This window comes from Lontra canadensis, unplaced genomic scaffold (assembly GCF_010015895.1).
Source record: "Lontra canadensis isolate GAN:19392208 unplaced genomic scaffold, GSC_riverotter_1.0 scaffold91, whole genome shotgun sequence".
Taxonomy (NCBI): Eukaryota; Metazoa; Chordata; class Mammalia; order Carnivora; family Mustelidae; genus Lontra; species Lontra canadensis.
This window is the reverse complement of record NW_022631085.1, coordinates 211,042-438,450: the sequence shown is the minus strand read 5'-3', so window position 1 is coordinate 438,450 and position 227,409 is coordinate 211,042. Positions and strand designations below refer to the sequence as shown.

General features: G+C 43.9%; 5 protein-coding genes across 6 annotated transcripts; 1 reads left to right on the top strand and 4 right to left on the bottom strand.

The window, feature by feature from the left end:
* Positions 1-2,947: 2,947 nt before the first annotated feature.
* LOC116854369 (heterogeneous nuclear ribonucleoprotein D-like) lies at positions 2,948-3,555 on the bottom strand. Its single transcript, XM_032836152.1, is given in 2 exon segments — positions 2,948-3,137; positions 3,140-3,555. Coding segments are annotated over 2 exon segments (471 nt in total). The 5' UTR covers positions 3,515-3,555; the 3' UTR covers positions 2,948-3,041.
* A 99,923-nt stretch (positions 3,556-103,478) lies between these two features.
* GP2 (glycoprotein 2) lies at positions 103,479-119,504 on the bottom strand. The gene is made up of 10 exons (XM_032836169.1): positions 119,382-119,504; positions 115,994-116,380; positions 114,965-115,075; positions 112,542-112,753; positions 111,880-112,028; positions 110,380-110,625; positions 109,177-109,339; positions 108,225-108,309; positions 106,928-106,972; positions 103,479-104,011 (listed from the first exon to the last, which is right to left on the bottom strand). The coding sequence occupies exons 1-10, from the start codon at positions 119,482-119,484 to the stop codon at positions 103,953-103,955; spliced, it is 1,560 nt and encodes a 519-aa protein (XP_032692060.1). The 5' UTR covers positions 119,485-119,504; the 3' UTR covers positions 103,479-103,952.
* Positions 106,382-224,600, top strand: ACSM5 (acyl-CoA synthetase medium chain family member 5). The gene is given in 14 exon segments (XM_032836170.1): positions 106,382-106,525; positions 194,608-194,826; positions 199,240-199,444; positions 202,330-202,537; positions 204,749-204,892; positions 207,264-207,417; positions 208,375-208,454; positions 210,236-210,359; positions 210,951-211,031; positions 211,176-211,277; positions 221,328-221,455; positions 221,549-221,648; positions 223,466-223,585; positions 224,009-224,600. Coding segments are annotated over 14 exon segments (1,920 nt in total). The 3' UTR covers positions 224,120-224,600.
* UMOD (uromodulin) lies at positions 124,776-139,290 on the bottom strand. Its single transcript, XM_032836165.1, has 11 exons — positions 139,068-139,290; positions 137,375-137,508; positions 135,198-135,974; positions 134,993-135,100; positions 133,613-133,821; positions 132,521-132,669; positions 130,420-130,665; positions 127,761-127,923; positions 127,077-127,158; positions 126,289-126,330; positions 124,776-125,111 (listed from the first exon to the last, which is right to left on the bottom strand). The coding sequence occupies exons 2-11, from the start codon at positions 137,466-137,468 to the stop codon at positions 125,050-125,052; spliced, it is 1,932 nt and encodes a 643-aa protein (XP_032692056.1). The 5' UTR covers positions 137,469-137,508; positions 139,068-139,290; the 3' UTR covers positions 124,776-125,049.
* PDILT (protein disulfide isomerase like, testis expressed) lies at positions 145,698-178,155 on the bottom strand. 2 transcript variants are annotated; one of them, XM_032836167.1, is made up of 11 exons: positions 177,920-178,155; positions 167,525-167,731; positions 161,589-161,722; positions 160,547-160,684; positions 157,135-157,245; positions 156,927-157,052; positions 154,190-154,387; positions 151,648-151,768; positions 148,953-149,131; positions 147,269-147,364; positions 145,698-146,033 (listed from the first exon to the last, which is right to left on the bottom strand). In XM_032836167.1, the coding sequence occupies exons 1-11, from the start codon at positions 178,119-178,121 to the stop codon at positions 145,800-145,802; spliced, it is 1,746 nt and encodes a 581-aa protein (XP_032692058.1). In that variant the 5' UTR covers positions 178,122-178,155; the 3' UTR covers positions 145,698-145,799. The 2 variants fall into 2 exon arrangements, with proteins under 2 accessions (XP_032692058.1, XP_032692059.1); XM_032836168.1 differs by lacking the exon at positions 156,927-157,052.
* Positions 224,601-227,409: the final 2,809 nt, after the last annotated feature.

Here is a 227,409-nt window from a genome sequence, read left to right as displayed (position 1 = left end):
AAAAGAGAAAGGACCCAAATAAATAAAATCATGAATGAAAGAGGAGAGATCACAACTAACACCAAAGAAATACAGACAATTATAAGAACATATTATGAGCAACTCTATGCCAACAAATTTGACAATCTGGAAGAAATGGATGCATTCCTAGAGACATATAAACTACCACAACTGAACCAGGAAGAAATAGAAAGCCTGAACAGACCCATAACCAGTAAGGAGATTGAAACAGTCATCAAAAATCTCCAAACAAACAAAAGCCCAGGGCCAGATGGCTTCCCGGGGGAATTCTACCAAACATTTAAAGAAGAACTAATTCCTATTCTCCTGAAACTGTTCCAAAAAATAGAAATGGAAGGAAAACTTCCAAACTCATTTTATGAGGCCAGCATCACCTTGATCCCCAAACCAGAAAAGGATCCCATCAAAAAAGAGAACTACAGACCAATATCCTTGATGAACACAGATGCGAAAATTCTCACCAAAATACTAGCCAATAGGATTCAACAGTACATTAAAAGGATTATTCACCACGACCAAGTGGGATTTATTCCAGGGCTGCAAGGTTGGTTCAACATCCGCAAATCAATCAATGTGATACAACACATTAATAAAAGAAAGAATAAGAACCATATGATACTCTCAATAGATGCTGAAAAAGCATCTGATAAAGTACAGCATCCGTTCCTGATCAAAACTCTTCAAAGTGTAGGGATAGAGGGCACATACCTCAATATTATCAAAGCCATCTATGAAAAACCCACTGCAAATATTCTCAGTAGAGAAAAACTGAAGGCTTTTCCGCTAAGGTCAGGAACACGGCAGGGATGTCCATTATCACCACTGCTATTCAACATAGTACTAGAAGTCCTAGCCTCAGCAATCAGACAACAAAAGGAAATTAAAGGCATCCATATCAGCAAAGAAGTCAAACTATCACTCTTCACAGATGATATGATACTATATGTGGAAAACCCAAAAGACTCCACTCCAAAACTGCTAGAACTTGTACAGGAATTCAGTAAAGTGTCAGGATATAAAATCAATGCACAGACATCAGTTGCATTTCTCTACACCAACAACAAGACAGAAGAAAGAGAAATTAAGGAGTCAATCCCATTTACAATTGCCCCCAAATCAATAAGATACCTAGGAATAAACCTAACCAAAGAGGCTAAGAATCTATACTCAGAAAACTATAAAGTACTCATGAAAGAAATTGAGGAAGACACAAAGAAATGGAAAAATGTTCCATGCTCCTGGATTGGAAGAATAAATATTGTGAAAATGTCTATGCTACCTAAAGCAATCTACACATTTAATGCAATTCCTATCAAAGTACCATCCATTTTTTTTTTCAATGAAATGGAACAAATAATCCTGAAATTTATATGGAAGCAGAAAAGACCTCGAATAGCCAAAGGAATATTGAAAAAGAAAGCCAAAGTTGGTGGCATCACAATCCCAGACTTCAAGTTCTATTACAAAGCTGTCATCATCAAGACAGCCTGGTCCTGGCACAAAAACAGACACATAGATCAATGGAACAGAATAGTGAGCCCAGAAATAGACCCTCAACTCTATTGTCAACTAATCTTCGACAAAGCAGGAAAGAATGTCCAATGGAAAAAAGACAGCCTCTTCAATAAATGGTGTTGGGAAAATTGGACAGCCACATGCAGAAAAATAAAATTGGATCATTTCCTTACACCACACACGAAAATAGACTCAAAATGGATGAAGGACCTCAATGTGAGAAAGGAATCCATCAAAATCCTTGAGGAGAACACGGGCAGCAACCTCTTCGACCTCAGCCGCAGCAACATCTTCCTAGGAACATCACCAAAGGCAAGGGAAGCAAGGGCAAAAATGAACTATTGGGATTTTATTAAGATCAAAAGCTTTTGCACAGCACTGGAAACAGTTAACAAAACCAAAAGACAACTGACAGAATGGGAGAAGATATTTGCAAACGACATATCAGATAAAGGGCTAGTGTCCAAAATCTATAATGAACTTAGCAAACTCAACACCCAAAGAACAAATAATCCAATCAAGAAATGGGCAGAGGATATGAACAGACATTTCTGCAAAGAAGACATCCAAATGGCCAACAGACACATGAAAAAGTGCTCCATATCACTCGGCATCAGGAAAATACAAATCAAAACCACAATGAGATATCACCTCACACCAGTCAGAATGGTAAAATTAACAAGTCCGGAAATGACAGATGCTGGCGAGGATGCGGAGAAAGGGGAACCCTCCTACACTGTTGGTGGGAATGCAAGCTGGTGCAACCACTCTGGAAAACAGCATGGAGGTTCCTCAAAATGTTGAAAATAGAACTACCCTATGACCCAGCAATTGCACTACTGGGTATTTACCCTAAAGATACAAACGTAGTGATCCGAAGGGGCACGTGCACCCAAATGTTTATAGCAGCAATGTCTACAATAGCCAAACTATGGGAAGAACCTAGATGTCTATCAACGGATGAATGGATAAAGAAGATGTGGTGTATATACACAATTGAATACTATGCAGCCATCAAAAGAAATGAAATCTTGCCATTTGCGACGACGTAGATGGAACTAGAGGGTATCATGCTTAGCGAAATAAGTCAATTGGAGAAAGACAACTATCATATGATCTCCCTGATATGAGGGAGAGGAGATGCAACATGGGGGGTTAAGGGGGTAGGAGAAGAGTAAATGAAACAAGATGGGATTGGGAGGGAGACAAACCACAAGTGACTCTTAATCTCACAAAACAAATTGAGGGTTGATGGGGGGAGGGGGTTGGGAGAGAGGGGTGGGGTTATGGACATTGGGGAAGGTATGTGCTATGGTGAGTGCTGTGAAATGTGTAAACCTGGCGATTCACAGACCTGTACCCCTGGGGATAAAAATATATGTTTAAAAAAAATAAAATTTAAAAAAAAATAATCATCTTAGATCAACAGAAGACCAATCTTCAGTGTCGTCCTGCAAGATGGGTTAACTTTAGCAATTTCCTCCTGTTTTCTCCAACGTCCTCCTTTAGTATGGCTGGTAATTGTTTTGGTGATTGCCACCCCCTCGAGATGCCTTGCCAAAAGTGCTCTGTTGGCCACTGTAGTCTGCCATATCCATAGTTCCCATCCCTGCCCATATCCATAGTTCCCATAGTTATACCCAGTATAATCATAGCCACTATAGTTTTGATCACCAGCATAGGCACTATTGTAATTTCCATATTCTTGATCATAATAGTTATTAAATCCTTGGTTCCAGTTTTGGCCCTGACCTTGTCCACTACCCCTCGTGCCACCTCGTCCACCAGCTGCAGCACCTCTTCCTCCTTTTTGTTGCTGCTGTTGCTGCCTGTATACCTCTTTGGGTTGTGCAACTTTGATTTCACACTTCCCAGAACCGATTTGATGATACCTGCTTTCTAAAAATTTCTTTACTGGCTCTTCATCTGTATATGTGATAAAACAAAATCCTCTTCTTTCGTTTGTTTTTGTATCCATGGGAAGTTCAATATTTTCAATCTCTCCAAAGGCTCCAAAATACTTCTGAAGAACAAATTAAAGAATTTGCTAGTAATTTTTGAGGACTTTTGCATCTGTTTTCTTAAGAGATAATGGCCTGTAGATTTTTTTTTTCTTGTGATATCCTTACTTGGTTTTTGTATCAGGGTAATACTGGCCTCACAGAAGGAGTTGGCAAGTGTTCATTCCTCCTTTATTTTCTGGAAGTGTTTGTGAAGAAATCAGTGGTAGTCATTTTTCTTTAAATGTTTGGTAGAATTCACCAGTGTAGCTATCTGGTCCTGACCTTTTCTTTGTGGGAAATTTTAGAAACATTTTTTTTTTTATTACTAATTCAATTTCTTTACTTGTTATAGGGCTGTGAAGATTCTGTTTTTTTCATGAGTCCAGCCTGTTTTTGTAAATGGGGTTTTTACTGGAACACAACCATACTCATTTATTGACAGATTGTTTGATACAACAATGATGAATTGAATGAATGAAGTTGAATACTTGGGATACAGACTGTATGGCACACGAAGTCTAAGTGTTTACTACATGACTCTTTATAGAAAAAGCTTACTGACCCCTCTTGTAGAACTTGAGGTTTTTCAGGAATGCATCTGTTGTATAATAGTAAGTAAGCTTATATTTAATGAGCATATATTGGGTTGCACCGTATTAAATTGCCATTTGTGTAGGTCAAAAATGGTCAAATACTGGTACTTACACATATGGTCAATGTAACATAACTTTCCAAACATAGGAAAATGAATGGAGTACAGTCTGTGCCCTTAAGGAGCTACTAGGACCCGCACTCACGTACATGCGCATGTGCACACACACTGCCGCTGTCTGTGAATATAGGAATTGTTAATCTAGAGGCACAAGCTCAGTATTGCAGGAGCACAGAGTAGCGTGTGCACAGTTCTTACCAATAAGGGTAAGGGAAAGGGACTAGAAGCTTGAGAGGCCTCCAGAGAAGCGGCTGTGTTTCTGGCCACTGTGCATTTGAGCTGTACTTCATGGCACACATAGGATTTGTATCAGGTAAAAAGAAGCATTTTCTAGAGTTTTCCTCAGGGGTGGGAGTGGGATTGACATTGAACCATAAGAAACATGCTACATTTCTTTCCTTCAAACAGAATTGCAATTCTTCTTGGAAAACAGTTGCTGAGAATTAGAGGACATTAAAGATCGAGTGTGCATGACTCCCGAATTTTTAGATGAAGGTTGGAGGCAAAATGATTTGTTCAAGGTCTCCCTGCTGTTGACCAGTTATTTTATTGGCACGACCAGAGCCTATGTCTTCTAAGCCCCAATTCAGGGTGATGTCCATCAGGCCACTTGGATGTACAAGGCAACAGAGTCAGAGAAATCACCTACTAGGGACACTGGTGGCAGACAGGCCTGGGTTTGAGTTCTGGCTCTGGCACTTACTGACTCTTACTCATCACAGGGTTTGTGAGCCGGAATTGCCTCCTACACAGTCCCCCTAGAGTAGAGGATCGGAGCTCAGTCTGAAACCAGACTCTCCGAATTTCATCCCAGCACCACTACTTACTAGCTGTGTGACCCTGAACACATTACTTAACATCTCTGGGCCAGTAATATGGAGATAATACTACTACTTATCTTACTGAGCTATAGGACCCAGTGAGTTTAGGATTAAATGGATACATAGGCACACAGAATAATGCCTCGGACATACAAAGTACTGTATGCTAACATTATTATAAGAAAAACAGACTGTTAAAAGAGCCAAGGAGGATAATTTACCTGAGCCTTTTTCCAGACTTGTAAAACAATACAAGTAGAGTATATTATTATTCTTTATGTGAGTTAAAAGACTGGCAACCTGGAGATTGAAGGTGATGACTGTCATTTATTAAAGCCTTACTATTTGCCAGGTCCTTTACTTCTATTATTTAAGCATCACAAGACCCAGAGATGGTTATTACTTTTGGTTGATGATAGTGACTGTGTAGCTGAGCATAGGAGGGAAGCACACAGACTCTGGGGCCAGGCTATCTGGATCTGAATCCTTCCTTGCTCAGCCTCTTACTAGCTATGTGAACACAGATGAGTTGCTTACACCTTGTACCTTAGTTTTCCAGTCTGTAAATGAGAATGATGAAAACAGTTTCTGCTTCACAGGTTGTTCTGAGGATTAAATGAGATAATTTTGCAAAGTACTTAGGACAAAGGAAGAAAGGAAAAAAGGAGAGAAAGAGGGAGGGAGGGAGGAAGGGAGGGAGGTGCGGGAGAAAGCTAGCATTAGTGAGATTATGCAGGTTGCTCACAACACATGACTCATACATTTAGAAGCAGGGGAGGGTAAGCAGGTCTGTGTGGGTCTTCTCCAAAGCCTATGCCCTTTCTGCTTAACCAGACTTAGGAGAAAGGCAGAGATGGGGAGATGTGTTTCAAGACATCAGGCAGAGCCAATTCTCCAGGTTTCTAACAGCAGCATCTTGTTCCAAATGGTTGAGTGATCAGGGAAGGTATGAGCCATTAAATGATGTTCAGAGCCAGTCCACTTCACATCCAGCCAGGGTCTCTAAGGCCACTTGGTAGACAGGTCCTTCCTCCACTGAGATCCTTGCCAAGGACTTGCCGTGCTGGAACTCAAGCCTCCATCTTTTCACTCTTCATTTGGCAATACCTGGGGACTTTGGGCAGGGGCTCAGGGCCCAGACCTGGGAATTGCAGACCATAGGCAAAGGTTGGAATTCTTCCTTCCATAACATCTCATTTTCCAGCCTTTACCTGCTTGCTCTCAGAGGGCAAAGGTCCTGGCTGGGCATTGTGTGGCTGGATCACCTACTGAAGTCCTCATCTGTGTTTTGTTCTCCTTATCTCCCTATCTCCTTATCTTTGTACCTCTCCTGGAATCTAAGAAGCTAGTGATTGTAAGATAGTACCACTATTTGTTATTTCACTAAGAAAAAACAAAACACACTACCAATTAACCTATGATACGTGCTTATCATTTAGAATCTTAATTTCATACTCCTGAAAGGAGCTTGCTAGTTCCTTTGAGACATAGATTTCAACATGGATCACTGCTATGGACATATAAAAAAGAAAATGTAAACAAAAAATTATTGAGAGTGGTCCTAAAACCTCATCATATTCAATGTGTAATGCCTCTGAATCACTTTTCAACTTAGAGATGTCTGTGGTCACCGGTGTTTGTTTTTTCCACACAGTGTCAACCTTTGGTGCTGTTCAGTATTGGTGATGTGGCATTTCCTAGAAGAGTCCTCCCTAGGGGTTCCAGGGATTTTTTTTTTTTTTTAAAGAAAACTCTACAAATTTTGATGTTGACATGTTCTTGGTCTTATCAGGATATTGCAGTGAAAGGTTTTCAGATAACAACCAACACTCCTATTCCTCCCTTAAGTGATCCTCAATGGTTTGTTGACGGAAAGGTCAAAGAGTTGTAGGTGTTCAGTCACACTGCCTGGAGTATCAACCAGATTTGAACATGCACAGGAAATGATACCTATGTCTTGAGTCTCTTTGACCAAAAGCTATGCTAAGATATCAGTAATGAGATGCCTCATAGTATCAGAGATGTTTTAAGGCAGGAAAAGATGTACATCTTAGAATAGATGGAAGAAGGGTTTTTCCAAGAAGGGAGCCAGTCCACTGTATGTCTTTGCATGGGATGTGAGACCCTTTCCTGGACTTTTTTGGGGAGTTTATTGGGGAGAGAATCCTAGATGGCTCCTAAACAAAGTGAGGATGGAGGGGAGCAAGTTCGTGCTGGGTGTGGGGCAGAAGTGAGAAGGGCAGAGAGTAGAGGGAATCCCAAGTCTAGGAAGGTGGGCAGTTCTGTGAGATGTCAGAATGTGAGACTGGCTCCCTCCCAAACTTTGGGGTGTCAGGATCTCACTGTGGACAGTCAAGGTGCACCCACAGAGGTGTTCTTAGACACTGGGCTTCTGCATTCTTTGGGACTCTCATGGCTAAGCAGGACCCATCACAGTACAGCTGCCTGATTTCAGAAAGCAAAATGGCTCCCAGAGTATTCTGCTCTTTCTTTCTTTTTTTTTTTTTAAGATTTTAAAATCTATCTATCTATCTATTTATTTATTTATTATCTGACAGAGGGAGACACAGTGAGACAGGAAACACAAGCAGGGGAGAAGCAGAGGGAGAGGGAGAAGCAGGCTTCCCACCGAGCAGGGAACCTGATGCCGGGCTCAATCCCATGACCCTGGGACCATGACTTGAGCCGAAGGCAGATGCTTAACAACTGAGCCACCCAGTCACGCCTCTTCTGCTCTAACTTTGAGGCCCTTTCCTGGTCCTTCGGAGTGAGAGGAAGGTCTGATAATGGCCAGAATCAAGTATTCCTGACTGGCCAATGGAGTGAGGCTGGGATTCAACTTTGATTTAGAGAAGATAAATGTGACAGTTTTTGTCTACTCTCTTTACACAATAAGAATAAATTCATATATGTTACTTGTCTGTTACATATGTTAAATAAGTTTTGTTTTTTTTTTTTTTTTAATTAAAGATCTTCTCTGGTTGGAAATAACCCTTGAGCCCAGCCTTGGTTCCCCCAGAACATCTCTGTGTGGCTTCATTGGGCCTTATATGGTATTTCTCAGTGGGTCACTAGAGGCATCTGGGGCCAGAGAAATTGTGAACGTTGCAGATGGCTTGTGCAATTGGCTCCTCCACATGTCAGTGGTGCTCCCTTGGTCACTATGACAGGTGCAGGCACTTCCCACATTTCCAAATGGCCCCCCTCAGGGAAGCACCCCATCTTGTGGAGAACCACCAGGGTAATGGGCTACAGCCATGGCATTGCTGAGTGATGGGAGCAACTCATTTGGACTCTCTAGGGTGACATTTCACTCATCATTGCCCCTGTGATAATTCAAAGATAAACTATTAACAGGGACAGCAAGAAAGTATTTGAAACAAAGGAACCGCAAAACAACTAACTGTATAGAAACATTATACTCTGTGAGAGAAAATGTAGGAGAAATCATATATGCATTATTATTAGTGCCGCAAAGATTATTCTTAGAATTGCTAAAAATGCAAGAAATTCTGAACAAGTGCTGCTTATCTGGTTTCTGCTGAACATAATCTGGGAACCTGAAAAGACAAAACAGTATCATAATAATTACTTAATTTCAGACCAGTGGCCATGAGAATACCACTCCTTTTGGTGAGGGGAAAGGAAATGAAAGGAAATTTTACTTTTCTAGCATTTTTGTATGCCAGATACTGCAGTAAATGTTTTACCTGAATTTTTTCATTTGATTTCCACTGCAAGGCTGAGGTTGATATAGTTATATAGTTGTTCCCATTTTATAGATGGAAAATTGAGGCTCAGAGAGATTACATCACTTATTCAGAGTCGTACAGCTAGGAAGGGGTAGAGCCAGTCTTCAAAGCAAGGCTTCCAGACCCACAATCTTTTTTTTTTTAATATTTTATTTATTTATTTGATAGAGAGAGATCATAAGTAGGCAGAGACAGTCAGAGAGAGAGGAGGAAGCAGGCTCCCCGCTGAGCAGAAAGCCGGAAGCGGGGCTTGATCCCAGGACCTTGGGATCATGACCTGAGCCGAAGGCAGAGGCTTTAACACACTGAGCCAGCCAGGCGCCCCCCAGACCTACAATCTTTTCATTGCAAGAAACTCTCCAGGTTAAACCAAGGAGAGTATTTATCAAAGCAGCATTTGTTTTTGTTTTTAATGCAAGTATAAGTAACAAAACAGTGTTGTATTAGTTGCAGGTATAATACAATGATTCAACAGTTCTACGCATTTCTCAGTGCTCATCAAGATAAGTATTACCAAAGCATCTTTTAAGGCCGCCTAGTTTGAAGGGTAATTCAAATTATGGTCAAGGGTGGTCAAAGCACAGCGGAGATGGTGCTGAGCATGGAAGGTCAGGAGAGCCAAAAACAAGAGGACCAGCCTGGAGGTCAGAAACTGGGAGGGCTGAATGTAGGGTGGAGCTCAGGGGGAAGAATGGGTGAGAATGCGGCGTTCATCAGTCAGCTTCCGTGTGCGTGTTTGTGTGTGCCCCTGCACCTGCCCCTCTGCTGTCCCCATTGCCTCGATCAGATACAAGAATGGGAACAGATACTGAAAGGAACCATGCAGTGTTGATGGACTGAATGGTTAACTGTGTTCCCAATGTGCTTGGCTTAAGGACACAATCTGTGCTGTGCTTCTAAATGGAGACTCCTGCGGTAATTAGAATTATGTTCCTCTTGCAAGCCCACTGAAAGCTTTTGCTTCTTTAGATGTTCCACTAGCGTAAACCTGGGACAGTCATTTCATTCTGGCCCTCTTGGTCTTGCTGCTTACTCAGCCTTGTTCCACTCCGTTGCAGCCAGTTAGCAGATATGCTGGCTGCCTGCTTCATTCTGGTCATTGGTCCATGCTCCATTCTTAGGACAGTCTGTGCCAGCTCTCTCTGCCCTTCTAAGATGTCTGCTGATGTTGCCTCCCTTGCCTTCCCTTTGTACCGGACTGCTTTCAGAATCAGTAATTTTATTTTTTGTTTCGCAGCCATGCTGAACACATTCCTGTTCTCCAAACATGCCAGGTTCTCTCAGGACTCCAGGCCTTTGCACACACGGATGCCTGACTAATTCATCCTTCAGATCTCAGCTAAGATGGTACTTCCCTCAAGAAGACATGCCATTGCCTGCAGGCTGAGTAGGGATCCACATGTTTCTCTCATGCCTCATATATATAGCTCCTGCCCCATCATCAGGGCACTGTCATCCCTAAATAGTAAATAGTTGACTGATTACCTCTTAGTTTATTCTGTTAGGTGGTTAACATTTGTGAGGGCAGAGGCTGTATTTCTTTTATTTGATGTGTGTCTGATTTCAGTTTTTGAGATCTAACTTCGCAGCTATCTGGTTAGTTACTGTTGTTGGCACTCCTTGTCTAAAGGCAGGGGAAAGTTCCAAAAAACTCTTAAGGAAGATTTGACTACATTTGGAAATGTGTGGTGGTCACCTGGTTTAGTTTGATGAAACTAGAAAGCTCTTTTCTGCTAACAGGTGTCCTTCTGACATGAGACCATCTACTCTTTTGAGTTATAGATAATTGTCTTCTTTTGAGATGCTTGTATTCCTGAGAGGCTTAATCAAGCCTTGTGGTATGAATTAGCTTTTCTTAGTGGTCTGTGCTGATCAGAGAGCTTACCAAAAAAATTAAAAAACAAAACAAAACAGATTCCTGGTCCCTTTTCATAGAAATGACTCCACACTGAATGGGTCATTAGCATACTTGCACTCAGCCAGCCTTTTAAAGGGGAAGCGTAAACCACTCATAGAATAGTGTATTCTGGTGGTAATTTACAGTGTTAGATTTGTTAGAGAACCCAGTTTATCACAGATTTATAACTAAACTAATCCCCTGTGAGGAAAGCTGTTAGTTGGCTCCATCCGCATTCATTCCAACTTCCTTTAAAGGTGCTTCACTTCCTAGAAAGAAAGTACATCTCCCAGAGAGGATTTCTGAAAATTAGACACACTTGCTTGAAAGTCAGATTCAGAACTGAGTTAAGTGGAACAAGGTCAGAGGCACTCCTTTTGCTGGTGCAGTGCACAACAGAGGCACTTTGGACCTACAGCTTATAGATTCCTAGCTTGGCAGGCAGCGTCCTCTGTGTAGTAGGACCAGAGGATCCTTCCGGGGCTCAGTTCTCCTGTGTTGTTTCAGCAGTCACTCCTAGAAGCTCAGTCTAGAAGCTGTTTCTTCAGTTGTCCCAAGGATTCTAAAATCCATTTCTGCACAAGACAATGCACGGGGCCCCAAATCCAACAGATCTGTGCTTTAGCAGCTGAAGTGGATTATGTTCTCTGCAACCATACCCTAAAAAATCACCTACTCATTCTAGTTCAGACCTCAGACTTCATCATTCATATCTTATATCATTGCCAACCTGGGGGTCTTGGGAAAATGAAGTTCTACTCTACAGGGCCTTCTGCTTCTAAAGTTTTGATCACGAAGCAGATTGTGCCATGATTCTATAAAGCCCAGGATCTTTGTTTCCCTTGCTTCCCTTTGAATCCCCATTCTAGATGAAGGTCAGTGACCCATCTCTTCTAGAGCTTTTAATCTTTTATCAGTGCTGATAAGATAGGGTCTGGTATAGCATGGGTTCTTATAAACAATTGTTGAAAGAGTTAATTCAATAACAATGAGGGCATGCGTGAATGGGGAGGGAGCAATGTATATGGAATGGAAATACAATGTTGGTACAGAGTAGGTACTCAATGAATAACTAGGTAGTAAAGGTAGGAACACAGCTTAGTACCTGGTGCTTAGTACACAGTAGGTGCTCACTAAATTTTTACTGAGTGAATTAATAAATGATGTCTATAAAATGCCTAGCATAGAGCCTGGTCTGTAACATTTAAAAATGAATAATAATTTCCTATAATTGTATGGATTCTTTCTTCTACCATCTCTTCCTTTGCTCCCTTGTGTTCACCTTGGCCACGGTCTCATTTCTTGCCTTAGAGCCTTCCTTGGCCTTAAGCCATCCATCAACATCCATTCATCTGTCTTCTGTCAGCTAAGTTTGGGCTCATCCCCAACTAACATTTTCAGGTATCTACGTTTGTATATACACCTTACAAAAATGAGGAGATGAATCATCACATGCCACCTACTACCTACCTGCTATGTCTTAGGCACCTAGTTGGTGCTTTCTGTGTATCATCAGAAAGTTTCACTATAGCATAATTATACCCAGTTCACAGATGAGGAAACTAGCTCAGAGAGGTTAAGTATCATGTCAGGATCACACAGTTAGAAAGTGGCACACCTGGATTTTGAATCCTGGTCTCTTATGTCACACCTACTGTTTTTTCCACAACCTGCTATTTATGAAGCAACAAAATGGATGTGAAACAGACACATTTGCATCTGAATGCATATTTGCCTACATTAGGCTTTTGTCAGCAGCAGCTCAGGTATATTGTGAGCCGAGTAGCTTTGTGGTGGGGGCTGTCCTGTGCACTGCAGGGTGAGTGTAGCAGCATCCCGGGCCTGTACCCAGTAGGTGTCAGTAGCAACCTCTAGCCTAAGTTTGACATCTAAGAATGTCTCCAGATATTGTCATATGTCCTCTGTGGGGCAAAATCTGCCCTGATCAAGACAGACTGATCTATGTTATTGAAGAGAAAATAGTTCAGCATGTTTAGGATGTTGCAAGCAAAGAAAGTACTCAGTGATGGTGGGACACTGAGCTGGCCATGGCCTTGGTTTGGCTGACAGTCATATTGGCTGGGAAGTTCTCCCCAGGAATTAGGGGTCAGCCTGCACCCTGTCAGGACATGGGAACACCATGTGAATTCCACACCACATGTGAATTCAGGAATTAGGATGTGGAGCATCTAGTCCCATCAGAAGCAGGAGGTGTAGTAGGGGAGGTGATAGACTGGAAGCCAGGAGAACCTGACTCCGGCTTCTGGCTAACTCACCATGTGGCCTTGGGCCAGTCTCCATCATCTTATTATAGCACTGACATTTACTGATGGTTATATGTGCCAGATACTGGTCTTAATGCTTCATATGTATTTACTCATTGAATCCCCATGATAACGCATTAAAATAGCTGTTCCGTTTTTACTGGTAAGGAAACTGGGCAAACAATAGCCAAGATTACATGTAGTGGAGTCAGGAGTCTCTATTTCCTTTGTATGTCAAAAGAGAGATTGGAATAGCTGTTTTCTTAGATATCACTCAGTCTGAGAAGTCTAGGATTCTAGGCAGTCATTGATTTTATGTGCATTATTGAGCATAAATATATGCTGGACAGCATAGGGTCTGAGTCCTCCCTGGGAACTTATAGTTCTAGACAGGGGAGGTTAAGACAAGCACGTTTTCCTTTAGAAAATGAATTGGAGTGGCCACTCTTAACTGAGTGGCTATTAGATGTCAGGCATGTGTTAGGTGTTTGACCTGAGTTAACTTTCATCTGCACAATACCTCTTAGGAGACATTATCACCTTTTCTCAGATGAACAGCTGAAGCTTGGAACGGTGAATTGACTTGTTCGTGACTATCAGAGTGCAGTGAAATCAGAGGTTTAAAAAAAGTTCTGTGGAGTGGAGGTGGCAGAAGGTGAATGTCTCATTTCAGGCTCAGCTGCGCCATCTCCTCTCTCTGTCATTTGGAGAGGAAGTGGAGGAGGTCAGTGCAGGCTCTGGACTCTGAAGGCTTGGCTTCCCTGTCTCCAAGACTGTTGGCATCCCCAAGTGTCGTTCCCTTTGTCCTGAGAAAATCCATGGAGGGAGAGACTCTGGATGGATGCCCTAAGGGTTTGGTGGCTCCATGAGTAACAATCCCAAGGCAATTCTCTCTTCCCAGCTTGCTCTTGAGAATGCCCAAAAGGCCCAGATATGACTAGGGACCCCTTTTCTTAGAATGCTAAGATAATGCTGTCCTTACCTGGCACCCATGGCTCTCTTGTCCCTATAACTTTGCTGTGTTGCATCTATAAGCCTTGGCAGGGTCCTTTTCACATGTCTTGTTCCATCCTTCCTCAATATAGCCTTCTCTTTCTTCTTCTTCCACCCCGTCAAACACCACTGGGCAAACTCCTACTCGTCCTTAGTGTGCACTCCTCCCAGAAGCCTTCCACAATTCTCCCATTTAAATGGCAGCTTTCTTTGTACTCCCTTAGCCCCTTGGTTTATATGTTTATTTTTATCATCATTATTTGTATTAATGTCTCCCTCAGTCACTCCGAAGTTCCTAAAGGTCAAGGGCTTGTGTTTTCCTATAAACTGTACACCACTGTGCCCGGTTGATAACATTCATTCATCCCACAAATATTTTTTTAAAGATTTTATTTATTTATTTGACAGAGAGACAGAGAGAGAGCGTGCGCACAAGCAGGCAGAGCAGCAGGCAGAGAGAAACAGGGGGAAGCAGGCTCCCCGCTGAGCAGAGAGCCTGATGTGGGGCTCAGTCCCAGGACCCCGAGATCATGACCTGAGCCGAAGGCAGAGGCCTAACCCACTGAGCCACCCAGGCACCTCCCACAGATATTTTTTAAATACAAAGCAAGCACTGTGCTAGACTTGGGGGTAGGTAAGGTAAATTTTCCCTATTATCCTGGAACCCAGAGTCTACTTCAAGAGAAAATCAATCTAACAAAAGTTATGACTCAGTGTTCTAAGTGTTATGAAAGGTACATACAAGGCACAGAATGAAACAAAAAAGGGAGGCTGACTCTACAGGAAATTGGGGAGATTTTGCAAAGGAAATGCTCCAGTTGGGCTCTGCAGTGTAAGTGGGAGCTTGTCAGGGAGACGAAGCAGGTCAAGAGGAAAGGCTTGGTACACCCGGGGACCAGTCTGAGTAAAGGCCTAGAGGCATGAAACAGTGAGGCGAATGGAGGGAATTAGACCTGTAGCGTGGATGAAGGGTGTAATTCGTGCAGGCAGAGTAGGGGATATAGCTGAGTTTAAGAGGATGGGGAGGGAAGGATTCTGTATGCCCTACTGAAGAGCTTGAGTTCATTCTGATAGGCCATATGGGGTGTCTGTCAAAGCGTTGTCACCATCCATAGGCAGAATCTTGACAACCATATTTGTTCTTGAGGAGCCCACATCCTTGGGTTGAAAGGGACCAGGAATGGGCATCTGGACCAACCCCAGATCCCCTCTCTCAAGATGTATAATTAAAGCTGAGAAAGAGTTGTCCGTCTCTAGACTGCGAAATCACAAGGTAAGCTCCTTTTTTGTTTCATTAGTACAGATGTGACGGACTGAATTATGTTGCCCCCAAATTCATATGTTGAAGTCCTTCACCCCAGTGCTAATCTTAAATGTAACTGTCTTTGGAGATAGAGTTTTTAAGAGGCAATTAAGATTAAATGAGATCATTGGGCTGGGCCCTAATCCAATATGACTGGTGTGGTTATTAGAAGAGGAGATTAGGACATAGGCACACACAGATAGAAGACCACGTGAAGAGACAGGGAGAAGATGGTCGTGAACAAGGCAGGGAGAGAGGCCTCAGAAGAAACCAACACTACTGACACCTTGATTTTGGTATCTTTAACCTCCAAAATGGAAGGCAAATCCATGTCTGTGTTTAAGGCACCTAGTCTGTGGTACTTCATTATGGAAGCCCTAGCAACCTAACAGAGTGGGTTTCTAGCTAGCTAACAGATTTGGGCATCTGGCCGTAGTCTGCAGAAAGATCCCTTCTCTGTTCAGTGGGCCCCAAAGAGTGGCCCCTCCCCCACCACCTCCCTATCCACGTGATAATATTCTGATGCCTGGTGATAGAGGAAGGGACTGCTTCTGTCCTCATTCTGGAAACAGCGTTCCTGCTGTTCCCAAATCGAATGCAGGTAAACTGAACGGTGACAGAAGGACATTTGAGCAGTTCTTTGCTCAAGGATTCAGGGTTCACGTGCTAAGTATCAAACTGTTCAGTATGGGCAGTAGGGCTTCATTCTGACCATCTTGACCACAGGCACTACTCAGAATGCCCCAGGACTTTGAGTATGTCCCATGCAGATGGTCTCCCAGCCCCAGTGCTCTCCCTTCTCTCCCACCTATTCCTTTTCTCCTGGAGTACCCCCACCCTCCTGCTTTCCCTCCCATTCTTGGATCCACACACCCATCCTCCAACACATTCCACCAAAATCAAGTGTCCATACCCACCAGCCTCTTCCAGTGTCTGGCGCATTTACCAGCCTCAGGCTGTGACAGGCAAGGACTTTTCCCTTCCACCTTGGTTACTGATGTCTGTAGAAGGCAGTTCCAACTCAGGGCCAGCTGGCTGGGCTGTGGAGACTGCTTTTTTCTGTAGATAGATTGGGGCATCTCCTTCTACTCTTGGTTTCTGAGCTAGTTTTTCCCTAGAATATTTAGAATGAAACTGATCTTATCACCCCAGCAATTTTACATTACTTCCAAACTACACCACTGTTACATACACATTCTTCTGATCTGCATGATAATTTAGTATTTCTCTTATTAACATAAGTTTGCATCTGTTTTTTGTAAACTAATACCCATTATGTTATTATTTGTCCTTTTCTTGCTCAAAGTTAAATCATAAGTCCACTCGGCTGTAAATGCTTGTTCCAAGTTCCACTTATGTTAAAGCCTAGGCTGGTCCTATTTTTACTTCACTTTTTCACAGGCCTAGAAATGATGAGGTGGCCATAGGCTACCTTCTCTGGATGTGAAGGTGCTCAAAACTGAGAAGGGAGAGGGTAATGAAGCAGACATGCAACAGAAACAGAAGAGTGATGGAGATAGGAATAATTCTTAGTTCCAGGTCATATTCTGGTTTTAATTTCCAGAACCTTCCTGCCCTTAGATGTCTGTGGCAGAGATGGATTGCACCCTTCCTTCTATACATCCTTCTATTCATCCTTCCTTCTATAGCAATAATAAACCCTAGTTTTCACTGTAGTACCTGACTGCCTAGATTAAAGACTACATCTCCCACCTTCCCTTGTAACTAGGTGTGGCAGTGGGACAATATTCTGATCAACAGAATGTGAGTGGAATTGATGTGTATAATTTCTGAGTTGTGCCCTAAAAGTCAAATATTGATTCCTCACTCACCTTTTCTTTCTGGACTGTAGATGTGGTGGTGAGCATTTTTAGACCATGCAAGGTGAGAACAATACCTAGGCATGACAGAGCAAAAAGATGGAAAGAGCCTGGGTCATGGACAAAATGGAGTCCTTGTAAGGCTGTGGCTTGCTTATATCTGGACTATTACAGGGGAGAAAAATAGCTAAATTATTTAACCTACTGTTGTATGGGGACTCTGTTACATCAGTGAGATCTATAGGCATCCTGAATACTATGGGTAGCTTCTTTTGTTTTTTGTTCTGGCCACTGTCTCTTCCCACATGTTCTTCAACTCAGCCTTAAGAAAGAGAACCCACCTTTCCTTTCTTGGTCACTCAAATGAAAGCAGTAAATCTGGGGTTGTTACAGTCACACCCCCTCCCTCTGGGTGAAGATTCATGTGAATGGGAAAAATAAAGGCAGCTTTCAGAGAAAAACAGAAATGAGAGCCATTGAGGGAGGCCTGGCTGCATTTGAGCTCCTGGTTCCAGTGGTACCTGAAGCTAGATTTTCCTCCACACTTTCTGATGTTTCCTTATTTGGTCTACTGAGTTACCCTTTCAGGACTAGGCTCACTGAAATTCAATTCTGTTTTCTCCCCATGCTACCTGGAGTTCCTACTAACTCCCATAAGCATCATAAATTTGCTGTGTTCTTACCTTCCCCCTCCTCCAAAGATTTGCTGGATTTCATTTTTATTACTGGCTACCAATGACTTCTATAATAGAAAGGGAGCCAGCAGTGGTATTTTTAACCAGATGAAAGATGAGTCTGATTTGCCTTCTAGGATATTTATCTGCTGGCTGGTGTAAGTGTTTATTGAATGCAGAGGTGAATTCTCAGTAGCCAGGCCTTGGCAAAGAGGATGCTACAGGACCCTATGTTTCTGTAAGGCATCAAACCTTTATTATTTCTAGAGTGGGTTGTTTCCTTCTTACAGGATTCCTGAAGGCTCAGACCACACTGGTGCCCTTTCCTAGAAAATGGTCTATGAATCACTCAGAATGCATAGGAGGCATGGGGATAAGGATGAGGGCTGCTTTCAGAGAAAGACTTTTATATGCATCTTGATTCACTGAAAGTCACTGAAGCAGAAAGGTTAAGTAGTAATTTGCTCAACATCACATAGCTTTTAAGTGGGAGTCCAGGACTTGACAGTAGATGTAAGCTTTAGCTCTCTGTTCTTCCAAATGATGATAATAATCTCTATCTTACCAGATTACTCTGAGGCTTAATGGAGATGGTGCATGTTAAGCAGATTACCTTGGTAAATTCTCTAGAAACAGCAGCTGGAATTATTTTTATAATTATGATATTTGTACTAGGCAACTCTCTGAACCCCACGGAGCCACAGGAGGTTGGCTCTAAGAGGTGGGAGGTAGGGCTGCCATGCTGCACAGATCCTTGCCTTAAATGTGAAGGGAGTCCCCTATGGAAGAGTCTTGAGCTGCAGCGGTCAGCTCCAAAAGGAGATCAGAGAGAAGGAATCCTGGGGAAGATTCTACTTCATAGACTTTTCCCAAGGAAATAACTATTTCCCTCTTCTGTGGGTAGCAGAAACATTTTAGTTTTTGTTCAGAGATTCCCCTTCCCCATGGTGACTCCAGCTCTGCTTCTAGCGGGAAGATGCCCTGACAGTGGGAGGTCTGACATGCTTAGAGCTGGCTGCAGGTTCTTTGAAGCTGCATCTGCTTCCCCTCTGTGCTAAACCCATGGGCTTCCCTGTGGCTGGGCCTTAGGCAGAGCTTTAATTAATGCTAGAAGAAGGACACCCACAGCTGCATTTAGATTCTTCCTGGCAGCTGAGGCGAAGTCTTAGGTGTGGTAGGTGAAATCTGTCCATAGTCACACCCCTACTGAAAACCTCCTGTGTTCCACATGGCCTTCTGGACAAAGACCAAAATTCTTAGTGTGAGGAACAAGCCCCCCCGCCCCCCCAATGTGACAGTGACCCTCATCCAGGCGATTGTGGAGCACAGACAAATTCAAACTGTTGATAGGCGGTCCACCATATTTGATCAGTGTTCATGTGACAGCAAAACCAGGAGGCATGTTTGATGAATGGTAGATGGTGACCATCAGGCAAATTTGCAAGTTGAAGATGAATGCTGAATTGCTCAGGACACAAGGAATTTTGAGAAGCAGTGTAGGAGGGAGAGAAGAGAGATGAAGTGGCTGGTAGGGGTGAGAGAATTGGGCTGTTAAAGGAGGGAAATTAATGATGTTTCGGTTCTGTATTATGCAATTTAAACCTCCTTCCCTTTGCCTCTACTGGATCTGGAGGAAGCTACCTACTTCGTACCAACAGGTTGTGGAGTGGATTTATTTTGGGGATGTGTTGAAGTACTTACCTTGGCCTCCCCATGGATGAGATCCCAGTTGTGGAGGTTGCCCGTGGGAAGCCCCGTACACCTTGTGTGTGTATTTTATTCTTGCCACAACTTAGAATAATACTACAAATGGTGATACTTCCAGGCTAAGTATTGCTCTCTAAGTATCCCTCAGCATGAGAGGGGAATGACCTCAAATGTAAGCTCCTTAAAGGTAGAACCTGCTGTCTGTTTTATTCATTTGTGTATCCCCAGTGCTTCAAAGAGTGCCTGGCATACAGTAGGTGCTAAAGAATGAGTGTTATGTGATCTGCTCCATGTACCTCTTCTCCTACCCAGACTACATATTGTTCTAGCTCCAGTTGCAGCTTCTAGCTCCCAGATTGTACTCTGCTTTATAGCTTACTCACTTATACGTTCATTCAGAACACATCTTCTGAGTTTCTTTTCTGTCCCAGGCATTGTGCTAGAAGCTGGAGATACTTGGTGAGCAAAACATGGAGATTGCACAGCAGCAGGTAGAGAAAGCATCAACCCAGTCATTGGATAAGAAGGTATAATAAAATTGCAGGCTGTGACAGATGCAGTGAAGGGCAAGTGCAAGGCTATATGACTGTATTAAAGTAGGACTCGTACCAAAGTGAGTACGTGATATTTGATCTGAGCTCTGGAGGCCTCCTAAGCCACCGAAGGAGCAAAAGATTATCAGTATGGCTGGAGTGGTTGAGAATGGCAGTGGCTGGGGGAGCATGTTGGATATGAGATTGGATAGGTCAGCAGGGGCCAGACCTGTAGAATCTGGTAAGCCATATTAAATGTTTTATTTTGGTTTGTTTTGTTTAGAGAAAGAGAGAGAGTGTGAGGGGGAGGGGCAGAAGGGGGAGGGGAAAGAGAGAATCTTAAGCAGATTCCACATCCAGTGCAGAGTCCAGCGTGGGGTTCGATCTCACGGTCCTGAGATCATGACCTGAGCCAAAATAAAGAGTTGGGACACTGAACCGACTGAGCCACCCAGTCACTCCCATTTTAAGTGTTTTGGTTTTTATCCTAGAAACAGTATGGAGCCATTGAAGAATTTTTTTTTTTTTAAAGATTTTATTTATTTTTTTGTCAGAGAGAGAGAGAGCATGAGAGTGAGCACAGGCAGATAGAGTGGCAGGCAGAGGCAGAGCGAGAAGCAGGCTCCCTGCTGAGCAAGCAGCCCGATGTGGGACTCGATCCCAGGACTTTGGGATCATGACCTGAGCCGAAGGCAGCCGCTTAACCAACTGAGCCACCCAGGCGTCCCTACCATTGAAGAATTTTAAGGAAGGCGGAAATGCTTGACATGATCACGTTTGCTTTATGAAAAGATCTTTCTGGCTGCAAAGATTTTTTAGCTTCCTGCCACCCATCCCCACCCCACAAACCAGTCTGGGGCCATGCAATTACTTTGTTGGTGGTAAGGACAGCTGCAGTAGGTGACTGAAATCTCTGCCATGTACTTATTGACTCTTGGCTACTGTTCATAATGAACTCTCAGCTTCCCTAGCGGGGGGGCTGAGTAGATTTGCTGAGAAGAGGAAGAAGGGTGGGGGGACTGCGAAGGATGGATATGGGGCTCTGTGTTCTGTTCTCACATCTGTCTCTTTCTGTTGATGCCAGCTGCCAGGATGATATATTATAATTCAATAAGCTTCTCTCTTCTTTTCCTAGAAAGGGAAGGACTGGCAGGGGGAGAAGCAGGCCCCTTGCCATCAGTGAAGAGGGGAGGCAGTTCAAATGAATCATTCTATTAAGTAGCAGGGGGAACCCATGGTTGGTGTAAGGCTATTGTGGTGTTATTAATTCCAGTCCTCATTTGAAATGTTTATCCTTGGTGATTCTGGCAGCAGTGAGACCTGAGAACCCTAAAACCATAAGTTGAATGAGAGTATCATGGTCTCTCTGCTCTAGGAATGAGGGTGGAAAGCCTTTTTGCTCTACCTGAAATATTGATTCTGGGAGTGGAAGGAGTGTCCCAGGAAAATGAGGGGTATCAGGCAATGCTATGTCCATCTTATCTCCTGCCAAGGAACTGCTCTGATAATGTCCTATGCTGATAGAGGGCTTACCTGGCACTCGACTCACAAAGTGAGACAGAGGACATTTGATTCAACCAGAATTGCTCTTTAGAAGAGAAAACTTTGTTGGGAAAACACATCTGCTCATGTTCATCGCTCAAGCTCAGTCTTAGAATCACCTGGGTGCATTTCCAGGGTCACCTGGGAGGAGGGAGGTGACAGGAGGGGAAGGCAGTAAGTTTCAGACAAGGTGAAGATAGTGATCTAGTGGAAATTTGCTTGCTTTGTGATGTGATCCTTTCCTATGACCCAGCCAGCAAATTTCTGAGAGTTCTCAAAAATCAGAATGGTCAGTGGGATTTGATTTGGCATAAAAACTGGAGAAGAGACTTAACTCTGCATCTTGGATATTCCAGAGTAAGCCTGGGTAGGCTGGCTTTGGTCTTGTGCTCACTTCTGGACCAGTGCTAATGGCAGGGAGATGTGAAGCTCTTCTTAGCTTGGGCTTATCACAGGCTTTACGGCTGTAAAGGGGGGTAGAGTCCCACCAGAGCACACAGGCACAGAACATGCAAGTCAGGGCCTTCAGCTATAGGACCCTTCTTGTCATTTGCCTTCTCTAAGGCACTTAAGCTTTTGCCTTCTGTTTCTCTCTCTCCTTCTCCCCCCTGCCCCCGTTCCTGTTTCTTCACCTACTGACATCAGTGGTAACTGCAGCTACCCATAACTGGGAGCTAATGTATGGCAGGCCCCACTACATAAGTGATACCAGTTATCTTATTAATTCTCCTAACAACCTTGTGAAGGAGGGACTTATCCCCATTTCATATAAGGAAACTGAGGCACAGAAAGAGTAGCCAACATGTCCATCCAAAGTCATGTAGCTGGTATGGGACAGGGAGGTACCAGAAGGGCTTTATAACCAGGTTTGTCTGGCTGGTGTTCATGCTTGCAACCTTGGCTTAGCTGCCCCTGCTTTTCCTTCCCTCACCTAGGGAGAGGAACAGATAAAACTCTTCTAGGAAGGAGGCTCTGGTTAGATCTGCCTGGTTTCACCCAATATAGAGAATCCTGAGCCAAGACACCTCCTCAGACGCCTGGATCTGCAGTGCTGCTGGGAACTGGGACTCTGATCTCTGGCGCAGTCTCTCGTGACTGGGGGCAGCTTACGTGACCCAAGCCTAGTGACTTGAGTGGAAGGAACTGCCTCTGGCCATTTTCTCGGGATGGTGACAGCAGAGAAGTGTGTGGGGAGGCAGATGGTCCTTCAACAGGCTCAACAGTTCCCTCAATTTGGCCAAATCCAGGGACTAGACAACTTGATGTTCTCAGACTAGTGAACTAGCTAGTCTGGTGTCCCCTATTTTGCAGATAGAGAAACTAAGACCCTGGAGGGAATTCAGTGAGCTAAGACCTCACAGAGCTCACAGAGGAAGTTCGTGACAGGAGATCTCTGGACACAGACTCTGGGGTTCTTTCTGCCACAAAGGATTGGCCTCCAGCTCCAGACCAGAAGAGAGAGAATTAGAAATGCCATCCTCACACACTTGGCAACAGAAAGTTTCTTAACTTTCTTCTTTTCCACCTGGGCTCACTATGCCCACCCTCTCAGAGTTTTTCTGTTCAAAAAAAGAAATCCAGTCTCATTCTGATGTTTTATTAACACAGACTGCTGGTGTTTCAACAATATTAATTAGGGCTGAATTTTACTGTATTCAAACCACAGGGAGCACCATGAAAAGGGAGCCACTGAGCAAACACAAGGATGAAACGAACAGATTAATTAAATATCACCACGTGGGCAGCTTGAGGCAGGCCAGTCTGCAGCCCCTCCCTCCCTGATGCAGATGGGGAGTGCGGGGGAGGAACACAGGAACAGGGGTACACATGTGGCGGAGGAGCGACTTAAGGCATAAGAATAAGTTTTAATTTGACACCAGCCACCAGTTCTTCTTCAGCCAGGGATTCGGTTTCCTTTGTTAAAGGCAAAATGTACAGGGAGCCCCCCCACCCAGTCTAGTCATTGCTTTCCCAACCCCCCTCCCCATCCCCAAGATATATGACATTGTGGCTATTTTCTCTAACGCATTTATTTTACTTAGTGTTCACCTTCTGCTAACTGTATGCCACGTGCTGTTCTTAATGCTTCACAAAAATCAGTCACGTGATCTTCACAGCAGCCCTGTGAGGTAGGAACCATTAAAACCCCGTTTTAGATGAAGAAACTGAGGCAGAAAGGTGTGAAGTTATTGCTGAAAGTTTCACACTGCTAAGTGTCAGAGCTGATGTGCAAGGGCAGGCTTCCAGGCCAGTCTGCTTCTAACCGCTGCCCTGCCCTTGTCTACTTCTGGGTATTGGTAGATGACTGATCCCTTTGTGAGCCCAGGGCCATGAGGTCCAGGTGTGGTCTGTTTCCTCCACCTCCAGTGGGCCCCTCCTCTAGTCAGGCCAGCAGTTAGCTCTCAGCAGGACCAGTATCTGCAATCAAGATTAACTCCTTAACTCCTACGGTTGAGAGTCAGTCTCTGGCTCTTCACTCCATGTCTGGGATCCAGATTCTGCCACTTGCTAGCTGTCTGACCTTGGGCAAGTCACTTAACTGCCCTGTGCCTTAGTTTCTTTATTTATAAAACGAGGATACTAATAGGAGTAATAAAGAATAAATGAGTTGATATGTGAACATCCCTGAAAGAGTATGTGGTGTGTGGAGAGCACTATCTAAGGGTTTGATTCACTATGATTGTCATTTTTACATTATTGTTGCTTTCTGCCTCCCCCAAATGCTTCTGATTCTTTAAATTCTTGATGCTGAGGTAGTTTTCTGTTTTCAGAATTTTGATTTGCCCCTCAGACCTCAAGCTTGAGCTGTTCCTCCGGCTTCAAACTCTGTCTTCTTGGCTCCATCAAATACCATCTTCCGCCTTTGTGTCACCACTTCTGGGGAAGATCCTCACCTGGTCTTCCAGCCCCTGATGTCAAACCTCTGACAAACCCAGCTCCACTTGTTCACACATGGATGGGTACCTTCTGTGCTCCTAAAAGGGCTCTGTTTTTAGTCACCACAAATGATGATGAGAAAAACAGAGCAAGACCCATTTCTAGGACCACTGGCAGTTGGTCAACTGTAGGTGAAGAAATGTAGGATGAGAACTTTTAAATTCCAGATATTGTAGGAGGTTAAACAACCCTGCAGTTAAGGATTGCAACAATTTGGGGGGGGGGTAAAATTTCCTGAACATAAAATCTACCATTTTAAAGTGTGTAACTCAATGGTGCTAAGTCACAGTGTTGTGTTCCAGAACTTTTGTGTCATCACAAATGGAAACTCCATACCCATTACAGGTCACTCCTCACTCCCCCTCTCCCTAGCCTCTGGCATCCACTAATTGGCTTCCTCTGTCTATGGGGTTTGAAGATATTCTCATCTTTTTTTTTTTTTAAGATTTTATTTATTTATTTGACAGAGGATAAGAGATCACAAATAGGCAGAGAGGCAGGCAGAGAGAGGAGAGGAAGCAGGCTCCCTGCTGAGCAGAGAGCCCAATGCAGGGCTCGATCCCAAGACCCTGGGATCATGACCTGAGCCGAAGGCAGGTCTGAGCCAACTGAGCTCAACCAACTGAGCCACCCAGGCGCCCTGAAGATATTCTCATCTTTAAAGAATGAGATGTTGAGGGGGGCTTGGGTGGCTCAGTTGGTTGAGCATCCTCTCTTGATTTTGGCTCAGGTCCTGATCTCACATTGTGAGATCGAGCCCCAGTCAGGCTCTGTGCTCAGAGGGGAGTCTGCTTGGGATTCTCTCTCTGCCTCTGCCCCTCCTCCTGCTCATGCTCTTCTCTCTTTCTCTGTCTCAAAATAAATTACCCCCTCCCAAGAAACAAATGAAATAAAAAAAAAAATAGCTAAAGGAAGAAGCAACATGTACCAGATGACACAGCATTGCTTGGTGGTTGGTTGTGTGGGCTCTGGAGCCAAATTGCCTGTGTTTAAATCCCACCTTTGCTGCTCATTGCTGTGGGTGCTGGACAGACCAATCTACTTTTCTGGGCCTTAGTTTCTAGCCACATTAAACTGTAACATGGGAGTTGTAGTAGTCCCCTCCCCGCAGACCAGTTATAAGGATGAAGTGTGGGAAGGCAGTAGGGATCTGAGAATGGTGTCTGGCTGTAGCATGTGAAGAGCTGCCGTTGTCACTGTCATGAGTGTGAAGTGCTGTGGCTTCACCTTTTTGAGGACAAGAACACTTTCTGTCCTGCCTCCTAGGAATGCTTGGCATTTAGTAGGTGCCTAGTAAATATTTGTTGAGTGAATTGAAGCTTAGGGAAGAGGAAGAATCCTGTGGTGCACAGAGCTATTTGGGAATCTTGTACTCACTCAATGTCAAAAAACAGTCCACAGCTTCTTGGCAAACCTTATTAGGAACACCTGAGTGCTGAATGTTATGTGACCCACTGCAGGCAGAACTAAACACCAGGTCTGTCCCCAACATAAATATGGTGATAATGATTATGACAATAATCAATCAAAATACGCATTCTTTGTCAAGCACTTAACATGTGCCTGGCACTCTGCTCTAAGTCTTATGTGCATCGATGTGTTTAATTTTATTTAGGAATCAACCTGTGAGACAAAACCTACTAGCGCAATATAATAATAGCAATGAAAAACCCAATTTTTTTTTAGCAGAGCAAAATGTCAACAAGTGCAAATGAATCCTGTGATAATTGAGTCCATACGGGAGGTGGGGTTGCTGAAAAGAGTCAGGTGAGGACAGCTGTGGAATTCTGATGGAACATCTGTATCCCTGATCCAGCCAGCCTGTTAGTCATCTGGATATTTGCTTCCTGAGCTCTTGGTTGCTTTGGTTGCATTGGTTTGCGTTCTTCTTTTCTCATCCTTCAGAAGCCACCTCTGACTTTCCTAGAGGACAGATCTTATCACGCTTGCTACCTCTTCCAGGCACACATGGAGGGATGGCAAAGAGAATGTTTGCAGATGCCTCAGCAAATCCGTTTCTGGAGAACAGGGACTCTTGTCTTGTCTCGGTTTCCAGGGCAGTGCTCGAAGCCAGCTAATTGGATCCAGGAAAGGGTTATAGAGGCTGGAGTCAAGGCGCAATGGCCTGAATCAAACCCCAGATTAATTAAAAAGTGTCCAAGTGAATTGAATATTTCATGACCTGACGGCTGAAATCAAGGTCTCTTTGGAATAGAAATCAGATGTGAAAGTATGGTGGGGGTGGGAAAGAGAAAGGATGTTGTGGGGTGGAGGGGAGAAAGTGGTAGGAGAGGGGGAGTGAGAGAGGGAGGGGGGATGAGAATGAAAATAGGAGTCAACCCAAATCAAACCAAGTTCTCACCTTCATCACTGGATATTCTTAGAGGGCAGTGTACTTCTCAGAAGGCTTTCATGGTGTTAGTTGAGCTGATCTTTTTTAAACTCTAGGAGGGTAGGTGGAGTACACTCCAGGCCACAGGTAACCACCTTGAGGAGCCTGGAGCCCAGAAGGGTCAGCCCCCATCCATACTCTCTGAGGCTGAGATGCAAGCCCAGGTCTCCAGATCCATGGAAGAGTTGGCAGACAGCCTAGAGATGAAGGACATTCCCCACCACTTGAGTAATGGGCTCCCAGAATTTCAGGACCCATTTCTTCCAGAAGGACATTTTTTCTTATGTCGTTTCTCTGTTGGAGAATTAGTTGAGTAGAAAGAACACCAAACTGAGAAGAATGTGGATTCCCTTGGGAGACTGGGAAAATCTTTTGCCCCTCCAAACCTTCCCACAGTCTTTTCTCAGGCTTTGGCTATATTCTACCTGTCTCTGGGTCCCTGTTCCCCGTATGGGGGTCCGACAGTCTCTGTGTCCATTTCCTGTTTGGTGCACCTGCACTGTGTGTCTTTCTTTGCCCACCTTGCTGCCAGCCCTCTGTCCCCCACCACCACCTGCTTCTCTCTGTCCCTGTCTCTGCCCCATCTGCCTAGTTCATATCCCACTCACCTCTGCCTCCCCTCTTGTCCTTTTGTCTCTGGCCACTTCCTGTCTCTTCCCTTCTCTGTCTCTGCTCCTCCTCCACCTCTTCTGCTCAATGCACATTCAAGCATCTCTGCCATTTTCTCTGCCCTCTTCCTCCTCCTCACTCCTGTGCCTATCCTCTCTCCTTCCTCTGTCTCTCTCACTGTCTCTCCCTCTCTCTCTCATCCATTAGGAATAGTTTATTGGTGGCTTTACTCAGTTTCAAGCAGTAAAGATCTCTACACCCCCTACACACACATCAGCCATTCATCTGGGGGACCCCTGAAGAAACAGGTCCAACCAGTCCATGTGTGCAAGGGGCTCTTAGTGAATGAATCACATTTCAGCAACTTAATAAATCTTTTATTTTGTATGTAACATCCATCTGCCTGTGGCTTTGGGTGTGGCTCCCTGTAGGAGAATGCCAGTGACCACCTCGGTCTGGATGACTGAGCCACAGAGTGAGAGGGAGGCGGGAGGCTGGACCCTCAGTGGGTAGGGTGGGCAGGGGGCATGTGACTGGGAGGCAGGGTAGTGCCACCAAGGGAGTAGCACCTGCTCTTCGTCCTGTGGGAACATGGCTCTTAGCTGTTCACCGGGTCGGGCTTGGCTTTGTCTTTACCTTCAAGGGGACAGTTGCATCACCTCTCCGTCATCTCCAGGCTCTTTTCAAGGACCGATGTGTACCATAATCAGTGTGGTCTGGACCCCATGATTCTACTTGGTGATTTCTCAAATAAGCAGCAAGATGAGGGAGCCTCGCGGCTGGAATGCTTTTGCCAGCTCATTGTTCTGCATGTCAGTTTCCCTCCCGCACAAATCATTTTCTGTACATCTGGCTGGCAGAGAGTATGCCTGGGGAAATTACATGGTTTTGCACCCGAGATTTGTTAGAAGTTGGAGGGAAGACTATCTTATTTCACTTGATAATCTCTTATTTATGGGTTTGTTCTTTTCTTAATATTAATGAGACTTACTATCTCCATCTTGATGTGACAGCTTTATCAACCTTTTTGTGGCTGCATTTCCAGCCTGGTAATAGAACTGCAATCAGATTAATTCGGCATAAATAACAGGAAAATCCACTGGCTGGGGATGTCTGCAAGCCCAGAAGGCTGGGTCTTACAGAAACTTCCTCCTGTGGTAGGTAGTGTGTGTGTATTTGCCAGATACTCTGAGATCCGGAGCCACTATGCCCAATGCTGACCTGGTGGGGACTTATAAAAGCCTTTTAGGCTCTCTGGGTTCTCATTCTCTATGCAGTAGATCCTTCCTTTTGAGCTAGTAGGTGCTGTAGGAGAGACACAAGTTTTGGAGTCAAAGTCACCTGATTTGTGTCCTGCCTCTGTGAATTAATAATGATGAATGATTTGCTCATTAGCAAAAGGAGAAAAAGTTCTAAAATAGCTATACTATTCATTAAGCACCTGTAAACATTTTACATGTAGCATTCCATCTATTTTCATGATCGCTCTAACAGAGATTTATTTTCTTTATGAAGAAACTGAGTCATATACACACAACTCAGGTGTTTACTTTCATTCAAAAACACATACTTTTAAAATATTTTATGATTACATTACACAATTAAAGGTTAACTCAAGGTTGGAAAGCTATATAACATTTATCCTGAGTCAGATCCTTGAGGGGAAGGGGTCAGGCAGGGCTGCTTTGTAGGGCCGCTCAAGTTGGGCACTGCACAACTCCAGGAAGGAACATTCGCTAAGACCAGAGATCAGCAAGCTGTGACCCTTGAGACAAATCTAGCCTGACATCTGTTTTTGTAAATAAAGCTTTATTGGAACACAGAATGACATGTTCATTTATTATATATCATCTGTGGCGGCTTTCATGTTATGTTGGCAGAGTTGAGTAGCTGCAACACAGTATAGCCCACAAAGTCTAAAATGTTGGTGATCTGGCTCTTTATAGAAGTAGTTTGCTGACTCCTCTCCCAGATGACAGTTTGAACTCCCCTGAGTTGTTCACCATGGCAGTCCTGGAGCCAGGATTTGCCTATGAGTCTAGTGGAGTTCTGAACAAATCAGTTCTTCCCAATATGCAGGGTAACTGTGAGAATTTAGGAGATAAGAATCTCTTTTTCACAACTGTTTGCTCTGGGCCCAAAGACTAGGGACAGGGGTGGTCATGGAGCACTGTTTCCCATGAGGAAGATGTAGAAATAATCTGAAAATCCATCTAAAAGGGATATGGCTGAATAAAGGCAGTACATTTATATAATGACAGATCACACAGACTCATGTGTACTGAAAGCTGTCCATAGCAATTCACAGAACTGTACATCTGTGTAATGGTATAAGTGCTATAGCTATTGTATTTTGTTACTCTAAAATGCCACTTATTTCAAGATGCACCATTATTTTATGTGCCACTAAAAAGGAAAGAAATTGGCCACTATACAATGTCTTTAATTGTAAGATGCATTCTTATTTCCGAGATTTTTAATTTGACCAAAAAACCCTGTATCCTAGAATAGATGAAATATGATTTTTCTATGTATTCTTATAAGAATATGTGTATTTGGGACGCCTGGGTGGCTCAGTTGGTTAAGCCACTGCCTTCGGCTCAAGTCATGATCCCACGGTCCTGGGATCGAGTCCCGATCGGGCTCCTTGCTCGGCGGGTAGCCTGCTTCTCTCGCTGCCTCTGCCTGCCTCTCTGCCTGCTTGTGTGTACTCTCTCTCTTTCTGGCAAATAAAAAAAAAAAAAAGAATATGTGTATTTATGAAAACACACAGAAAGAAGTCTGGATGGACACACGTGAGGATATAGAGATTATCTCCAGGGATGTGAGTGAAATTGAGAGGTGAAGGGGTAAAAACAAACTTTCACGAATTGTTGGAAAATTCTACAATGAATGTTTATTACTTATGTGATTTTAAAAAGTATTTTTTTTTATTTTAAAGATTTTATTTATTTATTTCCCAGAGAGAGAGAGAGAGAGAGAGCGAGCACAGGCAGGCCAAGTGGCAGCAGAGGCAGAGGGAGAAGCAGGCTCCCTGCTGAGCAAGGAGCCCGATGTGGGACTTGATTCCAGGACACTGGGATCATGACCTGAGCCGAAGGCAGCTGCTCAACCAACTGAGCCACCCAGGTGTCCCTAAAAAGTATTTTTTAAATGGAAAAAAAAACCCAAAAACTTAATTAGGTAATACCTGTAAAGCATGTGGCACAAAATTAGAGGAGACCTGATTTCATTCTCTTCTCTTCTCTCTGGTCAGCCAGCAAGAAGTCATGCACTGAAGAGAGAGAAAATATTGGGAATGTTTTCTGAACAAAAGATGTATTATAAATTTAAAGTGTCATTGCTACTTATAAAAGGTTTCTGTTTGCTATTTGGTCAATTTTTTTTTTTTTTTTGGTCAGATTTTTTTAAAAAAGATCCTATTTATTTATTTGACAGAGACAGAGCATAAGTAGGCAGGGCAAAAGGCAGAGGGAGAGGGTGAAACGGAAGCAGAGAGCCCAACATAGGGCTTGATCCCAGGACCTTGGGATCATGACCTGAGCCAAAGGCAGACACTTAACCAACTGAGCCACCTAGGCGCCCTTCGTCAGTTTTTTAATCTTCTGTTTTCTGTTTTTCTGTAAAGGCAGTTCCTCTGTTAATTATAGACAATAATGAACTCTACAAATACCACACAGTGTGAAGAGGTTTTGGGTTCTCAATTTCCGTGAAGAGCATATGGATGAGAATTCTTCCATGTGCCTTTACTGCACACAGAAAATTTAGGAAACAAGTGACTTAATAGCTATAGCCACAGGAACTACTTTATTAATATCATTTCAAAATGAAGGGAATGTTTGTACACAGTCATTGTTTTCCATATCCATTCTCCATACTGATGAAGGAGATTGGGGACAGGCCTGTTCAGAATAACAAATAACCCCCACATCATCTGCAAAGTGGAAATTTAAATTGGAAATTCCCCAGATTACAAACAGAGTAGGAACATTTATACAGCTCGCACTGTTGTATTTCCCCATCTTGAAACACAAACTGGCAATTTGTTATGACACAATGTAAGTAAAAAGACTTTTATACACGGAAAAGGGGCATTTATGTGAATGTAATCGGGATAATAGATTTCCAAGTTGTAAGAGACTTTGCGGGTCACTTGGTCTGGCCCACTGGTATCCTGAACCACAGTCTCCATGGCTGTGGCTCAGCTTTGGCTTGTGCACCTGAGGTACTTCAAAGGATTCTCTGTTCAACCAAATAGTGAAAGCACAGTGCAGTAATAACTGTGATAGCAGTGTCAGGGGATGGGATGGCTACTGTAGTCTGTAGGTCCAGCAATACTTCCTAGAAATGGCTGACACTGTTGGTTGGTCTATCAGGTAGATAGCTGCGTGTAATAGAATACTTTAATAATGGCTAAGTAGGAAAGATAATTAACTGATATAACTAAAAACTTCGGAGAGTAGCAATCATAGAACTACTTTAGTGGTGTAGGGATGTAATTCAGGAGCCAGGTCTTTTCATCATTCTACTCCCTCCATATCAGCTTATTAGTTTTTCATACTTAGGCTTATTGCCCCATGGTTGCAAGATGGCTGCCAAAGCTCCGGGAATCATATCCTCACACGATCAAGTCTAAAGACATTAATCAGAAAGGTAACCATGGAGGGAGGGAGGGAGAGAGAGAGAGAGCTCTTTTCATGTCATTATATTTTTATCAAGGAGGACCTAGAAGAAGCCCCTTAGAGGACTTCCCCTTCTATACAAATGTCTGGAAATAGATCACATGGCTCCCTAGCTGTAGGGGAAACTGGAAAGTGAGTGTCTTGTTTAGCCTTTATAATGCAAGGTGGACAAAGGTGGAGTGCTGAAAATGACTCTTGAGTTAGCTGATTGTCTGACATAGTCACCTGCTGTGCTAGGTGCCATTCGTTCCTTTCTGGATTTGTTCGGGAATGTGATTTTGGGGGGAGGTTGGATCCTTTCCAGTCCCAGGTGATGCCTGGATTAAGAAATTCACTTCCTCATGGTGTTAGGAATAGGAATGGGATGGAGTTCTGGCCAACGAGGTGTGAGAATTTATCTCGCAGAACTCTGAGGAGCTTCTGGGAGACTGAACCCCTGTGTTAGGGGGGAAAGGGAAATGCCCTCTTCCCCTCTTTCAGAATTTAAACAATTTTGTTTGATGTTCTGATACTTGGAGTTACTGCAGTCCTTTTAAACCAGGAAAGTATTAAGTGTGAAGACAAAACCTAGCACATCAAAAATGGAAAATTAGAGAGACAAAAAGAGCACATATCCATCTGAACTCAGGAACTTCCTACCTCTATACTTTTTGTTCCGCATGATATCTTTGGTTTGCTCATAAAAGCAGAATTCTGAGGGCAGAGGGCTAATATGCCCCTTGTTGAGTGGTGTGATATCAGAGAACACGTGTGGGGGATGGGGAGGAGGAAGAGCCCATATGAGAAAGCATTATCAAGTTGGCTGCCATGAAGTGTGACTGTCCCCTAAGAAGCCCTGTAAACTGCATGTCAGGCCAAGTGCCTCTAGAGGGCTGGTGTGGGGGGATGCTTTCCCCACCAGCTCTCATCTTCCATCGGTCATAGGTTCGCCTGTGGTGTGTTGATTGCCTCGGACTTCTGAGTTTTGCATGCCAGGGTACCAGCTCAAGTCCCAAGCGCCCAACAGCTTGGCACTAACTAACAGGGAAGCCTTGGGAAGATGAGCAATGTGGGGTCCAGGTGAAGGGGTGAGTTGATGTACAGTCCGAGGGCACCTGCTTCTCATGGCATCTCAGGGGTTGGTAGGAGTCGGGTGAAGCAGTGTCTGATGTGGTCCGCCCCTTGCATCAACAGGAGCTCCCTGTTGACCTCTGCTTTTGCAAACAAGATGTCCTTCCTTCTTCCTGGAGAGAAAATGTGCAAGTCTGATGAGTCACAGAGTCCGCATCCAGCTGGGAGCCAGCTAAATTCTCAGACAAGTCTCAGGCAGGAGAGTTTGTAAAGCTGTGATCCCTGCTCTTGCAGTTGGTGTGGAGCTCCTCGTTCCTACGCCTCACCTTCGCCCTCCGCCCTCCGCGAGGTTTCTCTGAGCCCTTGCCCTTGTTGGACCATGGTTCCTGAAACTGCCAGTCTTGTGCTCACATGGGGCATGGGGGCAGCACAGGATGCTTCAGTGACTTCTCCCTGCCCCCATTCTGTGTTTGCACCCCTAGTGCCTCATGTACTCAGAATCAAGGAACCTTAGTGGCTCATTCTTTGACTCCTTGCCCGCTGACATGAGGAACCCAGTGCACTGAGAGGATCAGAGTGACACGTAGGAGGTGTTGAATTCAATAGTAAATACCCTGTTGTTTAAGACATTTTGAGGTGAATTTTGTTTCTTCCTGGCAGTCTAAAGCATCCTTACTAAACATCAGAGGAGTGCCTGGATGGCTCAGTCAGTTAAGCGTCTGCCTTTGGCTCAGGTCATGATCCCAAGGTCCTGGGATTGAGCCCCACATAGGGCTCCCCATGCTTTTCCCTCTCCCTCTGCCCCTCCCCATCACTCATGTGCTCTCTCTCTATCTCTCTCAAAATAAAGAAATAACATTTTTTAGAAGGTATTTTATTTTATTTTTTTTTAAAGATTTTATTCACTTACTTGACAGAGAGAGAGAGTGCACAAGCAGGGGGAGAGGGAGAAGCAGGCTGAGCAGGGAGCCTGACAGGGGGCTCTGTCCCAGGACCCCAAGATCATGACATGAGCTGAAGGCAGACGTTTAACCGACTGAGCCACCCCAGTACCCCAATAAATAAAATCTTAAAAAAATTAAACATCACAGGAAGTGACAACTGAGGTTAAGACCTGGAAAAGTAGAAGAAATTAAAATAGGCAGAGATGTTGGGCATGTATGTTTCAGACAGATGGAAAAACATACAAAAATCTGTAGGGGAATAAACATGTGAAGTGTTTGCAGTGTTTAAAATGGTTCAGTATGGCCAAACCAGGATTATTAAAAAGTCGCTTGTTCAAGCTTCTTGTGTAATGCTAGCAACTTGCAAAGGAGCGATTAGTGCCTTTAGCAGACCCATCATTAAGAGAAACTTTGGTGACACTAAAATAATAGCTGAGGTTGCCTTGTCCTTTGAGAATTAAATAACATTGGCTCATGTCCCTAACTGCATCTCATGCTATTGGATTAGTCTTCCCCAAGATTTTCCTAAATCTTTATGGCTTCTGTTCATATCTCCAGCTCTAATTTCCATTACTTTTCAGTGCATTTGTCTTTTTCTTTCTGTGGCTATGCTCTTCTTTCTTTTTTGCATCAGCCCAAATATGCAACTAAGCTACTTTCCCCTGCATCTCCAAAATGCCAGTCAACCAAGAGAACTGCATGAAGTCAACATTCCCTTAAATTTTTGTGGTGGAGGGTAGAGGAGGAGAGGTAATAAAAGGGGTTCAGTTATAGCACAGTAGGACTTAAGAGGACATCCTATTATAAGGTCCCTCTGCCAGACCTGCTAGAATATTAGGGGACTTATCTTTCCCTAACATCATTCTTCAAGTTTCCTCTCCTGTAGCTATGCTATTATCCTTCCCCCCAAGAATCTCCTCACATTCTTACTCTTTGTCTTTCCCAGCAGCTTCCAGATTCCTCCCACGTGGTAACACAGAGACATTCAGTTTTTCTTGGGTGTCCTAATCCTTCCAGACCCTAAGGACCATCTTTCCACAACCAAAATTGTTCACCCAGGTGGTTTTACTACTAAACAGTTGCAGCCCTCTGCCTGAATCTCAACTCTTACTCTGAGACTTGTTGGCTCTACCTTTCATGGGAGAGAGAAGGAAGACCTGGGAGTAGGAAGGCTTTGAAGGAGGGGAACTTTTTCAGAGGGGATGCTAATCCTAAGCTGTCACAGAGGTGAAGTTGCTGTTAGCTAGAGGAGGAGATGAAGAGAGAACATTAGTTTTGAGTAAAGACACTGAGGCATAAGAGTGGTGAATACGCATTCCCTCTGTCTTACTCCTCCACCTCTTGGAATATATTTTAACCTTCATCAGATCATTTGAGCCAGGGAATGAAAGAGGGAACCCCGTGGACCTAATCTGAAAGGCCACTAGTCCGGAGACCACCAGCATGGTCTCTAATGAGAGCATAGGGGAGGGTTCCTTCAAGCTGTGAATGTGATCACTCTAGGGTGGCAGTAGAGGCAGATGCATTTTAACTTTTGACTTCCAGCCAGGCTTTCTGCAATGTAGAGGTTAAGTGTACAGACTTTGGAGATTCAAATCCTGGCTCAACCACTTGGTAGTCATGGGATCTTGGGCCAGTCACTGAACCTCTCTATGTCTTGGTTTCTCCATCCATAACATTGGGATGGTGATAACACAGAGTTTTCTGAAGATTAAATAAGTCATGTCTACAACAGGGCCTAGAGGAAACTTAAACCCTCATTTAGTATTAGCTCCTAATGCAAATCCTTAGCTCAGCTCATTGACAATGCTGGTGGCTTGTGGTATCTCATGGGTGAGCCATGAAAATTAGCTCTTCTTCCGCACAAGTTTTTATAGTGAGAAATAGATCTGATACCATCAATTAAGTAGTGGACATGGCTTGCCTAACTAACTCATACCTCTGTTCCATATAATGGGAACAAAATGGGAACCAGAGCATGGATATCAAAAGAAAAATCATCTCATACGTTGCAGAGGAACACCCAGCAGCTTCATGGAGCCATTGTCTGCTTGCTGGGGACATGTTCTTTAAGTTCCTTTTGGTTGCTACTAACTGTGGTGCTCATTGGAGCTTCAAATTATACTGATGCCTGAGTCCCACATCCATAAATTCTGGTGGAATTGGTCTGCTTTTACCCTGGATTTTGGGATTTTTGAAAACTCTCCCAAGTGGGATGCCTGGGTGGCTCAGTCTGTTATGCGTCTGGTTTTGGCTCAGGCTGTGATTCCAGGGTCCTGGGATGAGCCCTGCATTGGACTCCCTGCTCAGTAGGGAGTCTGCTTATCCCTCTGCCCCCTCTCCCCCCACTTGTGTGTTCTCTCTCTCTCAAATAAATAAAATCTTAAAAAATATAAAAACTCTCCAAGTGATTCTAATTGTGGCCAAAGTTGAGAACCCCTGTTTTAATTAGAAAACCCACAAGCAGACCACACCCTGAATAAATTAAATCAGAATTTTGTGGGTGATGCTTGAGCATGTGCATTTTTAAGAGCATTCCTGGTGATTTATTGTGCAGCCAAGGGTTGAGAACCATCACTCTCGAGGCTCATTGATTCTGGTCTGATCTCAAGCACTGCTGAGGATTTGCTCAGCAATGTTTGGTCAGTTTTATAGCTTGCAGTGACAAAATAAATGTATTTAGTGAGATTTCTGCCAAATCTCTGCCCCCCAACACACATAAAATTTTGGCTTTGCAAATCTGACATTGTATTTATAATGTGATTTTTGATAATGTAAAATTTTTTAAGATCACAGACCTCCTGTTGATAATAAGTTGAGTGCTATGCTTTGATTTCTGGTAAAATTATCCCAAGAGTTTTCTTTTCTCTTTGTAAATTGAAATTATTTAAACTAGAAGAAAACAGAAAAAGTTCATCTATTTTTCCCACCCCCTGCCTCTGGCCACCACAGTTTGTTTTTTGTACCTATGAACTTGGTTTTTTATTATTTTAAAAAAAGATTCTTTTACTTCACATATGAAAGATGTGTGTATAGTATTTGTCTTTCTCTGTCTGATTTATTTTACTTAGCATAATGCCTTTGAGATCTACCATGTTGTTGCAAATGGCAAGATTTCATTCCTTTTCATGGCTAAGTAATATTCCATTGTATGTATATACACCACAATTTCTTTTCCAGTCGTCTACTAATGGACACTTAGGTTTTCATATCTTGGCTATGGTGAATAATGCTGCAGTAAAAATGCTATGGTGCAGATATGTTTCCAAGCTAGTGGTTTGGTTTTGTGTGGATAAATACCCAGAAGTAGAATTGCTGAATCATTAAATTGCTGGATCATGTTCTATTTAACATATATTTTTAAAATTTTTTATTAGCATATAATGTATTACTAGCCCCAGGGGTACAGGTCTGTGAATCGCCAGGTTTACACACTTCATAGCACTCACCATAGCACATACCTTCCCCTCTATTTTATGTATTTTGAGGAACTTCTGTGTTGTTTTTCATAGTGGCTATACCAGTTTACATTCCCACCAGTAGTGCACAAATGTTCTTTTTTCTCCATACCCTTACCAACACTTTTTATTTCTTCTAGTCTTTTTGATAATAGTTATTATAACAGGTATGAGGTGATTTGCATTTCCCCAGTAATGAATGAAGTAGAGAATCCTTTCATGTACTGGTTGGCCATCTGTATGTATGTCTTTATGGAAAGGTGGCTCTTCAGATTTTCTGCCTGTTGGATTGTTTTTGGGTTTTTTGCTATTGAGTTGTCTGTGTTCTTTATTTAGGGTATTATCTCCTTACCAGATATATGATTTACAAATATTTTCTCCTGTTTAGTAGGTAGCCTTTTCATTTTGTTGATGGCTTCCTTTATTGTACAGAAGCTTTTTAATTTAATGTAGTTCCACCAGTTTGTCTTTGATGTTTGATTCAGAAATCATCTCCAAGATCTATGTTGAGACTCAACCTCTGTTGAGTTAATTTTTGTGTATGGTGTGAGATAGTGGTTCAGTTTTATTCTATTGCATGTGCTGTCTAACAGAATTTTCTTTGAAGAACCTTCTTCTTTAACTCTTAGCTTATGTTTTTGTTTGGTTGGGCAAAAAGGAGGTTCTGACTAGCTATGAAAATTAGTATAGTCTCTCCCTATGGGTATAGTGACTGGTACTAAGGTGAGCGCTTAGTCACTTTCTGGTCAGTGAGAGCTGAACTAGATTCAGCTGTTGGGGAAGAGGAGCTTCGTCTCAGTGGGCTATGAACATGGGATGGTGTGAGGTCTGGAGCTGTTGAGAGTGAGCAGGCTGTCTTGAGAATGAAGCCCCCACACACAGGGAAACTGAGCAGGTTCCTGGTCCATTTGGTTCTGTTCACTTAGTAAAGCCCCTGGGACAGGGGCCAGGTTACTCTATTTTTTCTTTACCTGAGTCAGTGAATACTTTTTCCGTGAAAGCCAGTTTGAATTAGGGTTTTCACTTAATCACCACGAAGTGTCTATCTGACGTAGTAGAACAGAGGAGAGAATTTAAATGACACAGTTTAGCTTTTCAAAGTAATTTTTTGTCTGCATCTTCATTTGGTCATTGCCACAATGCTATGGAATCAGTGTAGCAGGCTGCTAGACTGTTAGCTCCATGGGGCTGGGTAGCCGGGTGCTTTGTTCCCTCTCCCATCACTTGGCCCCGTGTCTCACACATGGCAGGCACTCAGTAAATAATTGTTGAGAGGATGAGTCAATTCAAAGTTTTCACAATATGGTTTCAGCCTTCCTCAGGACTCCCCTTTATCTCAAATGACCCACTCACCATTCCTTGAATTGACTTGTTATTTCTTTGCTTTTGGCTGAGTCATTCCTTCCACCTCGAATACTGTGTCTGTTTCCTTTGCCTTTCAGGTTCTCTTAAATTCTTCAAGACCCAGGATAAATGCACCTCCTTTGTGAAGCTTGCTTTGGTTCCCATCAGTTTGATAAAATGGCTTTCTCACTCTCTAAATTCCTGTGGAAAAAGTGATAAAGACTCAAACAGACTTAGAATTTCCACTGTGTCTCTTCCTACCTGGGTAACCTTTGGCAAGTTATTTAACCTATGTAAGTCTGGTTTCCTTAGTGCAATGTTGAGATGAAAAACCCTGCCAACTTCATATACCTGTTGTGGAGATGTTCATAGCAGATGAAACACACAACTGTACAAATTTTCCTTGGGTTCTGATGCAGACAAGACAGCAATTCTAAGAGGTACTATTATTTTCCCTGTTTCACAGGTGAGGTATTGTGTGATTAAGTAACCTCTGCCTAAAACCAAAAGGGTATTTATTCATTCACTGGTTCATTTATAAGTCATCATTTATTGAGTCCCTACTATGTGTCAAGCCCTCTGAGTTCTGGGGAGATTGTGGTAAACAAGTCAGATAAAACCCCTATTCTCATATCCATGAGGGAAAGTGGATCAGACGTAAGCAGATACCCTGTGAGTAATGGATGTGACCAAGGGAAGTATGGAGAGGGAATATCAAAAGTTTGGAACTTGGCCAGACTTCCTGAGCTATGACACTTACACTGAGACAGGAAAAGCATGGGGACTTGTCCCCCTGTTACATAAGAGCAGGATCAGCCTTTTTGTTCCTGATCTTGGGGGTTCTGACTTGGGTAGCCTGGCAAATCTCTGCAGATGCAAGGATGTTAGCCAGTCTCAGGGCATGTGGTACCCCCTTGCCTCCAAATTGGAGACTTTAGGAGGAGGATAGTTTTCTTCATGACTCTGGCTTATCTGTTTTTGGCTCTCCTTATCTGTGCTGCCAGTAATTCTAGCTGTCCCCTTCACCCGCCTCTCCTCTCTTACCAGACTTCTGATGATATTTCGTTGTTCTCTGAAATTACTTCCATGAAATTTAAATAAAAGTGAGAAATGGCCTCTTACAGCCTCCACAATGGCTCCACATTAATTGGAGTGTTTCCTTTCCTTCCCCCATACCATAATCAACAAAGTCTACATGGCCCCTGTTTGAAGACCAGTCTTTTCCAGAAGCTTCTGATGGAGGATGCCAGAGATTAAAGGGTTATAAACAGGCGGTGCACAGACTGTTGGCACACACAGTAGTTAAAAAAAATCTGGGAATTTCACATGCAAATCCATATTTCTGGCTTCTCCTGAAAAGTCAGAAGATTTGGCAGTACCATTCTCACATCTCCAAATGGCAATACTCAGCTGTAGGTGAGTGGTATTAGACCCAGTCTGAAAGCTGCAGTTCACCTCAGACTGCACTGCTCTCTATCGTCTCTCCACCCCAGCCTGCTTCAGTCAGTTACCGTACTTTCTTGTCTCTGGAGGCACTTAACTTTGCATTGAATTTTAATTTGGATTTAAAATGGATCTGGCACAGTGTAAATGCTGAATTAAGAGTAGCTATTATTAATAGTAATCATGATCATAATATTCAAAGAGTGTAGCCCTAGGGCTAGATTTTTTTAAAAAAGATATGGAAAGATATAGGATCTTTCCTGCATAGCAGTTGGGTAGAAATAGTGATCACTCAACCAAATATTTAAAATGACACCCTCCATTCTTCCTAATCAGCACGGCTACCTTAGCATATTTCTTAGTAAATTGCACAAAATCCTTACCCATAATAGGAACAGAGCATGTTGCAGGTAGGTTATTATTATTTACCGTCATCATATAATTAGACATAATTTCAATAATTGCCCAAACAGTAACAACATGAATAAATACTCCCTCGGAAAATGCAAATTAATGAAAAGACAACCCAAGTTTGGTGCTGTCTTCAGGGTCCAGAGGGCACTTTCTCTTTCCTCTCAGGTCAGGGTGATATGTGCAGAGAAGAATCTTCAGGGATATGGAATAGCTAGGCATTTGGGTCTTTTTGAGAATGGATTCAGGGCAGTGATTTTTCCCTGGCTCATCCTCTAGCAAGGTGTCTCTTCTGTCGGTGAGCAGGAATAATAATTTAGCTGAACTTGAATCTGCTTTCTGCTAAACTGGTTAATGTCCTTCTGCCCCAGTTGATTCTTTCTTTCTTCCCTCCCTCCCTTCCTTTTTCTCTCTCTCTTCCTCTTTCCTCTCTCTTCCTTCCCTCCTTCCCTTTTACTCTCCCTCCCTCCCTTCCCCACTTTTCCTCTCTTCACTTTATCTAAGGTCCTTGTGTAGCTGCCACCTGCTGTGGGTGCTATCCTACATGCTGATAACACTGATAACACTGTGGCCCACAAGACAGGCACTCAGACTGCTTTGTTGGAGTTTACAATGTAGCATCCTCCTTCCCTTGGCTTTTGGGAGATGATATTCAGTCTGTCATTCCATATGTACTTGTTGATCACCTATTATGTGCCAGTCAGAGAACTAGATGCTATGGTAATCAAGCCAGATATGGCCTTCCTGTTTTGGAGTTCACATTCTATGAGGAGGAGGAGAAGGAGATTAATAAAACAAATGATCAAAGCACGAAAATAGCAGGTACTGACAAGTACTATGATGAAAACAAAGTGGTTATATAGGTATCTGAGGAGGGGCGCCCATGTGGCTCAGTCAATTAAGTGTCCATCTTTGGGTCAGGTCATGATCTCTGGTCCTGGGATTGAGTCCCTCATTGGGCTCGCTGCTCAGTGTGGAGTCTGCTTCTCCCTCTCCCTCTGCCCCTCCCCAGTGCTTATGTTCTCTCTCCACCTTCTCTCTCTCAAGTGAATAAATAAAGGAAGAAAAAGATAAAAATTTGCTTTAAAAAAAAAGGAGACACACTTCCTACAGAGCTTGGCTTGCGGCACTTTGAGTAAAGGTTCTGTTAGGTTTTTTTTTCTTTTAATTTTTATTATTTATTAACATATAACGTATTATTAGCCCCAGGGGTACAGGTCTGTGAATCGCCAGGTTTACACACTTCATAGCACTCACCAGGTTCTTTTACAGTTTTATTACATATCTAGACAATCTGTATGATCTTTCCCTTCTCAGTGGGTTCCATTCTTCTCTCCCCTGCCCTTTTTAAAACATATATCCTATAATTTACTTTTCATTTTTATTAAGTTTTTTATTTTAATTCCAGTATAGCTAATATACAGTATTATTTTAGTTCCAGGTGAACAATATAGTGATTCAACAAGTCTATACATTATTCAGTGCTCATCATAACAAGTGAATTCCTTAATCCCCATCAGCTGTTTCACCCATTCCCCCACCCACCTCCCCTCTGGTAACCACCAGTTTGTTCTCTATAGTTAAGAGTCTATTTCTTGGTTTGTCTCTTTGTTTTTCCTTTGTTCATTTGTTTTGTTTCTTAAATTTCACACATGAGTGAAGTGTATGATATTTGTCTTTCTCTGACTTATTTTGCTTAATATTATACTCTCCAGCTACATTCATATTGTTGCAAAGAGCAAGATTTCATTCTTTTTTATGGCTGAATAATACTCCTGTGTGTGTGTGTGTGTGTGTGTAGGTGTGCAATACCACACCTTCTTTATCCATTCATCTATCAATGGACACTTGGATACTACCATAATTTGCCCATTGTAAATAATGTTGCTATAAACACAGGGGTGCATGTGTCCTTTTGAGTAGTGTTTTTTGCATTCTTTGGGTAAATACCCAGTAGTGCAATTACTAGATCATATGGTCTTCTTTTCCCTTTTTGTCTTGGGGTCTGGATATCAGAAAAATCTGTCTGTAAATCAAGCACTGCCACTGTTATGTGTCCTTGAGCAGTTTGCTTAATGTTTCTGAGCCTTAGTTTTCTTATCTATAAAGTGGGTGTAAGGATAGCATCTGCCCCGCAGGACTGAAGTGAGAAATAATGAAATATCACATATAAAGGTACTTACGCATTGTCCACCACATACTAGGCACTCAGGAAGTCTTTAAACGAGTGAATGATCTAAATTCTACGTGTGCTTTCAAGGTCAGCTCAAGTCTCACCTCTCATATAGAGTATTCTGGTTGTCTGCCCCCAGCCCCCATCACCACCCCCACACACAGTGCTTTTGCTATTCTAGGACTGGGTTGCATATTGTTGATTTATTTTACCTGCTAATTGTCTGTCTCACAAAACCTGGCTAAGCTCTTTAGTCTTTTTTGAAACCCCCACTCCCATGCATTGAACACCCTACCGAGCCCTTGGTAGGCACTTAATACATGTCTATCAATTGACAACCTGCACATGAGTTGATTTTCTTTGTCCTGATAACTAGTCATTTTCTATAGACCAGGTGGAGGGGAGAACTGTGTATCACAGTTTCACAATCACATTAGGAACCCCTGCATTCCTTATAATGATGCTGACACTCACATGTATAAGGCTGTTGGGACTATAGTCTGCAGATTTCTAAAGACTGAATGCAGTGGATAACTCCCACCTTTCTTGCATGAAGGAGAAATAAAGGATAATCGCATGGCTTTCTTCAGCTCCATTTGTATGTTGGAGGAGGGTTACACTGGCAGTAATTACAGAAAGGAAAGGAAATGGAATAAGTAGCAAAGGAAGAATTAGTTATACTTGACCTAATTAAAATCCCATGGAAAGAATTCTTCTCTTATTTGGAAAAGTGATCTAACATGACCTTGAAGCCATTGTATTAACCACTGTACTTTTCATTTTAGGGGAAATAGATGGCAGAAAGATCATTTGGGAAAGGCAACCCTTCACTTGTCTTTCAGAAATTAAATGACCTTGATTTCTGAACCACTTCCTCCCCATGAAATTAAATTGCATTGAACCTTGTCAGTTAACCAGTGGAAGCTAACCAAACCAGACCAACTGATTCTCTTGCAGGAGGCAGGGGGCTTTGGAAAGAAGACAAGGAGCAGTAGGAGTGAGGGCCTTGGGACTTGGGCCTTTGGTCAGAGTTAACTGAGTTTTTCACTTTGTTAAAGAAAAAAAAAAGAAAAAAACACAAAAATCACTCACACACACATTTAGGAAATGTTGCCTTTTTTCCCAGGCAGTTGTATACTGTATAATGTGTCTCAGTGGTACAGAGATTTTCCTACAATCTAGCATTGTTCAGGAAATTTCCAGGTAGATAATCTACCCAGAGAAAGGTGGCTACGGTCATGTTATAACAACACAGCACAATAGCTATCATTTGTATATTTCTGATTGTACCAGGCCCTTCATACATATTATCTCATTTAATGCTCAGAACTCTTTATACTAGCTGCTATTTTCCCCTGTTTTGCAGATAAGAAAACCAAGGTTCAGAGATGTTAAGTAATTTGCCAGAGGTCATACAGTTTAACTGAATCCAGGTTTGCCATATTCTGAAATGACCATTGGTCTTTTCTTTCCCCCAATGAGGCCATGCTCGTTCTAGGAGTGTTTTTCTCGGGCAAGATGTCAGAGGTTCTCTAACCCCATGTGGGAGGTGTCTTAGGCGCACACCGCTCTGGTTTGGTAATGGTGATATATTCTGTAGCCTGTATTTAGTAGCTGCTTCTAACTATTAATTAGTATAAATTGGCAGAGGTGTGAGAAATGCTGAGGTGAGGTCAGAAGAGAAAATGTGATGCCTCATGGACTGGAAATAGCTCATCCATCCAAATACAGAGAATGCAGCTAGCAGCTGAGCTAGCTGAGAGACACAGAAGTATAGTGCAGTCATTATGCATGCAAGTCCTGGGGTCTGATTGCTTGAGTTTAATCTTGGATCCACCACATTGTACTTGTGCAACTTGGGGCAAATTACGTAGCTTCTCTGTGATTCTGTTTCTTCATCTTCAGAATGGAAGAAATAATGGTACCTACTGTATAAGGGTATCAATGAAGATTAAATGAGACAGTTATGTAATTAGCATATAGTGAAAGCTTGGTGTATATTAGCTATCAAGATATAACATTTGGTCCCTGGTCATTGGAAAACCTAAGCTTCTGGAAGAGCACAGAATTGGTCAGTTCACTGTATCTATCCATAATTCAATCCATTATCCTTCTCTCTTTGTATGCTTCTGTCTTTCTGTCTTTCCTTCCATCCATCCATCCATCCATCCATCCATCCATCCTTCCATTCCAGAATCTGCCATCCTTTCTAGACTTCCATCCATCCTTCCACCTTTCTGTCTTGTTGTTGTTCCATTTTTCACTCATCTATCCCATCTACCTCCCTGTCTTTTCACCTTCAGGTATAGAATGCAGTCAGAGAGGCAGAATGTGGAGATGGGGAGCCTGGGTTCCAGTCCTGTCATTTATTACTAGCATGACCTGGGACAAATTCCTTAGCCTCTTCAAGCTTCAGGTTCCCCATTTGTAAATTGCGACCGTCTCCTGAAGGCAAAAGGCAGTGACACAACTATATTTGTGTTTTTGCAAGTTTGGTTCATCTGCTGTGGGAAGGATGGAACGAAAGAGGGTCAGACCAATAAGAGGAAGGTCCATTGAAAGGTGTTGACAATAACCAAGGCAGAAGATGGTGTGAACTTGGACCAAGAGATGATGGCTGTCACTTACTGTAGGCTTAGGGGTGTCAGAAACAATGCTCTGCGCTTCCCTTGAATTATTTCATTGAATCCTTCTAATAACTGTAAGAGTTAGAAACTATTTCGTTATTGACATTTTATGGATATGGAGAATGAGGCTGAGAAAGTTTAAGGGACTCACTAGGATCCTATAACTGCTAAGTAACAGAGCTGGGATTCAAACACAGACCATTTGACTCTGACATGTGCTCTGTAGCTGTAGGTTACTTCTGTGCCAGGACAGTGGAGATGAGGATGAGGATGAGGATGAGGCAAGGGTGAGAAAGCATCTCTGCTTCCAAGAGACACTACTGATGTCAAAACAGCAGGATAATCTGGCCAACTGATAGAAGGAGGCACTAGTATACTGGTAGTTCTCTGGAGGAAAAGTGCATTGGTGTATAGTGTTTGTTGGTTTATATGGTATAAATACTACCATCGTGGCTGATTTAAAGTTATTAATGTGATGCCACTGAATGTGGAGTTGGAAAGAGACAGTGACGGTTAGGGAGAAGAGTCAAGAATGCCTCAGGAGTTGTCAGCTTATGGCCAAGTACAGGTAGGTGTGGTCAACTCTTACAGGGCATTTCTCATTTTCCTTGGGTCAGGTACAGTTTTCAGAATCCCTTGAAAGCTGAGAAACCGCTCCCCGGAAAACTGCTTATTGTCACAAAATTCTCATATTTGCCATGTGCCTGTATTTCAAGGTTTTCATTGTTATACCAAAGCCCTTATGTTGCATTAAAAAAAATCCTAGTGGCATTTAATAAATAAATCAACAACAAGCGTGTATTTAGTTGCCATATTTGTGGCTTGGCTAAAGTCCAGATGAGCTAGGCTGGGCTTGACTCAATGGCTCTGCTCCATGTTTTTCTCTCCTCCTCCACTTGGTACCAGCAGGCTAGCCTAGCTATGATCAGAGAGCAATGACAGAAACACTAGATGGTGAATGGAAATATTCAAGATCTCTTAAGCCCTAGGTTTCAACTAGCACCCTATCATTTCCACCTCATCCTATTGACCAAAGTGGGTCACTTGTTTTGGACCCAAAGTCAAGTGGTGGGGAAATGCATTCTGCCCTTTTAGTGGACAGAAGTGAAAGTCATGGCAGAGGGAGGTGTAAGAGCATTGGGACCAATGATTCAATCTACCACAGGGGCATCTCTCCAGGTAAGCGAGCAGACTTATGCCTGAAGGCAATAGTCAGACCTCACCATTTCCTCCTCTGGGTATGCTTCTAGCCTTTGCTCTACCTCTGTATTTCCTTTACCCTGGTGAGGACAGAGGATAGGAGAGCCTAGAGGCTTGGGCCTCCTTACTTTCCTCTTCTGCTGTTGGGAAGGCTGGTTTTGTCCCTCAGTTTAGAGACCTAAGCATTACATCATCCCTTCTTTGCCATTTTGACAAGCCAAGCGACTTTCTCCCCACTCAGGGTTTCGAGCGAGCCCTTCAGAAAGGTGCTGCGGATGCAACTTTCCCTAATGCGTCTTAAAATTAGTGCCTTTTTTTTTTTTTTAAACAAATAGGCCTTATTTATACCACACACACAACAACAACAAAAAAAGGAAGATAATTAGGCATACACACTGCAATCAAGCATATTGGGTTCGTTGGAATCATTAAACTTAATTACTTTCACTTGTTATTCCTGGGGGCTATAATATCAGTATTAGATGCCAATGGAATCTGCAGTATGTTTTGATTTAGCTGAAACAAGGATTCAGTAATTCACTGCCTCTCTGAGAGATTTTTATCAAAGTGGGAAATATGCTGAGTGCCTCCTCTTGCTTTTCATGGGGCCTGATGAAAAACACCTTTGCCAAAAGACTGAGATATTGGCTCACAACCTCTCTTGATGCCTTGGGAGATTCTCTCCTTTAAGACTCCTGCCCATTTCTAGGTGGAATTAATGGCAAGGGCTAACCACATGTGTTAAGTTCTTATATTCGTTGTTAATCCTCATAATTACCTCATCTTGCAGAAGAGGAAACTGAGGTCACACAGCTTATAAGAAGCAGGTCCAGGATCTTCGCTAAGGGGGAAGTTTCCTGAGCCTAGGATGAGTATTATCACTTTGTGTGTGTGTGTGTGTGTGTGTGTGTGTGTGTCTCCCCAAATCTTGGTGTTGGTTTCCCTTCCAGCTTCTTGATAGGTCTTATAAATTTTCTCAACCTTGAGTTCTAATGAAGGCCAAGATTCATGGATATTTGCCATGTGCCTGTCCCTGTACTAAGAGTTTTAACTACTTTGTCTCATGCAGACATCCCAGTAATCCTATTCTATAGGATGTGATCATAGTATGTTATTGTTTCTATTACTTGATACATTGACACATCTGTGTGTCAGCCTGATGTCAGGATAGGTATCAGGAGTGTGTTCAGATGAGAGGGAAATTGCTGCCCACAATGGTTTCACCAAATAGGGCTTTATTTTCCTACATAGCAACAAATCCAGAGAGGCAGCCCAGGCTGTCATGGCTGTCCACAGTGCTGTGAGAGTCCCACACTCCTTTCACATTTAAGTTCAGTCATCCTTGGAGGTTGGCTTTTCTCTTCATGATGGTAAAATGGTTGCTTCACCCCCAGGCATTGCATCTGTCTTAAAGAAAGGAGGAAGGAGAAGGTGAAGGGCTGGAGGCAGAAGTGCCCCCATTTATTATCTGTGCAGTGTTTCCCTCTCTGAGGTCTACTACTACTTCTCTCCAAAAAGCAGTATGTCAAGCAGTATGTCACTCCTTTCTCAAGGCAGCCTGGGAAAAACATTTTATTTTAATTGCACATAAAAGCAGGGTTTCTATGGTAAAGAAGAGGAGATTGGATGTGGGCAAGAGAGGGAATTGTGTCTGGCACAGCATCTTCCGAGGAAAAGATCAACAGGCTTTGCTTATCTAATACAGGTTGAGTTTTTTCCCCCTGAAAAGCTTCCTTTCATTCTCTATTATTTCCTTTAATCTGTACACAACCTTTTGAGGAAGTTAGTTCACTTTCATTCCCAGGTGCTCTGTTGTTACAGATTTTCCTGATCATTTTTTTCAGTCTCAGAAATGAGGAGCAGGAGGAGGAGGAGGAGGGACTATCTCTGTCTTAGACCTGAGCAGGGCTCACATCTTCCTCCAGCTGCCTATCAACGAACAGGAATGGCAGGCTGTAGAGAGCCTTCTAGTTTGGTAACTGGGGTGGAGGATGGGTGGAGATTTAATGATGCGATTAGATGGGCTTGGAGTCAAACCTCTCAGCATGCTCCTAATTAATTATCAGATGCACCACCTGCCAACCTTCTCTCCTCCAAAGGCTCCCAGAATGCACTGTGGGTGCAGGAGGGAGCATAGAGTCTGCTCACGCTTGGGAATTGGGGAGTTCCCCATTAAGTGGGTGTGCAGTCAATTAACATATGAGTCTAGGGACCCTCTGAGCATGCCTCCTAATGATCAATTAGGATGAGTGATGAAAGCTACTAGAAAGAGGGAGCTGTCTTAGTTTATTGATTATGTGGTGGGGGGAGCACTTGGTACACAGTGGTAATTTCCAACAGCCATTTCCAGCACAGATAAATTCTGTATTCCAAGGAGGAATGGGGTAGGGAAAAAAACAGTAGCCACAGTGTTCAATGATGGCATAGGTTTGCAAAGGTTTTTTTTTTTTTATTGTTTTGGTTAATAATTTTTAATTATAAAAATTATATATACTACTAATAATGTATAATAGCATTTCTTGAATGATCACTATGAATTAGATGCTGTGCTCAATGCTTTGTTTCTGGTTTTCACTTAATGCTTACAAGAGCTTATGAGAAGGTTAACACCCTGCACTTTTCAGATGAGGAGAGGCTCAGAGAGTCAAAGGGGCTTGCTCCAGCCATACAGACAGGAAGTGGAAGAGCAAGAATGTTGACCCCAGTTTTGTCTGACTCCAGAGCTTATATCTGTAAGCACTAGTCATTCTATCCCTAACTCATGCCATTTTAGGAAAATTGGATCATACTAGCAATTATAAAGAAAGTAATCATCTATAATCCCATCACTGAGGGACAGTCTGTACAAGATATACTAATCTTTTCCTACCACTGTCTTCTTAGCCTCCAGCCCATTTTCATTTCCCTTTCATCTGTCCCAGCTTCTTTTCACTATGGCAAGTGCTGTTTACACCAGGGGAAGAGAGCTGGCCTCATGCTGGGCCAGTCACATCTGTCTATCCCAAATTTAGGAGAGAGTCACAGAGCCTATTGGCTGGGGGAAAGGGCAGGGTTGCTGAGGTGCATGTGGACCTGTTGTAAAGGATCCCAATGTGGAGCAGCCACAGGGGCCACGATGTGTCCAAATAATGTGTTTGTATATTTATTTCCCTCATTCTGTTATTTTATTTTTTTAAGAGGGAGAGAGACATATGGTGGCTGGGGGAGGGAAGGGGCAGAGAGAGAATTTTTTGTTCTTTTTTTAATTAACATACAATGTATTATTTGTTTCAGGGGTACAAGTCTGTGAATCTTCAGTCTTACACAACTCACAGTACCCACCATAGCACATACCCTCCCCAGTGTCCATCACCAGCCACCCTCTCCTTTCCCCTCTACACCCCAGCAACCCTCAGTTTGTTTCCTGAGATTAAGAGTCTCTTATGGTTTGTCTCCCTCCCAATCCCATCTTATTTCATTTTTTTCCTCCCTACCCTCTGCTCTTCCTCTCAAATTCCTCATATCAGAGAGATCATATGATAATCGTCTTTCTCTGATTGACTTATTTCACTTAGCATGCATGGTACCCTCTAGTTCTATCCATGTCATTGCAAATGGCAAGATTTTGGGGGTTTTTATGGCTGTGTAGTATTCCATTGTATATATATATATACCACATCATTTTTATCCATTCATCTGTTGATGGACATTCAGGTTCTTTCCATAATTTGGCTATTGTGGACATTGCTGCTATAAACATTTGGGTGCATGTGTCCCTTCAGATCATTACGTTTGTATCTTGAGGGTAAATACCCAGCAGTGCGATTGCTGGGTTGTAGGGTAGCTCTATTTTCAACTTTTTGAGGAAACTCCATGCTGTTTTCCAGAGTGGCTACACCAGCTTGCATTCCTACCAACAGTGTAGGAGGGTTCCCCTTTCTCTGCATCCTTGCCAGCATCTGTCGTTTCCTGACTTGTTAATTTTAGCCATTCTGACTGGTGTGAGGTGGTATCTTACTGTAGTTTTGATTTGTATTTCCCTGATGCTGAGTGATCTTGAGCACTTTTTCATATGTCTGTTAACCATTTGGGTGTATTCTTTGCAGAAATGGAGGCAGAGAGAGAATCCTAAGCAGGATCCATGCCCAGCATGGAGCCTGATGTGGGGCTCGATCTCATGACCCTGAGATCACAACCTGAGCCAAAATCAAGAGTTAAATGCTTACCTGATTGTGCCACCCAGGCAACCGTGTGAATACTTTAAAAGCAAGAGCTATGGATAACAATTTCTGTCTTGCCAATACTTAGAACATAGTAGGTGTTCAATAATATTAATTTGTTTATTTGGAGTCTGGTTCAAGATTAGATGGGTGGTTAGTAATGGGAGTGATCCAGAAAGCAGGATTCCTTGAGAAATTCCATTTTAATTCTCATTTTAACCTTGACCAGAGGTTCATATCTTCACTTTAATCTAAATCTAAAACCTACCCTGAACCTACCTAAATGCTGAGTCCCTGGTGGACATTAGCCAGTCCTTGAGGTTTAGATAGAGAAAGGTCAGCTAATAGTGAGTTTGGGGAGGGTTTTATTTGTGAGCAATAGTGTAAGCGGTATTTTATGAGAACCCATAGAGAAATGAGTACTCTTTGTAAATTTAGCGTGGCAGGATTTTAATAAATGAGGCCATTGGGATGTGTGGGGTTTTATATATCATGCCCCATATTTATATTCCTGTCAACTTTCTTTGCTTAAGCAATGTATTTATTATACTCCAGTTCACCATTTCTCACAAGATAGATACTGTATCATGTCAGACAAAAATAAGTAGGGTGGGCGTGGGTCTGAAATAATGAAAAGGCTAGCGGAAAAATTTGAAGCAGAAGGCATGAGAGTGGCTTATGCTTTGAAAAATGATTCTCTTTTTGCTCAAGCAAGTGGGAGAAAGGTGGGCCTGGGTGTCTTGCTGTGTGGTCCTAGTAAAGTCACCATCTCCCCACCTTTTTTGGGCCTTAGTAAATGAGAGGTAGGAGTAATCTTTTGATAAGCTGAAAAAAGGTAAGTAAGGGTTTATTCATTCTCTTAAAATGCATTCAGCATTTTATACCCAACTTCAGAACATTCTTGAAGCCTGATTGGTTCAACATGAATGAGGTGATCTTCCTCCAAACCAGTTAACTGTCAAATCAAATTATAACTTGGTGCCTCTGACTATTGCCATGTTAAGATGGTGGAGATTGGAGGGAGGGTGGAAAAGTTTCTAGAGTAGCAAAAAAGGTCTCTTGCTAGGAAGATGATCCTCCAGGCATCACATGAAAAGTGGTTTTCGTTGTTGTTTTGTTTAGTTTTTATCAGTGTCCGCCCTCACCTCTCACTCTCCCTCTTCTGTTAGCCTTGAAATGCTTCTGTATCATGATTTCCAAGATGTGTTGTGATCTGACTCCCAACCACCAATTCATGGCTGTCTCAGCTTCCCAGTTTGCTCTCTTAAGTTCTGACCTGAACTACTTCTCTGCAGGTCCCTAGATCTGATGCTGTCCCTCATGCCTCTAGGCCTTTGTACATATTGTTACCCAGCCAGAAATACCTTTCTTCAAATTTTCATACAGTGATCCTCAAAATAGCTAATGGGTTGCCCAGTTTGGAAAGCTTTCCCTGACTCTTCTTCCTCACCTTAACTCTCTCCATCAAGCTGAGAAGCTGTTAGATTTTTCCAAATACTTGCTCATATCCTCCTCACCCCACACTCTTTATCATGCACATACACACTTAACGTCCCTTGCATTGCAATTATGTTTCTATTTCCCTGTCCCACCTATTAGACTGTGAGCTTCTTGAGGTCAGGAATTACCTCTTTGTCTTCAACGCACCATCCAGTAATCAACACATAGGAGCTCAGTAACTGTTTACTGAATGAAAGAAAGCCCTCTAAGAGCTGAGCCTTATCAGATCAGAAGGGAAGGTTTGCAGTTAGAATTCAGGGCTAGGCACCTAATGGTGCAGGAATTATGGCCCTATAATATTTAGTGGAAAATTTTCAACAAGAGCTTCTTTGGTTTCTAATGAGGGGAATTATGTTAATGAGCCACCTTGCAAAATCTCTGATAATCATGTTCCAAACTTACCCCACTGGGTCTCATTTAGATGGAAAGGATAACAGAAACACTCTGGTAATGAAGACGATTTCTGGCCTCAATTAGCACGTGCTGCCCTTATTGTACCCCGAGGACCTCCCATCAGCTGAACACGAAAAGCAGACTCAGCAAACCGCAGCCTTGGGGCTTTTCCAAGTCCACTGTTACCTTTTCATTGCACAGTTGCTAAGTTTTCCCACTCTCAGGCTCACTGTATATTTAGTCCACTGATCATTTTTATGGCACTGTCTGACATTAATGTCAAATATTGATTCTTTGACTGTCTCAACAAACATTCAGTGAGTGATCCCAGCATCTGGGGAGACAGAACTGGGCTCCCATGGAGGTTTTGGCCTTCGAGGTATTGGCACATGAATATTATCCAGAAACACGAGATGATAGGTAAGGATGTGCAAATTCATTTATTCATTCACTCTGTCTTTATGTCATGTAGGAGGCGTCTGTGTTTACCCACTTAATTTTAGTAGACTGTTCTTATAGGACCCTGTCTCCTTCACCACAGTTGCTTAATTTAAAGTGAGCATTGGACTTCCCCAAGAACTGATAAAGAGAGCCAGTCATTCTCCACCTTTGGGCATTGTAAGATGTATAATTCAGGAGCTGTCACAATGCGAAAGAGATGACAGGCAAAGAGAGCGAAGATGAAGATGGAAGGAGAGTCTGTCCTAGTTCTCCTTGTTCTCAGGCCCAGACTGTTCCTGCCCTTCATGAGGTTTGATTGTTAACCATGTTTTAGGGATTATGTGAGGCAATAAATGGCCTAACCTTGTTCAAGGTGGTGATAACTTTCTCCTAATATCCATTCTTCCTTTCTTGTTTAAGACCTCTGATTTCTGGCTGTATATGTGGCTACCGAGAATAAAGACTGTATTTCCCATCTGTCCCCTTACAACTGAGTGATGCTATAACTAAGCTCTGGCCGATGGGTGCTAAGAGAAAGCTTGTGTGTAATTTCTGGGTTGTATCCTTGAACAAAAAGGGTTGATTTTCTCCTGCCCATTTTATTTTTCCCCCTTCCTGCTGACAGGAATGTTGATGTGGCCATTAGCTCCCGTGCATCATAATGATGAGAGGGCAGCACCCAAGGAATGGTAGAACATCAAGATCAAAAGAGCCTGGATCCCTAACATCATGGAGCTGCTATGTCAGCCTAGGAATGCTTACACCAAGACTAATACTTGTTGGAAAAAGAGATCCTTAATTTATTGAGTCTCTAGTACTCAGTCTCTGGGACAACAGCCGAAATTATATTCTAAATAATATAGTGGGTTTCTGTTGCTTGCCACCCTAAGAGTCCTAAAAAAAGTTCCATTATTCATTGAGCATCTACTGTGTACCAGGTTTTGAGGGACACACTAGAAGAGAAAGTAAACCTTGTCCCTGCCTTCATGATGGTTAAATTTTAGCAAGGATATATGGATGTCAACTAATTGATTACACAAAAAGCTTTGTAATTATAACTGTGCTCAGTACAATGTAGGAGAGGATATGATAGTAGCTGACTAACTCTGGACATAAAACATGACATTTACTGAGAGCCTGTTAAGCGAAGACAGCAAATTGGGAGAAGAAACAGCCATGCAAAGTCCTCAGGAAGGGAAGGAGCTCCTTCAAGGTTCAAAGAAATTGAGAGATCAAAATTCAAAGCTTAAAGTTATGGCAACTTACAGAGGGAAGAAAGTGACCCAAGGTAATGTTTTGGGATTGGCAGCAGTCAGATCCTACAGGGCCATTTAAGTCAAAGTTAAGACATTTTTTGTTGTTTTTATTTTTGTTTTCTCTTAAGAGCAAGGGGAAGCCATGGAGGGCTTTTAGGCAAGATCAGATGTACATTTTTAAAAAGTGACTCTAGATGTCAGTAAAGAATGGACTGGGGTTGGGGAGTATCAAGAGAGAATGCAGGGGAAGTCCACGACGCTCTTGTAGTAGCAGTGTCAAGAAATGATGGTGCCTTGAATTATGGTGGCAGTGGCTGAGATGGGGCATCTTACCCTGTAAGACTCTGAGAATTTCTCAAAGATGTCAAATTCAAGGCCATGTCTCTAACTCTTGTAATGGGTGCCATTGACTGCCGCCTACCTCCCACCCCCACCTCCCACCAGCATCTATTTACTTCTTTCAAGCAGACCCCTGCTTTTGATTAGCTTCTCCGTGATCCAGGAATGAGCTTCAGGGGAAGCTGAACTCAGCCCCAGCACAAGGACTGAATCTGATTGGCCCAAGGGTAAACCCAGTCCAGAATCAGAAAATGGATCAGAATGAACGTATGACTCCAAAGCAGCCAATAGGAAGTAGACAGTAAATTGCTAGGGACTTTTTGGAATAGCTTGGGGCTCCTAAAGGATAGAAATGTTAGGAAGTGGCATCTCTTCTTGCTTCAGATGTTTATCATTTGAAAATAAAGTAGCAACAACTTGAGGACACTAGCCCCTAGGATAAGTGAGGGGAGACTTGAAAGTACCTGGGTCCTTGATAACTGCTGAGTGGCTGAATCAGCTACTCCCAAAGCCCACTGTCTTCATGTTAGCCTGTAGGTGAGATGAGACATTTCCCAACCATTGAAGCCAGCTGGAGTCCTGAATTCTGCTACTTGAAGCTGAGAACATCATAACTGGCATTTTCCCAAATACATACCAAGAAAAACTACTAGGCACCCTTGGGCTTTCCTTGGCTAAGGACCTGGATTCTTTTACCCAAGACATTTATTTTGTCAGCTCAGCTTGTCTGAAGTGGAGATGAACTGGGGAAAAGGGAAAAAGACAATATTTATTATCAAGCAGAAAAGTTTAGATTTTGTACTGAAGGCAAACAGCAGGCTTGAGCAGGGAAATGGTGTTTCAGAGGTGAGCTGCAGCCTTGCAGGAGAGAAGGTGGCCTGAGCAGAGCTGATGCCATAATGTGAGTTTGAGGTGATGAGGAAAGGGGCCAAGATGGTGACTATAGGAACAGTGAGGAAAGAAAGACATGGATTTGAGAAGTATGCTGGTCTTTTTTCCCTTCCTCACAAGAAGCTGTGGGGAGGGAGGACACTGAGCTACTAATGTCTGTAGGAGCTTTGCAGGATCTTGGAATGCTTGGCGACTGAGCTGGTTTAGAGACCTCTGGCCATTTAGGCAATCTCAGATACTCTATCTCAGGAGGACCCCCTTTGTGGAAGACTCATTTGTTGATTACCTTCAAAACTTTTTATTGAACATTGTTATAGGAAATACAAATACCTAGTAATCATGTTCACACTGGTTTCTTTATCTACGGCAGACATCACTAATCAGTCACTCTCATCTTTCTTAAGGAGACCAGACATTACTGCTTGATCTGCGTTAGTTGAGTGTGGTGAGATCTAATGACCTTCTTGACTATCATGCGCCAAACCATGTGCAAAGACGTTGTATTAGTTTCCCGTGACTGCTGTAACATATTGCTACAAACTAGGTGACTTAATACAAGTTTATTCTCTCATGGCCTTGAATCTTCCTTTCTGTGCCTCAGTATGCTCACTTGTAGAATAGAGATTCTAGCATTTTCTTCACTGGGTTATTGTGAGTGTTAAATGGTAGGTGCTCAGTAGTTGTTGACTTTTACTATTGGTGTTGGCTGGAAGCTATTCAGGGAAGCCAGTCTGATAAAGCACTCCTAGTTGTCTCTCACTCCAGCAGTTCGGAGATGAGATGGGTGGGTGTTCCTCTCCTGCAGGGAGATTCCAGGTCTTTTTGTCCTATACGAAGCTTCCATTATTAAGGCATTCTGTAGAAACAAGCATCTCCTGGGATTCTGAGAATTCCACTTCCAGGTTCTAGAAGGCTTTGTCCAGCTTGGAGGCGGGGGCCACTTGGACACTGAGGAGGGCCAGAGATGTGGTGGAGGCCCCCCCATTGTCTGAGGAGATACTGGGCCTTGGCCCCACTCCCATTTTCTCACCCTTTCTCCTCCTCTACTCCCTCCCTTCCCCCTCCTCTTCCTCTTTTCTTTCTCCCTCTTGTCTCTCCCTTCTTCCCTCCTCCCTCTCCGCCTTGCCCACCAGGGAGGCAGCTGGCTCTGCTGGGGATTAGTGATTCTCTTCACATCTGCCAAGCTGAACCAGCATATTGATGATGGCCTGTAAATGTGAAATAGATGGGAAGTGTTTTGCACTTCAGTGGGATAACAGGTGTTATTTCTCCATGGGTGGTGGAGGGTGGAACTGACACTTCTCTTCCGTTGGGATGCAGGGGAGGTGAAGGGAGTCTCCCACTTCACAAGTGCCATTGTAGACTTCTGAGCACCTGTTGCATATCTAGTATTTTCTTAGCACTTTACATATGGCATCTTTTCAAATGCTTTCCGCACACAGCCTCCCAGGAATGAATTTAAATTATCCTTAAATTCACAGATTAGAAACTCAGGGTGCTGCAGAGAGATGATATATCAGTGTGGGATTTCAGTATCTGACGTTGAAGCCGTGGTGTTTTCTACCACTCCACCTTTGGGCTTAGGAAGACATGCTGAAGGAGGTGGCATTTGGCTTTCTCAGAGCATGCCACATGCCACCTCCTTCAAGTGCTAGACCAGGGCTTGGCAAACTTCTGTAAAAATCCAGATAGTAAATATTTTAAGTTTTGCAGGCCATATGACCTCTGTTCCAGCTATTCAGCTCTGCAATTGTAACAGGAAAGTAGCAGTGGACAAAAAGTAAACAAATGGGCATGTGTTCCAATAAACACTATTTACAAAAACAGGCAGCCAACCAGCATTTACTAATTAGTCAATCTCTGCAGTAAATTCCCTGGGTTTGACTGTAGGTTTTTCCAATTACAAGTTGTGGGACATTATTTAATCCCCTATGCCTCAGTTTCTTCATCTGTAAAATGGGAATAATAATACTTCACAATAATCATAATAATTATAGTAACTTATGAAGTTGTTGTGAGGATATATGAGTTAAAGCATGAAGAGCTCTGCCTTAGAGTCAGGGGCCAGAGCCAAATGGCATTATTACTAGCATCACCATCATCTTCAGCATCATTGAAAGGACCTGAAGCTATAAAATAGGAAAAGACCTACTTCACAGGGGTTTTGTGAGGTTAAAAGAGAAAATGTATGCTGAATACTTTAAGCTGTGCTTGGTACATAGTGCTCAGTGACCCTGCAGGTGACTCCCCAAACTCTTATCAGCTCTCCTCTCCTAGCTACTTCTGTAAGCCTCTCCCTGCTATAAAAAAAAGAGGGGAGAGATCCAATGCATGCCCCTGAACTATTCGAGTCTTAGTTGGGGAAGACAGAAGTGTGGGAGAGATTGAAAAGCTTCAGTCAGAAGCAGAAATTCAGGGCTACAGGGAAGAGAAACCAGGTATCTCAAGCCCAGGGAGGGGATCTCCCAGTGGGCCTGAGACATGGGCTCCCCACAGCAGTTGGGCTTAGGGATGTTGGAAGGGCTATGGTGACTGTTTCCTATGGAGACAGTCACCACTAACTGCCCCTGTGATTGCAACAAAAGGAAAGCCTCGTCAGACTGTGCCACCCAGCACTGGAAGAAACCATCATTGCTGGTACTGTAATGCTTCCCCTGGTTTACCAGCAGATGGCATTAACCTGTGCATTTCAAAGGACTTAGTTAATGTCAACATAGGTTAGAAATATATTGTGCACACCCAGGTTTATGGCTTCCCACTAGTTGGCCTCCTCTCCAGTTTGATTGAAGAAGGTAGGTAGAGAGGGAATTTAATGTCCTCTGTAATTCCGAGTTGCTGGTGTTTGCATGTGAGTCTGATCCACATGGAAGAGGAAGGAGGCAGGCAGAGGCTGAGCTGGGGCTCTAGAGTCAAGAGATTGGAGTTCAGGTCCTGGCTCAGTTGCTTGCTCTGTGGGTGACCTTGGGCAGCCTGCCCTGCTAGCATATCTGCTTCTCCATCTGTGAAACAGGGATCCTAATCCTAACAGGACTCAGGGAAAATGTGTAGGGAAGCCCTGGCAAAGTGCTTGCCACATATTAAGCTGTTATCATGATGTGGAAGATTGCTAGAACTAAAGATATGGGACAGATGGACCTGGATTTGAATTCCATTTGACCTTGGTCTTGCCGTTTAATGCATCTGAACCTCATATTTCTTATCTGTGTAATGGGTACAATAATTAAGTATTAAATATAATAAAATGTCTAAGGCACCTAGTTCAAAGCCTGGTACATTGTAAGTAAAAATAAATGATGATAATTGTTATTTGTATTATCATGATGAGGCTCAGTGGAGTATGCCTCAGATGTGACCAGAGCGAATGGCAGGATGTGGGCAATCTAAAGGAGAGGCGAGTCCCTGCCATTGGTCTGGCTCCCATGGATGGACCAATGATGCAGGAGCGGAAGGTTGGAGCTGGACTGCATGCCTCAGACTTCCAGCCTGGCATTGAGTTGAGTCTCACTCTTGAGTTTGACTCTTGGCTTTTTGTATCTCCTTTCCAGGCTCCTACTGGGGTTTAAGGCCCTACAACTTGAGCTCAGTCAAGAGAAACAATGTGGTGGTTTTGTGGTTTAGCACCCAGGCATTTGTGTACATTGGCCTCCCTAAAACTCAGCTTCTCCTTCCATTTGTAAATGATGGTGCTGATTTTTTTAAAAGATTCCACATAGAATAGAGATCATGTAGTATCAGTCTTTCTTTGACTTATTTCGCTTAGCATAATGCCCTCGAGGTCCATCCACATTGTGGCGGATGGCAAGATTTCATTCTTCTTTATGGCTAAGTAATATTCCGTTTTATGTGTGTGTGTGTGTGTGTGTGTGTGTGTGTGTGTGTATAACTTCTTTATCCATTCATCCGTTAATGGACACTTAGGTTGTTTACATGTTTTGGCTATTGCAAATAAAACTGCAGTGAATGTAGATACAGAGAACAGATTCATGCTTGCCAGAGTCAGGGGGATGGAGATGGGAGAAAATGGTGAAGGGGGTATGAATTTATCAAATAAAAAGTTTTTTTAAAAAATTATGGTTTTGATACCTACTTGGTGAATGCTGTTTTTAACACTTAACCACATGCCAGGCACTTTTGCAAATACTGTAAACATACTGAATCATTTTAATTCTTACAGTACTCTAAGAGATAGCAAGCATAATCCCCATCTATTAGTTTCTGAGGCTGCTGTGACAAATCACCACACTCTTGGTGGCTTAAAACAACAGAAACATGTTTTGTGGTTCTGGAGACCAGAGTCTAAAATCAAGGTGTCAGTAGGGCTGTGCTCCTGGCAGAGGCTCCAGGTGGAATTGCGTCCTTTTTTTCTTCCAAACTTGCTGGCTGCTGACATCCTGTGGCTTGTGGCCATGTCACTCCAGTTTCTGCTTCTGTGGTCACATTGCCTTCTCCTCTAATATGTGTCAAATATCTCTGCCTCTCTCTCATATATTAGGACACCTGTGATGGCCTTTAGGGCCCATCCAGATAATCCAGGATATTTCCTCATCTCAAGATCTTTGATTGAATTACATCTGCAAAAGCTCTACCATATGAGGCAGTAGTCAAAGTCCCAAGGGTGAGGACCTGACATCTTTGGAAGTCACCATTCAGCCCACTGCACCCCATTTTATGGATTACACAAGAACTAGATGGCAATGACCTGGCTTAGAGTCTATACCCTTAACCACTATGCTGTGTTCATTCCTCTAGGCTGCCCCTTATACATAGTTTTAAGTATTGATTGAGACAGTGCACCAAAGCCCCTTAGCATGGTGAGGGTGAAAAGGAGGGGAACTCATGGATGGGGTCAGGGTCTGGGATGAGGCACAGAGATACCTGCTGGGGACCATTACCTGGCAGTGGAGAAATCAGTGCTTTTGAGGCTTTGCCAGAAAATCCCTGTGGTCACGTCCAAAGCACAACTGATGGCTACCAGATACCACACCCACATGCAAGACATCCCTTTCTCTCTGGTACTGTCAGAACAAATTTTTACTCATCAGAAAGCTCCAAACCAGTAAAGTCACAAGATGTGACTCATGCCTTCTCCTGATGTCCTGCCCTGGTCTCTGCCTTGGTCTCCATGCTTCTTAGCCTTTGACTGAGAGGAAATGACTTCAGCCATAGGTGGTAATCCATGTAAATGAGACCAATGCCTTGGCACAGGAAATCTCTCTTGCCCTCTTAATTTGCTTCACCATATGCTCTGCGGGCTCTGCGACCTGGTGTCCTTAGAAGAGACCAATGTCCTTTCAGATGTCATTCTGTAGCAATGTCTGTCATGAGTAAGGCTCACCCCTCCCTAGGCAGCCTTGGGTTCCCTGAGGTCACACATAAACCAAAGGCTTTTGGGTCCTTGGCTTCTTGGCCAGATGTTGTTCTCATATTAATGCATAACATTTCGGATGAAGGATTTTCTGTTCCTGCTCACTCCAGTGCTGCTTCTGTAGCTTCCCAGGGAGGATGTTGTGCTCCAAACATATGGGGGCGGCCAACTCAGAGCTTGGGACTTGGAACCCCTGGGCCTGGCATTTGGAAATATCTGGACCCTTAACAGCTCTTTTGATTTCAGGGGCTCCTAGGGATGATGGGTATTAATGTGCAGATGGAGGGCAGCACTGACCTAGCTCCTCTAGTGAAGGGCCCAGCTCATTCCCAGTGAATACCCACTGCCTAAATACCATTGAGAAACACCCAGTTATGGGTTGTATGCCGACATGTTTCTGCACAAGTTTATTTCTCCCCCACTGGCCAACATCCACTGTGTGTCCTCTCTCTTATTTTATAGGGGATATATGGGTGTAGGAACATTTCATATGCACAACCCATTGTGTTGGGTGTTGTTTGAGGTCTTCTGAAAAGCAACATTAACTCTTATGTGTTAGGCTGGGGCTCTCTTGAGGCCAAGACATGCTTTGTGTACCCAGTGCATCATGGGACACACCAGCAGCAATCTTGAGCAAGCGGGAGAGCAACGGATAGTAATAGTTAAAATATAAAACATGGGCAACATGAAGTTTCTGCAGTACTGCTGATCATGCCACCAGCGCTGTTACAGATGTTCATTAGTGACTTTTTATTGGACCAATACAATCACCAGCAAATAGCCAGTCAGAACAGTAACTGTCATAATGTGAGTGGGCATCAAAAATACCATGAAGGAGACAGTAGAGCAAAGTGATTAAAAACCAGGTAAGTTGAGGTTCAAATTCTGACTCTTCCACTTCTTAGATATATGACCTTGAGTTAGACTCTTTAATCTCACAATCCTAGTTTCCTAATCTGTAACATGGAGATAATAACTTTTTTTTTCCCTCACAGGATAGTTGTGAGGTTTACATGAATCTGTGACTATGAATTCTTGGCAGAAAGTAAGCTCTCAGTAAGTGGCAAGTGCATATAAAGGAGAAGGGCCTGCATGGTTCTTCTTGCGCACATCTTCGAAATGCTGAGGGGAGGCTGTGGGTGCTTGGAGTTGTTATGAATCACAGAGTGGGTATTTTAATCCAGGTAGCATTCTTGCTGTTGTCTCTTGCTTTTTCAGGAGGGCTGCCATCATGTCCCGTAATGCACTGAGTATGTAAACCATGTCTTGGCCTCAGAGTAGCCCCATCAGTAAGAGTCCATCTTAACCAGGACCATCACTTACTGGAAATGGTAGCCTTCAGCTTGTGGAAGGAAGCCCTTGTCTTTTCTCCTTCTCTTCCATGTCTTAGACTCTGGCTTCAGATTTAAACGATGATATTGCAGACTCAAGATTGTGGCAGTGGCCCTACAGGACTCTTGCTCATCACAATGAGATCAAGTACAATGTGATTTAGTGACAAGGGCACAGGCCTGGGTTCAGATTCACGTGGGTTTGAATCCTAGTACAGCCACCCAGTGCCGGATGAACTTAAGTGAGTCATTCTGTTTCTCAGAACCTCCACCCTGCAGAGAGAAATAGCATATCAAAGGAGTGAGATCCTTGCCCAAGGTCACACAGCAAGAAGCCAAGCAGTTTAATTCAACCCCTTGAAGGTGTGACTCTAAAGCCCAGTCTCTTGCTCCTATATCAGACTCTATGACAGTTTATTAGAACTATCGTTTTTAAAATGTAGATTTTATTATTCAGCTCTGGTGAGGCCAGCAGATCCAAGAGACAACTGCCATTGAAAGGATAGTTTGTCACTCAGTTCCCAAGAGGAGGAGGTGTACCAAACCATGCAGGGCCATGTGGGGAAACACCAGGCTTCGGCAGGTGGCAGAGGAGTGGGAGAAAAGCATGGGCATGGGTCTTTATTGTGGTTTCCATGGGAAGAAACGGGGGGGTGAGGCATGGTAAGCAGATTTAGGATTGGCTAGTTTAAGTAAGTTCATTGGGCTCTGGGGTGTTGGGAGACAGACAACTGTCCTGAGTTGTCTCATACCAGGCCAGGGGGAGATTAAGACAAGGAATCACTGGGAGTTAAGAACTCAGTAAAGAAGGTGGTTGGTGGGGGTTTTGGATTGTTGGTTTGCATATGAAAGCTGTGCTTGCCTGTAGGGTAGTAGTTTGCTATGGTGGGGCCTGGGGGCAGGGTGCGCAGTCTTTCCCAGGTTAGCAGGACCTCAGGATTTCAAAGCATCATAAAATACAGAAAATAAAGAACATGATTAATATAATTATCCTTGGTGAACTTTCCAAATGACATAGCCACTCTTCTATTCCTGGGGTTTCCAAACAAGTTTGCATGATTTATGCCTATTGGTAATACAACCGAAGCCATGAAGTACAATGAGAAGGCTTTAGCCACAAAATAATCATCTTCAAAAACAATTGCAGGTACAAAATATACATAAAAATCTATAGTAGCTTTCCTACAGATCAGTAAAAATCAATAATAAAATAAAATTAGGATAAAATACTGATCACAGTAAAAATGTAACATATCTAGATATAAACTTGATAAGAAATGTATATATGCTGTGTTGTATGACGAATCTTTATTGAAGGCTATATGAGGTAAATAACTCTATGTTTTCAGTATTGGATACATGCCAATTTATGCCAAATTATATAAATATTATGCAATATTAATTAAAATGTTAGCAGAACTTTATTACTTGACAAAATACTAAAATTCATCTGGAAGAATAGATACATGAAAATATTCTGGGATTTTTCTGAAAGAAGATTTTTTAAAGACCTGTATCTTTTGGAACAGCAATTTCACATCGGGAAATTTATATGAAAGAAACAGTAAAAGAAGAGCACTCATCTGTCTGTAGAGGAATAGTCACATCCTCTTTAAGTAACGTTTTAAGTAATAATGAACAAGTGAAAACAGCTTAAGTGTCCAGAGATATTATGCAGCGTTAAAAATTATGATGTGTTAGGCAAACACATACACTCCCACACAAGAAAGATCTCCATACTATAATTATAATTAGAAAAAAAGGGTGTTGCAAAACAATATGCATAATATGATCTATTTTAGTAAGAAACAATATAATCCTTTTTTGAGAAGAAAGATCTAAGATTAGACACCAGATTGTTTAATAATCATTTTTTCTGGGTGATGGAATAAAGGTGACCTTATTTTCTTCTACATATTTTTATATGTATCCTGAACTTATTGCAAGGGATGTGCATTTAAATAATCAGAAAAATACTATAAATCTATTAAAAAGTAATTTCTCAGCTAGCTGTTTTTCCCCTGAACAGAGGCATTCAAGTGATGGATAGTGGAGAGCATGGAGGATGAAACTGGGTAAAAGGATTCTAGGTTTCCTGCCCTCAATTCTTGTTGCCATGGACTAAAAATCAGGAGAGAAATTCCTTTGCAGAGCATTCATTGCTCTGACCTTCACTGTTAAATGAAATTAGAAGGCCTGTTGAGGGGCGCCTGGGTGGCTCAGTGGGTTAAAGCCTCTGCCTTCGGCTCAGGTCATGATCCCGGGGTCCTGGGATCGAGCCCCACATCGGGCTCTCTGCTCAGCGGGGAGCCTGCTTCCTCCTCTTTCTCTGCCTGCCTCTCTGCCTACTTGTGTTCTCTGTCAAATAAATAAATAAAATCTTTGGAAAAAAAAAAAAGGCCTGTTGAAAAGAGAATATTTTTCTCCAAGTTGACTATAAATATTTAAAGTCGAAATATGGATTATGTCAAATGTGGTTGAGGAAACCAACACAGAAAGCCCACGCTCTGTGCAGACATAAGCATGGGGAGGAGGGTAACCAGCGTAGGGGAGGGGGAACAGGAGAGTGGCAAGTGGCCCTCTGAAGGTTCAGCTGACTTGGGGTTACTTCCACAGATCATTGGTATTGATGTTGTTGCAGAAATGGCAGGCCTTGCTACATAGCTTGAGTCTTATTATGCTCCACCATTGAGATCCAAGTCCTGGGCTCATGAGGGTAGCACATGATTTATTATACTTGAAATGCAAGCAGAGAAGGAGGACATCCCCACTGGCATAATGGTGTTCTGGGGCCTCTAAGAGGGTGATTCCTGCTCATTAAGTGACATTTGCTTTCCTAAGCAAGCCCCTTTTGGCAGCTGTCTATCACACAGGCATATTAACACATCCATGGAATCTCTGCTTCTCCCAGGGCAGGCAGGCGCAAAGAAGCTAAACAGCTTCCTATTCCTGCCAACCCACCCAGGTATGTTTAAAAATTAAGCACCCACATGGGGCACTGGAGTGGCTCAGTCAATTAAGCATCTGCCTTGGGTTCAGGTCATGATCCCAGGGTCCTGGGATGAGCCCCCGTGTTGGGCTCCCTGCACAGCAGGAAGTCTGCTTCTCCCTTTCCTTCTCTACCCACTCCACCTTGTGCACTCTCTTTTGCTCAAATAAATAAATAAAATCTTAAAGAAAGAACGAAAGAAATCAAGCACACACCCAAGCTTCCATTTCAGCCCAGTTTCTGGGACTCTGGGTACCATTTTCCCATATAGAAGGCTAAGATGCTGGAATGTTTGGAGCTGAATCAGAAATAGATTGAATCAAACTGTTCATCCATTCATTCACCAAATATTTATTGAGCATAGGCAATGAGCCAGGCATTAGAGCTTTAGCAGTGACTGAGGCATGATCCCTGCCCTCAGAGAGTTCACAGTCCAGTGATAGAGATAAATATGTGAACTGGCAATTACAGCACCGCATGCCCACTAGGTAAAACAAAGACATACAAAATGTCCTAAACACAGAGAAAGAGTAGTCTCAATGTGCTTTGAAAAAATTGGTGTCAGACAAGTCTTCCTAGGAGAAAGGATTTTGATGTGGATCTTGAAGCATGAATAAAGTTCACTGTGTTGAAAAGAAAGGCTGGGGATTGGTGGCAAGGACAGTCAAAGAATGAGAAGTATATGTAATGCTTTGATATACAAAATCTGTAACACGTTTTTAATATAGCAGAAACCCAATAGATATTTGAATGAATAGATAGTTATCTAGAAGGGAGATTTGGAAATTTAAGACTGGAAAGTGGGCATAGGGTCAAGTTATGAGGGGATTTGAATATTTTCCTATTAATTTGACTTTTCCCTGTTTCAGAAGCTTTGCCAACTCTTGAACAAATACATAAATATAAAAGGGAAATCTATGATGTTAAAACAACTAAGTCCTCTTCTTGTCCAAATCTTCAAGATAATTCAGCCAAAATTATTTCCCAAAGATTTCCAAATGACCTTATCTGGGACGCTCTGAAATTGGAGGCTGTATCAGTTAGGATGAGCTAGGTTATGTGTAGTAACAAAACGCCCCATGTCTTGTGCTTAAAGTGACAAGGATTTACTACTTGCTTATAGTGCATGAGTTCTTGGACCACTGAGTTCATTTTGGGAGGCAGGTAGATAGAGTCTCTTCCATCTGGAGGTGGGAAAAACATGATGAGTTATTTACCAGCTCTTATAGGCATCCACCTGGAATAGGCACAGCTCTCTTCCACTCACATTTCATTATGTCCTTATGGGGCAGAGAAGAGGACTCCTCTCCTATGTGCTCAGGAGGAAGGGAACCAAAATACTGGTGATCGAAGACCATGCCAGAAGCAGAAGAGCTTTTCCTACTTCTTGGCTGTGTTATTTTAGGCAAGTCACTAAACCTTTTTGAGCTGCTTTTTTTTCTTTTTAGTTAAAAAAAGCATAGGGTTGGGGTACTTGACTGGTTCGTTGGTAGAGCATGTGACTCTTGATCTCACGGTTGTAAGTTCGAGTTCCACTTCCATGTAGAGAGTACTTAAAAAATGAAATCTTTAATAACCCATTGAATTTAACTCTAAAATTCTATTTTTTTTCTCTCTTCTCTCTGTCCCTCTCTAAAGAGAAGGATGGGGCAGGACATAATTAGGTACAAAAGGGTCAGGTTCTTTCTTGGAGCCCAAGCAGACATCCCAATGAGCCTGAGAGCAAAGGATGAAACTTAACCTCAGAGTCCATAAAAAATTTACAGAATTGCAAAGCGCTAAGCAAAAATATAAAAGGGTTCTTTGCACTCCGGGAAATTATTGAAGCCATAAAGATTCCTGCTCTTGCAGATGAGGCAGTTGGTGAGTGGAACAGAGCAAATCAATAATGTCATACTTCTCACCCGGATCAAAATACTCAAGGAAATAGCTGCAAAGTAAGAGGGGGACAAAGTCTGTCTCAATCACTGCACTGGGTAATGCCATAGCAGAGCACAGCCTAATAGTTTGGCTTGGAATTTTAAAAGCCAAGAAAGCATTTAATCAAAATTTGGAGCCATTGTAGATTCTAAAATAATTACTCAGCACTCTGGCAGAGGAGAGTCCTGGAGAAAGGATCTGATAGGGGGTTGTGCATATTTAAATGAATGCTGGTTTCATAACTATAAAGAATCCTCAGGTAAGACAGGGACAAGAATAATTCCCTTTTGGAAGACTGAGAAATCAGGCATTGCAAGCTGATGATTATAAAAGATTATATGTCTGTTGCTCACTGTTAGTTATATCCGTTGGCTTAGCCTAGGGCAAGGAATGTCCTTTTATTCATTCATTCATTCAGTCAGTCAGTCATTCATCTGACAAAATTTATTAAACATTACTATGTGACAGGTATAGTTTTATGATCTGGGGTACAGCAGTGAACTAGACAAACTAGGTGTCTGCTCTCCTAGAGCTTCCATTGTAGTGGAGAAGACTAGATAATAGACAAGAAAATTAATTTTATCATATCAGATACTGGTAAACACTATGAAGACAGTAGAGTCATGAGCAGGAGGTCTAGGATGCCTAGAATGCTGAGGACTTTTCTGAGAGGAGATATTTAAGCTGAGACTGAAAAGATAGAAGTATCCAGTCATGACATGCAGAAGGAAGAACATTCCAGGCAGAGAAAAACAGCAAGAGCAAAGTTCCTGAAATGGGAGCAAACTTGATATGTTTGAGAAGCTTTAAGAAGGTCCGTGTTGGGAGGCCAGTGGTAGGAGCAGAGGGCAAAGGGGGCTGGAGGGTAGAGAATCCTGAAGGCTATGCTGAGACACATAACCGGTGCTCAATAAGGGTTTGTTGACTGACTGACTGACTGAAGTGACAATGCAATGATTTATCCTGGGTTGTGTCGATATCTGATGATTGTACTGAGACTTGTATTTGAGATGTAGCCTCGGGGTCTTCACAGAAAATTACAGTAATCCCTGGTAGATTGGAAATAGTAGAAAGTAGTAGATTTTGGCATGATAAATAGTATATACCTTACATTTATTGAGCCCGTATATTCATACATATTTGACCTTCCCACATTGCTGTAGGTAACCGTTATTATCCTCTTTTTGATTGATGAGGAGACCGAGGCTCAGACAATTTGAGCCACTGACCTCAGTGCTCACCAGCAGAGAATGGTCAGTGGATTCATGATCTCCTGATAGACAGCCTTGATGTTGTTCACTGCTATATCCCCCGCTCCTAGCATAGCACCTGATAAATAGCAACCACTCAATACATTTTGTTGTATGAACAAATAAATCTGTATCTTAACAGAAATGAAATAGTATTCTACAGTTGGCTTCTGAACCTACTTTTTTCTCACTGTGAATATGGTTCATCAGTAAAAGTCTACATTGTCATTTCTAATGGGCGCATTGCATATCATTGTATCTCCATTTATTTTACCAGTCCCCTATTACTGGATATTTGGTTGTTCCTGTATTTTTACTATTGTAAACTTCCTGCTGATAAAAAATCCATAATCTGGCATCTTTGCACATCTGTCTGATTTGTTTTTGAGATAAACCCCCTGATGTGGAAATACTGGATTAAAAAGATGCACATTTTAGAAGCTTTGGAGATACAAACTGCCCTTTGGAAGAGCTGGGTCCATTTTAGCATGTTTCTTTTGGGTTGCTAACCCTTGAGGGGCTTGGATAAAGTGCTGTGTGTTTCAAAAGGCAGAACCAAAAAACACACTTGTTCTATGAGTAAAGAGAGAGAGGAAAAAAAAAAAATCCCACTAAGACTGGGAGAAAGGCAGTTCAGGGGAGTCCCAATAACAGCCTTCAGATTTGGAAACCTGAGAGGCTGATTGCAGAAAGCAAAGGACATGATGGAAACCAAACTTCATGAAAAGTAATCAGTGTTAAGTTTAAATGGTGAAGGCTCTCAGAGGGTGGCCTGAGAGCAGTCAGCCAAAGAGACATTCATGCAGAAGAAAAGTTGTCATGGAGAAGCCATCAGCTGGAAAAATTTATCATTGGAATCATTTCTGTGAATTGATTTCTGTGGGGTTTTTCCTATTTCCTTTTTTCCCCCCTTTGGGCGGCACATAGGGCACAGGGAGTGATGATAGTCTTCGGAGATGGGCAGACCTGAGCTTGAACCCAGACTCCATTTACTCACTGTGTGACCTTGGGTTTCCAAATATTTCTAAACAACTGTTTCCAGACCTCTCTGAATCTCCGTTTTCACATCTGTTCACTGGAGATAAAAATAAAACCCCCCTCATAATATAGATAGAGAATTGGACGACATTATTTCCATGTGTGTAATCCAAATGATGAGAATTTGAGAGCCACCAGCTTAAGCCCCATATCCCCCCATGTGTCTCCTCAGTATTTCTGGGAGGCTCTTAGGGGCCCTTCTCAATCTTCAATGTTTCTGTCCCAGTCTCTCCCTCACGCCACCATAGTGCTGCCTCCTTGTCAAAGCCCCATGAGGGTCAACACTCTGGTGGCCTGAGCTATTCTCTGCTGATATCCACCATGTTACTCTTGCCTTAGGAGAGGGGTGCTGTCTCATTCGTTCATTTAACACATATTCGTTGAACACTTGCCATGTGCCAGATAATGTGTTAGGTGCTGGACATTCAGGAGTGAGAAAAACTAGACATGGTTCTTGACCCCTTTGGTATTTGTAACCTACTAAAGAAGAGGGACACTGATAAAACAATGCCATGAGTAAATACGCTATTACAAATAAAAAATGTGATCATTAGAGAGTATCAGGGAGAATCTACGAAGTCTTGGGGGAGGGATAAGTGAGGGTTAGGTGAGCCTGGAAGGGTTTTATGGAAGTGACATCCTAGATAATAGCTCAGGCTGAGCAGGAATGTACAGGCAGAGGTGGTAGGGGCAGGCATTCCAGGCAGAGAGAAGGTATGTGCAAAGGCCCGAAGGCAGGAAGAAATATGGCACATATGAGGAACTGAAGAATGGCCAGAGTGGCAGGTCTGCTTTATCCTAAGTGTGGAGCAGGCACTTTGCCTTTATTCTCCACATTAGAACAGAGACCAAGATGTAGCTATTAACAAGCTTTTACTGACATTTTGGGACTAGTTGAAAAGAAGTAAAACAGGAAATTATTTATAATGAGTGAACAGGTCCAGATGAGTCCTCAGCTTCCCTTAACTGCCTGGCTTTCTTCTCTCTTTCAGCCTGCCTAGCCATGGCTGGGCCTGAGTTACCTCCTTCCCTCATCAGAAGTATTCTAGGAATCCCTTCACTATGGAGTCCAGGCCAAACTGACAACCAATTTGGAGAGAGGAGACGATTTTCCATCCCTTTCACTTAAGGCCTATTTTCAGAATCCTTATTTCCTGCTTCAGGATTGACCACTCTTGAAGATTTGACTGTGGGAACATTCTGGCTTTTTAGGGGAAACCCAATCCCCACTTATAGTGGCGTAATCTGTCCTTGCTACACAGGACAATCCTACATCCCACATTTTGGGTTATTTCATATTAAGTAAAGTTGGACATGGGGCATGGACATCCCAGTCTAGATGAGTCTGCTCCTCTGTTAAAGCATTTTATTTTTAGCTTGTTCTTACTACAGGTTCAAAAATCTTGGGATCTGGTCTCATTTAGGATCACCTTATGTGGCACATATTGCTAGTGTTATCCCAGTATCCATTATCCTCTTCTTCTGTAGTAATAGAGCCTCTCATTTCTAACTAGGTCTATGACATCTGGATTAAAGACTGAAATTTCCAGCTTCATTTGCAGCTGGGCATAGTTTTTGAGTAAGTTCTGACCAATGAGAAATGTGCAGCTATGCCATCTATAAGTTCATGTCTTTAAAGGAGAAGGGGAACTTCTTTCCTACATTCCTCTTACTAGCTGGCTGGAAGATAGCAATGCAGCATCTTGGAAAAGGTGGATGATAGCAACACCCAAAGATGGCAGAACAACAAGTTAGAAGGAACCTGGGATTTTTGACATCTTAGACCCCCCACTCACCTTAGACAGCTTACTCCCTGTCAGTTAAATGAGAGGGAAATAAAATTCAGTATCACTTGACAATGTAAGGGTCTCTGTTTTAGTAACCAAACTTAGAGGCTAAATAACACAATTAATCATTGTATAAGATACATAGCACATAGTAGGTGTGTGCTCACTAAATTGTAGCTACCATTTATTTCTAGAATTCTCCAGCTGACAGTAGGGAAAAAAATTGCTGGCACTTCAGGGGTGTTCGTACAGGAATAAGCTTTAAAGGAGTTGCCTTAATGGAATTGGAGCAATATTGGATTAAGATAGATCTTTATGGGAAAAAATGCAAAAGACAGTAATACATTTGGTAAACGTGTGTGGATGCACGAGACATATTTTATGATGTAATGGGGATTTTTTTTTTAAGATTTTTATTTATTTATTTGACAGAGATCACAAGCAGGCAGAGAGAGAGGAAGGGAAACAGGCTCCCTGCTGAGCAGAGAGCCCGATGCGGGGCTCGATCCCAGGACACCGGGATCATGACCTGAGCCGAAGGCAGAAGCTTAAACCACTGAGCCACCCAGGTGCCCCTGTAATGGGGATTTAAATGTGACTTTCAGCCCCAGCAAAATGAAAGCATTGATTCTCTTGAAAGGGACTACGGTTGGGAGGGAGGAATTGTGGAGAGTCTCTGGAGGCTGTTTAACTTAAAGGCAACCAGCATATCCTGTGCTGCATCTGATGTCACATCCCAGAGCATGCCCTACTTTCCCCCAGTGATTGTAAGTTATGAATCTATGAAAGCTGCATTCCTGTTTGACTTCTGTTTTTCCAAATCACTGAGGGGTGTGGTGAGAGCTAAGGTTATTCTTAAAGGCCTAGCACCCTTCAGAGAAGGAGAGAGAGAGAGAGAATTAAGATAGAATTTCAGATTTTCATGGGTTTTACCAAGTAGCCAAGCACACCAAGATGGACTTGAACCTTCAGAATGGTTGAGCTATCACCCCAGACTGTAGCCTTCTGTCCTGGAGGTCTTTCTGTGAGGGAAGAACCCCAGACTCCCAACAGAAACCTTGCACTCCAGGCAAAGTGCCTTAACTAGTACCCAGAATCCACCTTCAGTGGAGAGAGGAGCGCATGGGTTTTGGATTCAGGAAGCTCTGAGTTTGAATTTAGAATCTGCAACTTACCTACCAGGTGTGTGTGAACTTGGACAAGTAAATTCAGCTTTTTTTTTTTTTAAGATTTTATTTATTTATTTGACAGACAGAGATCACAAGTAGGCAGAGAGGCAGGCAGAGAGAGAGAGGTGGAAGCAGGCTCTCCGCTGAGCAGAGAGCCCGATGCGGGGCTCGATCCCAGGACCCTGGGATCATGACCTGAGCCGAAGGCAGAGGCTTTAACCCACTGAGCCACCCAGGCGCCCCAAATTCAGCTTTTTTAGGCTGGGTTTCTTCATTTGTAATATAGGATTACTATCTTCTTCATATCACTGTTATAAAGTGCTTATTATTAATCCCTAAGTTGGTTCGGAAGAATACAGTCTTGAGATGAATTGACCAACTCATTGAAAATAAATACGCAAGCTTGACAGAAAATACGAAATTCAGCTCTACAGCAGAAATCATTCATCTTCCCTGTGAGAAGTCAGGTGGGAATGGACACTAGACTTAGCAGAGGGAATGGTTTCCAGCCCTTGCTCTATTACTAACTCAATGTTTGACATTAACTGTGTTCTTTCTATTTTCTGGACCTCTGTTTCCTCATCTATGAAATCCCTTCCATGATTTCTGTTGGTCCAACAAACATGTTGGTCCAATATGCCAGTGGGCACCACTGGCATGACTTGGTGATGATCCGAGAGAGAATCAGTGAAGGCCAAGGCTGGACCAGATTCCTGATCTGGAGCTTTTTCTAGTGCTTTTAACATCTCATAAGTACCAACTTAGCACTCACTCTGTGCTGGGCATGGTGGAATGTGCTGTGGATATAAAGATGGAAAAACAAGGTCCCAGCCCTCAAAAGCCTTGCAGTTTAGCTCATGAGACACATACAATCAAGGTCATTTACCAGTGTCCCAGAAATCCCTTTCCTGCTCATCATCACTCCATTGTGTAGAGAAGTCTGAGCCCAGGACAGCCTTGTGGTTCCCAGAGCAGCTACAACCTCACAGCTTGCCTCTCAGTGATCCCTGAAACTTTACTCTCTCTCTATCTCTGGGCCTTTGCACATGCTGTTCCCACCACATGAGACCCTCTTGCTCCTAATCTGCTAGTTTGGCTCATTGATGTTTATGGGCACTATGTTAGGTTTAGGGTCTTTTTTTAATGATCTCTTGAAGACCCAACACCTACTTTATGAAATACGAACTATTATTTTTATTTTCATTTTATAGTTGAGTCAAACTGTGGCACAGGGAAATTTCATTAACTCACTCAAAATACATAGTTAAGAAGTGGCAAATCTGGGTTTTTAAACCTGGGGAGTGTGGATGTGCTAATCAGCAGTTGTGTCTTATGTGTTTCTGCCAGTCTCCTCTTTGGGTAACTCAGGTATCCCCAGGCTCCAAAAGCGGAGTCTAACAAGGTCATGACTAGTAGTGGTCATACCTACTCCACTGGCAGGTGCCCAATCTGTATAATAAAGGCCTTTGGCTCCCTTCCTCATTCCAGCAAAGTTTCACCTAAGTTTTGCTGGGAGTCCCAAGGAGCTCTTAAATGATTCTTTGAGGGTATGTTTGCTTCAGGCTTCTTTTCAGTGGCTCCTGCTGGAATCACCTTGACATTAACGTATACGTCAGCTGGTGTCAGCTAGTGCTTCTCCAAACTGGAAATCCATAATAACAGCAACAATGCCAACACATTTAGCAACTATATACTCAGATAAGCCCTCTCTGTGTATTAACTCATTTATTCCTCGTAACAAACTTAGGAAGTAGTCATTATTAATATAGCCGGTTTACAAACAAAAAAACTGAGGCACAGACAGGCAGAGCAACTTGTCCAAAGTCAATTAGAAAGAAGCAGAGTCAAAATTTGAACCTAGGTCACCCAGCCTGTTGCCTGCAGCCTGCCCACCTTCTTTCCTGAGTAGAAGCCTCACCGGATGCTTGTGCTGGAATGAGTCATGCTGCCTTGCTCTGCACGTGCCCCACTTTGTCCCCTGGCCTCCAAAGCTGTGTTGCCTGGGCCCCCTGAGTTGCACAGATGCTCCTTTAGCATCTCTCCCCAGGGTTCACACCCCAGCGTTAAGGCCAGTGGTTGCCTTACTTCTTTCTCCTGTCTCCTCCCATGTCAGTTCCTGCACATGGATCACCTGGCAGCTGCGGACCTCCCTCCTCATCAGATCTGAGAGATGGTCTGAAGTCCCTTCTCTCAGATGGAACCCCTGTTACATCAAACAAACAACAGCAACAAGAACTATGAAATTTGCCCCACTGACCAGTCATTTTCCTAGTGCCTTCTCTCTTTGCGGGGAGGCTAGAGCCCATCGGAGAGGATATTTATTTACCCAAAACTCTGCCTTTCTTCTTCTTCTTCTTTTTACCTTTTTCTTTTTTTTTTTTTTTTTTAAAGATTTTATTTATTTATTTGAAAGAGAGGCAGTGAGAGAGAGCATGAGCGAGGAGAAGAAGGTCAGAGGGAGAAGCAGACTCCCCGTGAGGCCGGGAGCCCGATGCGGGACTCGATCCCGGGACTCCGAGATCATGACCTGAGCTGAAAGCAGTCGTCCAACCAACTGAGCCACCCAGGCGTCCCTTCTTTTTACCTTTTTCAAATGGGCATTGTTCAGTTGGCAACATCAGAGATTGACTTTTGCCGCCCAAATTATGCCCGAGGACCAACTCTGACTTTCTGCTACAGAAGATCTCTAAGGAGAGCTTCGATGAGCATGCCATTTTCTCATGGGGTAGGATGGGGACAGAGACCAAGAGGGTCCAGCCCTCGAGTCTTTCACCAGGAGGTCAGTTCCCTCACTGAATGAAGTCTTTGAAACTAAAGCAAAGCAGAGCAAAGGCCAGGGAAGGTGGGGGTGGCAAAGCAGGAGATGAAAGCCTGGAAGCTTTCTGTAAATGCCATCACAGCCCAAGGAAGCTCCGGCTCATGGTTGTTCCCATCATCACAATAAGGGGGTTTAAAACCTGAAGCGAGGATTTGTCAGACTGTACCTGGCAGGATCTGAGATCTTGGGTGCTGGAGGCTCAGGTTTTAAGGCCTCTGCAGTTGGGAGTGATGACAGGGAGTCCAGAATGCTTGACAGGGACCAAATCTCACAGGGGGCCAGGGACTCTTTCACATGATAAGGCTCACTTCACCTTTCATTTGTGTTTTTTGGTGGAAGAGACTGTATAACTTCTTCCCACATCATTTGCCACAATCAATTTCAACTCCTTCTCACCCAGACCTCTGCCAAGAAGAAACTTCTTTAGAATCACTGGGTGAAAAATTAGGCTCAGTTGTTAGTCTGAAGGCTGGCAAATTTCACCGTCTCCCCACAGACAATACATCAAACACAACTGCAAATGGGCTTCAAACACAGGCATAATGAATTGGCCCGTTCTTAGGACTTGGAGCTGAGCTTGCAGCTCAAATGGAGTTTTACGTGCATTTTCCTCTACCACATTTGGAGCATTTTCTTATAAGCCTCTGTGGAGGTTCCAAAAGTCTTAGGGCATCAAAATCTTCTGAACTCATAGGCTTATTGTATGGCCCAGCAATTCGACTGTTAGGTATTTACCCCAGACCTGAAAGTCATGGTAACATTCTTCATAATAGCCTAAAACAGGAAACCCCACAAATATCCATCAACTGGATAATGGATAAACAAAATGTGGCATATCTATACAATGGAATGCTACTCAGAAATAAGAAGGAACAAGCTACTAATGCATGCATGACATGGATGAACCTAAAAATAATTATGAAACGTTGCGGAAAAAGCCAGACAGAAAAGACTACATAATGTATGATGCCATTTATATGAAATTTCTAGAAAAGGCAAAATTAGTGCAGAAGCTGATCGGTGGTGGTTTGGGACTGGAGCTGGGAGCAGGACTGAGAGCAAATGGGCCAGAAGAGTGAGGGATAGATCTGAAACCGGGTGTTGGTGATGGTTTCCTCACTGTGGAAATTCACTGAAATATACTGACCTGTACACTTGCAATGGGTACTTTTCATGGTACGTAAATTAATGTCTCAATAAAGAGACATGACAACTAAAAGCCGAAATCCTCTGGGCTTCCTTTCTTCATGCCTTGCTTGGTTCTTCTGTCTCCCTGGCTCTCCATTCCTCTCCAAACATTTGCTAAACCTCAGAAATGTTCCTGGCCCTATTCTGGGCCCTGCAGTCATTCGTTTGCCTAGTCACTCAGCTAATATTTATTGGGCATCTACTATGTGCCAGGCACTGGCTTGGTGATTGGGGAGACAGTGGTAAATAAAATGAAGTTCTTGTCTTAATGGAGCATTTCAGTGGGACAGATAGACACATACAAATATCATGCCAGGAAGCCCTGAGTGTTTTGGACAGAGAAGGACCTGAGAGGATTGTAACAGTCATTCTGGATAAAAGTCAGGGCCTGAATGGAGCAAGGGAGAGAGCCCTGCTGCTACCTGGGGGGAGGAACAGACTGAGGAATGCGGTGGGGACTCTCTCCCGATGCCTGAAGAACAAGGAACCAGGAAGGGCAGGGAGGCCAGTGTGGCTGGAGAAGGGGGAGCACCATGAAGGAGGAGGCAGGACCAGATGGTGTGGGCCTCTTTTGCCATAGTAAGGACTTTGGGTTTTATTTTAAGAATAGGAAACCTTTATTTTAAGAATAAAAATAAGAGGGACACCTGGGTGGCTCAGTTGGTTAAGCAGCTGCCTTGGGCTCAGGTCATGATCCCAGCGTCCTCGGATTGAGTCCCACATCGGGCTCCTTGCTTGGCGGGGAGCCTGCTTCTCCCTCTGCCTCTGTGTGCCACTCTGTCTGCCTGTGCTCGCTCCTGCGCTCGCTCGCTCTCTCTCTGACAAATTAAAAAAAAAAAAAATCTAAAATAAAAAAAATTTAAAAAGAAAAAAGAATAAAAATAAGAATAGAAACTTCTGGATGGTTCAGAGCAGGATATGACCGCATCTGACTTCTATCTTAAAGGGGACTCTGAACTTCTGACTGCTGTAAGGCATGGACTGAAGGGATAGGAAGCAGTACACAGAGGCCATTAGGAGGCTGACACCCAGATGGGAGAGGACAGTGGCTCGCATTCAGCTGGTCAGGGTGAGATGTGCTCAGAAATGAGATCTATTTTGAAGGTAGGACTGACAGGATTAGAAACTGGAGAGCTTGGGGGCTAAAAAGAGCTAATAATGTAGCAGGGGAAACAGCTATAAAGGTGATCACTATAATGCACAGTTACTGAGCATTTACTCTGCTAAACAGATCTTTTAATCCTCACTATGAGGCAAATGTTACCATCATCACCATTTTATAAATGGAAAAAGTGACGTCCCCAAGAGATGAGGCCATCTGCCCAAGGTCAAGCCTCTAGTAAGTGGTGGAGTTGGGCTTTGAGCCCAGGCATCCCAGTGCAGACCCCACTGCCTTAACTACTCTGCCATACTAACTCTGTGCACCGAGGGTTAAAGTAGAAGCAAGTATGTGTCAAGTGTGTGGATGCAGGTTTGGATGGAGAAGGCAGACAGGGGTTCCCGGAGAGGGAGAACTTGGACTGTGACCTGAGAAGAGAGTAGGAGTTCTCCAGAGGACAAGGTGCAGACGCTGTTCCAGGTAGTGGAAAGTTACTAGGGCCTGATTCAGTTTGGCATGAACCTAAAATGGCCTGTGAGTCCACAGGTTGGAGCATAGGAGATGGGGGACATGAATTTGGATATGGAAGCAGAGGGCAGATCCTCAAGGGCCTCCTGTGTCTGGCCAAGGAGTTTGGAATGTCTGGACAGCTAGTGTTCTCCTAAATGATGCATGGCCCAGGCACTAAGCAGAATGGTTACAGGTGATATACAGGGAAACACTTTGACTTAGATGGTTGTGAATTTCTTATCTATTCATATTAATGTGCATTAGAAAAATATATGATTAGCTCATCAAATCTGTGCTATCATAGATATTGCTTAGGATGGGAGAAAAGTTTTGGAAGTAGTTGATTGAAAGGAAGATGCTATGTCATTAATAGTATAATTGGAAGATCATTCAAGCTATATTGTTTGCGATATCAAAAGATTAGGAACCACCTAATTGCTCATCAGTTGATGACTGGAGGAAGAATGGGACAAGTGAACACAAATGAGAAAACTTTTTATATTCTGACGTAAAACAAGTTCTGAAGTGTATTGTTGAGTCATATAAGCAATTAGAGGACCATTATGTCCTATGTGCTTTATTTTTGTTTACAAAGGGTATATGTGTGTACATGGGTGTGTATGTTTGTGTGTATGTGTGGCTGGGTCTATTTGCTTATAGATTAGTTGATATCCTCTGGAAAGACAAACAAGAAACTGATACCAGTTTAGTTTGCTCAGTCTGTTGTAATAAAATACCACAGACAGGGTGGCTTATAAGCAACAGAAATTTATTTCTCACAGTTCTGGAGGCTGGCAAGTCTCAGATCAAGGTACCAGCATGGTTATGTCCTGGTAAAGGCCCTCTTCATGGTTCACAGGTCGAGCCTTCTCATTGTGTCCTCACATGGTGGAAGAGGCTTGGGATGTCACTGGAGCCCTCTTTTATCAAGGCCCCAATCCCATTCATGGAGGTTCCACCCTCATGACCTCACCCCACCTTCTAACACCATCACATGAGGGCTAGGATTCCAACATGTTGCGGGGGGGGCACAAACATTCACACCATAGCAATGGTGGTTCTTCTGGGAAGGGGACCTGAGTGAAAGGGGAGGATAAAAGAGGTTTTGCTATGTACCCTTTTTATAAATTTTGCATTTTGAACCATGTAAGTGCATTCAAAACGAAGTTCAGTTACTTAATATTAATGCACACAGACCTATATATAGTGAAGATCATTGTTGCAAAATATGCAAGTCAGGTATCTGAGACCCATGTGGAGACAGTGGCGAATCACAGAAGGGCTGAGCAGGTGAGGAGAGTTTCATAATGGGTTTTATTGAGTTCATCGGTTGTGTGCAATGCTTGGCTTTGTTTCTTCCCTTCCACCCTTTTTCACATCTGTGTTTTCATAAGAATCCTATGCACTGGGGCACCTCTGCAAAAGTAAGCACTATTAATCAGAATATGTGTCTGTGACACAGAACTGAACCAACTCCATTGTGTCCACGTAGTCTGAGCTCCCGGCTGCAATGACCCTGAACACTTCAGCGCCACACCTGGTCCAGCCTCTTCCTTCCTGGATGAGCCCAACCAAGTTATTTCCTTCCCGTCTCTTGAGCCTCAGTTTCTTTGTAGAGTCAAGATGACAATACTACCTCTGTCCCAGAGATACTGTGAGAAAAAAACTATGGTGACTCATGCAAAGGGTTTAGTACAGTTCAAGGAAGACATTAAGGATGTAACATACCTCAGCTCTCAGTGGGCTTGTGTCTTGTCAGAAAATGTCATCTGAATCAAGAAACATTCCAACACTTACCATGGGTGCTGTGGGGTGTGTAAAGGAGGCTTTATCCTTGTAGATTTTAACATCCTCCTGAAAACAAAACATGAAACATGCAAAAAAAAAAAAAATGGCAATGCTGTGTACCATTAGTAGAACTTACAAAGTTACTTCGGGAGCTATACAGACAACGATCAGATCACAAAGTGCCTACATTTCCCCTCTCATAACTTCTTTGGTCTTTCTAAGGTCTCAAGGAGAATGTCTCAGGTGGTGCTGATTTGCCTTGAGCACCCTTCTAACATTTGCAGATCTCCTCCATTCATAACAAAGGGAGAATTATCCCTTTATACCTTATCTCTTTATACCTTTTTCTCTGGCATATTTATGACATTATTTATTTATGATTTTCTTATAATGGTATTAGGTAAAAGATTAAGTCAACTCTAGTGTTGGTATTACTTGGGTGTAGAAAACATCATCATGAAGGTGGGATGGGAATGGCAGAAAGTAAGAGTGAGTCATGATTCCAGAGGTGCTGGAAGAATGAGATGTGGAAATTCAGAGGAGGATTAGAGTGGCCAGAGTAGGTCAGCAAACATTTCCTGGAGGGAAATGATGAGCATGATCTAGGGGTGAAAGAAGGAGGGGAAAATTCCAGGGAGGGAAGCCAGAGACATGGCATGCTGTCTCCAGACCTCCTGGGAACAGGCTTCCCACACCTGCTCCCCGTCTGGGTTCCTGACGTTTCTCCAGGTCTGGTCCCCTCTCTTATGCTCTTGTATCTTTCTCTCTCTCCTTGCCTTCCCTCCTCCCCTTCAGAATGCTTATCACAGTCTGTAATGATGTATTTACTTGTATCCTAATTGGATTACTGCTGGAGCCTGCTCACCAATTCCTATTACACTATAAACTTTTCTAGCAAAACTCTGCCTATTTTTATATCTGGTACATCCCTGGTGTCCACTGTGGAGTGTTTGGCACAAGGTAGGGACTCAGTCATTTATCTTATCAGTCAATCCATTAATTCTTTCATTAATGTGTGTTTTCTACCAAAGGGCAAGGAAAGGAGAACTGGTCCCCAGGGGTCTGAGGCTGTTGTCTAAAGCTCCCAAATGCGAGTATGAAATGTCTTTGAAGCTTTCCTTTTATCTAATAAGTGTACAAGCAGGTGGTATTCTGTGGCACCATAGATCTGTTTGCTTTAATCTAACAGTCATGTTTTTAGTTACTCATTGATGAAATAATTTAACTTTTTCCCCTAAAACATGTTCTGGCAAATTGACTTTCCGGGAAGACACGCCCTCTTCATTCTGTGGCTTCAGCCTCCCCCACTGCATGCCCTGTTTTGAGAAGCATGTCTTCGGAGGCCTTTTAAATTTTTTAGCAGATTTTGTAGCTGTGGTGCCAGCTCACCCAGGGACAAAGCTGATGTTGCCTCTGGATTCTTTGGGTCTTTTCTCCCATCCCTCTTTGTTTTCCCAGTTTTACCCACACTTTTTCCTGCTCTTACCCAGTTCTTTCATCTTGTTCCTTTGATGCACAACCTGAAAATTATAGGCTCTTTGGCTTGAATCCTTTAGCCCAGAGGTCCTCAAACTTAAATGTACATCAGAATCACCAGGGGAAGTAGGAGGTGGGGGGCTTGTAAAAACAGATCACTCAAGTTTCTGAATCAGTCCGTCCCTGTGAGGCCTGAGAGTTTGCATTCCTAACAAGTTCCCAGATGATGCCCATGTTGCTGGTTCAGAGAATACATCTGAGGACTGGTGTTGCCATTTGGACCCTGTTTGCTCATCCAAAGCATCTGGGGCCTTAAAAGAACCCAGATATGCTGACTTTCTCCCAGACCAACTGAATCAGAATCTCTAGAGGGGAGGCTGAGTCACTTAATGTGTTTAAAATTGCCTTGGAGGGGCACCTGGGTGGCTCAGTTGTTAAGCGTCTGCCTTCGGCTCGGGTCATGACCCAGCGTCCTGGGATCGAGCCCCACATAGGGCTCCCTGCTCAGCAGGAAGCCTGTTTCTCCCTCTCCCATTCCCTGTGCTTGTGTTCCCTCCCTGGCAGTCTCTATCACATTCAAAAAAAAAAAAAAAAAAAAAAAAAAATTCTAAAAAAAAGTTGCCTTGGAAATTCTAATGCCCTAAAAGCCCAGAGAGGTTGTGATTTGTCCAAGGTCACACAGCACTATAAGGCAGAGGCAAGACTAGAGCCTAGGACTCCCGGCTTTTAGAATAATGTCTTCCCCATCATGCAACTGAAATTGCTAGCCTCTTATATACATACATTAGCACATCTAACCTTACTTTATTAGGGAACTGAAGCTCAGAGAGGGGAAGTCCCCTGCCTGAGTAGGTGCCAGTACCATCTGCCTTCAAGTGCTGCCCTTTCTGAGGGGAGTATGGGAAAGGACTTGGCTTTGAAAGCAGAAAACCTGAACTTACATTCTGGCTCCATCACTTGGTGGGACTTGGTGACCAGCTGAACTTGAGTAAGTATAAACCCTTTTGTAAGCCTGAGCCCCTCATCCATAAAATGGGGCTGATGGTGTCGCACCTCACGGAAAGGAAATGTCCTGCTCCTACATGGCCCCGTGTCCCTCCCTGTCACCTCACACACTGGCTTCCTTGCAGCTCCAGTGATGTGTCCTCCGATGGCCCCTCTGGGACCATTCCAGCAACTCTCTGTCCCGACCTGGGGATTCTAGAAGAAATCTCCCTCAGCCACTTTACACATCTGAAGTTAGAAGACAGCTGTTTCAAACTAACATGGGCATGTCACCTCATTTAATCCGTACAGCTGCACTCCAGGTAGACATCCCCTACCCCATTTTCACAATGAGACACTGATACTTGGGAGTTGTCCTTCTCATAAGGGGCTGAACCAGGAGCAGCATCCAGGATTATCTCACTGCAGAGACCTTGCTCTGAAAGGCAAAATGACGACTATGCCAGCAGACCTCACTTTCAAAGTAAGAGCGAAACTCACTCCTTTGAAAAAAATGTATTCATTTTCCAAACTAAAGTAGACAGCAGGAGGCTGGCATCCCCAGCGCTGTTAGTGAGCAGAACTGGCTGCCTTCTCCTCAGTGCCAGCCCTCTCCCAACCCACAACCCCATCCTGCAGGGCCAGCTCACACCCACAGCCTCCTGGACACCAGCAGCTCCAGTCTGGATGCTGGGGAGCTGGTGCCAGGCTTTTGGCAGCTTGGAATTTCTTGAAATCTCTTGGCTTCAGGGGACACCTGTGCGGTTCATGCTGCCCTCCTGGAAAGCCCCACTCTGTCAACTTCCTGCTTTGCTCTGAAATGCTTCCCTCCCCTCCCCACTCATGCACTACCATGAGGCCAGACTCTGAGGGAAAGTGGAGATGACAGAGTGGGGCTTCTCTGGCTTATCCCGGTGGGACCTCTGGCCAAATCCTGTGATCTTTAGACTAGAGAAAGGAGAAGCTCATTGTTCTACAGTGAGGATTTCTTGTTCACCATTCCTTCTTCTTCTCTTTCTCCTTTTTCCCCTCTCTCCTTCCTCCTTTTCTTCTCCCTGAGCTGAAATCAGTGACAAACTGCTCATCCCTGATGGATCTCCTGAAACTTGGACTCACTGGTAGAAGCCCTCCTTCTGGAACCCCGTCAGGGGATATGGGTAAGTTGATCTTCATTCTCTCACAAACCCGCTCCCCACTGCCTTTCTTGCCAAAGCCTTACATCTTTATGCTGAGACAGTCCCCAAGCCTGGCCCTCCTTGGACAGGAGACTCAGCTCAAGAAATATCCTTCCACTAATAATTTTGGAGTCAGAGAGACCTGAGTTCGTATCCCAGACTGGTCCCTGATCTTTGGTGTGACCTTGGAAATATACTTAACCTCTCTGAGACTGTTTCTTCAACTGACGAATGGGAATAATAGGCCCACCAGAGTTTTTGAGGAGATCAAATGGGATAGTAAAGGGCCTGGCACCTAATAGGTGTTCAGCGTTTGTTCCTACAGTCACCAAGCTCATGAAGCCCTCTTTTCTATCGGCTGATGGGCAGAGTCAGTCAGGTATGATTGATGATAGTTTAAAATATCTACACAATTGCTACTGTTTAAACATACTTTCATTTCTATAATCTCATTTAATGCCCACAGTAGCAGTACCTGCCCTGATATTAATATTTCTCCAAACCCTATACTTCAGAGGAGGAAACTAAGTCTCAGAGAGTTGTGTAACTTGCCAGCATCGATAAGTCAGTCAGTGGTGGGTTCAGCATTCCACTCAAGGTGTGAGAGCTCTAGAGCCTCTGGCCTGTCCCCTGTTAATATGCCAACACATTGTTCTGCCCTGTGGTATTTGCTTCTTTACAAGAAGCTCAAAAAAAAGTGGACCCTCTAGTGGCCTTTCAGATCTCCTTAACTGGTCAGTGGGGAGACCAACACTGAGTCAGGAAAGCATTCCATGGGGATTCTACAGTCGTACCAGGAGGGTGACCTGGCCTCATAAAGCTAACAGGAAAAAAAAGTCATAGCTTTTAGAGCTGGAAGGAACCTCACAGAAAATCTATTCCCCGCTGGCACTTTCACATGATGAAGTGGAGGCTTGGAAAGGAATTTGAACCCATGCCTTCTGATCCCCTCTATAGGTCTCGCTGTATGACTTGAGGGAAAAGGTGACACTTGGCTTCTGTATCCTTGAGCCCCAGTGATAGCAGCCAGGAGGTTCTTCCAGCTCTCATGGGAACCCTGTCGTCCCTCCTTGCCCCATCTTCAAAGGAGCTGGGAGGGGAGGCAGAAGGATCCCTTCTTATCCCCCATCAAGGCCACTCTCTGGTATTCGTTGGGGGCTCTAGGCACCCGTGTCATGGCTCCAGGAGGCTCATGATCATCTCAGGAGGGATGATCCCCTGCCCTTCCCCCACACACTCCCTCACATGCTCCCCACTTCAAGGGGGGAGAGAGGGGGAGGGAGATGGCAGTGACTGAGCGCTCCAACCAATGCCAAGCATCGATCTGGCTCTGGACGTTGTCATGGCAACAGCTCTTCCACTCAGGGAGAGATCAGCTCACCACCATGAGGCGACCTTCTTAGCCCCCTCCCCTTCCCAGGCCACCTTTCTGTCTCATCAGCGCCCTTGCTCCCTGCCCCCAGCTGCACTAGTCCCCTTTCTGTCTGCTCTGGACAGTCATCCTATGCTGCCAGCACCCCCTCCTCTCCCATCATCCTCCACCACTCTTCCTCCTCCCCTGCCCATCTCTCCTCTCCCTGCACTCTGCCCACCAGCCATCACCCCTGCAGGCCTTAGGGCCATCTCTCACCTGGGCACACACAGAGATGCAGGGAATGGGAAAGGATAGACTCTCCCTCTGAGCCTGGATGCTTGCAGCAGTCTCTTCTTTCCAGCAGGCTGTGCTCCCCAGCTGCTCTCCAGGAGGCACTTCTCCAGGGGAGCAGGCAAGGTCACTAAACAACTCTGTCTGCCTGAGAGAACCTGGAGAGAAAAAAGCTCAGACTTACTGTCGGACCATCCTGGGTTCTAGTCGCTGCTCTGCCACTTACCAACTTTGCAACTGGTGGGAGACTCCGTTTCCTCAGCTAAAAAAAAAAAATAACAGTATGGTAACAGTAGCCACCTCGACAGGTTGTTGGGAGGATAAAATGAGTTGCCAGTAGCAGCTCACATTTACTGAGCCCTGGCTATGTACCAGGCACTGTGCTAGGCACTGTATATGTGTCGCTCAGTCCTGTGAAAGCCACATTTCCTGTCCCCACTTACAAATGAAGAGCTAAAGCTTAGAAAGATCGTGTAACTCACCAAAAGTCACCAGCCTGGGAGTCCTGTGAGCAGTCTTTGGTCCCAGTGAGACTGAAACCAGGGTTCTTCATTCAAACTCTATCCTTTCTTGCACCCAGTATTAGGAAAGTGGCAAGCAGATTGCCTGGCCACAGTAGGTGGTGGATATCTATCACATCCTACCCTGACAGTTAATTAATTAAATCATTTGTTATGTGCCTAACATGTCCGGGGTGTTAGAAGTATGATGATAAATTACACACAATCCTTGTCCTTGAAAGGCTTAAGACGCTGTAGCGGGACACAGTCATGCAGATACCAGCAGTGTGGTAATATGGGCTTGAGCCTAGGCTATGGAGCCACTAAGTCTGAGTACAAGTATCACCTGCCAGCTAAGTGGTCTTAGGCACAGGATCCTTTCAGGATCCTTATCTCCTCATCTATACAGTGGGGCTTTGACTGGAGCCTACCTGACAGAGCTGTTGTGAAGATCAAAAAAGAAAATGTGCACACTACCCCGCACAATGCCCAGGATAGATTAAATCCTCCATGAAAGGGCAAAATCAGTATTTTTATTAGCAGCTCAGTTACACTAGAACCAGGAGGGGGAAGGGTCAGCAGTCTTTGGAGGAATCAGGAAAGGCTACATGAAGGTGGTGAGACTCTTGCAGAATCTCGGAGGACTGGCTCTTTGCCAGGCCGTCCAGGAGGGGCAGGTCATCTAAGGCAAAGGATTCATCTGGAGCGAAGGCGGGAGGCAGACTAGAGCGTGTGTGTGAAGAAGGATGCACAGTGTAAATAGCAACAGCAGTGTTTCTGGAGTATTTACTCTGTGCCTGGTATCACTTTAGGTCAGTGGTTGTCCCTCCAGGCTGCACATTAAAAAAAAAAAAAACAAAAACACCTGCAGAGGTTTGTATTTGATCTGTTTTAATATGAATCCTGGGCCCCATCCCTAGAGATTCTTACTTAATTGGTCTGGGGTGGCCCAGCCATCAGCTCCTTCGGTGATGCAGATAGGAATCCTGGATTGCAAAGCTCTGGTCTGTGTGTTTTTCGTCTAATTTCCATGACAGCTCTATGAAATTAGTACCAAGGTTCAGAGAGATTAAATAACTTGTTTTATGTGAAGTTGAGTTAGCAGATCTGACTCCAGGACCCTCTTCACCACTATGCTGAGGATGGAGAAGAGGGTGTTAAGGGGAAAATCAGAGCTGGCAAAATGGAGAGGATGGGGTGGGTGTGTAATAGGTGCCATTTGGGCATCCACTCTGATTGTCAGCTTTGTGACCCCATCTTCTGTGGCACCAGGCATGGATGCCATCGTCCTACAAATATCTCTAGGCTGTGCTGCTAGGGATCAGGACCTGAGCTGCCTTGTCCGTAGCCCCAGTCTTCACTGAGATGGGCACTCAAGTTTGAACATATGTGTGAACACCACAAGGGGATCTTGTGAAAATGCAGATTCTGATTCAGTAGGTCTGGGATGCACTTCCAACAAACTCCTAGTAGCTTCCAGTAGCTACTCTGCTGATCTGAGTAGCAAGTGAATAAAAATGCAAGTATAATGTGTTTTTTCTATCTGTGGGAGCCCATGTGTGCTTGAACTTGGAGAGAGTCCCCTTCTTTTTGCCCCATGAGTGACTTCTGCACCTCGGCATCCCATAGAAGCCTCCCCATGCTTCGGAAATGACCTGCCATATTTGTTGCTCCCCTAAGTGACACTACAGTGCAGTTCTCAAACATAAGCATGCAGTAGAATCATTTGGAAGGCTTGTGAACATGCAGACTGTTAGGGTTCATTTCAGAGTTTCCGAGTTAGCAGGTCTGAGCGGGGCCCGAGAATTTGTGTTTCTAACAAGTTCTCAGGTGATGCTGCTTTTGCTGGTCTGGAGACCATGGTCTGAGAAGGGCTACATCACAGCACTGTCACCAGGACAGCATTTCCTTCACCATGCCCAGTGTGGTTAGCTGCAGTGGCTTGCTTGTTCTCCCAATGCAAGGAGTAGTTGGTATGGAGTCAGCTTCAAATTCTGGATGTGCAGCTAGCTCCATTAGTGACCATATCTGCTTTGGACTGAGTTGGCTGCTTATGATGAAAAACCCAAGTAACAATGACTTCTACAAAATAGGGGTTTGTTTTGGTCTCATGTGACATAAAATGCAGAGGTAGGTAATCCAGGGCTAATCTGGTAGGTCCTGGATGTTATCAATATTCCAGACTCCTAACTACTCTAGTCTCTCTAATTTGTGAGATAGCTTCATGAACAAAAAATATCCCCCTCAGCTCTGGCCTTAATGCTTGTGTTCCAGAAGAAGAAAGGGGGAAAAAGCCAAGGGTATGCCTAAGTAAAATCCTCTTTTAAGAAGATTCTCTGGGGGTGCCTGAGTGGCTCAGTTGGTTTAGTGACTGCCTTCAGCTCAGGTCATGATCCCGGAGTCCCTGGATCGAGTCCCACATTGGGCTCCCTGCCCGACAGGGAGTCTGCTTCTCCTGCTGACCTCTCTCTTCTCATGCTCTCTCTCTCTCTAATAAATAAATAAGAAAAATACTTAAAAAAAAAAAAAAAAAGAAGAAGAAGAAGAAAATTCTCTGGAAGTCATACCTAACAACTTCCACTTACATTTCATTGGCCAGAACCCGGTCACATGACCATCCCTCCCAAAAAGGGAAACTGGGAAATAAAGTTTTGTTTTTGTCTTTTTAAAAACTGTGTTAGTCATCATCACCAACAAAATCTGGGTTCTCCTCGTAAAGACAAAGAAGAAAATGTCTATTGTGCAGATAACTAGGAGTCCCTAACACAGTTATCCTGAGGAAGTGATTTCCACTCTTGGGCTCCATCTCTGCAAATATAAAACACAGTTGGAATTCATGATCAAAGAGATCCAGCTCATCTCCAAGGTTGTCAGATTTCATGACTCTATACCAAAACTTACTAGTGGTGTTCAGGGAAAACGAAAGAGGCCTGGACATTACTCTCATGTAATACTCCGGGTGTCCTCACTTTTGGGAAGTGTCAGAATCTATCTCAGCCTGTCCATCCATTCATGCAGACACCTGTTACAAATATTTTTGAGTACCTGCTACCTGCTAAGTACTGAGGATACAGCTGTGAATAAGACAGATGTGCTCTTCCTGCTCTTTTTGCCCTCTTAGAGCTTACAGTCTGGCTAGAAGACAGACATTAACAAATAATGGCTACAAATGTGCAGTTAAGTGCTCTAATGAGAGGGGCTTATTACATGAGTGCTCTAAGGAAGATGGGAGGGCATAATTTAGATGGGGGAGGCAGAGAAAAATCTCCCTAAGACTTTATTTTGAAGCTGAGACCGGAAGGAAAAGGAGTCAGTTATGCAAAAAGACAGAGGAAGTGCATTCCAGACACAGAGAACAGCAAGTTCAGACACAAGCCCTAGGGCAGGAAAGAACTGGGTTCATTCTAGGAAATGAAAGATAGCCAGGGTGTCCAAATGTCATCAGTGAGGAAGAGGCTGACGTGGAATGAGGATGGAGTGGTCAGTAGATACCACCGTTGCAGCCCCATGTAGGCTCTGGGAAGGAATTTGGATTTTATTCTGAGGACAGTGGGATGTTACTGGTGTGTGTTAGGCAGAGGTGGGACAAGGCTGATAGGATCAAATCTGCATCATTACAGAACCTCTAGATGTTGTATGAATAAAAGATTTGGGTGGGGGGCAGAGTGGAAGTGAAGGGCCCTTTAGAAGGCTATTGCATCTGTCTGAATAGGAGCCGAGCGGGGCTGGGATGGGGGTGGTAATTGGTAAACTGGTCTCACTGAGAGTTATCTGATATATTTATGTAGCCACCCACTCATCCATCCATGCATCAGTCCACTTACCCGTCCGCCTGCCCATCCATCCACCTATCGGTCTGTCTGTCCGTCCATCCATCCATCCATCCATCCATGCAGTTATCCATCCATTCATCCATCCACCTGCCCACCCATCTACCCATTCAAGGAATGTCTTGAAGTACCAGTTTCTACACTAGATGTATTGGGTAAATAAGATGGTTTATTCCCTCTAGGAGTTCACAAGTTAGAAGGGTAGAGATGCACAAACAAATCATCACAGTTCAGCACAGGCCATAATAGCAGTGAGTTCCAAGAGGTGTGGAAAGAGACTGTTACCAGTGGTGATCTGTTTGCCTAGTTCCAGTGGAAGGTGAAAAGCCACAGTGTGATTCACAGCTCTGGTTGCCAAGGGTGAGGACTTTTCTGGGCTACAGTGAAATAAACACATTTGAGGGCAATAGCAAGACAAGGGGAAGTTGACAGCCTTGGAATTTAGCTTGGGAATAGACAAAAGTCCCAAGGGGTACTAGGAAGTAGACACATCCAGAACAAATGGAGCTTTCCTATGAATTTATCCTGTAGTTTTTATGCAAGAGTTTGAGGTCTCCTTGTTGATAGCCCATTGGTGATTTATTGGCTGGACTCCACTGGCTGCCAGTGAGAGCAGGACTGGCTCTCTCTGCTTTAGACATCACACAAACCCTTCAAACTAGGATTCTAAGGCTCTGGGAGCAGGAAAACCATGGGGTCAAAAACAGATGGGTTCAGATAGGCGGTATAGTATAATGGTCAAGGAAGCATGGTCTGTAACCCCACTGCCTGGTTTCAAATCCTGCAGCTGTTGTCTGCTAGCCATGTGACCTGGCAAGTCATTTAATGTCTGTGTGACTTAGTTTCTCATCTTATGGGAGAATGCGATCGTACCTCCCTTGTGAGGGTTCAAGGACTTACTATTGCTATAGTACTTAGATCAGTCCCTACAACACAATAGACACTGTACATGTTTGTTAATAAGATCTGCCCTTAGTTCTTTCATTTAGCACTGTAGACAGACTTCAGGGTGAGACCATGTGCTCCCTGGCTTCCAAGAGACTGGGACCTGGGAATTGCCTCCCAGGTATAACTTTGGAATGTGCTGGTATGAGGTGTTGTATTGGGTCGGCTAGAAATCTCTATTTTTCTCCCATTAAACCAAAGCTCCTTGGAATGTTTGTCCTAATGACTTACTTTCTGTTCCTGGTATGTTGTCACTCATTCCCGAGACTGTCCCTTTGCCTGCCCCTTGCTGCAGTAGGTAAAAAGTATACGGCCGTGGAAAAAGCTTGAGTTCGGGAGTCATACTTGTTTTGAGCTGCTCAGCTCTGTGTAGGTAATTTAACCTCTTTGAGCCCAGTTGGTTTAACTTTAAAGTGGTAAATAGCACTGAGCTTGAGAAGGCCTGGAATAAAGTAGTTGAGGCCCAAGTTCAGTAACTGGCACATAGTGGAGCAGAGAAACTTGAAGGGATAGAAGCCATGAGGGTCAGAAAGGCATACAACAGTGGTTGAGTGTGACTTTTGAGACAAATCTTCAGTTTCCTCTGCTTTCAGTTATGTTCCATTTGGGTCTAGAAAATCATCTCCCAAAGTCATGACTCCATAGGTGGGACAATGCCAGTGTGTTCTCTTTTGACCATCAGTCCCGGACCTCAGAGCATTTTATCAGGCTCTTCTAACAAATGAAGGGTTGTCATCCTCGATCTTGGGCCAAGCAGGTCCAGCTGGTGCATTCTGCTACAAAGTCTACACAACAAAGTGGCCTATTCTTAGAAAAGCCTGAAGTGAATTAATGCTTGTGAATTGGGGTTCACATCCCTTTGTCAAGTGTTTTGTTTGTTTGTTTTTTAAATACAAAGCAGAGGGGCACCTGGGTGGCTTAGTCGGTAAAACATCTGCCTTTAGCTCAGGTCATGATCCCAGATTCCTGGGATCAAGCCCTGCATTGGGCTCCCTGCTCAGCAGGAAGTCTGCTTCTCCCTCTCCCTCTGCCTACTGCTCTCCCGGCTTGTGTTTTCTCTGTCTCTCTGACAAATAAATAAATAAATAAAATCTTAAAAAAAAAAATATGTTGTAGAAAGAACAACATCAGAATTTGGAGATTACTGGGAGCCAAGAAGAGGGATGACAGCCAGTTCAAGGTTTATAGTTAATAATTTTAGCCAATTTCCTTGATGTTCCAGGCTCTAGGTAACCCTGGGTTCCAATCCCTGCTCTACTTCTTTCTAGCTATGTGATCTTGGACACATTTCTTGAACTTGTCTGTAAATGAGCTCCACTGGTAATAATAACTACCTCATAAGGTTGGCTAATAAACAAATGAGGAGCTAATTTGTTTGCCTTTGTTAGAACTCCTAGCCCAGTGCCTCGAACTTAGTAGAAACTCAATAAATGCTGTGTCCTTTCAAATGGCCACATGTACAATCTGCAGACTTATCCATTGACAGCAGCAGATGATGAACATCTTTATTTAATTAAGTCCCAGATTCTCATCCTTGCCCCAGGCACATAAACATAGCATATTATTATAACCCCTAGAAGTTTTTAAGTTTTTGCTTGGCTTGGCTTGGCTGGGTTGGGGCTGGGGTTGTAGAGGAGCCAATCCACCAGTGGTTATGAGAGTCTTATGCAGACAGACCTACATGGTAAAATATTTCCCAATTCAGTTACCAGCTAGGCAGTGAGGGCAACTGTGTTTAGACAAGTCTTAGTTCGAACATATTCCCTGTCTTCCACTGTGTTCCCTTTTCAGCTGCTCCCCACCATGGCCTGACTCTTCTTCCCGGAAATGAGTTGTATAAAATGGCCTTTGAGAGTCAGGCAAACCTGAATTTGAATATTGTCCCTGGCACCTACTGTCACATCTTTTTGACACTGAGATGACTTTGGTTATAAAATAGACCATTTTTTTTTAAATGTATCACCAAGATTAAAAGAAAGCTATGACATGCCATCAATTATAAAACAGATAACTACCTCAGGTTTCAATAAGTGTGAAAAAAAATGTGCTTTTTAGAGTCATTTTCCCTTTCTAAGGAATAAGTGAGGAAACTAACATTTAGTAAGCACCTACCATATGTGAGCCCCTTTAGTCATTTGCAATTTCATTTCATCTTCATAGTGTGAAAATTAATGGGGGGAAACCTCACTAAAGTGGAGTGGGAAGCTAGAAGAGGGAGCCATACCAGTCAATGTCAGTTACACCAAGAATTATCAGTTAGCCTCCAACAGAACAATTCTCAATAGGAAAGAATCATCCGTTGCAAGCCCCAACAAGAGAAGAACTACATCTCCTGCCAGAAATTGATTGTCCCTGCAGCTTAGCCACTGAGAAACCATCATCACCTTAAATTCCTGCTTTTCTCCAAGGTATTTTCCTTGGAGAAAATAAAATAATGCTCCATTAAATAATGTTTCCTCTCCTTTGTTGGACTTACGGTTTTGCTGTAGTTTCCATGTCCAAAATTGAACTTTTCTGCTATTCCCAAGTAAGCCAATTTTTGCTGGTAAAATAACTTATTTTTAAGGTTAACAATAGGAACCCTTTGAGATGGGTATTTTCATAACCATCTCCACTGTACATAACAAGAAATTGAGGCTCAGAAAAGCTTGGATTTTCCAAAAGGTATATAACTTATTGACCAAGCTTGGACTGCTCAGGTGTGCTGCCTTCTCTGTGCTGCTCAGTAATGAGTCTTTCATCACCTAGGGTAATCAAATATAGGATGGATGACCAAATATAGGGTGTTGAAGAGGAGATGACTGGCAGGGCCCTCTCTATGCTTGTAAAGTACATGCAGGATCCCTATTTTGCAAAGGGATAAAGAATTTGTGACTAATGCAAGTGAGTAGACCAGCTGGGACTTGAACCCAGACCTCTCAAGCTCTAGAAGCCTTCCTTCACTGAGTTCCCGGTCTCCTGGGAGGAGTGGAGGAGTTGAAGCAGACAATAAGTAAGTAGACAACTAAATAAGCAGAATTATTGTAAATATATTTGTAAAGAGCTTTTAAATAAAGTGGGTGTTACCATAGAGAGAAAATGGGTGGGGAGAGGTCTCTATCAATGGAGTGATCAAGAAAGGACTCATAGAAGACAGGGAAGCATTGAATCCTCACACCATCCTGGCTTGAGGATTAAATCTTGTCATGCATGCAATGCACACAGCACCTAATAATTGGTAGCTATTATTAAGAAAAGCAAAATGCTCTCTTAAAAGTCATTGTGGAATCAAAGGAACAGCATGCTTTGTCCCACCTCCAAAATCTAGATCCTTTCTCTCACGGAATGGGAGCGAGGAAGATAATTTGAGGAAGTGAGGGGCTTGGCAAATAAATCTGGCAGGCTCAAGGCTACAGCACCCGCAGACAGCTGTCTCATTCAGTGCTTGGCTACTCCCCTGCAGAGTGGAGCATGCCAAGGGGCTAAGAGTCCTCTCTGGCTGCCACACTGTGGCTGGGTGACCTTGGGCAAGTCACGTCTTCTGCCTAAGCATCTGTTTGCTCATCTGTAAAATGAAGGTTTAGGTCTTCAAAATGAAGTTCCCTTCTGGCTCTTTCTAATTCTGACCAACACCTCCTTCCTTTTGCAGACACGTTCCCACAGTGCCCTCTGTTGGTCATTTAGTAGAGAAGAGGGACGGTACAACCTCAAAAAGACTGGTGCTCACTATTGGGAGCCTGGGGAAATCAGGCCTGCTAAATACTTCTCAACTGTGGGGAATTTAGAAGCTTTGGGGGGCACATAGGGATCAACACATTAGGATAAGAGTCAAGAAATCTGACTTCCCACAATCACAAAATTTTGGAAAGAGAAACATAAAAACTGTCTATTGCAACAGCAACGTTAGCTAGCATTTGTTTAGCGCTAACCATTTACCAGGCACGGGCTAGATGTTGCGTGTAAAGTGCTGAGTATAAAAGGTACAGGGCCTTCTTGAAAGAAGCCAGTATCTGCCTTGAGGACCAGAGGAGGAGTGCGTGCCCTCAGCTGGGCAGAGATTATGACAGCCTGAGACTTTGCATGTGCGAAGTCCCTGAAGGAGTATTCAAAGAGGCAAAAGAAGTTGAGTCAATAGAGACTAGATACTGGAGGCTAAAGTATCTTGGAATGTTAAAAACATGTCTGGCTGAAGTACAGCCACCTTGGAAAATTGCCTGACAGTATCTACTAAAGCTGAATACCACACTTCACCAGAAATGGGGAACCGTGCTCACTGAAAGACACAAGTAAGCAGCATGCCTCACAATAGCTGAATATTGGGAACAACCCATATGCCCATCAACAATAGAAAGGATCAATAAATTAGGTCATATTCTTCGATAGACTGATGTCAGCAGGTAGAATCATCAAACTGTAATTAAATACAGCAACATGGGTCAAGTTCACAAAGATAATATTGAACACAAGAAGTCAGGCTCGACTGATGAATCATTGACCTCTACCTCTAAAGCTAATAATACATTATATGTTAATTAGTTGAATTAAAAAATAAAATTTTAAAAAAGGCTCAAAAGATAGATATTATATGAGCCGTCTTATATAAAATTCAAAAAAAGACAAAATTACTCCGTGGTGCTAGTAGCTGGGATAATGGTTGCCTCGGGAGGGGTTGTAACTGGAGGGGCAGGAAGGGGGCTTCTTGGGGAGTGGGTACTGTTCTATTTGTAAAAGTGGGTACTGGTTGCATTTCGTTAAAATCCATCAAGCTGTGCACATGGGATATGTGCATGATGTGTGTATTATGCACCAGTCAGATATAGCAAAAACACTGTGGCTGCAAAGTGACATCACCTTTTTCATCAGTCACATGACTGTCACCGTCAGCAGAAGCAACTTAGCCACGAATATTTTGAGGACAATGCCCTAAGTGCTGCTTTTCCACCTGAGAAATTGCAACCAGAGGGGAACACTTGACACGGGAACCAGTTCCACTGAGTTACCAAAGAGCAAAAAAAAAAAAAAAAAAAAAAAAGACTGACAAAAGGTCTGGCACATCAGGCTCTTCAGAAAGTGCTTGAAGGAACAAGGGAGGGAGCGTTTGCTCCTGAGCCATCTCTTGAGGTTGGAGCTGCCTTCCTTCCTGGCTTTTCAGAACCAGAGAGGCTCTCTCCTGGGTTCTGAACAGTCTGAGGGTTTTAAGGCTAAGTTTATCAATGGGAATCTGCCTTGAGACAGCCCCAGGCTGGACAAAAGAGGGCCATGCTGGGGCCAGAAGGTTTGACAGCCACAGCCTGCCAATGACAGAGTCATAGACCATTAAGTTAGTGGAGGGGATGTTATTATCTTAATTTACAGATGGCCTGAGGGAAGTTAAGTGGCGTTCTTAAACTCACACATCAGAAGTCAGCCTGAAATATGAATGTCTTGATTCCTGGTTCAGGGCACTCTGATCACAAAGGGGGTAGGATTAGATCATCTGTAAATCTCCTCTGCGTCTCCTAGGTTCTGTGACTCTTCTGAGTTCCTGTTGAGGGTGAAAGGAGCTTCAGGATGTCTCAGGAAGAGTGGCGTTTTGTTTTTTTGTTTTTTGTTTTTTGGATCATTTAGCCTAGCCACAGTTATTGGCACACACATGAACACTCACATACATAGACTCCATGCACACACACACACGAATGCACATGCATAGGTCTTGCTATGATTCTGAGGTAGGTTTTTAGTTGTCATTGCAGAGCATCACAGGTCCTGCAGGGAGGTTGTGTGGTGTAGAAGAAGGAGCACATGTTTTAAATTTAAGCAAATCTGAGCTCCAGTCGTGAAGTCTGTCACCTCCTCACTGTGCAGCCTTGAGCAAGTTACGTAATGTTCCTTAATCACACCTTCTTCATCTGTAAAATGTGAAACTGGAAGTGCTTACTCACCTATATGCACTGAGTAAATGACAGGCATTTGCCATCTATATGATGTTGATGAGGGGTCTTAAACCCCTTTATGCCTCAGTTTTTTCCTCTGTGGGGTGGGAACATCACTATCTCAAAGGCTTATTGTGGGGATCAAGTTAGGAAACACATGTAAAGTGTTTGGTGTACTGGCTTATACATATTAAGTGCTCATAAAGTATTATTCCATGTGCTGAGGGAGGGGATGGTCCCTTCCACATGCTCCCCAGAGTTCTGGCAAACAAAGATTCTAAAAAATGTTCGGTCTCCTCTTGGTCACATCTAGGAGCTAAGAGGGCAAATAAAGAGGGACAACTGGGTGGCTCAGTCGGCTAAGCATCCGACTCTTGATTTTGGCTCAGGTCAGATCTCGAGGTGGTGAGATCAAGCCCCGCTTAAGATTCTCTCTCCCTCTGTCCCTCCCCTTCCCCTCTCCTTAAAAAAAAAAAAAAATAAAGAGATGTGAGAAGCAGCTTAATATATTACAGTGGGAAAAACAGTAGGTGATGATGATAATGATGGTAATGCTGCACTTATCATCTGTATGATGCTTCATGCATTGCAAAGTGACTTGGCATCCTTTATCTCCTTTATTTCTCTAGCAACCTACTATTCCCATTGTGAAATGTAAGGAATGGGAGTGTTTGCATGGGTACTTTGGGACCCAGAGCTAAAGGGTTCTGCCCTTTAAAATTGTAGCTCTTCTCAATAAATTTGGAACCAGGATTAGGCATTGAAATGAAATGTGTACAACCAGACCCCTCCTTTTCCCTACAAACCCAAATCACCACATAAAGTATTCTATGAAATAAAACTAATTCCTTTCTCAGACAGGGGTTCCCAGTGTCTGGTATCTGAAGATGGAATCCACAACAAATGTTTTCTATGCTTGAAAGTCCCTCTCTGTGACTTTCTAAGGTTTGATTGGTAATTGACTGTGAAGGGGAACAGAATTTGCCGCCCCAAAATATGCCTCTTTGGCATAAGGATTATTTTGAGCTAGTTACTTTTTCTAAAATCAAAAAAAGCAGACACAGAAGCAACTCTAAAAACTGAGTAGAAGTTACCCTTTTTTTGTAAGATATTAATACCTATGAGGGGAATCTCCATTTGAATGGGTGTCTTCCTCTCTGTGTCAAAAAGAGGAGGATAGCTGTAAATCTCCAGAAACTCTTATCAGTCTAGAGGACAGAGTTAAATCTGCATAACAACCTTACCCTTGTTTACTGCCCTTCTTGGTAACTTCCCATAACTAACTACCCACCCTTAACATATTCTTTTGTCTTTAGCTGGAGATGATATTTGAAGTGATGGTTTCCAGGCGCCTGGATGGCTCAGTCCATAGTGCATCCACTCGTGATTTCAGCTTAGGTCATGATCTCAGGGCCCTGCATTGGGCTCTGTCTGTGCTCAGCAGGAAATCTGTTTCTCTCTCTCTCTCCCCCTTTCAAACCTGGCCTCTCCCCCACTCATGTGTCCACTCACATCTGCCTGCTCTCTCTCTCTCTCTCTCTCTCTCTTTCAAATAAATACATTTTTTTTAAAGTGATGGTTTGAGCCATATCAGAGAATTACTCAATTTTCTTGGGTATCTCCCATGTATATAGGAAGTATACATGTTATTAAACTTTTGTTTGCTTTTTCTTGTTAATTTTTTTTTAATTGAGGGGAATTATCTTAGCCAAGAATCTAGAAGTACAGAGGGGAGTTAGGTACCCTCCTCTGCAGCTGTGATATGCATTAAATTCAGGAGTTAGTCTTGTGAAACTGAGTAACGGAGACCTCATTTTAAATGGAAACAAGAGACCAGAAGGGGGAGCTCTAATGCTCTACCACTGTCCTCAATTGCAACCTTAACAGGAAGAGCTATATATCTTGTATTCCTAGAGTATAAGGAAAAGCCTGTATTTACTGCTCCATCAGGATGAGGGAAGAATGTCTCCCTGCCCAACAACAAGCTCAGCCAATAAGAAAAATATACCACAACTCAGCCAATGAGAAACCAACACCACCCTGAATTCTCACTTTCCTCCCATGGACTTCCTTTCAAAGCAGCCCCTCCGGAACTTCCTCCTTTTCTTATTTCCTCTCCTTTGCAGTGCCTATGGTTTGCCATCACTAGGCCATGTCCCCAATTATAATTCCTCTGCTCTTCGTCAATAAGCCCATTTTGTTGGTAAATGACTAGCTGTTTTACTTTTAAAGTCAACAGCCTCCCAAGCTCTTTACAGGTTTTTTATTGCTTTTTTGTTTTTTTTCCCCCTGCTGTTAAGTAGTGATTACTCTTGAGTTCTCTCACTTTACTCCCCACCAGTAACCACTCTGTCAGCTCCATTACAGCCCTTCTTAATGAAAAAAAGAAAAAGCACCCAAACTTTCAGTCAATACTCCCCTGAGGCCAAGGAAGATGGGAATTAAAGGGGAAAGGAAAACAGCCCGTTGTAAGATCAGCTGACAATGGAATGGGCTGAAAGTCTTGGAGAGAGCCCAGAAATCTTGTCTCAGATTCCGACTTGGTCCTTTCGTCGTGATTATCCAAGTGAGAAAGTCTCCTTTATTTCTGAAATTAAGTGGTTCCCTTCTTTCCTGACAGTGTGATTATGCTGGAAGTAAAGGAATAAAGAAGAAAGGGTGAGGATGTGTCTTCATTTAGTCAGCCGGTAATGTTCGAATATTGCAAAGCCCCTGTCCTCAAGGAACTAACAGTCTAGGGTGGAGGGTGGAGGACAGATGTAAAAATAGATCATCTCAGATGCAGATAGTGCATGTGATAATAAGATTCTGTAGCGAAGGTGGTCACAAAGAGGAGTGGGATCAAATCTAGGCCAGGCAGGAGAGTTAGGATAGTGTGACAGGAGAAATGACCTTAGAGCTGATTAGGGATGTCATCCCTGGGGGAAAGGGCCTTCCACACAGCAAGAATAGCACATGTGAAGGCAGAGCAGTGTGAAATAGGACCAGTCAGGGAACTGTGGAAATTCAGGGTGGCTGAAACATGACGTATGAAAGGGATAAGTAAGTGTAAGATCTGAAGCTGAAGAGAACAGGCTTGGCTCAGACTGTGGAGGATTTTGTCAGCCCTCTAGCTGGCCAGCCTCAACGGATAGAAGGTTAAAAACTGCTGGAGGGATATAAAGAGAGAAGTGAGGGGCACCTGGGTGGCTCAGTGGGTTAAAGCCTCTGCCTTCGGCTCAGGTCATGATCCCAGGGTCCTGGGATCCAGCCCCACATCGGGCTCTCTGCTCAGCAGGGAGCCTGCTTCCCTTCCTCTCTCTGCCTGCCTCTCTGCCTACTTGTGATCTTTGTCAAATAAAAAAACAAAATCTTTAAAAAAAAAAAAAAGAAGTGAGCTTGCTGCAAATGCTTGCTAGTTTCTGGGTAGAGAATGGATTGGGAGGGGTGAGACTGGAGAATACCCATCTGGGAAGCTATTGTATCAGGTAAGAGAGGACATTAGAGATGATCAGGGTATATGGGGTTGAAGCAGAGTGGATGGATTTAGTAAGGTTCTAGAAAGGAGAATCTACTGGGATTAGGAAGGAAAGCAAAGGGGTGATTTCTAGCCTTTTATAGGAGGAAGAGTTTTGAAGAAGAAGAAAGGGTAAGGAGAGATTATGAAATGACTTAGGTTGGGTGGAACTAATCCTCTGGGGCCCCCATTCCAAATCTCCTTTAAATGACCAGCTTTCAGAGGTACCCTTTCTCCCCATATTCTGATGCCCAGCTGGTGATAGCACATCCTGTAGGATCCTTTATAGGATTAAGAATGAACATCCCACTTCTCTTTTCTGGATCTAAGTTTCTATCTGGAAAGTGAAGGGACTAAACTCTGTGGGACAGATCCTTCCCTCTTCTCCAGAGGAAGAGTGGAGTTCTCCCTTTTCCACATCTTGTAGCAATGTCTGTCTTGATCTCACACTGTTTAGCTTTGGCTGCCTAGAATTTGTATTTCTCCAGCAGACCTTAAGTTGCTGGAGAGCAGGGCTGCCCTACCCTCCTTGTATCTTCCACCTGCTGCTTCTAGGTGCTCCCCCAGAGTAGAGATGCCAGTTTCCCTGAATGTGGGTCAGGTCCTTTCTCAGTGTCTCTGTCATCCTTCTAGTCCAGAACTCTCAGATGCTGGGTCCAGAGTATGTTTTCACTGTGCTCCCTGGTTTGTACTTCTTGTCCCAGTCCCAGCTTGGCAGAACTAGGGGAAGGAGGAGAGGAAAGCTAAAGGGAAATGAGATATGGCCAGAGTCCTAGCCTTGGGGAGTGGGATCCAGGTCCTGTGTCTTGTAGGTATGCATGCATATGTTTATGTATCTATGAGCGTATGTACATGTGTATGTGTAGCAAAGAATGTTATTTTTTCTGTACTAAGGTGTGTGTGTCTGCATCTAAATGACCATGCATAGATTAGTGAGCATGCTAGCATCTGTGCATCCGTGAATGTCAGTGCCTGTGTATGTGTGAGGGCCTCTATGTTGGCAAATACGTGTATATTCACATGTGTCACTGCATATGTATATGTTCCCATGTGCCTGTATGCAAGTGGGTACAGGTATGTATGGTGGTTTGTGTATGAAAATGAGTGCCTCCTGTGTGTAGGGGGCTTTGTGTATAAACGGAGGCAGAATACAGTGTCTACTAAGTGTATCCTCCAAATTCAGGCTACCAAGACCCAAGCCCTGAATTCAGCATTTAAAAGCAATAGGTCCTTCAGTGAGTGATCGCCTTCTTTAAGCCTTAGTTGCTCATCTCTAAACTGGGACTAATAATAGTTCCTACCTTCAGTATCTAAGGGGAGAGTGGAATGTTGCATTGCCCCTAATGTGCTTAGAATAATGCCTGGTGCATAGGACAGGCTAAAAGTGTTAGCTTTACTAAGTTATGGTAATATATATGTAAGTAATTGGGCCTGAGGGCCCTGGTAAGGATCTCTGCGTGTGGAAATGTCCTTGGGCTCATGACGTTGGTGTGTGTTTATAAGTCAGAGGGGGTCAGTGGGTATGCATACTTGAGTGTGACCTGCACATGAGTGCCTCTGTGTGTTTGTGTCCCACCAGATTGTGAACCTCTAAGGAGAGGGACTATGTTTCATTCATTATTGTACCTCGGCCCTTAGGTCTGGGATGTAACAATTGCTCAGCAGATTAGTGTTGCCCAAATGAATAAAGTGGATTGGATGTTCAGAGATTGTTACTCATTTAGTATGCCCGTCTGCAGAAAACAAAAATCTGTAACTAACTACGTATGTTATAAATATATAGATAGATAGATGGAGAGAGCAAGGGGGATAGGTAGAGTAGGAGAGTTTGTGATGGATAGATGATAGATGGATAGACAAATACATACATAGTTAGACAGCCAGGATTTGCTCTGGTTAAGTAGAAGCTCATATACTTTACACTGGAAGAGATATCAGATGTGATATATCCCAAGGAGTTCCAGAACTTTGCTCTTGGTAACTCTTTGGGTTATCTTGGAGTTTCTTTGAGGTCTAGAGGATGAGGGAATCACAGATGGGAGTACTAAGCCCGTTACCTGACATCAACAAGAGTCTATTTCCATTAAATGTCTACATATTGGGTATTCACGTAGAACTGTGTTTAAAGAAAGGGTTCCACTATAAATGTTAGAGAATCTTGTTCTAGTCCAGCCCCTTTATTCCATAGGAAGGAGAAGATGAACCTCAGAGAAAGGAAAAGGTTAGGGCCCCTGACCTGTCTTTCAGGTGCATTCCTAGTGTACTCCCTTAAAATGCAATATCTCTGAATCCATTGACTTTCTAGGAAACAAGAAGCAATTCCTCCCAAGAACTTCTCTTTTAAAAAAGTCACTATTAGAGTACATGTTTGGGGTATCTAGTCAAGAAACACTGCCATGTGTTCGAGACTTGCCTCCTCAGGTTGGCCCTATTGGCTGTGTTTGCATTAGGTGAGGCCACTCACCTGCCCTCAGATGTTTGGACCAAGGGAAGCACTCTGACCAAACAGGGAAATCTCATTCTTTCTTGTACAATTTAGATGTAGGATACCAAGTGTTAGTTGGTCTATATGGTCCCTGAATTAGGAAGTGAGGGGAAGCTTCAATGTCTATATTTAATTGAGGCACGATGAATGAATAGTGAGAATTAGTTTCAGGATGAGGGAATAAAGAAGACACACAAAGATAAGCAGATGTGAAGGTTGTGTGGTTTCAGGAAAACCGACGGAAGGACAGACAAACCTTGGTTTCTGGTGGTTTTCCTCATACAGCCAGGTTGTATCTTCTGTTCTGGATTTTTTGCTCCTGTATTTTGATAATTAATTCTCCTTTTGCCTGATGTAATTGGCGTGTGTTTCTGTTTCTTGAAACCACACTATCTCTGAACATGAGAGCACTTTGGAAAGTCTCCTCCTATCACATATACAGGCTCTGCTCCCCTGTGGTCTGGTCCTGTTCTGGTCATTTTTTCCCTGAGGCCAGCTTGTAGGGGCCTTGTGTATAGCTATGGGAAGGGGAAGCATTCTCTTTTTGTGGCATCTTTGTGGAGTGTTTCATGAAGGCCCATCAGAGGTTTCCAGAAAGGGACTTCACTCATCCCCCAGTCACTTCTTCTATATCCCCATGGCAGGATCAACATAGCATTTTCCACTGGGATTTCTTACTTACTTTGGAGCGTACCACTGTTCACAGCTAGAGGTATACTCTGGAGTGACAGCATCTCTGCATTCAAATCAAGCAGGTCCTCCAGCATTTGGGTCCTAGGGTAAATTTTTGCCTACTCCTAGGCACATCAAAGCATGTCTACAGTATGGAGGTAGGCAGGGGAGCAATGGGAACCAGTCTTCTCTGGGAATAGAATCTCCAGAAGTGGACCCTTTACAACTCATTCCCATGGCCACTACTGAGACCATGTTGGAAATACATCAGAGGACACAGGTTAAAGCAAGGATCAGTCTGTTCAGTTCATCAGCAGTTAGAACAAGGTATACTTGGGAAGAAACAACGAGAGGTGTCTTTTTAACAAGCTCATCCCCTTTCTTCTACCTCTACCCCACAGTGATACAGCTCGTCTTCTCTGGAGTTACAGAGTAACACATGATACATTTCTGGTAAAGGCTGGGGCCACAGAAGCACAGAGCAAGTCTGGCTCCAAAATCCTGCTAATAAATGAGGAAATCAGGCCAGGCCAGGCCAACAGGGCCCCCACCATGAGAAAAAGAGGAATATAAAGGCACAGAGAGTGTTGAACAAGGGAATCTTTCCCCTTTCCCCAAACCTAGCCTGTCCCAGAGTCTAAACACCAAGACTGTCTATGTGATTTGGAGAGAGAACCGGCATAGCCGATGGGTGACCGGAAGCCATCACCAGAGGGAAGAACACGAGCTTCAAGGCTAGATGCTTGGCTGAGCTCTTAGAACAGCCCAGCCAGGAGGACAGGCAGGAGAACCATGGGCCAAGCCCCCAGGAACCCTGAAATATAAGAGAGATGTCTGTCAAGTGTTGGCCTTTGGAACTCAGCAGCCAAAGCAAGCTAGCCTCTCTATACTTAATGCTTAAGGCCTTACTAAGTATCCTTAATATCTGTTCTAGGTTACAACCCCTGGGAAGTGGCAAAGGGGTCATGTGGTAGAGGCAAAGCTATCTAATCATCAAACACTTTTTCGTATTACTTAGGTTATATTGGAAGGCAATTTTCCCCCATCCTCCTTTGCAGGTAGGTGAGATCACATGATTGAATCTGGCCAGTGGAATGTGGGTAAAAATCATATATGCCATTTCTAGACCTGGTCCTTAAAACCTCCTGCATAATTTTCCATACTCTGGTCACCCACCATCTAGGGACCAGATGCCAGGGATCCGCCAGAGGACTTGCTGGGGACAGTGGAGTTTCCAGAGTTACCAGAAGGTAAGAGCCTGACTTCCTAATGACTGCAAAGCACAGAACTACATCCCCCAGTGATTTAGTGGGACATAAACTATTGTGTAAAGGCACAGAAAGATGAGGATTGTCTGTCATAGCAGCTAATATTACTTATGCTGACTAATACTAAAGATGGAGAAGGACACAGAGGTTAAAAAGCCTCCGAGACCTGACTTATTGGCTTAGAATCCCAGCTCTAGGGGTATCTGGGTGGCTCAGTCAGTTAAGCATCTGCCTTTGGCTCGGGTCATTATCTCAGGGTCCTAGGACCAAGCTCTAGGTTAGGCTCCCTGCTCAGCAGGGAGTCTGCTTCCCTCTCTTTTTGCCCCTCCCCCTCACTTGTGTACTCTCTTTTTCTCTGTCAAATGAATAAAATCTTCAAAAAAAAAAAAAAAAAGGGAAGAAGAAGAAGAATCCCAGCTCTACAACCAGTTGTGCAGGCCCAGGTAAGTTACTGAGCCTCACCATGGCTGAGTTTATCTATATGCAAAATTGAAAAATCACAAGCAACTAATACCTCATGGGACTTTTGTAAGGCTTAAGTGGATAAATTCATATCAAACATTTGGAACAGTTCCTGGCACATAATAAACACCATATAAGTGTCAGTTTTGAATATTAGACTCCAAGATCTGGGAGGGTTGGGAACACATCTCCTCTGAAAATGATCATATACTCAGTGTTAATGAAGGGTGTGGGTGCTGGGTGATAGATGCCTTGTACTGGGGGGCCTGGGAGATGCATGTGCACCCCTCCCGCCATAGTATGAGATTATAACATTTCTCTGTCTCATAAACTTCAGAGTAACTTGCTGATGTTCTAGGAGGAAGTGAAGAATATCATAATTTTCTGAAATATTAGTGTATGACAACCAGTTTGTATTTATGAAACACAGGTGGTTGTTCAGTTAATTCTAAAACCTCAGACATGTTTGTGGGAGATAGCAAACAAAGAACACCATAAGTGCCCTCTTGTGGCGTTCTCATACCGCATGAGATCGCTCCCCTTTTCTTCCAGAAGGCTCCAGAATCCACTGCCCATCCTAGAAATTAGTCAGTTTGGCAAACTCTACTGGGAAACTGGGCTGTTCCCAGCACTGCGCTAACCTGAAGTACTGGGAGAAGTGTATGAGACGTGATGTCTGCTCTCCAGCTCCTTTTAGTCTGAGCTCTGACCCCTGTCTCTGATGAGCACAATTTTCTGAGTGTTGTCTGAATATTAGCCCTAAGTGTGGAGGGGCCATCTTGACCTTATTTGGAAACTTTTAGGCTGTTATCTAGCTGGAGAATTAAGGATGGAAAGAACGTTTTCATGTCTGGGTTCACCAGTATAGGTCATGTGTGTGTTGGGAAGAGGTGGCAGTAAAATCTTAGAATCATTGCTTTCTCTTTGGTCCAAAACACATTTCTTGGATTGGTCTTCCTGTTAAATTCCAGGTCACCCACCAAAACACCATTCAGATGTTGCCACCTGCTAAAATTCTTGCCTGACCTTACCAGGTACAGTTCCTTACTCTTCTGTGTGCTCCTGCCACACTATCTACTTGCTTGCAATTTGCTTCTATGACTGTCTCATTTTTGCAACTCTTGTTCATTCTGCCTATAGGGCTTGTTCCTTTATTATTTGCAAACCTGGCCCCTTTTTCTCATTGCATTCAAATATCACCTCCTCTGAACATTTTTCTGGCCATTTACTCATTCTGATATTTACTTTTCCTTCTTGCCTTATAAATAGAACCATCAAACATTGGTTCAGGACATGGCCGCCCAGAATAAAGATTACATTTTCCAGCTTCCTTTGCAGCCAGGTGTGACTAAACTTTGGCCAGTGAGATAAGTGGAAGTGTAAGGTGTCAGCTTCTAGGAATGTTCCTTAACACTCTGACTTTTTCCATATTCCCTCCATCCTGCTGACTAGAGATGAAGATTGGAGCTCTGGCTTCCATCTTGGAGCAGGAGGATGAAGAAGGTGGAGGGGAGAGCTTAAAAGAACTTGGATTCTTGATGACCTTGTGGTGCCACCCCAGGATCCCCAGATTGCTTGCCTTTGGACTTCATTTACATGTGAGTAAAATAAACTATCTTTTTAAAGACACTGTTACCCATGCTGGTAACTTTCTAACACATTACTCTCTTTTCTAAATTATCTTGTTAACTTTTAATTGACTGTTTCCCACACTGTATCATAAGCTCCATGAGGGCAGGCACCTGGTCTGTGCTGTTTACAATTATATCTTCAACATCTAAACAATGCCTGGCAAGCAGTGGGGACCCAATAAGTATTCATTGTTAAATGACTGGCCCCTGTGCTAGACTTTGAGCATCTCAAGAGCCACACTTGGGACTGATTGATTTCAGTGTCCACAGTCACTAGCACAGGCTAAATCAATGTGCACTGAATTGAGAAGAGGACTAAAAGAGGGTTGGGAGGGAGGGCAGTGGGATAGGCAGGAGATAAAAATGTACCTGCAGAGCTGGGGGTTCCATTCGCGACGCCAAGAGATGGAGCACCTGGGGACAAGAGCAAAGGTGAAGGTTTCCTCAGTCGTGTGCCGGGGACTGGCACTGTGGCCATAGCTGCTCCAGGTCCTCCTGGACCTGGCCACCGCAGCCACTGACCTGGCTGGACCTGGCCACCCTCACTGCTGAGGCATCTGTTATTTCTAAGCCCATTTCATGCATTTGAAACTTAGTTCTTTCAGCAGATTTGTGAGGAAAGTATTTGTGTCCCCATTCAACAGAGGAGAAGACTGAGGCTCAGTTGACCAAGGAAGCCTAAGTTGACCTTATTGTTGGTAGTAAAGCTGGAATTTGAATCTCCATCTATCTGATTCCAAAATAAAATTTCCTAACCCTCCAACAACCCTGTGATACCAGATGAAGCCTCAAGTTGAGGGCTCAGTAAAGAGGCAGGACAACTCAGGACAGAGCCTTCTTTACAAGACAGCCTCAGTTTACTCACATGGAGAATGGAAGTGGTAATAGTGCTTACCAACTTAGGCTGTCGTGAGCATTCTATGTGATGATGCATATAAATGTTTTGTTCGGTGCCAGCCTCATGTGTTATTACTGTTACTGTCATTGCTGCTGTTACTAGCATTACTGCGTCCTAATTTCTTTAGGACAAAAAAAAAGTTGCTTTCATTCTTCTGGGTTTTTTGACTCCTCCATTCTAGTGGTAATAGAAATCACAACAGTAGTGTTCACCCATGGGCAGGATTGGTTAACATTTGTGGGCAATTATAAAGCTTCCCCTACATCATGCCCCAGAATATTATAACTGGATTTTGGAAAACATAGTCATTCACCAGAAAACAAAGTTGGGTTAAAGACTTCACCCAAAAGGGGCTGAGGTAAGGGGACTTGGCAAGAAGAAAAAGGCAAGGGGCATATGCTGTGGAATCAGTCTGAGCTGGGTTCAGTTCTAACTCCACCTGCTCGTGAGCTGAGTGACTTAGGGTGAGCCACTTAATCTCTCCAAGCTTCAATTTCTCGCTGGTAAAATGGACTCAGTCAGGAGAATGAAGTGAGTTGATGGATACTGAGAGCTTAGCCTGGTCTCTAGCACATAGGGGTTCAGGACAAATGGCAAATGCTGTTGTTATTTACCCAAAGCACCTCATAGAAAGATAGATTCACTGGTGGGGGCTGCAGTGAGGAGGTAAAAAAGGCTCTAAGTTGTTAGGATGGTGATCCCAGGCATCTGTGGTTAACTGTCAGCACTTGACCACCTGGTCTTCTCACCCAGAAGTGGGCCACTCACCTTTCCGAGTGATGGGTCCCAAATCTAGAACCTGGGCTGGGTTGATAGCCACTACTCCACTGCGACGTTGACTTCTTGAGCAAGACTGTGGGGGATGGAGAGATCTCATTATATCAAAATTTAAAGTCATAGTTCCTATCCAGGATGTCCCTGCAATGGGACAAGAATCTGGCCCAAGAATGGGACCCTACCCACCATGTACCCCTAACTCTGAGGCTGTGGTTTTCTCAATTACTGTCAAGTCATAAGCAAACATGGATTTGACTCCTTTCTACTTATCTCATCCATTCTATCACCTCTCCACTCTAATTCTAGCTGTCTAATTTGGTACTAATGACTTCACCTCTCTATTGGACTATTAAGTAATACCTTCCTGGTCTTAAAAGATTAAAATGAGCATGTCTGTAACACCCAGGTACATAGTCCACACTCAACAAATGCCAGCTTCTAGCAGGCAGTACCAAACAGGGGTTAAGAGCATGGACACTGGAGTTATCTCCCAGCTCTGATGCTTTCTAGCTGTGTTGCTTTTGGGCAGAAGACCTCTCTTAAGCTCAGTGTCCTCCTCTGTACAAGCTGGTTAACAAAAAATCTACTTAAAGGGTTCTTGTGAGAATTTAATTAAATAAGGCATATGAAAGTTTTAGTGTAATTCCTGACATGGAATAGGCACTTAAAAGTCCACTATTATGAAATCATTCAAAATATGTCTTGTGCCAGGGAAACTTAGTGGGCAGACTTCTTTGTCTGATCTGCTTCCTAGGGACATTACATACACATGGACTTTTTGGAGATTGAATGTCCATCCATTCATCCTTTCCTCTTCCCCTCCTTCCCTCTCTCCCTTTCTTCTTTCCATCCCTCTGTAATTGCAGTAAATATATATGGTGAGACTACCAGGTACCGGGCCCCATGTGAATCTCTGAATAGTTCACTCTAAAGAGATACTCACCGGCTGGCACTGTTCATTAAGGGAATCGCAGAGATGAATCTCACAATGCAGGAAGACTAGGTCATAATTTCCAGCAAACATGAACATCTGAACTGAGAACCGGCTTTCTGAGGACACCCCATTCTCCTCTACATGGATGGTGGAATCATAATGATTTGGGCAGCTGGGAAGGTGACAGGGGCAAGGGTCTACTTTTAGAATAGCTCAAGGAACCTGAGGCCCTTGGCTGTATCTTTAATGTGCATCTGGTATAAAAACATCATCACAGAGAATGTTCCCTGATTCCCTCCATCCTGACATAGACTTTTATTCCTCTGGGTTTCCTTCAAGGTATTAAATTTTTTTGAAATAGAGAGAGAGAGCACTCATGAGAGGTGGGGAGGGGCAGAGGCAGAAGCAGACTCCCCACTGAACATGGAGCCCGACCTGGGCCTCAATCCCAGGACGCTGAGATCATGATCTGATCAAAGGCAGATGCTTAACTGACTGAGCCACCTAGGCGCCCCCTCCAAGACATTTATTCATCAGCCCAGGTTTCAGTTTTGTGGGGTTTGTTCTCTGAGGTGAAATAGACTGCTTCATATTCCACCCAGACCTACTTTCTAGCTAAATGATCATGAGCAGATGACTTAACCTGTCCGAGACTCCCTTTTCTGGTCTGTAGAGCAGACAGTAATCTGTACCTCCTGGGGTTGATGTAACCATTTAGTGACACAGTGCATGGCTAAACTCATAACTAAACTCAGTGATACATATTAGCTAATATTTTTACCATGGTTTGAATCATGATCTATGGATATACATTTTCCCTTTGTTTTTGCCAGTTAGCAATTTCAGCGATATCTTGTCCCATAACACTTGTCATACCATTTTCATGTTGATTTGTCGGTGTTACTATCTGTATAATAGCCCATCATTACTTAATGGATCCCTATTTTTGAACTGTGACCCTATTGCCAAGGTTTCACTTAAGTGAAAAATAATTGGCATTTCTTTATCTTGCTGACCTATTTTGTATTAATGCTTTAGGCTAAAATGTCAAGAGTGATACTCCTGGGTCAAAAGTATGGTCGTGATATGTCATGCCAAATTATGTTGCAAAAGAAGTAAGCCAGTTTACACAACTACCAGGCAGGGCCATGGTGATCTTTCTTCCCCGAAAACCTTAATCAGGCCAAAAAATAACCCAGAGTTGCCTGTTACCTGTTTCTGATAATGAAATATTTCACGGGGTCAGTCTTATCTTCAGTAGGCGTGGCATAGCAGTTCCTCAGCAACAGGTTAAACCGGGAGGTGTCCCCTCTCTCCAAGAGGGCACCCACATAGAGCATAGATTCAACAGCCAGGACAGCTACGGCCCCTTCGTAAGGAGATACATAGTTCTGGTCTTGAAACAGGGCCATTCTTACAGTGAACTCTCCATCCCCATCCACACTGATGTTCAGAGAACTGAGAAGAGGAAAACCGTAAGAGTGGAATCCTTAGGTTCCCACCAGTGAGAACAAAGTAAATCCAGCCCTGCACTTGTGTGAGGCTATGAAAGTGAAGGCACATCTTTGATTCCTGAAGGAACTAGTCAATCACCTATTTAAATCATGCATTTAGTATCTGCTAGGCACTAAACTTGACAAGCAGACAAGTGTGTCTCTGGGATCTCCACCCATTCTCCCTGCCTCACAGATCACCTGTATCTCCTTCCCTCAGAGAATAACAGCAAATGCACACCTCCATCTTCCCCCCTATACAATGGGATCAGTTCTGGGGGTTCACCATTTTTAGCAGCAGATCTCCTCCCTCCACCAGGGAATCACCCAGTGAAACAATTCATTTTAAAAGAGGAATGGCTTTAATTTTTATTTATTATGAAACTTGGAGCCCCAACACAATACAGTCTGAAAACCATTGAACTAGAAAATTACTAGTCCTATTCATGCTACTCTGAGAGCCCAGGAGGCAGTGGGGGGATGGAAAGGGCACCCTGGAGTTCTGACACAGAAAATCCCCCAGCAAGTCTTACTGTCTAAATGCTGAAGAATCCATTCCACAGGGCCCTGTTTGGGCACTGTGAGACAGCAGTGACCAAAATAGATGAAAACTGTTTTTTGTTTTTTTTCTGTTTCTTTCTTCTTCTTCTTTCATTTGTTTCTTCCAAATGGATCCCCACCCAAATTGCTACTTAGTTCTCTTTCTAGTGAATTGGGAGTGCTATTTATCTAATCAAAGCTCATCCCAGCTTAAATCCCACATCTGTAGGGAAGCCTTCCTGCTCCCTCCATCCCTTCCCCACAATGATTAGATCAGGAACCCTTGCTTCCTGATCCCACAGCACGCTGTGCTTCTCCCACATTGCATTCATCTCACTTGTAAATAGTTGATGGAATAATTAGTTGCTTAATTCCTTTCTTCCTCAAGATAAGTGAAACTGTGGTGTGTTTTTGTTCCTTAGCATATTTAATTAACATTATTTTATGTTTCTGCATTGCTTCGTAATAATAATCTTTAATACCCACAGAATACTCTATGTCTGCCTTGTGCATGCTGAACATTAATCTGTGATCAAGAAATATTTGCAGAGTGAATGATGGAAAGAGTGAGAGCTCCTGTAGGAAGTAGGCAGCAGCCTGAGGACATTTTAAGCTTTGCTTGAAGTGGATGTGATCAGTGTCAGGGTTATAGATCAAAGGGCAAGGGTCAGTGCCATACCTTACAATGGGCTGCAGGGCAGTTTGGAGGCTGACTTTCATGTCCAGTGGGTAGGCACACTGGAAATTGATGTTGAGGATGGTGTCTCTGATGATGAACTCATTGGCCACAGAGAGGGTGTTTTTGTAGATGGCATGGGTTCCATTTCTCTTTGGCATAAAAACAAGACCATGTGTATGTTTATGTGTGTGCAACTGTATCTAGAACTCAGGCCTACATGACTGTAAGGTTGATGCTCTCCATCATGCTGCCACCCTGCCTTCCGATCACCAGGGAGAACATGGGCCTCTTCCCTTAGTGGCCCCTGGAGCCTTATGGGAAGGGGACTGAGAATCCCAGATCAAAAACTAGAACAAGAATTTTTGGCCTTTGGGGAGAATCAACAACTACCACGCTTACTCCCATATTGACCCCTCCCACATCACCCCTAATTAAAATAATCATAATCACAGCTTACATTTATTGAGCTCAAGCAGCAAACCTCTTCTAAGCTCTGTATGTGAACCAGCATGTGTACTCTCACATACTACACACACTACTACTCTCACATACTACTAGAGGCCCAGAGAAGCTAAGTGGCTTGTCCAAGGCTTCACAGCTACTGAGATAGCTCCACAGCCCAACTCCCACCCTCTGGTAGCAGTGGTGTAAACACCATTCACCTCCAGAATGTTTCCACAGGCCCCAGCGTGGGTAGGGCTGGTCACCGATATCCAGTTTCTCTCCTCTCTTTGCGTGATACTGCTGCAGTTCCGGTCTCGCAGGTAAGTGATGACATTGTCCCCAAAACCCAGGCCTCCCAGCTGACACTTGTCCAGTGACACCGTGATCTCCTCGGCCCCACAGTTTAGCTGAGGCTGCAAACTGTGGACATCTAGAAAGTTGAGAATGGGGTAGCTGGAGTGGACAGGGGTCTGGAAGCAGTGAGCAGAGCCCACATTCCATGCCCTTTGGAAAAGCCATCATATGTACCAGGGAGTTAGGTAGACTAATAGGGGCCTGGGACCCAGGTGGGATTCACACCCAGGTTGTATTGGGTGAGGTTGGCAAAAAAGCCCCTGGTCCAAGATTTCTAGGCATGCTGTGTGCAGGTGTGGACTTTCATGTCTTGGGGATTGGGGATCAGGGTCTCTGGGAATTGGGGTCTCTAGAGAAGCAGAACTATCCTGCATTCCAGACTGGAATCGGGGTGGATACACACTATTCCTGCTCCCTGGCTTTGTGAAGCCAGCACATCTGACCAGGTTCAGAGCCATTGCATTTCTTTTTTTCTTTTGTTCATTCATTTGTTCATTCATTCACTCATTCATTCATTCATTCATTCACTCATTCATTCCATTCATTCATTCGGCATTTATTCAACAAATAATACATCTTGAGCATTACTGTCTGCACTGTTCTAGGTACTGAGGATACAGTGTTTGTCAAAACTGACAGAATCCCTACCCTTATTTATGGAGCTAACATTCTGATGGGGAGGTAGATAGCAAATGAAGAGAAATACCGTTTTGATTGTATTTATGAATACATTGATTCAAATACATTTACTAACCACCTTCTGTATGTGCGAGGCACATTCAACACAAAAATAAAGAAAACATGGACCCAGGCCATGAGGATTCCTTGGTCTTGTGTCAGAACCAACATGCCAACAGCTTATTAAGATGCAGTATGATGAAAGAAGTATGTTCTAGGTGCACAGGGAAACACAAGAAGGTATATCTGGGTCTGTCAGTTAAGTCAGGGAAGGACTCATAGAGGGCTGGGAGTTGGTCAGGAGTAGGAGTTTTGCAGGTGCACAGGGCAAGTGAGGGCACCCCTGGCTCAGGGAATAGCAGAGGCAAAAGCATGGTGATGGAAGAGAGGCTGGTGTGTTTATGGAGAAGCTAAGCTCAGAGGCACAGGAACTTAGAATAGGTAGGGGTGGAGTGTGAGAGATGGAGAAGTAAGCAAAAGCCAGGTCACAACGGGGTTGTGCCTGGAAGCAATGGGGACTTGTTGAGTAGCCACCACTGAAGACTTGAGGCAGGCCACCCACCCACCCAATCAGCTGGGAGGACCTGCCAAGGATACCCTTGGAGTCTTCAGGTACAGAGAAGACATCCTTGAAGTCCACCGTCTGATTCTGTGGTTGCCCAAAACCTGGAAAATAACCTGGAGCCTTTGGGGGCTTGTCTACCCAATAAGCAGAGAGAGCCTTCATGGAGATCAGAGTTGTTTCCTTCTAGTCCTGCCTCTCGTCCTCACCCTACTCCTGCTAGGCACACCCAAGCACCACCTGGTCCACACTCCAGCCCAGTCTTCTAAACATATGCTTGTTCTTGGTCCACTGTCTAGAACACTTTCTTTTCTGCAGGGACTGGGAGTGTGTTCAGAGGAAGGCATGTTTATGCCAAGGGCAAGAGTCAAAGGTCCTCATTAGAGTCCCAGGAGGGAAGGGAATAATCTTAATGGGAAGTTCATCTAACCCCAGGACTTAGAGCTTGTTGATGGCATCACTACCCATAAGTCATGTGCCTCTGCTTGCTTACTTCCTGGGACAAGAACCTTATCACCTTACAAGCCTGCCCATTTAGACTGCTCCGATTTAATTTTTGCAGTTACCCTATATGGTGGTTATTTGTACTGTAACCTTATTCCCATTTTACAGATGAAGACATTAAGGATCAGAGAGTCTAGGTGCCTTGACCCAGGCTCCAGAGAGCTACTATGTCACAAATCCAGGACTGGCACAGGAGTCTACCCATGTCCTTCACATGTAGACCTACAGATATTTTAATGCAATTCCCACACCTGCAGAGTCCTTATCGTTAGTACCTTCGTGCCTTATGGTTGGTCAAGCTCACCAACACCATAGCTGCTTTCTCAGGCTGTGGTCCAAAGACTGACTTGGCAATTTGTTCCATCCCAGCTCTTCCATCCTTGCAAATAGCTTTGAGAACCTTCATTCCCTGACCTCAGTTCCATCCCCACTGACTCTGGTCCACACCTTGTCCATACCCTCGGAAAAGGAAAATCCTTCCATGCTGCCTTGTCTGCTCAGACCAGCATTGTTCCCATTGCTCAGCCCTGCCAAGCCACTCACCAGAGCTGTTGAGGTCCTGTCTGCAGTAACAGTCCCAGGTGCCATTGAGAAAGCTGCATTCCTCCTCCGGGCGGCAGGTATTCTCACACTTGTCCTTCGCAGTGTAGGGGTCTCCAGGGTGAGGCACAGGGGAAGAGGATCAGGATGCAGAGCAAGGCAGTCTGAGGCCACCAAGGCCAACTCTGTTATTCTACCAGGGCCCAGAACTCCTGCCCAAGGCTGTGCAATACATAGTGGAAGGGTCAAGCCTCAAACTCAGATTTTCTGACTCCCAGTCCAGTGAAATGAGAACCCAGAGGCAGCTATCCTAATGCTTACTACATGGCAGACACTGTTGGAGCACTTTCAACAAATTAGCTCATTCAGTTCTCATGGTAAGTTTATGAAACTGGGTAGCATAGTGGTTAGGTATATAGATCTTGGAACTAAGAGTGTCACGGTTCATATCCCACCTCCGTCATGTTCCTGCTCTGTGACATTGGGACAGCTGCTTAACCTCTCTGTGCCCCAGACCTCTCATTGGGTGTAGTTATATAGAACCCATATCTCATGAGGTTGGTGAAAGCATTAAATGAGTGCACAGTCTAAAGCACTTTGGCTTGGAGCAGGGACAGTATGCATTGGCTGTGACTTTTGCCATTATCCATTTTTCTCACATCAGAAAACTAAAGCTCAGAGAGGTAAATTAAACTGCTCAATTGGAATCTAAATCTGAATGAGCCCGAGTTCTTCATATCATGCTACACATATGGATATAGGTGTGTGTATGTATGTGTATGTGTGCAAATGTATATGCATATGCATATGTATATATCAAGAGAATTTGCCCTCAACTCTGAATTTCTGGCTTTACTTGAAATGTTGGAAAGCCTGGCAACTTTGGGTGACATCCCCACTGGGTAGTAACAGGCAAGAGCTGAATCCAGGCTGTTCTGCTTAGTCTCCTGACCTGCTCCACTCACTGCTGATGTCTGGGCTGGCCACCAGGTAGCCCTGCCCCACAGTCATCCCCAGCTCTCTGCCACTCACCTGTGCAGTACCTCAGATTACACTTGGGGGTGCCCTGCAGTCGGTACACGTGGAACTCGCCCAGACAGGCCTTCACCTGCACCTCAGTCTTCCAGAGACAGCAGTTGCTGCTCCAGTGGGCACAAGCAGTGCGGCTGACGATCCCCTCCTCGATGGTAGGGTGTGTCCCATTCAGCCACATGGGAGCGTCTGTCTTGCATCGGTACGCTGGGACACAGGTCTCTGGCAACCTCACTCCTCCATCTCCCACGAAGCGGTACCAGCCATTCATGTCCCTGTCACACAGCTGGCCCTTTCCTGTGTACTCTGTACTTCGTGATGGTTCGTCCAGATGGGTATAATTCTGGCAGGGGTCATAGGAACGGATGTTGATGAAGTTTCTGTCACCTGGAAAGCAGCAGTGTGCTTGAGTTTATTGCGCATCCTCAGAGCCTACAGGATTTTAATCCTCCCCTCTCCACACATGCACACGCACACACACACACACTCGTTTTGTTTTGTTTTGTTTTGTTTTGTTTTAGAGAGGGAGGGGGCAGGCAGAGGGGGAGAGAGAGTCTCAAATAGGCTCCACACCCAGTGCAGAGCCCAACATGGGGCTCAATCTCACAACTTTGGGTCATGACCTGACCTGAGCGGAAATCAAGAGTTGGATGCTTAAGCCACTGAGCCATCCAGACACCCCCTACGCACTCTATTTCGAATTTTGAATGTGCTTAAGGACCCTAATGAGGAAACACAACCCATTCATTACATATTGGTCTCATCCCCTTAGGGTCAGAATAATAATGAGGACTTTGTGTGGTATTTTATAGGCATTAAGAACACCAAGGTCTCCACCCTGCACAGTTTCAAGGGGCATCCCTCACACTGAGTGGGATGCCCTCTCTTTGGCTCTAGAGTTGTGCATTGCTTCCCTGTGCAACCTTACACTGGTCCTGTTTGACCAATGTATTATAAATGTAATACAGGCTCCCTGAAAAAACCTCAAATGTCATTAAAATGAATAAAGTAGAAATGAAAGTTGTCATAAGCCCATTCCATCCCTAGAAGTAACTATAAATTTGCTGTATGGTCTTCAGACTCACTCTTTCTTTCTTTCTTTCTTTCTCTCTTTCTTTTTTAAAGATTTTATTTATTTATTTGACACAGAGAGAGATCACAAGTAGGCAGAGAGGGAGGCAGAGAGAGGGAAGCAGGCTCCCCGCTGAGCAGAGAGCCCAGGACACTGAGATCATGACCTGAGCCGAAGGCAGAGGCTTAACCCACTGAGCCACCCAGGCGCCCCCTTCAGACTCTTTCTATGCATATGTTTAAAATATAGGGATTTTTAAAAATGGCTTAATGCTGTACAACATTTTTTTCCCCACTTACATATTTTACTTACTATATCATAGACATTTCCCCTTTATTGATAGATAATAGATCTAACATAAGATTTCTCAACCTCGGCACTACTGATGTTTGGGGCTGGATAATTCTGTGTTATGGGGGCTGTCCTATGCTTTGCAGGATGTTTCGCAGCTTTCCTGGGCCCTTCTCACTAGATTCCAGTAGTTCCTTCCTCCTGGAAGTTGTCTCCAGGCCTTGCCCAAATCACCCCCAGTGGAGACCCACTGCTCTAACATTTCCGATTTTGCTCATCTCATGGGGCTTTTTTAAAGATTTATTTATTTATTTTTGAGAGAGAGGGAGTTAGAGGAGAGGAGAGGGACAGAGGGAGAGGGAAAGGGAGAGAATCCCAGGCAGACTCCCCACTGAGCACAGAGCCCCATGCGGGGCTCCATCCTACCACTCTGAGATCATGACCAGAGTGAAATCAAGAGTTGGCCTCTTTATTGACTGAGCCACCCAGAAGCCCTTGATCTCATATTTTTGTTTTTGTTTTTTGTGGCTTCTTTTAAAGATTTTATTTATTTATTTGAGTGAGAGAGAGTATGAGAGCACATGAGTTGGGGGGAGGGGCAGAGAGAGAGGGAGAAACGGACTCCCCACTGAGCCAGTAGTCCTATGTGGGGCTTGATTCCAGGACCCTGAGATCATGACCTGAGCCAAAGGCAGGCACTTGACCAACTGAACTACCCAGGCATCCCCATCCCATGGTTTTTAACAGATTAAGGAACTATGATGTGTGGGGGAGGTGAGAATTGAAGGGGTGGGTTGGTCAGTCTGGGTTTAAATCTAGTGCTACACCTGCTGGATTTAGGTCATCAAGGATGACCTTGACAGGTGGTTTGACTCCCCTGAGACTTGTCTTTAAAACAACACCTGCAAGTTAGTGGTTCCCAAACTCCCTCCATTCCTAAGCCTTGAGTCACAATGTTTTCCACATTTGTGTCCCCTTGTCCAGTTATCTGCTTAATATGTTTCTTTCAATGACTCTCTGTAAATTTGTTTCATCTTAAGGAATAATAATCTGTGATACTGTAGGTATGCTGTACTAGTTATACATTTCTAACATACATGAAAAAATAGACCTAGCCATCAAAAAATTCTTCAAGAGTTTGCTATGCACTACTGTAGTCATCTTAGGAGGTATTCCCTGCTTTGGAGAAATAAAACCCCAAAGCATTGCTTATAACAATAATAATAAATATAAAATGCCAAACACAGCCCCTGAGGCCTAGCAGGAGTTCAGACTGGTTCTGTTCTCCAGTTCTGATTTACTGAACAGTGTCAATGCCTGAATTACAGACTAAGTACACACATAGGATCACATTCTTGAAATACATGTTAGAGGGACTTTTTTGAAAAAGAGATTTTTAAGCCTCGCTTACGTATGTACTTGTTTTAAGGAAAGGAGTCACTGCACTTGCTGTTCTTGGATTATTTCCCACACACACACTGTGTTTTCCCAAGAGTGTCTATGAACTGGGTCTCCCTTCCCCTTCCCACAGCCCCCTCCACAGGTGACACAGGCAGGAATTTCGGCCTGGTGTTAAGCCCGAGGACCCTTGCTGCAAACATCTAAGATGCCCAGTCCACAGATCTTTGAAAGGATCACCGAGAGATCATTACCTCTAGTCCTTTCTTTTTACAGATGAGTAAAATTTCAGAGGAAGGAGAAAGGTGCTTGCCAACGCCAGGGCACAGAGTGACTAGGAGATTCATGTCTCCATGAATCTAGGCTCTCGGAGCTCCACATATTTTGGACATGGACAGTTACATTAACTGACTCCACGGTCCTTGCAGGGGGGGTTTCCTATTTGACTCTGAGAGATTATGGCTGTATTCTGGTTTCCCTCGTCTTGTACCCCTTGACTTCTAGCTTCTGAGTCTTCAATTAGACATGTCCCTGTTCCCCTTACTGACCCTGGACTGCCTTCTCCGCAATCCCCCTCTCCCCAGGTATTATGGGGCATCTGAGATGCCAGGTGAGCAGAGCACACACCTTGCTGTTCTGTAGATGCCAGGGTCAGAAGGCAGGAGGCCAAGGCCAGCCACAAGACATAAGAGCCCACCATCCTTTCCGTAAGCTGAGACGTGCAGGTCATTCAGCAGCGCGCAGACTCCATGCAGCTAGGGGAGGGGAGAGACTCCGATACAGTCAGGGCGACAGAGGTCATTCCTCCTCGGATACGGGTAAGAGGGGAACTCACATCAGTTCAGCACCGTGACTTGTACTCAGCCCCTTGCACATGTTAGCTCCTTTAAGGCTCTGAACCGCCCGCCGGGAAAGGTACTATTTTTGCTCCCATTTATGGATGAAGTGGGAGATGGCTCTCAGAGCGCATTAATCCCAGAGATGTGGACTGAGCCCCTCCTACATGTAGACACTATGCTGGAGGTTAAATAGCTTGCTTAAGGACACAGGCCCGTGTTCACAGAAACAGACCCATAATTTCTTTTGTGAAGGGCTGCACTGTCTTAAAGCAGGCATGTCTTGCAGAGAGGAGGTGGGGTGATGAGGGTAAGAGGCTTGCGAAGGGGATGAGGTGACAGCAAGAGAACTGAAGGCAAGTTTGGAGCTGGCTGGCACTGCAGGACGTCCTAGAAGGCCTTAGGTTGGTTCCTACTCAAGTAGGGGTTCAGGCTCTGAGAGACTGGATGGAGGGGAACTTACGGTGCTATGAATATCTACAGACAAAAGTAACAGCTGCTTTCTCAGTTCTGGTGTATTGGGCACTGTCCTAAGAGACTCCTGAAGTGTCCTAGATGCATACAGATTTCCTGGGAGGGTGGGACCATGTCAGACTGTGCTCATGTTGCTTGCTGCTGGCATGGTGTCTGCCACATAAGGGGTGCTCAGTAAAGATCTGAGCGATAAATGAATAAGTAAATAGGGATGGGAAGGGCAGAAACAAAGAGCTGTGAAGAGTCTGCCAGTAACACTCCCTCTTCTGGCAACTTTCCTCCAATAAGCAAATCTTTGATGGCTTCTTAAAGTCTCCAGAAGACTCAATTTGAATCTAGAGATCTGTTTCTAGAGAGGATATCATGAATATGTTATGAGAGAGCACCCAGGACTAGTAATTCTAAGGGATGAGATCCCAAGTGGGGGCCTATGTTCCCGGAGGAGGGACAGAGTGAGGGGGCATCTTTAGACCTGGAGTAGCCAGCAGGTAGCTGGAATCTTGGTTGAGCTAAACAGTGAAATCTGGACCACTTGACCGGGCTGAAAATTATTCTGAAAGCTTCCAGAAACAAACAACCCCAGCACATCCAGTGGGTCAAGGGTGGTGGGGAAGCCCCCCAAGATCAGAAGGAAGCCTGCTGGGGCTTGAAATGGTACTTACCTTGGGATAAGAACACAGAGCTGTCGTTTGGTCAGCCGTGGGAAAGCCGGCTATGCACCACACTTTTATTGCAGTTTTCCACCCACGTGGCTCTCCATGATTGGTGCCCAGATAGGACTGGAGTTAATCTCAGGTATACATTGGTCTTGTTGGGCGTAGGTAAGATAAACAATTTACCACAGAAAATAGCGGAAGAATATTCCCCTCCATAAACCATGAAGTTGGGACCGTATTTATTACCAGAAACCAAATACTAATCAAAAGGGAGCTTAAAACCCAAAGGGAAGTGAGAGAAATCAAACAGGCACTTGTTTGCACAATAGATTTCCAATTGTACCTTGTGTTCTTAGCTAATCACCTTAGAACACTTCTGCTTCTGTCTGGATGCCACTCCACTTGGGGCTAGTTAGAGCAAGGGAATAAATAAGGAAGTGGGGGATGGGTGTTTCCTATTTTTGGCCCATAGACTCTACCCACCTTCAGATACTCAGTGTTGTGTCTGGGAAGGGCCAGTTTCATGATGGTGAGTCATGGAATAATACCAAAGGACAGACCAAGTAAGTGTCAGAATCACCTCTCCTCCAATACCTCCTAATAGGTGGGCTACCCTAGAGATTGGAAGGTATGGAATGGAGATGAAGCCAGAGATCTTGGACTTGGAAGTGTCAGGCTTGGACCTGGCTTCCATGGCATGGTATTGTGGCATTAATAAGGGAGTTGAAGCTTTTGCAGAACAAGTGGTCACTGCCTGTCCTGTGTTTCTCTGAGACTCCTCAAGGAGCCAAGGCTACTGAAGATAGGGAGCACAGGAGTCTTGGCATTGGTAACACCTTCCAGCAAAACCCCAACCTGAGCAAAATAAAATGCTACAAGCCACCTTCCCTACTCCTAGTACATTTGGAGAAAAAAATCCCTAAATGTGGAACTTATAATCACCACAAATGTAGGATTCCATAATTCATCTGGGCCCACAAAACCATCACTTCCACCTTCCCTCTTCCAACTCTTTCATTCCAGTCTGAACCATGTGGCTTGAGCTGCCCTGCTAAGGCCATGTCTTCAAGCATTTTTTCTGGCCCCTTGTCAGTACCTTTTTTGTTGCTTCCTCCAGACACTCTGCATCTCCCTGGCTCCCCTGTGCCACTGTTTTCTTGACTTTGTTGCTCTGTCTGTCATTGTCCTCTTCCTTCATGTATCCTTGAGAATGCCATTAGATCACATTTTTCTTGAAACTCCATGTACTCTCACTGGACAGTGTCAAGTTATCTCCTGGTTTCTAGTACCTTTTACAGGCTAGTGAGTTTCAAATCTGTATCTCCATCCCTGACCAATCCCTTGAACATCTGATCCATCAACCCAGCTGCCTGCCGAACCATCTCTCCTTAGGCTGAGATGCTTGAGGCACTTTCAACTCAGCAGTCCCAAATCTGAAGTCATCCATTCTCCAAATCTTCCCCTTTTCACTGCATTGTCTGTCTTAATCCATGGCACTGCTACGCACCTGGTCACCCAAACTGGAAACCTACCTCCCTCCTTTCTCCCTCAGTCACATTTCCAGTAATTACCACAACTTGTCAGTTTTCAAGGATTTCTTGAATCTGTCTTTCCTTCTTTAGCCTTATTTCACCAACCCTAATTCAGGCCACTGTTATCTTATGAGGGTGATTTTAACAGGAGCCTAGTGAGTCTCCTTGCTTTCATTCTTTGCCCCCCTTTGATTCTGTTACCTCTCCTGCAGCCAGATGCCATAGCATCACCTCTCGGCATTATCCCCCACTCCCGTCACTTCATGCTTCCTGGGATTTGACCCCTGGCCACACTCCTAACCTCACCTACAGCTTCTCCCCAACGCATTCTATGCTCCTTCCAATCTGTGGCTCTCTGAACTCTTCCCCACCTCCTGACCTTTACATGTGCTATTCCTTCTGTCTAGATCATACTGTGCCTGGCCTCCTACCATATATTTAGGTCCACCTCTCCTAGGTCAACATATTCCTAGGTCTACCACCAGGAAGACTCCTGAACACCACACGCTTGCTGGTGCATCTTTTCTCTGCTCCTGTGCCTCGCTGGGATGATTCCAGTCCCACTCAATTACCTACTAATTGATTTGTCTCCCTCTGAAGGCTGTAAGATCTTTGTGGACAGGGATCCTGTCTGCACTTCTAACCAGCACCTAGTAAGTACTCATTGGGTAAACAAATGGGGGAAAAAAATAACATGTATGCTTCAAAGCCTCTCCCGTGAGTAATGCCTCAAAATTTATGGCTATCCAAGTCTTAGTGAAACCTTGCTGGGAAGACACAAAATCCTCCTTCAGGGCCTTTGCACTTGCCTGTAATGTTCTTCCTTAGATATCCCCCTGGTTCATTCCCTTACTTCTCTCAGCTTCTGCTTCTCAGAGAGACTTTCCCTGAGCTTCCTATATAAAATAGCACCCCCCAATAGCTCTATTGTTTTTTTTTGTTTTTTTTTCCCCAAAATGCTTGTCTCCACCTGACATTTCACGTAATTATTGTTTAAATGTATTCCCCCTTTTTAAACATGAGCTCTTTATCAGTAAGGTCTCTGTTTTGATTACTTGGTGTTTCTGTGGTGCCTATAAAAGTGCCCAGCATTGAATTTATGTTTAAAATAACTATTGAATATTGAGCTGAATACTTAAGTGATAAAAAGAAAAAAAACCAAGAAAGTAAAGAAAGGAAAAGGAAGGGAAAGGAAAGGAAAAGAAGGGAAAGAAAAGAAAAAAGGAAAGGAATAGAGGGACAAAGGGATGAATTCTGATGTGTTTTCTTTTCTCTGTTTCTTGCATTTGGCCCCTGTTTTTATTTTTCCTCATGTTCTGTTGTACCTGGGTCAAAGTGAATCTGCACACAATCCAGCCAGACTCTACTAACCATAGACAGGGCTGGGCTCAGCATTGAAGTTCTCCATAAAGCTCTTCTGTAAAGGCAGCAGGTTTAGGGATTCAGTGCATGTCTGCGTGTCTCCCTGTGAGGTCCTGTAACTTAATATACATATCCTCATAGCCCCTGTTTGCTGATACACACATGTGGTTTTCCCTGAGATCAGAAGGCTCTACTAACGCAACAGGACCTTGGTCTGTCCTGGAAAGCCACAGCTGGAGTCCCAGAAAGCAGCTGGTGTCAGGGCAGACATTTCCCATCAGCATTGGCTTCCACTGACCTTGACAAAGAAGTCCAGAGCCCTTGGAATATCTGGGTCTCCTGGGCCCAGTAGCCTCTTAGTTTTTGATTGTGCCTTCAGTGAGCCTCCTGAAGGCCCCTCTTACGAAGCAACCCTGCCCAATAGAGGTCGTGGGTCTGCTTTCCACTGCTGCTGCTGTTGTGGCTGTGCACGCAGGCCTACATCTTCTGGATGGAGAGGGACAAGAGCAATGGAGGGAGGAAGTCCCTGGGACAGGTCATACATCACCTCTAAATACTCTGAGACTTCTGAAGATAGGGACTGTGTCTCTCTTACTTACTCCTGTCTCCCCAGTACCTTAGGTGAGCACCTAGAGCATACTGGATGCTCACCTAAATGTTTCTGCAAAGCTGAATGGACCCTGTAAAAGCATCATTTTTATCCCTATTATACAGCAGCAGCAGCCTCCAGTTACACTTTCCATTTCTGCCAATTCTCCCATGCCTGCCACACTTGTAATCACCATTCAACTTCTCCTTTTCCTGCCAGACTGTATGCTCCAGGAGGGGAGGGATGGTGTGTGGCTCATTCCCTGCTGTATCCCCAGCAGCTAGGACAGGGCTGGCACATAGGAGGAGCTCAGCAAATATTTCTGAGTAAATGGATGCATGGAAAAATGAATGAAAGAATGGATGGACGAAGCTCAGAGACATTGTGTATTTTATCTGAGGTTGTACATCAGAACCAGTTGAAGCCAGTCTCTCCAACCAGGGTGTGAGCACCATGAGTGCAGGGATGCAGTCTGGTTTTTTTCACCACAGGGTCCTCAGCTCTCTGATTAGTTCTTACATATACACGGTGCTCAATAAATCCTTGTTGAATGAATGAATGACTTCAAAGACTGAGCTTTTAAAATTATTATTATTTTGCCATACTCTTCAAAGAGACATGGGACCTTATGTGCAGACACGTCACAAGTCCCATTTTGAGAGAAGGCAGAATTTGAAAATAGAGAATATTTTGCAACAGTGAAGATTAAAGTGGGTCGGGGGGGGGGGGAAGAGGAGCAAGATTGACTGAAGTGTGAGCTCCCTTTTCTGTGGCTGGAGCACTAAGCTGCATCATCCCGAGCCATCAGGAAATGAAGCCACAGAGCACAGGGTTTCCAGCTGCCAGTCACTGAGACATCAGGGTCAAGGTGGCCCACAGAAGCAGAGGCAGCCAGACCTTCAGAAACCCTGCAAAGAAAACAATTACAGGGCTGCTGGTAGCACTGATGTACCTTTGTACAAAACTAAGGTAAGATGCCACCTTTAGACTGACCAATTAGGAAAGGACATCCTCTCTGGGCTGATCAGTTAGAAAAGGCAACCTTTTCTTTATCTGCCCTGAAAACCAATTAGAAAAAGGTTCTACTCGGGCTAGAAAAAGAAAAAAAGTGCCCTCCCAAGTGGACCAGATTGAAGAAAACAGCCTTTCCTCTGACACTAGGATTGGTAGCCCCTCAAAAGGACACTCATGTGCAGTGCCCAACCTACTCAACCATGCTTGGTGACTTTGGGATATTCACAGAGGATGAGCCTCTTAAGAACATCTTGAATCTTCAACTCCAAGCTCACTGCTGAAGGGTTGGCCTAGCTCAGGTAAAACACTAGTTTGGTGTAACAACTCCTTCAGATGTAGATGCCAGGAGCCAAGAAGGGCAACACTTATATGAATTCACTTTTCATCCAGATTTTCAGACAAGCCAGTGTCTGTGAAAATCAAAGGCCATAAAGTGCCAGCTCTCCCTGACCTTTGTGGTCAGAGAGGCAGAGAAACAGAGATTCTTGTTTGTCTAGTGTGTTCATCCCGGAACTAAGCATGGTCCTTGGCGTGTAGTAGCACTCAACACCTATTTGTCACCTATTGAGTGAATCCTAAAAAAAGGTGTTAGAGATGAGTCACAAAGCTTCAGGAAGTGCCCAAGGTACAGCTCTAGTGTGTGCATGTCTACTGGGTATAAGTTTGTAGAAGTATGTGTATGTCTGCCTTTGCAAATATGCATGCACGCAACTCCAGCTATCTATGCCTCTGTGTGTGCAGATATGAACATATGCATGTGACATGTGTGTGTGTGTGTGTGCGCGTGCACAGACATGTCTGTGTGATGTATATTCTGGTGTGCCTGTCTGTGCACGCCTGTCTTTGTACTCCTCTCTGTGTGCACATATGCACTACTGTGGGACAGCAGTAATAATTTTGTATATGTGCCTATATGTACAGCCCCAGGACCAGGCATTTCTACAGATGCAATCATCTCTTCAGAGCTCAGGCCAAGCAGGCCAGGCACTCCAGCACATCCTGGGCCCACATATAAAAGCCCCTGAGGAAGGTTCTAATGCAGGTCCTCCTGAAATGAGGATCTGAACTTACCCAGGCTGCTAGAAGCAGCCGTTGAGACTACTGCCTGGACATCTGTAAAGGGAAAGAAAGGATCAGTGCAAGGAGAAAGCATGCAGATGGCAAGAAGCCTGAGAGATAGCCCTTCAGTTTGCTCTCCTGTTTGCAGCTAGAGTGGTCTTTCTGAATCTGGATCAGATCATGTCACTTCTCTGTCTCGGACATTTCAGGAGTTCCCCACTACTTTTAGGAGAAAGGCCCCAAATCTTAGCAACAATGATAAATTCTCACATGGTCTGGGCCCACCTGCAGCAGCTCATCCCATACCAGCCTCTTCCTCTTTACAGCCTGCCTGGCCTTTTCTCAGTTCCTCTAACAGGCTGGGTTACCCACCCCCTTACCTCTGCCACCACAGGCCCTTTGCCTATTCTGTACCCTCTGTCTGGGGTTCTCTTTTCCTCACCCACTTTCCCTGACCCCTCTTGGTTAATCCTTCCTCAGTCTGAATAATGACTGCTCCACTGGTCTATAAGCTACATGGGAACCAGGTCTGTATCTGTTTTTGCTCACCACAAGATTCCCACGCACTAGCACAGGACCTAGGACACAAGAGGTACAAGAACAAATTTGTGCAATAGAATGAATGAATGACTCGGAACTGGTACAAGGCAGGTGGCTTGTAGTCCACTTTGCCCCCCCAGAATCTACTTGCTCTGGTTCTTTGGAACCCAGTAAGATCCATGTGCCTGGTTCTGTCATCCCTTCTCACCTCCAGAGAATATTTCCTACCAGAAACCTGGGGGAGGGAGTGGCTCTCTTACGTTTCCGTGTGATGGGACCCAGGTTCAGGACGTGGGTTTGGTCTATGATGCCCCCGCCGCGGAATCTGGTCCTGGAGCAGGTCTGCAGCAAGAGGGCAACAAAGAATCCCTTCCGTGAGGGAGACTGAATGTGGTCCTGCCATGGGGAGTGGGCTGCACTCCTTCCAGGGGTCTCCTCCTGCCTCAGGCTGGGGCTTGGGGATGGTTGAGGGAGTTGTCAGGAGATCTGTATACCTGGGCTCATGCCCCACCTCTGCCATTCATTAGGTGATTGATCTTAGGAAAGTCACTTAAGTTCTCTGAACTGCTCTCCTCATATAGAAAAGGGAACTAATAAAATGTCTCCCCTTTAGTTACTGCCAAGAATTAGAAAGTTAACACAGATAAGGTGCACCTGGCACTTTAAACTGTCAGCTTCTATTATGAGAACACAGGCTTGCAGACAATCCACAGCATTTACCAGCCTGTCACACTGTGCTGGTCCCACCTGATTTCCCAATGGCTTAGGTCTCCTACCTGGCTCTGCCCACCCCATCTTACTGCACATTCTGTTCCTGGACTAAAAGAGAAACACCACAGTAATGTTTGTTTTCTTTTAGACCTTGTGGCCAGATGTCTTTGGTTATGGAAGACAGGTGAGGGGGAGATCATGGCAGGCAGCCTGAGTGAGGAAAGGCAACTCACAGGTTTGCATTTTTCAGTAAAGGTGTCACAGAGATACACTTCACAGTGCAGGTAGACCAGGTCGTAGTTCCCAGCAAAACGGAACATCTGGACAGAAAATCGGCCCTGAGAGGACTCCCCATTCTCCACCACTTGGATGGTTGGGTCCTTAGTGCGTGGACATCTGGGAGGGTTAAGTCATATAACGTGGTTAGTTAAGCAAGCACTCTGGGGCCAAACTTCCTGGGTTCAAATCTCACTCCACCACCTATTAGCTATGTGTCCTTGAGCAACTTAATCTCTCTGTGCCCCACTTTCCCCATCTGTACACAGGAAATAGTATTTGTAACCCATATCATAAGATAGCTGGGAAGATTAAATGAGTTAACCTTTCCAAGAGCATACTGCAGTATATGACACATAGTAGATGCTATCTGTCTATAATGTGTATATATAATGCTGAAATAAAACGTCATCAGCACAGGGTTGAAACTATGCTATAAAGTCAGCACCTCTGATTTCCCAAGAAATGAGATTCAGGATCATTACCTACCATTTGTTGGCTATCTCCTGTGTGCCCAGTTCTAATGATAACAGTGGCACTTATAAGTCCTGAGGGGCAATGACCAAAAGGCAGAGTGTGTGTATGTGTTTATGTGTGTTTATGCACATATGCCTATCTGTACAATTACACAATCAACACAGTTTGCACCAAAACTCAAAATTGCACATGCAGAGATCATGTGTGTGCTGGGCTGGATCAGGATACAAGGGCAGGCAAACTGGGCATTTTCTCTGCTATTTTACATGATTTGCTCAAAATTGATTTAGGAGAGGGGCTGAGTGCTCACTACACAGAGGAAGAACTGAGAAGGGAACTCCCTGCTTTGTGCAAGCCATTCAGATCTTTTTGTAAAAATGCAGACTCCACTTGGCACAACGAAAGCCCTGAGGCTCAGGGGACCCACCCCCTGAAGGCTCCATGCACGCAACCTAAGCAGGGCATGCAAGTTTCCCCTCCTGCCCATGGCTGTCTCCCCAGTCACCTCTTCCTTACATGTCCTGAGATGTTTGCCACCCTTCCTGGACTAGTGCTTCCTAACCCAGCTCCCACACCCAGACAAAAACACAGGCACACCCAGGACTTCTTCCTGCTTCCTTTTCAAAACTTTCTGTGTCCCACGATGAACATACTCAGTGTTTTTACTCAGGTAAAAAAAAAAAAAAAGTTTACCAATCCCTGCACAGTAGGTATTTATGCCCATTTCACATATGAGGACATGAATATTTGAGATGAATTGTGTCTCCAGACTAAGAAATAGCAAAGCCAAGATGTGGACCCAAATCTCCACGATGCTCTAATCTCCATCAATGCCCCTTTCCAAATTTGCTTTTTTGGTCTTACCTAGAAACCACCTTTGTGTATATTTTTCTTTGTTTCCCAGCATCTGTATTATTATCATTTACTTGCTTTGTGCATTAAATATATTTAAATTTTTATTGGAGAATACATCTGTTTTTTAGAAGACTCTTTAGATCCTAACCACAAATAGCAAACCAGCATCACTTGCCATAAGCACACCATGACCATTTATGGATAAATACAAAGTAAAACAGTGCTATTAAATTTTAGTTAGCTCCTGTCACAGCGGAAGGCCCTAAAGTAGACTTCTTTCTGTTGCAGAGGGGATTAGCAATAACAGATATATATGTCAAAGGAACACCCAACTGATACTTTTCCCTTGATGTAACCAGGCAGATTCTAAGAACTGAAACAGGAATAGGTCACTGCCTTTTGGGGATGCTTTTTCTGACTATGCTATTATATAGCATATGCCCCTTCCCTTTCCCTGCCTTGGGTTTTTCCTATAGCGCCCTTACCACTGACATGCTACACATTTCTTCTTGTTTAATTATTGGTCCCCCCTCCTTAGAATATCAGCCGTATGAGGGCAGAGAGTTTTGTCCTTTCTATTCACTGTGCTGTCCACAGACCCAGGCACACAGTAAGCTTTCAAAAGATTTCTATTCTGATTTGCATGATAATGTGAATTACTTCCTCTCAGTGTGGTCCACGGTTCTCCAGTGCTGCTGGAGTGAAAAGTAGCACACCTGTGTCCTCCCTTTTACAACTGGCCCTGTGTCTCTAGCTCAGTCCTCCCAGCCAAGTGCCAGCTTGCCCCCTACCCTGGGTGGGTGCACCTTCCAGTCAGGTTTCTTAATCTTTTCTTGATCCCTGGACACCTGCAGCCTTCTGGTGAAGCCTGTGCCTCCCTCTTCAAAAATAATGTTTTAAATTCATAAAGTAATGTACCTAAGATTATAAAGGAAACCAGTTCAGCTGAAGCATAGTTCTCAAGATATTAGAGCATTTGATATATGCATTATATATTTACATAATCTATTCTATATAAATACATATATTTGCAAAGATATATATTGATAATACATTAAATAATTTCTAGTAGAAAGTCTAATACTCTAGTAACTAAAAAGTACTGACATGTGTAAATATTTTCACGTGTCCTGCTAATACTTCTATGGTTTGTTGCCTGTGTTCATAATGGCTGGTGATGCCATATTTCAGCTAGAGGTGAATGAATATGAAGATGTACTTTCTCCCAAATCCAAATCCAAAGGCTGCCCCCTTCTGCCCCAGAATTCCATCCATGGGCCTTACCTATCCTGGATGATGAAGTATTTCAAGGGGTCCGTGGCATTGCCGCTGGGTGTGGCATAGCAGTTGGTCATCAGCAGTGCAAACCGGGACAGATCACCCCCATCCAGCATGGTGCCCACGTAGAGAAAGGCCTCTGTGGCCAGGGTCACAGACGAGCCTTGGTAGGGCTGTGTGTAGGTGGGGCTCTGGAAGAGTGCCATCCGCACGGTGAACATGCCTGTCCCACCCACGCTGATGTTCAGAACGCTGCCAGGGGAGAGGGGCTGGTGAGAAAACCAGAGCTGAGAACAGCAACAGATGGGCCACCCTTTCTGGTCTGTGGTCCCAGGCGGTCCCTGGCAGCTCTGTGCATGTTTATCTAGCAGGAGGACTAGAACCCACCAACCACTGCAATGGCTGCCCACTGTGATGAGCAGACATGGTGGGTCACCTCGGGATCTTGTTGAAATGCAGGTTCTGGTTTCGTAGGTTCAAATAGAGCTCAAGATTCTGCATCTTTAACAAGCTCCCGTGTGATGCTGATGCTGCTGATCCATAGACCACATTTTTTGTAACATGTCCACACACCAGCCCCCTTGGTGGCCCTTGCCTTCAAGGAGTCCAGTAAAGAAATTCTCAAGGGAGTCATCTACATTCCTTCTTTGGTCTCACCCTGGAACAATTAAAAGGGATGGCTATGAGTCCTACCGCCTAGGTCAGAGTTCTGGCTCTACCTATAGCAGAAGGTGGGGGTTTTGTAAATGGGTTGTTTTTAACCACATTGAAAACAGCTACACTGATGAGACTTCACAGGATGAGCCAATAAAGGACACTGTAAGATTGATTCACTAGGAAATAAGGAGGCACATGATAAAAGCTCAGTAATACAGAAGTCCATTTTGCAGGTGAGAACTCGGTTATTGGTTTGGACTCAGATTTGGACTAGGGCAAGATTTCCAGCTCAAATCAAAAGACATCTTCGTATAGGTATGTTGCTCCCTGAAGTCTCTCAGGCCTGAGACCTGGCCACATTGCTCCAGGGCATTGCTTGGCCAGATGATGCTCCACCCACAGGCAGACAATAAGCAGCCTTCTTTCACTAAGTCTGGTTGGCCCAAAGAACATGAAGTCATGGATGAGTTTCATAATAAAGGTCATGGTAGAGTGGGGGCTCTAAGCATGATGGCCTGGGTTTGAATTCCAGCTCTGCCACTTACTAGACTCTTAACTTTGGACAGGTTACTCAGTCTTCTCTGAACCTCAATTTCTACATCTGTATAATGGGAGTAATAATAATAATAGTAGTAAATACTTACACCTCTTAAGGTACTTTAAGATTTCAGTGAGATGTTTCCTATAGAGCACTTACCACAATGTCTGATATATAATGAGCTCTTGATAAATGCTTGTTATAGTTACAACTATAATTTTTCCAACATTAGCATCATTGGCCTGTGATTCTCCCTATTCAGAGATTTTCAATATTATTTAGCAACAGGATCCTTTTATTTTTTTTTAAAAATAAATCTCATGTGGCACCCAATATGGATGGAACTTCTTTGGTTCACTGTGCAGGCATCCCCATACATACTTCCTTAAAGACCTAAGAGGCATAATTTATAAACCCTTCTTTAATCAAATTCCTATTTATAGAGAAGAAAGGAAACTAAGGTTCAAACATGGCATATGAATTATTTCTCATATAAATAGCAGGTCTGGACCTAGAGTCCTCCCTCCTTCCATCTGATCCAACCACTCCTCCCCTCTGATAAGCCAGAGGCCCTCATAGTTAATTCACATATGCCAAGCACTGTTGTGCTCTAAGAAAGGCAGTACGAGTATTTTTAGGTCCATTTCACAGGTGAGAAGATGGACAGCCAGAATGGGGCTATCAATTTCCAGAGCTGGAAAAAAACACATCTGGTTAGTATGTGACAGAGCCTGGATTTGATTCTGGGGTCCTTCCTTCCACACTGGGCTCCTCCATTGGAAATACTGCCTCCCAGTCCCCCCACCCAGCAACTTATGCCTGGCAGTTAACAGGGAAGCTGAGGAACTGGTGGTTAAGTGGTCGTGGGGTTAGAGATGGCCAGGGGCACTGGGGACCCCTCTCTGGCCATACCTGACCATTGGCTGCAGGGAGGTCTTCAAGCTGACTTTCATGTCCAGGGGGTAGGAACATGCAAAGTTGACTTTGATGTTGCGGTCACGAATGATGATGTCATCTGCCAGGTAGAGGGTGTTGCTGTATGTGGCATGGGTTTCGTTCCTCTGTATTGGGGGGTGGGAGTGGGAGAGAAGGGCATGAGAATCTGAGTAGGACTCAAAACCAAAGCGGTTTCTCTGGCCACCTGTGAGTTGCCCTCCCAGCTGTTATAATCAAAAGTTGGGACAGCAGCCATATATGAACTAGGCCTTGAACTAAACATTCCTCCTGCATGACTACATTAGTTCCTTCATGACCCTAAGGGGAGGGCAGCTATCTTCCTGCCTCATGATGAGGAGATGGAGGTTCACAAACAGTAACTCTTGAGTAACTTGTTCACAGTATGTGGAATCTAATAAGCCCGGGCTCTTCAAATTAGATCATGTCTCCTCTCAAACACTAAAAAGACTTAAAACCACGTACAGACTCATTATTAATGCTGAAATTTCAGACGCTGTGCTAAGCAAATAACAATTGCTTTCTTCCTTTTTTTTGTCTTCTTTCTTTTTCTTTCTGCGGGATGAGGGAATTGGAGAAGCAGTGTTCCACTCAAACATGGAGCTCCGGGTCTCTTCTGAGGAGGTTTCTGGAGGAGAGGTCCTAGTTCTCTGAACACTAGCGATGCAGACCTTGCCTTCAAGGACAATTCATGACAGACAGACCCGCTTCTGAGCCCAGTGCTGATACCTGCTGGCTGAGAAGACTCACTGCCCAGTCTAGGCCCTGCTGTTCCCATCTGTAAAATGGGGAACTATCATCATGGATCATTCTCTTTATTGAAACTTAAATTTATTAAGCACTTACACTGTGCCAATTACTGTCCTAATCATTTCACACACCTTAACTCCTTTAATTCTCTTAACCCTGTGAAGTAAGTACTAGTATCATTATTCCATTTTATAGTTGAGGAAACTGAGGCACAACTGGGCTCATATGACTAGGAAATGGTAAACCTGGGGCTTGAACCAGGCAGTGCTCTAACCCTGTCGCATGTTGGCCAGGACATACCATCATCACCGTCCCACAGGGTCCATCCCTGGCTGGGGTCACCACAGATATCCAGTCCCGGTCACTCCTCTCACTGAAGCCTGAGCACTGGCTGTCACTCAGGGACATGAAAACCTGCTCAAAGCCCAAGCTCTTTAGCTGGCACTTGCTCAGGGACACCTTGATGTCATTGGCTCCACACTCCAGCCTGCGCTCCAAGAGGGAGAGATCTGAAATGGGCAGGGAAAGCAGGATTGGAAACTTGGAACCACAATTCAGGGTCCAGCACATCCCTGGGGCCCAGGCCCAGCTGGTCGGGCTAGCCGTCAGCTGGGGGCACTCAGACTAGCCCCCGTCTCATCTTGCTGTGGTCTCCTCTCTCAGAGGGATGGAGACAAAAGATTGGATTCCAAGCATCACTGGATGGATTCAATTGGCCAACTATCAGCTCCATATTACCCTAAGTATGGGACTGTGTACAAAAAACAATATTCTGGTCTTTCACCCCCCAACATTAAATACACTGAGTCTCAGTAAAATTAAACAAAACAACAAACACATTAATCTCAATATCTTTCCATCCTTTTTGTATAATCCACACTAGCTACTAATGTTTTTAATGCTATACACTGCTAATTTCCCTTTTAAAACAACAGAGTGCAGACATCAGGCTTGGTGTTTGGGGCACCAATGACATCCAGCTGGATTTTTTTTTTTTAACTTTTTCACACAACTGCTGGGATTTAATAATTTTCTCTCATTGTATTCATAACACTGTTACCTTCTATCTGAGGGAAGTGTTACTTGCCACAGACACAGCAGTGACCATAAATGTCCCGTTTATTTAAAAGAAGGATTTAACCAGTTTAAGGAAGAACAAGTTAATAATAAAAATCACAGTCTAGGTAGTACTTGGAAAAAACAAAATTGTAAAATTAGTACTTGGATGTGACTAAAATCATGACTGAAGTTTGGGAGATACTAGCCTGATTCAATCATTGTATGTATGGGGAAACTGAGGCTTGGAGACCCACAGAGCCCTGCTCAAGATCCTCTGCTGGTCAGTGGAGGGCCCAGCCCTTGAAACTGCAGGCTGGTCACCAGTTCTGTGTTCTTGAGCTGTAGAAATAGGTTTTGGGCAGCCTTAGGCCAACAAGTGGCAGCCACCTGTGCTGTAGTGTGGGAGCCTCAGGAAGAAACTGGGGGTAAAGAGGTCCCTGAAGCTCTGGGAGCTTTGGGGTCTCCTGGTTTTAACAGATATAACTGGACCCACTTTTTACTTGGATAGGATAATATGCAGCCCTGCATCATCTTCACATGTCCCCAACTCACATATAGGAATATGTCCCTCCCCCAGTTGCTGACATTTTCAACACGGTGCCCTCCTCCCACTGGCCTCACCAGTGATGTTGAAGTCCTGTTTGCACTGGCAGCTCCATGTGCCATCATCCGATTTGCAGTCCTCCTCTGCACTGCACTCCTCACATGTCCCCATCACGGAGCTGGGGTCTACGGGATCATAGACAAAGACAGTCAACAAGGATGCTCCCTGGTCTCTTGTGGTGCCCACCCAGGTCTGGAGTGTGGGGACGGGGCGCCCACTCACCTGTGCAATAGGCCAGATAGCACTCGGGGGGCGCGGTCAGGTTGTAGACATAGTAGCCACCAGCACAGGCCTTCACTTGGACAGGCGCGTCCCACAGGCAGCAGTGACCATTCCAGTGCGCGCAGGCTTTGCGGTTCACTATGCCCTCATCACTGGACGGGTGCGTGCCGTTGAGCCACATGGTCGCGGCCGTGTTGCAGTGCAGGACCGGCACGCAGGTCTCTGCCAGGCGCACACCACCCGGCCCCACGAAGCGGTACCAGCCGCTCAGGCCCAGGTCACAGGTGTAACCCGCCCCGTACTCTGTGCTGCGCCAATACTCATCTAGGACGTGGTGCTCCTGGCATGGGTCCACGCACACCAGCGTGTCACCCTCGGGCACACAGTCCAGTCCCGGCCCACAGGAGCCCGGGGAGCACTCGCAGTGCTGCCCGTCCCCCAGGTAGCCTGCAGGACAGACACATGAGTAATTGCCCTTGGTATTGACGCAGGTGGCTAGGGGGTGGCAGTGGCTGAGCCCCGGCTGGGCGCACTCATCCACATCGGTGCACCCCAGCCCAGGCGTCAGATGGAAACCTGCAGCGCAGGTGCACAAGTAGGAGCCCAGCGTGTTCACGCAGCTGCTGCCCTTGGAGCAGTTGTGGGCCCCAGGAATGACACATTCATCCAGGTCTGTGCACAGAAGGCCGTCGCCAGTGAAACCCACCTGGCAGGAGCATGTTGTGACGGTCCCGTCCTCCATGCAGGTGGCATTGCTGTGACATTCAGAGCAGCTTCCTGTGGACAGAAGAGCCCAGCTTCAGAGTGGGGCAGCGGGGCCAGTGGTCAGGGTCCTCCTGCATCCCTCAGGGTACCATGTTCTTTAAGACTTGGTCCCTGGATGAGTCTCTCCAAAATGACTAAACAAAACTCCCCCGATGATTCCACTGTGCATTCTTCTGTGTTAAGCATTGCTTCAGACTGTGTCTTCTTTCAAAATATGTACATTTCCACATTCAGAGGAATAATACAGAGTTCTTGACACTTGGTAAGATTTAGGTAACCCTGTTGCTCCTTCCCCACCTTTGAACATTTCATTTCCTTTGCCCAGATCTTCTCTGCCTCCCTTCTGAAGACTTCCCCTACTCTCCCTGAAAGCGGCTGTCACACTTTGTGTGATGTCCTCCTGACAGTAAAAAACAATGAAGATAACGAGCTGTCATTTATTAAGCACCTACTATATGCTAGACATTGGGATTGTGCTTTTCACTCATTATCTCCTTGAATCCTCCCCAACGGCCCTGTAGGATTGCTTTTGTATTTATCCTAATTTTAAAGATGAGCAAACTGGGGTTCCAAGGGTTTAAGCCACTTGCTTTGTTGGTAAGGAGCAGAGCCAGGACACAAACCTAGGCAGCAGGACCACAGAGTATATGCTCTTAACCTCTTAACCATGACACTGAAATGGCATTTACTGTGCCCCAAAGTACTCCAGCTCAGGGGAGACGCCCAGCTCCCTTCTCCAGGGAGAAGCTGAAAGCTAGATGAGGATAATGCAAGACCCAGTGGAATGACCTCATAAGAGTGCAGGGGGATGGGGCACCTGGGTGGGTCAGTGGGTTAAGCCTTTGCCTTCAGCTCAGGTCAATATCTCAGGGTCCTGGGATCGAACCCTGCTTCGGGCTCTCTGCTCAGTGGGGAGCCTGCTTCCCCCTCTCTCTCTGCCTGCCTCTCTGCCTACTTGTGAGCTCTTTTTGTCAAATAAATAAATAAAAACTTCAAAATAAAAAAAAGAATCCAGGGGGAGGTGTTTGGGAGCCACTTAGGTGTGTTCAGATCTCCAGTGGGGTTGAATATGTTCTTTCCCTTCCAGTAAAGTGCTAGGGGACCTTAGTGGTGTTCTAGACTCTTGCCTCTCAATGTGTGATCCAAGGACCACAGCATCAGCTTCACCTTAGAGCTTGTCAGAAATGCAGAATCTCAGGCCCTACACAGGGCCTACTGAATCAGAATCTGCATTTTAGCAAAATTCCCATCTGAGTCCTATATACATTAAAGTATAAAAAATGGGTTTAGAATAAATCAAATACTAAGCAGTATAGGAGAGGGAGCCAGACCTCCTCTGTTGACCTCCTCTGTTGTTCCCTGGACACACACACATGTATACACACACATACACACACATACACCCCACTTACTTGCTTCCGAGGTGTCAACGAATGAAGCTATGATGAGCCAAGAGGTTACCGTGACTACCGTCCACACTGAGGTCAGCCAGGAAAGTTGCCCCATTCTTTCTGCTCTTCACAGTTACTTCTGGTCTGGGGAGAACCTGCCCAAAGGCAAAGACAGGTTGACCCCCTTGGGATTTCCTCCCTGTCTGTGATGCCTGGAGTCTTGTGGAACAGAGTTGGATGGGATGATCTTACTCACTTCCCCACAGTGTTTTGGGAGGAGTGCTTTGGTCGTGTACTGTACAACTCCTGAAGATGCCATTTATATGAACTACAGAAAGTGTACAGTGTTGTGGCCCTAGCTTTGGTGGTTTTCCCATCTGTGACCCCACCCTTACTCCCACCCACATATTAGCCTCTGCTCTCCCAGTCTCAGTGCATCTGGAAGAACTGAGTCTCATTTGGAACAGGAAGCAGCAAGGTGGAGTCATGTGTTCCGGACTCACCATCTTATTGGAGGCAGTTTTGGGTTTTCCCAGCCCACTCCCGATCCCCTGCTGGGATACTTACAACTTGCCCAGATCCATTTATCCATTCAACAAACATTTATGGAGTAGCTACCAAGTGCCAAATGGAGCCACAGTCCAAGCAAAGCATGAATAGGACAGGCAAGATCCCCAACTTCATGCAGCCCATATATTGCAAAGTTGCTTGAGATATGACTAACCTTCACAGTGGATTTTAGTGTTTCCAGAGCAGTTGCTTATTATTTCACTAAATTGGTCAGATAATCCTAGAGAGGTATTACTATTGCCTCCATTTTTACAGCAGCAAACCAGGGGAGTAGATGGTGGTTAAATGTGTGGGACCTGGAACCTGTCACCAGCATCTAAATCCCTGTTTTACTAATCACTAACAATGTAACAGTAGGCAAGGATTACAGTTTGCTAAGAATTCGTTTCCTCATCTATGAAATACGGATCATTGCTTTCACAAACTGAGTACCTAGGATGTGCCAGGCTCAGTTTGAAGTCCCTGTGATCAAAGAACTTGTGTTCTGGAACTGTATTTTCCAAGCTTTTGTGACCACAGTCTGTTAAAAGGAAAATATCTTTTGCCATTACCTGATGTAGGTGCCTGTGTGTGTGCATGGGTACTGGGTACACTCACGGTGTACCCATGCACACAGACACACACACAAATTACAAGTTTTATAAAATTCTTAACTACTGTATGCATTGCTTGCTGACATAGTTGATAACATTTAATTAAAAGAAAATTTTGGATATAAACCACAAATGATTTCATGATCTACTAATGGGTCATGACCTGTACTTCGAAAACACTGAGGCAGATGATAACTGACTGCATTTTATCATGGGGATTAATCAAAGCAGGGCCTGGCATATAGCAAATGCTATTATTGTTCACTACTCTATCCCCAGTGCCTGGTACATAGTAGATATTTCGCTGATATTTGTTGAATGAGTGAAGAAATAAATAGTCATTGTTACTAGAAAAGCACAGCCTCAAAGAGTGGGAGATTGACCAACTGAAGACAATGAAGCCAACAGTCAGCAGAGGAATGACCCAATCTGGGTCTAACCCGGAGTCCCGTCTCTTCATTTACTTCCCCTCTCTCCCAGACAGAAAGGGAATCAGCAGAGAACTAGGTGGGGAGAAGTAGCTAGGAGAAGAGAGCCATAGATAGCCTTACCTGAAGCCAGAGAGATAGAATTAGTCCATTGACGAGTGTTTGCCTCCTATATATTCATCTGCCCCTGGTTGGCAGTCTCTCCTCCAATTATTCTCTGGTTCTGTTTCTTGAGATTGTTTTCTTGAGGGTGGAATGTTTTCCCCTTTGGGCACAGTGCTTTCCTGTCCTAGGATGTCAGATTGTTGTTCTTTTTCCTAACACCCCAAATGATTGACATTGGGGGTCAAACTTGTGCCTGCAAATATAAGGCCTCAGTTTTGTACCTTTTGGCATAAAGAGATTCCTTAGTTAGAAATTAACTGGAAAAGCAGTGCCAAGGTACTAGGCATTTTCTTGGTCATTGAGAAGGACAAGGTGGACCCAAAGAGCCAGGCAGAGGTCTGTATCCAAAGCCAGGGTGTGCTGGGGCAAAAGAGAGTTTTTTATTGCCCCCATTAGGACATATGCCTGTGGTCATTTGGGGAGGGCACCCTGCTGAGGCACACTCCATCCTCATGAGCTCAGCAAGCTCCTCTATGGTCTGGACATGAGTAGGAGAGGAGGTAGATATGGCTGAAGGTCAAAGCCAGAAGATAATCAGACATCATCAGACCAGACCCATTCTGTAAAGTAAGAGATCTGAGTTTCCATGAAGATAGGCCCCCTAGGGAGGTGGATAACTTTGTGACTAAGTAGACTGACTTTTGAGTCAGTCAGTTGGGCTCCCGATTAGCCATTTATTGTGTGTGAGAGGACTCATTTCTTTAATAATCTTCCTGAGGTCATTTTCGTTATCTGTAAAAGGAAAGTACCTATCTCTTAAAAGTTGTTATGGTGGTGAAAGGAGAAGATGGTGAGAACAGAGGTGGTGTGACGATTCTACCTGTCAATACTGCTTTGCTGATGTATAGTCACAGGGGTCAAAATGGCAGAGCCTGGGCTCAAGCCCATGGGTCCTGACCCAGTCCCATGTAGATGGCAATCCCATAGAGATTGTCAGTCCCATAGAGAAAAAATGTAATGCATGTAAACTTTCTCATCCTGTCTCATTTGGTGGTAGGGTAACCATCAGCACTATGCAGTTGTATCCTCGGGATAATTCTGTAGGAGTGAAATTTCTGGGTCAAAGAGGTGGTGCGTTGTTTTTTTTTTTTTTTAATATATATTTTGTAAAGATTTTATTTATTTATTTGACAGAGAGAGAGCGCACAAATGGAGGAGTGGCAGATGGAGAGGGAGAACAGGCTCCCCACTGAGCAGAGAGCCTGATGTGGGGCTTGATCCCAGGACCCTGGGATCATGACCTAATCCAAGGCAGACCCTTAACTGCCTGAGCCACTCAGGCGCCCTGAGGTGGTGCAGTTTTAAGAATTTCGATACCTCTTCCAAACAGCACCCCAGAGAGAGATTTTAAGAATAACTAGTTTAGGAGCACCAGTGTGCCTCAGTTGGTTAAGCATCTGACTTTGGATCAGGTTATGATCTTGGGGTCCTGGGACTGAGCCCTGTGTTGTGTTCCCTGCTCAATAGAGAATCTGCTTGTCTTTCTCCCTCTGCCCCTCCACCCAACCCCTGTGTGTGCACCCGCGCACTCTCTCTCTCTCTCTCTCTCTCAAAGTCTTTTTAAAAAATAAGTAAACTCGTTTAGGATCCCACCATTGTACACTTTCCTTCATCTTTGTCAAAAAAATAAGTGAGAAATCTCATTGCTTACTTTGGCAATTCTCCAACAAAAAGGGAAATCATTATCTCTTCCTTTCTATGTTATTTTTTTTCTGAACTGTCTGTCCTTTTTTTTTTCTTTTTCTTTTCTTCTATAGGAATGTCCCTGCCCCCCCGCCCCTCACTTAAGAAGAAAATAAAAGTTCTTGGGGCACCTGGGTGGCTCAGTGGGTTAAGCCGCTGCCTTCAGCTCAGGTCATGATCTCAGGGTCCTGGGATCGAGTCCCGCATCGGGCTCTCTGCTCAGCAAGAAGCCTGCTTCCCTCTCTCTCTCTCTCTCTGCCTGACTCTCCGTCTACTTGTGATCTCTGTCTGTCAAATAAATAAATAAAATCTTTAAAAAAAAAAAAAAAAAAAGAAGAAGAAAATAAAAGTTCTTAATTTTCTTTTTCTCTCTTTTGGATGGCGAATATCCCTTTTGGTTGGTGCATATGAGGCCCCGTCTAAACTGGAGTCCGGTGTCTTTAAAGGATTAAAATGGAGGCTCGAGGTGGCTCCTGGAATTGTCTGGGCAAAGGCTACAGGCAGGAATATGGGGCATTTGTGTTGGAGACTATTCATCAGTCTAGTAACCACATTTTTCTAGTTTTGTATTTGATGTTTGTACATCTTGGGGCTTTACTGACCCTGGAGGGATTGTCCCCTCTCAGGCTAACTAATTCCTAGAGATTGCAAACAGCGGGCTAGAGATCTGCCTTTCATATGCAAACGAACCACTCAGAGCCCAGCACCCACCCCCACCCCCCAGCCCTCCTTTGCTAGGGCTTTCACGCTCAAGGCCACTGTTCCCTGCCCTCATCACCTCAGGGCCAGACACCAGACAACGAGAAGCATTCCCTCATCCCAGGACCTACTGAAATTATTCAAACTATCCATCCTAAACCTGGTTGCCCTGCTTCTCCTTTTCCCTCCCATGGAAACCTCAAGAAAGGTTCTTGCTCATGGCTCCCCCCTCCCTTGGCCTCCTGAGTGACCTTGGTGCTTCTTCATGTGCCCCCTCCTCTTGGGATCTGGGAATCTAATCAACTATGTTTTCAATGGCATTCATCTTCTCATCTGTTAGCCTTGCCATATCTGAATAATAATAACAAAACTACATTTTAAAACAACAAGCATCACCTGCCCTCAACAGAGCTGGAGCATCCTGTGGTATTTCTCTATTTGGTTGTTTTTCCACTCTTTCTTGAAAACCCCTACCGTCTCCCAGCCCCACACATTTAATGACATCATGGCATTTTCCCTGGAGTCACTAAACATTGCTTCCCTTTCTGTCCCTGGACTCATCTTCCACATCTCCTCTCCTGCCATTATGAGAGCAGCTTCCTTCTCCCTGGGCTGATAACCTTTCTCCCTCACCTTCACCTACCCCTTCCTCCTATAACTCTTCTCAGAGGCACTTGAAGTATTCTCATCTGCTCATCCCTTCTTTTTTTTTTTTAATTATTTTTTTCTGCTATTCCCTTCTGTAGAAACCTTCCTTTAACCCCACACTCCCTCCAGCCACCATCCTATTTTCCATCCTTTCATCGCCAAACTTCACAAAAGATTTATTTGCACACTTTCCCCTCAGATTCACACTGATACACGTCCTGAACGGCCAGCTCCATTGACATTGCTCATGAAGATCACTAAAGACATCCATGTTGCTATTCAATCACTTTTTTTTTCATCTTACTTGCAGAAGAGTAGCCAAAAAATATTTTTCTTTTTTTTAATTTCTTTTCAGCATAACAGTATTTATTGTTTTTGTACCACACCCAGTGCTCCATGCAATCCGTACCCTCTCTAATACCCACCACCTGGTTCCCCCAACCTCCCACCCCCCACCCCCCACCCCTTCAAAACCCTCAGATTGTTTTTCAGAGTCTATAGTCTCTCATGGTTCACCTCCCCTTCCAATTTCCCCCAACTCCCTTCTCCTCTCCATCTCCCCTTGTCCTCCATGCTATTTGTTATGCTCCACAAATAAGTGAATTTGTTTCTGAACAAACCTTACTTTACTCAGTTTATCAGAAGTTTCCATCTTCTTGGAATGCTCTTCCCCTCTTAACTTTTAAACACGGGTAAGAAACTTATCTTAATAATCTCAACTGAACAGCTGTCACTGAGTGCCTCTCTTGGGTCAGAGACTATGCTGAATGCTTTTACATTTAGTGTCTCAGACAATGAGGCCCAGCAACACATTCCCAAGAAGATTGTAGTTCAGAAATACTGAATTGCTTCCCTGAGATTACCCAGCTAGCCTGTGGTAAATCCATACTACAGCCCTTAATCTTCTTCAGATTTTCTCCTATGATGCATTGCACTCCTTGGGGTAAAAAGCATTCTGTGCTCAGCCATGAGACGTAAGTGGTTTCAGGTCTTTTTTTGAGAGACTGAAGCTAAGGTGTGGAGAAATTTGAAAAACTAACCAAACAGAATAGAAAGGATTTTTGTGAGAGTGGTGTATGCTGGAGGGGGTAGAAAATGAGCCAAGGGAGACAACTCTTCAGACAGAAGGGTCATCCCTGGCCTTACCTCCAACTGTTTTTCCCAACCTGAGCCCCCACTTCCCGAGGCCTCAGACAGATGCAGGACCTGCAGGTAGCACATGCATTCTCTGGCTGGTGGCCAGTCGGGGACTCTGTTCCGTGTGATTTATTCCTAGCAGCCTGCCCCCATAAACCCCTCCTTTGACCAGCAGCCACATAGCCTTAAGGCTGAGGCAGGTGAGCCTCACACCGTGTCCTGAATACTAACACCTGCCCCTGTCGGGGCATTCTGGCTCAGGTGAGTTCCAGGCTGTTCCTGCTTCATCTGGATGTGGACAGGCCAGGTTTAGGGGTGGGAGAGGGAGGCCTAGGAGCTGGATCCAGAGGATTGAAGGAATACAAACAGCCTTTCTCTTAGATGATAGGTGGGAAGTGGAAAGTCCTACTAGACGATTTGTAGAGACCTTGGTCTGTAAAATAATACCCCTTTTTTCAAGAGGAGCTCTTTTATCACTTGGCCAAAACGTTTGTTACAAATCAGCCCCATGAATCTGTGGTCAGCTGAATGGTGATTTTCCAGTATGTCTGTCCTAATCTCCCAGCAGCTGTGAATGGTTCCTGACGTGACAATAGGGACCTTGCAGTATGATTTAAGTTCAGAGAATCGTGATGTAAGTTTGTCTGGGCAGGCCCATGAGCTAAGGAATGCAGGCAGTTTCCAGCAGCAAAAGGCAAGTCAAGGGATTCTTCCACAGGAAACCAACCCTGATGACACCTTGACTTTAGCTCAGTGAAACTGACTTCTGATTTCTGGCCTTAAGAGCTGTAAGAAGGTTGATTACTTTTTGAGCCACGAAATTTGTGGCTATTTGTTAGAGCAATAATAGGAAGCTAATACAGAGTCTAATTTGTGTCTCTAGGCAACACTGTCAGTGCCTCCCCCTTTTGGGATGACAGTGAAATCATGTATCTCAGAGATGGGGTGCTGCCTGATATGAAATTTCATTTGCTCTATGGATACTTATTTACTAAGCATCTAGTGTGTCTAAGCAGTGTTTTAAGTATTGGAAATACAGTGGAACAAAATACAACAAAATAGCTGATATATCAGCTCCCCAGGGACTTACCCCCCAGTGGGGGAAGCAAGTGGTATATTAGTGCACAGCAAAATAAGATGCTTTCAAATATTGGTATCTGAGAAGGCCTCTTTGAGGTGGTGACATTTGAACTGAGGTTTGAAGGATGAAAAAATACATCTGCATGAAGATCTGTGGGAGTGTACCGCGTGTGCATTTAGGCAGAAGTAAAACCATGAGGAGAGATAGCACTTGAACTATTCAAAGAATAGACAGGAAGCATGGCTCGAGCCTAGAAAGTGAGAGGGAGAGAGGAAAAAGTAGAAGAGATCTGTGGGGCCAGAACTTTCCAAGCCTTGAAGGCACATTAAGGAGACTGAATCTTACTCTAAAAGCAGTAAAGATTCCATTATACTGTTAAAACGGGTAGTGTTGCAAGTCTTCAAGACTGTGGCTTTTTTTTTTTTTTTAAGATTTTATTTATTTATTTGAGAGAGAGAGACAGTGAGAGAGAGCATGAGCAAAGAGAAGGTCAGTGGGAGAAGCAGACTCCCCACGGAGCCGGGAGCCCGAGGCCAGCCGAGATCCCGGGACTCCGGGATCATGACCCGAGCCGAAGGCAGTCGTACAACCAACCGAGCCACCCAGGCGTCCCAAGACTGTGGCTTTTTAAAAAGATAATTTCAGCAACTTTATGGAATATGGATGTCGGGTGGGCAGGGATGTACAGAGTAACAGTAGAAGCACACCATTCCAGGAGACTTCCAGGGCTGAGAATGGTAGGTGGTGGTGGAGGGGAAATGGGTGGAGTCATCCTGAGATAAGGGAGGTGTGTCACTGGATGGAAGCGGGTGGAGCCAGTGCAAGTGGGTGGAGTCACACCAGTTGGTGGGGTTTCTTTTAGGGTAGTGAAGGAAGGGACTTGAGCATTATGCTAGCAGTTTGGTGCTTAAGAGAGTGAGTCACTTACTGAGATATAGAAGACTGGGGAATTGTTTGGGGCTGGATCTCTTTCTTACTGTCAAAATGAAGCATAAAGAAATCAGTCCCCACCCTGGGGACTGCAACCTAGTGGAGGTAGTGTGTGCATAGTGGTTAAATGCAGTCTCTGGAGTGAGAGTGCCTGGGATCATATCTCAAGGGCTTCCTAACTGTGTGATCCTCACTAGTTGCCTAACATTTCTTTGCCTCAGTTTCCCCATATGTAAAATGGGGATAATGAAAGTGATGTGAGAATTGCATGACTGAGCAGCATGTTGTAAATAATCATTAATTGTTGCAGTTATGGCTTTGCTCGCAACCCTGTACAAATTTCAGACCAAACAGCTCTTCTAAGGCAGCCCCAACCAGGAAAAAGAAGCAATGAGTAGAACAGGGCCAAAGACATTCAGGAGTTTTTAATCATCCAGCTTCCACCACCCCAATGATATATAATTTTTTTGGAGTAGATTCCCCTTAGAAAATGGCTCTGGGCTTTGAAGAAGCTACAGTTCTTCCTTGACTTTTGGTTTCTTCTCTTGTTTTGGAGGTCCCTTTGGCTTAGCCACCTTCTCCTCCTCCTCAGCTGTTTCCTTCTGTCCAGCTGTCTCTAACGGCACTGTCACATTCTCCAGCTCGGGCAACTTCTGGTCAGGTAACTCTTCTTTGATAAAAGGTACCTTCTTTTCCTCAGCTAATGCCTCCTCTTCGGTCACTTCACTTTGTTCAACAGACAACAGCTATTCAAAAAAAGAAAGAAAGACAGAAGGGAAGAAATAGGATAAAGAAATAAAGAGGCAAGAAATATGTGATAATTGTGATTGTAATTACCAAACCTTCTTTTCTGGGAAATACCCAGAGAGAGACACTTGAGGATCAAAGGCCCATTTGGCTTAGGTGAGGAAATTCCCAGCCATGGTTTTGCCTCTCCAGAAATAGGGCCTTTGAGAACCCCATTTCTCCACTTGAAGGCCACAAGTGTGGGTACCCCAGGTCTAGCTCCAGGGCTAGACGTGTGACCCAGGCCTCTCATGAACTCCCTATCCAGGACATTTGCTAGGACTATGAAGAAATAGATGCCTTCTCTTCTCTTCTCTTCTCTTCTCTTCTCTTCTCTTCTCTTCTCTTCTCTTTTCTTCTCTTCTCTTCTCTTCTCTTGCAGAGAGAGAGAGAGGGAGAGAGAGAGAGAGACCACCACACAAAAGCAGGGGGAGAAGCAAGCTCCTCAATGAGCATGGAGCCCAAAGCAGTGCTCCATCCCAGGACCCCGGGATCATGACCCAAACAGAAGACAGAGGCTTAACTGACTGACCCATCCAGGCACCCCAGGTGCTTGTTTTCTAAGCTGGAAGGATATTAGCTTAAAGCTGTGGGGCCATCTTTGACCCTCCATGGGGAAGTGACTGAGAATAAAGCCAACATAGAGGAAAGCAGAGAATGGGGAGACAGAAAATGAGTTTGATCCCCTGGATCCACCTGATGTTCTTACCAGTTATATGGATTAAGTTCCCATTGTTGCTTAAACCAAAAAGTAATGTTTCGGACATTTGCAACTGAAAGGGTTCTAACTAGTATAGATGGCACCTTCTTGCAGATGGCCTCACTGAGGCCTGGATGGGGTTGGGGATTCTGAGAGGATGGGGATGGTTATCCAGCCATCAGGAAAATAATGCCAAAGAGGTGGATCCCATCAAGACATCTGGTTACCATCTCAGGAATGGTGGACCCAGGGAAGCAGCCTTAGGAGACCTCACAGCCTTTCCTTCTGTTTCTAAAGTCTGCTGTTTCTGCTTCCTTGCAGTAAGTGCCCTTGAAATAAAATCATTTAGAAGAGGTGGTTGTTCACCTGTAGTCAGTGATCACCAGAGAGCACAAGATTATTGGACTCTTGACACATTCTTCCCTAGTTAATTGAGTTCTTGATCAGTTCTTGTGTGGAACAGAATAATCCTGGGTATTGCCGTTTTTGCCTTACCTCATCCTCATCCTCATCCTCAATCCTTGTCTTGATTTGACTTTCCAGGAAGTCAGAAAAGCCCCTCAGGGTATGTTCTCCTGTGTACAGTACAGCCTAGAAAGAAAACAGAACAAGGTCACAACAGTAGCCTCTTCCTGCAAGGTATTCAGGGATTGCTACATAGGATAAATCCAGGGTCAAATTCCTAACAACCTGAGTACAGTGAGCAGGTTCCTTAGCCTCTCTGAGCCTCCGTTACTATGGCTCTAAGATAAGGGTAATAAAAATTCCTCTGTCATTGGCTCAGGGACTTCACAGCCACACTGTCAGGGCTCAAACCCTGTGTAACCTATGACTCCGTTTTGCTATCTAAAATGTACAGATGATAACATTATCTATGACATAACGTTATTATGAGAATTTAATGAGCTACTATATGAAAAGCACTTAAAACAGTGCCTGACTCACAGTGAGTGCTGTATATAGCTGTTTTTACTGTTATCATTAAAAAAGACTAGTTATGGGACGCCTGGGTGGCTCAGTCGGTTAAGCAGCTGCCTTCAGCTCAGGTCATGATCCCAGCGTCCTGGGATCGAGTCCCACATCGGGCTCCTTGCTTAGCAGGGAGCCTGCTTCTCCCTCTGCCTCTGCCTGCCACTCTGTCTGTCTGTGCTCACTCTCACTTCTCTCTCTCTGACAAATAAATAAATAAAATCTTAAAAAAAAAAAAAAGACTAGTTATTATTTTACAAAGCATCTGATACATGATCATTGCGCAGCCATCCCTAGTTCCCTTTTGTCTTTCAGTCTTTAAGAAGATTATGAAGCTGCTTACTGCTCACTAGTTGTCTACACTCCTCTTCAGATAATGGAAGATCTGTGACAGCTGCACCACAGCACCCTCTCAACTCAGCCTCATTTTCCACGACTCCCCCACATGCACGTTCTGTACCAGAAGGATGGCCTCTTCTTCACAACACTGTGGCCACCCTTTTGCCCACCTTCTCATGCCTGTTGCAATTCTGCCTATAGTTCATACCCCTCTGCAAATCTGATTTAAATCTTCAGCATTCTTTAAAATCCCATGTCTGCATGGAATATCTGCCCTCCAGAATCTGTCCCCTTCAATTCCAGTTGCAAGTGGAGGTGGGCCCGCATCATGACTTCTCTCCCACTCTCAGTCATACTCCTGTTGGGGCAGGAATCTTTGCTTGCAGTGCTTTGATGGATACCCTTCCCTACATGCCAGAGCAGCACAGAGAGTATGTTCCATGGCACTGGCGATGCTTGGTGATTGTGACACTGGTGTGTAAAAGACATTGACCTGTTTTTCTATCATGTGGTCTTCCCTCTTCTCATAGCACCCTACCTCCAATATTCACATGGAGATTCCCCCCAACCTTATTCCAAATAGTCTGGGTAGAGCTCAGCCCCAGTATCAGAGGGAACCACATCTTCCTGACAGCAATGACTAAGTCAGAGAAGAGCAGCTGACCCAAGTGGGACCCAATTCTGCAAGTCTTGGGACTTTGGGGGAAGCTAATGGAGAGCATGCTTCAAATTGAACATGAGAGGATAAGGGGGGCTGGAGCCGAGAATGAAGCTGATTTGGTAGAAGGCAGAGCTGGAGATCAGGAGAAACTGGGTCCATGATAATAATATAACGATATTTCCGGGTATGTAGGTCCCAAGAGCCCCTCACTTGTTGAGAGTTGATGGGGAAGAGCCTGAAGAAGGGGTACCGGTCCAGGTACATCAGCTGAATGTCATTTGCTGTGATGTCCATCTTTGCAATGGTGACTGTCGAGTGGTTTTGATACTTTCTGCCCAAGTCCTCCAAAACTGGGAACAGTGCCTTACACTTTTCTGACCAGGGTGCATCTGGAAGAGAAGGGCTGTTGTGTAAGCTCACACTAATAAAGACTGAAAGCCAGTGCTACCCCAGAAATACTGTCACTGTGTTCTACTAATGGTCCTGCTATTTCTGCAAATTGCATTTATTCCTTCTTTGAATACTATATTACTTATTTTACATTTCAACCACAGTACCTGGTCATTATTAAATCAATTAGAAAAAAATTAATCTAGTCCCCTCTACCCAGACACTAATATTTTTAGCAGGCTAGGACATTTTCTTCTATTTTTTTTTTTTTAACATAGCTTTCTACTCCAGGGGTGCCTGGGTGGCTCAGTGGGTTGGGCCTCTGCCTTCGGCTCGGGTCATGATCTCAGGGTCTTGGGATAGAGCCCCATGTTGGGCTCTCTGTGCAGCAGGGAGCTTGCTTCCCCCCCCACCCCGCCTGCCTCTCTACCTACTTGTGATCTCTCTGTCTGTCCAAAAAAAAAAAAAAAAATCTTTAAAAAACCCCAAAACAAAAAAATGGCTTTCCACTCCAGTTGAAGGAAAAAGGAATGTGCTAGATGATTCCTCATGTTCTACCAGAAATTGTGTGTGTGTGTCTGTGTGTGTGTGTGTGTGTGTGTGTGTAAGAGAGAGCATGCACACACAAGAGTTCCAGCAGAGGTTAAGCTCACAGCCCAAGGTCACCCAGGTAATTAAGCAGAGAAGTGGAATTTGAAGTCAGGCTGCTTTGACTTGTGACCATTCTACCACCCTGCCTTTTAGTCCTTAGGGACCATTCCTTTAGCTTTGAATCAGGCCCTCTGGAGAAAATCAGGGACGAGCTCTAACCTTCCCTGCTTATCAACCCCTTAAAGTTTCTGGCTCTGTGGGAGGGGTGGCCTCAAGGGCCCCGACACTCTGCATTTGGATAATCATCCCTCCATTTACAAACCAAGTGCCTCCCTCACCATCTGTTCTCCCCGCAGCTCCCCTGGAGCCGGATGGGCCTGGGTTGGAGTGGGAGGGGGGGCAGGGAGATAATGTTCACAGCCCCAGGGGGCCAATCTGACAGGTCTGCTTCCAAGAAAATGAGGCTGCTTTTGCCTTTTACCAGAATCAAATAGGCATTCTCTTAGCTCTGTGTCAGTTAAGTATAGAAAAGTGGCCCCGCCTCTTATCTATTGCACTTAAAGGCAATAGATCATGGTTATTCCATCATATGGCCCTTAAACACCTCACCCTGTGGATGAGAGTCCATTTCAGTGAGTTTTTTAAAGGCGTGCATGATGCAATGCAGCCCTCAGGAAGGAATGGCATCAGAGCTTGATTGGAAGTTTTTGCCTTCCAAGTTACTTACTGTGGGACTTGAGGTAATTAATCTTTCTGCGGCTAAGTTCTTTGATTTGTATCATGGGGAAATCTCCTGGACCTTCCTTAGAGGCTTGTTTTGAGGAGGAAATAAGAGCACGTCTGTATACAGCCAACTCATGCCTGGCTCATTGTGGGTCCTCCATAGATGGTAAAATACAAGAGATTTCTGAATAACTTCAGTGTCATCCTTCTCTGTGTCTCAGGGTGGGAGAGAGGTCCCTGGCTCTGGCTCTCATGTGCAAATCAGAAACAGAGAAAGGGCAGTAGTCCTTAGGCAAGCAGTGAAAGTAATTACAACAATAGGAATAATAAGAACTGTCATTTATCAAGTACTCAGAATATGCCAGACACTGCTAAGCCCTTTACCTGCATGATTTGTCTTCAGTTTGGCCACACCAACTCAGGTAGGTTCAATACGGGCCATTTGACAAGTTACATAAAGCCAGAACTGCTATTCTGTCCAGCAATGACCAGCCAAGGCACTGGGGTCAGGCTGTCCAGACTCCAATTCCAATTCTAGCACTTACTCGCTGCCTGACTTTGGAAGTTTCTTCACCTCCCTGAGACTCTATTTCGTCCTGTGCAAAGTGGGAGCAATAATAGTAGCTACTTTCAAAAGTATGTGATGAGGGGTGCCTGGGTGGCTCAGTTGGTTAAGCGACTGCCTTTGGCTCAGGTCCCGATCCCAGGATCCTGGGATCGAGTCCCACATCGGGCTCCCTACTCAGTGGGGAGCCTGCTTCCCCCCCTCACCTCTGCCTCCCTCTCTGCTTACTTGTGCTCTTTCTCCCTCTGTCAAATAAATAAATAAAATATTTTTTAAAAATTATTTAAAAAAAAAGAATGTTGTGAGGATTAAATGAGATAAAGTATAGAATGGCTCAGCAAAAGGCCTGGTATACCATAGCATTGAATCAGTGTTAGCCATTAGCATTATTATTGCTATAGAAACCACGGGACTGGATTATATGGAAGGTATTCCATATGTTCCAAGAATTGAATTTTCAGGGAGAGTTGAATTGTAGCTGATAGCATCTTGATCCAATCCCTTTAGATATTTGAAGACCATCCTTGGCATGGTGTTTTGATAGATTTTGGAGATTTGGGGCCCCAGAACTCAGGAGCAACACTTGAAAGGTAATGTCTGGGCCATGTCTTCTATGGCCTCTGCAGAGATACTTACAGAACATCACAAATACATCCCTTTCCTTGTCAAAGACCACTACGTTGAAGTTCTTCCCAACGAGCTGCTTAACTGGCCCCTGGTCCCAATATTTTGGAATGTCTTCACTGGACTGATGTTTCTAGGAAGCAAATTTGAGAGGTCTAACAGTCTCCAGAAAGGGGTTGGTAGTTGAGGCTCCCTGCCCTGATGGGAAACAATGAAAAATTTTCTCTTGTTCTTGCAACTACTTTGGGAAAGAGTTTGAAGTGCTTGATGTCCAGCCTGAATTATTCAGGGCAGATTGAGAGATCAGAGGGTGGGGAAGAGGCAGGGCTTCAGGCTGGGATGAATTCTAGCATTCCAAATACATGATTCTTGAGATTCTTAGATGAGAGTGGGGTTCATGTCTTCAATATCTTAACTAGTTTGTCCCTCCCTCCCCCCAAAATTTAGCTGTTCCCAATTACTTCAAGAATCAAATGCAAGGTAATTTACATGACCTATAAGACCTTTATCACACTTTGGCTCCTACCAGTCTCATCAAGTTCATTACCATTCTTTCCTTGGTATCTTCAACTATACTGATCTTCTATTTCCCCAGAGGGCTAGGCTTCTACCTCAGGCCTTTGTTTATGGTCTTCCCCACTCCTCATTCCTGCTCTCTGTTCTCCTTTCCAGTTAACTCGGATTTACAATAATTCCCTCATCCCCATAGCAGCCTCTAGAAATGACTTGAAGATTCATTTTGAGGGAGCATAAAGGAGGGTGGAGGCTGGGCATGGTTGATGGGAAATGATGAAAAAGATGGAAATTAGAAGTGAGCCAGACCAGGCATTGACAACTTGTGTCATGTGAAAGGTGCTCATCTCTATTGCAAGAGCATGGGAGTATGTGTTGGCCCTTGAGGAGGAGACAGACACCTCCTGAGGTAAACTAGTAGGAAGGGAGAGAGAATGGGTAGAGCTCTGGGTAGGTTTGTAGATGTGGTGATGGAAAATGAGAGACCCCTGTCATAATGATACATGGTCTTATACTCAGCTGAGACTGAAAGTAGGAATAGGGTATGAGGACAAAGACACTCAGATTCAGAGAATGAACACACTAAGAGAAATTTATATAGAGATGTCAGGACATTTCAAAGAGCCCCTGGGAGATTTGTGATTTCATGAGGCCTGCCTCAGGGTGGTATTCTTTTTCTCTAGCCTTGGCCTGGAAGAAGTAGGGACATTAAGTGGGTTCAACCAGAGTTGTGATTTTGCCTTGTAAATTCTACAGGGTATAAAGAAGTAGAAGGTAGATTAAGGAATAAAGGGATAAAGAACTTAAGGGAATCATCAACAGAGCTATGAACCATGGAATCCAAGTTCATGAAGGAAGGCAGAAAAGAGTTTGTGAAAGGAGATCAGGAGATTGGAGCCCATGAGAAAGGTAAAGAATTGTAGCAATGTGGATATTAGAAAAAGGAATTAAGAGGATGGGGAGCTTGAAATCAGATTTTCAGAGGGACTGCCATCTGTAGTGTGTGGCCACAAGAGCAGGTGACTGGGATGGCTTGGACACACCAATTATGAATGGAGAGAGAGAGACCAGGGTTCTGGATGCTGGCATCTCTGGAAATGATGGCAGAGAAGGTCTGGAGGGCAAGTCTGCAATGAGGAGCTTAAGTCTCCCGATAGTGAAAGGGACATGATCAGAGGACAGCAATGGAGGGAGAGAGCAGGCGATCCAAAGTCCAACTGCATGGGATCTGGGGTTTTGAAGGTAGGAGGAGGAGAAATGACATGGAAAATACTAGCCTCACCACTTGGCTTGTGATGATGTTGTGCATCAGAGAAAAAAATGGCTTTCACTTGAGAAGGTGTATCTGTGCAGGAATGGACAGAAGGTAATGGGAATCCTCAGTGGGAAGCTGACCAAACATTCTGGTTTGCTTGGAAAGTTCCAATTTATTCCTGTTGTTCCAGAATACTTTTAAAAAATGCACACCCCCACCCATTAATCTCAAAAGTGGTTCCATTTGGAAAATAAAAAATACAGTCCCCTAATTCAGCAGGGTGGCTGGGGGACATTGCAGATGCTACATAAACAGCAGGAGATACTGTTTTATGTCTGGTCCTGCTACAGACTCTCCTTCCTTTTAGCAAAACAGGCTCCTTTCTAACCTCCCAATAAGAGGCACATAAAATCTTTGAGGCTAAATCCTGATTGCTTAAATATTTCCCCACCCTATCTCCTCTCCGATAAAATCCATCTATCCTTAAATCTTTCGTAAGAGAGTCTGAAAGGAGGAAAAGTGTCTCCTTTCAGAGAACGTTGGCCCTGGGAGCTCCTGCATTTCAGTTCTGAAATGCCATTCAAAATAAAAAATTATTGGTGGAATTGTTATATGGTGGAATTATAGAGTCAGGACAGGTCAAAGGTGAAAAGATTGGAGATGGAGAGATACAGGTATTTCCCCACTTTGAACCACGAGATTCTGCCTCCCCATTCAGATGACCAAAGCCAGCAAAATTACGCAGTTTTGAGGTTCTGAGTAAATCTTGTCCAAGAACAAACTTACCTTGGCATTTCTATTCAGGAAGCTGTGGCCAAATTTCTTGAGGTTTTCATAGGTTATCTCCTCAGAAGGCATTTTGTACCTTGCGTCAGAGCTTAAGTTTAGGATTTGTACACATGGGATATTAGCCTCTGTGATCCTGAAGTATTTCAAGATCTGTCCGTTTCTGGGTTCATCTGCATTCACAAGGATGAAAAGGATCTGCCAAATCAAATAAAACCTGAGTCTCTCTCTGGGATTGGAGGCCATGAAAAGGGTAAAGATTGAAATTAGCTAAGGAATCCCTTACGGAAAGAAATCTGGGAAACCTTGGGAGAGCCCTAAGGGAATGCGAATAGCAGGGTCTATGGCTATTTCCATCTGAAAGACAGAACTACTTTCTATGGGGCAGGGGCAGCTCTGTGCCCCAGGGCACAATCAGAGGTCAGCCCCCAGCCTGGTTTCACCATCCTTGTGCAGGGTCCCATCCACACAACCATAGGAAGTCAGGAGGTCCTAAGCTTTCATCCAGGTCCTTGGACAAAACAGTAATTGACCTTCTCTGTGCTTATTTCCTTACCCATATGGCGGTGATTATAAGAGCACCCACCTTATAGGGTCACTGAGAGAATTAAACAGGACAATGTGTATAAAAGCTTGGTTTGATACGGGGAGGTAAAAATGCTCAATATATGTCAACTCATTATTATTCTAGATTATTCTTCTCTCAAGGAAATTCATGACTTCATTCACTTGCCATTTAACAAGTATTCGCAGAGTACCTGCTGGGCATTTTGCGAAGCACTGGTGATATAAACTGCCCAAGGCAGATAAGATCTGCCCTCATGGAGTTTATGTTCTAGTGGAAAAGACACACAACAAAGGAGTAAACAAATTAATAAATTCAGATAGCAATGAGTGTTAATTCAGTAAAACAGAGCCCCGTGATAGAGAATGACCATACAGGTGCAATGAGGTTAGAGCCCAGTGTTAGGTAGGAGGGTCAGGAGTATCTAAGGTGGTGATGTTTTAGCTGGGGCCTGGCTGATCAGTTAACAAGTCAGGGGAACATTGAATCAGGCAGTGGAAACTGTCAGTGCAAAGGCCTAGGGTCAGGGAGCTTAGAATATTCCTGAATAGAATGGAAAGACCAGTGTGGCTTTAGCACCATGAGGGGAGAGTCAAGGGAGACAAAGTTAGAGATGTGTCAGAGATGAGATCAGAGGTCTAGTAAGGAGGCTGGCTTTTATCTGAGTAAGATAGAAGGCCACTAAAGAATAGTGAGAGCCAGAAAGTGCTACGATAATTTTTAAAAGATGACACTGGTTGCAGGGAAGAAGCAAGAGGCAAAGCAGGGAAGCCACAGCAAACACTGATACCCTCAGGTCATTCATCTATCAAAATATTAAGGGCCCTACTATGTGCCTGACAGGCTTCCCTCTGCTGGGGAGTGGAAAACAAAGCAACGCATTAGAACCATCCTTGGGGAAAAAAAAAAAAATCCTTGAATACTTTCAACAAATATTGACTAGCCATGAACAAGATAAGATATAGGGGAATGGCCTGTCTGAATAATATTCATCCATTTATCTTTGGCTTTAAAATGGATCACAATCAAATGGCATTCAGGAAGCTAGATAGCTGGGGTAAAGGCCACCTTAGAACCTTATCTCCCAATATATGCCAAAACAAACTCCACTGAGATTAAAGAGTTAAATAAAAAAAAAAAATCTGGGAGAAATATGGCTATATATTGACTCTTATAACGTAAGAGACATTGAAGGAAGCAGTCAGATTGTGATCAGCTGAATTACATCAAAAATTTAAAATTGAATAAACCAGGAAGTATATCTACAAGAACGATCTGTAATTGGAACAAACTCCCTGGAGAATAGTGTGGTGGGTTATAGCACGAACGTTAAATATGCACCCTAGTGGCTTTACTGAGTGTTCATTTTGGGTTTCAAAGTTTTTAATGGTTTCATTTGAGTTTTAGAGTAATTTTCATCAGAAGGAAAATAATCTGCCATTACCGTACTTCTCATAAAAATAAAAAATGAAGCAAATTGCCCGCACAGTCCAGGTGGTGGGACACATAGGTATGGCGCTTGAGAAAAACAGATTTGTTTCTAACAGTGATGAGAGCAATAATAGCACCGTTCATTGCACATTTGCTCATTGCTTTACCTGTGACACCTCTAATTCTTCCATGAAGTTCTCTATTTTACATAAGGTGATTGAAATTCAGTGGCTAAGACACTCATGAACAAAATCTCTTCCAAGAAGAGGAGAGTTTGACATCAGGTCTGTGCGATGCTAAAGCCTTGAGTCTCAGCAGTTACTTATCAATCCGTGCCACTTCACACCTGCAGCTTGTTCATATGACTTCAGACAGGGGTGGTCTCTCCTCCCCCTCACTTCCAGGCCGAAGACCACCCACACGGCAGCCCTTCACTTGTCCTGGAGCATCTTTCATCAAAAAATCAGCCAAACCATCATGTTCCCATAGTAGACTTCTCAAAAAGATGAGGGAAGGAACAGCATAAGTATGGCAAGAAAGGAAGAAATGCTGGGCAGGAAGGAGGAGGAAGCTGGTTTAAAATTAAGTAGGAAATAATATGTAGCATCAATACGCAAATAAGGGAATTTATGCAAATGAACATGCAAATCACCCTGGGCTTAATTTACAATCACCAGGGCGGCAAACAACATTAGTGTCCTGGATACCCATCCAACAAGGGCAGTAGCACTTTCCACAAACCTTGTTTGTAAATTCCTTCGATGCCAATTTGTAATGCTGCATTATCAAACCAAATGACTCCCAGCTTTTGGAGGCGAAGAGCAGCATGTGATTCAGGATGTGCAATTCATAAATCAGGTCCTTGTTCTGAAATTACCAGGGAAATGGGTCATCCATGCACACAGCTGCTCCACCTTCCCTTCTCCCAGGGACCCCTTGGCTCACTGACCTCAGTGTTGTATTCAATAACAAAATCGGTGAGGTGCTCTTTTATGACTTGATTGAGGACATGTTTGTTGGTAATGTCATTAATAAGCTCCTCGCGTTTCACAATTTTTCCCTTGGACAGAAGGAGAAAAGCATTGGAGGACAGTATCTTCCACAATGTAGACACTTTATAGATATTATTTATATCTATATAAATAGCACAGTTTTCCCCATGGACAAAAAGGGAACACCATAGTGACAAACCTAATCCATAATCTAGGTACTTGGTAAATATGAATGGCCGGGCGGATTAGCCTGTGAGTGAAAGATGCGCTTGTGGCAGCTATGAAAATCTCCAGTCTATAAAGCAGGGAGTGTGGTCAGTGGGCAGCCAGTTGCTTCATTTTGAAATCCATCCAAATAGTTGTGCTGATGCAGTTCCTTGCACACTGCTCCTAACCAATGATGCTATGTTGGGGATACTAAGGCAAGCCCATTTCTGGGAGATGCAGGACTTCTCTGGTAGGTGACAGTGACCAGCTTTCTTAGAACTTCTCTGCAAGCAGGAGAACTTTCTTCCTTCCAGAAGGTCAGACCTGTGTGGTGGCCTGATGAGTCTCCCCCAGCTCCTGTTTCCCTTCACAAGCATTTTCCTAATCTTTTGCATGTCTAATCCTGCTTGATGACTGCTTCTCAGAAGGACTGTGATTAACACAGGGAAGGAAACAGTTCTCTGTAGCTCAGGATCAAAATCTGTATGGGAAGGAGAACAAAGATGTAGCTGTCTCTGGATGATTTCTCCCTACTCTGTCTCTCTTTGCCTTCATGGAGCTTAACCTGTAGTCCAGACCTCTTCCCTGGACTCCTGCAAAAGCTGCCTAATGGTCTTCCAATTTCTCGCCTTGTTTCCCTCCAACCTACCCCGCACCTTTAGCCAGAGTGATGCTCTTAACACTCTTGCTTAAATACTTTGTCCTTTGGACAAAGCTGAAACTCTTTTCTGATCATGACAATAGTCGATAATGTTAATCAGACTTACGGAGAGCTCATATTGCACCAGCCACAATGCTAAATACATTATATGCAAGAACTCATTTAATCCGCATAACATTCCACTGAGTTACGAATCATTATTTCTCCCATTGTACAGCTGAGGATGTCGAGGCACAGAAAAGTGAAGTGACTTGCCCAAGATTGCTAAGCTAGTGAGAGGAGGAGCCAAGATTCCAACCCAGGGGTCTAACTCTAGAGCTCATGCTCTTAACCATTAAAATATACTGACTCTGTCCTAGTCCATTTTTCACGTTTACGCTTTGGTTTTTTATATTGTGATGAGGTTTATTCTGTGGAACTTTTAACTTTTTATGTGGTCCAAATTTATCAGTATTTCTTTTCATAGTTTTGTGGGTTTCTGTCATGCTTTATAAAAGGGCTTTCCAGCTCCGAGTTTAGAAATCAAAGTCCCCTGTGGCATTTTCTAGTCTTTCCATTGTTTCTTTGTTATATTTTTAAATCATAAATCAGTCTGCAATTTAGTTACGTGCGTGGAAGGAGGTTATACAGATTAGGCTTTTTTAATTTTCTAAATGGCTACCCAGTTCTCTCAATACCAGTCATTGAATAACATATTTTATTTTACGTTTTTATTTATTTGACAGAGATCACAAGTAGGCAGAGAGGCAGGCAGAGAGAGAGAGAGAGAGGGGGAAGCAGGCTCCCTGCTGAGCAGAGAGCCGGATGTGGGGCTCGATCCCAGGACCCTGAGATCATGACCTGAGCCGAAGGCAGAGGCTTAACCCACGGAGCCACCCAGGCGCCCCTGAATAACATATTTTAAATATCATCTTTATCATATACTAGATTCCCATATGTATTTGGATCTATTTTTGGACTCTTTGTTGTCCCATTCAAAGCCGCAAATCAGGTTATTTTGTTCTCCAACTTAAAACCTTGTAATGACTTCTAAGAGCCTAAGTAAAACTCAGTGGCTCACAGTCTTGAGCAGGTCTGGCTGTCACTTCAGCCACCTCCTGTGTGGCTCTGGGCAGGTAACCTAACCTCTCTAAGCTGTATCTGGAAATAACATGATTATTGTAAGGATTTGGCTTTGTGTGACGAGGGAGTAAGACACGTTCCAGGAACCAGACTACAGTGTCTAGAGTTACACTGTTCAATAGAACTTCCTGTGTTAATGGAAGTGCTATGCTGTCCAATATAGTAGCCACTATCCACATGTAGCTAGTTTCATTGAGGAACTAAAATGTTAATTTAATTAATTTGAATGTAAGTAGTCATATGTGACAGCTGCCCTATTAGCTCGGATGATCTGTTCTCAGATCCCAGTGAGGGAAAGGAGGAAAATGTGTAGTAGAGGCTAGACTGAGGAAGGCCTTGTGGGCCTTATTAGGGACTTGAGTCTTTATCCTAAGAATAATAGGAAGCCATTAAAGGGCTTTCAGTGGGAAGGAGGCTGGTGGCCATCATTTTTGAGTTTTGGAAATACAACTGTTTATTTTTTTTTTTAAGATTTTAGTTATTTATTCATGAGAGACAGAGAGAGAGAGAGAGATTGAGAGAGATGAAGGGGCATAAGGAGAAGCAGGCTCCCCGCTGAGCAGGGAGCCCAATGAGGAACTCGATCCCAGGACCCCAGGGCCATGACCCAAGCCGAAGGCAGAGGCTCAACTATCTGAGCGACCCAGGCATCCCATTGTAAATATGACTTTAGAGGATAAGAGAGAATGTGGCAGACCAGTTGGGTGAATGTTGCATTAGGCTATGGGAGATCGTCATTTGACTTAGGATGGTAGCAGTGGAGGGAAATAGATAGACTCAAGGGATACTTTGGATTTAAAATCTATAGGTTTGGGGTGATGGACGGTTGTGAAAGGTGGAGAAGAGGGACGGGTTAGAATAATGCCTGAGAGTGTTCTGATTGCTCAGATGGGACATGGGGAAAATGGTGATACCATTCATTGAGAGAAAAAGAACTGAAAGAAGATTTGGAGGGTTGGAGGGGAGATTATGATGTTAGGCTTGGTCATGTTGAGACATCTGGAGAGGGATATGAAAGTCTGGAGATAGAGAAGTGTGGCTGAAAATGGGGATTTGTAAGTCATGGGTGTATGGGTGGTAATTGCTAATGGAGGGTGGGAGAGAGAGCAGGGACCAGAAGAAAACACAGGGGAGAGGACAGAGCTTTAATGATTGGCATTTACTGGTTAAGAAGAGGAGGAGGAGCTTACAATGGAAGATGTCTAGAAAGGCCAGAGAAACTCTGGGTGACTGTGATTTAACAATAACTGCCTAGTCCAATGCCATGTAGCTTGCAGGTGGCAGTGGCAGAACCAGAATTCGTACCCAAATTCTGTAGCTACATGCATAATCCATTTTGAGCTAGGGACCCTTCACTAGCAATAGAACCCAAGTCTTACCTTTTTGAACACCAGAACACTGTCAAGGGTGACATGGAAACGTCCAATGACATTGCTAATTGATATCACTCCAAATGTTAGCTCTGGGAAGTCTTTGATCATATCATAGAACAACTCTGCTACTTCTTCCTCTAAATCCTGTTTGGAGAAAGATATTTGGTGGGACTTTGATGGAAAGAAAAACGTCTGGCTTATTTAAGGTCAAGATGGAAATGGTGATCAACTCGTCTCCTCACCTTTCCAAGTTCTGGGGTTTTCCTGGGTTCCCTAAGTCCCCTTTCATGAAGTTACATACTCAGAATACTTCTGTAGCTATGACTAAGGCCAAAATAGGCCAATCCACGGAGATTAAAGGAAAGAACTGATAAGCTCAACTTTTTCCAGGTATTTAGAGTAAAGCTGTTCTAACACACAGGTTGAGACTTTTAAACATTTATTCCTTAATTGTTTTCAGAAGAGGCAACTGGTTTGACCATATGGATCACCAGATAGAAACTTGGTATCAAGATATGGCTGTAGTTGCAGCCTTCTTTCTGTAACTTGAAAGAAAATTGGGGCTGTCCAAAAGTGAGATGAGACAGAAAGAGGTACATACTCTCCCCGTGTAAAAATATAATGCCAAAGTTCTGACTTCCACTGGGGGAAGGCAGGAGCCATCCTAGTTACCGGAAATGAATAAAGATATATAAGAAATTCATTCTCCACAAGGAAAAACAATTTGCAAATTACTTATTACTCAGTGATATTCTAAATGGACCTCCACAAGATCAGTTATATTATCAAAACCAATTTAATAAACATCAATTTCCTCTCCTCTCTCTGCATTCCTGTCCACCTTTCCGGTTAGCTTCTCCTACCCACGTCATCTTCCATTCTTTCCTTCTTCATTTGAACACTGCTGTTACCCGGAAAACCAGCTCATTGGAAAATAAGAATGGGTATGGCATTAACCCAAGTAAAAGACCTCTCCTTACCCTACCCCCTCCCAGACACAGGACTGCTCACCAGTCAAAAAGCCACTCCCACCTCTTGAACCCAGTACCTGGAAGAAGCCGATGATGACCAAGGGCCTAGAATTCACAAACTCTACCACCTGCTGGGTGTTATTGAACAAAAATGCTTTCTGGCTAATTTGTCTTCTCAACCAAACGACCAAAGCAGTAGATTCAACCACTCCTGGAGAGAGAGACAGTTATAGAAGTTTCCTCTTGAACTGGAGCAAGGCCTGTTTTCTCCAAGCTTAATGAGCAGAAGCATCTGGTCTTGGGCTCCTGCCCATTGAAGGCCAAGGTCAGTTCTAACCGCCCCAGCCCCAAGGCATGAACATTTTTTTTTTAAAGATTTTATTTATTTATTTATTTGACAGAGATCACAAGTAGGCAGAGAGAGGCAGGCAGAGAGAGAAGGAGAAGCAGTCTCCCTGCTGAGCAGAGAGCGGGATTCTGGACTCGATCCCAGGACCCTGGGATCATGACCCGAGCTGAAGGCAGAGGCTTTAACCCATTGAGCCACCTAGGCGCCCGGAAGGCATGAACATTAACAGCAGTAGCTAAATGTCATGGAGCACTTACCAAGGACAAGGCATTGTGCTGAGCCATTTACATGTATTACATCCCTGCAACAGCTCTACCTTAAGGGATATTCTTACTCTCCCCATTTTGCAGATGAGGAAATTGAGGTTAGACTTGCCAGTAGCCACCCATTAGTGAACCTGGGAATTAAACTCAGAAGGAAGCATACCCAGTCTTCTTTTCTATCTACTTTCCAAAGTGACAAGAAGGTAGATTTATTTTTAAAAAATGTAAATGAATGAAGTGTAAACAAAAATACCAGCTAGCTTTGTGACCTTGGGAAAATTCCATTATTGCCTGTGCTTCCAGTTCCTCAGCTGAGATGCAGATATGCACCAAGGTCATAGATCCTGGCATCCATTTCTCAGCTATTATATGGAAGGTGCCAAGCACAGAAAAATCTTAGCTTTTTTAAAATTGGGAAACATACACCATATCTGGGGAGACATAACAGTGTGCAGAATTACATTAGGCTACAGATGGATATGTGTTTGCTAGGATCATCAATTCCACATGATGGTATATAATGTAAAATATTATTTTCTATCAAAGACTGCTATAGAATAGAATGGAGCATTTAAACTGAATGAATTTCTTCATTCACTATTCATTCCTTCACTCATTCATTCATTTGACAAATATGTACTAAGTACCTATCATGTTATCAAGTGCTGTACTTGGTCCTGGGGATATAATGGTGAGCAGAAACAAATATATTCCCACTGTTTTGCAGTTCTCATTCTGTTGAGTAGGACAGTTGTCAAGTAATTACACAAACAAGTATATAATCACACGCAAAGTAATTACTCAAAAGCAAAGTTCTATGAGCCTGTAGCGAAGATATGTGACTTAGGCTGTGAAGTCAAGGGGGGCTTCCTGGAGGAGATCAGTTAGGAGCTGAATACTGAAGGATGCATAGGAGTTAATAAGTAGGCAACGGTAAGAATGTAACTGGACAAGGGAGGAGAGGGAGAGGTTTACAGGCAGAGCAGGCAACCTGTGCTGGATTGCTGCATGGGGCTTGATGAATGCATGTTGAGTTGGTAAATGTACTGAGAAGGACTCTTTTTGGCATCTTCGCTTACATTTCCTAAGAATTTAGTAAGGCCATTTACAAAACTTACAATGACGTATGTTTGCATACAGAAAGGTATACAAATTATTATGTATAGTTTGGTGAATTTTTGCAAAATGAACAGACCTGAGTACCACCCAGGTACTGATCTGTCAAGAGACAGATCATTTCACAGCCCTCAAGAGACAGACCGTTTGTTACCAGGCTCTCAGAAGTCCCATTATGCCCCCTCCCAGCCCCTCACCTATCCCTACCTAAGGGTAACTACTATTTTAACTTCTAACAGCATGCATTAGTCTGCCTGATCTTGAACTTTATGCAAGTGGAATCACATTTTGTGTTTTGGGGTCTAGGCTTTGTTACTTTCTGAGATTCATCCATATTGTTGTATGTGCTGTGTAGCATTTTGTTGCGTGAATATTCTATAATTTATCCATCCATCCTCTGTTGGTGAGCATTTGGGTTGTTTCCAGTTTGGGACTATTAAGAATTAAATTTCATGCATGTCTCTGGGGGCACATTGGATGCACTTCTTTTGGGTACATGCCCAGGAGTAGAATTTCTGGTCATAGGGAATGCTACGTTCAGTTTTAGTAGATACCGATTAGGCCATTTTAAAAGCTACGATGAGTCAGGCCCATAGAAGTTCATAGAAGGATGTTGTCCTGGTCTCAAGGGACAGAAAGGGGTGAGGGGAGACTTCCTGCCACTCCCAGATCACAGCACTCCACCCTCCTGCAGTCCCCTTCTCCTCCTGGATTCAGCCCCAAGGCTGAGTTTCTATTTTCAGTCTTCCCAGCCATCTTTCAGGAGGAAACAAGCACGTATCATGGAAATAGTTCATCTTATAGGCATTTGTCTGGGAAAAAAAAATATGTTGTAAGTGCTCTGGAAGGAACAGGTTCCAAAGTCCTGAAAATACCAAAAAAGGTGAACAAAACCCCACCAAATGAATTTGAATTTCAATTGATCAGAACCATTGCTCTGATCTCATTTTGTGCGGCTGTCTCCTACAGTCTGCACTGCAGCCACACCCTCATCGTCCTGCTCACCAGGCTTTGGTGTCTCCTGGTCCTCCCTCTGCCTGGGCTGCCTTTCCTCAGTGGTTTGGGCAACACCTCCAGCTTATTTAGTTAGAGGTTTGGACTTTTCTTATCACCCCCACCCCCATCATATCATTCTCTAGTTTATGACCTGTTGCATTGTCTTCATTGAATTTGTTTTTTTCTGAAATTACGATTTTTGGCTAACTTGCTGCTCACTAGCTCCTGTAATGTCAGCTTATACTAGATGCTCAAGAAATAATTACAGGGTAAATGGATGAGGTAGGTGAATCATAACATAAGCTGGCTTGAGGGAATTCGATCTTGGGCCATCTTCTCTGGGATGTCTGAGCTCTGTTTGCCCCTCTGAACCCTATGGGGCTGAGGTAGCTCTGAACTTGACAAATAGGTTGTTCCTGAGTGCCTGCAGATCGGTCACTGACCCCCTTGGGCAGGTGTCTCCGCTGGCACTTGGCTCTGAGCCAGAGGACAGGGTAACAACTAAGGTGTGAACGCTATGTCAATGATTGACTGGGGCTGTCGGCTGTCGCTCCACTGCATATTTCCAAGCACAAGCTGTGAATGCATCATTAACTGAGGCCCTGGAGCCAACCTGAGTTTTCGTCCCTCCAGAGAGGGGGCCGTGACCAAGTTTCCCATCATCAGTCCTTGGGAGCCTAGAAGAGAACCAGAACTCAAGCTTTGACCCAACAAGGACTAAACCCCAACTTGCCTCCTGGGAAGGTTTTCATAAAAGTTGGTGCAGGAGACCAGTAAAGCTCTGTCACCCCTCTGAGCTCAGGGAAGCCCTGCCAGGTTGGCAGAACTGGCTTATTCATCCTGTTTAGGAAATGAGAAGTTGGAAGGCTGGCTCAAATTCTCTAACTAGTGTTTGTCCTAAATCTAGGCTATGGCTCCCTCCTAGCACCCCACTGCCTCTTTCCCTGGTTGGGGGTAACACTGAAGATCTTGAGGGAGGGATGGGCAGGCCTGGTAGAAATAGGGGCTGGCTCCTTAGCCCAAGTCTGCCTGCAGTGGGTCCTTGCAGTTCCATCCTATTCAAACTCAAAGACTATTCTGAAGAACCTAAGTGTTGCAGGCACTGTGCAAGGGTCAGAAAAGTAATAGTTTGATAAAAACAAGAGCCCCATCTGCCATTTATTTTGAGTGCAGCACACCGTAGAGCAGGGGTTGGTCAGTGACAGCCCATGGGCCTTCCCCTGCGAGTCTGGCCTGTGACCTGCCAGTTGATGTTGTAAATAAAGTTTTATTGGCAGTCAGTGGTTTATATAGGACTGCTTTCCCACTGTAGCCACAGATTTAAGTAGTTGTGAAAGAGATTGGCCTGTAAGGCCTAAAATATTTATTATCTGGCCCTTTGCAGAAAACATTTGTGGGTTCCAGTGCTAAGTAGCTGGGGATCCTTGAGGAAGTTGCTCCACCTCTCTGTGCAGTTTCCCATCTGTAAAAGCACATGCCATGCTGGGTTGTTGTGACATACGTAAGGGGCCCAGAATAGCGATGGAGCACAGTAAACGGTTCAGATCCATGTCAGGGCTTGTGCCTTACAAACTTGTTTCTCCTCATCAGTAACCCTCGGAGGGAGATACTTCCACCATCTCCCTTTCACAGATTAGGAAAATAAGAGTTGCAAGGGGAAGCGATTGTCCTTCAGGTGCGTGGTAAGGATTTAAAGCCAGCTGGTACCTGCCAGTTTGGGCAGCCTCTTCAGAGGACCCAGGAAAAGAAGTGAAATCAGCTCCTGCTCTGTGCTCAAGAATAGAATCAGTTCTGTGAGTGAGGGCTTGAGGGCAAAGCACAGGTGCTATGGGACTCCTGAGGAGGGCAGGTACCCTGATGCGGGCAGTCAAAGGGGACTTCCTAAGGGAGGTGGTGATGCAGCTTTCCTGCATGACAGAGGGGGTCCCAGGCACTGGCTTCTACCAAAAGGGGCTCAGAGAGTCTGGAAGTTGCCACATTGTCACATTTATTGCTTCAAAGAGAAGTCAGACCTCACCTGCCCCGCCCCCTGCCACCATGGTCCCACAAGGTCCTTGGGAGCCACTGCACTGCCTGGTCTTGTATATAATGCGCGCTGCGGTTGGCGCTTTTGCAGCACCTTCCCCTGCGAGTCTGGCCTGTGTCTCATGCCCCCTTGTGTCCGCTCTTAGAACTGTAAGGCGTCCTGCAAGCCCCTGCAGGAGGTTGCTCTCTCTGGGCCCTTTTGGTTTTTGCAACAAAACTCAAACAGGCTTATTGCAGACTTGCTAAATGCCAGACGCTGCAAGACTCTCTCAGTTTCCTGACTCAGTCATTCACACAGCTAATGGGAACATTCTACTAGAATAGTGCGGGCTGTGCTGGGCGCCTTGGCATTTGTTAGTTTCGTTCCATCCATCCCTCAGTTTTATGGACATTTATGCATTTAAATATTTAGCATTTTTAAAAAAATTAGGACCTACCGTGTGCCACACTGAGTCACATAATGCTACAGCATTCTTGATAGCAAGATAGGGACTGACACATGTTAGTTTCTCAATAAAAGTAATGAATAAGTGAATGAATGAGTTAATGAATGAAGTGGATGATGATAGAAGCTCCAGTGTCTGGTAGTCACCCTGTCCCAAATCTATCTTGTTTTCTCATCTCCCAGTGCCCCTTTTCTTGGCCTGGGACCCTTTCAAAACCATTCTAAAGTAGAAGATTGCGGCGGGAGGTGAAGATTGGGGCGGGAAGTGGGAGGTGGATTTAGTATCTCACTCTCTGGTCTCTGGCAGTTTATGAACCATGCATCTCACTATCCCACTTCATGGTGCTTCTAGGGCCCACCAGCTGATATGTATGCTGTGGTGGAGGCAGCTATGTGTTCACCAAAATTGTATTTTCCTTATGGACACAGATCAGGGCCATATTGCTCAGCCTTTAAGTTGGGTGGGGCCATGTAACAGAATTTTGGTCAATGAAATGAGAAGTGATGTTTGCCACTTCCAAGCCTGGGTCATGAGCACCACCAGTGCCAGTCCTCTGCCTCCTTGCCCCAACTGCTGGCTAGATACAGAGAAAATGGCAGGGGCTTCCGAGACTCTAAGGAAAGATAGAGCCACATGCTAGAAGGAACCTGGGTCCTTGAAAAATTATGTGGAGCTGAGCCACCCACCTCCACCCTCTGGCTGCCACCTGGGTTCTACATGAGTAAGAAATAAACTCGTAGTTCTGTTAGGCCACCTAAATGCTGGTGTTTGTGTTTCCGTAGCTAGCACTGCCTTGATTGATGCACAGGGACTCTTACCTTTGCAACTGATGGGTTCTGACCTGTTGCCCTCAAAGAACAGCTTCAGCTCTGGGGCCTTCTTAACATCAAACTCTTTCTGAAGTTCCTTCTCGACCGTGATGTCCACTTTGCCAAAGCCGAGCCCATTCTTGCCTTTGCCCATGACTTCCACGGCTTGGCCCAGCTCCTCAGCCAGGTTCCTGGATTGCTTGGAGGATGGGTTGTCTGAAAGAGCCAGTATAATTCAGAACTTGCTAGAGCCTCTCCCACTCCCCATCTCCCAAGAAGGAGGCTGGGTTTCACCTGCTTGGCTACTGTGCTCTGCTGTAGTAGATAGATTTTCAGAAACATGATGGGATGGGAGGCACATGTTTCATGAAACTGGACATTTGGGAAGCACATCAGGGTTCTTGGGGCTTAGCAACACTGGAAGCCATACAACTTTGGGCAACTCATTCCAACTCTGTGAGTCCCATTTTCTTCATGGGTAAAATGAGAAAAATATTATCAACTATCCCATAGAGTTCTCAGCCAAGTAAGATTTAACAGTTATACAGAGCTTATTAATCTCTAAAAGCTTTCCATGAATTGAGCCTCTTCTCAGCACCCCTGTGGGATAGGTATGGTTATTATCTCAGTTTTATAGATGTGGAAACTGGTAGGAAGCAAAATGTCTTACTTGCCCAGGGTCCTGTGGCAGTGAAAGATATAGCCAGGATCTGGAACCACTCAATATGCTGTCTACCCAACACTGGTAGACAACTCTCAGCATAGTGCCTGACACATGATAAGGACATAATGCATTGTTATTAATACTGTTATTATTGTACAATTTTTATGGTCAGAAGTCAGAGGAGAAAGAATGAGGGAGCATGCTCGCCATCTGGTGGAAAGTTCTAGAGTTACAGGCCAAATGGAGCTGCTCCCACTGCATCAGGGAACTCTCAAGTAAGGAAGGTCAGGGGTGGGAAGCGGTTATGAAGCTCCCTCAGAGCCTATCCCTTGGGTAAATGGTATTAAAGAGAACTCACACTCTCGATTAGGATTCCTTGGTGCCTCATATTGCTGGGCAGTGAGGTGGGGATTAGAAGTGGGGAGCCCCCTTCTGGAAAACGGCCTCAGGGAGCTGGCATGGTATTCCTGGCCTAAATGAGAGAGGACTAAAAGGCACTCACATTTGCCTTCCCTCTTCCTGATAATACTGAGAGATTGCAGGCCCCTCACTGCCCTGATGTCTGCAGCAGGTGGGCCAAGCCAGGGCAAGGGGTCACTGATTCCTTTTCAAGTCAGAATGCATTCCCTGTGTCAGTCCCCACTCCTCTGCCCTGTGCATCTGGAACACACTTGGAGGAGGTACAAAGGAGCAAGTTCCAAGTTCAACAGAGAGGGCTTTTGTAAAGCAAAATCCAAAAAGCCAGCTCTAGGACAACTGGCACATGCTCCAGTGTCAGTCAGTACACCTGCTCCTGCAATGGAACCCGAAAGTGAATGATTGTTTTCATTAAATTCCCAGTCAGTGCACAGGAAGTGAGACTTTTTGCCTCTCCACCACCTGCTTTGTCACCATCATTGTCTTCCATACCCCCCATCCATCATCGCCAGCAGGCGCTGGCCTGTTGCCCTCAGGCCTCTCCCTGGGCTTCCTTGTGGATCTGGCCCTGCCTGGCTCAGGGTGACTGATTAACATTGTATCCAAATCTGAGTTTCTAGGCAACTTAGAGCAAGAAAAAAAAATGGAGTGATAGTTCAAATGCTGGAACATTTAGAGGTTCCACACACAGCCCAGTGGTCCTGAGTGTCTGGAATGGAAGTGAGAGAAATAGTCTGTGACAGCAGGGATGCTGGGATCCTAAAGGTAGCTGGATAGGATCTAACAATAATAGTAATGGACATTTATGCACACATCCACCCATCCATTCATCCAGTTGTTCCTTATTCATTCCACAAATCTTTTCTAAGATTTGCCATGTGCCAGACATGGTTCTAGGTTCTGGGGATTTAATAGTCAGTGGATAAAAATCCCGCTCGTGTTGGAGAAGACAGAAAATAAGTAAGTAAAGAAGTAAAATATGGGCACCTGGGTGGCTCAGTTGGTTAAGTGGCTGCCTTCGGCTCAGGTCTTGATTCTGGAGTCCTGGAATCGAGTCCTACATCGGGCTCCCTGCTCAGCAGGGAGTCTGTTTCTCTCTCTCCCTCTGCTGCTCCCCCCCATGCTCGTTCTCTCTGTCTCACCCTCATTCTCTTTCTCTCAAGTAAATTTTAAAAAATCTTAAAAGAAAAATATTTTTTTAAAAAAGAAGTAAAATTTATGCTATGTTAGATGCTAAGTGCTATGGAGACAAGAAGCAAAGCTGGAGGTTAGGAGTATCAAGGAGATCGAGTTTAAGTAGGGAGGCTGAAGGAGACCTCACGCATAAGAGACATTTCAATTAAGACTGAAGGAGGTGAGGGAGGCAGGCTATGTGGATATGTGGAGGAAAAGTTTCCATTAAGGGGAACCATACGTGCAAAGATCCTGAGGTGCAAGTATGTACAGCATGTTTGATGAATGACTAGAATTCTGTTTGGCCTGGAGTAAAATGAGAAGCCTTGGGGGTTAGATAACATAGGGCCTTGTTGGCCACTGAATAGATTTTGGTCCCTCTCCCTGACGGTTGTGGAAAGATACTGGAGAGTTTGGGCAGAATTAGATATGATCCTACTTACTGTTTAACTGGACTGTACTGAATATTATATGAACATTAGACCACAAAAGGGAAAGAAAGTGGATCCAGGGAGACCATTTGGAGGCCTCTGTAATAATTCAGGTGAGAGATGGTAATGGCTTGAGCCAGGGTAGTAGTAATGGAGGAAGTGAGAAGTGGTCAGAGTCTAAGATTTTGGAGGTGGTGGATGATTGGTGATAGATTGGATAGATAGGAGAAGATGATAGATTGGATGGGGAGTGTGAGTGAACAAGAGGAGTTAAGGATGACTCTGAGGTTTTGACAGGAGCAGCCAGATGGCTGATTGATGGTGATGATGGTGATGATGGTGATGGTGACAGTAATGAGAACAAGGTAACAATGACAAGTTTTTGAGCACTTACTGTGCCAACCGTGTTGCTAAGTGTTACATGCATTATCCTGGGTATCCTCAGAACCACCTCTGAGTTATCTGCCATTCCAGGTAAGGAATGTTACAGACAAGAAACAGAAGCCCAGAGGTCTTACAGCTAGTATGTGGTTGGGGTATGGGAACAATTCCGATGTACATTGTTGCTTGGGAAGAGTGGAGCCCAGTGGGTTGTGGATGGGCAGGGAGCCCTCTGTGGGAGTCAGAGAGCTCCTGCAAGTACAGCCTTCCTTGTGTCCTAAGCTTAATCTAGATAGAGCTCTTTGTTGGACTGTCATATGGTAGTCCATAAACTTCATTAGGTTGTTTCATAAAACAGAGGCCATTCTGGTGGTTTACAGCACCTGTGGCCCAGGTGTGTACCTGTGGTACATCTCTGTACCTCTGTTTCCTCATCTGCAGAATGGAGATAGTAATTGATCCTATACCTTAAGATGGTCCTACATAGTAAGACAAGGTGTGCAAAGCTCTGGCACAGAAGTGCCCAAAAAATATTAACCATTATGATGGCGCAGGTGGAAAACCCTTGATCTTGCCCTGACCAGGTTCTCTCTGGGAAGGGAGGGTCTTAATGGAAATGTCAGGATCCTCAGGACATCTGGTTCTTGGGGAAAGAGAGATAAGTGTGACTAACACCAAGTCATCCAACACAGGCCTGGGCCTATTGTGTGGCTCTCATGTGGGTTTTGGGGTAAGCAAATGGGACCTGGGCTCATATTAGAAGAGGAAATGGCTCTCTGAATATCTGCTGGATGTGTAGATGTGTTAATGGCTAACTGACCTAGAATCAATGTTTGCCTGGGTTTTTGGTAGATAACCCCAGGTTCCCTTTTCTGAGCAACTAGTGTGAGTCAGAGGAGGCGCTAGTGGACGTGAAAGTGAGACTATAGGGACTGGAAATTAGCTCTCAGCAGAGGGAGCTGGAGTCTGCCTTTCTTTAGACCGTGGTTCTCAATGGGGCACCTTTGGCCATATCTGGAGACATTTCTGGTTGTCACCACCAGAGTGCTACTGACATCTCATGGGTAGAGGTCAGGGGTGTCACTAAACATCCTATAATGCATCACACCCCCGCATACAGCAAAGAATTGTCCATCCAGCCAAAGTGTGAATAGTGCTGAGGATGAGAAACCCTACTTTAGACCAAGCTCTAGATCAAATGTGGAAAAATATTCTGAGAATAATCCTCTCCCCATCACATAGGGCCATTATAGTGTAAAGAGGTGCTCATAGGTGATAGAAACTTTGGGATGGTAATCAATCCCTTCTAGGTCCTCAAGTGCCAGCCAACAAATTCCTCTGGCCATCACAATGGCCTGTAAGGGCCTAAAGGACTGTACCTCCTTCTGGATCTTATCTCCCACTTTTCTTCAGCATCTCAGCTTTAGCCGTCTTGGCACATTCCCACCCCAGGGCCTTTGTGCTTGCCGTTCCCTCTGACTGAATGCTCTCATCTACCAGCTATCTGTCTAGGTTGCTGTCTTCCTGCCTTTAGGTCTTTGCTGAATTGTCACTTTCCCAGACCACCCTATATAAATTTATATAAATAAATTTCCGAGACCACCCTATGTAAACTATATAAGTTTATATAAATAAGCTTCCGCTAAGTCTTGGTCTCTATGTTGGTCTTTTTTGTTTGTCTCCATAGTGCTGTTAACCTGAAGAATGTTACCTTCTTTACTACTTGCCTCATCCATGCAGAACATTATGGGCCAAAGGAAAGCTCATTTCATGTAGCCATTCATTCAACATCTCATGTAGGCCTACCAAGCACAATGCCAGATGTTAGTAATCAAGAGGTAAATGAGGTTTGGCCCCTGTCCCCCCGGGAGCCCACAAGCTTGAAAGCAGTTTCAGTACAGTGTGGTAAATGCTATGAAAGGGAGGGTCCAGGGGCTTGCGTCAGCATAGAAGGGCCTGCTAGGGGACGCCTGGGTGGCTCAGTTGGTTAAGCGGCTGCCTTCGGCTCAGGTCATGATCCCAGCGTCCTGGGATCGAGTCCCACATCGGGCTCCTTGCTCGGCAGGGAGCCTGCTTCTCCCTCTGCCTCTGTCTGCCTGTGCTCGCTCGCTCTCTCTCCCTCTGTCTCTGACAAATAAATAAAATAAAATCTTAAAAAAAAAAAAAAAAAAAGAAGGGCCTGCTAGCAGTGTAGGTGGGTGTGAGTGTGGACACAGCCTCCTGACAAGGTGGCTTCATGAGCTTAAACCCCACAATCCAGGCGAGGAAGTGTAGGAAGGACACTGTGGTCAGAGGGAATTGTAAGTGTAAATGCCCTGGGGCTTGAACCAGTGTGACCTGTCTGGCAACCACAAATTACTCCGGAGCTAGAACATAGCTCTCACGTGAAGTGGGGATTCTGTAGCCATGTTAAGGAGTTTGGAGTCTTAGAGAATCACTGAGGGTTTTTAATCAGGAGGTGACCCAATCAGACTTGCATTTTAGAAAAAAGAAATTTCTGGGTGTGCTCTAGGGATAGCTTTGGAGGAGATGGACAGATGCTCCAGGGGGCTGTTGTGGTGTTTGGGGTGGGGAACCCTGGCTGGAATGAAGGCCGTGGCAAGGGGCTGGGAATACTGGAGATTGCAGAGGGCTTTAGGAGTGGTTTCAATAGGGCCTAGTGACGAGTTAGATGGGAGAATAGAGAGGAGTCAAGAACGACCTTGAGATTTCTGATTTTGACATTGGGTAGAGAGAGGTGCTGTCAGTTAAGGCAGGGAGAGAAAGCAAGTTATAGGGAGCAAATAAAAAATTCTCAGTTCTTATTTTGAGCACATGTGGCATTTGAGACACGTGAGGAACACGCAAGAAGAAGTCCCAACGACCACTGGCTCTTGAGCCTGGAGTCCTCAGAGACCTAAGAACGTAGATAGCCGCTAAAGATTTGAGAGTTACTATACAGTATGTCCCTGGGACAATACTGGAAAAATCCTTTTTGTAAGGAGACTGTTTATTCCCAGGAAAAAAGAAAATTTATAATGCTTTCTCCAAGTGATTAGTTTTTCCAAAGGTCACTTTGGAAGGCCTGCCTGTTTTTTGAGAACTCATTTTGATTAAACCGTATATTGGAAGGAATCAGATACTCAAATGAAATACCGGCTAGTGGGAATGCTTCAAGTTTCAAGTATTCAAATTGGTTTTCCTTTAATGTCATTAAAGAATGTAAAATTGATTGGTTCTCTCTGTAGCACTAGATTCAGTGTCAATCCCCAAGTTATGTCAGTTAAAGCTGCAAAGAGCCATGGGCTCCCCATTCTGCCCTGATTAAAACAGTCACGGGGCAGAGGTTTGCATTCTCATGCAAACAGGACAGGTTCCTCTGTCTCATCCACCTGCTGCATCGTTTTTGGAGGGTAAATGTGTGTGTTGACATGTGCGTTGTGTCATGCACAGTGCGTGGCTCTAGTTCCTTCAACATCGAGGGGCCAGGACCAGAGATTAGGACTGCAGCAAAAAAGAGAAGACGGATGTCTTCTTCTTGGATCTCTGACCTGTGCTAACCATTAGCTTACAATTCTGCAGCAGACAGAGGAGACCTGCAGGTTCTCAGTTCTTCCCGGAAGGGAACCATGAAACAGATGTGTGGGTGGTGGTCCATGTCCTGGGGTGGATAAAGGATGTGGGGAATCAGCTCTAGGAGTCAGTCAGCAAACCGGAAAGGCCTGCCCCGCTCACAGGCTTGTGTAAAGAAAATGGTCCAAACCAGATCACCTCTACAGGGTCTTGTTCTATAGGCTTGAAGTAAAATCCAGTGTGCACCCAGGCACAATGAAAGAGACCATTAACAGCCTGGGCTACATAGAGGTCAGAAGCTTGGAACTGCTGGGATGAAATTTTATGCATCAGGCATACTCTGTGTGGGATGGAAACAAAAATGACCCAGTCAGATTTTCCTTTCTGGGAACCATCAAGGTTAAGGGCACAAAAAGAATATTTTTGTTCCATGTTGCTATAAAGTGGCTACACAAGCCAGCTGAGGCGGCTTTGGGACCCAGGACAACCGAGTTTCTGAGAATGTTGCATACCCAAACTCCCCCACTGACATGACACCACTCAGAGAGATTGTACCAATTAAGAAGGGACTAAAGGCCTGAATTTCATATGGGGGATACACACTCAAATGCTACAGGGCTGAGGCCGGGTCTGTAACTGTGGGGTTGGCTTGGTAGGGATGTGGCAAACTGACTGGCATGTTTTCTGATGAAAAGGAAAAATCATTAGTCAGTTCCAGCTACTTGTCACTTTGCAAGAATGTGGGCCTGTGCCTCTAGATCTTCTGTTTCTTCAAGAGCAGATGTAAATTCAACTTTAATTGTGAAATGTCTCAATTTTTAAAACACTGTATGGCCCAAACATAATCCCCGTCCCGGGCGTCTTCAGTCCATGAGCTGCCTATTACATCCTTGATTTCAGGGTTATGGGAAAGAGGAGGAGCCATAAAGACCTGAGAAGTGAGCCAAAGAGATCAAAGGGAACCAGAAGACAGTGGGCTCATGGCCACCAAAGGGCAAAGGTTGTCAGGTTAGGGCTCCAAAGTGGACAAGGAAGGCGAGGACTGACAAGTTCCTATTGGCTTTGGGCACCGGGTGTCCTTGGAACATTAACCTGAGCAAACAGTCCATAAGTCAGCCCCAGGCAGGAAATTGTTGACTCTGCTGCCCAGAAGAGAAAGCTGTTCCTGGTGGTTTAGTGTCAGGAAGAATTTATACCATCTGGCTGCCTATCAGCCGGCCCAGATTCAGGTTGTGTTTGAATCAAAGGCTGTTTCAAGGCTCCGGTAAAGTGCAGTGTGATTAAGGCAGCCATTGACTGCATATGCCTGGTCTACATTTGAGCATATGAGATAATTCTTGGATTTAAGTCATCATTAGCCAATTCTTTATTCCTTGAAGCTGAACCCAGTCCTGCCTGACAGAAAGTTGATGATCTGTCTTGTGCCCCAGTGCCACAGCAGGATGAGGACTCATTTACTGATTATCTCCCATGTGCCAGATCCTATGTAAGCACTCTCAGTCAATCCCTACAATGATTCTACCATTTTTGTTAATTCCCACTCCACAGATGAAGGTGAGACACAGAAATGTACCCAAGGCCACCTATCTGGTCATGGCAGTATTGGGTTTCATGACCAGGTTGGCCTGACTCCCAAACCCATGTACTTTACCCCAAACCTTGATGTCACTTACAGACAAAAGTGTGTGGGTGACTCAAGCTAAAATAGAACAAAACAAAACAAACAAACAAAAAAACTTTAGGATTTTCCAGTGCTTGGCATATCGTCGTTGATAATTACTGATGTCAGCAACGATGGCTTCCAGAGTGCTCATTCCACTACTCTGGCCGAAGACTGCCCATCTCTGGGCATCACTGGGAGGCCAAATAACGAAGATTTCTCTCACTTCAAGCCAAACTTCAAGGTTCAAGATGCATTTGCATTGACCGGGAGACCCATGTGCATTCCAGGATGCAAGGATGCGGGAGCCAGGATCAAGGAGGCTGCTCAGCTGGTTTGCAACCAGAACCATTATTTCAGAGGACACGTCCAAGCTGTCCCTTCTCCATGGGGCACCCAGTGTATACCGTTTGGACACTTCTAATGGCATGAATATTATTGTAGATTCTCCTGCTTTGTGACACTCCTGACTTCAACCACAAAGTCTTTGAGAACAGAAACCAAGACCCCTTTTCTGTGGGGCTCCCAAAAGGCCCACCCAAGGCCTGGCACTGAGCAAAGCTGAGTAAAAGTGGGGTATATCAGAATGCAGTAATAACAGATTCTGCCTAATGAATGCTCACTTGGCACTAATGACATATTTGAGCCCATTCTCATCACCACAACTTGCAAGGGAAAAATCATTAATGCTTTTGTGCAGAGGAGGAATCTAATAATGATGATAAGAGAATGACAGCCAATATATTCTAAAGGTCTTATTATGTACCAGGTACTGTGCTAAGCACCCTAGGAATTATATCCTATTATTAAATTCCCTATTTCACAGCCAAGTAAAGAGAGGCTCAGAGTAATCAAGGTCACCTGCTCAAGGTCATCTGGCTAATAAGTGGCCTGCATCTGAGCCCAGCATCTGAGTCTAGGACTGTGAACCTCTAAAGTTGAACTTCATTCCAGGACATACATGGGTCAGACTGGAGAGAAAAGGAAGCCTGGGAGGGGTCAGGGTTTGAAAAGGGCAAACTGACAGAAGGGAGAAAAGGCTACACCAGAGCAGCAGCCACAAAGAGGGGAAGAAAGGCTGCACGGAAAAGGGCAGAAACCAAAAAGGAGCAGCACCCACCCTGCAGCTCCCTGTCCAGGTCTGGAACCTCAGGTCCTGCCTGGCCTCCAGGAACCTGCGTGCTAGTCAAGCCAGGTACATTCTGGAAGCAGGCTTTGGGGATGGACACAGAGCCAGACACTTCCCAGGAAAGGCTGTGAGGGATTCTAGAATCCAGTGTTCACATCTACTTTCTGCACCCATGCAATCCTTGCAGGTGGGAAGTGGTGTAGCACAGGGTCCGCAGGCCCCACTTGTGAGCTGTGTGACTTTGGGCAAATTGCTTGGACTCTGAGCTTCTGTCTCCTCAGCTATAAAATAGGGAGACAAATGATGCCACCACACTGGCTTGTTGTAAGGATTAACTGTCTTAACATGTAGTGGGGCCCTCAGGACAATGCCAAGCACACAGTAAGTGCTGACCATGTGAAAGCCGGTGTGAAAATCCCTTCTACCCTGCCCCAAGGCACAGGTCTGTGCTCAGTGCCTGAGGAAAAGAAGAGATGTCTGCCAATGTAAACAACAACAGTCCAAAGGATAAAAGTGGACAGGCAGAGTTCAGATAAAGGTGATGGTTGGCAAATATTTGCTCAAGAGCTTGCCCCTAACTGCTACCATTTATTGTTCTCTATTTGCATTCCAGCTACTTGACATATTATCTCATTTAATCTTTACAACAATCCAGTATGGCTGTGATGCTCATGCCCATTTTACAGAGGGGAAAGTTGAGTTTCAGAATATAAAGATACCTAAAAGGAAAGCTTGACTTTTTACCTTCAGTGAGACTGAGGAGCAACATATAAATCAAGACTAAAGTGGCAGTGTATTGTCTTGTAAATTGCTTAACCTCCCTGGACCTTAGTGTTCTCATCTAGAAATTGAGAGTGGGAGTATATACATATTAAGTATGTTAATAATATGTGTTCTTGTGTGTTTAACAATATATAAAACTCTTCTGGCTGCCGGGAGCAAGGAGGCAGATCTCACCCCACCCATCACCCACCACTGAGGAGTGGGGGACACTCACGAAAAAGCACCATGAGGAAGCGGGTCTGGTTCAGCATCTGGGTCAGGCCCGCAGGTGTTAGCACTAGCAGGTTGCCTTCCTCCACGATATGCATGGGCTGGGATATGTTGATGCTGGCTTCCTTGATGTCCTCCTCTGGCAAGCCCCGGACAGTGGAGATGCAAAAGGCCACTAGCAGCAGGGACATCCATAGCAGCTTCATGGCTATCCTTCAGGAGCACAGAGAGGAACAAGAGCCCTTATCAGCATAGGTGGCAGGGCACCATGTCATCACTTCTTCCCCCAGACCTTCCCTGCCTACCCAGTTTATGCATGGAGTACATGGCCTGAGCATGGCCCACTCCCTCCCTAGTAGTGCCTGCAGCTTGGCAAGGCACTGGAAGAGAGACAAGGTGTCAGCTTAAGCTCACTCCCTGTGTAAACTGCATAGGGATAGCTCAGAGCAACAGGGCTCCACTCAGAGCAGTAAGAATCCAAATTGCACACCAGCCACTTGAGCCCACTGGCTCCCCAGACAGCAGGTGAGACTTTTGGAGAGATGAGTCCCACTCCAGAGTCCTAGGGTAAGCCTCTGAGCCTCAGAGATAACTGGTCCAGTTCCCCAACATGGCCTCTACTTCATGCTCCTCCAGCCCCCTACTTGAATGCCCCCTTATGGTGGGAAGCTCACTACTTCACTTCCTATTCATACACCCCCATTTGATATTTGGAAAATGTTTTCTCAACTGTTGATATTTCTTTTAAAAGTCGTAACTATAAATCACACTTGTAAAAATTCCAAGTAATACAATGAAAATATGTTAAGTAGAAAAAATCTCTCATAATCTCAACTCTGAGAAACCTATTAACAGTTTGAAATGAATTCCTACACATGTTGAAAATTCCAAAATAAATGCACATTTGAATGTACGATTTTAAATATAAATGGAGTCAGCTAATGTGCATATTGGTCAGCATTCCGTTTTTCTTTTTTTTTTTTAAAGGTTTTATTTATTTATTTGACAGACAGAGATCACAAGTAGGCAGAGAGGCAGGCAGAGAGAGAGGAGGAAGCAGGCTCCCTGCTGAGCAGAGAGCCTGATGTGGGGCTCGATCCCAGGACCCTGGGATCATGACCTGAGCCGAAGGCAGAGGCTTCAACCCACTGAGCCACCCAGGCGCCCCTGTTTTTCTTAATAATATGAAATATATCCTATATATATGTCTTATAAAAGTATAAAAGTACATTTTAGATCTATGACATGATTTATGTTCCTAATTCTTTACTTTTTATTTTATTTTATTTTATTTACAATTTTTAACTGTTAGAATGGTCTGGATCAGAAGCTTCCTTTCTGACTTTTCTTAATTATGTCTTCCCTAATAATTTAGAGCATAGAATTACCTCCTCAGATCTTTGTAAATACTCCTCAATCATAGAGCTGTTTCTTCACGTAACATAGACTGTATGAGTGTCTTAAATAAGAAGACCTATAGCAGTATATTCTAGGTCACACCTTCATATTAAATTTATGAGGGTCTTCATTTCTTTGTTGACTGCTGTAGCCTAGCACCTGGCATTGTAGTAGGAAAATGAACAAGTGGCATGAATAAATATGTGAATGAATGAATAAACACTTGATAATTGCCTGGGAAATTGTCAAACTATCTGAAGGTTTTTAAAAAATAGATCTAATGTAATTTTTTGGCCTAAAATATAGAGAATTGTGGCCAGCTCTAATGCTAAATTTTTTAAGTACCTATAGCTTAACATTCTTGTCATGTGCCAGACACTGTTCTAGTGCTTTCCACACTGTCGTATCTCTTATGACAACCCTAGGAGGTAAGGATAGTACTATTGTAATCCTCTTTTAATGAGTATAAAATAAGGTAGAGAAAGGTTGAATAATTTGCCCAAGATCACACAGTTAGTTAGGTATAGAGGCCATATCTGTTTATTTATTTACTATTGTTTAAAAAGGGGAGGGTGAGTGCTGTGAAGTGTGTAAGCCTGACAATTCACAGACCGGTACTCCTGGGGCTAATAATATATTATATGTTAATAAAAAACTTAAAAAAAAAAGAAATTCTTTATTTGAATTCAATTTAGTTAACATATACTGTATTATTAATTTCAGGGGTAGAATTTAGTGATTCATCATCTGCATATAACACCCAGTGCTCATTGCATCAAGTGCCCTCCATAATGCCCCTCACCCAGTAACCCCATCCTCCCCATCCACCTCCTCTCCAGCAACCCTCCGTTTATTTCCTCGAGCTCAGTGTCTCCTATGGTTTGCCTCCCTCTCCCGTTTTTTTCCCCCTTCCCTTCCTCTATGTTCATATGTTTTTTTCTTAAGTTCCACATATGAGTGAAATCATATCTTTCTCTGACCTATTTTGCTCAGCATAATGCCCTCCAGTTCTATCTGCATTGTTGCAAATGGCAAAATTTCATTCTTTTTGATGGCTGAGTAGTATTCCAGTTTATATATATATATATATATATAGATATAGATATAGATAGATAGATATAGATATAGATATACACACACACACACACACACATACACACACACAGTGTTCCATTATACATACATACACACACCACATCTTCTTTATCCATTCATCTGTTATGGACATCTGAGCTCTTTCCATATCTTGGCTATTGTGGACATTGCTGCTATAAACATTGGGGTGCAGGTGCCCCTTGAGGCCACTTTTAGGCAGACAGCCTTGAGCAATGGAATATAGACAGAGCCCATAGCGACCCCCTGGCTGAATACAGACAGGCCCATTAAATGACCCACCTCAAAATATCCATAGGCCCTAACTAATCAATGGGCTCCTTACAACCAGACACAGTTACCAAACAAGAGGGAATTCCACGTCGCCATAACTCCTCATATTTCCTCTTTATTTTTATTTATTTTTAAAGATTTTATTTATTTATTTGACAGAGATCACAGGTAGGCAGAGAGAGAGGAGGGGAAGCAGGCTCCCTGCTGAGCAGAGAGCCCAAATGTAGGGCTCGATCCCAGGACCCTGGGATCATGACCTGAGCCAGAGGCAGAGGCTTAACCCACTGAGCCACCCAGGCGCCTCTCATATTTCCTCTTTAAAAACAGCCCCCACCCACTGCTTCCTTGCAGACAGCCTCTTCTCTGCTGTCCTGCCCACTGCTCCCTTGCAGTGGTGTATTCAGTAAATTTCTGTCTGCTTTGTTCTGCCTTAGCTGAGTCCTTTCAACCCCTGTGCCACCAGCTTCCACCCCATCGTCACCCCACATTTGGGGGCAGCCAGTCTAGCTACAGATCCATGCCCTAACCACAGTGATATCCTGCCTCTCTGTGGCCCCTTGGTGGCACAGTAGGTTAAGTATCTGACTCTTGGTTTTAGCTCAGGTCATGATGTCATGGGTCATGAGACTGAGTTCCGCATGGGGCTCTAAGCTCAGCACAGAGTCTGCTTGTCCTTCTCTTTTCCCCTCTCCATCTCCCCTCCCACATGTGCGTGCCCTCTAAAATAAATAAATAAAATCTTTTGTTTTTTAAATGAATGCTGTGAACAATATTTTGAGACGTTAACAGAGGCTCCCCTCCCTGATACCCTTTACCTTCCATCATTGCAGGGCTGAGCTTGCAACAGAGAACAGAGTCAGATTTTTGATTTGTAAAACCAAATCAAACCGGTTTTGTAAAACCGGCTTTTGAAACTCATAGCAGGAATCAGGCACTTAACTTGCAAGCCAGGGCTCGAGTTACAGAAATGGATTGTGGGGTTTTTTTTTTGTTTTTGTTTTGAAAGAAAGAGGTTTTGAGTCCCCCATGGTTTATGCTCTGAATGAAGCGTTTTTTTTAGGAACTGAGGACAAGAGATCAAATGCTGTAACAAAAGATGCTCCATTACTCTTATTTTATTGCTCAGGAAATTCCAATTGTTTTGAGAGCTGTGAGCCAGGAATTATGGATGAAGACCAAATCTAGATGAGAAATGTATTTGGTCATCTGAATGCCCAAATATATATTCCTTACATTAAAACAAAAAAAGAAAAAAAGTCCCAAATTGAATAATTTGAGCCCCTCCCCTTGCCAGTGGCAAACAAGACTCAGTTATAGTTTCAGCTTATCCCAGGAATATAACCTTCCAAAAGTCAACCTGAAATTTCTTGTTTAGCAGTGGTAAGATAAGCTGCATGATGAAAAAAACCCAAAAGACAAACAAAATCTCTGCCTTTCCCTTCTCCCACAAAACAAGATGTTCTTGCCTGAGAAAATCCTTTCTTTTGCTAATAACATCTTCCCACCCCCTCCTGCCTATAACCATCTTCCATTTTGTACAGCCCCTAGGGGCATCTCTCTACTGGCTGGATAGGATGCTACCCAATTCGTGAATTGGTTAATAAAGACAATTAGATTTTTAAATTTACTGGCTTGAATTTTGTTTTCTAACACTTAAAAATCGAAGTATCACAGGGGCCCTACCCTGTTTCTCCTCTGCACTGAAACCCCGGCTTCAACCCTCTGCTGACCATTGCAGACCTAGTAACATGCCAGCCCATAATGCTAGGTACATATCACCATGTATTAAGCTAGTATTTGAGCTTTACACATACCTTCTTGTTAATCATCACAGCATGTCTATGAAGTAGGTGATGTGGGGAGCAAAGGCAAAAGAAAAATTAAATTTCTTTACTACTTATAGTCCATTCATTAACAAGGTGTTGAAACAGTGACATTCCTCTAGGAATTCAGCTGCCTTGGTGTTAATATTTTGCGAAGGACAAAAGGCAATCTTAGCCCAATCCCAGGGTCCTGTCGAGTCTAATTTAATATACAGAAATTCCTTTGGAAGTGTCTTTTATCTCTGCCCCGCAAGATATGTGTTGAAAATCCTCCTCCAGCATATGACTCACCGGTGAACATCTGAAAGGTCTCATGACTAAGGTTTTACTAGATAGTAATAAGTGATCTTTTCCTAACAGTAGCTAGCCTCCTCAAGGTCCTGGAAATCTTGCTTCCAAAATTCGTTTGACACTTAAGCTATCCCTAACCTTCTCCCAGCTTGAAAATATATAATTGGTCATTCCTCATGACCCCAGGGCAGCTGGTTTCTGCCGATGGGTTCTGTCCCCATGCTACAATAAAGCCACCTTTTTGCACCAAAGACGTCATAAGAATTCCTTCTTGGCTCTTGGCTCCAAACCCCATTTCCTGTATCAGTAAGTAAAATTATGATGCCCCCTTCATGAAGGTGGAGATTCTTATAAGACCACCCAGCAGGCAGATGGAAGGAACACATGGACTCAGGTACATCTAAGCCCAAAGTCTGTGGTCTAAACCAGAGTTCAGCAAACTGGCCTATGGCCTGTTCTTGTAAATACGGTATTACTGGATCACAGCCACGCCCATTCTTTTGCTATTGTTTGGCTGCTTTTATTACAACGGCCAAGTTAAATAGTTGCAACAGAGTTGCAACAATATTTTTGGCAGGCCCGCCACGCCAAAAATATTTATTATCTGGCACTTTCCTGAATAAGTTTGCAAACCTTGGGTCTAAGTCACCATGCCACACAGCCCACATGCCCTCACCTTGCACTCACCCCTCAGATCTTGGACTCCTTCAAATTTGTGAGTTTACTATCAGAGCTTAGGGTCTCCATCTGTAGACTGGGTGAATAATGCCTGCCTCTCAGGGTAGTTGCAAGGATATGATCAAGAACTTGTGCTCCACTAGCTCTTCTTGTCCCGGGATACACGTTATCTCACTGGGAGCTTAAAAAAGCTTAAAAAACAGTACTGATGCCAGGCCTCAAGCAGACCAGTTAATTCAGAATCACTCAGGGTGCAGCCCAGTTATCTATATGTTTTAAAAGCTCCCCAAATGGTTTTTTTTAAACTTTCTTTTGGAAAAAATATTGTATGCAAAAATAGAGAAAACGGTTAATGCGCCCCAACATACCTGTCACTCAACTTGGGTTACTGTCACCGCCAGTCTGTCTTAGTTGCATCACTCCCTGTCCCGGGCTATTTGAAAGCCAGTCCATGTGTTACATTAGTTCATCCATAAATAATTCACTATAAATCTCTAAAAGATAGAGTTTGTTTTTTAAAAGATAACCGCCATACCATTGTCTTACTTAACATTACTTACTTAACATTACTTTTTAAGATTTTGCTTATTTATTTGGCAGACAGAGATCATGAGTAGGCAGAGGGGCAGGCAGAGAGAGACGGGGGCGGGGAGGGGAAGCGGCTCCCCGCTGAGCAGAGAGACTGATGTGGGGCTCGATCCCAGGACCCTGGGATCATGACCTGAGCCGAAAGCAGAGGCTTTAACCCACTGAGCCACCCAGGCACCCTGAATGATAGTTTCTTATCAAATATCCAGACAATGTGAAAATTACCCTAGTTATCTCATGATTTAAAGTTTATTTGAATTGGGATCCATATGAGATCCATGTGTTGTCGTTGACAGCCCCAGGTAGTTCTGTCTTGTAGTCTGTAGGTTGGGAACCACACAGTCAAATAAATCAACCCAGGTGAGTCATCCAGCTAGAGTAGACAGTAAGTCATCTAAGGGTCAGCTAGGCCAGTCACGGCTACTGTTGGCTCCCCATCCATTCTCCTCTCACAGGCTTTTGACAAGAGTATTCCCGCATACAGATGGCCAATAGACATATGAAAAGGTGTTCAAAACTGCTCATTGTTAGGGAAATACAAATCAAAACCACAATGAGATATCACCTCTCTCCTGTCAGAATGGTTAGAATCAAAAAGATAAGAAACAACAGATGTTGGTGAGGATGTGGAGCAAAAAGAACCCTGGTGCACTGTTGGTGGGAATGTGCACTGGTGCAGCCACTGTGGAAAACAATATGGAGTTTTCTCAAGGAGTTAAAACTGGAATCACTGTATGATCCAGTAATTCCACTACTGGGTATTTACCCAAAGAAAACAAAAACTGTATTTTGAAAAGATAATGCACCCCTGTGTTTACTGCAGCATTATTTACAATCCAAGATCTGAAATCCACACAAGTGTCCATCCATAGATGAATGGATAACGATGTGGTATACACATACACACACACACACAAACAATGGAATATTAGCCACAAAAAAGAATGAAATCTTGCCATTTGCGACAAAATGGATGGAGCTGGAGGGTATCATGCTAAGTGAAATAAGTCAAAGACAAAGACAAATACCACAGGATTTCACTCATACATGCAATTTAAGAGCCAAAACAAATGAATAAACAAAGAAAAGATAAACAAAAACAGACTCTTAAATACAGAGAATAAACAGATGGTTCCCAGAAGGGAGGTTGGTGGAGGGGATGAGTGAAACAGGTGATGGGGATTTAAGAGTATCCTTATCCTGATGAGCACTGAGTAATGTGTAGAAATGTTAAATCATATTGTACGCCAGAAACTAATACAATACTGTATGTTAATTATACTTAAATAAAAATAATATATAAATAAAAAACTGAAGAATACTTATAAAAAAACAAACAGGGATGCCTGGGTGGCTCAGTTGGTTAAGCATCTGCCTTTGGCTCAGGTCATAATCCCAGGGTCCTGGGATTGAGTCCCATAGTGGGCTCCCTGCTCAACAGGAATCCTGCTTCTCCCTCTGCCTGCTGCTGCCCCCGCCTGTGCTCGCTCGCTCTCTCAATCTCTCTGACAAGTAAATAAAAATCTTTAAACAAAGAAACAAACAAAAAGAGTATTCTCAGTGGTTCCTGATCAGTTCATGGAGATGGGGCAGTGGGAGGCCCCAAGGAGGTAGCAGGTTTCCTGCTAACCTGGGCAGATTTGAGTACAAGCCTAGAAGGCCTCCAGTGATTGAGCCTCACAAGGAGACCAAGCCCCCAGCTGGTGGGGAAATCCCTCCATGGTCAGACTCCTGTGGACCCTGGTTGACAACTCCTATTCATTCACTCATTCGTTCGTTCATTCATTCATATATATAACAAGGTCAAATATATCTTGAGGTCTTAATAAATACATGCTAAGTACCATGCCAGGTACTGGAGATAGAAAAGTAAACAAAATAGACAATACCCCTTGTGTTCATGGAGCTTACACTCTACAAGAGGGGAACATAGCGAATGAGATAAAGAAATAGAATATATTAGTATATGTCAGATGCTGATGAGTGCTAAGGAGAAAAAGTCCATCAGGAAAGATTTGAAAGTGAGAAGGTGAAAGGGGGCAACGTTGACATTTTAAATACGGTGACCATAAGCAGCATCACTCAGAATTTGCTCTTTGACTTGTGAAAAACAAGACGACAGGCCCCAAATGGAGTTGCTTGTGGTGAGTTCCATGTCACCTGAGACTTAACTTAATTACAGTATTTGGCTCTCCAGAAATAGAATATTAAACCACTCAGTCAGGAGTCACCTGATCGGCACTAGCTAGATCATCTGCCACCCCGTAAAGGAAAGCGACCTTGTAATTACTGTAAGGGCCTACTTAGCCAGAGCGAGCCATTTTGTTGTTTATGCAGTAAACTTAGATTGAACCTGCCCTTTCCCCCAAGAGGAAAGCGCTTAGAAACAGAACTGGTGAAATACGGCCAAATAGCCCCCGATAACGGAGTCCAGATACAAGGACGTGTCCGGCCAGGTGGAAATGTCCAATTAAGGGAAAGCGCACGTATTACCTCCCTACCCGCCAAGGACGTGTTCGGCCAGGTGGAGACATCCAATTAGGGAAGCACCTCCCTAACCACCCAAAAATGTGGGCCCTGCCTTTTGGGCGCCAATTCTGACCAGAGTGATAGGCTAGTTCGAATAACTACTATAGGGTGAATTGTAATTCAGTTGGCCACCTGTGTGTGGCCAGGCTCAACCACATGGCCTTCACTCTATAAAAGTTAGTCTGTGAGGCTGGGAGGGGTCGCCTCTTTGCAAGAGACGGTCCTGGCCGGTCAGTTTGATTCTCGATGCTTGGCGCGAAATAAAGCCCTGCTTAACTTTCGCTTTGTATCAGTCTCGTCCTTTTGTCTACGGACCCTTTCAGTTACCAAGGAGACTTTGTGTCTGGTGTAACTTCCTTGTTCCTGCTCCCTTCAGCCTATAGAAGTCTTTAGTTTTGTACAGCTCCTCGGAGCTCCTTTCTGTCTGCTAGATGGGATGCTGCCTGATTCATAAGTCATTGAACAAAGCCAATCAGGTCTTTAAAATTTATTTTGTTCAACACACTGAAGGGAGCAAAGAAGTGAACTATATGTATTTCTAGGAAAAGGGTGGGAGGGGGCAGGTTCTTTCTCTTTCTCTAGCTCCCCCGCCCCCCCCCCCCCCCCCCGCATTGCACACAAGGCCCCTTGCTCTCTCTCCCGAGACCATCTCTGGCCACAGATCAGCTCATCACAGGGATCCCCCTCAAACTCTGGACCCCATTCTGGTTCCAACCTCTGTCACTGTGCCCTCAGCCCCACCTGGACCCCTTCCCCTACCCAGGAACCCAGCCTCTCCCTGCACCCACCCCTCTGGCCTGTTAATACTGGTGGCTCCTCTGTGTCCCTCTGGGAAGCTCTCAGCCCCAGCCACACACATTCCAAGCCTAGTTCTGGCATCTCTAACCAACCCCCCACATGCAGAGGAGTGCCCTGATAGGAAACATTTATGATTAAGAATAAGTAATAACAGTAGCTAATATGGAGAGGCTTTGCTACCAGCTGCCAGTGCTCTGAGCACTGAATGTCCCTTGTCTCCACCACCAACAACCCCCTGTCCCAGCCACCATTGTCTCTGGTCTGATTAGAGCAGTGGCCTCTTCTCTGCTTATGCTTTTTGCCTTCCCCCAATCCATTCCTCACACAGAATTTAGAGATTTCCTTCTAAAACATTGCTGAGATCACACCGCTCTCTGATGGAAGCATCCAGGGGCCTGCCCTCACATGCAGTCTGCTGGCGTGCCTGCACCCCGTCATCCTCACCCTCTGACCTCAGCGCTCTTCTTTCCCTCCCACTCACAGCGTGTCAGCCATGCTGGTTCCTTCCCTTTCTTAGTCACACTCTGCCTGGGACCTTTGCTTCTGCCTGGAACACCCTTCCCCTGATCTACAGCCCTTTTTGGTCATTCAGGTCCCAGCACAAATACCAGTCCCTCCAAGAAAGGGTCCTCCCATGTGGCTCTGTCTCCCTACTGCCACCACATTAGGATCTCTTGGGGAAACTAAAAAAAATACTGATGCTCAAACCCAAACATACTAGGTTCTAATTTCATTGATATCTATGGTTTCATTCTTTCTTTTTTAAAGCCTCTTAGGTACTACTAACATGTAGCCATCTACGCAGTAAACCACACTGAATTTGTAACCTCCTTGGCAGAAGCAAGGCAGCCCAGGAAGGCCCTGTGGTCAGAATTGCCATGTTCACTCAAGCCCATACCTGTAGGAAGCCTGGTTACACTCGGGCCTGTGGGGGACTTGAGGAGGGAAGTCAGGTCGTGGCCTGAAGAGCAGGTTCCTAGCTTCCCTTTGCAACACAGAAGGACCCGCAGGCTGCTGAGTGCTCTGAAGAAATCCAGAGGCAGAAATGAAGTCCCTCCTTACAGGGCACACAGGGACTGCAGCAGACTGAACCACAGAGTTCCAAGTTCTGAGATTCTCCAGGGTGGCTCTGGAGAAGAATGGCCATTGTTGGGTAAGAAGTCCCTGACCTGCCTGTGCCAAAGGTACAGTGGTGGGGCTGGAGGTCACAGGAGCGCCAGAAACAAATCACAGCCTGGGATGCCGAGAGGGGCATGGTAGGGTGGGCTCTGAACTCGGTGCCTGAACATTAGAATTTGAGTCCCAGCTCTGTCCCTAATTAGCTGTATGGCCTTGGCCATGTCACTCACCCTTCCTGAGTCGCTTTTTCACATGTAAAATGGTACAGCTCACAGGGCTGTTGAAAGGATTAGCCCAGCTGACATGAGCCAAGTGAGCCACAGGGTACCCAGAGAGCAGAAAGCTGGCCCTTGTCCCACCTCCTACTCTCTGTCCCACTCCCTGTTGCAACCACAATGTTCTTCTTGTCATTCCTCCAGTATGACTGTCACATTTTCATCTTAGGGATAATTGTGGTTTCTTCTGCTGCCAGCTCTAAACCCGGATGTATTCAGGTTCACTCTCTTAATCTCCTGCAAATATCATTTTGCTCAAATACCACTTTTTCAGCCTGGGTCTTTCTTATTCCTTTGTTTAAAACCATTAACTTGTCCAGCTCACTCTTGGGTACTTTCTGTCTCTTTCTAGGCTTTATTTTTCTTCACAGGATTAATCACCTTCTAAGTTCCATATAATTTACTTTGCCTAGCAGGTAACAGGTGCTCCAAAATGTTTGTTGAATGACAAAAGAAAAGGCAGTTATCGTTATTATTAGCATCGTCATTTTTGTCAATTTGTAGCCCCCAGTTCTGTGCTGCCTGATTCTTACCAAATACTGATGGACAACAGTGATATTGAGATCAGGCTGCCTGAAGAGCAGGTCATCTGTCCATCCACCTCCCTGAGAGTAGAGGTTGTATCTTTAGTTCTGGCTGCAGATTTGCAGATGAGAACGTTTGCCTGGGACCCAGCAGGAGTCTGGGCATTGAGGGGAAATGGAATTTGAAGGCCAAAGAGATGATTTTCTGTGGCCACACTTGGTGGGGAGGGAGAGGAGCTGCCTCCATAGAAATGGGCCACCCTGACCTGGCCAGGAAATGAGCCAGAGCTACAAGGGGAACAAAACACAGTGCAGGACAAACACCCAGTGTGATGCTAACTAGAGGCAGCTAATGCATAAGCATCCTCTCTTCCATTGGAGGGACTTTGAGCCACTTCCAGGGATAGCTAAGGAAGGTGCTCTGAACAGTAAGTGAGCCTGAAGCTCCCACAGATCCTGGAGACTAAGTGCTTACATTACCTTGGATGTGATTCTGGGAAAAAGCAAAAAATAAATTTTGTGTCTAGAATGCTGAAGGTCAATTTTTACCTGCTACACATAGCAATGTCTGGCAGATAAAAAATGTTCACTAACTGTTAGTTCTCCTTTACTCTTCACTGGCTCAATAAATATTTACTGAATTCTCACAACGTGGCAGGGCACTGTTGTGAGGATACAGCTATGCCGAAAATCTAAAATCTCTGTCGTTGTGGAGTTTATATTCTAGTGTATGTGTGTGACAGGGGACAGATGACACAGTGAGTAAATAGAAAATATTGAACAACAAGTATGAGAGGTGATGGTTGTATTAATTAAGCTTAACTGTGTAATGTAAATGTTGTATACCTTAAATATGTGGAATTTTATCTGTCAGCCATACCACAGTAAAACTGGAAAAAAATAAAAAAAATTTTTTTTAAATACATTGAATGTTAGAAAGTCATAAATGCCAAGGAGGAAAATCAAGGAGAGAAGGGAGAGTGGGAAGTGTCAAATAGGAGAAGGTTCTAGTTGGGGGTTGGGCTGTGGCTCAAGGCACACCAAGCAGGGCCTGTGTGTGAATGGTGAGGCGGTGAACCGTGTGGAAGGAATATCCTGGCAGCAAAGGCTCGAAGCAGCACTGGCTGGAGCCAGCTCACGGGGGCATACCAGGGACCATTAATAATTCTTGTTAAATCTTTGGTTGCTTGAAATTGGCTGTGCCGCCATGGCAATATTTAACCGCAGATATTGGCAAACACGGCAAGATAGGATCTTTTTTGCTGTTGTTCCCAGAGATTCAGGTTACCAGCAGCAGGGAGAGCAAAAGTTGGGCAGACCAGTGCAATGTGGTGGGAGCAGAGCTTAGCAAGTGGGTAGGAGTGGAGAGCCAGGAAATCACGTGGGGCCTTGCAGACTGCTCTTGGAACACTGGCTTGGACTGTGAACCAGATGGGGAGCCTTAGGAGGCTTACAAACAAAACAAAAAGCTTTATTTAGGTTTAATTTTACATACCATAACTCATTCAAGTATGCCATTATTACTACAATTATCAGTAGTGGTAGTAGTAGTAATGATACACTTACAGATTTATGCAGCCATGATGATCACTGTCCAAATTTAAAACATTTCTGTCACCTCGAAGAGACCCCTTGTGTCTATTTGCAGTCATTCCTGTTCACATACCCAGCTTCAGGCAACTACGAATCTACTTTCTGTCCCTATGCATTGGAGGGTTTGGAGGAGAAAAGGAACACAGTTAGCTTATATTATTGCTACTATTATATCCTTTCTGGTAGAACGTAAGGAAGTTCCTGTTCTCTTTTCCGCTGAGGTGGTGGTGACCTGAATTTTCAGGGAAGATATCCACCAGAGCCACTGGAAGCTGTGAGAATAGCTTAGCAGGGCCACTCTCATTGGCTCCAAGCGTGCTGGCCAGTTGAAGCCGCCGTGTCCTCTGCTGGCTTTGGGCTCTGCTCTCTCTTGGCTGCATTTGGGGCCAAAGTTCCCAGTGGGAGACCAAGTCAGCAAATTGCCTTCTCCGGTGTCCTGGAGGAACCTGAATGTTTAAGGCCCGCATTCAGCTGAAACAGCGTTGAAGGCCTTTTGCATTTCTTGGGTTCAAAAGCAAGATAATGTAGAGAGAAATCTTTTTGAGGACAGGTGTCAGCTGCCTCTGAGGCCTTTGCTGCTTAAAGCAAGAAGGGGCATGCCTGAAATGGCCTTGGATTAGCAGGGAGGCCGATTCTAATGATCAGCTGTCAGGGGGCAGAGGAATCCATGGGAGGGAGGCATAGGAAAAGGCTTGGGGGAGAGTTGAAGGGAGGGGAGGATGGAAAAGGGTCAGGGACGGGGAGTCTGAGGACTCAGGGCTCACAGCCAAACAGAAGGCCGGACCTGGGCATTTCTGGGAGGTGAGACCTGTGGTCACTTGTCCTCTTGAAACCTGCCTTTCTGGTTCCATACGTGTTTTGGGATTATTTGTTCCAGCACTTTGAAAAATGCTGATGGTATTTTGGTCAGGATGGTGTTGAAAGTATAGGAGGGGGAAACAAACTGTGAGAGACTGTGGACTCCGAGAAACAGAGGGTTTTAGAGGGGAGAGGGGTGAGGAGAAGGGTTAGCCGGGTGATGGATATTAAGGAAGGCACATATTGCATGGAGCACTGGGTGTTATATGTAAACACTGAATTTTGGAACACTACATCAAAAATTAATGACATACTGTATGGTGACTAACATCACATAACAAAAAAAAATCATTAAAATAAAACCCCTATGTTTGTATTTGCATAGGAAAAAACCCTGACTTTCTTTATCTGTAAAACAGAGAAAATAGCATTTATATCATAGAGTTGTTGTGAAGATTTAAGGAAATAACATCTATAAAGTACCTTCCAAATGCCTGGCACACAGTGAGCCTTCTGTAGATGGCAGTTATTGTTTTTCTTGTTAGTGCCACACGTTATCATTGTTGGTGTTGGGGTCCGTTATCAACGGAATGAGAATGAGACAAAGTGAAAGTTATATGCAAAGCCTTATTCTATGCCAAGCATTAGAAGTCAGACTGACCGGCCAGGGCCGCCTCCGAAGAGAGCGACCCCCTCCCGATCTCACAGGTTGGTTTTATAGGACATAACCGCAGACCCAAGGTACGTGGCTTCTATTGTTAAGGCATTTACTCCCGGAATCGATGCCCGGAACCATACCAGACACTACAGGGGCGTTTATTCCCGGAATGAAGTCCGTGGATGTAAACAACAATATGACTACCTAGGCAATATGGAGTTGCTCTGGCTAAGCAGGCCCTAATAGTTAAACAGGTTTTAACATTAAATTGGCCCTAACATTGGTTACGTCTTACTCTGTTTGGGCAGTTGTCGTTTAAATAACATTTATTTCTCATAGTTCTAGGGACCAGGAAGTCCAAGATCGAATTGCAGCAGGCAGATTCGTGTCTGCTGAGAGCCCGCTTCTGGTTCATAGACTCCTGTCTTTTTGCTTTGTCCTCCCCATTCAGAAGGAGCCAGTGCGCTCTCTGAGGTCTCAGAACCTAATCACCTCCCAGAGGCCTCCACCTCCTGTTACGATCACACTGGGGGGCTAGGATTTAATAAAAGAATGTGGGAGAAGCTCAAACTTTTAATCTCTGGCAGTTACAGGACCGTATTCTGTTATTATTACGACTGAGAGGAATTTGGTGGAAAGAACCTGCATCTGCTTCTCAGTGCTCTTTAAACAAAGTGCACACAACTCTCTTGGGCTCCTGTTGAAGTGCAGAGTCTAACTCCACCTGTCTGGGGTGGGGTCTGAGGTTCTGCAGGTGTCCCAGGCTCCCAGATGATGCTGATGCTGCTGTTCTGTAGATCAGACTTTGAATAGCAAGACACTGAGACTGCCCTGTCCCATATGGTAGCCAGTAGCCACCTGCGGCTGCTGAGCCCTTGGAATGTGGCTAGTCCAAACTGAGGTGTGCTTGTAAGTGTAAAATAAATGTTGGATTACGAGGACTTAGTACAAAAAAAAATATTAAAATATCTCTTTAGAAATTACTAAAGAGATATTTTACACTGGTTACATGTTGAAATTATAGGATATAGCCGGTGTTGAGCAAGAAAAGAGGCAAAGCTAAAATAAAAAGAAAATGCTTATTTGGAGGTCTCAGAATTGCAATTCAGAGAACACAGATTTGGGCAGCAACCCAAATGTGCCACCACCCCCTACCCCCCATCCCCCCATACTCCAGGGAACAAAAGGCAAGGGTTTTGTTCTGGTTTTGTTGTTGTTGTTGTTGTTTGTTTTGTTTTTTTCTTTTTTTAAGAGAGAGGGGAGGTGGGCAGAAGGAGAAAGAGAATCTTATAAACAGGCTTTACACCCAGCATGGAACCACTGTGGGGCTAAGGTGGGGCTTGATCTCATGACCCTGAGATCATTACTCTGAAATATGACCTGAGCTGAAATCAAGAGTCAGATGATTAACCGGTTGAGCCACCCAGGTGCCCCAAACGGCAAGGGTTTTTTAAAGACAAAAGGGAATATTTGTATATATTGCTTACAAAGAATTTTGATTGATGTTGGTGGCAGAAAACGAATCTTGACTGAGTATAGTTGATTGCTAAGGCTATCACTAAACAGTCTCCTGCTGTGTAGCAAGTTGCCGGTGTTCAGGCTGAGTCCTTGGAGTATTTGTGGTTTGGTGCAGTTCAAAAGTTCACGGTTCTACCAGTGAGGACATGAATAAGGCCCACTTCCTTCATGGCCTCCAGGCTCATCCCTTAACATATATGACTCCATTTTTTTTTAATCTTTCATACTGGCTAAATAAAATGCTATTTTAATTCATTTCACCTGTTCCTTTCCTTTCCTTTGTTTTTTTTTTTGGTTTTGTTTTTGGTTTTGGTTTTTTTTTTTGAATGAAGCTTCTGGAAGATTGTACATAACATGTGTGGCTCACATTATATTTCCATAAAGCCCTAGAACTTTGTTGGCTTTGTCAGGCCAGTTCAGGATTTACCTTGGGAAAGTGGGCTTGGGAAGCCTTGAGAAGTGGGCTCTGAGTTAACTGACCTTAGACCCACAGAGATCCATAGGCCGTGAGAGGTGAAAGGGATGGATCTCAGGCTCAGAGAGAAGAAATGACCTAAATCACACTGTGGAATTAAGACTAAAGCCCAAGACTGTGTTTACAAGTCAGCGTGTACTGTAGTCACCATTGGGGCTGACTGCAGATTTCTCCTCTAGCTCAGTCTCCCCACAGAGCCCAGAATTCAAGGTCACGTTATCTCTCTTCTCTTTTGAAACAGGGTGCAGGCAATAACAGGATGCTATGGCTAAGAGGATGGGTCCTCCAGGTGCTGAGAAATGCCCGGGGATTCTGTGGGCCTCATGGGCAGCAGCCACCTCTACCTGACCCTCAGAAGATTGTGGCCACCTGGGAGGCCATCAGCCTGGGGAGGCAGCCAGTGCCTGAGTACTTCAACTTTGCCCATGATGTGCTGGACATGTGGAGTCATCTGGAAAAGGTGAAGCCCACTGTGTCCTAGTGTCCCTCTTGGGCCTCAGAGGCTGCCCTCAGTTACCCCAGTGTGACTCAAGGCTACAACACAGGTGGACATTTTGACCTGGGAATTTTGCAAGTCCTAAAACTTAAACTGTTAGCATTTAATCCTTAGGGGGGAAAAAAGAATTATGACCAAGTTTCATGAGCCTTAGGTACTTAGCCCAGGGTGTCTCATATTCCTGAACACACATCACATAGTTGAGACAGTTATGCCCTCTTTGATTCCATTCCCATCATTCTGATCAAGTGAAAGAGAAAATTTTGTTTTGATTCTACTCTGTCGTTAATATTTCTCTCACTGTTGTGTACCGAGAGAGCACAGAGGTGAGGGCCAGTAGGAGAGAGAGAATCTGAAGTAGGATCCACACCCAGTGCAGAGTCCACATGGTGTTCAGTCTCACGACCCTGAGATCATGACCTGAGCCAAAATCAAGAGTCAGACGCCTAACTGAGTAAGCCATCTAGACATCCCTGTATTTCCCTTTTAAATAAGGAAAGAGCGTGACTGAGGCTCAGAGCTTTTCACAGATCACAGCAGATACGTAGAATTGAATTAAGATTATCTTGATTTCTTTGTGTGTCTCTGAGCATATACTTCCTTCTTTTTTTTTTCTCTTCCTTAGGTGTCTGTTGTGTCTCTCTCTCTATTTTATAGTCATTTTTTTTAATGTTAAGGATGCTAACCTTTTACAGTAAGAGACTATAATATCTCCATGCAATTTGCTTATATTAATTTTAAGAAGAACTTGTGTAAAGAAAAACAGTGAGGAAAATAATACTGTTAGCAGATTCAGTGAAAGTATACTGTTAGTGGATATAGTAAAGTATGAAGGTGGCTTTGCAGTTAGATAGACATGGTCTTTGGATACATGCCCTAAGCCCTTTGGATCTCAGTTTTCTCACCTCTAAAATGGAAGTCATACCATCTGCCTCCTGGAGTTGTTGTGAGAATAAAATGAGAAGCATATGTAGGAGATGGAACTGGGGTGCCCTGTTCCTGTCTACAAAATCTGAGCTCTTTATCCACCCTGGGATCATCCTTGGAGGATTTCTTCTAAAGATATATACACATAGGGTCATATCAGCAAAAATGATGGAATAAGGACAATCTAAAATTTTGTCCTCTGTAAAAACAACAACAATACAAAATCTTGGCAAAATTGCCAGAATGAACCTCTTAGAACTCGAAACTAACCAAAGGCTGGAATAGCTCAGGAATGTTTATTAAAGAAGCACTCGTTAAAGATTTAGGTGAACCTCAGAATGCCCTGAGATACTACCTCATTATACAAATGAGGTAATACTAATAACATACCCCTTGATGATAGTTTTGGGAAGAGTCTAAAACATATCTGAAGAAGTTCAACTTTCGGGAAACAGGAACCACCAGAAATTATTAGCCTCTCCATTATGCATGCATTTAGCAGCTTGCTGAAGTCTGCCTTTGACAGAGTTGAATTGTATGTTTTTTAGACTTGATTCCATTGAAGCAGAAATTATAAAGCTGCAAAAAAAAAAAAAACCCAAAACATATCCCAAATTGTCTAGATACTCAAAGTAACCTTTATTAAAATCTCAGTAGACTTCTTTGCAGAAATAGATGATCTTGTCCAAAGCTCCATGTGGAAAGGCAAGGAGCACATAATAACCACAACAGTTGTGATAAACACAATAGGACTCACACTTCCCTATTTCAAAATCTACTGCTAAGTGACAGTAATAAAGACTGTGTGAGAAAAAAAAAAAAAGGTGTGGCACTGGTAAAAAGACAAGTATAGATGAATGGGATAGAATTGAGAGTCCAGAAATAAATCTATGGTCGGTTGATTTTCAACAAAAGTGCCAGTAAATTCAGGGAAGAAAGAAGCATCTTTCCAACTAGTGGTACTAATCTACTTTTTGTCCATAGAGACAAAAAGTAGATTAGTGGTTGCCAAGGGCTGTGCGGGGGGTGGTGGTGGTGGAATAGGGAGCTCCTACTAATCTGTATGGTATTTCTTTTTTGGATAATGAGAATGTTTTGGAATTAGGTTATGGCAATGATTATACCACTTTGTGAATATATTAAAAACCATTGAATTCACCTTAAGGGAAAAGCTCTCATCTTTTCCCCATTACGAATGATATTTGCTGTGGGTTTTTCATAGATGGCTTTTATGATACTAAGGTATGTTCCTTCTATCCCTACACTCTGAAGAGTTTTAATCAGGAAAGGATGCTGTATTTTTTCAGATGCTTTTTCTGCATCATTTGAGAGGATCATATGGTTCTTGTCTTTTCTTTTATTAATGTGATCTATCACACTGATTGATTTACAATATTGAACAACCCTTGCATCCCAGGGATAAATCCCACCTGGTCGTGATGGATAATCCTTTTAATGTACTGTTTGATTCTATTGGCCAGGATCTTGTTGGGTATTTTGGCATCCATGTTCATCTGGGATATTGGTCTGTAATTCTCCTTTTTGATGAGGTCTTTGCCTGGTTTTGGGATCAGGGTAATGCTGGCCTCATAGAATGAGTTCTGTTTTTTTGTTTGTTTGTTTGTTTGTTTTGTTTGTTTGTTTGTTTTGAAACGGCTTCAGTAGAATAGGTGTGATTTCTTCTTTAAATATTTGATAGAATTCCCCTGGGAAGGCATCTGGCCCTGGAGTCTTGGTTTTAGGGAGATTTTTGATTACTGCTTCAATTTTGTTACTGGTTATTGTTTTATTCAGATTGTTTATTTCTTGCTGTTTCCATCTTGGTAGTTTATAAGTTTCCAGGAAGGCATCCATTTCTTTGCTTTACTTAATTTGTTGACATATAGATGCTGATAATAATTTCTAATAGTTTTATTTCCTTGGTGTTAAATTTGATCTTTCCCCTTTCATTCATGATTTTATTGATTTGGATCCTTTCCCTTTTCTTTTGGATAAGTCTGGCTAGAGGTTTATCAATCTTACTAAATCTTTCAAAGAACCAGCTTCTAGTTTTGTTGATTTGTTCTACTGTTTTTCTTGGTTTCTATTTCATTGATTTCTGCTCTAATCTTCACTGTTTCTCTCTCCTGCTTGGTTTAAGCTTTATTTGCTCTTCTTTTTCCAGCTCCTTTAGATGTAAGGTTAGCTTGAGAATTTGGGATTTTTCTACTTTTTTGAGAGAGGCTTGGATGGCTGTGTATTTCCCCCTTAGGACCACCTTTGCAGTCCATGTGTTTTCCTTCTCATTAGTTTTGGACCCATGTGTTTTCCTTCTCATTAGTTTCCATGAATTGTTTAAGTTCCTCTTTAATTTCCTGGTTGACCCAATCATTCTTTAGCAGGATGTTCTTTAACTTCCAAGTGTTTGAATTCCTTCCAATTTTTTTTTTTTTCTTGTGATTGAGTTCCATGGTCAACGCATTGTAGTCTGATAACATGCAGGGAATAATCTCAATCTTTTGGTATCAGTTGAGACCTGATTTGTGATCTAGTATGTGCTCTATTCTGGAAAAAATTCCATGTGCACTCGAGAATGAGTATTCTGTTGTTTTAAGATGGAATGTTCTCTACATATCTATGAAGTCCATCTGGTCCAATGTGTCATTCAAAACTCTTGTTTCTTGGTTGATCTTCTGCTTAGATGATCTATTGCTGAGAGCAGAGTGTTGAGGTCTCCTACTATTAATGTATTATTATCAATGTGTTTATTTTGGTTATTAATTGGTTTATATAATTGGCTGCTCCCATGTTGGGTGCATAGATATTTACAATAGTTAGATCTTCTTGTATCATTGAACAACACTACATCAAAAACTAATGATATGTTTGCTAACTAGAACATAATTTAAAAAATAAAGTGAAAAAGACCCATCGTAAGTTAAAAATATAATAATTTGGAAAATGCATTTAATACACCTAACCTACTGAGTAGCTTTGCCTAGCTTCAACATGCTCAGAACACTCATGTTAGTTAGATGGCAAAACTATCAGGTAACACAAAGCCTAATTTATAATATCTTTAAACATCCCACTGAATTTTGTACTTCAGAATAGTGAATTTTGTGGCATGAGAATTATAGCTCAAAAAAAGGGGAGGACACAGAACAGTATGAATCATATGCTACCTTTTGCATTAAAAAGGTGTTACGGAAAACAGAATATACTTATTTGCCTAAAGAAATACTGAATGGATATACAAGAAACTAATAATATTGGTCACATGTTGAGGCAGGTAAAGTGGGGAACAGGGTAGATGGGCACAAGGATGGGAGTAAGTCTTCTCAATGCATCGTTTTATTGTTTTAAATTTGAACCCTGTGACTAATAATTACAAAAATTTAAAAAACAACAAGCAAACAAAAATTCTCAACAAATGTTTTCTATTTCTTTTCTGCCTACACTGCTGTCTAGGCTGGGCACCAGATCCCTGCATTCTGGTGGGTCAATGGCAAGGGAGCAGAGGTGAAGTGGAACTTTGAGGAGCTAGGGGAGCAGTCCAGGAAGGCGGCTAATGTGCTCCAGGGTATGTGCGGCCTTCAGCCTGGGGACAGGATGATGCTGGTGCTCCCGCGGCTCCCAGAGTGGTGGCTGGTCAGCGTGGCATGCATACGGACAGGTCAGTGAGCAGAGCTGAGGCTACCAGTTGGGACGGATACCACCTGCCAGAGCTTTGCAGAGTCACATGGTTTGGGAGATGGAGAAAATCAAACCCTATGTAGAGTTTTGTTTACCTCCCTTTTGCCCCACAATCACAAACTTGATTGAGCACAAGGGTGAGATGGTAATATAACTGATGAAAGCAGGTCAGTGTGAAGCAATAGGGAGCACTGGGGACTGGAGTAAACTGGAGCTCACATGCCTCATCATGGGGGGTGACAAGTGCTCCTTGACCCCAGCCAGATGTTTCCATGTGTGAAGGAGGGCCTGTGTTGCCAGCACTTCTGACTTTGTGATGGCAAACTGGATTTTTATGAAAAAATCTTCTAATTTTTTTTTTAAAGATTTTATTTATTTATCTGACAGACAGAGATCACAAGTAGGCAGAGAGGCAGGCAGAGACAGGGAGGAAACAGGCTCCCCGCTGAGCAGAGAGCCTGATGTGGGGCTCGATCCCAGGACCCTGAGATCATGACCTGAGCCGAAGGCAGAGGCTTTAACCCACTGAGCCACCCAGGCACCCCAAAAATCTTCTAATTTTTTAATATTGAGAACTAAATTTAATATTGAGAACTAACTAAACTTTTAAAAAATTCTGAGTAGACAAACAAAACTTATTTTTTTGCTGGTTGTGGTTTAGGAGCTGCTAGTGTATAGAGAGCAATGCAGTTATGGATAAGAGACCTTCATTATCAATCTACATTAGTTTCACTCTTAGATTTTATGGCTTTTACCACCATAGCAGCTACCAGCTCTCAAGGGAAGGAAGAGAAGAAGAAAATAATAAAAGCAATAAGATTAGTCCTTGAGGGTTCCTCCTCCCACTGTTATGAATGGCCAAGGCAGTGGACCATTGATCTTCCTGGGATGATTCTTGCAGCAGAGGAGGCAAAAGGACACAGTCCAGAGAACTCAGAGGGCCTCTGCTGACCCTGTCTGATGCTCTTACTGAAAGGGCTGGGTTTTGTTTTTGTTTTTTGCTGATTGTACAAAAACAAGACAACTACTTTTGGTATCCACTGGGAAATTTCCACCACTTGGAATGTTGCATGTCCATAGAACAACCTACCTGAAAATACAGATGTTTTCACAAATAATGCTTGCAGAACAGAGGGATATAAACTCACACCAGAGAATTAGCTTTCCTAAGATTTTTTTTTTTTTGCCAGATCACAAGTAGGCAGAGAGAGGGGGAAGCAGGCTCCCAGGACCCTGAGATCACGACCCGAGCTGAAGGCAGAGGATTAACCCATTGAGCCACCCAGATGCCCCAAGAATTAGCTTTTCTATATGAACAAGTTTAGTTAACCATTTTTGTGACTGGATTGCTCCTCCCCCGGAAAAAGGCAGGAACTTTCATTTTATTTTTATGTATCTTTGCACATATATCAAAGTGAATGCCATTCTAGTGTATCTAGCTAGAGGAAAAGAAATAGGCACACAGGTTTGAGACGTTCTCCATATTCTGCCCTGACATATAAGGTTTATTTAAATGAGGGCCAAGGTAAGGGAGCCCTTGTACTTTTCTTGAGGACCTACTATGTGCCAGGCATTGGGTTGGGCAGTTTGCATGATCAGAACTTCCTTTTGGGATATTATTTTCATTCTTTTCCCTATTACCTAAATGTCTCCAGCTCCCCCAGTTATGTAGATGTCCAAATAAAATAACTCAAGACACTATTACACATGACTGTGTCAACCCCAGCATCCTCTCCAGTATCTTAAAGGATACCCAAGCTGGATGTCCTCACATTCTCACATTCCCCTGTTCTCCTGATGTGCACTGATCACCTCTCCTTCTGTCTAAGGTATTGGACTCATTTCTCTTGCTGAAAGCCCTAGCTGTCTGCCCTCTGACTGGGCTCCCAAAGCACCATGCACATCCCCAGGTGGGACAAACTTGTTCTGAAAATAGCTAAAGCAGAGAGATGAGCTGAAGAAACACTGTTCAGCTTCCAAAGTGTTCATGTTTAGGAGATAAAGCGAAGAGTAATGAGAACTCTGGTTTGGCTCCCACAACATTTGGGATTGGCCCCTTCCTTTGTTTATTGGTCTCACTCACTGGCCGTGGAAGGATGACTGATTCCCTTAGGATCTCTTTTTTCTCATCTGTGAAATGAGAGAGCTGGCTTCAATGGGGGTGTTTCATCTTCCATTCTGAGATACTCAGGTGGTTTTTCAGGTGTCTGATTAAAATTTATCCCTACTTTTTGCTTACTCTTCCCTTCTCCTTGAGAAAAGATGGACTCAGCTACCTTCAGAATGGCTTTGGTTGAACTTATAGGAGTGCTGGAGCTCCCACCTACTATACTTACCCTCCTGCCTCCCACCCCAAGAGATCCTCTCTCAACACTAGGATTTGTTGTAGACTTTTGTATGCAGGCAGGGAAGACCATAGAGTTAGGCCATGTCTAAGGCAGTATAATATATTGGAGATAATGGACCCTTAGGCTTACTACCTCCTGGATTCACTATCACAGCTCTACAGCATGTTAACCATGTGATCTTGGGCAAGTTATTCCATTTAATTAAGGCTAAGTGTCTGTCTTAGTTCTTGTTGTTGCTGTTTTAATCTGCAAAATGGGTATAATAATAGCACCTACTCTCCAGAGTTGGGAGAATTAAGTGAAATAATGCACATACAGTTCTTAGGCTGTATAATTCCTCCATAAACATATTCTGGATTTCATTATTATCATTATTTTTACCTTTTCCAGTTCAGCCATTCCATCCCTTTCTAATCTCTTCCTATTCCTTTCTCTGATGGGTATATCTGGTCTGGACCTCTTCATAAGGGTCTTCCCTGCTGCCCCCCCGCCAAATCCCTTCTCTCTCTGATGCCAGGGGCTGTCATGATCCCGGGTGTGTCTCAGCTGACAGAGAAGGACCTCAGATATCGGCTGCAGGTGTCCAGGGCCAAATCCATTATCACCAGTGACTCCCTGGCTCCACGGGTGGATGCCATTAACGCTGACTGTCCCTTCCTCCATTCCAAGCTACTGGTGTCAGACAGCAGTCGGCCAGGCTGGATGAACTTCAGGAAACTCCTCCAGTAGGTTGGGGCTCTCTAAAGGACAACATGAAGAGGAGGCCAAGGCTTTTCCCCTTTAAACAATAGGAGATGGAATGCATTACTGACTACAGCAAGAGAGTAAACCAGAAAGGAACACTCACTATAGGGCCCAGATGGACCTGAGACCTAATCCTGGTGACCACCTTAAGATCCTTCAAAGTCACTCACTGAGCAGTACTACGATCGTCCTTAGTTTTTGTGGGCATCATTTGCTTCAGTATTGGTGATAGTGGTTGCAGAGCTATGAGCGAAAGCAAACAAGAGAACCCATGTGATGCATTTAGGGCATAGTAGGTGATCAGTTAGCAATATAATAATAGCTACCATGCATTGTGTGCTCAGTGTATGCTAGGCATAGTGCTGGGTAAGCGTTTACCTACATTCATTCATGTACCACAGATGTGATGAACACCTGTTTTGTTATAAGTATTGTGTTTGGTGCTCAGAGCCCAATAATGAATCACATATTGTCTTATTTCATCCTTGGAAAAAACCCTATGAAATGCACTTTAACCCAATTTTACAGGTGAAGAACTGATAAGTAAAGTGACTTATATAAGATGCTAACAGGCAGTTACATCAAACAGAACCAAAATCCCTTTGCCTTTGAGCAATGCCCTGGTGGAAGCCTACCTGGGAATTTGAGATTTTGTCCTGATCAGAGGCAGAAGCGAAAAGGGGCCCTGCCAGGGGCCTGCACCATTAAGTCACAAGTCCCATGGACCAACTGCCTCACATTCACCTGGGTGTTGTTCTATTTTATTTAATTTATTTAATTTATTCATTTTTTTAATAATATCAACATTTGTTTCCTATTAGTATCTTCATTTGAAAAAGAACTATATGCCACATTCTCTTACATGTGTCACAATTTTTAGTATAAGACCCATAACCATGCATTATAAACAATGTATTATATTTTCCAAAATATTATATTTCCAACATATGACTTTTTAATCATATATTATTATATTTCAGTGTAATGATTAGGAGCAGAAACTGAAACAGAAAATATTTAACATGTGTAGGTAATAAAGTTAAGTACAAAAGATATATTTCGAAGTTTGCATGGACATGGTAAATACTCTTCGGATTATTCTTGACTACTCTAGAATGTAAACTTTCTACCATGAAATTATGGAAAATTCTTTTTAAAATTTTATTTAGCTATTTATCTTTGGGTGCTGTTTTAAATTCAGGTTCCAAGGTCCCCCATCTGACGGACTTAACAGGACATATCTGAGCAAAGGTCCTGGACTCTGTGTTGTAAGAGATATGCCCAGATGATTTTGATGAGCTGTCAGGTTGGCCTAGATGAGTGATTCTCAGTTTCAGCTGTCTTTAGAATTGCCTGAGGAGCTTTAAGAAAAAAGCAAAAAAACCCACAGGGGTGCCTGGGTGGCTTAGTCGGTTAAGCATCCAACTCTTGATTAAGCTCAGGTCATGATCTCAGGGTTGTGGGACGGAGCCCTGTATTGTGCTCTGTGCTGGGCATGGAGCCTGCCTAAGATTCTCTCTCTCCCTCTTCCCACCACCTCCCCCACCTTGGTTCCCCCTGCTTCAAGTACACACTCTCTCAAAAACAAAAAGCAAAAAAAAAAAAAACAAACAAAAAACCCACCACACAAAAAAATTCCAATGCCTAGCCCACCATTGAAGATTCTGGTTTTTCTCTAGGGTGGGGCCTTAGCGATGGTATTTGTTTTAAAAACTAACCAGGTGTTCCTATGGTGCAGCCAGGGTTGAGACCCAGTTGGAGAGAAGATTCTCCAGATCACAGAACTTTAGGAATTGCCCAGATCTCAAATCTCTGAATTGAGGAAACCCTTCAGCCCTGAACTATGGGGAATTGAGGTGGGGGTGAGGCTGTGGCCCAGTGTGAAGAAGGATAGGCATGGAAATGAGCACGTTCCACCAGAAGGTCCTCCTGCCCTAGTGGAGGAGCACAGGCCCTTCAGAGAGAGTCACTGCACCATTTTTGAGCCTCCATTTCCTTATTTACAAAGGCTGCTAATGATGGTTGTACTGACCCCGGAAGGTCATTGTAGGTCTCAGAGATGCAAGCTGGAGCATCCAGCACAGTTCCTCATTGTAGTATTTATTAAAATGGTGGCCAGTATTGTTATAAATATTATTATTATGACTCTTTTTTCTACTTGTAATGCTACCGAGGATTTTTGTATTTTACAGCGAGGCATCCACAGAGCACAACTGTGTGAGGACCAAGAGTCAAGACCCTCTGGCCATCTACTTCACAAGTGGCACCACTGGAGCACCCAAGATGGTTGAGCGCTCCCAGGCCAGCTACGGACTGGGTTTTGTGGCCAGTTGAAGGTACCGGGGGACAGTTCATCTGATGGGTCCAAGGAACAGAAAGTAGGGAGTGAGCTGGAGGAATGTGAGTAAGGGACGTAGTGGTAAGACTGAGGTCAGAGAGCTAACAAAGTTGTAAATCCAGTAGTATCTGAAGGCTTTGGGCTTTACTTTGAGCGAGGTGAGAAGCCATCGGAGGTTTTTTGTTTTTATTTTTGTTTTTAATTGTGGTAAGAGATACTTCACCTAAAATTTACCATTTTAACCATTTTCAATTGTAAACTTCAGTGTCATTAAGGACATTCACATTGTTTTGCAGTCATCTCCACCATCCATCTCTAGAACTTTTTTCCATTTCACAAATCTGAATCCATGTGTATTACATAATACACATTACACAATAGTTCTGCATTCCCTCCCACGTCTGCCCTGACATTCATCATTCTGCTTACTGTCTCTGTGAATTTGACTACTCTGGGAACTGCCTATGGGTGGAATTACACAGTATTTTTCCTTTTATATCTGACTTATATCACTTAGCATAATGTTCTCAAGTTTCATTCATTTTGTAGCATGTGTCAGAATTTCCTTTCTTATTAAGGCTCAGCAGTAGTCCCATGTATGTGACATGCCAATGCTGTTTATCCAGTCACTCATGGATGGACAGTTGGGGGGCTTCCCATCTTTTTGGCTGTTGTGACTAGTGCTGCTATTAACTTGGGGATATAAGCATCTATTCAAAACTCTGCCTTTAATTCTTTTGGCTATATACCCAGAAGTAGAATTGCTGGATTGTATGGTGATTCTATGTTTAATTTTCTGAAGTACAGTGGAGTTTTTGAGCAGTGACTTGATCTGATTTTTTTTTTTAAGGTTATCTCATGAGTTTGGGTTGAGAATAAACTGTAGGGGGTAAGAGATGAAGCAGAGACCCACTTCAGAGGCCAGTGCATTAAGAGGGAATGGTGGAGGCTTCCCCAGGGGGAGTGAAAGGAGCTAAGATTCTGAATGTATTTTGAATGTAGGCCTGGAAAGATCTGCTGATGGGTTTGACATAAAGAAAGAGAGAAAGTGAAGAGTCAGGGATGATGCCAAGATTTATGGCCCAAGCAACCAGAAGCATTAACTGATAGCGGGGAGGCTGGGATAAGCTGTCTGGTGGGAGGAACACAAGGACTCTTGTGTTTGGCACTGTAAGTTTGAGACGCATGGTGGACATCTCCATACCCTGAGTTAAGAATGGAATATTGGGGAGGCAGTTGGAGATTCACGTGTAGAGTTAGTGGGAAAGATTCGTGGTGGAATTATCAGCAAAGTAGTTCTTAATGCCATGAGATTGGATGAGATCAGTGAAAAGTAATGGACACTAAGAAGAGAAGAAACCTCAGCACTGAATGCCTGAGGCCTTTCCACAACAAAGGGAGAAGCAGGGAAAACTCAGAGGAGGAGACCAAGAAGGAGCAGCCATTGAGTAGGTTGAGGACCAGGAGATCATATGTCCCCAAATCCAAGAGTAGAACATGATCACTTTTCTATGCTTGCAGGTACTGCTTCCCCTTCCTGGCATGTCGTTCCTTCTCTGCCTCCCCATTGTAGCTCCTGTGCATCATTACATCTCGGTCAGACCCCACCTCCTCTGAGGAAGCATTTCTCAGATTCCATCTCCATTCTTTGTCTGGGTTAGGTGCCCATTCTCTGTAATTGCATAAAGCTATTGGTTTAACCCTATAAAAGCTTTTTCTCCAGGGGCCTCCTTGATGTTTATACTTACCAACCTACAAGCCCCCCAAAGCAAGACAAATCATTCTTTCCTACACTCTAGTGCCAAGTCCAGAAGAAGTATTGGATAAAGAAAGTGCCCTCGTCACATTGTATGGAGATTATGTGTCCCCTTATAGATCACTCCCACTAGACTGTGAATTCTTTTTTTTTTTTAAGATTTTATTTATTTATTTGACAGAGAGAGATCACAAGTAGATGGAGAGGCAGGCAGAGAGAGAGAGAGAGAGAGAGGGAAGCCGGCTCCTTGCTGAGCAGAGAGCCCGATGTAGGACTCGATCCCAGGACCCTGAGATCATGACCTGAGCCAAAGGCAGCAGCTTAACCCACTGAGCCACCCAGGCGCCCTAGACTGTGAATTCTTGAAGGCATGGAATCTGGTTTTTTAAATTCTATATCCTTCCCTTAGGGCATAAATACCAAGAATATGCTCAATAAATGCTTGTCGAGACAAAGACTGACTTTATGGTTCTTGTATAGATTTGAAAACTGTCATACCCACAAGTGAGTACTCACTGTGGGAGAGGTTCCAAAGAAGGTGACATGGATAATGTAATCCTTTTTAAAGGTAGAAGTATTGCTGAGGGTTCTGACGTTCTTTAATTTTTGGCAGGCAGTGGGTGGACTTTACCAAATCAGACATCTTCTGGAACATGTCTGATACTGTCTGGGTTAAGGCAGCTTGGACCCTCTTCTCTGCCTGGCCTAATGGATCTTGCATTTTTGTGCATGAGCTGCCCCAAATTGATGCCAAGATTATTCTGAATGTAAGGAAAAAAAGCACGGCTTGTGTGTTGGATGTAAATGAGATGAGTGGAATTTAGGTTTTGAATTTGCAGGAGAAAAGGCATGAATAAGTGACCATAAGGCTTCTTTGGTATGGATAGCAAACAAAATGGCTCCCAGGACCTTCTATAATCTGATTCCTGCCCACCTTTCTGCCTTCAATTATTGCCTATCCTCTAACTAGATCCTTAGACATAAGACAATTTCATATATCTGCATATTCTCTTTTTTCCTGCATTGGGTTCTTCTCCGTCTACCACTTTCTTCCCTATGCTCCTGTTAAAACCCTAGTTATTTTTCAAAACTGTGGTGAAAATCATAATCAGAGTGTGTTCTTAACACGTTGATTATCATTGCCACAGTCAAGCTCACCATCCTCATTATTCACTGAAGGCTTGATCAGCCAGTATATACCTTGTTCCCTCTACTGCCCCAGGCCTTACATGGTATGTTAGTTATCTAAGGTAGTCAATTACCCCAAAACCTAGTGGCTTAAAACAAATATTTATTATCTCAGTTTCTGGTGGTCAGGAATCTGGGAGCAGCCTAATAGCTAGTTCTGAATCAGGGCCTCTCATGAGGTTGTAGTCAAGATGTCAGCTAGGTATATCCGTGTTCCGAGTGGCATTATTCCTAATAGCCCAAAGGTGGAAGCAACCCAAGTCCCGGTGGCTGATAAATGAATAAACAAAATGTGCTACATACATACAATGGAATATTATTCAGCTTTTAAAAAGAAGGAATACGCATGCTATATCATGAATGAATCTTGAAGACATTATGTTAAGTGAACTAAGGCAGCCACTAAAGGACAAATAAAATATGGTTCACTTATATGATGTATCTAGAGTAGTTAAAATCCAGTTCCCCTGCTCCATCTCCACGAAGTCCCACTCCAGTACCTCTAAGAAGATCTTCTATCCTTTGTTTTTGCTTAGACTCTCTCCAGGTACCCAATCACCATCCTCTGCTGTGCTCCCACCATCTTCCAGCTGCTGGTACAGGAGGATCTCACCAGGTATAACCAGCCCATCCATCTGGTGCTTTGGGGACCTAAATATGTGAATATATAGCAGTATATGCCCACATGCACACCCACCCTCTCATACCGACTCTGTTTCTGTCACTCTGTCCCTGTCTCATCTCTCTCTCTCTATATATATATGTACACACACACATACATACACACATACGTCTGTGATTCTTTCTCTCCATATAGAATATATATCTAGAATATTATATGTATCTGTGGTCCTCTATCTCACACACACACACACACACATACACACACATGCTGAAGCATACACATCTATATCCTTTGCACATGTCCCACAAAAATCCTCTGCACCACCACCCCCTACCCAAGAATTTATATCCAAATGGAATTGGATAGATTTAAGATAGTCTGGAATTTTAGCACTTGAGGTGGGCTGTCTCTCCATCATACATGCATAGGCCATTCTCTCAGCAGTATGTCTGCAACTTGTGTGAGGTTGGAGAAATTGTTGGGTAATTGTTAGCCACCTGTGGAATGGGATTTGTGGCCAGGGCCTGAGGTCTGGTGGGACCAGCAAGCCCACCACAATAGGTGTTCCATCCTTCAGCCCCACACTAACTCCATCCAGCCACTCTCTGAGTGAATGTCATTGGGTATCCCACAGAAGACAAGAAGACACTATGTGCATGTGGCTCCCATCCTGGGTGCGTCCAAAGCAACATCTGATAGCAGGACAAGTCTAGTTGCTGAGGTGTGTGGAAAGAGACCTATGACTCTTCAGTAACTCACTGCCCATGAAGAACCTAAGGGGAAGTTCTTACATGATTCCCCTGTTGAATTCTTCTCTGTTTTAAGAATTTATCCCATTCGTTGATCTCTGTGTATACCTCAAGATCATTATTTTAATTGCAAACAAACTCTGAATGATTTAAGAACAACTTTGTTGAAAGCTACTAGGTAGTATTAATTAATAGTCAAACCAAGTTTATCCAAAGGGAAAAAATGGTTGAAATGTATTTGCAACCACTAATTTTTTACATTTTGGATAATCTGTTGAATGGAGGGGTGGTTTTATAACATATTTAATATCTGTAGGAATTTTGGACCCATTTGTTAGAATTGTCAGATTCCTAGGGGGCTACTTTCTGCCTTACGAATTTGCAACTGATTCATTCCTAGCGGGCTACTTTCTACCTTTTAAATTTGTAACAATTTATCTTTTCTTTTTAAAAAGATCTTATTTATGTATTTGAGAGAGAGAGAGAGAACACAAGCCAGAAGGGGAGGGGCAGAGGGAGTGGGAGAAGCACACTCCCTGTGGAGCAGAGAGCCCGATGTGGGGTTCAATTCCAGGACCCTGAGATCATAACCCAAGCTGAAGGCAGACACTTAACCAACTGAGCCACCCAGGTGCACCATGTAATCGGTTTATCTTTTTTAACTAGGTGGTTGTCCTAACCAATTTATCATCATTTTGGTTTTGTTTTTGTTTTTTTTCATTTTGTTTTTAACTAAGTGATTTTGGCCAGTTCATGTAGAATTCACTATGTTATACCAAAACCTACGATACAAGGTTCTGATTTTATTCCAGAATCAGATAGGATTGATTTTTTTAAAAATTTACCTGCCCATGAGGAATATGCCTGCAAAGCCAGAGGATGGGGCACTTGGAACAGGTGATAAAAGCCTGGACTTTACCCTCCAGTGGCTTTAGATGTCTAGACCTGAGCAGTAGTACTGGGGGGTATAGTGGTGGGTGGAGGGATCCTGACACAGGTGCTCTTGTTTTCCACCTGAGAAAAGTACCAGTTTCAGAGCCTGAGGCACTGTTTGACTGGAGGAGAGGCACTGAATCCTGACGTGAGAGAGAAGTGGAAGAGCCATGTGGGCCTGGAGCTGCATGAAGGCTATGGCCAGTCTGAAACAGTGAGTGCTAGTGGAGCCCGGGTCTCTGCCACAGGTCACCTCTACCCAAGCCCTCAGCCACTGGGTGGAGATGACCAGCTCTCAGAGCCTCTGCCTTCCTGGCTGCCACACCTGTCAGAGACTGCCCTATTCCCTGGGAGAAGCTGATAACAAAATCCCATCAGTTTTTCTTCCCTTTTGGTTGATAAAATGATTTCACAAGGACACCATAGCCAAAAAACCTACTCTCATGGCCTCGGGTACCATTTGTCTCCACCAGGACAGCCTCCTTCTGTCTCTGGTCAGACCCGAAGATCTTACCCAGTATTGCCCACAGCCATCTGGGCAGCAGAGAGTTGAGGGGTCAACTGAGTCTTTTGGGTTAGTGACACATTTGGTTCTTTATGAGTCAGTGTCCAGTATAACATTCAATAAATGTTTGTTGACTATGGAAAGAAGAGAAGGGAGGAAGGGAGGAAGAAGGAAGGGAGAGAAAGAGTGAGTAGGAGAGGTAAGGAGAGGCAGAAGGGAGAGTGAGAGAAAAGGTGGGCACCAGGAAGGAAGAAGCTTCAGGGATACATCTCCACCTTTCTGGAACTGCTTTCTCTCCAGGTTTTAATCTGTGCCAATCCAAAAGGCATGAAAACCAAGTCTGGATCCATGGGGAAAGCGTCCCCACCTTACGATGTGCAGGTAGGCAGTCTTGCCCAACTGTTGTTGAGGCTTGGTTCAAAGAGGAAAGCAAAATGCATGTCCTGGTTAGCAACAGCAGGCTCAGCTGGTGGGGTGGTTTGGCTGCACAGATATCCAGACACAGCCCTCTGATCTCTCTGCCAGATCATGGATGATGAGGGCAGCATCCTAACTCCAGGACAAGAGGGGAATATTGCTGTCCAAGTCAGGCCCACCCGGCCCTTCTGTTTCTTCAGTTGCTATTTGGTAAGTGGCAGGGAATGGCCATTTTCACAGTGATTTCTGTGTGCTGAGCATTGTGTTCTGAGATTTATAAATACTTGTTTAACCCTTGCAATAACTGCATGAGGTAGGTTGACAATATTATTGATAAGGAAATGAGAAAGATTGACTTATCCAATGTCAATCAACTAGTATGTCCAGGACATGGATTTAAGCACAGATATGTCTGAGAGTGCAAATTTATAACACAGGGGACACCCCATCATTTTAATGATGACAATTTAAAAAAAAAAGACTTTACTTCTTAATTTGAGAGAGGGAGAGCGAGCACAAGAAAGCACAAGCAGTGGGGAGTGGCAGGCAGAGGGAGAAGCAGACTCCCCACTGAGCAAGAAGCATGATGTGGGGCTGGATCTCAGGATCCTGAGATCATGACTTGAGCTGAAGGCAGTCACTTAACCGCCTGAGCCACCCAGGTGCCCCTAACAATGAGAAAATTGAAGCTCAGAGAAGAGAAGGGACTTCACAAAAGTCAAAATGCAATTTGTATCAGAGCCTAGTTTCAGGATTCTTTTTATCTTGAGTCTTGTGTGGAGAGGGGTCAGCTGGCAGAGCTTAATGTCCAAGGATTCTAGTCTGAATTTCTGTGATAATCCAGGAATGACCTCTCCCTCATGCCTGCTTCAGTGAGTGTTTATTATGGGCTTTGTTTTTGCCACACTCTCTCTATAAATCTCTACTGACATGGTTTCAGCTTTGGTTGCACATCAGAGACACCTTGGAAGCTTCAAAGCATGACTGATACTCGGGCCCCACTGAGATCAAAGATGAGATCAGACTTTCCTATGATGTGGATCATGTGGTGATTTGACAGTGGAGCCAAAGTCAAGAACCATGGCTTTATTAGGAATTCCACCTGGCATGTATATGACGCCATCACTCAGCTACAACACTGGAAGAAACAGTGAAAATCAGTCCCATTTGTTTTTAGAATGAATTCTAGTGGCTTTTCTATAACTACAAGAAAGATAGTCTTTCATGGTATTTCATTTAGTCACAGAAACTTACCAGCCAGAATAAACAAAAGACAAAACAAAACAAAAAACCTGGGTGGCTCAGTTGGTTAAGCGACTGCCTTCAGCTCAGGTCATGATCCCAGAGTCCTGGGATCGAGTCCCGCATCAGGCTCCCTGCTCCATGGGGAGTCTGCTTCTCCCTCTGACCTTCTCCCCTCTCATGCTCTCTCTCACTGTCTCTCTCTCAAATAAATAAATAAAATCTTTAAAAGACAAAACAAAACAAAAAACCCAAACAGTAATGCAATAATACACTAAGCAGAGGTAATTTTAAAATTTTAATGTATTTCCTTATAATCATTTTTGTAAGCAATAGCAAATCCTTGACTTTTCTGAATAATTTATTCATTCATTATTTATTGAGTGACTACTTCATGCCGCTAAGTCTACAGCAATGGGCAGGAAAGGCAAGACCCTGGTCCTCACAGAGTTCACATACAGGACTTTTCTGGGTCTGTGATCATTCCATTGAGAGAGTCAAGTAATTTGTAGAGTTATTTGCAAAAGACAAGACAAGAATCTTTACCTTTTTCAACTTTTTCTTTCCAGCTATTGGTTTTTTTCTTTTTCTTTTTCTCTTCTTTTTCTTTTTTTCTTTTAACTAAGGAAAAAAAATTAAATCTAGGTATTATGCTAAACGAAGTAAGTCAGAGAAAAACAAATACCATATAATTTCACTTCTTTGTGGAATTTAAGAAATAAAACAGATGAACATAGAGAAAGAAAGAGGCGAACCCTAAAACACACTCTTAACTAGAGAGAACAAACTGAAGGTTGTTGGAGGGGAGGTGGATGGGGGATAGGCTAAATGGGCGATTGAGGAGGGCACTGTGATAAGCACTGGGTGTTGTGTATGTGATGAATCACTAAATTCTATTCCTAAAACTAATAGTACACTATATGTCAACTAACTGGAATTTAAATAAAAACTAAAACTAGTAAAAACAAAAAGATTAAAAAAACTCCGTGGGAATAAAGTGATCTGTCATGTCAACTTGGTCAGAAATAGAAGTTTGATATAGTCTTACATGGCTAAGTTTTGGCAGTTTCTTCTATTTATTTGGTCGTTTGTCTTATCCCTGTACTGATACCATAGAGCCTCATCCAGGAAACATTCTCATAAGTCTTAATATTTACTAGTGCAAGCCTCTCCTTCTTCCTCAACTTCTTTAGAAATGTTTTACCTGCTCTCGGCTCTCTACTCTCTCATGTACATTGTATAATCACATTGTCAACTTCCATGAAAAATGTTTAATGAGTGTCACTAAGTCTATAAGATGAATTTGGGGAAAATTAACATATTTATGATGTTAAGGCTTTCTTTCCTTCCATGTATTTATATTTTCTTTACTGTTTTGTAGAGTTTTAAGTTTCTATAATACTTCTTTCAGATTTTGTGTGAGATTTATTTTTAGTATTGACAGCTTATCTTTTTTCTCAGAATGCAGTTTTTTAAATTGAGGCATAATTTACATCACTAAGTGTACCTATGTTACAAGAGTATAGGTCAGTGACTTTTGACACCTGTATACACTTGTGTGACCACCACCGCAATCAAGATATAGAACATTCGGGGCGCCTGGGTAGCTCAGTGGGTTAAGCCTCTGCTTTCGGTTCAGGTCACGATTCCAGGGTCCTGGGATCGAGCCCCACATCGGGCTCTCTGCTTATCGGGGATCCTGCTTCCCCCTCTCTCTGCCTGCCTCTCTCCTACTTGTGATCTCTGTCTGTCAAATAAATAAATAAAATCTTAAAAAAAAAAGGATATAGAACATTCTTGTCACCCCAGTGAGTTCCCTTGGGCTCCCTAACAGTCAATCCCCAAGCCATCAGCTATTGCTAAATTATTTGTTGTTGCTAATAGAATACTTTTGCCTTTTTAAAAAAGAACTTTATGTAAATGAGATTGTAAGTATTCATTTTTGCGTGTCTCGTTACTGACAGAGAGAAAGCACACAAGCAGGGATAGAGGCAGAGGCAGAGTGAGAGGGAGAAGCAAGCTCCCCGCTGAGCAGAAAGCCTGACATGGAGCTTGATCCCAGGATCCTGAGATCATGCCTAAGCCAAAGGCAGATGCTTATCTGACTGAACCACCCAGGCACCCTCTGGTTCTTTCTTTTAAATTCACTTTTTATTTTATTTTTTAACTTAAATTTTACTTAGTTAACATACAGTGCAGTATTGGTTTCCAGAGTAGAATTCAGTGATTCACCACTTACATACAACACCCATTTACTTATCACAACAAAAGCCCTCCTTAGTGCCCATCACCCATCTAGCCTATCCGCCCTCCGCCTCTATCAACCCTCAGTTTATTCCCTATTGTTAAGAGTCACTTAATGGCTCATTTCCCTCTCCTTTTATTCTTTTCCTCTTTCCGTTATGTTCATCTGTTACCTGTCTTAAATTCCACATATGAGTGAGATCATAGGGTATGTCTTTTTCTTACTGACTTATTTCACTTAGCATAATACATTCTAGCTCCCTCCATATCATTGCAAATGGCAAGATTTCATTTTTTTGATGGCTGATAATATTCCATTATAAATACATACCATATATGCATGTATACCTAAATACATGGATATGGCATACACACACACACACACACACACTCTACATCTTGTTTATCCATTCATCAGTCAGTGGACACTTGGGCTCTTTCCATAGTTTGGCTATTGTTGATAATTCTGCTATAAACATCAGGATGCATGTAACCCTTGAATCTGTATTTTTGTATCCTTTGGGTAAATACCTAGTAGCTCAACTATTGGATCATAGGGTAGTTCTATTTTTAACTTTTTGAGGCACCTCCATACTGTTCTCCAGAGTGGCCTCACCAACTTTCATTCTCACCAATGGTGTAAGAGTTTCCCTTTCTCCACATCCTGACCAATACCTGGTGTGTCCTGTGTTATTAATTTTAGCCATTCTGACAGGTATGTGTTATCTCATTGTGGTTTTGATTTGCTTGTCCCTGATAATAGTGATGTTGAGCATCTTTTCATGTTTCTGTTAGCCATCTGGATGTATTCTTTGGAAAAGTGTCTGTTCATGTCTTCTGCCCATTTCTTAACTGGATTATTTGTTTTTTTGCATGTTGAGTTTGATAAGTTCTTTATAGATTTTGGATACTAACCCTTTATCACATATGTCATTTGCCAATATCTTCTCCCATCCTGTAGGTTGCCTTTTAGTTTTGTTGATAGTTTCCTTCACTGTGCAGAAGCTTTTTATCCTGATGAAGTCCCAGTCGTTCATTTTTGCTTTTGTTTCCCTTCCTGGCATTGTGTCTAGTAAGAAATTGTTACAGTTGAGTCCAAGAGGTTTCTGCCTGTGTTTGCCTCTAGGATTTTGATGGTTTCCTGTCTGGCATTGAGGTCTTTCATCCATCTTGAATTTACTTTTGTGTATGGTGTAAGAAAATGGTCCAGTTTCATTCTTCCGCTTATTGCTGTCCAGTTTCCCCCAACGCCATTTGTTGAAGAGACTGTCTTTTTTCCATTAGAAATTCTTTCCTGCTCTATTGAAGATTAGTTGACCATATAGTTTTCAGTCCATTCCTGGGTTCCCTGTTCCATTTGTGTCTGTTTTTGTACCACTACTGTACTGTCTTGATGACTAGAGCTTTCTAAGATAGCTTGAAATCTGAAATTGTGACATCTCATTTTGTTTTTCTTTTTCAGGATTGCTTTGGCTATTTAAGGTGTTTTGTGGTTCCATACAAATTTTAGAATTGTTTGTTCTAGATCTGTGGCAAATGCTGTTGGTATTTTGATAGGGAATGCATTAAGTGTGTAGATTGCTTTGGGTAGTATAGACATTTTAACAGTGTTCTTCTAATTCACGAGCATGTAATGTTTTTCCATTTCTTTGTATCCTCTTCAGTTTCTTTCATAAGTGTTCTATAGTTTGCAGAGTACAGATCTTTTTCCTCTTTAGTTAGGTTTATTCCTGGGTATCTTACTGTTTTTGGTACAATTGCAAATGGGATTGATTCCTTGATTTATTTTTCTGCTGCTTTGTTATTGGTATATAGAAATGCAACAGGTTTCTGGACATTGATTTTACATCTTGCAACTTTGCTGAATTTGTGTGCGAATTCTAACAATTTTTTGGTGGAGTTTTTCAGGTTTTCTGCATAGAGTATTATGTCATCTGCAGACAGAGAAAGTTTTACTTCTTCCTGGTCAGTTTGGATGCCTTTCATTTCTTTTTGTTGTCTGATTGCTGAGGCTAAGATGTTCAGTACTATGTTGAATAGTAATGGTGAGAGTGGACATCCTTGTCTTGTTCCTGACCACATGGGAAAGTTGTCAGTTTTTCTCCCATTGAGGATGATACTAGCTGTGGATCTTCCCGTATATGGCCTTCATGATGTTGACATATGTTCCATCTATCCCTACTTTGTTAAGGGTTTTTATCAGGAAAGGATTCCGTATTTGGATCAGATGCTTTTTCTGCATCTACTGATGATCATATTGTTCTTACTTTTTCTTTTATTAATGTGGTCTATCGTGTTGATTGATTTGCACGAATTGAACCATTCCTGCAGCCCAGGAATAAATCCCACTTGATCATGATGAATAATTGTTTTAGTGTACTGCTGAATTTGATTTGCTAGTATTTTATTGAGAATTTTTGCATCTATGTTCTTCAGGGATACTGGCTGGTAATTCTCCTTTTTTGGGGGGTCTTTGTCTGGTTGAACCACCCAAGTACCTCTCTTCTGCTGGCTTTAGGCTTTATTTGCTATTCCTTTTCTAGCTTCTTTAGGTATAAGATTAAGTTAGGTATTTGAGATTTTTGTTGCTTCTTGAGGTGGGTCTGTATTGCAGTATACTTCCCTCAAGGACCGCCTTTGCTGCATCCCAAAGGTTTTGGTGTGTTGTTTTCATTTTCATTCACTTCCATGTGTTTTCTAATTTCTTCTTTAATTTCCTGGTTAACCCATTCATTCTTTTCTTTTTTTTAGATTTTATTTATTTGTTTGTCAGAGAGAGAGCAAGCACAAGTGGGGAGGAGCGGCAGGCAGAGGGAAAAGCAGGCTCCCTGCCAAGCAAAGAGCTTGATGTGGGACTTGATCCCAGGACCCTGGGATTATGACCTGAGCTGAAAGCAGACACTTAACTGACTGAGCCACCAGGCATCCCCCATTCATTCTTTAATCTCCATGTACTTGTGGTCTTTGCAAATTTTTTCTTATGATTGATTTCAAGTTTCGTAGCGTTGCAGTCAGAAAATATGCATGGTATGATCTAGTCTTTTTGTACTTGTTGAGGGCTGATTTGTCTCTAGTATGTGATCTTTTCTGGAGAATGTCCCATGTGCACTTGCAAAGAATGTGTATTCTGCTGCTTTACGATGAAATGCTCTCAATATATCTGTTAAGTTCATCTGGTCCAGTGTGACATTCAAAGCCATTGTTTGCTTGTTGAATTTCTGCATAGATGACCTGTCCATTGCTGTAAGTGGGGTTTTAAAGTTCCCTACTAGTATTGTATTATTATCGCTGAGTTTCTTTATGTTTGTTACTAATTGTTTTATATATTTGGGTGCTCCCATGTTGGGGGCATAAATATTCACAATTGTTAGATCTTCTTGTTGGATAGATCACTTAATTATGATAAAATGCCCTTCTTCATCTCTTATTATAGTCTTTGTTTAAAATCTAGTTTGCCAGGGTGCCTGGATGGCTCAGTCAGTTAAGCAGCTGCCTTCCACTCAGTCATGACCCAGAGCCCTGAAATTGAGCCTTGTTTTGAGCTCCTTGCTCAGCGGGGAGTTGGCTTCTCCCTCTGCCTCTCCTCCTTGCTCATTTTTTCTCTCCCTCTCTCAACTAAATAAATAAAATCTTTTTTAAAAAGTCTAGTTTGATATAAGTATGATTGCCCTGGCTTTTTTTTTTTAAATGACGTCCATTAGCTTGATAACTCGTTCTCCATCCCTCACTTTCAATCTGCAGGTGTCTTTAGGTCTAAAACTAGTCTCTTGTAGGCAGCATATAGATGGGTCTTGTTTTTTTATCCGCCCTGATACCCTATGCCTTTTCATTATAGAGCATTTAGTGCATTTACATTCAGAGTGATTAGTAAAAAATATCAATTTAGTCCCATTTTATTATCTGTAGAGTTGGTGTTTCTGGTGATGTTCTCTGGTCCTTTCTAGTCTTTGTTGCTTTTGGTCTTTTTTTCTCCAAGCGAAGAGTCCCCCTTAAAATTTCTTGTAGGGGTTTAGTGGTCACAAGCTACTTTAGTTTCTGTTTGTCTAGGATATTCTTTATCTCTCCTGCTCTGAATGACAGTCTTATTGGATTAAGAATTCTTGGCTGCATATTTTTTTTCTGTTCAGCATGTTGAATATATCCTTGCACTCCTTTTTTGTCCTGCCATGTTTTGGTGGTGAGATCTGCCACGAGCCTAGCTTAGGTTCTGTCTTCCCTTGTAGCTTAAGGACCCCTTTTCCCTCACTGCTTTCAGGATTCTTTCCTTGTCTGTGCATTTTGTGAATTTGGCTATGATATGCCTTGGTGATTGTCAGTTTTTGTTGAATTGAATGGGAGTTCTCTGTGCTTCTTGAATTTCGATATCTGTATCCTTCCTCAGATTAGGGAGGTTTTCAGCTATAATTTGTCTGAATAAACCTTCTGCCCCTTTTTTTCCCTCTGTCTTCATCTTCTGGGATTCCTATGATATGAATGTTACAATGTTTTAATAAGTCGCTGAGTTCCCTAAATCTACCTCCATGGTCCATCACCTTTCTTTCCCTCTTTTTTTCAACTCATTATTTTCCTTAATTTTGTCTACTGTATCACTGATTCAGTCCTCTGATTCATCCATCCTCCTTTTTATGGCCTCTATCTGGAATTGCATCTCAGTTACAACATTTTAAATTTCAGTCTAACAGATTTTAGTTCTATTATCTCTGGAGTAAGGGATTCTTTAGGATCTTGTATGCCTTTTTCAAGCCCAGCTAGTATCCTTTTAATTGTTATTTTAAATTCTAGTTCAGACATCTTACTTATATCCGTATTGATTAAATCCTTGTTCATGAGTTCTACCTCCTGTTCTTTCTTTTGGGGTGAATTTCTCCAGCTCATCATTCTGTCCAGAAAGGAAAAGAAGAGAGAAAAAGAAAAAAGAAAACAACAACAACAAAACAAAACAAAAAAACTAGATCCTGGGTGTTTCTTGGTCTGCTTATTAAAAGAATCTAGGTCCCAAAATAAGAAAGAAAAAAAAAATACAATGAAAGTAAACAAAAAAAATAGCATATATGTAGTATATATGAAAACAAAAATTTTAAAAATTAATAATTTTTTTAAAATAATTGAAAAAATAAGAAAATAAATGAAAAAATTTTTAAAAATAAAGAATAAAAGTACAAAGGAGTCTAGACACTATTTTCCCTTAGAGCTGAAGTTTTGCAGCCCTCTATGATCAATAGACTTTGTGTGAGTGAGTTGTTTGTGCAGGTCTTCTGGGGGAGGGGCCTGTTGCACTGATTCTCAGGTGGACTTGCCTTAGTGCAAATGGGCCTCCAGATTGCAAATGGGAGGCGGGGGTTGGTGTAAGGGGCTCTGGACTCCACTAGGTGGTGCTCTTTTGCTCCCTGAAGCCTTTCAGTGATGATGCACAGGGTGACTATGACAGCCCCCCACCTTCTAGTCCTGCAGTTGAAAGTTCATGCCCCCCCACTCTTCAGTGAGCCCTCACAGAAGAGCAATCACTCTTGTGTCCCTGGTTTCCATCAGAACCCTGCATTTACCCTGCCTGTCTCTGAGCATTTTTTTTTTTTTAAATCTCTGACGCACAACTGAATTTCAAAACTCCTACATTTTAGGGACTCCTGCAGGTCAGACTGTGCTGTTCCTCCCTGGAGCACTGGGGAGGAGAGTGGGGGCGGTCTCCCTACGCTTCTGCTGTTTGCCAGGCCTGTACCAGGAAAGCGGTCACAGTTTCTCAGTTATCAGAGTGATTCACAGTTTATGGCAAAACAGAGCAGAAAGCCAGCACCTGCACTGGCTCTTCTCAGCCACCTTCTACGCTCCTGTGCCTGGAAACAATGCAGCACTTATGTGCCATCTGTCCTTCTTGTGACCAGGGGATACTGAGAGACCACGTGAATTCTGCCCTGCTTTGCCACCTGAGCACCTTTAAGCCAGGCACATACCCATGGTAGCAGACTTCTAAAAGTTTCAGTTTTGTGCCTTGCTGCTTATAATGCTTTGTGGTAGCCTCCACCTGTAGGGTCCCTCCCTGCCACTGGATCCACAGCTATGTCTCCCCAAATTGAAGTCTCTGCATCTCCTACCTACCAAAAGGAAGCCACCAGTCTACTTGTAGACTGGAGTTTTTCTTCTCTCAGAACTCTGATTTCTCAGGTGTTCAGAGTGTTTGGATTACTATCTAGCTGTATCTGAGGGACGAGACAAACTTAGGGTTCCCCTGATCCCCCGCCATCTTAACTCCTTGTCTGGTTTCATTTACTCAGCATAATGGTTTTGAGACACACCTGGATAGTTGCACACAGCTATAATTTTGTTTTTGTTTGTTTGTTTCAAGTAGCTTCTTTAAAACTTTGAGAATCAGAGTTTGATTAGCTTTTCCTCTTTCCTCGACTCTTGCCTTTTGGCCAACTGCTCACTTCCTACCTTCAGTGATTCCTGAGCACAAAGAGTATCAGTATGTTCTTTTATCTTAAAAAATAGACCCAGTGGCCCTGTGTCCACCGTCCTGCATTTAACTATGCTTTCTTGGACCCTTCCAAGGAATAGTAGCGAGTGGCTGTCCTTAACTATTTCCGGGCATCTCCTTCTATTTAAGAGAGAGAAAGTGTATAAATTCACAACTCCTAGTCCAGTGGGAAATTCTGGCCTGCATGGTCTTTGGGAACTGCTTTTATGGGTCCTCAGCCTCCTGCATGGGCCTGCGAGGGCCAGAGCTGGCTTGAGTGGCTGTTCGAAAATGGCCCTTCATGTGTTTACTTTGTCTTCCAGGACAATCCTGAGAAGACAGAGGCGTCAGAACGAGGGGACTTCTACATTATGGGGGACCGAGCCCACAAGGACAAGAATGGCTACTTTTGGTTCACGGGAAGAAATGACGATGTGATTAATTCCTCAAGGTCAAGCTGTCTGCTCTGTCCTTCTCCCTTTGAAGCTTTGTGTGTGTGGGGGGCAGGGGGGGTCACTTGGAAGAGTTTGTTTTTCTCTTCCAGCTACCAGATTGGGCCCGTTGAAGTGGAAAATGCCCTTGCTGAGCACCCTGCTGTTCTGGAGGCTGCTGTGGTCAGCAGCCCAGACCCCATCAGAGGGGAGGTAACAGTCCAGCCAAGAACATTGCCTCCTGGTTCTTTACCCGTTCACACCCAGCATAGTGAGCTGGAAGACCCACATTCCCCCCTACCTCACTCCATGTGGGTACTACAAAGTCTGAAATGCCACACATTCCTTTTGGTTAAGCATTAATGTCAAGCCTTTAGAGGCCGACTCTTGAGAGGGACATGAAGAGAGGATACCAACACTTTCATGTCTAATGGACCTGGAACTGGGTCCAAAAGAGGTGGACATTAGATAGGAGAGCTTGGCAGTGGGTTCAGTCTCTGTCATTTGTCCTGGCTGATAGAGAGCCCTTTCCCATTTGCAGATGAGGATATAACAAGAACACCACACATGGCTGCTGACAGTGCTAACCTGAGAGGAATATCCCCATCTTAAGGGATGACAGAATAAGTATCCGCATGACCCTGCTGTATCAGAAGGATGAGCCAAATTTAATAAGCTGACCTCTCCCAGGAGAAATGCAAATTCCTTCCCATGGATCTCAGAGAAATAGAGTGGGAGAAATGAAGCTTTTCACTGGCTATAAATCCAACATAACCCTACAGTATAGTGTAGTTACCTTACGAAAGTTAGTACAACATCAGGCTATGTGCGTTCTCAGAAGCATGAGGGCCAGAGGAGTGGGTCTCTAAGTCAGGGCCCTAGACTACTCACAGCTGCATCATCTGGGATTCTTGTTTAAAATACAGATTTCTAGACCTCAAGTCAGTCTTGCTGAATGAGAGCCATTGAGGATGCAGCCCAGGCCTTCTTCATTTTGATTAGAAGCCCCTATCCAAGTGATTCTGATGCCTATTAAAATTTGAGGCCAATGATTTAGAATAAGGGAGGTGGGAGCCCCATATATGTTCTGGAGAAATCACACCTGGAAAAGTATACCTAGCATTGTATATCGCAATTAGCTGGGGTTGTGACAGATGGCTGTGTGTGGTTAATCTGCATGTACTCAGAATGGAGCCTGGTGCATAGAAAGGAGTCAGTACATGTTTGGTAGTTTTAACAGTCAGAGAGAGCCTTTCCCAATCACCAGATCTATCTGAACATGAAATGTAGTGAGATGCCCGCTTTTGGGAAGCATGCAAGGATGGTGAACCCCCACCTAACAGGGCTTGGTGCCAGGATGGTGAACCCCCACCTTGACAGAGCTATATGCTGGGGTGGGTAAGCAACCTACTGGCCTTTGACCTCTTCCACTTCTGTCAGAAACCATGTTCCTTTGTAATGTGTCAGGACTCTTCCTTCTTAATGGGAGGCAGCCTGCTAAGAAAGGCTCAGGCAGTAACAGCCAAGGTACAGAAAGTCCCACTGGACACATCGCATGGAAGCTGTGCAGCAAAATGTTTGCTGGTTGGAAACACGTGTACATGCAGGCTCAGAAATACCCACTTCCCCTCAGTGCATTATTCCCGGTCCTGCATGTCCAAACTTCTGCCAGGTACTTTTCCAGTCACAGAGACTTGGAAGTAAGGGACCCTGGGGAGATTGTGAAGCTTCTCTTTCCACAGAGTATTTGCATCAGAAAAGAAGCTCCTTGGCTGCTTACAGTATTATTTTAGGAAAGAGAAGCAGTTTGGGAAACAGGATCCTGGAATCATTCTACAAAAGTCAGTGCTTCCAGTAGTTGGTCCTGGAATGGAGACAATAGGGGAAAAAAAAATGATGTCCATTTTGCTGGCTGAGCCAGAGGCGCTGGCAGAACTTTCATGCTTGGCTGGCAAAAGGAGAAATAAGTTGTTATAAAGGGATTGATTCTTTCTGGTTTTAGAGGGTTTGTTTTTGTGTTCTTCTGGTAGGTGGTGAAGGCCTTTATTGGCCTTTCTCCATCTTACTCCTCTCAAGATCCTAAGAAACTAACTCAGGAGCTCCAGGAGCATGTGAAAAGGGTGACGGCTCCATACAAGTACCCCAGGAAGGTAAACATCAGGGGTTCTAGGACTTGATGAGCTGAGAAATCACCTGAGCACACATTGCATCTGCTCTCAGTCAGGGCCAAGCCCCGGGGGTGGGGGGAATGAAGGTACAAATAACAGAGCTTCTCCTTCAGCCTTTTCTCTCTGTTTCCTCACTGGGCCTGCCCCAAACCACAGTTTGTTCCTACTCTAAGAAGTGACAGACCTCAGATTCGGGGGGTGGGAGAATGGGGGGTGTGGAGGGACGGTGCTGAATCTCTGTGGGCAAGATCATGTGCCCCAGACCCTGGCCATTTTGGTCATTGCCATTTAGAGAAAACTGAGTCATGGACACTTTCCAACAAACTGGCAGAGGGTAATGATTCTTTCAAGTCAGAAGTCCTTCTAGGAAATGATTTCAAACTGTTTTTGTTTTATGGTCACTAGGTCGCCTTTGTTTCAGAACTACCCAAGACGGTTTCTGGAAAGATCCAAAGGAATAAATTGAGAAGCCAAGAGTGGGGGGAGATGAGAGGCAACCCCCGAAAGGCCCCATAGGCCTCTGAAACTTCTAAGAGGAACTGGTGGGATCACTGGTTAGTCCTTGTCTGGGGCATCATCCCTTCAACCCTGTGAACATCGAAGGCTTTCAGTTCCAAATGAGCAGGACCCTGGAAGAGAGCAGAAGAATGTCACTAACCCAGATGCACAGCCCCTGCCAGCCTAGTGTATGTTTGATGGCTTGACTTCCCCCTCCTCTGTCTGAAGGCATCCTCAGCAGCTGCTTACTGTCTTATTTCCAGCTGATCCTCTGAGGACAGGTCGCCATAAAGTCAGGGCTCCTGTGATCTCATTCACCGCTGGTGGGGAGTCACCACTTGACCCTTTTGATAAAGCCGTTTGGTAATCATATCCAGGGACATGAAAAATTGGTCCTACCCTTTCATCTGGAAAGTCCATCTTCAGTAATTACTGCAAAAGAAAGGATTCAAGGATATGTACTGGAGCATTGTTTAAAACTGTAACAACAACAACAAAAAAAAAAGGAAAAAAAAAGGAAAAAAAAAAAAACAATGTCCAGCCAATAGGACAATGACTAAGTTGTAGTAGCTTAACTCAGTAACGTATTATGAGACCTTTAAAAATAGGTCTTGGGGCATACTTGAGCTAAATTAAGTTTAAATCAAAATAAAAATAATATATGTGTAGTGGAGAACCATAACTTTGAATGGTAAAGGAAAAACTATGGAAAAAAAGCCTGAAAGGAAATACTTATGTTAAAACCAGTATTCCTGGGGATTGAAAATAGTGGTTGATAGTTTTTTTCTTTCCTCTGTGTTTCTCTATTTTCCAAGCTTTCTCAGTAAGTATGTATAACTATTATAATGAAAAAAGTATCTTAAAGAAACGATTCCCCCAAACCACACTCTGCCTCCAACAATCATCTGCTGAAGATTAGTGTATTATGTTGTGCCCACCACAAAAGATACAAGGACCCAAAACCACATCTCAGACCCAGAAACGGAAAGAGGGGGCTCTGGGCCTCTGACACCAGCCACGCGGAGACGAAGCAGATGGAAACTCAACATGATCTTCAGTGCCGCTTAGCCAACCCGCGGGACCTCCATTCAGCCACCAATCAATATTTATTGAGCACCTACTCAGTGCTGGGCTCTGGAAATACAACAATAAGCAAAAGTCAACCCAGTCAGTACCTGTATTAATCTGTTTGGGCTGCCATGACAAAGTACCATAGATTGGCAGGCTTTAACAAGAGAAATTTATTTCCTTGGTTCTTGAGGCTGAAAGTCCAAGATCATGGTGTCAGTGGGGTTAGTTTAATTCTGAGGCTTCTCTCTTTGGTTCGTAGACAGCCGTCTTCTGTGTCCTCACATGATCTTTCCTCTGTCTCCTGATCTCCTCTTATAAGAACACCAGTCAGGTTGGATGAGGGCCTGAGGACCTCACTGTAACTTAAGCACTTCTTCGCAGGCCCCATCTCCAAATTCCAACCACATATTGAGGTACTGGGGATTAGGACATTAGCATATGAATCTGAGGGGACATGATTCAACCCATGACACTACCCTTGTGGAGTTTACAGTTGAGTGGGGAGGTTGATGTTATTCATCAAAGAGTAAGGCAAATAATGCACAACTGTGATAAATTCCATGAAGGAAAGAGTTTAGTTAAAACATAGATTGTGGGGACTGACCAAGACTGTGAGGACTCAGGGTAGCAGGACACCTTCCATAAGGAGGTCCTTGGTGAACTGGGATTGAAAGGAAAGTGGAAGTAAACTAAGTAAAGAGATTGGGGCCCAGCATTCTGAACACAGGATACAGCATGCACAAAGGCCCTGAGAGGGGAGAGATAGGTTAGTGTTTCTAAGAACAGCACACTGAGCAACCAGCTACAGTCAGGCGTAGTTCTGTGTATTTTAACTGTCAACCTTCGTGTTGAACAGTACTGATGACATTCTCATTTTACAGGTAGATCAAAGAAGTTAAGCAATTTGCAGTTGAGGATGACTGGAGTTTTGTCTTCAGTGAGTGCTAGGGAGCCACTAAAGGTTTATGGGAGAGGAGTGATCCTTAAAGTTTTAATAGCCCTTAAAAAGAAAAAAAAAAACTTGTCAAAATGGTTTACTTTTTCTTTAAGTCTTTTGTCTTTGTGGCCTTCCTGGGCTGGGTAAATTTTCTTTGTGTTAAAGGTGGAAGTTTACCTTTATGTTAAAGGTGGAAATTATGTTAAAGGTGGAAAGCTTTGGTGATTTACCCCAGACCCGATAGGTCTGACTCTACAACCTCATTAGTGCTCTTGGGGTGGGGTTTGGAGTCATGCCTTAGACACTGCTAGAATTCCTAATGAGCCTCTCAAAATGTCAATTCCTTCCAAGCCAGGGGCTTGGATGGAAATGCTACCTGGGGGAAGTGGCTCCTGACATCACTGTCATTGTAGTTACATTGTTCCCTTCTCTTAGACTTAGATGCAGGGCAGATGATCCCTGGCCTCTTCTCCTCTAAGGCCCTGGGCTGAACCATTCTGTTCTTCTCCAGCTGTAATCAGAGGTCCTTTGTCCAGACTTCAGTCAGCATAAGCCTGAAGGGTGGGTGATGATGAAGGGTGGTAGAGGGGTGTGGGGAGGCCCCCCCACCCTCACCCCTTCCTGTCCACCCTCCCCAATTCTGCCTCAAGCCCCCTCCGCACCCCACTGATGCACTTAACCACCCTCCCACCCCCTGCCAAGCCACCTCTCCACAGTTGCTTCAGCCCAGCTCAGCTTTGAAAGGAAAAAGGCCAAACTCCCAGAGGCCGCTGAAAGGTTGGGAGCCAGGCACCATCAATCCACACTTCCCTACCAGCAGCCCCAGCCCTAGAAGTCATCATAGCAGTGACAAGAACTGCTACCATCCCTCTATTGACAACCTGGCACTGTGCTACATGCTCTGCTGAGGTCCTTTCACTCTGTTATTCCCAACCTTCACTCATTCCCATGCTGCCTTCGGGATTGTGACACTCTCTACATACCATCTGTGCTGTAAATCAAATCCCCTTTAAAAGAAAGCATCTTTGCCTTAAGCAATATATACATGCATTAGAGGATGAGTCTGAAGTTCTCTTCATTTTCTTCTTTTCTCTTTCTTTCCCTCCCTCCCTTCCTTCCTTTCTTTCTTTCTTTCTTCCTTTCCTCCCTTCCTTCCTTCTTTCTTTCTTTCTTTCTTTCTTCCTTCCTTCCTTCCTTCCTTCCCTTCCCTTCCCTTCCCTTCCCTTCCCTTCCCCTTCCCCTTCCTTCCTTCCTTCCTTCCTTCCTTCCTTCCTTCCTTCCTTCCTTCCTTCCTTCCTTC

What these genes read in the sequence shown, in the direction of transcription:
- GP2 (XM_032836169.1), bottom strand. Translation starts at nt 119,484, where the DNA reads ATGACCTGCACGTCTCAGCTTACGGAAAGGATGGTGGGCTCTTATGTC. An exon ending in TTAATGAACAGTGCCAGCCG is followed by an intron (nt 108,310 to 109,176) that starts GTGAGTATCTCT and finishes CATCCCCCACAG; the next exon opens with TCTTGCTCAAGAAGTCAACG. An exon ending in TGGAACCCCCAGCTCTGCAG is followed by an intron (nt 104,012 to 106,927) that starts GTACATTTTTAT and finishes CTTATATTTCAG; the next exon opens with GGTTCCTGGGGGCTTGGCCC.
- UMOD (XM_032836165.1), bottom strand. Translation starts at nt 137,468, where the DNA reads ATGGGGCAACTTTCCTGGCTGACCTCAGTGTGGACGGTAGTCACGGTA. An exon ending in CCTGTGGGACGGTGATGATG is followed by an intron (nt 132,670 to 133,612) that starts GTATGTCCTGGC and finishes CCCCCAATACAG; the next exon opens with AGGAACGAAACCCATGCCAC. An exon ending in GGGTCCCATCACACGGAAAC is followed by an intron (nt 126,331 to 127,076) that starts GTAAGAGAGCCA and finishes TTCCCTTTACAG; the next exon opens with ATGTCCAGGCAGTAGTCTCA.
- PDILT (XM_032836167.1), bottom strand. Translation starts at nt 178,121, where the DNA reads ATGAAGCTGCTATGGATGTCCCTGCTGCTAGTGGCCTTTTGCATCTCC. An exon ending in CTTCCTCATGGTGCTTTTTC is followed by an intron (nt 167,732 to 177,919) that starts GTGAGTGTCCCC and finishes TGGCTCTTTCAG; the next exon opens with ACAACCCATCCTCCAAGCAA. An exon ending in CGAAGGAATTTACAAACAAG is followed by an intron (nt 154,388 to 156,926) that starts GTTTGTGGAAAG and finishes TTGATTTGGCAG; the next exon opens with ATCCTTTTCATCCTTGTGAA.